Source organism: Gopherus evgoodei, unplaced genomic scaffold (genome assembly GCF_007399415.2).
Source record: "Gopherus evgoodei ecotype Sinaloan lineage unplaced genomic scaffold, rGopEvg1_v1.p scaffold_63_arrow_ctg1, whole genome shotgun sequence".
Taxonomy (NCBI): Eukaryota; Metazoa; Chordata; order Testudines; family Testudinidae; genus Gopherus; species Gopherus evgoodei.
The window spans coordinates 9914-281806 of NW_022060084.1; the positions used below are offsets into that span (position 1 = coordinate 9914).

The 271893-nt window shown below is 46.2% G+C and overlaps 2 protein-coding genes, 1 long non-coding RNA gene and 3 pseudogenes across 3 annotated transcripts; 4 read left to right on the plus strand and 2 right to left on the minus strand.

The window, feature by feature from the left end:
* Positions 1-19117: 19117 nt before the first annotated feature.
* On the minus strand, positions 19118-21134 carry LOC115643579 (annotated as a pseudogene).
* A 90-nt stretch (positions 21135-21224) lies between these two features.
* Positions 21225-49067, plus strand: LOC115643580 (annotated as a pseudogene).
* Positions 49068-105774: 56707 nt separating this feature from the next.
* LOC115643582 (nectin-3-like) lies at positions 105775-161296 on the plus strand. Its single transcript, XM_030547599.1, has 7 exons — positions 105775-105836; positions 108692-108892; positions 110590-110754; positions 113199-113537; positions 138252-138369; positions 146587-146738; positions 160440-161296. Exons 1-7 carry the CDS (start codon positions 105785-105787, stop codon positions 161294-161296), a joined length of 1884 nt encoding a protein of 627 aa, XP_030403459.1. The 5' UTR covers positions 105775-105784.
* Positions 161297-173924: 12628 nt separating this feature from the next.
* On the plus strand, positions 173925-204218 carry LOC115643583 (annotated as a pseudogene).
* Positions 204219-207604: 3386 nt separating this feature from the next.
* Positions 207605-217544, minus strand: LOC115643597. Its single transcript, XR_003998352.1, has 3 exons — positions 217534-217544; positions 211769-211771; positions 207605-207679 (listed from the first exon to the last, which is right to left on the minus strand). It is a non-coding gene; the product is annotated as an uncharacterized LOC115643597 (long non-coding RNA).
* A 4681-nt stretch (positions 217545-222225) lies between these two features.
* LOC115643584 lies at positions 222226-240706 on the plus strand. The gene is made up of 7 exons (XM_030547600.1): positions 222226-222237; positions 223388-223554; positions 228033-228134; positions 232601-233693; positions 236924-237058; positions 237186-237366; positions 240477-240706. Exons 1-7 carry the CDS (start codon positions 222226-222228, stop codon positions 240704-240706), a joined length of 1920 nt encoding a protein of 639 aa, XP_030403460.1.
* The last annotated feature ends 31187 nt before the right edge of the window (positions 240707-271893 follow it).

Below are 271893 nucleotides of genomic sequence, written 5' to 3' on the forward strand. Positions count from 1 at the left end.
CTCTAATTTAAGGTTTCACATGCCAGTACTACATTTTAATGTTTTAGAAGGTCTCTCTCTCTCTCTCTCTCTCTCTCTCTCTCTCTCTCTCTCTATATATATATATATTACATAACTAAACTATTGTTGTATGTAAAGTAAACAAGATTTTTAAAATGTTTCAGAAGCTTTATTTAAAATTAAATTAAAATGCAGATCTAATCAGTCTAGCGCAGTGGTTCTTAACCTCGGGTGCGCGCACCCCCTGGGGGTACTAGATGCCCTTTCTAGGAGTGCGAGACATGCAAGATTTTTTTAGAAGGTTAAGAACCACTGCAGTAACGTGATTAAATCTCCATTTTAATTTAATTTTAAATGAAACTTCTTAGACATTTTAAAGACCTTGTTTACTTTACATACAACAATAGTTTAGCTTTGTACTAGAGACTTAGAAAGAGAGAGACCTTCTAAAAGGTTCAAATGTGTTACCGGCACGCAGAACCTTAAATAGGAGTGAATAAATGAAGATTTGGCACACCACTTCTGAAAGGCTGCCAACCCCTGGCCTATTGATTTAACTCAGCCAAAGCATATTACAGTAGGTACATTCCTCAGCTTTAAATGAAAGCAGACTATTCCTCTTAACCGCAAGGTGTTACAATGTTAAAAAAAAACCTTAAAATAAGTGAGGGAAAACATCTGGATTTTCTTGGTACCTAATGTTCAACATGAGCTGCAAAGCCTGTATATACAAAAAGTTATATCGTGTAAGACTTCGGTCAGTAAAACAGTAAACCCAACTGAAGTCAGTATCTGGCAAAACTATTGACTTCAACAGAAGCAGGATCATGAACAATTTTTGTATAGCTTTAACTTCAAATGTATTTACATTTAAAGACACATTTGAGAGCTAGCTCCTACATCATATTAGTCTAATATGCCAGAGTGTGGTGTTCCCTGCTCTCTTTTCAGTTGAGGTCAGCTCTTGTGGAATCCTGGACTCAAGTCTTCACAAGTTAGTGGAGACTTGCACATTTAAAGAAAGCCAAATCTCCTCATATGTCCGGAACAGAGAGGAGAGTTAATTTAAAACTCACTTCTCAGACCCTATGAAAAACCACACCAGCCATCTTTTGGATTGCCTCAGCATCCACCATTTTGACAAAAAGCTGCACAGACAGAAAATAAAAGCAGCTTTCAGAGCAGGTCAGAAAATGGCATTGCATTTTATATTCTCTTTTCAAAATAATGCTAAAGGATTTTACATTTTATTCATAGGAATCCTGTATAGTAATTAAAAAACCCACATCCACCTTCCTATAGGCCATCTCCTTAGTCCAGTGAGAAGCAGTAGCTGTGACTTCACAAACCGATGTGTTCTGAGAATGTCACTGTAAGTGTCCCTCGCTCTCCCGCTCGTAGGGAGGCCACTCGATCTGACCCTGTCTGGCAAGGACCAGTGTCTGTGAGACAGTCCAGAGCCCACGGTAGAGCTGGGTGATTAATAGTCACTACCAGGCTTTGACCTGGTCTGGGATAGCTCAAGTAGTCAGCCTTTAACCACAGTCTATCAGGGCTTTCTGGGCACTGAGTGGGCTTGGGCAGCCTGCAAACAAACAGTCTTTCAGGTTACTGGTCCAGGAAGCGCCGAGCTAGAGCTAGAGCCTCCCTGCCCAACGTAGGGAGTCAGCCACCTCGGGGTGGAGTGGCAGGGGGACGTGGGCCTACCCTACTCTACTGTGTCCCAGGCCAGGGCCCTGGCAGGGGCAGAATCAGCTGTCCCTGCCGGGGCAGAGATCGGGCCAGTCCTCGTCTGCGTCTGGGAATTGGGAACAACATGGCGCAGGTTCCTCTTGGGGCCTTGGGAGACCAAGCTGAGCATCATCCTCCTTCACATGCTCTCCCCCAACCGTGCTGTCTGGCCAGACTTTTCTACTTCCGGCCATGCCACGGTACTTCCGGTGAGGGGAGCAGGGCAATCTGGGCTCTGCCCTTCAAGGGGCGTGTAAGTGTCCCTCCCTCTCCTTCTCGGAGGAAGGCCACTCAGTCACTGCAGTCACACTGAGTAGGGTTGAGAGCTATGGTTTCACTCTTAGGGACATTGAGCACATAAATTAATTTTACTTCACTTAGAAAAAAGGATACATCACTGTTTCCACAAATGGAGGACAGCAAAAGGCAGAGGATGAAGGCCTATAGAAAGCACCTGGTGTGTTGTAAAGTCCTTTTTGATCCTGGAGACACCCTCTGTTGGGACATGGCACCATACGGAACAGCCACATTCCCTGACAATCTCACCTTCCTTAATGCGGACAAATTAAGATGGATCCCATTAGCATTAACTAACATCAATTCCATCACAATAGCTTTACTGTCATAGAGTTTCTGGGGATGTAAAGGAAGAGAGGCAGAGGCACAGGTGCTCAACATATTCTTGGAACACTACTCATTTTGCAGCAGGCCATACACTTTCTGTCGAGGGAACAAAAAGTGGAACTAGGAAACAACCACATGCTTCCAGTCCACTATCAGGGGTTATAAGCCATACAAGGGATGTTAGCTTGTGATTTTTAAGTCTCTACTGTATTATCAATTTAGGATCTTGGAGTTTCAACCCTATTCTTATTCATAGATTCTAGCACTGGAAGGGACCTTCAGAGGTCATCGAGTCCAGTCCCCTGCCCTCATGGCAGGACCAAATACTGTCTAGACCCTCCCGGGTAGACATTTATCTAACCTACTCTTAAATCTCTCCAGAGATGGAGATTCCACAACCTCCCTAGGCAATTTATTCCAGTGTTTAACCACCTTGATAGTTAGGAACTTTTTCCTAAGGTCCACCCTAAACTGCCCTTGCTGCAGTTTAAGCCCATTGCTTCTTGTTCTATCGCAGAATCTCAGGGTTGGAAGGAACCTCAGGAGGTTATTTAGTCCAACCCCCTGCTCAAAGCAGGACCAATCCCCAGACAGATTTTGACCCCAATCCCTAAACGGTCCCCTCAAGGACTGAGCGCACAACTCTGTTTTTAGCAGGACAATGCTCAAACCACTGAATTATCCCTCCCCTACATTTCCAAACAGCCAATTACATGGATACGAGTCTGGGACCAGTGGGAACATCCCAATGGCGGTGGGAGATCAGGGGAGGGTACAAGACGAAGCTCCCCCCCCTCAGTCCAGAACTCTGTTTCCAGCTGTCTCTGGGGCAGGTGCTGCAGGACCCCTGTGAGGGAGCCAGCCTGGCCATGAATTCTGGAGCAAGAACAGTTCCTACAAACCAATGCATGTAAGTCACTTTTGTAGGAAAACAAACAAACCCAAAAGGCACCAGCACATGTGTCAGAGCCAAACGAGGGTCTAGGTGTGCGTGGGCTGAGCTCTAGCCTTGGCCCCAGCACCAGCCTCCCAGCATGTGTGAGGGGGACCTCTACCAGCTGCAAGAGGTTAAACCTCAGCCCCCTTCCTGTGTCCTGCACCGGCCAGGCTCCTGCAGCTCCTCCTTCAGGAAAGGGATGTGGCATTCTGTTGAGCTGGGTCACCCTACATCTTGGGAGCAGGTCATTCACGATAGGGGGAAGCATCATGCACCCCACTCCGAGACAGGCTGCGCAACGCAAGGAACCTGAAACTACAGGCTGGGACTTTGTTACTGCCCCTGGGTGTGTGCATGAGGGGTTGGATTTCCTGGCACAGTCCTTAGAGGCTAAGATGGACAAGTTTTCTCTCTCCTCCTTATGACGCCCTTTTAGATACCTGAAGACTGCTATCATGTCCCCTCTGTCTTCCAGGCTAAACAAACCCAATTCTTTCAGCCTTCCTTCATAGGTCATGTTCTCAAGACCTTTAATCATTCTTGTTGCTCTTCTCTGGACCCTTTCCATTTTCTCCACATCTTTCTTGAAATGCGGTGCCCAGAACTGGACACGATACTGCGGTTGAGGCCTGACCAGCACAGAGTAGAGCAGAAGAATGACATCTCGTGTCTTGCTCACAACACACCTGTTCATGCATCTCAGAATCACATTTGCTTTTTTTTGCAACAGTATCAAACTGTTGACTCATTTTTAGCTTGTGGTCCACTCTAACCCTTAGATCCCTTTCTGCCGTACTCCTTCCTAGACAGTCTCTTCCCATTCTGTATGTGTGAAACTGATTTTTCCTTCCTGAGTGGAGCACTTTGCATTTGTCTTTCTTAAACTTCATCCTATTTCTCCTTCATCCCATCCCGTTTACTTCAGACCATTTCTCCAATTTGTCCAGATCACTTTGAATTATGACCCTGTCCTCCAAAGCAGTTGCAGTCCCTCTCAGTTTGGTATCATCTGCAAACTTAATAAGCTACTTTCTCTGCCAATATCTAAGCCGTTGATGAAGATATTGAACAGAGTCGGTCCCAAATCAGACCCTTGCGGAACCCCACTTGTTATACCTTTCCAGCAGGATTGGGAACCATGCCTTACTACATTCTAGGTACACAACATCCACTGCATCTCCCTTATCCGCAAGACTCGTTCTCCTATCAAAGAAAGCTATCAAATTGGTTTGACACGATTTGTTCTTTACAAACCCATGCTGGCTATTCCCTATCACCTTACCACCTTCCAAGTGTTTGCAGATGATTTCCTTAATTATTTGCTCGATTATCTTCCCTGGCACAGAAGTTAAACAAAGTGGTCTGTAGTTGCCTGGGTTGTTTTTATTTCCCTTTTTATAAATAGTCACTATGTTTACCCTTTTCCAGTCGTCTGGAATCTCTCCTGTCTGCCATAATTTTCCAAATATAATAGCTAGAGGCTCAGATACCTACTTTATTAGCTCCTTGAGTAGTCTAGGATGCATTTCATCAGGCCCTGGTGACTTGCAGGCATCTAACTTTTCTAAGTGATTTTTTAACTTGATGGCAAACTCTGAGCAAGAATCTGATGCTGTAAGTAGTGGGGAGTCTGATATCCTGCAGATTTTGACTATGTAAATATTCTCATTCATTCAGTACCTGTATCTTTCCCATCCCCTAATCCCGTGTGATTGGCATTTATAGTTACTTTCTACCATGGTAGTCGTCTAGCTGTAGATGCCCACAGGTGGCAGAACTACGGTGACTAAATGCGCATGGGTCTCCGAAGCAGACCATCCTTTCTGCTTCTGATCAGGACACTGGCCACTGACTGTGCCATGTAGTCCCAGTCTTCCAACTCACTCCTCAGGTTTGTCCTTCTGCAGTGGCACTGCTTAGCCTCCATGGAACTCCGTCGCTGCTGCCATAGCTTTCTCTCTCCTATTAGTGCTGGAATTGGCTTACTGATCAAAATCTGGCTGCCAGGCTGACAGGCTAACTGCAGGTGTATATTGGTCTGGCTCCTACAGCTGCTGCATGGGGAGGTCTTCTGATCCATCTGACAACAGTGCAGTAGTTCAACCTCTTGAAAGGAACCGTGGCTCCCCAAGGCCTTATCTAGCCTTGTCCCTATCCGCTGGGATTTTGAGACTTGTAACCTGACGCTCTCCGCTGCTGTCTCCTTCCTAGATTAATATCAAGGGCCTGGAGTCAGAGGTCAGCAGCCTGTGAAGAGAGAAGGAAGAGCTGATCCTTGCACTTCACACTGCAAAGGATGTTAACCAGGCAAAGCAAGGCTGGCTAGGAAGGCCAAGTAGATTGGTTCCAGCAGAGGCTCGTTTCTCTAATCAGCAGCACTTGGGCTGGCAAATAAAGCCCTGCTGGCCACTGCTGCACATACTGGTAACTGGGATAAAACAGCAAATCCTAAATTCCAAACTGTTGCACTGAATGGCTTGTCTGCTTCATGACTAATATCCCAGGTGATGAATCTGCTGGCTCAGCACTCTTCAGGTGCTGGGTGTAGTTTTTATCACCACACTACACAATGACCCAAGGTAGAGAATTCCATTCACACCCTTACCAGACAGTGACGGCTCTGGGGAATCTCTTGTCAAAACTTAACTACTTCATTGAGACAATGAATGTGTTTTGAGGCTGTGGAAGGGTTCACGTTGGGCGCTAGGAAGGGGCCTGCTGTATCAGGTTTTTACTCTACAGGCTGGCATAGAGTGTGAGGGGGGAAATACCCTCAACTCTGAATGAGTAAATTTTCAGTTTCTCTTGTAGAGAATCTATTCTGACCTAGTGCATCCTGCTAGCAGTTGCAATGAGGACGGGGAGGCCCTTGAGGCAGAACACCCAGAACAGGGAGCCAAAGAATCATTCTTAGCCCAACTGCAGACTCTGTTCTTGGCTAGTTCTTGCCCTTCTCGGTGCCTCGGTTTCCCATCAATAAAACAAGAATAATGCATACTTGATTTGATTTGTTGGGAAGGACTTGTTTATCTTTGTAGTGCTTTGCTGTCTGCTGATTAAAGAGGCTAGCGATAAGACTAGAATTAGAGTCTACTCCTGTTTTTCCAGATGGCTTGAAGACGGGCTGAAACTTCTGGCTAATCAGCCAGTCAGATAAACAGAAGTACTCTTTTGACTTGGGTTCTAGCTTTGGACTGGGAGGGAAAGGTCTGGATACAGTGGGAGTTGCAGGCTGAAGTCACTCTGGGAAGCTGCTTTACCGAATTGGCTACTGTTGTCATTCTGGGCTATGAGCCAGTGAGCTCTGTGTGTCAGCCCCTCTCCTGCATATGTTGCCTGCCCTGGGCTATGACCAGACACAGCCCCTCGGTGATGATTCCAATATCAGGGAAATTCCTGCATTAATGGTCCCTGGGAGGGGTCATGTCCGGGGCTGCAGGGCTCCGTGATGGGAGAGGAATGTGTCCCTGCCTGCAGGTATATGGGATCTTGGCGAGCAATTGCCACACAGCTGGGGTTCCAATTAATTTCTTTATTAAAGGAAAAAAAGGAAGTGGTGGGAATTTAATAATGAAAGACGATGGGATGGGGTATATAGGGTGTTTACAATAGACAACGATGAGGGGGGTTCTTCTTATTGAACAGTGTAGGGAGTTCTAATAGTGGGCTACAGCAAGTGGGGTTCAGCACAATGGGATACAGTACAGTCAATAAGCAACTCTAGATATAGTGTGGAAATGCAAAGCGTACCCAAAAGAAATGCAAAATAAAATGGTAGCTTCTATATGAGTTAATAGCTAGATACACAATGTAACACAGTGGCATCAATGTAAATACAAAGTATATCAGAAAAGTGGAGGCAACCAATGGGGTGTTATAATTACAAGTAAAATGTGAGTTACAGTACAACAATACAATATCAATATAAAGGCTGGGTCAAGAAACGGGGGAGGGGAAGTGAGTGATTAGTGGTACGCAGACGAGCGGCTGGAAGCAGCGAGAGAAACTGAAGCCCTGTAGGGCAAGGACAACGGAGCAGTGTGATGGTGATCTTCGGTAGGGGAGGGGCAGCGGAGAAGTGTAAAGAAGGGCTAGAGAGAGGTTTAAGCAACAAGCGGACACCAAAAACAAAGGTAAAAAAAAACAGCAAAGGGTTTGGGAAGTTTCACAGGGGGAGAAGCAGCAATGGGTTGGGAAGTTCGGAGAGAGTGCAGATGCGGGGGAAAAAAGCAGCAAATGTTTAGGGAAGTTATACAGGGGGAGAAGCAGCAAGGGGTTTAGGAAGTTCGGAGGGTGATGCAGACGCAAGGGGGAAAGCAGCAAGGAGTTGGGAAGTTCGGAGGGAGTGCAGATGCGGGGGAAAAGCAGCAAAGGGTTATAACAGGGAGACACGGAGGAGCACAAAGAGGGGGAGATTGGAGCAGGGGAAAAACAGACACGGGAAAGTTCAGGAAGAGATCGGGACAGCGGGGAGATGAATTCAAGCAGCAAAAACCTTATCTATCTTAACCAACGACTAGGCAAAACAACAAAATATCACAATTCTAAGCAAAGCTATAACAAGCAACTATACGGAGCAACAAAACAGTAAATTATAACAAGGCAGTTGAAACTTACAAGCTCTAAACAAACTATGACTTATTAAACTAAAAAAAACAAGACCTATGGTGCACCTTATGCTATGGGGAGATTACAGAGGGCAGAGTGGTATGTGTCCAGGACCTAGCTCCCAAGGAAGCCAAGGGATGGTGGATACAGCGGTGGATACAGCTGAAAGCAGAGAGCCCCAAGGCAAAGCCCACAGGAGCAGAGCTTAGCAGTGGCACAAACTTAATTTTTAGCGGCAAAGAGCCCTGGAGTTTAAAAGAGGTTTTAAGACACAGACCAAGGTTTAGCTTGAGTCTGTGTGCTGGGGAAACAGAGCCAGCAGCTAAAATAATAAAATAAAAGTATAGAAAGTTTTTCAGAGGGATTCTTACCAGTCCCCAAGGCAGCAGCAAAGGCAGAAGCAGCAGCAACATCAGAAGAGGCAAGGAGGGCTTGGTACAGTCTCAATAATCAGGAGATCTCTCAGGTAGCAATTTGTTCTTCGGGGGGTGGCGTTCAAAAAACAGGGGTATGCTCAAAAATAAAACGAGAGCGGAGAAAGGACCCCCCAGAACCCCTGTCTGATCAGACCAGGCAGTAATGCAGGAACTTTTCTGAGGTGTGTTTCAAAAATGTCTGGTTTTAAAAGCAAACTTGGGCAGTTTCCTGCCAGTAATCCTGATAGGCTCCCTCTGTCACAGGGGAGGGGGCACAGGGAAAAAACTGAAGGTAAGCCCAGAGACATGCCTGGACATAGTCCTGTGCAATAGGTGACTCAAGAGCACATGAGGCCTATGATTCATGCCCAGGATTTTAAAAACACACTAGGTCTTGCAGCTCTGGACATTGCCTACCCTACACCAAGCCCAGGCTCAACGAGGTGACAACAGGACTAACCCTTTGAACAGGGCAGTGGTCCCACTTAGCACGCAGCACAAGTGGCCATCCCTTTGAGAAGGGCAATGGCCCTGGTAAACAACTTAACAGCCAGGGAAGGGCGGCCACAGGAGAACAGAAAACAAAATGGAGTCTGGGGACAGCTGTAAGAAACAAAATGGAATAGGGGATAGCTGTAACAGACAGAGGGCTGACACGAGATGCTGCTGTGGATATAACTAGTTACGGGCTGCACTTTCAAACTGGATACAGTGCTGCAGCCATGGGACCGGACTGTGAGTGGATATATTGTTGCATTGGTGTAGTATGAATTATGCTCATTGCTGAATATTACTTAGACTTAAGAGGTTAATTGAGACGTTATTAGTGGGCTACCGGGGGAATGCACTGTGGATTCAGATAACAAGAAGTTTCAGATCAAGGGAAATTTTGATTAACTGGGAGTGTCCTGCATTCTAGTTCCAGACTTTACTGGTATGTCTGCACTGCCAAAAAAAACCCCAAAACCTGCAGCGATGAGACTCAGAGCCTGGATCCAGTGAGTCAGGCTTGCGCTGTGGAGCTAAAATAGCAGTGAAGACATTTGGGCTTGAACTGAAGCCCGGGCTCTGAAAACGGGTGAAGAAGGAGGCTCTCAGAGCCTAGGCTCCAGTCCAAGCCTGAATGTCTTCACTGTTGGTTTTAGCTTCATCATGTTAACCCTCCAAGCTTGAGTCATTTAACCCGGGGTCTGGGCTAGCTGCTGTCTGTCTCTTTGGGAGTTTCAAGTTGTGGTTGTACTGCAATTGGCTCTTGTTCACCTGAAGGGAACGTGCCTCATGGCTGAGCTGTTCTTAGCTTGCTGAGCGTCAACCATTCTACTTACACCCTAGGAAATAGATTCCTAGTGTGCATCTCCCTTCCACCCTTCCCTTTGGATTGAATGAGTTGCTGAGAAGCACAGCCTGAGCTTCTAAGCCCTGCTTTATACAATGGGCAGGCCCTGGGTTGAGTGAGGGATGGCTATTCTGGGTCTGGTTTCACAGTAAGGAGAAGGGGAGTCAGTTCCTCGAGAACAGCACTACTAGGCATATATATCTAGGGCGATTCTTGCAGGCTGAGTGAACGACACAGGAAAAGGCTCCAGGAGTTGGAAGGGCAAATGAATGAGCTAAAGAACAAATTGAATGAACAGTCAAAACTCTTGAAGCTGAAAGAATCTACAGAGCGCACAGTGTCCAAACCCGAACCAGGAGATTCGGGTAACTAACACTGCCATATGCAGCCCCTGAGCTCCATCTAATGGAGCAACTTCCAGCTAGAAGATAGTGAAAGCTTCCATTTGATTGGGTTGGCATCGCCCTGTGTTACAAGCAGTGGTGAGCTGGAGCCAGTTCCCACCGGTTCCCATTAACCGGTTGCTAAAGGGCCAGGAGGTGAGCAAAGAACTCCAGTCCATGGGCTGGACCATCGTGTTGCTCCCAGGATTCCCAGCTGGGGAGGCTGAGGCTCCCCCAGCCCCTCCCTCGCTTCCCCCCAGCTGCAGCGTGGCCAGCCGAGCTCTGGAGTTGTCCTGCTGCCGCTTTTTGAGTGGCCCGGCAAGGTGTGTGTGCGTGTTTGGGTGGGGGTGCTGCAAGCTCCAGGGCTGGCCAGAAGGGAGAGGAGGGGGCAAGTGGGGCAATTGGCCCAGGCCCTGCAGGGGCCCCTAGCCCCATGAGTATGTCTCCTCCCGCCCTCTCCTTAAATCAGAACTTTTTATAGGGAACTGGTTATTAAGATTTTGGCAGCTCATCACTGGTTACAAGACTCCTGTAATTGTAGTTCTGTGACTAGCACCGCTAATGATGGCATGCATAGGAGGCTCTTATAGTATAAGCATAGGCCTGGGAGTCAAACCTGACCATGCTACTCATTCAATCCAAGCCTTGGGCTTTTTTGACTTTGTTATAACTTAGTTTCCACGTCTGTAAATCAAGATGGTTCCCTACGTCTTTAACCCAGTAATTCTTGATTGCACTGCCTGCCCTAGAGTCTACCACCTGTTCCAACAATGATGGCTGAGCACATCAGCTGAATCTGCTAAACTGATCACCAGTGAGATGGCTAATGTTTAAGAGGTTGACATTAGGCTTCAGACTTCTCATTGGCATGAGTGGGTGGAGTTAACACTGTGCAGAACTTGTCTCTGGCTGTTTGCAGACATGAGAAGAGAGTTTGCTCTGGGTCCATTTCTTGAAGGTTTTCTTCAACCACAAGGTCTAGAAGCAGAAATGCTTTGACACAAAAATGCTTTTAAACTGAGAGCTCTGGTTCTGGTACACCCCTGCAGTGGGTGTATTCTGGAGACAGTTTGGCTGCATTTGAAAGGTAAACCAAGAGGCTTGTAATATGGCTATGACCCTAGTTAAGGGGTTTGCTCCTCCAGAGGCTATTGGCATCAGTAATTCCAAAAGCAGGTCAGGCAGCCGTTTCCTTCCTGCTTAATACTGCCTTGCGTGCAGGGCCATGCCATCTGGATCTGCTCTCCAAGTGGTCAGTGAAGGAAGACTGGATTCTTATAAATGTAGATGTACTACTCCACAGCTAAAGCTTAGAGCAGCCATGTTTTCGGTTAGCATGTCACTGTGCAGATGCTTCCTGACTGGCTTTCAGCAGCCTGGAGTCCTGCATCCAGAGTTGTGAATCACATTAAGCTAAGCAGCCGAACGGTTTCCACTGTGCTAGGGATGCAGGGAGGGGAAAGGATTGTATGTGGGGTGGGTTTTTTGCAGGCTGCAGCTGCTAACAAGCTGCTAAGAGCGTGAAGTAGTGGATAAATGGAAAGAGAGCCCACTCCAAGGAATGGAAGGAGCTGCTGGTTGAGTAAAAGTGGGTGTCAGCATGGTGGTGCCCTGCCTGATGCACCCCTTTGAATAATGAGCTAGCACAAAGGTTGCCTGACTAGCCCACTGATGGAGGCTGGGTTAGATGGGTGTAAAACTGGGGAGGGCTATGGAATTTCCTGTCCTGTATAGAAGTAAATAGAGGCAACATAGTTTATTTGCCCCTAGACATGGAGGAGAGTTCAGAGGAGGAAGTGGGTGGCCGAAGACCCACTGTTGCGATGTCCAGTAGAATTTATTACAGGGGTAGGCAAACTTTTTGGGTATAGCATTCATGGCCAGCCATACAATTTCTAACAAAATTGGGGTTGGAGTGTGGGAAGGAGCCAAGGCTCTGGTTGGAGGTGTTGGCTCCAGGGTGGGGCCAGAAAGAAGGAGTTAAGCGTGTGGGAGGGGGCTCTGGGCTGGGGCGGAGGGAGTGCAGGGTGGGATGAAGGCTCCGACTGGGGATGCAGGCTTTGGGGTGGGGCTAGCAATGAGGTGTTTGGGGTGTAGGAGGCTGCTCTGGGCTGGGACCAAGGGGTTGAGAGGGAGAGGGATCAGGGCTTGGGCAGGGGGCTGAGGCATGGGGGGTGGCCCAGGGGTGCAGGCCCCAGGCAGCACTTACCTCAAGCAGCTCTCTGAAGCAGTGGCATGTCCCCCTCCAGCTCCTTCATGGAGTTGTGTCCAGGCAGATCTGCTGTGCATTGCCCTGTCCGCAGGTGCCGTCCCTGCTGCTCCCCATGGCTGTGGTTCCCGGCCAATGGGAGCTGTGGTGGCAGCGCTTGGGGCGGGGGCAGCATGTGGAACAGAGCTCCCGGCTGCCCCTATGCATAAGAGACAGAGGCGGCACATGCTGCTGCTTCCGCGAGCTGCATGGAGTGGCCTGTGACCCCGCTCGCCAGTGGGAGCTCAAGGACCAGATTTAAAAGCTGGTGGGCCAGATGTGGGCCGCAGTTTGGCCACTCCTGGTTTATCATCTCCTGTCTTTCTCCAGAGTTGGCTTGAAAATGAAATGGAGGCTCTGGTTAGTACTAACGAGGCCCGGCACCATCTCTCTAAGCTTCTGGAGGATAGAAAGATCTTGGCCCAGGACTCCTGCAACTTAGAGAAAAGAGGGAAGCTGGGGAGACTCCACCTCCAAAACTTGCGATGAGTGACGCACAGGGAGACATAGCTGATAGCTACACTCTCTCACTGCTATGCTTGTTCTCTCCATTTGGGGTCTATGAAGTCCTGTGAAGAGTAGATGAATGTTTCCCCAGCCCCCCGGCTGATGAAAGGAATAGCAATGAAGCGGTGATTGTAGCAGAAGAGGGGACGGGGATCTGGTTCTGTTCCCTAAAGCAAGTCTGGCATGTCTGGTTTCCTCCTCCTCCTCCTCCACTCCATTTATGCTTCCTTTAGGAGTGGCCTTTTCTTGGCCAAATCTCTAGGTCTCTTCTGTTAACCCTCAAAGTTACCCACCACCTAGAAAGACAATGACTGCCTAGCTTGACCTTTATAGACTGTGCTTTTCATTGCTAAAAGACATTCCTGCAAGATTTGCATAGGCACAGTCAAGATTTCAAGGGAGGAAAGGATCAGTGGCTATGACTTAAGAAAACATCGTTTTCCCAAAGTTCCTATCATCCCTTGGTACAGACTTTCTGTCCCTTAACATTCTTATTGGTTCCTTGCATATTCAATCCTTCTCCAGGTCTTAGAGAACTGGGATTTTGGCCTTGGGCTTGTTACAGAGATTCATTCGACAATTTTCAGCAAAGAACAGAGAAACACCAATTAGGCCTCTAAAACGAAAATTTCTCTTACTAACTGTATTCTACTCTTATTCTTTATATGAGATGAGTCTTTGAAAAGGAATTGTTAAATACCAGCACACCCTCCCAAGGGGGGAAAGTATCCCAACATCTTTTACAAAAACCAAACCCATAGTGTGTAGAGTCTTGAAAGGACTTTTACATCAACGTCAACATGCGTACCTGTACAAAATTAAGCTGTTTTATCTTTTACATATCGCAAGCAACTGAACCAAAAAAAAGACTAGGTTTCCATTCTTCCTGGTACTTTATGTGAGCTAATATTGCTGAACTAATGACAGTCTTACAATATGCTCTGTGCAATTCTAGCTGTCTACTGTAGCAAGATACCTTAAGTTACAACAACCACATCTTAGGAAATAAAAGACTGAATAAAATCTTTTCTAGAAATACCCTCCTCTTTACCAGCACCCTCCCTCCCTCCACTTCAAAACCAATAAGCAGCTCTTTCCATCACAGACAAATAATGCAAGAGTTGGACAAAAATCCATTTTATGGAGCATATCGTTTGGTCCCGTCTGGCTGTTCTGTCTTGCTCTGCTCTGCTCTGTTAATCATATACTGAGTGGCAATACTTCCAACCAGGGGATCAGCAGGGTTGCTGCCTGTAAGAAGGCAGCAGGTGGAAGGAGAACTTTAGAAATAGTTCGTGCTGGACTCCAGTTGTCTTTTAAAATGTCAAGGCAGGTCACTCCCTGGCTGTTAATATGACAGTGATAGATTCTTGTCTGAACCGTAACCTTTGGAGGCTTGAAGGGATGTTCTGGTGTCAATGTGATATCAAAGAAGAAAAGTGGAGCCTGGAGATCCTAGTATAGTTGATCTCCATTCATAGATGTTATCGCCTTTGGGGCCAGCGCTGCAATTGGGAGATGGATCTAAGGTGATATCAGCCAATTCCTTTTGAACCCTCTTGGCACTGTGGAGAGGAGCTTGAAGTTATGTCCTAGCTGTCCACACTGCCAGCATAGAATCTGCCCCGGGCGGCTAGGGGCCCCGTGGGCTCCTCCCTTCGCCTGTCTACCGGCTTCACTCCGACGTGCTCACAGGGTTTCCTGCGTCCCTCTGTGTCCCGCGGAGCTCGATGCTACCTCGGTGGGAAGTCAGCCTCTGCATATTCCTCCTTTCTCTACACGGCGGCTTCTAGGGTGGCCGGCTGATGTCGCCATACCCAAACCCGCACACTGTCAGGGAGGCATTGTATAAACTGTTCAAGATCACTTGATCCATTATCTGTCCCACGGTGTGGGCATCGAGCCTCAACCACCATGTTGCCCAGTCTGTTAATTTTTGAGCAGAGGCCCGTGGTCACATGCGCCCTGCCCATCAGGCTGCCAGAAACTTTTGCCAATACATCTCGGCCGAAAGCCCGAGGCGGTCCAAAATTGCTGCCTTCACTGCATCATAGTCCCTGGCTTGGGCATCTGTCAGGGCCATATACGCGGCCTGTGCCTCCCCAGTGAGATAGGGGGCCAGCCATAGGGCCCAGATTGTCCAGTCGCATCCCACGCCCAGAGCCACCTGCTGAAAGGTACCCAAAAAGGCATCGGGGTCATCAGCTGTAGCCATCTTACAGAGGCTGAGGCCTGGGGCCTGGATACCTGCTCCCCCAGCAGGACTCACCAGCTTGTGCAGGAGCTGCTCCTGCACGGTCAACTGCTCCTTGATGAAGTCCTATAGGGCCTTCTGCTGCTCTGCCTGCCAAGCGAGTAGAGCCTGCCTCTCCACCTGGTGGGACTGCTGGAAGGACTGAAGTGCCTTCTGCATTTCTGTCTGTTGCTCGGTGAGCTACTGCAGGGTGCTCTCCATTGCCGGGTCGCCAAACTGTGTCTTTGGCACTAGACCCCGGACAAGCCCCCACTTGTAACAGCTCCTCCGCCCGCCCCTCTTCCTGAGGCCCACTGGCTGCCCCAATAAAGCACAGAGAGGCTGCTTCTTCTGCAGCATCCGTGGCTTTATTTACACGTGTTCTCCCACCACCAGTGATATGCTATATACAGATCAGGCCTTACAGTCTCCTCTTCCACCCAGAGTCTGCCCTCAGCCTAGAGACTGACCTTCCCCTGGCCATCACCCCCCTTCTTCTGGCTGCCAGCCAGCCTTTTTTGCCTTCAACCCTTAGGCCTGCAGGTGCAGCCAGTTCTAACGGCCAGGCACCAGACTTCTCCCCAGCCCCAATCTATTTCTCCTGATTGGGGCTGGCTGAGCAGGAGCTAATTAGGTGCCTTTGCACCAGCACCCTGCTACAAATACATGGTAATGTTTCTAGAAGGTCTCTCTCTGTCTATATTATATAAATAAGCTATTGTTGTGTTTAAAGTAAATAAGGTTTTTAAAATATTTAAGCTTCATTTAAAATAAAATTAAAATGCAGATCTTATCAATGTAGTGTGATCCCTGCCTGGGATCCTTGTCTGAGATTTCAGCCGCCAGCCCCGCTCAGCCCACTGCCGCTCTGCCGTCCAGCCGCTGACCCTGCTCAGCCCGCTGCTGGTCCGGGGTTCCATTCACTCAGCCGGAAGCGGGCTGAGCGGGCCAGTGGCGGGCTGAACAGGGCCGGCGTGGAGCTGAGTGCCTCAGTCTGCTGCCAGTCTGGAGTGCCAGCAGCACTCAGCCTGCTGCCACTCTGGGGATCCGGCTGCCAGCTCCTTCCCAGTCGGGGTCCCAGTCACCGGCCCCATTCAGCCTCCTGCTGGCCTGGGTGAGCAGAACCCCGGGCTGTTAGCGGGCTGAGGGGCACCAGCGGCCGGGATGCTGGCTGGCAGGAGCTTGCGGATGGAACCCCAAACCAGCAGCAGGCTGAGCCGCTCCGCCTGCTGCCAGTCTCAGATCCTGGCCACCTGTCTCACTCAGCCTGCTGCCAGTTGAGTGAATGGAACCCCAGGCCGACAGCGGGTTGAGTGGCTCAGCTGGGGTCTCAGCTGCCAGCCTGCTCAGCCCGCTGCCAGCCTGGGGTTCCTTTGGGGTTTCCAGGCCTGCAGCAGGTACTGAGTGGGGCCGGCGGCCAGGACCCCGGCTGGCAATGGGGCGGCAGCCGGAACCCCAGAGCGGCGGCAGGCTGAGCCACTCAGCCCACCGCTGTGTGCCATCAAAAATCAGCTCGCATGCCACCGTTGGCACATATGCCGTAGGTTGCTGACCCCTGCTTTATACACTAGTAAGGAGATGAGCATATTACAGTTGTTGGAAGGCTCTATTTAGCAGTAACAGGGCTATAGGAAAGTCAGTCAACATTTTTTGTTTCTCTGATGAAAACTGGCTCACTCCCTTCCCCATATCAAACTTGTGACACATAATTGTCAACAACTTAATTTTCTGTTTTTGGCTAAGATACTGATTTTGTTTAAAAAAAAATTGAAATTGAATTCAGGATTGTTAGCAAGCTTTTTTAGCAAACAAAGTTGTTAAATGACAATCTAAATGGCAACTCAGCACTGCTTTCATGTTTGGCTCACCCCCCAGCCAGCTGGTCCAACAGCTGCAGTAGAGGAGGAGATAGGTGGAAAACTGCAGGACCCCAAAATCCAGCTCTTGGGGTGCAGAGTGGCAACAGCAGCAGCAAACTCTCAGGTCTGATCACACGCCAATGGGCACCACCACCAAGCCAACGGATCATGGTGAAGTTAGCACAGCATCTGATCTCAGGGACGGGGCACCAATGGAGCCGCAGCAGCTCTCTCTGCCCTCTGCAGCTCCCCCCGGTTGAGATGGATCGCTGCCAGCCCGGGGTAGAGACGCGCTGCCCAGCTAGGGTGACCAGATCCAGATGTCCTGATTTTATAGGCCAGTCCTGATATTTAGGCTTTGTGTTATATAGGCACCAGTTACCCCCGTCTAGGGTGACCAGACAGCAAGTGTGAAAAATCAGGACAGGCGTGTGGGTTTGTAATGAGGTGGCTTGTCTCCCTGCCACCCCAGAGAGGGATAAGACCTTACGGATGCCAAAGTGGGTGGAGTCACTGGAGCCGGCGCCCGACCCCCAGAGGTCAAGGAGCGGGACAGGAAGTATAAAAGCCCAGCCTCAGGGCTCAGAAGCTGCCTGGCCGCCGGAGGATGGCACCAAGACAGAGGTACTGGTAGAGGGGGAGGTCGGAAGTAGCCCAGGGGCAGCCGACCCTAGTCTGGCTGCAACACACTCAGAGCCAATGTCAGTGTTTTGCGGCCAGAATCTCCACTGACACAGCAGCAGGCTGCCTGACGCTGCTAGGACCCTGGGCTGGGATGCAGAGGAGTGGGTGGGCCTGCGTTCCCCCTGCCACCCCACTCACAGGTGGCTGTCTCCCCCTTGCCCTGACGCTCAGGCAGGCTTATACTGAACTGTTCGCTCAGCCCCTGCCTGAGGGTCTGAGCCCTGAACGATTGTTTGTTGCCCCACTCTGACCTAGGGCCTGGGCCTCCAAGATGAGACTATCGGCTCAGCCCCTGCCTGAGGGCCTGAGCTCCTGTCCATTTCTTGACCACCAGGCTAACTCAACAGCACACTGGACTCGGGTAGTGAAGTGGCCTGGCTCCCAGCCGCCCCAGAGAGGGTGAACCACAACAGCAGATGTTTACATGGGTAATAGAAGCCTATATTAAGAGAGACCCAAAATTGGGACTGTCCCTATAAAAGTGGGACATCTGCTCACCCTGCCCCAACTCCCATCCTGATTTTTCGCACATACTATCTGGCTATCCCCAGCCCAGCCCTGTGTGACCATTCCAGTCCTGCCTGCCTGCCGAGGAAGTGAGTTACTTTCACTCCTCAGCAGGCAGCCAGCCAGTCGCCTTCCCCCACCCCTCCGCGCAGCACCTCACCCAACTGAGCCCTGATGGAGGGGAGGGGAGAAAGAGAGGGGGGTGCTCCTTGGGGGGGGAGGGAGAAAGGAGGGGGTGCTCCATGGGGCAGGGGGAAGAAGAATGGATGTTATGGGGGACAACAAAAGATACTGGTGCCAGAGCTACCGTGCCTGCCTCACCTCACGCTTTCCCCCACCCCTTCCCTGAGACCCCAGCAGCCAATCCCCTCCTCAGACTGTGCTGCATTCAAGTCTCTCTAGCACCCAGCAGCCCTGCTCTTACATGCTCCACTGCTTCCGTCTGTCCAGGCTCCCGGCAGAGTGGTGCCCTCAGACCTCGTGGTGCCCTAAGCGACTACCTGTTCTGCCTATGGCTGAGGACGGCTCTGGCTTCTGGCCTCAGCCAGCACGTGGCCCAGTCCCATAGCCTCTGGGTAACGCCCGGGGCTGTATTACTGATGTCCACCAGGCCGACTGGAACTCCTGCCGGTACCGCTCTGCCAACAGGCCGACTCGATTCAGAACTGCTGCTCTTACGGCCTCATAATGTCTGTCTTGCTCCTCCCCCAATGCCATATACGCTGCTTGAGCCTCCCAGTCAAATAAGGAGCGAGTCGGAGGGTCCAGGTTGCCCTCTCCCACCTGGCATCTGTGGCTACCTGCTCAAAAGTCCCCAGGAAGGCGTCTGGGTCATTCGCCGGGCTCATCTTACATAATCCCCAGCTCAGCGGCTGAGTGCCCTCCCCTGCCATAGGACTCACCAGCCATTGCAGGAGTTGCCCCTTCTGGCCTGCAAGCAGTACTAAAAAAGTTTCTGAGCATGCATGGATGTCCCAGACGGTCAACCGGCCACTACCTCTTTGGTGCCACTTGTCATCACCATAGCTAGACTGAAGAGTTTTGTTACTGCAGATTCTTCAAGATGCGCCCATGTTGAAAATCATTGACATGGCGGCAGAGAAAAAACAGATCAGGATCAGTTTCCTCTGGGACTTTGTGATGTAGAGGTGTGGAATAGTCTTCTGACGGAGGAACCATCATTGTTTTCTTGCCTGGGATCCCCTCGACAGGATGCTTTGCCAAGGCACAGAATCTGCAGTACTCTGCAAAGGTCAGAACATAGCACTTTTCCTCAATGCAGGCAATACTGTTTTCATCCTTATGTCGGGATGCAAAGATCTCATTCTGATGCATGCTGGGATTGCAACCTCCCTGAGTGTGCTCTGGTCTGTAATACCACAGGAGACTCATCATTAGCGTTCCTGTTTTCAGGTCTTCCCACAGCGTCGATATCTTTGCCACATAAGGCATAGATTTCTTTCGTGGTCCTTATTTCAAAAGGACCGTATCTCGTACCCAGATAATTTCCCCATCTCCACGGCCTTGTAGCTCTTACGAACAGCTGGCTCTGGCTCATTCACAACATACACAGCCTTTTCGCAGGCTGCACCCACGGATATCCAGCAGTTGGTTGCTCTCCTCCTGCTGATGCACTGAGCTGCTTTGGATGAGAGTGACCTCCTGCTGCTTTGCTATCACAGGCATGTAAACAACTCATAGTATTTCAAAGACCAGATTTGGAGCCACTGGGGCACTTGGAGTTCTGTGGACTCTCTCGGGCCATGGTCTGGGGTTCCGAGTTGGGAGTCAGCAAGTGAGAAACTGGTTCTGCAGCTGGTTTCACATTAGACACAGGGCATCCTGAGAGTGGGTGGGCAGGTGATGCAGGGTGTCCTGCCACAGAGATTTGCAACTTTCTGCTGCAAAAGGCATTTTGTAGGGGTAGCTGTTCCGTCCTGTATGCACACTGCTAATCCTGCTCTCCGGCACATGCATAACTCCACAAAGGCTGTAACTGTTAACAGCTGTTCCTTCTCCACAACAGTATGGAGAGTTACACCAGGGAAATGGCTGGAAAGGAGTACCTGATGGTAAGGAAGTTGGAGATACCAAGAGCCCCTCACACGTAGACTGCGAAAGCTCGTCCTTAGGGTAAACCGAGCAGTGAGAGTAGCCACTGTATCCACTTTGGCCATAATAAACATAAAACCCGTTCAATGGAGTCAAATCTGAAGATTCACACACACATCCACAATCCGTGTGATTTCCTGGCACAGGCAAGGGATGGAACTGCTGCACGGGTAAGGAAGGCTGATGAAATTCCTGTTTGGGAGTAGGAGATTTCTCGCTGGGTCTCCCATACTCAGGCTTCATGGAAGTTTGTCCACCCATAAGCAAAGGCAGTCTGTGATAAAAACCCTCTGTGCTATCGTAGGAATTAGATAATGGTTCATAATTCAGAGATTCAATTTTTCCATGGAGACTGGGATCAGTGCGTCGCCACCAGCAGGCAGCCCAGGGGTTCCCCGGGTCAGCGTGCTGCCACTGGCAGGAAGCCCAGGGGTTCCCCGGATCAGAGCGCCGCCGCCGGCAGGCAGCCCAGGGGTTCTTCGGGTCAGTGCACCGCCGCCAGCAGGCAGCCCAGGGGTTCCCCGGGTCAGCGCGCCGCCACCGGCAGGCAGCCCAGGGGTTCTCCGGGTCAGCGCGCCGCCGCCGGCAGGCAGCCCAGGGGTTCCCCGGGTCAGCGCGCCGCCGCCGGCAGGCAGCCCAGGGGTTCCCCGGGTCAGTGCGCCGCCGCCGGCAAGCAGCCCAGGGTTTCCCCGGGTCAGCGCGCTGCCGCCGGCAGGCAGCCCAGGGGTTCCCCGGGTCAGTGCGCCGCCGCCGGCAGGCAGCTCAGGAGTTCCCCGGGTCAGCGCGCCGCCGCCGGCAGGCAGCCCAGGGGTTCTCTGGGTCAGCCCTCCACTGCTGGCAGGGAGCCCAGAGGTTCGGGCTGCCAGCGGTGCGCTGACCCCGGGGAACCCCTGGGCTGCCTGCTGGTGGCTCAAACTCCCTTTCCCTCCCAGCACAGCGGCCGCTCCATCTTATGCAATTTTTCTTATTGCCGGCGGGGGCGCCGGCGGCTGGGCAGAAATGCACAGCTCTGCTTAGTGCACGTGGCAGGAGCCCAGCGATGGACGCAACAGTGGGCTTCTGGAGGAAAAGGGCGCCAGGGTCAGCCCCAGCGGGGGGCATGGAGAAGAAAAGAGGCTCAGGCGGCGGTCTGGTGGAGCGGAGGAAGAAAGAGGACCCTGACGAGTGTGCATTGGGCAAGGTAAGCGCTTCCCCACAGCTCAGCCTCAGGCGCCTGTGCTCCTGCCCCCTTGGTCCTTGGCTGGTCCTTGCTCCCACTCCCTTTGTGCGTGGGCAGCTGGAGAGGACGGCAGCCTGCAGAGCTGAGCTGCCCCAGTGCCCCTCTCTTCCTGCTCCAGCCTCTGTCATGCCTGATATCTGAGTTCTGGGCCACCCGGGGGAGGGCAAGTGTGGCAGTTTACCCCAGGCCCTGGGCCCCGCAGGGGCCTCTACAAATATGCTGGAGGCTTCCCCTGCCCTATGAGTATGTCAGAGGCTCCTGGGAGAGGGATTAAGCAGTATGGTAAGGTGCTGGGGCCGGGCACCCCCCTGACCTCCTTTCCCCCACAGCCCTGACCCCCAGCTCTGAGCCCAGCTCCTCTGAGCCAGAAACCCCTGACTCCAAGCCCACCTCCTCTGAGCCGGAAACCCCCAACCCCATCCTCCCCACAGCCCTAACCGGCAGCTCCAAGCCCAGCCCCTATGAGCTGGAAACCCCCCAACCCCATCCTCCCCACAGACCTGACCCCCAGCTCTGAGCCCAGCCCCTCTGAGCCAGACATCCTTTTGGAGTGTTTTTGATTAAAGACACCGCGGCTCCTGTGTCTATTAAAGCCAATGTAGGGGGATGCTTGCCCTGCTGAACTTACATGCATGGCCTTCCTCCAGGGTCTCAATGGACCTTTCCTATGAACTTCCCTTCTTATGCCCCTACAGATCATAGAAGTTCATTGTGCAGTGGGCACCTCTGTTAAAGGGGGAGGTATAGCTGAGTGGTTTGAGCATTGGCCTGCTAAACCCAGGGTTGTGAGTTCAGCCCTTGAGGGGACTGCTTAGGGATCTGGGGCAAAATCAGTACTTGGTCTTGCTAGTGAAGGCATGGGGCTGGACTCAATGACCTTTCAGGGTCCTTTCCAGCTCTATGCAATAGGTATGTCTCAAATTATTATTTGTCTGCAGGATGGGGGCCTGCATCAGGGAGATGCTGTAGTGGTGCCAATGGTGGAGATGCACTGGGTGATACACATGCTACTCCTTTATGAGTATATTGTAACTTTGTAGCTTCTCTAACCATGTCAGATGTGAATGCCCCATGCCACTGTGCATGGTTGGCTCTGTACTGCATCAGGGTTTGCCAGGCTAGTCAGCAAATCTCATTCTCAGTTAGCTCTACCTCTTCTCCCCCTTCCTTCTGTTTAGGGGTGTCGGCGTGATATTGCCAGAGATCTGTGTATACCTGATCCTCCTGCCGACCCCTGTTCCCTCGTTCTCGGGGAACAACCCCCAGCATATCCCTTTTATACCGCTCTTATTTGTATATAGGACTGCCGGTTCTATTGCTGCCACGACAGATAGATAGATTCATGCTCCTATATCTGTGTATTGTCACCCAGCATGAGTGGTTATTTTTTGGATCACCCCCCTTACTTCCCCCAGATTAGCTGGGTGATTATCCTGCCAAACTGCAAGTTTGCCAGAGTAATATGGGGCCAAAGATACTGCACAATCCCTTAAGGACTGGACACTGAATGCTAACTCATATATCGGGTTGATACCGTTGACTGCCACCAGGCCAGCCATTAGTTGCATCAGAGCCGATCGGGTTAAGTAATTCTCTGGGTCATCGTTAGGCACCTGGGTGGAGGCTACAGCTTGTGCTATGAAGTTGCGCCTGCCTATTCATTCCCCAAAGGTTGCCATCAAGGCCAGGAGGCTATCGTTGGTGGCTGCTCTCCTATTCAGGTGGCTCGAATCCAGGGGTCGGCAGCCTTTCAGAAGTGCTGTGCTGAGTCTTCATTTATTCACTCTAATTGAAGGTTTCGCATGTCGGTAATACATTTTAATGTTTTAGAGGGTCTCTCTGTCTCTAAGTCTATAGTACACAACTAAACTATTGTTTTATGTAAAGTAAACAAGATTTTTAAAATGTTTCAGAAGCTTTATTTAAAATTAAATTAAAATGCAGATCTATCAGTCTAGTGCACTGGTTCTTAACCTCGAGTGCATGCACCACCTGGGGGTGCGAGATCCCGTTTCTGAGGGTGCGAGACATGCAAGATTTTTTAGAAGGTTAAGAACCACTGCACTAGACTGATAAGAAAGGGAAAACATCTGGAGTTTCTTGGTACCTAATGTTCAACATGAGCTGCAAAGCCTGTATATACAAAAAGTTAAATTGTGTAAGACTTTTGGTCAGTAAAACAGTAAACCCAACTGAAGTCAGTATCTGGCAAAACTATTGACTTCAACCGAAGCAGGATCATGAACAATTTTTGTGTAGCCTTAACTTCAAATGAATTTACATTTAAAGACACATTTGAGAGCTAGCTCCTACATCATATTAGTCTAATATGCCAGAGTGTGGTGTTCCCTGCTCTCTTTTTCAGTTGAGGTCAGCTCTTGCAGAATCCTGGACTCAAGTCTTCACAAGTTAGTGGAGACCTGCACATTTAAAAAAAGCCAAATCTCCTCATATGTCCAGAACGGAGAGGAGAATTAATGTAAAACTCACTTCTCAGACCCTATGAAAAACCACACCAGCCATCTTTTGGATTGCCTCAGCATCCACCATTTTGACAAAAAGCTGCACAGACAGAAAATAAAAGCAGCTTTCAGAGCAGGTCAGAAAATGGCATTACATTTTATATTCTCTTTTCAAAATAATGCTAAAGGGTTTTACATTTTATTCATAGGAATCCTGTATAGTAATTAAAAAACCCACATCCACCTTCCTATAGACCATCTCCTTAGTCCAGTGAGAAGCAGTAGCTGTGACTTCACAAACCGATGTGTTCTGAGAATGTCACTGTAAGTGTCCCTCGCTCTCCCTCTCGGAGGGAGGCTACTCGGGCTGACCCTGTCTGGCAAGGACCAGTGTCTGTGAGACAGTCCAGAGCCCACAGTAGAGCTGGGTGATTAATAGTCACTACCAGGCTTTGACCTGGTCTGGGATAGCTCAAGTAGTCAGCCTTTAACCACAGTCTATCAGTGCTGCCTGGGCACTGAGTGGGCTTGGCCAGCCTGCAAACAAAGAGTCTTTCAGGTTACTGGTCCAGGAAGCTCCTCGCCAGAGCTAGAGCCTCCCTGCACAACGTAGGGAGTCAGCCACCCTGGGGTGGGGTGGCAGGGGGACATGGGCCCATCGTACTCCACTGTGTCCCAGCCCAGGGCCCTGGCAGGGGCAGAATCAGGGCCACTGCATGGGCAGAGATCGGGCCAGTCCTCGTCTGCGTCTGGGAATTGGGAACAGCCTGGCGCAGGTTCCTCTTGGGGCCTTGAGAGATCAAGCTGAGCATCATCCTCCTTCACAGGCTCTGCCCCAACTGTGCTGTCTGACCGAACTTTTCTACTTCCAGCCATACCCCAGTACTTCCGGTGAGGAACAGGGCAATCTAGGCTCTGCCCTCCAAGGGGCGTGTAAGTGTCCCTCCGTCTCCCGCTTGGAGGGAGGCCACTCAATCACTGCAGTCACACTGAGTAGGGTTGAGAGCTATGGTTTCACTCTTAGGGACATTGAGCACATAAATTAATTTTACTTCACTTAGAAAAAAGGATACATCACTGTTTCCACAACTGGAGGACAGCAAAAGGCAGAGGATGAAGGCCTATAGAAAGCACCTGGTGTGTTGTAAAGTCCTTTTGGATCCTGGAGATCCCCTCTGTTGGGACATGGCACCATACGGAACAGCCACATTCCCTGACAATCTCACCTTCCTTAATGCGGACAAATTAAGATGGATCCCCTTAGTATTAACTAACATGAATTCCATCACAATAGCTTTACTGTCATAGAGTTTCTGGGGATGTAAAGGAAGAGAGGCAGAGGCACAGGTGCTCAACGTATTCTTGGAACACTACTCATTTTGCAGCAGGCCATACACTTTCTGTCGAGGGAACAAAAAAGTGGAAATAGGAAACAATCACATGCTTCCAGTACACTATCAGGGGAATAACCCGTACAAGGGGTGTTAACTTGTGATTTTTAAGTTTCTACTGTATTGTGTTATCAATTTAGGATCTTAAAGTTTCAACCTTGTTCTTATTCATAGATTCTAGGACTGGAAGGGACCCTCAAGAGGTCATCATGTCCAATCCCCTGCCCTCATGACAGGAGCAAATACTGTCTAGACTATCCCGGGTAGACATTTATCTAACCTACTCTTAAATCTCTCCAGAGATGGAGATTTCACAACCTCCCTAGGCAATTTATTCCAGTGTTTAACCACCTTGATAGTTTGGAGCTTTTCCCTAATGTCCAACCTAAACCTCCCTTGCTGCAGTTTAAGCCCATTGCTTCTTGTTCTATCATAGAATCTCAGGGTTTGAAGGGACTTCGGGAGGTCACCTAGTCCAACCCCCTGCTCAAAGCAGGACCAATCCCCAGACAGATTTTTGCTCCAATCCATATATGGCCCCTTCAAGGACTGAACTCACAACCCAGGGTTTAGCCAGCCAATGTTCAAACCACTGAACTATCCCTCCCCCACATTTCCAAACAGCCAAGCATGTGGGTACGAGTCTGGGACCAGTGGGAACATCCCAATGGTGGTGGAAGATCAGGGGAGGGTACAAGATGAAGCCCCCCCCGCCACAGTCCAGAACTCTGTTTCCAGCTGTCTCTGGGGCAGGTGCTGCAGGACCCCTGCAAGGCAGCCAGCCTCACCCTGAATTCTGGAGCAAGAACAGTTCCTACAAACCAATGCATGTAAGTCACATTTGTAGGAAAACAAACAACCCCAAAAGTCACCAGCTCATGTGTCAGAGCCAAACGAGGGTCTAGGTGTGCATGGACTGAGCTCTAGCCTCCGCCCCAGCACCAGGCTCCCAGCGTGTGTGTGGGGGACCTCTACCAGCTGCAAGAGGTTAAACCTCAGCCCCCTTCCTGTGTCCCGCACCAACCAGGCTCCTGCAGCTCCTCCTTCAGGAAAGGGATGTGGCATTCTGTTGAGCTGGGTCACCCTACATCTTGGGAGCAGGTCATTCACCATAGGGGGAAGCATCATGCACCCCACTCCCAGGCAGGCTGCGCAATGCAAGGAACCTGAAACTACAGGCTGGGACTTGGTTACTGCCCCTGGGTGTGTACACGAGGGGTTGGATATCCTGGCACAGTCCTTAAAGGCTAAGATGGACAAGCTTTTTCTCTCTCCTCCTTATGACACCATTTTAAATACCTGAAGACTGCTGTCATGTCCCCTCTGTCTTCCAAACTAAACAAACCCAATTCTTTCAGCCTTCCTTCATAGGTCATGTTCTCAAGACCTTTAATCATCCTTGTTGCTCTTCTCTGGACCCTTTCCATTTTCTCCACATCTTTCTTGAAATGCGGTGCCCAGAACTGGACACAATACTCCGGTTGAGGCCTGACCAGCGCAGAGTAGAGCGGAGGAATGACTTCTCATGTCTTGCTCACAACACACCTGTTCATGCACCCCGAATGATGTTTGCTTTTTTTGCAGCAGTATCAGACTGTTGACTCATATTTAGCTTGTGGTCCACTCTAACCCCTAGATCCTTTGCTGCCGTACTCCTTCCTAGACAGTCTCTTCCCATTCTGTATGTGTGAAACTGATTTTTCCTTCCTGAGTGGAGCACTTTGCATTTTTTTTTGTTAAACTTCATCCTATTTCTCCTTCATCCCATCCCATTTACCTCAGACCATTTCTCCAATTTGTCCAGATCATTTTGAATTATGACCCTGTCCTCCAAAGCAGTTGCAATCCCTCCCAGTTTGTTATCATCTGCAAACTTAATAAGCGTACTTTCTATGCCAATATCTAAGTCGTTGATGAAGATATTGAACAGAGCCGGTCCCAAAACAGACCCCTGCGGAACCCCACTTGTTATACCTTTACAGCAGGATTGGGAACCATTAATAACTACTCTCTGGGTACGGTTATCCAGCCAGTTATGCACACACCTTATAGTAGCCCCATCTAAGTTGTATTTGCCTACTTTATCGATAAGAATATTATGTGAGACCATATCAAATGCCTTACCAAAGTCTAAGTGTACCACATCAACCACTTCTCCTTTATCCACAAGACTCGTTATCCTATTAAAGAAAGCTATTAGATTGGTTTGACACGATTTGTTCTTTACAAATCCATGCCAGCTATTCCCTATCACCTTACCACCTTCCAAGTGTTTACAGATGATTTCTTTAATTACTTGCTCCATTATCTTCCCTGGCACAGAAGTTAAACTAACTGGTCTGTAGTTGCCTGGGTTGTTTGTATTTCTCTTTTTATAAGTAGGCACTATATTTATCCCTTTCCAGTCTTCTGGAATCTTTCCTGTCTCCCATGATTTTCCAAAGATAATAGCTAGAGGCTCAGAGAGCTCCTCTGTTAGCTCCTTGAGTAGTCTAGGATGCATTTCATCAGGCCCTGGTGACTTGCAGGATCTAACTTTTCTAAGTGATTTGTAACTTGTTCTTTTTTTCTATCTTCTAAACCTACCCCCTTCCCATTAGCATTCACTATGTTAGGCATTCCTGCAGACTTCTCGGTGAAGACCGAAACAAAGAAGTCATTAAGCATTTCTGCCATTTCCAAGTTTCCTGTTATTCCCTCCTCACTGAGCAATGGGCCTACCCTGTCCTTGGTCTTCCTCTTGCTTCTAATATATTGATAAAACGTCTTCTTGTTTCCCTTTATTCCTGTAGCTAGTTTGAGCTCATTTTGTGCCTTTGCCTTTCCAATCTTGCCCCTGCATTCCTGTGTTGTTTGCCTGTATTCATCCTTTGTAATCTGTCCTAGTTTCCATTTTTTATATGACTCCTTTTTTATTTTTTAGATCATGCAAGATCTCATGGTTAAGCCAAACTGGTCTTTTGCCACATTTTCTATCTTTCCTACCTAGCGGAATAGCTTACTTTTGGGCCCTTAGTAGTGTCCCTTTGAAAAACTGCCAACTGTCCTCGGTTGTTTTTCCTCTCAGTTTTGATTCCCATGAGATCTTACCTATCAGCTCTCTGAGCTTACCAAAATCTGCCTTCCTGAAATCCATTGTCTCTGTTTTGCTGTATTCCCTTCCTTAGAATTGTGAACTCTGATTTCATGATCACTTTCACCCAAGCTGCTTTCCACTTTTGAATTCTCAACAAGTTCCTCCCTATTTGTTAAAATCAGATCTAGAACAACTTCCCCCCAGTAGCCCAGCTCCACCCCTTCCGCATCTAACTCACCTGGCCAGTGAAGTTAAGGGGAGCAACTAATTGGTAACAACAAGAAGACGGAGTGTGTGTCTGTGTTTGTGTATCTGTGAGTGCATGTGTAATATATATCATATGCATATGATACAATGTTGATTGATACCTGTATTACTGATAAACGTGGTGCTTTGCTGTGTGCTCCCTGAAAAGATCCTGTGCAGCACTTTAAGTACATCATTTTGGTGGTGAATTGCAAAAGGGGGAAAGGTACCATGAGCATTTATTGAGTAATGAAACAAACTTTGATACTGAGTAATGGGAAAGTATTGAGAAGTATGGAAAAGGGATCGCCACCTTTGACACGTATTAAGAAGTGATCGATCATTAAGCCTGGGTAAAGAGAGGAGGAGAGGTAGCTTCCTTGCTTCAGGAAAAGAGGGATTGGTAAATAAGAGTAAAGAGGATAAGCATTGCTATTGTAGTCACAGTAGGAGGTTGGATGTCATAGAACATGTTTAAACGTAAGCAGTCTTTTAAGAAGGCTCCCAGAGAGGAAAGTGAGAAATTGGCATTTGTAAAAGATGTTACCCCTTTTGAACAAATTTTGCAAAAATTTGGACCCAGCCGTTGGTCTGATCAAGTCTTAGCTGATGTCCAGACAATTTCAGACTTAGAAGACAAATTGACTAGATACTTATTGATATATAAACCGTCAACTCAAATGGAAAAGGAAGCAGCTGCAGTTTGGGTTCTATGGAAACCCTGTAATGAGGTATTCCTTCAACTGGCTGAATGTTGTCGTCAGATGCTCCCGGTGTGGTGCTCTGCTCTGTTCAATGTTGATAGCAGTCAGCTGCCTTCATGGTTCCCTCTGTGTGCTGTCCTGGCTCTGTAGATCGCTGACACAGCAGACCCCGAGAGAACCCCCAATGACCACAGGCTCCAGTAAGGTACAAAGGCACATTGGCCAGGTTTATTGTCAAACGAAGCACAGTAATAGTTTCCTATAGACTCTACAGAACGTACTACAAATTTGTGCCCCCTGGCAATGGACTCAGCTGAGTCACTGGAGGGACTTTCCACTGGCCCCTAGGCCGGACAAAGACACCACCCCAGAGGTGCATTCTTATGCACAGGTGCAAACAAGTTACACATCATTCCTGACGGATTGAGGTGCAACCCCTCTAAGTAATAAGGTGCTGCCTCTCATCTTGTACATGTTAATTCGAACAAAACCACTCTATCCATCATGTTCCCCTTTTGCCCCTGTTCGTTGTGTGGAGTGTACAAGTATGTGAATGTTTTGCTATCTGGTGTCTAGTACCTTTTAGGTGTGTCTCTTTCTGCAGCATCAGCCCTTTCCTTGCCAGCTTCTGTGAGCAGGGCCTGCCTCTGGCTCACAGCTTAACTTTGCTTTATGTTAGCAACGTCTTTGACCATGACTTTAGTTCAGGCCTTAGGCCTCATACCAGGCCTCTGACATCAAGGTTTATATCTCAGGGCCTCCTCTTACTACAAATGTAAAAATGAAAACGAGAAACTGCCCCCCAATTTACAAGCCTGTGCTGCAGAAGCAGAGAAATGGAAATGTATGTCCATTAGTACCCAAATCCAGTTAGGCACCCTTAAGGATGGGTACAGAGAGTTCAAGCAGCACTCTCAAATCTTACAGGTGCATACGACAAAAAAGGAGAAACTTTAAAAAGAAACTCAGGTATTACAGGGAATGGTCCAAAAGTTAACTTTAGAACAGGGGAGAGCCCCCTCTGGCCATAACTGCTGTAAATCACTCATTAAACAACTGGAACAAAATTTGGGATTTGCAACTAGACAAATTGCAGCCGTAACATCAGGAAAAGGGACATTTGAGACCCCAGAAGGGGCAAACTTTTGGGATCCCTCTGGAGATTGGGAAGGGGATATTTGGGTAGATTCATCCTCCCAGGGCCAAAATGTCATTGCAACAGTAACAAAGAGAACAGTTACAACCACTGGAGAGGATGGTGGAAGTGAAACAGTAACAACAGAGCCTGCTTCTGCCTCAGATCTACAGGCCATGGCAAAGTGGCTGGAGATTTTAAAACGGGAATTTGTTTTTAGATGGCGTGTTAATGCCTTTTTACTGGGAGAAAGGGAGGATTTAAACTCACAAGGAATGTACCGCTTAATGAGCATTTGTGCAGCCCCAAGCACCGAACACACTGTGGCAGAGACTGAGCAGGGTCTGCCGTGGTGAGAGCACTGTGCTAATTTGTTTCTAAGCTTCTATCTTTCAGCCTCTGAACCGGTACCTCAGGAGAGCTGGTACCAGCTGAAGAGTTACAGAAATACCATGGTTGTAGTGTCGTGACAAAGTCTGTGTTCAGTGTTCTGTGATGTATGTCCTGTTTCTGTCTCTGGTGGGTGTCCTGTGCTACATTGGGTCCAGAGAGAGGGGGGATACTATGCTACACATGGTAAATGCCTTTTCATCTCTCTGCTTCCCCCCTTTCCAACCAAAGTGTCAATCACATCCACCTCTGGCCAAAAGACTTTGGTGCCCAATACATCAGGTTTATTTTTTGTTCGGTTCTCTAATAGTCATTTTGTTAAGTTTTGTTATTGATACATTTGTATCATTAGCTACATTTTCTTGAATTGTTCATTCCACTTTACAACTGTGGTACTCCTACAAATCTGACTTTTTGCATGTACATAAGGGTTAGGGGTGACTTTTATTCTTTGATGGCTATTGCAGCATGAAACTTTGGGCCTCATTTTGTTTGTCAGTGCACCCAGTGATTGTAATGGCGATAGTTGTGATGCTGTGCAGTCTATCTGGTTTGATAAAAATGTAATAAGTGAATATACAGGTCTGTCTCATCTTACGCTGGGGTTACGTTTCACAGTGAGCGCGTAAAGCGAAAATTGCGTATAGTCAAAATGACATTGTGTGTAATGGCAGGACGAATCGCCTGCACTGCAGAAACAATATTTAAATTGTTATTTTTCTCTTTTTTTTCTTGGTTTTGCCGATCGCATAAAGCTGAAATCGTGCATGTTAAATGCGCCTAAGATGCAACAGACGTGTAATGTAACTGGAATATGCTTCATGCAAAAGGTCTCTTGCAGGGTATCATTACAAAGCTTATAATCTGAGTGTGATCATCCTATTTGTATAAATGTACCCCTCTTGTATCTGAAAGTAGAAATCTGAACTGTAACTCTGAGGGCCTATTGTAATTATGCAAAGTATGGGCCATTAATGGTGCTCTGAAATCTTGATGACTCCCATTAACCAGGACAATTGTCTGCATATGGGTATGTTTTTTACCTGTAAGTCTTCCTGTAGATGTGTGTGCTGGCAAATGGGCAATGAAGTCTTGCAGTGCCATGTGATCATGTCACCTGAACTGGAATCCATCTTTAACCTGGCTTCTTTCCATTGAGAAGGACGGGGTGGGAACCCAGAGAGGGACAAAAGGGTTCCCGCCTTATGCAAAAGATATAAAGGGGTGGAACAGAGCAAAGGGAGGAGAGGAGCCATCATGAAGAATCCCCTAGCTACCGCCTGAGCTGCAACAAGAGCTGTATCAGGGGAAAGAATTGTGCCCAGGCCTGGAAGGGGTCCAGTCTGTGAAATATCTCTGAGGGTGAGATTATCTGTATTCAGTTTGATTAGACATAGATTTGTGTGTGTTATTTTGCTTGGTGACTTACTTTGTTCTGTCTGTTACTACTTGAAACCACTTAAAACCTACTTTCTGTATTTACTAAAATCACTTTTTACTTATTAGTTGACACAGCATATGTATTAATACCTGGGGGAGCAAACAGCTGTGCATATCTCTCTATCACCCTTATAGAGGCCGAACAATTGATGAGTTTACCCTGCATAAGCTTTATATAGAGTGAAACGGATTTATTTGGGTTTAGACTCCATTGGGAGTTGGGCATCTGAGTGTTAAAGACAAGCACACTTCTGAGAGCTGCTTTCAGGTAAACCTGCAGCTTTGAGGCAGATAATTCAGACCCTGGGTCTGTGTTGGAGCAGACAGGAGTATCTGGCTGAGCAAGACAAGGTGCTGGAGTCCTGAGCTGTCAGGGAAAGCAGGAGCAGAGGTAGTCTTGGCACATCAGTTGGCAGCTCCCAGGGGGGTTTCTGTGATCCAACCTGTCACAGGTTTATTGTATTCCCAATTATTATGATTGTTTGTTTGTGTTTGTTATATCCAGTGTTCAGTCAATTGTAATAGTTTTACTTATATTCACCTGGTTATGATTGTTTGGTTTGTTTGCAGCAGGTCACCTGTGCCCTACAACGATGACAACTACTGTAATGATCATAAATCAAGGGGCAGAGTGTTGTAGGAGCAGCCCACCTGGGCAGCAGTTCTAAATATAACTTTTCATCCCTTCATTGTTCGAGTAGTAATCCTGACTGTTCTGTCGGTTCTAATGCTCTGTATGTGCTGCCGGAGAAAACAGATGTATTCTTATTTGAAGCCACAGGCTGAAATCATGACCCAATACATAGCTTTAAAACAGATACAGAAGATTTAACTGGTGACCACTCAATAATTGTTCTTGAGAGGTCAACAGGGGGACAATGTAGATAATTCTCTGTATTAAGCAACTTCACATAACTTTGTATTATGCCTCTCTATATAACTTTGTATTAAGCCTATTTAACTGGTGACCACTCAAGAATTGTTCTTGAGAGGTCAACAGGGGGACAATGTAGATAATTCTCTGTATTAAGCAACTTCACATAACTTTGTATTATGCCTCTCTATATAACTTTGTATTAAGCCTATCCATATATAACCTCTAACTTTCATATGACTTGGTATTATGCCTCTCTATATCCTTGTATGAAGCTATTTTCATACAACTTTGTATCAAGTCCATTGATATAGGAACTTTGTATCAGATCCCTATGTAGAAAACTTTGTGTTAAGCCTTCATATAATGTTATGGCCCCGGAGGATACTTAAAGTAGAAGAAAAAATGTCTTTTTGCTCAGAGTAGAATAAGATGTCCTCCCTCACTCTTAATCTGTTGCCCTATTGAATGAATGAGGTGTGATTGAGTGAGGCATGGAAGGCAGCACCTCCAGACAGCTGTAAGGGTTGGAGAGGGGATGGAAGCCAGACCCAAGAACAATAAATATGTCAAATGGGCTTGCTGAAGAAGAGCAGACATATTGACGGCCTTGGGGGTTAGAAGCACCTTCTTTTGAAAACAACCGCTTTGAACAGCATTGGGACAACATCCAGAAGGAAGCAGCACAAAAAACCAACGGACGCAGATACAGATTTTGAATCTGGTACAGATTAGCATGAGAAGGAAGCTGCTATAAATGTGAGGTGTCTTGCAGAGGACCCTGGGTCTCGTCTTGTGAACATCGGAGCATCGATCTGGATCGACAGAAGACTGGCTCCACCCCTCCCCCATCCAACTCACCTGGCCAGTGAAGTAAAGGGAAGCAACTAGCTGGTAACAACTACAAGACGGAGTGTGCATGTGTGTGTGTGTGAGTGCATGAGTGTAATATATATCATATGCATATGATACAGTGTTGATTGATACATGTATTACCAATAAATGTGGCGCTTTGCCTTATCCCCCCTGAAAAGATCCTGTGCAGTACTTTAAGTACAACAACCTTTTCCCCCAAAACCCTGCTGGCCAGCATATATCCCTTTACCCTTCCAGGACTCTTCAGGAGGTAAAGCCCTTCAGTGTATCCCTTCTGCACCTCCTAATGATCTTCTCGAGCTGGTCCTAGAATGCAGGCAGTCTGCTGCTCCAGCACAGCCTAGGTAAGCAGCTACTGAAGCACCCCACCCAGATGGAACTGGGCAGGGACTTATGGCCCAGGAACTTCTCCAAGGGACAGCACATACTTCACCTACTCTATCACTGATGGATTCCCCAGGAAGCCAAGTAGACACAGTAGACAATTCACTCTGGCACCTGTTCACCTGGGCAGAAAGCCTGGCAGTAATCCTGCATTCCCCTGGGCCAGCATCACCTACTAGACTACAGGAGGCCCATAAAAAAAGAAGTGCAAGAGGCCTGTGAGAAACTGTTAGAGGCCTGTATGCTTCCCTCTCCCCCTCCAACAGGGGTCTCTCATGAAGCAATGTCCCCCTTGCGCCAACTCCCGGGCCTTGACGCTGAAGGACGGGGAGCCTTGGTGTCTGTGCACGCACCTTGGTCTCCCACGGATTTGTTTAATTTAATTCACAAATTTCCAAAAATACAAGAAGACTGTCAAATTTCAAGAAGAATTAAGAGTTGTATTAAACTGTTATAACCCTACCTGGGCAGACTGGAACCAACTTTTGAGGGGAGTCCTGCCCAGGAAAACATTGAACCGCCTTTGTAGGGAAGCCCAGTGGCCCGCCCAAGACCCAGGCCATGGTCCAGCCAGTTTAAATGAGATTCGAGACAATCTGTTGAATGCAGTCCTCACAGTCTGCCCACAGAAAGCAGACTGGATTAAAATTAGCACCTGTAAACAAAATAAAGGAGAAAATCCTGCTGATTATATGCAACACCTTAAACAAGTTTTCGAAAGACATTCTGGCATAAATAATGCAGATCATTGCACCAGACAGGCTGTGGTAGCTGCTTTTGTTCAAGGGCTCAATCAAAAACTGGGAGCTCAATTAAAAATCGACGTTGTAGATTGGAAAGGGAAGAATCTGGATGAAATTCTAGCAGCTGCCCAGCACAACCATCGCCAGTTAGAAAAGAAAAAGGAGACGGATCCCAGCCCTTCCTCGTTGCAGCAGGAACTGCTGGTTAAGGTTCCCCCTTTCTTTTCTATCCCTATTCCTAAAGAGAGTCAATATCTGTTTGCCTTCACTTACCAGCGCAATATACACCTCTACCCTGATATAACACAACCCGATATAACACAGATTCAGATATAACATGGTAAAGCAGCGCTCTGGGGGGTGGGGGGCTGCACACTCTGGCAGATCAAAGCGAGTTCACTATAACACAGTTTCACCTATAACATGGTAAGATTTTTTTTTTTGCTCCTGAAGACAGGGTAGAGCTGTACTTGGACCAGGTTACTCCAGGGTTATACCGAGTCACCCACCTTGTTCTCGCAGATCCTCAAGAAGGATCTGGACGACATTAAATTCACAATGGGGTCCACCCTGATCCACCCCATAGGGACTCTTTGTAAATATCCAGATAGACTATATCAATATGCCAAAATGTTGTTCTTATGAATATGTCCTTCTCTGTGTCTGTATGTATTCCGGATGGGTCAAGGCCTGCTCTGTTGCAAAGGCCGATTCCCTCACCATAGCAAAAAGATTGTTAAAAGACTTTGTTCCTTGATTTGGTCTACCTGTCTCTATTAACAGCAATCGAGGCATGCACTTTACAGGCCAAATCATGCAACAAATTTGCAAGGCCCTTAATATCACCCAACACTTGCATTGTGTCCATCACCTCCAGAGTGCAGGGGTGGTTGAGTGAAAAAATGGGGAACTAAAGAACAAAATCACTAAGATGTGTGATGAAACCCACCTAAAGTGGTCTGATGCCCTACCCCTGGCCCCCATGCAAATGGGAGCACACCCATGTACAAACATCACCTAGCTCCACACGAGATCTCTATGGCCAGACCTAGGAGAATGCCAGAATCCCCTCCCCCATTTCCTCACCACTTAGATTTGTAACTGAACGATGATACTGTTATGGAATATTGCACGATGCTAATTTGCCATGTTAGGTCTATCTAGAAGATGTAAAGGGAAACTTGGTTTGATAGCATCCTGTCTGGCAAGACCTCACTTCTCAATAGCTGGCATGTGAAATCCTCATTTCTGTGTTGTTCTATCACTTTAGTCTCCACTTCCCTATTGTTTAGCTGTATAATCTCTGTTTCTGTCTGCTGTATAATTAATTTTGTTGTGTGTAACACAATTAAGGATGTGGGATATAATTGGTTAAATAACCATGTTACAGTATGTTAGGATCACTTAGTTAAATTTTAGTAAAATGATTGGTTAAGGTATAGCTAAGCAGAACTCAAGTTTTACTATATAGTCTGCAGTCAATCAGGAAATAAGGGGGGGTTGGGAACAGGGATTGGGGGTGGGGGAATTGGATCATGTTTAGCTAAGGAGGGGAATGGGGACAGGGACACAGATAATTTTGTTGTGTGTAACACAATTAAGGATGTGGGATATAATTGGTTAAATAACCATGTTACAGTATGTTAGGATCACTTAGTTAAATTATAGTAAAATGATTGGTTAAGGTATAGCTAAGCAGAACTCAAGTTTTACTATATAGTCTGCAGTCAATCAGGAAATAAGGGGGGGTTGGGAACAGGGATTGGGGGTGGGGGAATTGGATCATGTTTAGCTAAGGAGGGGAATGGGGACAGGGACACAGATAAGGCTCTGTGGTGTCAGAGCTGGGAAGGGGGACACAGAGGAAGGAAACTGGAATCATGCTTGCTGGAAGTTCACCCCAATAAACATTGAAATGTCTGCACTTCAGGCTTAGGGTATTGTTGCTCTCTGTTCATGTGAGAAAGACCTGGGAAGAGAGAGGGTGAAGGAATAAGCCCCCTAATAGGAACCGGCAACACGGCAACAGGGGAGCTCAGGGCTGGGATAGCAGGGGCTGTGGGTCAGGAGTGAGGGGCACCAGGAGAGTGGGGAGTGAGGGGCTGGCACAGCAGGAGCTGCGGGTTGGGAATGAGGGATGCCAGCAGGGTGATGACTGGGGAGCCCTGGCCTGGGATAGCAGGGGCTGCGGGTCGGGAGTGAGAGGCACCGGCAGAGCTGGGGGGAGCCGAGGGGGCTGCAGGTCCAGAGTGAGGGGCACGGGTAGAGCTGGGGGAAGCCCAGGGGGCTGCAGGTCGGGAGTGAGGGGCACCAGCAAAGCTGGGATGAGCTCAGGGGGCTGCGGCTCAGGAGTGAGGGGCACCAGAAGAGCTGGGGGGCCCGGGGGCTGCAGGTCAGGAGTGAGGGGCACTGGCAGTGCAGTGACTGGGGAGCTCAGGGGAAGCCCAGGGGGCTGCGGGTCTGGAGTGAGGGGCACCAGCAGAGCTGTGATTCTGGAGATCAGGACTGGGATTGCAGGGGCTGCGTGTTGGGAGTGAGGGGCACGGGCATCACAGTGACTGGGGAGCTCAAGGGGAAGCCCAGGGGGCTGCAGGTCGAGAGTGAGGGGCACCTCTAGAGTTGGGGCAAGCCCAGGGGGCTGCGGGTCGGGAGTGAGGGGCACCAGCAGAGCTGTGAGTCTGGACACCAGGACTGGGATAGCAAGGTCTGCAGGTCGGGAGTGAGGGGCGCTGGCATCGCAGTGACTGGGGAGCTCAGTGGGGAGCCCAGGGGGCTGTGGGTTGGGAGTGAGGGGCACCGGCAGAGCTGGGGGGAGCCCAGGGGGCTCCGGGTTGGGAGTTGTGAGATAAACACCTGCAGCATCACAGGAGCCAGCAAACATAGCTGTAAATGGGAGTTTGTGGGGGAGACTAAGAGACCTAGGCAGAGGAATAGACGGGAGTGGGTGGTGGTCTGTCGGTGTTCTGGAGTCTGTTGGGGGTTTGTTTTGCTGTAGGTGGTGGTGGTTTGCTTTGGTTTGTGTTTCCTGGACTAACAGGTTTTAGGTGGGAAGGCTATGACCAATAGAGAGGCAGCAGTGAAAGACACAATGAGGATGACTGAACGTGGAAGCTCCGGCATGTACATGATCCTGCAGGGAGTACCTGAAAAGAGTTTCATCTGCATAAAGTGCCTCCTGATAGACCTGATGGAAGAAAAGATCTGAGGACTGGAGATTGCAGGTGGAAACTCTGGCTGAGTTTAGAAGAGGGTTCGAGCGGATGGTGGAGAAAATACATGAGGAGGCAGAAGGGAAAAGCTCAGACTTGCAGATGGAAGCGGGACCAAAGAGCTGTGAGTGGAGACTGCTGGGTGAGGAAAGTGGACGGTGGAAGCATGTGACTAAGAGAACCAGGCAGAGGAAAAGACCGGCCAGTGAAGGCGAAAAAGAGCTCAGGAACAGGTTTGCAGAGTTGGAAAATGAAGAAGGGGCACAGCAGATGGTCGCTGAAGGTGAGAGGACAAGGAAGAAGAGAAGAGCAGCTAGTCCTACAGGAAGAGGGAAAGAGTCAAGGGAGACAATACCAAACGAGCCCCAGGAGGATACTGGATGGGTTGCAGATCATTGCAAGGGACAATAGGAATTTAGAGGACTTGCAGCCAGTGAGAGCAGGGGATAAACCAGAGAATCACACCGTCACCAGGAAAAGGCAGGTCTACATGATTGGGGACTCTTTACTGAGAAGAATATACAGGCCTGTAACCAGAGCTGATCTGGAGAACAGAAGGAGGTGCCTTCTGCCGGGTGCTGAGATACGGGATGTGGAGCTGAGGTTGAAAAGGATCCTAACGGGAGCGAGAAAGAATCCGCTGATTGTCCTTCATGTGGGAACGAATGATAGAGCTAGATTGTTGCTGGAACGGATCAAGGGAGACTATGCCAGATTTGGGAAGATGGCTCAGGCAGTGGTGCTATAAGGAGGGCTTTGGGATGTACAGCCACTGGGAAGCCCTCCTTATAGCACCACTGCCTGAGCCATCTGTTGATCACCATAATCTTATCACACCTTTGTTGCTCTTCTCTGGGAACAGGCAGAATCCCACTGAAGATCACCTGAGCCTCGATTTCCTTAAGCATCTTCCCAAATCTGGCATAGTCTCCCTTGATCTGTTGGATGCTAGGAAATTTAGACTTGAAATTAGATGAAGGTTTCTAACCATTAGAGGAGTGAAGTTCTGGAACAGCCTTCCAAGGGGAGTAGTCGGGCACAAGACATATCTGGTTTTAAGACTAAGCTTGATAAGTTTATGGAGGGGATGGTATGATGGGATAGCCTAATTCTGGCAAATTAATTTGGCAATTGATCTGTGATTATCAGCAGGTAAGTATGCCCAGTGGTCTGTGATGGGATGTTAGATGAGGTGGGATCTGAGTTACTAGGGAGAATTCTTTCCTGGGTGCTGGCTGGTGAGTCTCGCCCACATGCTCAGGGTTTAACTGATCACCATATTTGGGGTTGGGAAGGAGTTTTCCTCCAGGGCAGATTGGCAGAGGCCCTGGAGGTTTTTCACCTTCCTCTGCAGCATTGCATTGCATCAGTTGCTGAAGGATTCTCTGCATCTTGAGGTCTTTAAACCACGATTTGAGGACCTCAATAACTCAGACAGAGGTTAGGGGGTTATTACAGGAGTGTCTGGGTGAGATTCTTGGGCCTGCCTTGTGCAGGAGGTCAGACTAGATGATCATAATGGTCCTTTCTGACCTTCAAGTCTATGAGGTGAGGGGAAAAGTGCAACCAAAAAGGTAATAATATATCTAAGAGGAACCAGAATAGGAGCTGCAACCTGGCATACTCCAGATAAATATGTGGCAGGGTTTCCCTCACGCCGCAGAAGGGGAAGGTGAACCGCGCCAAGTACACACCCATGCTGATGGCCCTGTGAAGGAGCCGCCAACTGATATCCCTGGCAGGCCTTGGAACCAGGGTGGAGTATAGGCTGGCCCAGCAGGGCTCCTCACCCTCGAGAGGTGGCAGAAGATCCTGCCACTTTGTGTCAGAGTGGAACGCGAGGGTGAGGAAGTGAAGGATGTGGAGCACGAGCATGTACAGATGTTTCCTTGGCACAGTCTGGAGCCGAACCAGCTGCAAATTGTGCAGGCGGCTCACGGTGAAAGGGCGGGGCGACCGGTTGGGTCCACGGGGCAAGGGTACGATGAAAACGTCTGGAGGGCCCGGGGTGGAGCATGGGCAGGGCATGCCCTCTAGCAGGACTCAGTCGAGGTAAGACCGAGATGCAGGCAGCAAAGCAGCCCTCACCTCCTGAAGTACATGCCAGGGAGTACAAGGCCTGTAGAGCCCCATGCACTGAGTGAGAATCAGGGGATCCAGCTAATCTCCCCAGTCATAGTCCAGGAGGACTCCAACTCTGGTGACTTCTGCCAGGATCAATCTCTGGTGCACCACGGGGGACTCCACCACCTGCACACGGAGCTGGAGGTTGTGTAGCAGGGACTCCGTGAGGAGGTCAGCCCCCAACATGAACCTGGTCATTGAAAACAGCTGCTATGTCCAGAGGAGGTCTTGATAGAAGACGGGTAACCCAGAGAGGTCTCGCCGAAGACCTCTCGGATGGAGATAAAGGAGTTGCCGGTCGTATCAGAGACCTCGGAAGCGGCACAGGAAGGCATTCACCAATACTGTCCACACTGGACTACCTGCACCATAAAGGAGCCTCTGAAGGCAGAAGACATGGACCTGAGTGTGTAGACACTTCAGGCCCTGCCATCTTTCCTCCAGGGGCAGGTGGAGGACCCCTGCAGAGACCCAGTGCAATCCTGGCCAAAAGAACTCCAGAACTGACTTCCGGAGGTTGGCCAGGAAATCCGGGGCCGGGCCCAGGGTGATGAGACAGTACCAGAGCATGGACAGGACTAGTTGATTGAGTACCAGTGCCTTCCCTCAGAAGGAGAGGCACCGGAGTAGTCCTGTCCATTTCCGGAGCTGCTCCATCACCCTGCCTGTTAAACCACACCAGTTTTCCAGCAGAGACAGATGCGTGGGAGAAAGGTAGACGCTGAGATAAAGCAGTGGACCCATGATCCACCAGATGGCTTGGCACTGTGGGCAAAGCGGAAGGTTCGACAGTGGTGCCTCCCTTCCTGGTTTTCCAGGGGGCCTCCGCATCAGATGGCAGGAGCAGAGCTCGAGCCTTCCGCTTGCCCTGCTTTCCTTGTACTAGGGTCCAGCTCTCCATGGCATTGTCTGCGGGCTGGTTAAGAGGGGTTGGGTCGGGGGGGAGGGATGATGACTCAGGGAGGTAACCATGGGGCAGCGGGGGGGGGTGGATTCCCCCTGGGGTGAGCCCTCTCCCACGCCCAGCAATATTACCACTGCACTCTTCTCTACGGGCCCCGCCACAGTGCATGCAGCAGAGGCAGGGCTCTCCTGCTCATCTGAGAATGCTGGGGGAGGTCTGCCTTGGGCCCGAGAGGGAGCAGTGGTGGACTGAGAAAAAGGAGGGGCGGCTCTGGGTGCCAGGCAGTCAGGGGTGCCAGTGATGCCAGGGCCAGCGCCCTGCCAGGGCTCAGGGTTCGCAGGTGCTCCTCCTTGTCGGGCCAAGGGGCAGTCCCTCTGGATGTGCCCCCTCACCTGGCAGAGGCAGCACCGGGGCCTCCCCTATGGAAAAATGCACCCAGTAATGGGCCCCCTGGTAGGGGACCAGGAAAGACCTCTCAATGCCTCTCTGCCACGTGCCGCCAGCGGCAGTTGAAGCTGCACCTGCTGGCGGAACGAGAGGAGTGACGGAGGGCGGGGTCTTTGCAGCCCAGCGGGAGAGGGCTGATGATGGAAATTGGTTTCCCCAAGGTAGAGAGGGTGGGCAGCAGGGCAGCACTGGGGAGCAAAGGAGGAATAGAAGTCAGGACTACACAGACACCCAGCTCCTCCAGCGGCTCCAGGGTGACGAACACGCCTCCCACCACCGGGCCCTTCTCCACCACCTCCTGGGCGGCGGCCTCCGAGTCAAGGAAGAAGACGACCTTGTCATACATTTTGGAGGCTGCCATGATGGCCGTGGGCCCCACCACCCTCGCCAACACCCACACGTAGGTCTCCATGTGGGGCGAGGCGCACACCAGGAAGCAACGGACGTTGGGCTTCCTGGTCAAGGCGGGGAAGGGGCCCCAGCCGCTGTAGATGGTAACAGAGGCCGTGGCTGGGAGAGATGATGCAGTAGTTGGCGGGAGAGGCTACTGCCACCTGGGCATATGCTCTGGGGGCCAGAGTGGGGGGGTTCTCACTTTGCTGGTGGAGGGAACAGCGTGGAGGGACGCCGCGGCTGATGGCGGGGCCGCGGCTGATGGCGGGGCCGTGGCAGTGGGGGAAGCCTCTGCCACGGAGGGTCTAATCTTCTTGACAGGAATGTTTCCCTACTTCTTGCCCTGGCCTTTTCTGCTGGCTGGGGGGGCTCCCCCACAATCAGAAGGGGCAGGGATGTGGTCAGGTCACCCCATTGCCTGACGCTACTGGCACGCCAGAGGGGGCGATAGCAGGCGGCTCGGCAGCGGTGGTTAAAGTAGAGGCTTGGGGGCTTGTCGAGGGAGGGGGAAGGGTCTGCTCCAGGGATCCCACCCACCATGTCTCCCACCATGATGAGCCGGAAGGGAGGGGAAAAACACTGGAGAAGAGGGGGAAAGGGAAGCAGGTCAACCACTCCTCCCCGCTAGGTTGCAGGCAGGGGAAGAGGGTTAGGGAGGCAGATAAAAGGGGCTCTCAAGGATTGGAGGGTGGGGGATCAGTCACCGATGTAAGATGGAACTCCTGCTCCTCTAGCTACACTAGAGGAGGGGTGGTCACAATAACATCAGGGGGGTGCAGTGATTAACCAAAATGAGAGAGGGGCCATGGGCACATGAAGGGAAGGGCCAATCAGGGCATGGGGGGGCCGCAAGGGAAAGGGAGCAACCAGGCTTGGAGCGGGGCCGAGGAACCAAGGGGCCGGCTGCAGGGCTGGGCTGGGGCAAACAAACCAAGCTGCAGAGGGAGATGGGCAAGGCAGGCAAACACACTGAAGCTGGGGAGGGGCAAAGGGCAGCAAGGGGCAAAGCTGGGGAACCTGTTGCAGAAGCGAGGGGGTCAGTCCCGGGGAGGTGTACATGCACCCATGAGCACTGGCACAAAGTCAATGTTTGGGCTGGCTGCTGCTGCAGGCCCAAAAAGGTGTCACTAGGGCATGACAGGCCAGGAGAGCAGGAGCTGAGGCAGATGGTAATTAGCCAGTGGGGGTAGGGGAGGGGGCAGCAGTGGAGGGCAGGATACAGATGGACCAGGCTCCACACCACATCCTCTGTGTCCCCACAAACACAGGCTAGACCCCCACCACAAGAGCACAGTTTGAACGTTACTCAGTCCTTGGTGGCCCCCTCCACAGTGGTCTGCAGGCTCTCTGGGCGCATCCCCAACAGCAGAAGGTCCTCGGCGTCTTCCCCTCTTCTAGGCTCCAGTAGCTCCCGGGCAGCCAGAACAACAACAGCTCCAGCAACTCTGGTGGCCAGGCAGGGAGGACCCATCCCAGGTGGTGGAGAGGGAAATGGTGGTGGTGGTGGTGTTCTGGTTTCTCCCTCCAGAGGTGGGTCAGGCTGGCAAGGCCCCTCAATCAGCAGTGGTAGCAGCAGTCTAAGGAGGGAAGTCTAGTGAACAGCAGCAGCTCAAGAAGGGAGGAAGAACGAGCTCAAGGCAACAGCAGTATCCCAAGGACACTAAGCACTCCCTGGAACGGTGTAATCTCCCTGCTCCCACCTGGAAGGACTTAAAACAGCCCCTCTAGAAGGCCGGGGCAGGGGAAAAGCTGGACTGGTTGGGGGGAAACAGCCTCAGCTCTGGCCATGCCCCAAACAGACCCAGCTGGCCCTACCAAGGCCAGAGAAGCCAGGAGCAAATACTCTCTCTCTCCTTTAGAGGAGAAGGGCCTGGCTGCTAGGGAGCGGACCTGGGTACCTAAGGTGGAGCAGGGCTGGGGGAAGGCAAGAGGAGCTGGGGAGCTCTGGCCTGGAAACACCCCAGGCTTCAGGCCTAGGGTAAGGCCAACTGGGTACTGGGGTTGCATAGAGACAGCCCACAAGTAGGCAGAGGCAGCAGGTCTGAACCCCTTTGCCTGTGATGAGTGGCTGACACTGCAGTCTGCCCCAGGGAACAGGGGCTAAGTGATGACTAGGCAGTAGCCATGACTGAGGCGAAGTGGGGCTAGTAGGTGGGGATTCCTCTGGGAGGAAGCACCCCAGATAACAGGGCACCGGGTCCTGGGAGGGAAATGGGGGGCCAAAGTGAGTTAAGATGGATCACCGGCCTGCAGAGGGGGCTCTGGAGCTGGGATGAGCTAATTCCCTCTGATGACCAGCAGGAGGCTCTGCAAGGGTGAATACACACCCATAACCCACCCCAGGGTACATGGCTGGGAGGCTGGTGTTGCAGGAGGCAGGGAGTCCTACAGCCCTCATGGGGGAGAAGGGGGTGATTCCCCACCTTGACTGCTGATGGCGGTGGCAGGGTGGGGGGCACTGGTGGATTTTGGTCTCATCCCTGCGGGGCTGGAGATGGAGCACTGCCAGCTGAGTGCTGATGTCTCCTCCATATGTGGGAGGGTGACACTGGCCAAATTGTGGGACCCCCTGTCCCCCCTCCGGGACAAGGGAGGGGTCTCAGGCTTGCCCGCTCTCTCTCTTTCACCAGGATCTGCCCAAGCAGCTGGCCCAGCCTAGGCCCACCTTCAATGCCAGCAACTTCAAATTCTGGTGAGTGGAGTGACTGGGTAGTGGGGGCCTCTCAAGCCCACCCCGAGGAGCAGGGGCCGGGGCACTGGAAGGGGGCAAGGGCTGTGATGGGGGGAGGTGGGGTTGAAGAGATGTCAGGGGGTGAAGCTGGGACTCAGGGAGGGAATGGGGCAAGCTGCAGGGAGAAAGTGTAGAGAGGAGGGATATCACAGGGGTGGGAGCTATGGGGGAAGGGAGACAGCTGGGGGGAGGGACTGGGGAGACCGTAGGGAGAGCTGCTCAAGAGGCAGTAGGCATTGGGGGTAGGCACAGGCAAGAGCTTGTACAGGGGTTGGGGTGTCAGGCCATCGCGGTTCTCCTTGTGAATGCCACCAGTCTGCAGGGAACCCCATGGCCAGCAGAGCCCCCTGCCTCCCAGCCTGGTTTCCCAGCATGTAGGCGGCGGGGGGGATGTGACTGCCTCAGGGGCATTTACCCCACTCCCAGCCCAGGAGGGAAGTGTGGCAGAAGCACAGGACCTGCACTGGGTGCGTGGAGGCCTTGAGCTCCCCTAGCAGGTGCTTCGGGGCAGCCATTGCTCTGCGCACCACATACAACATCAACGGGTGAGCCTGGCAGCCAGGTGGGCAAGCAAGAGAGAATAGCCCCCTGGGGGAGGACACTTCCAAACCCCACTCCACACTCCTTGGTGACAGCAAAGTTCTCACTGGGGCAGGGGCTTGGACTCTCTTGGTTACGGGCCAAGGGATTGGGACACCTCCTAGAGCAGGTGGAACTCTATGGGGGGAGCTCTCATGAGTGGACCTCTCATGCCTGGATCTATTGTTAGGGGATCTTCATCTGTGAGCTCTGTAATGAGGAGGTCTCTGGTGAGGAGACCCACAGTGAGGGGATCTCAGTGTTGGAGATCCAGTTAGGGGATCTCTCTCTGGCGGGGATCTCTAGTGAGGGGATCTCTCTGGTGGCGATCTCTAGTGAGGGGCTCTCAATGTTGGGGGTCTCTAGCGAGGGCCTCTCTAGTGAGGGGATCGCTCAGTAGTGCGAGTCTCTAGTGAGGGGATCCATAGTGAGGGGCTCTCTCAGTGGTGAGGATGTATAGAGAGGGGCTGAGACAATCCGTAATGGGGATGGTTCTCCTTTGTGGATCGATGTACAGTACTGGGATCTCTCGATCAGGGGATCTGTAATGGGGTGATCTGCAGGTCAGCACTCTCTCGGGGATGATTATGGGGACTCTGTCAGGGGTGGTTCTGCCTATGGGGCAGGTGGGGCTCCCTCTCCTGGCAGTGCTCTATGGATTGGGGTAGGGGCTCATGGAGGAGACTGATGGCACTGCAGTGCTGGCATCATGGGGTGATTTTACCTCCCCCGACTCAAGCTGACCCCAATTCATTTCCCTTTTGCACCAAGTATTCCAGAGCATTCCTCCTGCCCTGCAGTCGCAGCTACCAGGTACCCCTTGTGCTCCTGCCACATAGGCTCCCTAGGGCCCCGTCCCTGGTGTGAGGGGCTCGGCTCATCCCTGCCCCTTGGGATCCCTGGCCGTTTCTGACTGGGTTTTCCCTTGACTGCTGATGGTTTGTGGAGGGGAAATTTCTCCCTCCCTCTGTTATCACCCCAGTGTCCTGCTCTGTGGTTCATCCCATCCTGCCACCGCAGCTCCACTCCTTTCAGGAGGCTTTGGTTCCCATCATGGGAAAGGAGCATGAGCCGCAGTGTGTGACCCATGGGGTTTCTCATGCTCCCCAGGGGCCTGCGGGTGACAGCTGTGGGGCAGAGTAGGGGACACTGGGGATTCTGGGTAACGAACACTGGGGCACTGGGTGTGAGCAGGGGCTACAGGGAATTCTGGAAAACAGACTGGGGTGCTGGGATTTCCAGAAAGCCTTTGACAAGGTCCCTCACCAAAGGCTGTTACGTAAATTAAGCTGTCATAGGATAAAAAGAAAGGTCCTTTAATGGATTGAGAACTGGTTAAAAGACAGGGAACAAGGGGTAGGAATTAATGGTAAATTCTCAGAATGGAGAGGGGTAACTAGTGGTGTTCCCCAAGGGTCAGTCCTGGGACCAATCCTATTCAATTTATTCATAAATGATCTGGAGAAAGGGGTAAAGAGTGAGGTGGCAAAGTTTGCAGATGATACTAAACTGCTCAAGATAGTTAAGACCAAAGCAGACTGTGAAGAACTTCAAAAAGATCTCACAAAACTAAGTGATTGGGCAACAAAATGGCAAATGAAATTTATTGTGGAGAAATGTAAAGTAATGCACATTGGAAAAAATAACCCCAACTATACATACAATATGATGGGGGCAAATTTAGCTACAGCGAGTCAGGAAAAAGATCTTGGAGTCATCCTGGATAGTTCTCTGAAGATGTCCACGCAGTGTGCATAGGCTGTCAATAAAGCAAACAAGATGTTAGGAATCATTAGAAAGGGGATAGAGAATGAGACAGAGAATATATTATTGCTCTTGTATAAATCCATGGTACACCCACATCTTGAATACTGTGTACAGATGTGGTCTCCTCACCTCAAAAAAGATATTCTAGCACTAGAAAAGGTTCAGAGAAGGGCAACTAAAATGATTAGGGGTTTGGAGAGGGTCCCATACGAGGAAAGATTAAAGAGGCTAGGCCTCTTCAGCTTGGAAAAGAGGAGACTAGGGGGGATATGATAGAGGTATATAAAATCATGAGTGATGTGGAGAAAGTGGATAAGGAAAAGTTATTTACTTATTCCCATAATACAAGAAATAGGGGTCACCAAATGAAATTAATGGGCAGCAGGTTTAAAACAAATAAAAGGAAGTTCTTTTTCACGCAGCGCACAGTTAACTTGTGGAACTCCTTACCTGAGGAGGTTGTGAAGGCTGGGACTATAACAATGTTTAAAAGGGATTCTGGGTAACAAAGAATGGGACATGGGAATTGTGCAGGAGCAATTGGGGACTGTGGGTGCTGAGGCTAAACGGGGTTGGGGTCACAGAAACTGGGGACATGGGGCTGGGTAGGGCCGTATGTTTTGGCTGAGCTGAGCTCCTGCTCCACTGCCAGGCCTGCTACAGAAGCTAGGAGGGGATCTGGCCCTCCTGCAGCAGGGTGTTCCACAGGTTGATGTGTGGCAAAGCTTTTATTTCTGCTCCGCGGTTCTTGGCCTCACCACCCTTCTTCTCCCTTGGGGGGCTGCAGGCCCGCCAGGTCCTGGTGCAGCTCAAGGTCTCTCTCTTCAGCAACTTCTCTGCTGGCTGCCTGGGGAGGGAACCAGGGATTTCTCCCTCCGTCAGCTCTGCGAAAACCAGGGATGCATCTTCTACTTCCCTCCAAAGCAGGAGAGCCCCTGGGAGCTCCCTATCCCTGCTGATGGGGAGTGGGAGGGTCTTGGGGCTCCGCAGCAGAGAGCCCATTTGGGGAGGTTCCCCCCAGGGAAGGCTGGAAATCAGGGTCCCCCTCACCAGAATAAAGTCCTCAGGAAGGATCGAGTGAGTCTGGTGCGAGGGGTTAGTTTGTTAGCATGGCCCCCTACACAACCACTGCCACCGGCTCCGCGGCCCCCAGGCCTCTGGGGCACAACGTGGTTCTTAAGAGAGGTGGGGGAGGGTAGAGGGAGGCGCCCCCTAGACAAGCTGGGGGGCTGGGAGGTGGGTGACAGCAGGAGCACCTGGCCCTCAAGGCTGAGACTCGCCAACTCATCATAGCAGTGGCTGTGCAAAGGGCCACCAGCTCTTGTGTGTCTGCACCCCCCCAGTCCATCCTGCCTCCCCCCCCACTGCACCCTGGGGGGCGGGTTCAGGTCATTGCAGCACCCCCACTGCACCTGCTGGGGGGGTCCTGGTTACTGCAACCTCCCTGCTGCACCCTGGGGGGTGGGGAGTCTAGTCACTGTAGCCCCACTCCCCGCTGCATCCCTGGGGGGGGTGTCTGGTCACTGCGGCCCCAGCCCGCAGCACCTGAAGCGGTGTCTGGTCACCCTTTCCCTGCTGCCACCGAGGAGGGTGTCTGCTCACTGCAGCGAGCCCCCACCCCCCCCACTCTAAGGCGGGGGCGGAGCTTTCTTCTTGCGCTCCGAATGGTCAGGGAACAGTCTCCGCTTCCTATTGGCTGTGTCGGGAGGGGCGGAGCTTCCGGGGGGCGTCACGTGGTTCTGCGGCGTTCGCGAGGCGGCTGCTGAGCAGCACGTGGCGCGGCCCTGAGCGTGAGCGGGTAAAGACGGCGGGAGGGGGGCCCCGAGCTGCCCCAACCCCCTCCCCCGAACTCCTCCCATCTAGCCCCGCCCCCTCCCCAAATATCTCCACTACCTCGTCTGGCCCCGCCTCCCAATGCCTCCTTCCTCTACAGGCCGCCCCCTCCCCCTCTCCCTTCTATCCGCACCACCCAAACGCCGCTCAACCCCCCTCTTCTACACCCCACCCCCAAACATCCCCGCCCCCCCGCAAATACCTCCCGCCCCCTTCTACCCCTACTCCCCAAATGCCTCCCACCGCCCCTTCTACACCTCACCCGCAAACACCCCCGGTCCAGCCCGCCTCCCCCCGCCCGCAAATACCTCCCTTCCTATTGGCTGTGTCGGGAGGGGCGGTGCTTCCGGGGGAGTGTCACGTGGTTCTGAGGCGTTCGCGAGGCGGCTCCTGAGCGCACGTGGCGCGGCCTGGAGCGTGAGCGGGTAAAAACGGCGGGTCGGGGGCCCCGAGCTGCCCCAACCCCATCCCCCGAACGCCCCCCTTCTAGCCCCGCCCCCTCCCCAAATATCTCCCACTATCTCGTTTGGCCCTGCCCCCCAATGCCTCCTTCTTCTACAGGCCGCCCCCTCCCCAAATGCCTTCCACCTCCCCCTTCTATCCCCACCACCCAAACACCTCCGCCCCCCGCAAATACCTCCCTCCCCCTTCTACCCCTACTCCCCAAATGCCTCCCACCCCCCTTTTCTACACCTCACCCGCAAATACCCCCGGCCCACCCCCCCCGCAAATACCTCCCTTCCCATTCTACCCCCTGCCTTCAAATATCTCCCACCCCCTTCTACCCCCACTCCCCAAATACCTCCCACCCCCCCTTCTACACCTCACCTGCAAACAACCCCAGCCCACCCCCCTGCAAATACCTCCCTTCCCATTCTACCCCCTGCCTTCAAACATCTCCCTCCCCCTTCTACCCCCACTCCCCAAATACCTCCCACCCCCCCTTCTACACCTCACCTGCAAACAACCCCGGCCCACCCCCTGCAAATACCTCCCTTCCCATTCTACCCCCTGCCCTCAAATATCTTCCTCCCCCTTCTACCGCCACTCCCCAAATACCTCCCACCCTCCTTCTACCCTGCCCCCAAATACCCTCTGGCTCCCCAGTGCCTCCCACCCACCTTCTACCCTCCACCTCTAAAAACCCCCCAGCTCTCCAATCCCTCCCACAGCCCTTTTACCTATGCCCCCAAATACCCCCGGGCCCCCAAGTGGCCCCACTCCCTTCTACCCTGCCCCCAAATAATCCCCGACCCCCCAATGCCTCTCACTCCCCTTCTACCCTGCTCCCATATACCCCCAGGCCGCCCAAGTGACCCCACCCTCCTTCTACCCCACCTCCACATCCCCTCCAGCCCCCCAATACCTTCCAGCCCCATCTACTCTGCCCCCAAGTACCCCCTGGCCTCCCAAGTGCCCCCACCCCCTTCTTCCCCCCAATATCCTCTGGCCCCCAAGTGCCCCCACCCCCTTGTAGCCTGCCCCCAAATACCCCCCAGGCCCCTAATGCTTCCCAACCCCTTCTACCTTCTGCCCATCCAAATACTCCCCGGCCCCCTAATGCTTCCCACCCCCCTTCTACCCTGCCCCCAAATTCCCCCTGGCCCCCCAAGTGCCCCCACCCCCAAATACTCTCACCCCCCAATGCCTTCCACCCCCCTTCTACCTCGTCCCCAACCCCCCCCGGCCCCCAATGCCTCCCACCCCCCTTCTACCTCTTCCCCAAATACCCCTTGGAATGCATTTTGATCATAGAGGGTGGAGAAAACATGTCCCTCTGTCCTCTCTCCCCCACCTCCCATCTGCACATACAGACCACAGTTGCTTAAGTGTGGAGTGCACACTATAATACATGTAGTTGTAAACAGCTGAGCATTTGAAACATAATGTCACTTTGGCGGGTGGGAATGAATGAAACTTTAGCAAAGCTTCTGATACGGTCTCCCACCATATTCTTGCCAGCAAGTTAAAGTAGTATGGGTAGATGAATGGACTATAAGGTGGACAGAAAGCTGGCTAGATCGTCGGGCTCGGTGGGTAGTGATCAATGGCTCGATGGCTAGTTGGCAGCTGGTATCGAGCAGAGTGTACCATAGGATTGCCAACTTTCTAGTTGCACAAAACCCAAACACCCCAGCCCCGTCCCTTCCCCAAGGCCCTGTCCCCCACTCACTACATTCCTCCTCCTTTGGTGGCTCACCTTGCCCTATCCTTGCTCACTTTCACTGGTCTGGGGTAGGGGGTTGGGGTGTGTGTAGGGGTGAAGGCTCTAACTGGGGGTATGGGCTCTGGCATAGGGCCAGAAATGAGGGGTTATGGGTGCAGGAAGAGGCTTGGAGTTGGAGTGCGAGAGGGTGAGGGCTCTGGCTGGAGGTGCAGACTCTGAGGTGAGGCAGGGAATGAGGGGCTTGAGGTGCAGGAGGGGGCTCTAGGCTGGAGGGTGGGGCTGAGAGATTTGGAATGCAGAAGGGGCAATGGTTTGAGGCAGGGGTTGAAGTACAGGAGGGGTGAGGGCTCTGGGGTAGGGCTGGGGATGAGGGATTCAGGTTGTGGGATGGGGCTCTGGGCTGAGGTGCAGGGTGGGTGAGAGCTCTGGGGTGGTGACGGGGATGAGGAGTTTGGGGTGCAGGAGAGTTCTTTGGTTTTGAGGTGGGGCTCAGGGCTGGGGCAGAGGCTCGTGGTTGGGACACGAGCTTACCTTGGGTGGCTCCCGGTCAGTGGCACAGCGAGACTAAGGCAGGCTGCTGGCCTGTTGTGGCACCACACTGCATGCACCCCAGAAGCAGCCAGCAGGTCCGAGTCATAGCCTGGGGGGCCAGGAAGCTCCCCGTGCTGCTCTCACCCACAGGCACTGCCCCCCCCAGCTCTCACTGGTGCTCAGGGTGGGGGCAGCATGCAGAGCCCCTTGGCCCCCCCGCCTAGAAGCCACACCTGCTGGCTGCTTCTGGGACACAGCGTGATACCAGGACAGGCTGGGACTAGCCTGCCTTAGTGCCCCAGCACCGCTGACTGGACTTTTAATGGCCGGTTCGGTGGTGCTGACTGGAGCCACCAGGGTACCTTTTAGACCGGGTGTTCCAGTTGAAAACACCTGGTCACCGTAGTGACCAGGGGTGGGTCCTGGGGCCAGTTTTGTTCAACATCTTCATTAATGATCTAGAGGATGGCGTGGATTGCATCCTCCGCAAGTTTGCAGATGACACTAATGTGGGGGAAAGATAGATACGCTGGAGGGTAGATACAGGATACAGAGTAACCTAGATAAATTGGAAGATTGGACCAAAAGAAATCTGAGGAGGTTCAACAAGGACAAGTGCAAAGTCCTGCACTTAGCACAGAAGAATCCCATGCACCACTACAGGCTGCGGTGTGACTGGCTAAGCGGCAGTTCTGCAGAAAAGGACCTGGGGATTACAGCGGATGAGAAGCTGGATATGAGTCAGCAGTGGGCCTTTGCTGCCAAGAAGGCTAATGGCATATTGGGCTGCATTAGTAGGAGTCCTGCCAGCAGATCGAGGGAAGTGATTGTTCCCCTCTATTTGGCACTGGTGAGGCACATATGGAGTACTGTGTCCAGTTTTGGGCCTCCCGCTACAGAAAGGATGTGGTCAAACTGGAGAGAGTCCAGTGGAGAGCAAGGAAAATGATTAGGAGGCTGGAGCACATGACTTACGAGGAGAGGCTGAGGGAACTGGGTTTATTTAGTCTGCAGAAGAGAAGAGTGAAGGGGGATTTGATAGCTGCTTTCAGCTACCTGAAGTGGGGCTCCAAAGAGGATGGAGCTCAGGTGTTCTCAGTGGTGGCAGATGACAGAACAAGGAGTAATGGTCTCAAGTTGCAGTGAGGGAGGTCAAGGTTGGTTATTAGGAAAAACTGTTTCACTAGGAGGGTGGTGAAGCACTGGAATGGGTTACCTAGGGAGGTGGTGGAATCTCCTTCCTTAGAGGCTTTTAAGGCCTGGCTTGACAAAGTCCTGGCTGGGATGATTTAGTTGGGGTTGGTCCTGCTTTGAGCAGGGGATTGGACTAGATGACTCCTGAGGTCTCTTCAGACCCTGATCTTTCTATGATCCTATGAATCTTAAGACAAGCAATTTGCTGATATAACTAATTTTCAGTAGTTCTAATAGTGCAAAACTCTGTGGAACCCACTCACTTGTCATGGGGACATTTATATTTACCTATCATACTTATGGAATTTGTAATTTTTTTACTCCTCTTCAATTTTTCATGAATTTTTATTCTATGTGATTCTAAAAGGCTTTAAAACTGTGAGGCCCTGATTCTCCTCTAGGTTTAAGCCATAATTGGTCACAGTGGAGAGTAACAGCTTTAGCATCCTGATTCAGAGATTAAAAAGTGGAGTGCAGAATGTGACCCTATCAATCTTACAACATGGTCTGATCTTTGACATTCTAGTTCTTTTTCATGCCGTACATTTTAATTATCGTCTTTAAGGGGGAAATATCATCTAATTGTTATACTATCGTATGGAATTATTTTGATGAGTGTCTACATGTGGTTTCTTGAAGGCTCTAGAGAATTACTCTAAGTAATATGTCTGTGCAAATCTAGACCACAGATACTGGATGGAAGTAGCTAGACTGTGAGCTGGGCAGATATGCAGAAATAGCCCCAAGCCTCTACTCCCCAGAGGTGCTGTATATCTGCAGTAGTGTTGAAACAATTTTTATAATAGGGTTCTGAAGACAGAAACAATGCGTTTGAATTTTTATTACTACTTCAACCCAGTGGGTGTGGTGACACTCCTAGTTTCAGCATCTGTGTATATCTGTGTTGCTAGCTTCAGAATGCCTGTTGGGAGGAACTGTGCTATGGGCAGGTCTTAGATCCTAGCCCATCCTGCAGGTTTTGTATCTTCCTTCCACCCAACCCTCTCTTGTACAGCAGATCTACAACACTTGTATTACAAATGGGCTCTCTGTAATCGTGAAGAAGAGAGCTGGATCTGCTCTCTGTGGTATGAAAATAAAATGCCAGACAAAGAGAAAATGGCTTTCAATTGAAATTTTAAATGAGAAGACAAATTGAAGAGGTGGAGAAGTTCCAGAAAAATGTTTCAGTTGATAGGAACTGCAGAGGAAAAGGCTCTTGCATCAATCATTGGAAGTTTGTACAAGAGGAGGGGGATAATGCTAGACAAGTAGAGCAATTGAATGGAGTAGAGAAAGAAAGAAAGAAAGAAAAATGTGGCTTAGGAGACAAACATTCCTTTAGATTATCCAGTAAAGAATAGAATTTATTTTCATATACTTGTGGTGTGGCTCCCTGTTGGGTTAGTAATATAATCATCTATCTGTCTGTCTGTCTATCTATCTATATATCTATCTGCACCATAGTTAATTCTGTGGCAGTTGATCATTAGCTCCTAATCTAAATCAGATACAATTTTAAATAGACTTGAAAACAAAATCTTTCCCAGCTTTAGCCTGTTAAATTATCCTGTAGCCTTCCATAGTGAATTTGATCACATGTAATGATACCTATTGTTGTTGGTAAAGACTAAACTGATTAATTGTATGCTGCCTGATTGGTGATTTTTCTTGTTGGGGAAGAGCTCACTGCTACGATATTCAGACGTTTTGGGACAGGCTGTGAATCTGCGGTATATTCGTGTTGTTCTTGATGCATGCTTTTGTTGCCCGGGGTTGGCACCGGAGAAAAACAGACATCTGTTTTTCACCATGTGTGTAAAAAGAAGGATATACGTTTTAAACTAGGATGCCCTTCCCAGACTGGGTGGAATATTTTTGCAAAGTACGCTTGTCGCATCTTTTAAATGTTGCTAATCTTAACATCTGTCAGTGTTTGAACATTCAGTTACTGAACCCTTAAATAGGAGCTGAAATGTGAAAATCCCACATTGTAACCAACACAACCCTACTGTAGTTTCTCTAATAGTCTCACTTGGTTGGAACTCTTGAGGTGATGAACGAGTCTTATTTGTCATTGATTTTTCCTTTTTTTAGTTAAGATCTGCTGCAGAATATAATTCTCAGGCTCAGTTTCAACTATATTAACAACTTTATCTGGATTAGGTCTCTGCCTTTATCTCTTTTTCTATATAGTGATTTGTTTCATCTCCAGCAATTATTGTAGCTTATGCGCACACTCAGCTTTTTTTACCTAACTTAGATGTCCTGTAATGTTTCCATAACTGTCCTTTAAAGACCAAAAATGGGCAAGTCAGTTGTAGCTAGATAACCATTCTTCTGTCTCTATGGGCACAGGCTGATGATGACTGATCAGTGAATGACATAGAACTCACTCCTGTGAAGAGCTCAGTAGTGTGTAGGCTGCTTTTGTGTATATGGATGTGACAAAGCAATGTATGTGGAAAGGGGTTTTAGCCTCCATCATTTTGGAAAAGTTCTCAGTTTGATTTTGGAGGTGGATTTCTAGAGATATGTTGTCTAAAGTTGGATGCAGTTTTATATTTAATAGAATATTTGTTGTTTTGCGATTTCTGTCTTCTGTCAATATTGGTAGTGTAAAACATGGCAGTTACTAAATGTTGAAACCGTAAGGTGACCGGTCAATAATGTGCAGCAGGGATTCCTGGCCTTTTTATATAAAGGATTCTCTTTAAAACCAAACCTTCCATTACAGCAGTACCTCCATTCATCTCTCTATGATTTTATGAACTCTAACATGCTGGGTGTATACCTCAGGCAGATTTTTTTTGTGGGGGGCAGTAATTTCAACCAAAGTAATTCAGCCATTTCCAAGAATGAGAGTAGGGAAAATATTTTGTTTTGTCCATATTAAAAAATTCTAGCAACCTTTTCTTTGAGACACCTTAGCGGTGCCATATTTGGAGTAGGACTTAAAATTTCATTTTTGGGGGGGAGGAGCTTAGTCTTGTCATCCCTGTCAAAATCCACACAAATATGGCCAAGTTATAAACTGAAAAATCTCAGTTTTTACATGCTCAGTAGGGTCTCGCTTGAGCTTTTCAGCTTAATTCCCTGAAGTTTCAACTTGCACTGAGCGTGGTCTACACTGGGGCTGAGCAGGACTTTACCTACAAGTCCTGTTGTTCCCTGCAGTTCCCAACTGTTCGATGCTGTGCTGAGTCCAGATCTGGGCACCAGAACTAGGCACCTGTCTCTGGTGTGTTCCCAATGCCACCCACTGCTGCTACTCAGGCAGCATGGAAAAGGAAGTCTGATAAATAGAATGTGTAGAAGAAAAGAACTGGACCCAAACAAGGAGTCAAGGCTTTTAGCAGAGAAAGAAGGAAACTGGGACTGAAAGTTGCAAGAGGAGACTGGGACTATCTTGGGAAGGAGACTGGTAGCCAGCAGATTGGAAAGGGTTGGGAAATGAACCTGCAACTGGGACACTGTGGATGGGTGGAAACAAAGATTGAATGAAAAACCTGAAGGAGAGATTGTTTGGGCAAGGAGAGTGGAACGTTATGGGCAGAGGAAGGAGGTGAGGGATATCAGACAGGGAATCAGGGTGAGGAGTGAGAACTAGGACTGGCCTGGCAAAGAGACCGAGAAAAGAACTATGGAGTGTGGGAGGGTGTGTGTGTGTGTGAGAGAGAGAGAGAGAGACACTGAGATTGGACAAAGAGCATAGCTGGGGGAGACTGGGAATGATGAAGCACATACAGAGTAACACAGTTTCTGAGTGTCTTGGATTTCTGATAAACACAGACATATAATGCAGTATAGAATCTCATGCTAATATGTGGCAATATATTAATAATAAAATGAATGGTGGCCATTTAAAAAATATAACGAGTAAGAGAATAATTAAGAAGACACAAAATTCCATTGTATAGCAGTAGTAGGCATTCAGATATTTAGTAAGGATTAGATAATGATCCCCCGAATATAGAAATTATAGAGAGTGGTAGTATCCACTGTCTTTTCAGTCTTTCTTTTTATAGCAAAGTGGGAAACAAAATCAGCACAATCCAATAAAAGAAGAAAAATTCATTTTGTAAAACTTGAAGTATGACATAAAAGCTCATGAGCGCTTCTAGTAAATAAATAGCATTATCCAAAACAAATTAATGTCAGGATTTGCTCCGTTTGTTTTGGTTGGTTGGTTTGAAGGGAATAACTGATGAATTATCAGGGCCGGCTCCAGAGTTTTTGCTGCCCCGAGGGGGGGGGGGGGCGCAGGGGCTGCAATTGGCGGAAGCTCCGCAGCACCACTTCCTTCTTCAGCGGCAGGTCCTTCCCTCCGAGAGGGCCCGAGGGACCCGCCGCAGAAAACCCTGACATGCTGCCCCAAGCACCTGCTTGCTGAGCTGGTGCCTGGAGCCGGCCCTGCAAATTATCAAAACTATGCTTCTGCAGCTGATAATGTTATAGCATTTTAATTTACCAAGGGTTTTATTGCTAGAGTAGAAAGAGCCACAGCATATAGACCTACAGTGTTACAGGTATGCATTGTATGAAAGAATAGGGAAGGAAGAAATTATTTCTGACAACAAAGGGTGGGTTGATATCATACACAGTGAAATCCTTTACTGTCTTTATTATTTTCTTCTTTGTCATAGTCTTTGTCATGAGCAGAGTCTCAGATAGTGTTAAATAATCTTGCTGCTGTTATCTGATCCCAGAATGTCTACTATTTGCCATCAAAAGTGGTTTTGAGTTTTGCCTAATAGGAAGCAGAGGCTTTAGTTTCTTTGCTCACAACATTCTTTCTTTCTTATTTTATTTTGTTTTATTTTATTAGACTAGGGCCTTCTCTTAGCCCATGTCACTGGCCCAAGATCTTGGGAAAATAGCAGTTTGGCCTTTTAAATTCTGTTTTCTTCATAGTACATACAGCAAGCAGAATTCTGCTGCAGTCCTTCAAATTAGATAGCATTAAAATTAGGGCTGTAAAGCAATTAATTGGGCTGTTAAAGAATAATAGAATACCATTTCTTTAAATATTTTTGGATTTTTACATCTTTTTACATTTTTCACATTATCAAGTATATTGATTTCAATTGCAGCACAGAATACAAATTGTACAGTGCTCACTGCATATTTTTATTACAACTATTTGCACTGTAAAAGTAAAAATATTATTTTTCAATTCACATAATACAAGTATTGTAGTGCAATCTCTTTATCATGAAAGATGAACTTACAAATGTAGAATTATATACAAAAAATAGCAGCATTCAGAAATAAAACAATGTAAAACTTTAGAGCCTACAGGTCCATTCAGTCCTACTTCTTGTTCAGCCAACTGCTTAGACAAACAAGTATGGTTACAATTTGCAGGAGATAATACTGCCCACTTATAGTTTACAGTGTCACCTGAAAGTGAGAACAGGCTTTCACGTGGCACTGTTGTAGCCGGCATCACAAGACATTTACCTGCCGGATGTGCTAAAGATTCATTTGTCCCTTCTACAGAAAAGGATAAATGTACATAAATCAGACATTAGGAATGGCAATATACAAAAACCTGTAGGAGAGCACTTCAACCTCCCTGGCCACACTATAGCAGACCTTAAGGTGGCCATCCTGCAGCAAAAAAACTTCAGGACCAGACTTCAAAGAGAAACTGCTGAGCTTCCGTTCATCTGCACATTTGACACCAGCAGCTTAGGATTGAACAAAGACTGTGAATGGCTTGCCAACTACAGAACCAGTTTCTCCTCTCTTGGTTTTCACACCTCAACTGCTAGAACAGGGCCTCATCCTCCCTGATTGAACTGACCTCGTTATCTCTAGCTTGCTTGCTAGCATATATATACCTGCCCCTGGAAATTTCCACTACATGCATCTGACAAAGTGGGTATTCACCCACGAAAGCTCATGCTCCAGAACGTCTGTTAGTCTATAAGGTGCCACAGGATTCTTTGCTGCTTTTACAGATCCAGACTAACATGGCTACCCCCCTATATTTGTCCCTTCGTGCTTCAACCACCATTCCAGAGGGCATGCTTCCAGGCTCATAATGGATTCTGCTCGATAACAATCCAAAGCAGAGTGGACTGGCACTTGTTCATTTTCATCATCTGAGTCAGATGCCAAATCTCACATTGATACCTTCTTTGCATTTTGTCAAATCTGCTGTGAAAAGAACAAGGCATGCTTGTGGCACCTTAGAGACTAACATTTATTTGGGCATAAGCTTTCATTGGCTAAAATCCACTTCATCAGATGCATGAAGTGGAAAATACGGTAGGAAGATAGATATATACACAGAGAACATTAAAAATGAGGGTTGCCATACCACCTCTAACGAGACTGATCAATTAAGGTGGGCTATTATCAGCAGGAGGAAAAAATACTTTTGTCTTGATAATCAGAATGGCTCATTCCAAACAGTTGACAAGAAGGTGTGAGTAACAGTAGGGGAAAAATTAGCTTGGGGAAATAGTTTTTAGTTTGTGTAATGACCCATCCACTCCCAGTCTTTATTCAAACCTAATTTAATGGTGTCCAGTTTGCAAATTAATTCCAATTCTGCAGTTACTTGTTGGAGTCTGTTTTTTGAAGAATTGCAACTTTTAGGTCTGTAATTGAGTGAGTGACCAGGGAGGTTGAAGTGTTCTCCGACTGGTTTTTGAATGTTATAATTCTTGATATCTGATTTGTGTGCATTTATTCTTTTGCATAGAGACTGTTCGGTTTGGCCAATGTACATGACAGAGAGAAATTCCTGGCACATGATGGCATATATCACACTGGTAGATGTTCAGGTGAATGGGACCCTGATGCTATGTCTGATGTGATTAGGTCCTATGATGGTGTCCCTTGAATAGATATGTGGACAGAGTTGGCAATGGGCTTTGTTGCAAGGATAGGTTCCTTGATTAGTGTTTTTGTTGTGTGGTTGCTGGTGAGTATTTGCTTCAGGTTTGGGGGCTGTCTGTAAGCGAGGACTGGCCTGTCTCACAAGATCTGTGAGAGTGAAGGATCGTCTTTCAGGATAGGTTGTAGATCCTTGAAGGTGTGCTGAAGAGGTTTTAGTTGGGGGCTGAAGGTGACGGCTAGTGGCGTTCTGTTACTTTCTTTGTTGGGTCTGTCCTGGACTAGGTGACTTCTGGGTACTTTTCTGGTTCTGTCAATCTGTTTCTTTGCTTATTCTTAAAACGAATATGTGCTCGATCATCATCCAAGTCTGCTATAACATGAAATATATGGCAGAATGCGGGTAAAACAGAAGAGGAGACATCTAATTCTCCTCAAGGAGTTCAGTCAGAAATTTAATTAATGCATTATTTTTTTTAACGAGAACCATCAGTATTGAAGCATATCGTCTGGAATGGTGGCCAGAACATGAGGGAGCATACAAATGTTTAGCATATCTGGCACGTAAATACCTCGCAACACCAGTTACAAAAGTGCCGCACGAATGCTTGTTCTCACTTTTAGGTGACATTGTAAATAAGAAGCAGGCAGTAGTATCTCCCGTACATGTAAACAAACTTGTTTCTCTTAGCGATTGGCTGAAGAAGGACTAGGACTTAATAGACTTGTAGGCTGTAATGTTTGAATGCAGTTTTTTTTTGTACATAATTCTACATTTGTATGTTCAACTTTCATGATAAAGAGATTTGAAATTGAAAAATACTATTTCTTTTACAGTGCATACAAAATAATATAAAGTGAGCACCATACACTTTGTATTCAGTGTTGCAGTAGAAATCAATATATTTGAAAATGTAGAAAAACATCTTAAATATTTAATAAATTTCAATTCATATTCTATTGTTTAACAATGTGATTTATCATGTTTAATTTTTTTAATCATGATTAATTTTGTTAAGTTAATCACATGAGTTAACTGTGATTAATTGACAGCCCTAATTAAAATGTTTCGTCCTAATATTGTAATGCATACATGAGTAATATTGTACTTCTATGAATGAAGTAGGGTTTTATAAAGTGGATCGGATTTTCTTCAGTATCTAGTGTAAGAGTTTTCGGGACAAGATTTTCATAAAAAGAAAGCAGTTCTGAATCACCTTCCCTTTGATGAACACCTACCACTTACTTTTCTGGATCTTACTTGGCTTGTTAAGTATTCCTGTTGATGGTCTGCACCATATTGTCCTTGAATGGTTTTGTAATCTGTTCCCGTAGTTCAGAAGATGCAATTTTCAATTAATTTGATCTTGCTGTCCAACTCCTGCACTTTTTCATCACATTTTTTTTCCATCCTGGCTTCCAAATTAATAAGTTTAGCTGAGGTTCCCTCAGTTTTGTTTTCCAAGAGTAAATGGCAGCACAAAGACTATCTTGGGATATTGTTGGGAGTGAAACCACTCCAGTATTCTTTGGACAAAAAACTGTCTAGAAATGTCAGCAGGTGCAGCCAATCACGTGGTGCTGCGAGATGCCATAGGTTCAATTTTTTTATTTTATTTTTATTCATATGTTCATATCTCCAGATTCAGCATCTCTGAGGATTTTGATCACATTTATTTTTTCTTTCAGTCATTCTGTGAAAGAAAGTAAAAAAAAGTGGCTGCTATTGATGAAATAAGCAGGAACACTCTCCTACTTCTCAGCTGCCAACTCAGTCTTTGCCCGCAAGAGTTTGTTTTTATAAAATAAACTGGTTTAAGTACAGTAGAGCTGTGACAAATCTGTGTTTTGGAATTGCAGGATACTAAAAATTTGAGCCCCTAAAATGATCAAATATCAGCTAAATATTTTAATAGAAATGTATTTTACATCATAATAAAAATAGAGGAGTTTTTACTTCAAAAAAGCTAATTGATTCATTGAATTAAACACTGGATAGCATTTCTCTGAGAAATGCCAATTTTTTAATTAGAATTCCGCAGTCTAAAAGTTTTAATAAAAATTAAAATTGTCACTTGCATGCAAATCAAGTAAGTGCTTGTAAGATGATCATTTTTTAAATGAAGATCTGCAATTATAGATGATATAAGCATTCTGTGAGATGAGACAGACTGTAATGTGCTTTTTTGTCAATGCCTGGTCAAGTACCGCATATGCAGTTTAGTCTTTAGAAATTAATTTCTCAGATACCTTTCTGATGAACATGCTATAAAAGTGTAGGCAGGTGGATAAAATCAATTGTGGGCAAATTATATTCTGAGGGCACAAAGCTTTCCACACTATCTGGAAACAGCCTGGATTTGTTGTCACCCATAGCATCCTTCTGAGCATCTCATGGGAAACACTAGTTAGCAAGGGTTCAGACCCAAGAAACAGGTGCACAAGATGTGGAAGTCTGATAGTGTTAGACTTTCAATAATTAACATTTTGTGTTAACACCCCCGAAGAGACTACAATGACATTTACGTAGTAACTCCACTCATTGGAAATAGAGAGATCCAAACAAATTTCCTTCACCAACGGTTGTTCCTTTTGTCTTTATTTCACCTCTTTTGGTATTTTTTGCCTGGCATTCTTCAGCCAGCCTGTGTATGTGGCAACTCTGGCATTGTATTGATGTGTTTTAGAGAAGAAAGGGGAAGAGCTTAAAGTGAGAAGCCACAATGTGTGCTACCTCAGACTCCACAGTGCTGAACTTTCAAATAGAAAAGACAGAATTTTCCTTTGTTGCCGTGATGCCTGAGGTAGATTGTCAGAGCCTTGACAGCTGGCACCACCACCGATACCCATGCATCTCTTCAGTTGATCTGTGAGAACAAGTCCTCGAAGGGTTTAAGTATTTGGATCAGAGTCTCTGCTAGGCTCTGCTGTACCAATACCAGCACCTCAGCTTTCACTTTTTCTGAGAAGAAAGTGATCAGAGCCTGATTGTTCTCTGCCAGGCTTTTTTTTGGATAGAATATATGGAGTCCCAATTTGAAAGCTTGTTAAGACCCATTTCCATTTGCAGCTTTTGGAGCCTAGAAACCACATCAGAAGAATGCTTAAAATGGCAGATCAGTCCAGCCAAACCAACTTCATGTTTTGCATGGAAGTTTGTTTTAAAAACAGCATTTTTAGTATAATGCTCTTGAGCGTGCTTTTGCCACCCAAAGTGGCATACATTAACATAAAATTTTTGTTGCCACTTTTGTCATTCAGCACAAAAACCAGCCAGACTGGGTCAGACTGATGGTCCATCCAGCCCAGTATCCTGTCTTCTGGCAGTGGCCAATGCCAGGTACCCCAGAGGGAAACAACAGCACAGGGCAATCGTCAAGTGATCCATCTCCTGTCGTCCACTCCCAGCTTCTGGCAAACAGACGCTAAGGACATTCACAGCATGGTGTTACATCCCTGACCATCCTGGTGAATAGCCCGTTATGGACCTATCCTCCATGAACTTATCTAGTTTTTTTTTCTGAGCCCTGTTTTAGTTTTGGGCTTCACAACATCGCCTGTCAATGGGCTGCACAGGTTGACTGTGCGTTGTGTGAAGAAATATTTTCTTTAGTTTGTTTTAAACCTGCTGCCTATTCATTTCATTGGGTGACCCCTAGTTCTTCTGTTACATGAAGGAGTAAATAACACTTCCTTATTTACCTTCTCCATGCCAGTCATGGTTTTATAGACCTCGATCATATCTCCCCTTAGCTGTCTCTTTTCCAAGCTGAAAAGTTCCAGTCTTTTTAATCTCTCCTCATATGGATGCTGTTCCATACCCCTAATCATTTTTGTTGTCCTTCTCTATAACTTTCCCAATTCTAAGTAAGATTGGGTGACCAGATCTGCACACAATACTCAAGATGTGGGTATAGCTAAATTTATATAGAGTCATTATGATTTTCTGTCTTACAATCTATCCCTTTCCTAATGATTCCTAACATTAGATTTTTCACTGCCATTGCACATCGAGCGGATGTTTTCAGAGAACGATCCCCAGTTACGTCAAGGTCTCTTTCCTGAGTGGTCATTTCGTATGTACTGCTGAGATTATGTTTCCAACGTGCATTACTTGGCAGATGAAATTCAGTGTTGACAAATGGAATTTTGTTGCCAGTCACTCAGTTTTGTGAGATCCCTTTGTAACTCTTTGCAGTCTGCTTTAGACTTAACTATCTTGAATAGTTTTGTATCATATGCAAATTTTGCCACCTCACTGTTTACCCCTTTTTCCAGGTCAATTATGAATATGTTGAACAGTGCTGGTCGCAGTACAGACCCCTGGGGGACCCCACTATTTACCTCTTTCCATTCTGAAAACTGGCAATTTATTCCTACCCTTTTTTTCCTATCTTTTAACTAGTTACGGATTGATGACTGCTTAGTTTGTTTAAGAGCCTTTGATCAGGGACCTTGTCAAAGACTTTCTGAAAGTCCAGGTACATTGTATCCACTGGATCACCCTTGTCCACAATTGTTGACCCCTTTAAAGAATTTTAATAGATTGGTGTGTCATGATATCCTTTTACAAAAAAAAAGTGTCGATTCTTCTCCAACAAATTGTGTTCATCTATGTGTCTGATAATTCTCTTCTTTACTAGAGTTTCAACCAGTTTGCTTGATACCGAAGTTAGGCTTACCAGCCTGTCATTGCCAGAGTCTTCTCTGGAGCATTTTTAAAAAATTGGCATCACGTTAGATATCCTCCAGTCATCTGGTACAGAAGCTGATTTAAATGACGGGATACATACCATAGTTAGTAGTTCTGCTATTTCATGTTTGAATTCCTTCAGAACTCTTGGGTGAATCCCATCTAGTCCTGGTGACTCTCTTACTGTTTAATTTATCAGTTTGTTCCAAAACCTCCTGTAATGACACCTCAATCTAAGACAGTTCCTTAGACTTGTTATCTAAAAAGAATGGCTCAAGTATGAAGAATGATGCAAAGAATTTGTTTAGTTTCTCCGCAATAGGTTTATCTTCCTTGAGTGCTCCTTTAGCCCCTCAATGGACTAATGGCTACACTGAATGTTTAGCAGGCTTCCTGCTTCTGATGTACAAAAAAAAATTTGCCGTTAGTTTTTGAGTCTTTGGCTAGTTGCTCTTCAAATTCTCTTTTGTCTTGCCTAATTACACTTTTATACTTGACTTGCCAGAATTTATGCTCCTTTCTATTTCCCTCAGTAGGTTTTAACTTCCAGTTTTCAAATGATGCCTTTTTCGCCTGTAACCGTTTCTTTTACTTTGTTGTTTAATCATGATAGCACTTTTTTGGCCCTCTTACTATGTTTTTTTTTTATTTGGAATATACAGTTAATTTGAGGCTTTATTATAGTGTTTTAAAAAAAGTTCCATGCAGCTTGCAGGCATTTCACTTTTGGGATTGGGCCTTTTAATTTCTGTTTAACTAGCTTCCTCATTTTTGTGTAGTTCCCCTTTCTGAAGTTAAATGCTATAAGGTAGGCTTCTTTGGTGTTCCCAGATCTGCCATCATTACCAATAGCTTTAATATTGTTTACAAGTGAAGTTCCTTATGCTGTATATTAGCAGGAATCTTCTCAGGCCGGGCTAGCTCCAGGCACCAGCAGAGGAAGCACGTGCCTGGAGCAGCACATGCTAAGGGGCGGCATTCCATCCATTCTTGGGGCGGCAGAGTCTGGACGGCTTTTTTATTTTTTTTCTGCTTTGGCAGTTCGGGTGGCAGCAGTCCCGAGAATTTGTGTGGGTTTTTTTTCACTGTTTCGGCAGTTTGGGCGGTGGCAGTCTGAGTGTGGGTTTTTCTCCCTGTTTCAGCAGTTCGGGCGGCCGCAGTCCGAACGTTTGTTTGGGGGTTTTGGGGGGCACTTAGGCAGTTCGGGCAGCGGCAGTCCAAATGTTTTTGTTTTTGCTTGGAGTGGCAAAAATGGTAGAGTCGGCCCTGTTCTTGGGGGAAATATTTCAAAGAAGGGCAGCTGATGCCAAGGTCCACAGTGCAAATCCTACTCAAAGCACAAATTTTCCTGGTTATCAAGTGACCTTATTTCTCCCAGGAAGTAAAAGAGCAGATTCATTCCTGATATAACTCCAGTGTATCTTATCGAATAATAATTATATTATAACATAATTATTATAAATAATTTTATGATTTGACCACGCTCTGTTTCCTCCTCTGGAATGCACACACCTATATAGTTCTGTCTTGCTGTTGGTGTTTCTGGCAACAACAAAATTCTGCACAGTGCTCCTTCTTAATCCGGTTGGTGATGATTTACGAGCTTGTTGAAGCCTCATTTGAACATGTTACCTCAGAGCTCATGTAGAGTGGCATTCTGCCCAGAAATTTCAGTGAAAAAATGTACTCAGCGTTAGCATGGTGATTGATTCATTGAGAGAGTCCCAAACGTTTCTTTATTTTTTTCCCTCTAATTCTGCTTACAACCTTTTTGGGCAGGTTTGCAAAACAATTTTTTACCTACCCAATCTCCCAAATTAAACCAGCTCCTGTGTCCGTGATCACACCTTAGTAGGGTGATGGCCACAAACATAAACTGAGGATTAGGAAATGATTCATTAGGATACATCAAAAACCAAACTGCCTACATTTGCGAAAAGTTGCCCTGCAGTTATATTTGAGTTGCTGCTGTTTTCCCTGTATCACAGTTTCAGGGTCACTGTACCATTATCCCACTTGTCCCTGGTCTGCTCCTGGAGTGCCCAGTCAAGTCTTAGATCTCCAGCTGTTACTGGTCTCTGGGCAAAGACTCTTGTCTCACTCCCGTCTAGCTAGGGTTTTTGGAAGGGCACAGCCACATGCCTTACGCTATGGTATAGAATGGTGTCTGTCATTGCTTTTTCTCCAAGGGCTATGACCAGTATATTGCCAGCAATTCCAAGTTACTACACAACTCTTTCTAAGCAAGCACATTTGTTCTTAAGGTAAAAGCATTGCAGAGAAAACAACAAATATTCCAGGGGTCACTCATCAGTCTTATGGGGCCCTCTTAAGCCAAAGCATTCCCACTCTTTTGAAAGGATATGGGAGCCCCGTTGGACAGAAGGTACTGTTCATTTCCTAGATCACCAAGAAGGCCCTGGGTCTGTTCAAGGTAATCCTTTTATACCGAAAGCCCTTTCTTTATCTCCCGTTCTCTGGAAATCCCAGCTTGAGCCAATATATTTCACGATCCCAGGTGGTGCTTCTCTGGAGTTACTGACAATCTCCAAGATAATCACCCCTCACTGTTTTTAGTTCCTGGAGGAACTCTGGTAATTCTCACTAGTGGAGCAGAACCCAGTCATACATGAAACTCTACATAATTTTAACATAGAAGTATCCAAAGATACTGCACGGGGTTTCAATATCTGTCACACTCTGTATTTAGACTAAGAAACAATTGTGATAGAGGTGTGGTATCTGGAAAACATTGATCCCTGGAATATGTGACATAGTTTTATAACATTAGATTCAGATGAAAGAAGGCCTGTCCACACTTATCTGAGAATTTGGCAAAAGATCTGCTAGCTACACTGCCTACATTACTGTAGTTTGTGTGGTTGTGGTCCCACTGTGGACAGAGTGTGTATCACAAATATTTTCACTTCTACTTTAAAAAATATGCTGTTTTTTTCTGTGCAAGTGTTGTGCAATGTATTGGTTTCAAGAATCTTTGTAGGTTGAAAAAAATGTAAGATATTAAAAAAAAAGGCAAACATGTTTAAGGAGAACCAAAAATGTCTCTGCCTGTTCCATTTGTTTGTTTATTATTGTGTTTTAATATAGTCTTTTTCTCCCACAGGTATTTCTTATTCTGTTCAGTACTGAAACACTGGGTTACACAATGGAATCTGGCTCTGTTTCTGCCCTGCCCACTCAGCCAGTACCTAGAAATAGACGATCAAGAAGTGCTTTTAAATTGAAGAAGTGTTCAGAGTGCTGCAGCTGGAAACATGCTGCACTCTGTGCTATAGAAGTCTCAGTGCTACTGGCAGTACTGCTATGCTACTGTATAGGTAAGTTCTAGTTTATATAATTATCATCGCCATAAATCTGGATGTCTGTTTTGTTGGTTATATATGTACTATGCTCAACTGTACTACATAAAGCTTTATTTTTATCTGTGGTTTCTGCTAACAGCTTAAACCTTCAGAGAAATTTAATTGAAATGCTCATTCTTTAGATAGGATCTTAAAAAAATGAAGTACTTTGCAAGTATTTTTCAGCAGAATAGCAATGGAAATACCTTAAAAAAAGACTGTAAATCAGAAATGTCAAATTTTTAAGATACATCTCTACCTCAATGTAACGCTGTCTTCGGGAGCCAAAAAATCTTACCACATTATAGATGAAACTGCGTTATATTGAACTTGCTTTGATCCACTGGAGCGCGCAGCCCTGAACCCCCCTTCCTCTCAGAGCACCGCTTTACCATGGCATGTCCGAATTCATGTTATATCAGGTCGTGTTATATTGGGGTAGAGAAGTATATAAAATATAAGCTGTAAATACCTGTAATTCATATCATACACAATTTCCACCATGTGTATTGTATATTCTCTGTTTTCCTCCCCATCAGGCATAACTTACCTTATGTAGCATTTAAAATTTTTGTCGTTGTTGTTAGTTATGATCTCATGTATTTGGATTTATATCGTGATCAAAGGATTACTAAACACTTCAAGCAGAAACAAGTATTTATTATCTGTCTAAGCAGATGACATAAAGGCAAAAAAGTGGGAAAAAATAATGTTTTTCCTCTGTCCTATTTTTAAATAATTTTATAGTTTGCTTCATTGTCTGTTAACGTTGTTTCTTCCTCTTCTTTCGTGCCACTTCCCTGTTCGAGGTCGGTGAGCGTTATAACCTTCTGCCAAGACTCATGCTTATGTCCACTGATAACTGGTCCATGTACCAAGCCTTTGGCCTCTCGTTTGGTCATTTCCCATTCCCGATCGTTCAAAGAGCCATCCTACCAATATAACTCTCAGGTCTCCCCTGAACATGTCCATACCATTGTGGCCCAGCCTCCCTCAACTTGTCTGCAATGGAGACAGTCTGCATTAGGTACCTCACAAGCTCATTTCATGTCTTGTCACAGAGTGTTGAACCATTTCATCATCTCAGCATCTTAATTTCCGTAGTGGAGAGCATACTGCTTTCTTTTCTTGTAGCGGGCCAAGTCTCTCTTCTGTAGTGTAGGATGGGTTGACTTCAGTTCAATATTGGGGTCAGCTCACACCACTTGCACCAAGCAATTTGGTATGAAGCCGAGCATCACTCAGAATGGCACAGTTATCGGCAAGTGTTGATCCTTGGTATTTACATTATTTCACTCTTCTAAGCTCTCTTACTCCTCCCACAAGTTCTCAAAGCCACACTCTTACTGACGGTCACTGTAAGTCCCGCTTGCCCAAAACTTTCTTGCCCACTTTTCAGAGTTGGTTTGCGAAGTCTCAAAATCTTCAGCACATATTCTTAAGGGTACAACCACACAGCAAAAAAACCCCTATGCAGCATCAGCTCAGAGCCTGAGTCAGCTGACTTGAGCTCCCAGGGTTCACGCTGTGGGTCTACAAATAACAGGGTAGATATCCCCACACGAGCTCTGAGACCCTTCTGCCTTGCAGAGTTTCAGAGCATGGGCTGCAGCCCACTGTAGTTTTAAGCTTCATAGTGCAATTTCAGCGAGCTAGAATCAGTTGACCCAGGCTCTGAGAATAGCTAAGACACATTTTTTTTTTGCATTGTAGACACAACCAAAGTCTTCAGCGAATCACACATTTCAAGGTGGCTTCCTTCATATAGTCACAAACTGCCCCGTCCGTCTGGGGCGCCTCTGCATCACAAACTGCCCCGTCCCTCTGGTGCCTCTCGGTCACAAGCTGTCCCGTCCCTCTGGGGCTCCTCTCCTGCACAAACTGCCTCATCCCTCTGATGCGTCTCTCCTGCTCACACTGTCTCCTCCCTCTGGCGCGACTATCAGTCACACACTGTCCCGTCCCTCTGGCGTGCCTCTCGGTCACACACTGCCCCGTCCCTCTGGCGCACCACTCCTGCACACACTGCCCCGTGGTTCCGGGGTGCCTCTCCGGAACCGACTGCCCCATCCCTCTGGGGCACCTCTCCTGCAAACACTGTCCTGTCCCTCTGGCGCACCTCTGCTGCACAAACTGCCCCATTCCTCTGCCCCCCCCTTCACACACTGCCCCATCCCTCTGGGGCGCCTCTCCATCACACACTGCCCCGTCCCTGTGGGGCGCCTCTCTATCACACACTGCGCCGTCCCTCTGGGGCATCACTCCGTCACAACCTACCACGTCCCTCTGGGGCACCTCTGCGTCACACACTGCCCCATCACTCTGGCACCCGTCTCCTGCACAAACTGCCCAATCCCTCTGAGGCGCCTCTCCATCACAAACTGCCCCGTCCCTCTGACGCGTCTCTCCTGCTCACAGTGTCCCGACCCTCTAGCGCTCCTCTCGGTCGCAAACTGTCCAGTCCCTCTGGCACGCCTCTCCGTCTCAATCTGCCCCGTCCCTCTGGGGCATCTCTCCATCACAATCTGCCCCGTCCCTCTGGTGCACGTCTGTCACAAACTGCCCTGTCCCTCTGCAGCGCTTCTGCTGCAAACACTGCCCTGTTCCTCTGGGGTGCCTCTCCTGCAACCAGTGCCCCGTCCCGCTAGCGCTCCTCTCCATCACACACTGCCCCGTCTGTCTGGGCGCCTCTTCTGCACAAACTACCCCGTCCCCCTGGGCGCCCCTTCAGAACAAACTGCCTCGTCCTCCTGGGTGCGCCTTCTGAACAAACTGCCCCATCCCCCTGGGCGCCCCTTCTAAAAAAACCGCCCCATCCCCCTGGGGGTCCCTTCTGAACACATTGCACCATCCCTCTGGCCACTCCTTCTCCACACACAGCCCCGTCCCTCTGGGGCGCCTCTCCTTCACTATCTGCCCCGTCTCTCTGGCGGACTCTCCTGAACAAACTGCCTCATCCCTCTGAGGTGCCTCTCCTGCAAACACTGCCCCGTCCCTGTGGGGCACCCCTCCATGATACACTGCTCTGTCCCTCTGGCGCTCCTCTCCTGCACAAACTGCCCCATCCCTCTGGGGCGCCTCTCCTGCACACACTGCCCCATCCCTATGGGGCGCCTCTCCTGCACACACTGCCCCATCCCTCTGGGGCGCCTCTGCGTCACACACTGCCCCATCCCTCTGGCACTCCTCTCGGTCACACACTGCCCCATCCCTCTGGGGCGCCTCTCCGTCACACACTGCCTCGTCCCTCTGGGGCGCCTCTCCGTCACACACTGCCCCGTCCCTCTGGGGCGCCTCTCCGTCACACACTACGGCGTCCCTCTGGTCCGCCTCTCCATCACACACTGCCCCGTCCCTCTCGGGCGCCTCTCCATCATAAATTGCCCCATCCCTCTGACACATCTCTCCTGCTCGCACTGTACCATGCCTCTAGCCCGCCTCTCGGTCGCAAACTGTCCCGTTCCTATGGCGCGCCTCTGCGTCACAATCTGCCCCTTCCCTCTGGGATGCCTCTCCATCACAATCTCCTTTGTCCCTCTTGGGCGCCTCCCCTGAACAAACTGCCCCGTCCCTCTGGTACGCCTCTCCGTCACACACTGCCCCATCCCTCTGGGGCACCTCTCCATCACACACAGCCTCGTGCCTCTGGGGTGCCTTTCCGTCACACACTGCCTGGTGCCTCTGGGGTGCCTCTCCATCACAAACTGCCCCGTCCCTCTGGGACCCCTCTCTGTCACACGCTGCCCTGTGCCCCTCGGGCTCCTCTTCATCACACAGTGCCCCGTCCTTCTGGTACGCCTCTCCGTCACACACTGCCCCGTCCCTCTGGGGTGCCTCTCCTGCACACACTGCCCCATCCCTCTGGGGCGCCTCTCCATCACAAACTGCCCCGTCCCTCAGGGGCACCTCTCCTGCACACACTGCCCCGTCCCTCTGGGGCGCCTCTCCGTCACAAACTGCCCCATCCCTCTGGGGCGCCTCTCCAGCACAAAGTGCCCCATCCCTCTGGGGTGCCTCTCCGGCACAAACTGCCCCGTGCCTCTGGGGCGCCTCTCCATCATAAACTGCCCCGTCTCTCTGGCGCACCTCTTCGTCACAAACTGATCTGTCCCTCTTGGCCCCTCTCCTTCATACACTGCCCTGGCCCTCTGTGGCGTCTCTCCTGCAGAAATTGCCCCTTCCGTCTCAGGCACCTCTCCTGCACACACTGCCCTGTCCCTCTCGGGCGCTTCTCCATCACATACTATCGCGTCCCTCTGGCGCGTCTCTCCTGTACACGCTGCCCCATCCCTCTGGGGCACCTCTCCGTCACACAGTGCCACGTTCCTCTGGGGCGCCTCTGTCACAGAGTGTAGGCCGTCTGCCCTGCACTCCTCTTCCTGGGACTCACAGTGACTCTGAGTCTGGCAATAAAATAGAAGGTGTATTGGACAACAGGAATTCAGGTTACAGCAGAACTTGTGGGCCCAACCATTAGCCCTAAATCTGGTTCTTTTTGGAGTTCAGGAACCTTAGTCCTCAGCTAGGGATTCCCTGAATTCCAAATACCAGCCCAAACCGGAAACTGAACTAACTCCCCTCTCTCCGGTCCCTCCCTTTTCCTTCTTTTGTCCGGTTTCCCAGGCAAAAGGTGCTGACACACCTCTCCCATGCCAGGCTCAGGTTACAAGCTTCGATCCTGTCCCTCTCCTAAAGTCCTCCCCGGCTCTCTCATTGCCCAGACAGACAGTTTCTACTCCATCACATAAGACAATGATGTCACATTTATTATGATAACAATCTGATTTATGACCAATAACTAATATCTTAATCTTTACACACACACGCACATGCACACGCACACGCACACTCACATCCATCTGATATTCTGCAGCTCCTGCATAGTTATCAGTCCTAGACATAGCTTGAGTTTGTGGCTTGATTTTGCAGCTTGGGTTTGTAGCTCGTGGCGGCTAACTGGCCAGGAAAGCCGGGCACAAGGACGAACTGGGTCTCTGTTGGGCAGGCACTGATGCCCTTCCATGCTGGCAGCAGAATGTTACCCTTCAAAGTCTCCCATGTCACCCATCCTTTTTGTAGGCTTTAGTTTGAATCCAGAGTCTATAGGTCTTGCTGTGTCAGGCTGCCTCTGGGTTTGGTGACTGATCACCTGTCAATTACAGGTGTGACTTTCAACCTTGGACCTGGCTTTGATCTTTCTTCTATTGTACCTTTTTATTTTTAGGGTGGGCTCTTGTCTGCCTCTTTACCCGGTGGGACCTGAACCTTATTTCATCAGGACAGGCTGGGGCTGGAGGTTGATTCCATCATCCATACATACCTCAGTCACACATCTAAACTAAACTAATAAGATCACAGCAGGGTTTGCAAAAATGAAGGTTGGAGGAAGCTTTTACAAAATGGAGTGAGTGTTTTAAAATGGGGTTTGAATTACAAAATGGCAAACAGTGAACAGAAGTTACAATGTAGGCCAGTGTAGTGTGTATGGTGAACAGAAGTTACATTAATAAAGTGAACAATTAAAAACAATTTCACTTATCAGTTCTACATTCTCCTGTGCTTTCATAGGAGCTGATGTCATCTTAATTGGGCAATAATTGCCACACTGTAGTATCTCCTTTATGTTTAAGAATGTGGACCACGAAGGTTTTATGCCATTCATGCAAGATTTTCTCTTCTTTAGGTATGTCATTGAACAGACCTGTAACATAGTTTAGTTTCCCAATAACTTAAATGTCCTCCGATACTTCATCCAGCCTAGGTGCTTTCCCCGTTTTCATTTTCCTAAGTGCCTCTGAAAACTCTTCCTCTTTGATACAATCTATTATGATCCTATTCATTTAAGTTATTTAATTTCACAAATATTGAACTTTAAGCATTATATAAAGTTAGATTTACCTAATTACAGGAGAGTGCTGCTTCTACTGTTGTCATTGGAAAACTCATTGACTTCAGTGAGAGTTGGATCAGGGCCTTAATGTATTTTCTGCTACTTCTGTGTCTATGATCAGTTTATTAATATCAGTACCTCCAAACCCATGAATGGCTTTATGAGCTGCCTCAGGATCTCTGATAAACACTAACTATCAAGTTAATAGAAAATAGTCTTTTTATCCACAGTATGAAGATTGGTAGAACTGAAATTAGTGTGTTGTTTGGTTAATAAGAAGTTTAAACCATTGTGATTATGGACTGATAAATGTACGAGTCTGACTTTTGACAGCCGTATTTGTTGCTCTCTGATCCATATGCCCAGACAAGGGAGGAAAATACCAAGAGGGAAGTTATGTCAGTTAATAATAAATCTCAAAGGGGCTTATGATCCATAAATCTTCATTGCCTTTGTTGAAACAGGCTTGTTAAATTTCAGTCCAAGCCGCAGCTTAAGCTGAATAAAGCCTTTGACGTAACTCTTACTTGGACTGGAGCCACTGTGAACAATGCAAGAAATGTGGCTGCTGAGTAATAGGAGAAATTCCTTTCCACTGTGGTAGAGTACAGCTCTCAAAGCAGCATTTCCAGTCTCCCTGTCAGCCTGGAGACCTGCAGAGGAATCCAGCTCAAGTCTCATGCATGGCAGACCAATCTGTTTCCTAGCTGAATTTTGTTTTTTCTTCATTGATCATATACATTGGTCTGTTTATATCAATAAGTGAGTCAGAGGTAGACTTTGGACGTAGAATTTTTTTTAATAATAATCACATTCATAAAACTTCAAGATTAAAAGTGCTCAGTCACAGTATTTCTAGTTAATACAACCAAACGTCTTATATATATCAATGCCTATTTGTAATTTGGGGAAGAGTTGGTACAATAATTTCATAGAGTCATAGATTCTAGGGCTGGAAGGGACCTGGAGAGATCGAGTCCAGTCCCCCTGCCACATCTATTTGTTTGAGACTCTTTAACTCAGTTTGGGGGATGCTTAACTTGCTTTTCCCTACCCTGTCTCCTGATAATGACATAAATGGGTCCTGGAAGTAATCACCACTAATTACACCATTGAGTTCCTCTCCTTTCCCTCCCCAAACCTCCCCTCTGTGTTGCCCTTCAGGGGTTCCTCTCACAAGAGGATGCTCAGGCAAGAAGTAAACCACCTGTTCCACCTGGGAGCCATAGAACCAGTAGCTCCTCAGCACAATTTTATTTGAAATACTTCCTTGTCTCCAAGAGGAAAGGAGAATGGAGACCCATTTTGGATCTCAGATGGTTGGATGTCTGCATCTGCAGCTTGAAGTTCAGTATGATCACCTTGGCCTCCATAACTCCCTCACTAAACCAGGGCAGTTGGTTTATAACTCTTTACTTAAAGAACACTTATTTCTATATAGACATCCAGTCTGCACACAGGAGATTCCTGAGATTCCCTGTGGGTCAAGGCCACTACCAATACCATGTGTTCCCTTTGGGCTCTCCACAATCCCAAGAATGTTCACAAAGATGCTGTTGGTAGTGGCAGCCCATCTCTGCCACCATGATTTGCAGTTTTTCCCTATCTAGATGATTGCTTATGCACAAGGAAATCTCAGTTTCGTACATTCCTTGGAGCTTTGAGTAAACATGGACAAATCCATTTAGTTCCCACACAGACTGTAAACTTCATGGAGGTGACCCTGGACTCTATCAATGTCAAAGCATACGTACTGCAGAACAGATTTCCAGCTAAGGAGGATCTCATCACTCAACTTTGTTGGAGCCTCCAGATGACAGTCCAAACCTGTCTTTAGCCTCACATACCTGTACTTCTGTGACATCCTTCGTGAAACTCCATCTTCGATGTCTTCAGGCTTGGTTGTAGATAATTTATGTGCCAAACAAGCACAGCCTGGATAAACTAGTCTTGTTCTCCTACAGAGTTCAGGCATCTCTCTCTTGGTGGGAGAACAAAGAGAGAGTTTGTATGGGATTCCCTTTGTCCTTTCTCCACCCAAATAAAGACTGACCATAGATGCCTCTGGTTCACCACCGTAGTTCAGTCTGAATGAAGGTATAGCACAAGTTACATGGAACCTCCAGGAATCCCAGTTATACATAAACCTCCTGGAGGTACATGCAGGACTTGAGGCATGCAAAGAACTCCAACTGTTCATTCAGACCTTGCGTATCCAAGTTACGTTAAACAGGATCACCAGCAGCATATTACATCTGCAAACAAGGAGAAAGGTCCATCCCTTTTTGCATAGAAGCAATCAGTCTGCGGAACTGGTATACCCACCACCCAATCACCCTGTCAGCAGAACATCACCAATGATTATGATGTTAGTTTATATTCTCTGCAGGCATATCTTTAGGGATCATGAATGGTGGTAAAGAACATACTTCATCAGCTGAGGTCCCCATCTTCAGATCTCTTTGTGCCTGAAGAAGCCTACTGCTCCAGGGCTGCACAAGTCATGGCTCCTTTCTTATCTCGAATTCTGAGGAAGATTAAACAAGAAGGAGCATCAGTGATCTTGATTGGTCCTAACCAGATAATTCTGGTTCCCCAGCATACTCCAGATTTCAGCACATCCGTGCACCTGTGTCCAGCTTATCCTAGAGCTGTTGACTCAGGACACAGGCAAGATAAAACACCCCAATCCATGATCCCTATACCTAACAGCCTGACAGCTGGATGGATGATGAACCTGGAGAACTCGCGCTCGAAGATGGTAGAACCTATCCTTGGCAATCTAGGAAGGATTCCAGAAGGACACAACAAAGAGGAAGAGCTTTTCTATCTGGTGCCAACATTGCCAGATAATCCCAGAGAGTGCTTGGCATCCCTGACATTTTGTACTACCTTCTCACCTTACAAACTTCAGGACTATATTTTGGATCCCTGCAGGTGCATTTAGTCACATCCAGCAGAAAACCACTTGGTCTTCAGTTGTCCTATCACAGTATGGTTTCTAAAAGATCTCATCAGAATCTTTTCTCCGATAACATTGTGGAATCTCAGTCTACTGCCTCCTACTGTGGCTAGTTACCAGTGACCCTCTCCACTACAATATATGAGAACCCACTGAACTAGAGCCCAGCCTGCATCAGTAGCCTGATATTAAGATCTCTCTCTCCTGGATATCAGCATAGCGAAAACATGGGGCTCTGTTCACACTTTTGCGAGACAGTATTCGCATATGCATGCTTCTACAGTTGATGCGTCCTTTGGCAAAGCAGTTCTCTGATCCTCGCACTCTCCTCCTTAATGAATACTGATGAGTCACCCAGAATAGTGTACCTATTACGCTTGGGGGAATTCTGCGCCAAGAAGTTAAAAATTCTGTACCTGACATTTTAAAATTCTGCATATTGTATTTGTCAAAATAACACTATATAATGACACTAGTTTCAATTATTTTGGTAATTTATTTCAAAATACCTGTCAGCAGCTATATCTGTAAAAATACAGACAACAACAAAAAATACCCCAGGAGTCAAGAGTTAAAGAAACCCCAATGGCAACCCCAGTTTCTGTTTCTCTGTCCCCCTCCCCCACCCCCGAGCTCAGGCATGGGGCACCCTCTCCAGCCCAGACACGTGCATCCCCTCCCACTAGAGCCCACTGTGTGGCACCCCCCATCCCAGATACCCATACCCCCTCTCCCCAGAGCCCAGCTGCAGCCCCCACCCCTGGCCCCGATATCCATACCTCCTCTCCTCCAGAGTCCAGCTGTGGGGTGCCTCCCATCCCAGACACCCTGTCCCCTACCCCCAGAACCCAACTGCAGAGTTCTCCCCTGTGATGAAGTGGGACTGGTTTTAATGTTCCCTCTGAATACTGTGGTGGGGCCTCAGTTCTGGCCGACCCTCAGTCTCCTGGCAACTAATGGCTAGGCCCTTCCCCCTGCAAGGGGATACTAAAGGTGTTGGAGACAGAGAGATAAGGTGATCTCCTGGCCCGGGAAAGAGAGACAGCCCAGAGAGGAGGGACTGGAGGGGTGGAGGGGGTTTGAGAGTTTTTGGAAGCTGGCTGGAAGATGGAGGGGAGCCCTGAGGAGGCTCAGGCCTCCCAGTGGGGCTGTGGCCTCCCTGGGGCCCCAGATGGACCTAACGAGAGGAGGTCCTGTTGTCTGTACTGGCAAGACCTGTTTTGGACTGTGTTCCTGTCATCTAAATAAACCTCCGTTTTACTGGCTGGCTGAGAGTCAACGTCTGACTGCAAGGTGGGGATGCAGGACCCTCTGGCTTCCCCAGGACCCTGCCTGGGTGGACTCGCTGTGGGAAGCACATGGAGGGGCACCTGCTGAATGCTACGTGTTAGCTTCTTGCCCTAAAGACAATCTGCTCCAAAGGACAGGAGGCTTCCCAAAGTCCTGACTGGCTTTGTGGGGAGCAGTTCCAGAGCATCTCCCGGGGACTCCGTGGCACCCCCCATCCCAGAAACCCATGCCCCCTACTCCCAAAGGCCAGGAATCCAGAGGGAGAAACAGCCTGATGTCGCGTCCTGGGCTTGTATGGAGTTTCCTTCACACCACCTCCTTTCTTCAGTGCATTCTGGGAACTGCAGCTGCCCGGAACCCTCCAGCTCTGTCCCGCTTCCATCAGCAATGTCTTCTATTTGCGAGTTGGAGAGTCAAGCTCTGCTGGGTCCAGAGGCCCCTAGTGGCAGCCAGCCGCTCTTCAGCTCCAGTCTTTGAGGGGAAGGGAATTCTGCGCAGAACATTAATTCTGCACAAATTCTGCATTGTGCAGTGGTACAGAATTCCTCCAGGAGTAACACATCATTCAAAGAAGAAAAGTTTCTTACCATCTACAATAACTAGAGTTCTTCAAGATGTGTGGTCCCTAGCTGTGTTATACTCCCCCTCCTGCTTCCTCTCTGCTGTGGAGCCTTGCCCCGGGACTTCATGTGGTAATAAGGTAACTGGAGAGGTGGATAGTCGTGTTCCCAGTTCAGAGCACAAGGAGGAGAAGGGTGCGGGTGCACTCTGCTCATCTCAGGGGCATGGAGCACATGCCCGTGCAGATCGGGACCCCTTTGGAAGAATTCCACTTTCTGGACAAAGTAATTCACTTTTCTGTCCCCTTCAAAACTTCTGCGTTCCCTTGTCCTTTTCGAAAGCGTGGGAGGAACTATATTTAATTGAAGCCTTGAAAAAGAACGTAGATAGAAGGTTGTCCATGTAATCTTCATTTGGCCTCCTTGCCCGTATAGATAATATAGTCTTGCCCAGCTTTGCACAGGAAGTCTGTGTCGGAACCAGAAATAGAACCCAGCTCTCCTGGGTTACAGGGCAGTGCCTTAAACACAAAATAAATTCCCTCTTTTTTTTGCTTGATCCTCTCTGCCTCATTCACAGTCTATCATATGCACTGATGAATGAGGCAATGGTTCTGTAGAATAAATCATGTATCATACGTAGGGCTCCATATCTGTCACGGTGATCACAGAAGTCACAGATTCTGGGACTTTCCGTGACCTCCGTGACTTCTGCGGGGGCCAGTGTGGTTAACGCCAGGGCCGCCCAATCAGCTGGCTCTGGGGCCAGCTACTGGAGTGGCCCTAGGGACAGCCACACCAGCTGCTTCTCCACCCCCGGGCAGCGGTCCCCGGCCAGTCAGCCAGAGCAGGCGTGGTCCCGGACAGTGGTTGCTGCGGTCCACAGTCCGAGGCAGCAGTTTCCGGTGGGCTGGAGCAGCCGCGTTCTGTGGCCCCGGGCAGCTGGAGCAGCTGACCCCAGGTGTCCTCTCCCCAGCAGCAGCCCCCCTCACATGCACAGTGTGCCCCCCCCATTTACAAAAGTATTTTTAGTATTAGTCATGGGCAGGACATGGGCCATGAATTTTTGTTTCATGCCCGTGACCTGTCCATGACTTTTATTAAAAATACCCATGACTAATTCATAGCCTTAATCATATGGTAGATGTACATGGGGACAAAATGAAAGTTATATGCATAACCTTCATTTGGAAATTTACTATTTTTTGAGAAATTGACTATTCATCCTTAAACTCCATTAATGTGGTTTTTAAGAAAGCAAACTAAAAATCAATCACTGAGTCATATTGATGATTGATGATGAAAACCATCAGCATTTGAATTCAGGATCTTTTAGCACCAACCTCTACCACTTGAACTAAAAGAGTAACTGGTGGCAGTAGTTCTATGCCTCGTCACAGGATTAAGTTAACTTGTGTGGGTCATGGGATCTCAGTGCCTCTTGTGCTAGACACAGACTCTCTTTGGTGCTCCAGAATTGATGATGCTAATTCCTTGGCACCATCTCAATCAATCCAGATGGATCCAGGAATGTTGTACCAGGCGTGGAGCTACCTTGGCAAGCAGATCTCCTACATCACTGCTGGACATTCACGGTACCAGTCTTAGGTAACTGGGCCTGTTTTCCTGTGTCTGTTAAATAGGTTTCTATGAACATAAAACAGTCTTTGACAATAGTGGAATGAATACCCTGTTCAATCCACCTTCTCTGCAGGTCTGACTTCTTAGTAGTTATCTGTCACACTTTCAGGTCCATTTGCATTTTAGGAAGGTTTGACCCTCAGTGAACCTTGAAATGAATTATTGCATTAGCCGTAGCTCTGCAGCCAAGGGTCAGAAAAATATATATATGCCTACCAGTCCTCCTTCATGATAGAGCAAATATTTAAATATCAGTGGCAACATAAAATGCATTCTGTCATTTATTTTTTGTTCTATTTTTGTAATATAAATGCTATTTTATTAAATTAAAAAGCCCAGTAATGCATGAAACCATTTTTCATTGCTACTTTCTTATGAAATCTTAGGTAAATGCATTCTGTACAGAGTTGAAGGGTGAGTGGCTGAGATTTAGACCTAACAAGTGAAACATAATGGGAAAATACATATTGCAGCTTATATTTCACTGTGTTAAATATAGGTGAAATTTAAATGTCTGGCTTATCAGTATGACTTATATGATTGCAGAAAGGTTACAAGGATGTCAGGGAGAAAAATGCAAATGACACAAGAAGGGCAAAAGTCAAGGAAATACAGTATTATTTTTAAAAGTCATGTCTTAGGCATTGTTTGTTTCCTCATTTTAGTGTAAATATCTAGAACTGTGCTTTTGTTGTGATTATGGGTTCATATCTGTTCACTGTTATTGCCAGTCCAGAAATTAACCTATTTTATTATCATTATTACAAAATATTTATATGGCACTGTAAATGGATGTTTTAAAAAGCAAACTCTCCTTGCCCTGAAAAGGTTAAAAGCTACAAGACAAAGTCAAAACTCTTCACAGCACTTTTAGGAGTCTGAGGGTATGTCTACACTACCCGCTGGATTGGCAGGTAGTGATCGATTTATTGGGGATCGATATATCACATCGAGTGTAGACGCGATAAAATTGATCCCTGATCATTCTGCCATCAACTCTGTAACGTCACTGCGGTGAGAGGTGGAAGCGGAGTTGACAGGGGAGCATAGCTGAAGTTGCGTATCTTAGGCCGACTCCCACACCCAGTGTAGACCTAGCCTGAGAGTGAGGAGATTATTGACTATGAGAAGAAGAGATGAAGGATAACCTTCGGAGATGGGTTTTAAAATAGAATTTAAAGGTGAGTGGGTACTTGGCCAGCGAAGACAGGTGTAGATGGAACCCTGAAGGAAGAGTGAGAGCCAAGGGCAAGGAAAAATAGTAAACCAAATTAACCCTTTGTATAGATATTTTTAAATCAACCTTGGGAAATGAGAAACATCATCAATCCTGTTGTTCACTAGTTGACTTTCTGTCGCTATGGTATTGTCCCTGAGTTTCTGCTCTCTATTATTCTACCATCCAGCCAAGCATTTAATATGACAGTTGCTATTGTCACGTTCACCCACAAATCCCAAAGGGGTGGATTCTGTTCCAGTTGGACTTAGTGGCAAGACTCTCACTGATTTCATTGGGGCAGAAGATGTCAAGAGTAATAGATTTGTTTTTAATCATGAAAATCACACAGTGCGTCTCTCTCATGACAGCAGTGACAGAAGTGTAGCTGTAATCCTTGTGAGTTTATTTTATTCTATTAATAAGAAGTACAATATGCTTCCCTGCATTGCTAAGTTAACATTATTCTGCTGCTCCTAAAGCTCACTGACTGGCAGTAGCAAGAAAAACATAACTTAATTCATAATGCCATTTAAATTGAATGTTTCTTGCAGTACCTGTTAACAGGTATGAGGGAAGATTATAACTTGATTGCTATTAATCACCTTTGCTTTCATTATGTGATCATAAAAACGTCTTATTTTATCTGGGTTTAATTTAAATACAGCAGTGTCATTCTTATTAAGAGAGAGATTCTACACTTTTATCTTTATGCTTACAGTGGGGTGGTTACCCTCTCCTGCCCTTCGGGGCTTAAAAGAGCCCAGGAGAGGGATGTAGCTGGGGCAAGAAGCCTGGGCTGATTGGGAGATAGCAGGTCCAGCTGTGGCCAGGCCCCAATCAGGCCCAGCTGGCTCCTATAAGAGGCAGTGAGCCAGGAGCACAGACACTCTCCCTCTGGCTGTAGAGGGAGAAGGGGCTGGCTGCAGGGAGCTGGACAAGGTACCTAGAGTAGAGTAGAGTAGAGTAGAGTAGAGTAGGGCTGGGGAAAGGCAGAGGAGCTGGGGAGCTCCAGCCTGGAAAGCCCCAGGCTGCGGCGTAGCATAAGGCTAAGATGTACTGGGGTTGCAGGGGGCAGCCCAGGGGTAGGCCAAGGCAGCAGGTCCAAACCCCTTTGCCGATGATGAGTGGCTGATACTGCAGTCTGCCCCAGTGAACAGGGGCTAGATGGAGACTGAGCAGTAGCCAATACTGAGTCAAAGTGGGGATAGTGGGGTGGGGGTTCCCCTGGGAGGGAGAAACCGAGTTAAAGGGGCACCGGGGTCCTGGAAGGGCGCTCCTGGCTGGAAGTGAGATAATTCCCAAGGACAACCAACAGGAGGCACTGCAGGGGTGAGTCTGGCACGTCTACAATGATGTATAGGCCAGATCTGCCCACAGGGTTGCATGTGCTTCCTCTTGGTTCTTTGGACATGAGCAAGAGCCACAAGCTGTTTTCCTTCAGTCTATCCCTGGCCTAGAGCATGTGGTAGATCTTTTCAATACCATGTTTGTGCTCTGTATATTATTTTGTCATCACAGCATTTCAGATGTGTTGCTGTGTACCAGAATCTATGTGCATCATGAATTAATATATGGAGATATACCTATATCATAGAACTGGAAGGGACCTTGAGAGGTCATCAAGTCCAGTCCCCTGCCTTCAGTAACAGGACCAAGTTTACCTCAGATACCTAATTGGCCCCCTCAAGGGTTGAACTCATACCCTGAGTTTGGCAGGCCAATTCTCAAACCACTGAGCTCTCCCACCCCCCTGAAACTACCACCTCCTTTTCCTCGTCTACATCCTTGGAAAGTGTGGCACTATGTTACACAGTGTACCAGACTTCTGACTCAGTGTCATAGTTTGTTAACATACATTTACATGCAATATACATACAGTGCACCACTCACAACATATTTTACACTTATTAAAGATTCATTATAATGAGGCTTCCCTTCTGTCAGTCTGTTAAGGTCAGTATACCAGGCACCTAGGGATAGCTCAGTGGATTGAGTATTGGCCTGCTAAACCCAGGGTTGTAAGTTCAATCTTTGAAGGGGCCCTTTAGGGAACTGGGGTAAAAATCTGTCCAGCAATGGGACCCGCTTTGAGCAGGGGATTGGAGTAGATGGCCTCTTGAGGGCCCTTCTAACCCTAATAGTCTATAATTCTAAGTCAGAAATTTGACCATCACTTTCTCAAGTGCTTGGGCAAGAGTCTAGTCACCTCTAGAGCCTTAGGGTATGTCCACAATACCCACTGGATCAGCAGGTGGGGATCAATTTATTGTGTCTCATCTACTTGTGGTAAATTGATTCCTGAATGCTCTGCCATCAACTCCAGAAGTCCATCAGGGCAAGAGGCAGAAGTGGAATCAACGGGAGCTGTAGCCATCAATCTTGTGCTGTGAGGACGGGAGGTAAGTCAATCTTAGAGATGTCAGTTTCAGCTTGTAGCTGAAGTTGCATCTCTTAGATTGATCCCCCCCACCCCACATGTAGACTAGGCTGTAGGAGGTCCCAGAAACTGGAAGTGCTGACAAAGCACATAGCTCCCTCTAGAGTTCCTTAGGACAATGATTTCCACACTTTTTAGTAAGGCAACTCACCGACTGCATTTCATCTATTTTGGCAAACCACCAAGGGTCTAAATCTGTGAGCAGGCTCCAGAATCCAAGGCCAGTATCCTTTTCTTTCAATTTCACTGCTTAATCCTGCTCCTCACCCTGCGAAGGGGACGCACTGACCCCCCATAGCAGCATCTGCAGCCTTGGCATCACAATCCTAATCCTGGCCCAGTGCGGAAACAGAGGAGGGGTTGGAGAGCAAGCCCATCCCGCGCTCACCCCACAGCGGTGGCTCCTGCTATAGGGCCAGGTCTGGGTCCCCACTCCATTTGCACTTGGAACCCATGGTCACTACACTGCTCAGGTTTGTTCCAGCCACCCCTCCTTCTGACCTGAGTGGCACTGTGACCACATGCCCAGGTTGCAAGGCTCATAGCAAGGAGCTGGGCCCGGTCCTGTGGGACAAGAGCTGCCACTGAAGAGTGAATGTGGTATGGGCTTGGCTCTCCAACACTCCTTCCCCTTAGGGATTCCCTCTACACCGGGCCTACCATTCATGTAAAACTTTTCTGCAACCTGGTTGCTTGGAACCCACTGTTTGGGAACTTCAGCCTTAGGAAGCTTGTTGGTGTCTTAGGAAGTCTGAAAGGGGGTCCAGTTCCTTCAGGCTGCTGTGTATGTATGTATGAGTCTAATGGGTACTCTGGAGTAAAGTAAATAAGTCACTGGTAAAGTTTATCAGCACCTGAGGATTGTAGAGTCTGATGTGCCATCATGATGTTCCTATTTCAACACTTTTAATACCCCTTTTAAATTTACCTGTATAGTCAGTAATTTGGTTTTGTGCCAATAACTCAGCTTGATCAATCAACTCAATTTTAATCATCTCCGGGATCCTATTCTTAAATCGTGAGTTTCCCCCTGGCACGAGGCTCTCCACACCACATAAACCCTTATTGTGAAGCTTAACAGGTGTGGATGGTGCTGCATGGACTTTCTACACAGGGTGGTTACCAGACAATGGAGAAAATCTTCTGAAGTTGATGCACTATATATTTTTTCATTATACCATAATGACAATTTTAATTTATATTTTAAAACAAATGTTTAAATGATCTTCATTATGATTTGTTCAGTGTGGTGGGACAGGTGCCCATCCCATTCAGGAAGGGATTAAAATGCTCTGAGCACATTCAACTCCATCTTGGCACACCTTGTGAAGCATGGTAAGCCTGGAGATGGACAGGTACTCAAAAGGGAGGATCCCTGCTTACTGGAGGGTGGCACTCTAAAGGGGCAGAACTACAACTCAGAGCTCCTCAATCTCTGGAAAAAAAGGATTGCTGACTAGCTAAATGACTTGAGAGCCTTGGGTGCCCAGACCCTCTCAGAAAGAAGAGGGGTGGATGCTTTTCTCTGCCTCCCCCATTATCCCTCCCCCCGTCTTTGGCTTCCTGAAGTCTTAGGACTCAGCTTATTGTGAGCTATGGAAGTTTACTGAAGTTTTTGGTTAGGATTACTTTAACTTCCCTTACAAGGGGGCAAACACTGTGAACAGCACAGCTGAAGTGCCATGCTCTGGACTCCTAAAGTTCTGGTCTGTGCTCACCTTGTTAACCTATTTGGTTCATAGATTATTCTCAAGCCTCCCCATGAAAGGGGGTGAAGGACTTGGGGGGACAGGGCTCCAAGTGGCCCCTCCCTGAATGTTTGTTTAAATTACTTGGTGGTGGTAGCAATACCGTCCAAGCATAAGGAAACAAATTCGTGCCTTGGGGAAGTTTTTAACCTAAGTTGGTGGAATATAAGCTTAGAGGGTCTTTCATATGGGTCCCCACATCTGTACCCCAGAGTTCAGAGTGGGGAGGGAACCCTGACAGGTGCCTCTCTCTCTCTCTCTCTCTCTCTAGCTATAGATAATATGGAGAACTAATAGCTTTTCCTGGGAGAAGTGTTCTTTCTGGATTCTTATTTATTTTGCGTTTTGTTTTGAGGTGGGGAGGGAATGGGAGGAGACTGGAAGAGAAGATTTTCCAGGTGTTTACATATTCTGAATTTCTGTCACTCTGAATTGTATAAAAGAACATGACATATATTTGAAATTTTTTGAAATGAGAAACATTAGGGTCTAATTTCCATCTGCGGAAGATAACTTCAACTGTTTTAAAATGTTAAAAGGGAAATAATAGGAACATCCAGAATCTTTCTATGCCTAGTAAGAAACAATAGGAAATTTAGAGAACTGTATAGAAGCCCCATTCCTGGGAAGGGAAGTGAATGAAGTCCATAATGGTCAAGAGAGGGATTTGATTAGTGTGGAGTGAGAGGGATGTGGCTCGTGGGTGCAATCGATTCCCATTTTTAGGTGGAGTAAATGGATTGCGGGAGTTATCTGCTAGGTGGAATGGTTTGCTAAAATGTGGAAACTTCAGAAGGTGGGCAGGACATCTGATAAAGTGGGTCTGTAAAAAGCTTGCTAGCTCATCTTCTATTTCAGTCTTCACAGGAGATTGTTGATATTCTGTTGTGAAAGTTGCTGATCAGTTCTGCAAATAAGTGCTTATTATTTAGTGATTACCAAACATCAGTGTGTGAATTTATAAGACTCAACATGCCTAAAGTTGGAGAAAGTGGTAAGAACCAAGCAGTTAAATGTGCTGGAGTAGGGTGTGAGCGTTGTCAAAAATTGCTAAGTAGAAGGATAAAAAGGTTCATGCTTGGCCTCGCTAGTGTAGAAAATAGGTATATCTGGATTCTTCAAGATCAGATGCTCCACAGTCTCTTCAAGTTGAAAAACTGAACATTAATTGGTTTGATGATCCTGCAGGTTAAACATTTTCAGTGCCATCACCTCCACTGAAACATAGCTAAGTCCTTGTTCTATACCTTTTGATAGTACTTCAACATCTGCTTCATTCAGGAGCAATCTTTATTCATCTTTGACACCCAAAGAATTCTTAATACCATGGTCAATGAGTTGCCATTTCTGCTTTTGCATTTGGTGTCAAAGGCCTCTTTGGTCTCTGTTGTCTCCCATGCTTCTGTATTCAGAGCTTCAGTGTCTACTACTGAGATGTTGTGTGCCTCAGTATCATTGTCTTTGAACTTCTGACGTCCAGTACTGGCTATTTCAACATCAACTGCTGTGGCTGAAAGTGTATGCACTTCAGCATCAGATCCCTCTGTGCTGTGTTTTATCAGTGCCAACCAGGTATATTGGTATTCAGTTTGTGGAGACTAGCAAGTCAGTCTATGACTTCTCACACCATTTGGTTATTTAGCCACAGGTCCAGTTCCCCCAGCATCAGCCCTGTCACCACTACTCTTTTTCTGTTGGCTTTGTCAACCTCTACTTTCCTGGTTGCAACTGGTGGGAAATTTCCCCCTTTTCAAACTTCATGCCTTACCTGTACTATGCCTTCACATGGTTGGTCTTGTGAGCCAGATCTCATCCTTTCCTCAGAAAAATCCACAGAAGGGAAGCCAGGAGAGAGGAAATCTCTGAGCAAGTTTCCCCTCGCAGTTTTCCCTGCATAGATCCATGGAAGTGGCAAGAATTCCCTTTCCTCTCTTAGAATAGGCAAGAACCAAGAAGTACTGGAGGCCAGGACCATCTGTGAAGAGGCCTCTTTTTATCATTCCACTGACCATTAGACCCACACTGTAGGGTTTCGTCACAGCTTTCAGAATTCTCTCTGCACACTGGATATTTATGCAACTTTCTTTTCACCGTTCTGGCTCTGTTTTTACACTTGTTCAGAAGAATCCGCAGCATTAAGGGAGGGGGATAATGGTGCCATGATTGTGGCTGACTTTTGTCTTTTAAATCCTTCCTTTGTTGAACTAGTACTACGAATAGTGATATGCCCAAAGACCCTAGGGGTTGGGACTGTCTTGTGCTGGACACTGTACGGACACGGAAGGGAATGTGTTCTTCTTCGTGTAATTTGCATTTTTAAAACTATTTTAAAACTTAAAAGTCATAAAACGTTTGTTTGGTGTGTTTACTAGCATTTATCTTTCCTCACTTTATTTTTTTATTTCACGTACACCATTTTGATGTTTGTGAAAAGTGCTTTATTAAGTGTGCGGTAAGTAGAGAGCAACATTTGTATAAGGTTTGTGCCACAAAGAATGCAATAGATAAGAACATAAGAACGGCCGTACCAGGTCAGACCAAAGATCCATCTAGCCCAGTATCCTGTCTACCGACAGTGGCCAATGCAAGGTGCCCCAGAGAAAGTGAACCTAACAGGCAATGATCAAGTGATCTCTCTCCTGCCATCCATCTCCACCCTCTGACAGAGGCTAAGGACACCATTCCTTACCCATCCTGGCTAATAGCCATTAATGGACTTAACCACCATGAATGTATCCAGTTCTCTTTTAAACGCTGTTATAGTCCTATATATATAGAAACAAAAGGCTAGGAACCAGGAACTACTAAACTCTAATCCTAGTTCTAATAGTAGCATTGTCTGTGACTCTGAGCAAGTCATTCAAACTCTCTGCCTCATGTTAAACATCACTCTATAACTGTCTACTTCTCAAGATGCTTTGAAGATTGGTTAGTTAGTGGGACAATTCCAGTTAATGTCAGTGGGAGTTGAGGGCACTCAGCATCCTACAGGATTTGGTGCATGTTTTGGAAAGTGCCCTAAAGCAGAAATTAGGGTGGCAGTGGGGTGGGGTGGGACTATTTGAACCAAATTTCCAGGTTAAAACACATCCATAGTTTAGTGTAATATGGGTCAAAAAATGAAACTGTCTCTGGAAAGGACTGAACAGTATCCCTGTTCTGAACTCTGTGGGAGTCGAATCTGATTTTTTTGGCTGTTCAATCCATTATTTACACAGGGAAGGGTCTGTTTGTTTGTATTCATTCAACTGAATTGACTTTGTAAAATACTTTAGAGAATGTTAGTGGCGTGTAAATGAATGCTCTGTTTAATTTAGTGAAAATTGCACTTCCCAATTCTGCTGATTGATTTTGTTGTTTACATGAGCATTGCTTTGAAAAGCTGTATAATCCGTTTTCCCTTCATTTACACTTTTTAGTGTGACTGTATGTTTATTAGGACTCATAAACACAATAGTTAATCCTCCTTACGAAATAACAAGACACATACCTTGCAAGATAATTACGTTCATAATAATCAAGACTTGAAGGACGATCCTAAAACAGTTTCTTTAATAGACATACCTCAGGTAAATCATTGCATTCTGACTTGGAAGGTATTTGTGTGAGATCTTTGTTTTGTTAGTTCCACTTAAGTGAATTCCTCAGGATCTTTGATATCCTCAGAAAGATTCTCAAGTAACATTTCATCTGAGAGGAGTCTAAATACTTGACAGCTTATTTAAAAGAAGACTGAGAGCAAAAGGTGGGTATTAATGTTTGATCTCATAATATTTTTTTTTTACCTTTTAGTAAAATTAGGGAGATTTGCACAAGAAAACAACACTATAGATTCTGGAGAACTCGATATAGGCCAAAGAGCAATACAAGAGGTTCCTCCGGGGGTCTTCTGGAGATCACAACTCTTCATTGATCATCCACAGTTTCTAAGATTCAATATCTCCCTTCAGAAAGATGCATTGATTGGCATATATGGCCGAAAGGGCTTACCTCCATCACATACCCAGGTAAGGGCTGCTTTCATTAAAAGCAAGATATAATATTGAAAACTGCCTGTCATAAACACATATGAAAAGTTAATAGCACAGAAGTACTTTATATCTCTTTGACTATAAAAGGTTAACAAGTTCAGTAAGCCTGGCTGTCACCTGACGAGAGGACCAATCAGGAGACAGGATACTTTCAAATCTTGAGGGAGGGCAATTTCTGTGTGTGCTGTTAGAATTTGGTTGTTGTTCACTCTGGGGGCTCAAAGGGACCAGACGTGCAACCAGGTTTCTCTCCAATCTCCCTGATACAGGTTCTTATAGATTCAAAATAGAGAGTACTAGATAGATAAAGCGAGTTAGGCTTATGTTTGTTTTCTTTATTGGCAAATGTGTATTTAGTTGGAAGAAGTTCAAATGTATATTTGGCTGAAAGGAGTTCAAATTGGTATTTTGCTGAAAACATTTTAATTTGTGCTTGTATACTTAGGCTGGGAGGGTGTTTCCAGTGTCTATAGCTGAAAAACCCCATACCTAATCCATCTTAAATTTACAAGATCATTTTTACTGTTTTTCTCTCTTTAATTAAAAGTTTCTTGTTTAAGAACCTGATTGTTTTTTTATTCTGGTGAGACCCCAGGAGACTGGGTCTGGATTCACCAGGGAATTGGGGGGGAGAAAGGAGGGAAGGGGGAGAGAGAGGCTAAATTCTCTCTGTGTTAGGATTACTGTCTCTCTCAGGGAGAATCTGGGAGGGGAAGAGAGAAGGAGGGGGGAAGGTGCATTTTCCTCTCTGTTTTGTGATTCAAGGAGTTTGAATCACAGTGATCTTCCAGGGTAACCCAGGGAGGGGAAGTCTGGGAGAGGTAACGGTGGGGGAAAGGGTTTGTTTTCCTCGTGTTAAGATCCAGAGGGTCTGGGTCTTGGGGGTTCCCGGGCAAGGTTTTGGGGGGACCAGAGTGTACCAGGCACTGGAATTCCTGGTTGGTGGCAGTGCTACAGGTACTAGGCTGGTAATTGAGCTTAGAGAAATTCATGCTGGTACCCCATCTTTTGGACGCTAAGGTTCAGAGTGGGGAATTGTACCATGACACTGCCAGTTTGCATCTTTTTAAGAGCTGTGTTTATTAGGATTGCAGCCTTTCCTTTTTCCTATTGTTTTATTTTTACTTTCCATTTTATATATTGATCTTACGCTATGTGAAAAATATATAAGTGCAGTTTTAAAAGATTCTCTGGGATTTAAAATCTGCAGTGTGGGGAAAGCTTTTGCTTTATGATCAAATCTGATCATTGTTTTCCATGATGATGCCTATCATAACTGCATTAAATGTCTCTTTATCTTCCAACACGGTGGTCCATGGACATACACTAATTTATTCAAAAGTTAAAAGTATCATACTCATGAATTTATTTGCTCTCCTGGGTTTGTCTGCCAAAAAGCAAAGCTGGCAAAGTTACAAGCAAGTTGAAAAAAATCCTTTTTGATAGTGGTTCAGTTTGTTTTACTAGTGAGTGTCATACTATGTACAGTTTGCTTTTTGATTAAAAAATATATTATATTGAAATATGTGTATCTGGGATACAGTGAACTAAAATTGCAAGAATCAATTATTATTGGATATTTTTCTGTCTTAAGATTTCTCCAGAGTATCCCAGAATACAGTTCTACTTCACTGTATTCAGAGACAATAATTTGGAGTTCACTCTGATTAAAATCTTATTTAACCCCCCCAATGTGAATTGCTTCTGTTTCAACCCAATTTCAGTCCAACTTCTGCTTTCTCGTCCGTAGCTCACAAAGGAGAGGTCCATCAAATGACTATTAGCCAAAATGGTCAGGGATGCAATCCCAAGCTCTCAGTGTCCCTAAGTCTCTGACTACCAGATGCTGGGACTGGACAACAGGGGATGGATCACTTGACAATTGCCCTGTTCTGTTCATTGCCTTTGAAGTGTCTGGCACTGGCCACTGTTGGAAGACAGAATACTGGGCTAGATGGATCATTCATCTATTGTGGCCATTCTTATGTCCTTATGCTCCACCAAAGAGGACTTTTTTTCCAGTTTCTTGAAAATTAGCAATTACCGAATTAAGAGAGCACTGCAACTTCTTGCCATTCTAATGCTGGATGAGAAATTCAGCATCTGTCATGTCCAGACCTCTGGACAAAGCAGATTAATGGACTTGCATAGAAGGTCAGCTATTATGCTTGTATTTAGTTTCAATAAAAAATCTAACTTCAAAATTCCATTCATTTTTTTGTTTTTGTTTTATTTTAAAACAAAGAAATCTGTCAACTCTATAACTCTGATTTTTCAAAGAAAGCTATCCCCAATTACATTATTCTGAACTGTTTACCAGGTATGTGGGATAATTGTAGCCATGTCAGTCCCAGGATAATAAAGTGATAAAGTGGGTGAGATAATATCTTCTTTTGGACCACCAGACCCAACGAAGATCTCTGAGTGGCTCAAAAACTTGTCTCTCTCACCAATAGAAGCAGGTCCAAGAAAAGATATTACTTCACGCACCTTATCTCTCTGTTTGCCAGGTACTAATTTACATTCCCCTGTTGTATGGTAATATGTTGAAATACCTTGTTGAAATGAAAGGGGAGAGAGTTAAGGTTTCTGGAGGGCATTCATTATGAATTTCTTTATTTGTGCAATTAAAGTCACTATCTGAACATTACAGTCAATTCTTTAATTTCCTTGGTTTTTTTTTAAAAAGTGAAAAATTAAAGAGAAGGTATTTAATTAAAAATACACCCAAGTTTCACACACAAACTCACTTCTAGACTAAGAGAAAGCACGAGAAATTCTATTACACTCTCTAAGAGCCTGACTCTTTAGCACAAACATCAACGACAGCGAACCACTATTCAGTTCCTTTCCAGGGATATGAGCAGTTTTATACACAATCCTTGCCTAGTTTATCAGTGGTTGCAGCAGTTAACAGAAGCTCATATCAGAGTCAGCATCAACAAACACCTAAAGACAGATAGCCCAAGAAATTAGGCTTGTTTGGTCAGAAGAATTATTCAGCATCAAACCTGCAAGTGAGAATCACCAGTTACCAAGCCCTGTTGATGAAATCTGATTGTATTAGTTGGGATCCCACTACCAAATTTATATATGAGTTTTCACAAGATGACAGGGAAGAATTGAAATCCATCATCACTGAGGGTCATCTTGTATCATGTATGTCCCTCCAGCCAGCCTTTGATACTTCAGGTACAGCCTGCAGATTCGTGGCAACCTCAGTTGCAAAGAGGAGATCTTCCTAGCTCCACTCCTCAAGGATCCCTAAAAAAGTTCACATAACAATTGAGGGTCACCCATTCAGAGGGTTAACTTATTAATGCAAAAACAGAGAGGGCTTTACATTCTCTAAAGGACTTGTGTGACACTGAGATCCCTGGGGGGTGGTCTACCCTCTGATACCTAAGCATAAACACTTTAAGCAATAATCACAAGAGAGGTATTCCTTTTACCCGCAGCATAGGCAGCCTGGACAATCTAGAAAGCGACAGACATTGCACAGAAGAACGACATCTGGTTCCATCTCCATTTCTGCTCGTCAACCTACATCAACATCAAAGCAGCAGATATGACTGCTTGGTCAGGAGCAGAGTGCAAATCCCTTCAGATCTTCCAGTCCTATCCTCTCCGTTTGTGAATAATTTATTTCATTTCTGTGGTTCTGGAGCACCACCACAATGGATTGTTGGGTCCTGGAGATATATAGGTGGGCTATACCATCCAGTTCGATATCCACCCCCACCTCACTCACCTTCTCTGTTCCTATTCAGGGACCCCTCTCACTGAGAAGGTTTCATGAAGAGGTGCCAGTCACTTCTTATCGTAGCAGTGGAAGAAGTTCCTCAGTAGCACAGGGAACACAGTGGATTTTCTTCTCATTATTTTCTGATTCCCAGAAAGAGAGGCAATTGGTGGCCCATTCTGCACTTTAATTCACAAGCTCAAGTTTGGGGTTGTGACTCTGGCTACTATAATTCCATCCCTACACTGGAACAATTGGTACATAGCTCTTGACCTTCAGTCAACATGCATTTTCTTATTGCGATTCACCCACCCCACAGAAGATAGCTGACATTTCAAGTGGGCAATTGCCACTACCAGTACTATATGTTACCAGTCAACCTGTTGACAGCACCCAGGATTTTCACAGGATGCCTAGCAGTAATAGCAGCTTACCTCAAAGAGCTCGGAATCCAAGTTTTCCCATACCTAGATGATTGGCTCATTCATCCAATAGCATGTAACAGACTGCGTTCAGCAGACCCTGCATCTGTTTGCCCTTTCAGGCCTGAAAGTAAATGAAGAGAAGTAATACTGACACCCACAGGAAAAATAGAATCCATTGGAACCATTCTTGACTCCACAACAACAATGGCTTATCTTCCACCAGAGAGATTCCAAGCCATACTAAACCTACGAACCCACCTGCCAACTCAGCCCAGGGCATTAATGAGAACTTGTCTCAGATATGTGGCCTCCTGCACCTTCGTAACTCGGCAGGCCAGACTCCACTTTCATTGCATGCAGGAGTGGCTGAAGTCTGCTTATCAGCCAAGCAAACATAACTGAACATGCTAGTATACATTACACCACAAGTCCTGTCCTCATTTAATTGGCAGCTGGACCCACTGAAAATCTGCAAAGGAGAACCATTCTCTCTTCCGCTACCTACAAAGATGTTGATGACAGATGCCTCCACATTAGGATAGGGGGCCCATTTAGAGAACCTCCAAACACAAAATATATGGACTCCTCAGGAAGTAACACTCCACATAAATGTCTTGGTGCTAAAAGACATTTGTTCAGCATGCTCAGTTTTTCGGTCCTAAAAGGAATAACATACAAATCATGACAGAAAATATTACAGCCATATTTTATCTTTAGGAATTTTGTATCTGTCATGAAATTATTCTGAGGGTGGTTCATTTGCTAGAGATGCACAGACCATGCTAGCAGATCACCTCAGCAGACAATTTTCAAGTAACCATGAGTGGTCCATAAATGATGATGTAATTCAAGACATATTACTCAGGGGGAAGGAAGGCGGGGGAGTCATCCCAACATAAGAACATAAGAACGGCCGTACCGGGTCAGATCAAAGGTCCATCTAGCCCAGAATCTGTCTACCGACAGTGGCCAATGCCAGGTGCCCCAGAGGGAGTGAACCGAACAGGCAATGATCAAGTGATCTCTCTCCTGCCATCCATCTCCATCCTCTGACAAACAGAAGCTAGAGACACCATTCCTTACCAGCCTGGCTAATAGCCATTTATGGACTTAACCACCATGAATTTATCCAATTCTCTTTTAAACCCTCTTATTGTCCTAGCCTTCACAACCTCCTCAGGCTAGGAGTTCCACAAGTTGACTGTGCGCTGCTTGAAAAAGAACTTCCTTTTATTTGTTTTAAACCTGCTGCCTATTAATTTCATTTGGTGACCCCTAGTTCTTCTATTATGTGAATAAGTAAATAACTTTTCCTTATCCACTTTCTCCACATCACTCATGATTTTATATACCTCTATCATATCCCCCCTTAGTCTCCTCTTTTCCAAGCTGAAGAGGCCTAGCCTCTTTAATCTCTCCTCATATGGGACCCTCTCCAACCCCTTTATCATTTTAGTTGCCCTTTTCTGAACCTTTTCTAGTGCTAGAATATCTTTTTTGAGGTGAGGACACCACATCTATACACAGAATTCGAGATGTGGGTGTACCATGGATTTATGTAAGGGCAATAATATATTCTCCGTCTTATTCTCTATCCCCTTTTTAATTATTCCTAACAGCCTGTTTGCTTTTTTGACCGCCTATGCACACTGCGTGGACATCTTCAGAGAACTATCCAGGATGACTCCAAGATCTTTTTCCTGACTCGTTGTAGCTAAATTAGCCCCCATCATATTGTATGTATACTTGAGGTTATTTTTTCCAATGTGCATTACTTTACATTTCTCCACATTAAATTTCATTTGCCATTTTGTTGCCCAATCACATAGTTTTGTGAGATCTTTTTGAAGTTCTTCACAGTCTGCTTTGGTCTTAACTATCTTGAGCAGTTTAGTATCATCTGCAAACCTTGCCACCACACTGTTTACCCCTTTCTCCAGATCATTTATGAATAAATTGAATAGGATTGGTCTTAGGACTGACCCTTGGGGAACACCACTAGTTATCCTTGTCCATTCTGAGAATTTACCATTAATTCCTACCCTTTGTTCCCTGTCTTTTAACCAGTTCTCAATCCATGAAAGGACCTTCCCTTTTATCCTATGACAGCTTAATTTACATAAGAGCCTTTGATGAGGGACCATCCCTCTTTGCCACCAGAGGTAACAGGATTTGTGAACACTTTTGTTCCAGAGGGAGTCAGAGTTGAGGATCCCTATCCAATGCATTCCTGATTCCATGGTCCTCAAGCTTGCTGTACACATACGCTCCCCGACCACCAGTCCATTAATCCACGTGTTCTAAGAAAGTGCTCACGCAGGGCTCAGCCAGAATGATCATGGTTGCTCCTACCTGATCAAGGCAATTCTGGTACTTAGACTTAAATAATCTCTTTGATATGCTTACCTGTCCAACGAGACCTGATATTGCAGAGATGCAGTCCAGTGCTTGATCCCAGCTCATGCTCCCAGCACCTCAAAGGCCATAGATGCTGGCTGACTGACTTCAACAGAAGGAACCTGTGTGACATTATTGATATAAACTGAGACCATATAGAACATGGTTTGCAACCAAGGTCCTGTAGTGGCACCAAATCTTATGTAAAGGGGGTCATATAAGGTGTCTAAGACCAGGTTATGGGTTTCTGGTTATGATTATGCTGTCTGTATGTCTGTATCATTTTGTAGTTGAAGTTATGAATATTGGCTCTATACTGTCTATATTTCAAACTTGTGCTGTGTTACTGGGAAAGATCCCAGACAAGTGGGTGTTAGCTCTGCTTAGCCTGCTTGATGTCCCATTAAGGACCATCAGCTACACAATTAACCCATTGAGAGTAGGCAGATATGCCTTGTGACTCAGCAGGGTGTGCAGAAACTGGCCCATGTGGCTGCAAACTCCATTATGCTGTAATTTTCCACAGTAAGAACAAACAGGTATTCTTACACCTAGAAGTGCCTATATAAGGCTGATGCCTCATCTTCATCTGGTCTTCAATCCTGCTTCTTACCTCTGATGGGACTTTGCTACAAACAAAAGCTCTGCACAAAGGACTGAATGACTCATCCCAGCGGGGGATGTTCTCCAGAGACTTGATTTGAACCTGCAGTTTACTCCATCACTGCTACGAGCCTGAACTAAGAACTTTGCCATCACTGTGTGTAATTGATTCAATTTAACCAATTCTAGCTCTCATCTCTATCTTTTTCCTTTTATGAATAAACCTTTAGATTTTTGATCCCAAAGGATTGGCAACAGCGTGATTTGTGGGTAAGATCTGATGTGTATATTGACCTGGGTCTGGGGCTTGGTCCTTTTGGGATCGAGAGAACCTTTTTCTTTTACTGGGGTGTTGGTTTTCATAACCATGCCACCAGGACGGGTGGCACTGGTGGTGATACTGGGAGACTGGAGTGTTTAAGGAAATTGCTTGTTTGACTTGTGGTTAGCCAGTGGGGTGAAACTGAAGTCATTTTTGTCTGGCTGGTTTAGTTTGCCTTAGAAGTGGAAAAACCCCAGCCTTGGGCTGTGACTGCCCTGTTTAAGCAATTGGTCCTGAATTGGCACTCTCAGTTGGGTCCTACCAGAACCACATCGTCACAACCTGCTCATCAGAAATACAAATTTCCCTGATCCATGGTTGAAAAGCCTAATGGATGCACACTGCTAAATGGAAGAGATTGACTATCTGTTCACAGCAGTACTTCTCACCATCCCAATTCCAGACATACTGGACCATCTCCTGATTTTAAAGAACTTTGGACTATCTGTGTGCTCATTGAGGTTTCATCTGTCTAGCAGCCATCTCAGCTCTTTGCCCTCCAATACAGAGGGCTTCTACATTCTGATGCCCCACAATGGCCAGATTCTTAAAAAGAGTAATGGAACTTTTCCTCTGTGGGATCTAAATATTGTCCTCATGGGTTAATGTATCCAGCTCTTGAACCTTTAGGTAGCTGTAGCCTATTTCAGCTTTCCATTAAAACAGCCTTGTTGGTAGCAATAATATCAACCAGAATAGATGGGGAGATACAAGTCTTCTTGGCAGGGCCCCTGTATACAGTTTTTCATAAGGACAGGGTGTCACTGAGAGCACACGTGTAGTGGGGTGGTTACCCACTCCTGCCCTTCGGGCCTTAAAACAGCCCAGGAAAAGGCTGCAGGGAGCTAGACACAAGGTACCTGAGTGGAGCAGGGCTGGGGAAAGGCAGAGGAGCTGGGGAGCTCCAGCCTGGAAAGCCCCAGGCTGCGGTCTAGCAGAAGGCAACAGGTAGTGGGGGTTGCAAGGCTGCAGGTCCAAACCCAACCTTGCCAGTGATGAGTGGCTGATACTGCAGTCTGCCCCAAGGTGTGGGGCTAGACAATGACTGGCAGTAGCCTTATACTGAGGTGAGGTGGGAATAGTGGGTGGGAGTTCCCAGGGGAGGGGAGACCCTAACACTGGGAGGGTTACTGCCAGGGGGCAGCACCCCAGACAACAGGGCACCGGGTCCTGGAGGGAAACGGGGGCCAGAGGGCAGGCGTATTACCATCCTGCAGAGGGTGGTCCAGAGCTGGAATGAGCTAATTCCCAGAAGTCACCAGCAGGAGGCACCGCAGGGCTAAGTCTGCTCCTCTACAGAACCCAAAATGTTTTTTTGTGCAGACAGAATTAAGCTACTTAGAGTATCCCCCATATTATTCACAGCCCACGGAGACAGTGTTAAAGGACAGGCCATTTCAACTCTGAGACTCTTGGTTTGTAAACTTTGTTATGAATTAGCTAATGTAATCCTTCCTATGAGAATCACATTTCATTCTACGAGGCCATAAGCAATCTCTATTGCTTCCTTGAGAAATGTTCCCATTCTGTACATTTGTACGAAAGCTATGCGGTCTTCAGTACATACGTTTACCTAGCACTACTCTATCATGCTAATTTTGGCAGGGCTGTCTTACAATAACTGGTTAGCTAGACTCTTAGCACCCATCTCCTACAATCTAGGTCACTGATTGTGAGTCACTAAGAGTGGAATATATATATGGGCAAGCACTCGAAGAGGAAGTGGTGGTTACTTCTCTTGCAGTGTGATTCTTCAAGCTATGTTGTCCATATAGTAATTCCATAATCATCACGTTCCCTCCCCCAGCCCAATACCTACTACTAACATCAAGATTCTCTATGGAAACAGAACCGAAGGGTGGCTGGGGCTCCCCCACCCAATATGCCCTTGGTTGGAGGTATGAGAACACTGTTGGCCAAAACAATCCAGATTAAAGTGCAGTGGGTACACATGCACCAACAGTCGAATAAATATCTGGGCTACACCAGTGCTAGAGTCCTAAAAAAAAAAAAAGTGCTGTAATACACTTCTGATACTTTGTGCTATCGCTCAGAAGCAATCATCAGTGACAGTACTGTAAGTATCAGAACAGCATTCAAGAGCGTTCTGGAATGATTCAACACTTGGACAATACACCTCGAAGAACCATAGCTTCTGAGGGAAACTGTTGCTTATGTGCCATAGTTTCTAACAAATACTTCAATATAACATAATTAGGAACAGTGGTGTTTCAGGTAGTATTTCTGTTTTTTTACTTTAGGCACTCACGTTTCAGAATGATGGCCTCCGTGTGTTTCATAGAGCAGCACTAGATGTATAGTTCTCTGTTTCTGGGGAATTATAAATAAGTCCATCAGAAATAATTGACAGTAGCTGTCCAGTCAGATCCAATCAATGCTACTCTGAAAGTCTTTGTGACACTTTCTAAAAATGTCAGTTTCATTGCAACCGGAAAAAAGACTAGGAGGACTTGTGGCACCTTAGAGAATAACACATTTATTTGAGCACAAGCTTTCGTGGGCTACAGCCCCACTTCATCGGATGCATGTAGTGGAAAATACAGTAGGAAGATATATATATATATATACACAGAACATGAAACAATGGGTGTTACCATACACACGATAACGAGAGCGATCAGTCAAGGTGAGCTATTATCAGCAGGAGAGAAAAAGAACTGTTTGTTGTGGTAAGGAAAATGGCCCATTTCCAGCACTTGACAAGGAGATGTAAGGAACTGAAGCGGGGGGGGGGTAAACATGGGGAAATAGTTTGACTTTGTGTAATGGCCCATCCACTCCCAGTCTTTATTCAAGCCTCGTTTGATGGTGTCCAATTTGCAAATTAATTCCAATTCAACAGTCTCTCATTGGAGTCTGTTTTTGAACTAACCAGAGAATCAATATGTTTTTATTTAAGGAGACTTTAAGGATAACAAAGGACTTTGATGGCTTAAAGCAAAACTGAATGTAGAGGGGTAGGCAGATCATCCCGTTTATACTCAATAAAGCTAATTAATTTATCCTCATAGGAGGAAAACAAAATGAAAATATTTTTAGCACATAAAGGTCATTGTTTTTCCAGTCTATGCCCTTTCGCAATCCCACTCCTAAATTTATGAAGCAGTCTTGATAGGATTTAAATCACATTATTCCTGTTTGCTGGGGATGGAATGAATAGTGACATCCATATGCGTGGTTTTAAAAAATTCAACCTCAGAAATACTATCCATATAATAACATCAATCTTTATTATGTTATAGTTCTAAAATGATTAATTATACTGTGCCTGTCAGCTATCAGTATACTCGCTGTGGTCAATTAAGGAGTACAATCCCTAATGCCCAGATTAAAAATGTGTTCTCAGCTGAGATTGTCCTACAACAAGAAGGGTCCTTCTGAAGTAATTTGAAAAACATCTCTTATTGTCCATAAATAACCTGCTAAAACTCAGAATGGAGATCTTTTTCTTTCTTCTTTCAGTGATATTAGGTATTGTGATCAGATAAAAGAGCCTGTGAGAATTTGAGGGGGGAAAGAGACAGTTTTTGACTCTTTCATGAATTAAGATAAATATTTAATTCTCTGACAAACGAGAACATTGAATGATTTTAAATTAGGAGTGCTTTTCCAAAATAGTTGCATTAGTTTTCATGTGGGATTCGTTGGACATTCACGGTGACAGCATATCAAGGTACTAGCTTTTGCCTATAATAATCAAGTAAGTTCTACTACGGTTGTTGAGATGTAGCTGAAAGGAAATTGGTTCTGAAATTGGTAAAGGCATATGATCTATGCATTTCTTTTACATTTTGAATGGTGTTGGGATAATTCAGATATATTGCATAGCAACATTCTTAAAATATCATGTATTTTTAGCAACCAAGGAGAGTTTCAAGAGAAGAGGATTTCAGTGCTTAGATCCTGTCCAGAGATGAAGACTATCATGTTCTATGCCATTCAAAGAGCTGTTTCCGAAGGGCATAAGTCAGTACATAAAACCACTGATTCTCCAGTCCAAATAACTGACTTTATCACAACTTCGGTAAATCAGTGGTTTCATACACTGGCCTTTACCTAAACAGACCTTGAATGAAATACCGTTTGAGTGATATCTCAAATATGTGGGAAGATACAAGGTTTGAATATAGTAGTTCACCTCACACAGTAGACACATGTCAGAGTAAAAATGAAACTGGACTGAATGTGCAAACCAAGTTACTCTTTATTGTAGGAAACAGTGATTTTTAAAGTTAATTGGTGGTAACTCTTTGTTATATATTATGATCTTTACCTGGCAAATTCAGAAAAGAAATCTTTAGCGATTTAGAGCCAGATCCTCAGGTAGTAGAAACTTTCAGTTTCGGTCCATTGACTAGATTTAACCCAGGGTTTCTCCTCTGAATGTGCAGAGTTGACCAAACAGCTACCATTAGTGCTCACAGGCATTTTGTGGATAATCTTATATGTGAATTTAAGATGATAAACCTCTTTATCTCCAGTGCTTGTGGCAACTCAGATGTTATATCCGCCCCCATGTAGTTGTTGCTATTAATAAAACAAATTATAAAATTTTGTGATAGTTTTTGAAGAGAGTTTTAATCTGAACTACAGTATTTTCTGTCACTGCTTTCTACAGTTTTAACCTGTTATACTTTGCATTTGGTATTTGGTTTACTTTGTACAAAAGAAATGCAAGCTAGCCTCTTGGGGGGAGAGGTAGCTTGGTGGTTTGAGCATTGGCCTGCTAAACCTAGGATTGTGAGTTCAATCCTCCTGAGGCCCCCCTCCAACCTTAATAATCTGTGATTCTATAAAATGTAAGTATCAGAGGGATAGCTGTGTTAGTCTGGATCTGTAAAAGCAGCAAAGAATCCTGTGGCACCTTATAGACTAACAGACATTTTGGAGCATGAGCTTTCATGGGTGAATACCCACTTCCTCAGATGTATGTTCTGAGGAAGTGGGTATTCACCCACGAAAGCTCATGCTCCAAAATGTCTGTTAGTCTATAAGGTGCCACAGGATTCTTTGCTGCTTTTACAAAATGTAAGGCCATATTTTCTGCAGTAGTATCTCTATTGAAGTCAGTGGAATTACACCAACAGAGAATTTACCTTGGATTGTGAAACAAAAGAAGCAGCAAAGAGTAATGGATTGGAGCAGGATATTCTTATTAGTTAGTTTATATGGCACAGTCAATATGGACTGAGTCACCTGCAGATGGCCAGCTCACATCTGCCAGTTGTGACTGCAGACTAACCTCATCTGACTTTTTTATTCTGCAAATTAATGTTAAATGAATTGGTGGTCCGGTGTCAATATCACAAGAAAGCGCCACCATAATAACTGGCATTACTGGCATTCTCCTTAGAAATCTCATCAAGAGAAGTGAAAGAACAGACAGACATTGAGAGCTTGTCTACATGGCTCTGCAGTTTGGACTGTGGGGATGGGAGGAGACTGGTAGCACACACTATCATGTTGCGCTGTACCTCCCTCATGTGGATGCTGCAGTTGTAAACTAAAAGGTATTTCATTCGCATTAACATAGTCCTTTAATTCCAGGGGTCTCAAACTGGGGGTCAGGATCCCTCAGGGGGTCACAAAATTATTACATGGTGGGTCCTGAGCTGTCAGCCTCCACCCCAAACCCCGCTTTGTCTCTAGCGTTTGTAATAGTGTTAAATATAAAAAACAAGTTTTTAATTTGGGGGAGGTCACACTCAGAGGTATGCTATGTGAAAGGGGTCACCGGTACAAAAGTTTGAGAACCACTGCTTTAGTTTATGCCAGCAAGCGTCCACATGGGGGCGTTATAACATCATATGCTAATGGCATGCTTCAATTCACACTCCCATAGTCAAATTGTGGGGCCATGTAGACATAACCTGAGGGTATGTCTACATCTACAGTTTTGCAGCGCTGGTTGTTACAGCTGTATTAGTATATATATAGTATGTATATTAGTATATATATAGGGCCAGCGCTGCAGAGTGGCCACACTTACAGCAACCAGCGCTGCAAGTGGTGTTAGATGTGGCCACACTGCAGCGCTGTTGGGCGGTTTGCAGGGGGGTTCGGGGAACGCGAGAGCAAACCGCGGGGAAGGAGACCTGCTTGCAGGGGGGTTCGGGGAACGCGAGAGCAAACCGCGGGGAAGCAGGTCTCCTTCCCCGCGGTTTGCTCTCGCGTTCCCCGAACCCCCCTGCAAGCAGGTCTCCTTCCCCACGGTTTGCTTCGGTGTTCCCCGAACCCCCCTGCAAGCAGGTCTCCTTCCCTGCGGTTTGCAGGGGGGTTCGGGGAACACGAGAGCAAACCGTGTGGAAGGAGACCTGCTTGCGGGGGGGTTCGGGGAACGCGAGAGCAAACCGCGGGGAAGGAGACCTGCTTGTGGGGGGGTTCGGGGAACGCGAGAGCACACTGTGGGGAAGGAGACTTGCTTGATTACCAGAGAGGCTTCCTCAGGTATGCTGGGATACCTGCTTATTCCACGGAGGTCAAGAAAAACGCTGGTGAGTGTCTACACCTGATGACCAGCGCTGGATCCTCTACACCCGAGGTTCGACCGGGTGTACGGCCAGCGCTGCAAACAGGGAGTTGCAGCGCTGGTAATGCCCTGCAGGTGTGTACACCTCCTAAGTTGCAGCGCTGTAACCCCCTCACCAGTGCTGCAACTTTGTGGTGTAGACAAGGCCTGAGATTTTATCTTCTCTGTTCTAGAAGGGATCTCTCCAGGTCAAGCTGAATGCATATTACATGAGATTGTGGGAAGTTTGCACTGCCACTCTCTGTACTATTTATTCTGTGAGGGAATATGCAACTGCAGTTTCTGGGGCTGGCACATTTCATAACTACTAAATTATAGAAAAAATTATGAAAATGGTAATTAAAAAGAGCAATAAGTGGATAATAAACCCTTTGCACATTCCTCCCTTGTAGTATGACTTTGTGGAACTCCTTGATGGTAGCAGGTTGATCGCAAGACAACATCACAACCTACTTGAGTCAGAGAGAGCAGGCCAACAGACAAGGTCCAGGAGTCTCCATGAGGCAGGTTTTATCCAGTATTTGGATTCTGGAATCTGGCATCTGGCTTTTTATAATGATGGGAAAAATGCAGAGCAGGTGCCTTTTAATACGATTATTATAGGTAAGCACAGTCTCCAAAGTTTTCACCAAAAGCTGCAATCTAAGCATTCTGTTAAAAACAGAGATGAGTTTTCTGAGTTAAATAGTCTGGGTTGTTTTCACTAATGTTGAATTTATTATGTTTTTTCATCACTCAACAAAAGATATAGAAAATGTATTTTAATAGATCAGTAATTGAAGTATGAAAGCCTCCCATGATGTGTGGTTCACAAAGGACTATGCTTTTTTGACATGTTCATAAGTGGCATTAGGCAGTATTATGAGCGTAAAGTAACTATCATGTTACTGTTTAAATCTTGAGCTTCTTGTTCTAACAAAGTGTAATAGGATACCACAAGCATTAATTACAGGAAATTAGCCACTCTTTACTTGCAATCACTAAATAAAGCAACATACATGGTTCTGTAAGTACCTTAATTTGCTGTCAGTCACTAGTGGTTTAGAATGAGATGATAGACACCTTCTGTTGTACTTTAGTATTATGGTAGAGGTCTGGATGAATTTTTGTTATTACTCTTTCTTTCAGAGTCTGTAGTGGAATCAGGGCTGGCCTTAGGCTGATTCCATCGATTCTCCCGAATCGGGCCCCGTGACAGGGCTGCCCGGAGAGGAAGTGGCCAAGAATCCCTTCTCTGGCTAGAGACACCTTCTTAATTTTTACTTAACCAGTGGCGCTCCAGGTCTTCGGCAGCTGGTCCTTCAGTGTTGCCAAAGACCCAGAGCGAGTGAATCATAGAATATCAGGGTTGGAAGGGACCTCAGAAGGCCATCTAGTCCAACCCCCTGCTCAAAGCAAGACCAGTCCCCAGACAGATTTTTGCCCCTGATCGCTAAATGGCCCCCTCAAGGATAGAACTCATAAGCCTGGGTTTAGCAGGCCAGTGCTCAAACCCAAGGACCCACCGCTGAATTGCCGCTGAAGACTTGGAGCGGCGCCCAGTGAGCACAAGCCCCATAGGTTTGGTTTTTTTTGTCATCCTTGCCGGGGCCCCGTCGAATCTATTAGATCAGGCCCCGTACTTCCTAAAGCCGGCCCTGAATGGAAAGCCACTGAAATTGCCATGGAAATGGAGAGTGTGTTTCTGAATCATGCCATTGTTTTCCTGGATTTCTGTGCCTTGATTGTTCAAGAGGTATCTGAACCAAATTCTTTTCTTACTTTAAAATAAATAAACTGCAGAAAGACGAGTCATTACTAATCTACTAAGGAAAAGAAACTGGCATGCAACTTGTTTCATACATGTTCCTCTTTTTTCCCAAAGCTTGATTTTGAAAAGAGTTTTGTTAATTCTTCTGTTGTTTTTTATTTCACGGCAGCCTGCCCAGTATTGTGTAGTGGCAATGGGCAGTATTCCAAAGGACGCTGTCTCTGTTTCAGCGGTTGGAAGGGTACAGAGTGTGATGTGCCTGCCACCCAGTGTACTGATCTTCAATGTGGGGGCCGTGGGATCTGTATCATGGGTTCTTGTGCCTGCAACTCTGGGTACAAAGGAGAAAACTGTGAAGAAGGTAAATGAAATATTTATCCAGGCATCTACGGTAATGTCCAGTGGTGAGCTGGAGCTGGTTCACGGGAACCGGTTGTTAAATTTAGAAGCCCTTTTAGAACTGGTTGTCCTGTGCGGGCTTCTAAATTTAACAACCAGTAAGTTGAAGTGACCTAGGAGCGTAGCTGGGGGGGAACAGGGGGAGCGGCTGGTACTGCTGAGTACATTATCGAAAAGTGGAGCCTGGGAGGGTGGATAAATGGGGTGGCGGCTTCGCACTCAGGCCTGGCGAGGCGAAGATGGAGCCGAGGTGAGCTGGTGCGGGGGGCTGCCCATGCCACAGCAGGTAACCTGGGGGTGAGGGCGTGCAGGGGAACCGCTTCCCACTCCAGCTCACCTCCAGTCCACCCTGGCCTCCTCCCTGAACACTCCATCCCGTTTCCCCCATGCCGAGTTTGCAGCCCCCCCCCCGTGCTTCCCACTAATCAGCTGTTCGGGAGGAAGCCTGGGAGGGCAGAGAAATGGGGTGGCGGCTTTGTGTTCAGGCCCAGCGAGGCGGAGACAGAGCTGAGGTGAGCTAGGGCAGGGAGGCCGCCTGTGCTGCAGCAGGTAGCCTGTGGGGTGGGTGCGCAGGGGAACCATTTCCCGCTCCAGCTCACCTCCACTCTGCCTCCACCTCCCTGGGCCTGAGTGCGAAGCCGCCACTTGCTTCTCCACCCACCCAGGCCTCCCACATGAACTGCTGATCTGTGGGAGCTGCGAGCTTGGCCTAACCCTGTGCTCCAGGCACTCTGTGGCAGCAGCGTGGCCCGGCTCCAGCCAGGCTGCGTGGCTGTAGTACCACCAGCCACCTCCAGGCAGCGTGGTAAGGGGGCAGGGAGTTGGGAGGGGTTGGATAGAGGGCAGAGGAGTTCAGGGGGGGTGGATAGGGGTCAGAGTCGTCAGAGGGCAGGGAACAGGGGGTTGAATGGGGGCAAGGGTCCCGTGGGAGCAGTCAGAAAGGAGCGGGGTTTGGATGGGGTAGTGGGAGGCAGTCAGGGGGCAGGGAGAAGGGATGGTTGGATGGGCAGGGGCCATCAGGAATGAGAGAAGGGGTTGGATGGGCGGCAGGGGGCAGTCAGGAGACAGGTAAGGAGGTGGAGGGGGCAGGGGTCCTGGCGGGGGCATCAAGGAACACAGGAGGGTGGATGGCACAGGAACCCCGGGGAGCGGGGGTGGGCCACGACCCCCTTGTGGGGTGAGGAGGAAGCCAGTTGTTAAGATTTTGGCAGCTCATCACTGGGAATGTTTCTAAAATGTCAGATTACAGCATAGTGGGTCAGATTTTTCAGATGCTGTAAATCAGCATAACACTATTGATTTCACTGGAGCCATGTCAATTTGCACCAGCTGAAAATCTGGCCCAGTGAAGCCATGTGCTGGCAAATTGTCCACCTTATATTAAGCATCCTAAAATACTCTGGTTGCTAGATATTTTGGTTTCAGCAGGTTTTGTCTGATAATTTCAGCTTATTAAAACTAGATTGATTTTATCTGTCTGACATCAGCTAACAGGGAAGCACAAGAAAAGCTGACTGTTAGATCAGACATCGTGATTTTTCACATTGTAGAAGAAATTGTTACTCTATTGCATATGGTCTTTCCCACCAAGATTTTTATAAAGACTTCACAGTTGAAAATGCTGATTCAAATGCATCACACTGAAAAATTATGCTTTTTTTTGTATTTTAGAGATGTATACGTATTCATTCTGGGGTGCTGTCAAGTGGAAGTCATTTTCTATTTATTTTTTTAGGAGGAAAAAGCACCATTTCCCTTCCTCAATCAAATTGATTTTATTGATCTCCACATACAAAGTAATGCAATTAATTCTCTGGAATTAAATTTTCAGACCATTGACCCTACAAGTGTAAAGTTTTATTGAGTCAAATTGCTAAATTAAATCTCGTCATCTAAAGCACATTAAAGTGAATTCAGAAGGATAGAGAATACCCAACTCATTGATTTCTCAAACAGGTTGAGGGTCCTGTATAGCTTTCAGAACTCAGTAGTAGTGGATCAGGTCAGCTGATACTGCTTGTTGTAGAGAATCCAAGATTTTGTTACTCTGTGATTAGGGAAATGGAGAGCAATAGCCTGAAAACTCAAGTGAATCTTGGTGGAATTCGGTAAAATTACAAATCCTTGCAAGAGTCTCAGTTACATCAATGACTTTGAGGTTTGTGTCCATTATCCCCAGAATGTCATTAAGCCAGTTACTCATATGAACATGAATCCTTACAATTTCTTTTGATGATCTCATGTACTACAAAGAAAATGACCAATATGATAGCAAAAATGGATTAGAAGTTGCATTCTGTTAGTTATATATTGATTTTTTTTATTTATTTGATCAGATAGTGCTTGTTATCTTGTGATTAAAGATTTGGGGGGAGGGTTAGCTCAGTGATTTGAGCATTGGCCAGCTAAACCCAGGGTTCTGAGCTCAATCCTTGAAGGGGCCACTTAGGGATCTGGAGCAAAAATTGGTCCTGCTAGTAAAGGCAGGGGGCTGGACTCAATGACCTTTCAAGGTCCCTTCAAGTTCTAGAAGATTGATATATCTCCAGTTATAATTATAAAGCAGGTGGGCTAGAGGCCACCTCAGGACTCATGAGTTCTACTCTCTGTTCTTCCACTGACTCATTACATAACATTGTGATTTGCCTCATCGCCTTGTATCCCCATTTACTGTTTGTTGTTAAATGAGTGTAGGGCTGTTTACCTCACATGAGTATTTTAATTAATTCAGGAAGTGCTTAAAATCCTTGGATGATAATTGCTGCTATTGTAATTGTTAATAATTACATATTAAAGAGTATCTTTTTTTCTCTCCAGCTGATTGCTTAGACCCGGCCTGTTCCAGTCATGGTGTGTGTGTCCATGGAAGGTGCCACTGTAATCCAGAATGGTGTGGTAGTAACTGTGAAATGCTGAAGACAATGTGTCCAGACCAGTGCTCTGGTCATGGGATGTACCTTCAAGAAAGTGATACCTGCACTTGTGACCCTAATTGGACAGGTGTAGATTGCTCAAATGGTAAGGATTAAAAACATTCCTAATGTGTAAAACTCTAATATTTTATAAGTTAATACATAATCTTGCATTACTGTGTGTCAGAGAAAAACTTAGTTCTTACTTTTTGGTTGGGTGCAGCAAAGTCAGATACTTTATTATTTCAAGCAATTGCATAGAGGGAGGGAGTGCGCCAAGACACAGGGTTTCCCCCTCCTAGGCAGGTCTCTCTCCAGGTAAACAATTCCAGCAAGCATTTATACTTCTTGTTACAGACAATAATAAGCAACAGCTGCATTTTGTTTATACATAGGCTATCTTGATATCTTATTTTTCTCACTTCTATTTAGATGCTAGTCTACATTCCTCGATATCGACACAAGGTCGCAACAACTTCTCACCTATTTCTTTCCCATTTGCCTCACACAATCCTCGCTTCCACAAATCTCACGTTATTAGGGTTACAGCTAGTCTGACTCTTGCTCTACTTCCACATGTGTAAGAACCTGATCCAGCTGCTATTGAAGCTAAGTCTTTCTATTGACTGTCGTGGGAACAGGATCAGGCCATATATCATGAGTGAAACATTCAGAACAAATGACCTTTCATAAATATTTGAAAATCACACAGTTTCTTCACTCAGATATTAATTGAAGGCATTTGTTTTTGGTGGTGGTTCAAAGAAAAGAACAAAATGTTATATGTACCTTCTGCGCTTAAGATTTGTACTGAGATATTCATCTACATATTTAGAACTGTGTTAATGATGTATCCAGAAATACACCTCTACTCCGTTATAACACCACCTGATATAACACGAATTTGGATATAACACGGTAAAGCAGCACTCCGGAGTGGGCAGGGCTGTGCACTCCAATGGATAAAAATCAAGTTCAATATAACGCAGTTTCACCTATAACACGATAAGATTTTTTGCTCCCGAGGACAGCGTTATATTGAGGTAGAGGTGTATTTCCATTTGAAAAATGTATTTTTAGGTGCTTGGAGGGGCCAGTCCTGTAGATCTCGTTCAGGCAAAACTCCAGACTTAAGTTAATGAAAATTTTGCCTGAATAAGGACTGCATGATTGGGCCAACAGTTCTAACAGGTAAGGCTTTCTTCACGGCCAAAACTTAGCACATTTAAGGCCAGTCGCTTTTCTTAGATACATTGGTATAAATTCAGATTAATATATGGAATTATTATAATTTAGATCAGAATCTGAATTTTAGTCTCAGTCTGAGAGCAAGGAAAAAATCCTCTTTGCTAAATTGAACTTTTGTTCAATTGTAGATTTTTGCCTATAATGTAAATAACCTGCAAGGTACATGGTACATTTAGTCACTAAAACTATGCAGGAAATTCTAATGGGATTAAATGCATATAATCTAAGCTACAAATGGTAACCCTTAAAAAATAAGTCCTCGCAAAAAATATAATTGAGAATTACTGAGAGCTAACTGACAGAAGACCTGTGGAGACTTAGGCATTACTAAGTCAACTGGGTAACTAATTAAGCATTAGCAGAGATCAAATTTCATATTCCATATTCTCTTGGGTCCTACCTGAAAATGCTTTTAGCAGTAAATTCCTTTGATTTAATGTTCAAAGATTTTCTTTTCTCCTTCATATGTTGAATTAAAATGTAACGCTGCTAATTAATGTGTGTTCCCCTCTCATTCTTTCTCTCTTTTTCTCCCATCCCTCCTTTTAAATACAGAAATCTGTCCTGTGGACTGTGGCTCTCATGGTGTTTGCATGGGTGGAACATGTCATTGCGAAAAAGGTTGGACTGGACCAGCCTGCAATCAAAGAGCCTATCACCCTCGCTGTGCTGAACATGGAACCTGTGAATGTAGCCAGAGGCGGAATGGCAAGCGCTCTGGTAGGCTAGCTGGGCTTTAATATCTGTCTTCAATACAAAACTCCAAAAGCTAGAACTCCTGGCCTTTTGTGCATCAGAAATGTAACACTTTGAAGCTTGTTTCTTCAAAAGGAATATTTGCACTTGTCAGTCTGGTGCAAGAATTTCCGTTTCAGTCGTTGCCTGTACCTGCCTCCTGTAGAGGAGAAGCTTACATAGTTTTTAAATCTGTAAATATGTCAGCTGATGTAGGCTTTTTTATTTGTATGTGCTAGTTTTCACGAAGATGTGATACCTTTTTACTTTTCCCTTTACTGAGAAGGAAGCCCAAGAAACTTACTCTAACCTGAGCCCCAAAATAAAAACACTGACCAAGGTGGTAAAGAGATCTAACTGCTCCCCTCCCAATTATCCATTTTGTTGACATAATGAATTTCTACTTTACAGTTGTACAAGATATTTGCTAAGCAAATGACATTACATTTCAAAGCACTTCAAATGGCATATTCAAAAGAAGCAGTCTTCATTGATCTTTGTATGTTTCCATAATCAAAAATGTTCTCTCCTTTAGAAACTCCTGTACTTTATCATTGAATTATTTACACTCTGTATATTCCATACAACAGAGACAAAAAGCAAACCCTTTCCTTCAAATTATAGGGAAGATCATTCTCTTTCCTAGAATTTAATTAATGTGTTTCTCCAGAAACTTACCACGGGCCACACTCTGCCTTTGGATGTTTACTTTTCCAATTGCACAGAATTTGACAGACATCTGTGGACCGTGAGTAAATGTGGGGATTTGTGTGTATATATATACCCAAAAGGGCAGGGGAATTAGAAAAAAGGGGAAGAAATGTTGTCACAGAAAAGCAAATGATACTATTCTTTATTTGTCTTACCATAGCACTTCGGAGCCCTAGTCATGGACCAGGACCCCATTGTGCAAACACAGAACAAAAAAAGATGGTCTCTGCCCCCAAAGAGTTTATAATCTAAGTATAAGATTGATGAATACAGACAGATATGGGAGTACTAGGAAGCAATGAGACAATATGATGAGAAATTTGTGATGAAATTGCAAGTTTGTTTAATGATTATAATAGTGTTGATGTAATGTCCTTAGACTTCTGTAAGGTGTTTGACATGGCACCAGGCAATATTTTGAGTAAGAAACTAGAACAATACAAAATAAACTCGGGACACACTAAATGAATTAAAAGCTGGCTAACCGATAGATCTCCAAATTTAGTTGTAAGGGGAGAATCATTACCGAGCAGATGTGTTTCAAGTGGCCTCCCTTAGGGATTGGTACTTGGTCCTATGCTGTTTAACATTTTTATCAATGACTTGGAAGAAAACATAAACTCAGCACTTATAAAGGTTGCGGATGACACGAAAAATTGAGGAGTGGTAAATAATGAAGAGGATAGGTTGCTAATACAAAGCGATCTGAATTGCTTTGGAAGCTGGTTGCAAACAAAAAAATGTACCTTTTAATACGGCCAAATGTAAGGCCATATATCTAGAAACAGAGGATGTTGGCCATTCTTACAAGATGGGAAAGTCTATCCTAAGAAGCAGTGATTCTAAAAGACTCAGGAGTGATAACGAATGAACATTAGCTCTAAGTGCAGTGCTGTGGCTAAAAGGGCTAATATGATCTTTGGATGTATAAAGAGAGGAAAATCAAGTAGAAGAGTTATGTTCCCTCTGTATTTGGCATTGGTGCAATTGCTCCTGGAATATTGCATCTGGTTCTAGTGTCCACAATTCAAGAAGGACGCAAATTGGATAAACTGATAAATTGGAGAGGATTCAGAGAAGGGGCACAAGAGTTATTAACAGATTGGAAAATATGCCTTATTGTGAGAGATTCAGGAAGCTCAGTCTGTTTACCTTAACAAAGAGGAGTTTAAGAGGTGACTTGATTACAGTTTATAAGTACCTACATAGGAAACAGAGAGAGACAAGGTAGGTGAGGTCATATCTTTTATTGGACCTACTTCTGTTGGTGACCAGGACAAGCTTTTGAACTTAGTAGAGCTCTTCTTCAAGTCTGAGGAAGGTAACCAGAGTGTCCAAGCTAAATACAAGATGTGATAGGTTGTTAAGCATAAGTGATTCACACATGCCGTAGGAGACCACTTCAAATGAAGTGTGCAATTAGCGCCTCTGCTGTTCCAGGGCAATGGAAGGTTAGGGTTAGGGTGTGTTACATATTGTCCTAATAAGCCATTAAACTAGTGTATTTAAGTCCATGCATTTTAGTGTCCTCCAGAGTTAGGAATTTAAATTCCAGGCTCATCTTTTGAAGGTGTTATACAGATTTTCTTTGAGGATGAGGACTGAGAGGTCAGACATGGAGTGATGGCTTTGTGAAATTACAGCTAAAGGTAAATATGTGCCTTTAGATTTGCTACTAACTTTGAAACTCAACTATCATAACATTTCTTTGTTTTTAGCTGTCTTGGCTAAACCAGTTGTTGAGCGACATGTAACGGCAGTTTGGGGGAAGAATGTCACCCTGAAATGCATGATTGAAATAAGTGGAACAATAATACAAATCTCATGGGAGAAGATACATGGTAAAAGTAAACAGACCATTGCTGTTCTTCATCCTGAAGAAGGGTTTGCTCCTCAAAGAGAATACCAAGGAAGAGTGTCACTTAAGAACAACTCACTTACTGATGCAACCATCATCCTACACAATATCAGCTTCTCTGATTCAGGAGAATATGTATGCAAAGCAGTTACATTCCCACTAGGAAATACTGAGTCATCAACGACTGTAACTGTATTGGGTATGTTTGCTTCTTAATTTTATATTTGATTATTTTACCCCCAAAACCTCCACAAAAAGCTGAACAAACTTCATAGGACTTGGCTACATGGAGACATCGTGTGTGGCAAGCTGGGGTCTGAATCTACAGCACCATATCTTGCCACATAATGATTGGCCGTGTTTACCTTCCTGCTGTGTACTGAAAGTTCAGTAGTGGGGTTTGACAGATGTTTCAAATATTGTTAGCGGGCTCCAGCATCGTAAGGAAGTGATTGAGTTTCTTAATGCTGTGACTTACAGAATTATATAATTTATTCTTCTGTCTCAAATTTTCTTTAACAATCCTCTTGGCTGGCCTAGAAGACAACACAGAGCAGGTGTTGTAATGCAGTATTAGTTGATTCATGATGTTTTTTGGTTGACGTAGCCACATCCACAAGAGGACTACAAACCTTTTGATTCAAAGTCATTCTTAGTAATTTGGGGACGACTTATGTATTTTAAATCAGAAGATCCAGGCACTCTGTCAAATAATCCAAAAGATGAGAATAGTGTGTGCATTTTTTTAAAAAAAAGTTGGTCGGGCCTTAAGTGCAAGAAGGAGAAAATAAACATTGAGTGATGGAATTAATATGCTGGGCACTGCTTGCTGAGTGAAGAGATTCTTTGTTGGGTCACAATAGGCTGAGATGAAATTGTTGCTACTTCAAATGTTTGACAAATGTGTGCTAAAATAGTGCAGTTAATTAAAAATAAATGTTCACATTCTTGTATGTTTAAAATAAACTGCACGTGAATGGGAAAAATTCAAGCATTTTTATTTAGAAGCATTCTTAAATTTTAGAAACAATTCAACTAAAGGCAAAAAACAACAAAACTTGTTCTGAAATTTGGAATAAATAATGTAGCTGTTGACTTAAATGGAAAAATCAATATGTAATTTAAGGGAACTCTGTTCAGGATGTTTCAGATGTATTGATCTGATGAGATACTAAATTACAATAGAAAGGCTGTTGATGGTGAAATAAGTAAATTGCTACGTACTGTTTTAAAAAGAAATGTAATGGCTCATTAAAAGATTAGGGAGGGTAGTCTAACAAATATGAAGTAATTCATTTTTTCCAAAAAATGGGGTATTTAAGATGGTTGAAGTAAAAACTTAACTGGGGCCTTATCTTACTAATCCATATTCTTATGTTTTCTCTTTGATATTAATGCCATTAACAGTGGTTAAAATGAGTTTTGTTTACTTACAAATTAGTAATTGTAGCTAAAACTCTAATGATTAGAGATACAGGCATGCTTGACAAAGCCCTGGCTGAGATGATTTAGTTGAGGATTGGTTCTGCTTTGAGTAGGGGGTTAGACTAGATTCCTCCTGAGGTCCCTTCCAACCCTGATATTCTATGATTCTATGAAGGCAGTTGTTTGTTAAAAAGTTTGACCATGGCCATTTCTTATTTTCACAGACTAGACTGAAGGGGGGTTCCAAAAAGGATGGAGCTCGGCTGTTCTCACTGATAGCAGATGACAGAACAAGGAGCAATGGTCTCAAGTTGCAGTGGGGGAGGTTTAGGTTGGATACTAGAAAACACTATTTCACTAGAAGGGTGGTGAAGCACTGGAATGGGTTCCTTAGGGAGGTGGTGGAATCTCCTTCCTTAGAGGTTTTTAAGGTCAGGCTTGACAAAACCCTGGCTAGGATGATTCAGTTGGGGGTTGGTCCTGCTTTGAGCAGGGGGTTGGACTAGATATCTCCTGAGGTCCCTTCCAACCCTGATATTCTCTGATTCTATGCATGGAAGAAAAAAGTATAGACAAACCCTCACCAATCTGAGGTGAAATGATGCGTTGTTTCCGTTCTGTAAGTAATTTTGCTTTTGGCAGTAACAGCATTCTTGTAAAAAAGACCAGCTGTACTTAAGCAAAATAAAAAGTTTTGATGATGGAAAAATTCCTGAAAATAGCTGAATAATATATCACCATTAAACATTTTAAGCAATAATGTTAGTTTTAATCACAGGAACATGTTTGGTGTGACAATGACTGTAACATAGCTCCAGAATGAATTTTTTTTGAGTTGATATTTGTCTCCTAGTTACTCCAGCACAGTAAGTCCTAGAACTGCTTCTGTGAAATATGGGATGCTACTTTCTACAGCTTGGATTTGAAGCAACATGTTTCTAGTTTCTCGGTTATTTTTCTTCCATAAAGAATTAATTTAAAAGGCTGAATGAGTAAAGCGTACCATGTTAAGTATGGCACAAAAGAATTGCTTGTCAACTGTAGAGCTCTGTGGGTGAGGGGAAGAATGGGGCACCTTGAAAAATAGTTGGATATGAAGAAATTGTTTGTTGTAACGACAGAGAAGGGCATGATTGTGGCTAGATGGTGCATTGTGGAATACCCATGAAACAGATGTTGTGTGGGTAGAAAGTCTCCAGGACTATAGTAACATGAAAAACAATACACAATTTGAGTTTAGACCTGACACATGCTACATTTTTACTTTAACCTGTAGTCAAAGGGGAAGGTTTTTGGTAGGTATGAACTTGGGAACCCTTGAGTTGAGCAGTAAAGTGAGATGTCCTTAAATATTGGTGGAGTTAAAGTATGACCGTGTGTTGTCAGACAAAGGAATCTTTTCCAAAGTCCTGTCTTATATCAGGAATCCTACTTCAGTTTTCGAACAGGCTGTGATAAGAGCTTGACTCTCTCAAGTGCTAGCTTGTTTAGCTGCTGCTCTTAACCTGGGAAAGTGTTAAAAATGAGTTATCAGTATTTACCATCTGTTCCTCAGGAATGCAGTGTCTGATCAAGTCTTGATGTATTACTGAGCTCTGTTCCTGCCTCCCCTTGTCTGTGTGGACTCCAGAATAGTCTGTTACTGTCTGAGCCTTAACATATAATGCTTTGTTGCTATTATTTGTTAGGTGAGTTGGTCAAATTGCTCTGTAAGCCCCTCAAGCCTCTCTCTCAAGAATTAGCCATTTAAGTCTCTCCCATGCTTTCTTTTCTTCCTCTTGAGCAGGATGGTTCCTAGCTTCAATTTTGATACTTTTCTTGAGGAAACCTCTGCCTCCAAAGTGTTTTATCTACTTGAAATGTTAGTCGCCTCACTTGATCTGGATTTTACCAAATCGCTGAGTTTTGACTTGAGCTGTTTAGTACTGTTAAGAAAAATGATGTCACAAATTTAGTAGTACTCAATGGATCTGAAAGCTTAAAAGTTGTTAAAACTGTAAGGGATTTTAGAAAATAAGTGATAAGTATAAAAGCAATGCTTTTGTCTTGTAAAAAAGATATATGTGGCCTCTATTTGATCTCAGTGAACCATAAATTCCATATACATTTCGTATATATTTACTGCTTTGAGCCATTCTGTTCACGATTGTCTTGTCTTGTAGCTTTTCTTCATCTCTTTAATTTCTGTGATGGAATGTATTGCTGTTAAGATGCAAGCATATGGAAGATAGAGAATTTATTATCAACGATGTTCACTTTTTTTGGCATTGTGCTGTTTCCGACCCAGAAAGCAACAGTTTCTTCGAGTGATGATCCCTATGTGTATTTCACACATGGGTGCACATGTGTAAATATTTTTTTTGTCATTTTCATAGTGTAGTTTAGTATCAAACATCCTCCCTGGTTAAGGGACACAATCCCTTGTCATGTGGGGACGATGCCAAGTATCCCAGGCTTCAAGAACTGTCTCATGCTCATTAATTTTCTATTAGCGATAAGAATTCATAGTGCCCCTACTGCCTGGTTGAGGCACACATTTTGGTGAAGTGCAACGTCTGTAAGGCCTTCCTACCCAGAACTAGAGTAGCCCGTGAGCTCCATCTCTGTGAATTCCATATCGAAGCGATAATGAGGTCCCTGGTGCACTCAGATCCTGGCCAAGGAGACTGCCTCCACTGCTATGTAGTGCCCCTCTGAGCACGAGCCATTGCGTGGAGCTGCTGGCACTGAAGCCTAAGGACAATCCCCACCACAAGAGTGAAAAAATACTCATGGGCATAATAGCACCAGTGGACTGCTGATAAGAGATTAGTTCCCTCCCCTACCTGTACTATGTCAGGTGAGATGCTGCACTTGGATCCAGTGGAACCAATGCTGAAGTCCCCCCTCTCCCCCTCACCTGGAGGGTAAAGCAAAGAAGAAGCAGGATCTGTTGGTAGCAGTGGTGACCTCGGTACTGGGACACGTAGAGCATCAGTCTACAAGCATAGCTCTGGATGCTCCATCAGTGCTGCCTCACCAGCACGCTGATTCAGGTCCCTTTGGAATCTCAATGGGCACCCATGGACTCAGGATGTAGAGACTTGCCTAACGCCAGAGGAGGTATTCCTGCTGTACCTGCAGTGTCCACTCCTCATGGGCCTGTGCATTTTTTGAAATGTCCCCACAGCTGAGGATGAACTGCTGTTCCTGCTATGGGAGAGGCCCCTTTCCATCCGTTGGACCGAGCCCTCCAGTACTGATAGTCCTGCTGTTTCTGACAGAACCATTATCCAACTCAGAAGTCTCAGAATGTAGCTCCATCAACATCTCCACTGCTGTGTAGGAGCCCAGACATGCAGCTGAAACACCCTGATCTGCTTGGCTATGACATTCTCCTCTCCTCCCCCTCCCCTTGCCTCCTGAGAAGCCTGGTACCACTTCCCTGTGGGCTCTCCCAGATGGACGGACCCCTCATTCTGACCCTACTGGAGCCTATGGGACCTGTACCACAGACATCCAGCGCCATTGCAAGGATCCTTTCGCTCCTGCCAACCAGCTCTGTTGGTATACGAGGAGGAAGACGGGTAATCAGTACCACCAGTTCCAAATGAAGCCTCCTTGTCACCAGATGCTGCTATCTCCACCGGATGACCACCGGCAGTACCAAGAACTTTTGCAGAGAGTGGCTACCAACTTAAAAATTCCACTGCAGGAATTCTGGAACCCCCAACATAGTCTTCTGGACATCCTTCAGCCACAGGGAGAGTACATGTGGCCCTTTCTACAAATAAGGCCATGCTGGAACCAGCCCAGATGATTTGGCGCACACCAACATTGTGCCCCCACCACGAAAAGAGCTGAGAGACAGTACTTTATGCTGGCTAGAAGGACCGATTACCTAGTCATACACCTGTCTTCTAATTCACAGCATGTCAGCACCTGCAGTACAACTTCACCACGTGCAGTAGGCTGGCAGAGCTTAAGTACAAGTGCCCTGCAGATGACAAGGCCCAGCTCTAGGCCTTAGTAAATGAAGGAAAATTAGTGGCACAGTTGGCCATTCAGCTGCCACTGCATCCCCCTTCTGTGCAAGTGCACAGAATTCATGCCCTGCAGATTTCTTTGCTTCCCCACAGAAAAATGACTTTCTGACAGGGAAGCAAAGAGAAGCTGCAAGAGCAGTCACAAACCACTCCCTAGCTGTGCAGGTACATAGTTTCATACACCCAGAGCAGCCGATGGAGAGCTAAATCACCGCAGGGCTTGGCACATGCTATCCAGTGGCTCCAACTCTGAGCTGGGATCTGCTGCTAGTCCTGGCTGAGCTGGAGACAGGAGAGGACGGAACTTTTTCTTCCCCTGCATGGAGTGTCTGGAGCTGTCTCAGACACATCCCTAGAAACCTCCCACAGGCTGCCAGAAGCTCAGCATCCTCCCCTGCTTCCTACCCCCATCACTCCTCAACTGTGAGGAAAGTGGTCACTACAGGGAGCTTCTCCCCCATCCACCCCAACCCCTGTGCATCCAGACCTCCCATACCCAGACACTCCCTTTAAGCCTCACCAGTACACCCAGAACCCTCTACGTCTCCACACGCAAAGCCCACTGTGCCAGACTTTCTCAACCCCTGAATCTGGAGACCACTGCATCACAGAGGGGAGATAGGCAGGGTCGCAGGGTGCTTCTTGGGCAAGTCTAGGCCTTATGTTGTGTCAGGGTCAGATGTAGCCTCACCACTGAGTCTGTGTCTGGAGGGTGGGGGAGCTGCAAGGTGATCTCCTACCTTAATGCAGCCAGTGGCCCATGCTCCCCGCTGCTTTGTGGGATCCTCTGCATTTATTTATTGACAAGTAAAACTTGCAGAATTTTAAAATACTGTGTGCAGAATTTTTTATGTTTTGGCACACAGTGCCCTCTGAAGTACCCATTGCTTGGCCACTGGACTTGTGGCTTCATTCTTCTGGTTTCCCGAGAGAGGTCCAAAACACCATCAAGGATCTCCATTTAGAATAAGCTGATCTTTTCAGTGATAAAACAAAAAGTGCGTTCTCTGGCATCCATGTCACCAACAGTTTTCAAGAGCTCCTTGCCTTTCTCATGGGGATCACCAAGGAAAATGCTTTTCTGTTCCATCTTTTCTGCCTCAAGCACAGGAAGAGTCTTTCTTAGGGCAGAAGCAGACAGGTTGGACACTCTGCTAACTAATATCTCCTTATTTTCACCATATGAGGCTGTGATGCCTCTCCCAACTTCTCTGACAGATTGTGCCAAGCTGTTTCAAGAGCTAATTGAATGAATTGCCCAAGTCAAGATCTACTTAGAATAGGTTGAAGAGTCCCATCATAAGCTGTTAGACATTCTACACATAGCAGTCTTCTATCAAACAGCATTGCAAGTAAATGAGACTTTGCTAGATGGTCTTGGAAGGTTCCAATAGACCCCAGTGACGATATCACCTGCATATATAAATGTGCAGAGTAAAATTATTACATTTAGACAATAACTCAATTTCTGTTTACATGCCCTCTGCCTAATGCCTTGGTTGTCGAGAAATGGGTTTTGGAGTTTATAACCTCAGGCTATTTCATACATTTAATCTCCATCTTCCCAGCTCACCCTCCTTCCTTGGTCCTCAGCGTTTTGCTGAGACTAGAAGTAATTTCTGTCATGTGTAGGGGTTGTAGAACCTGTTTGAGTCCAGCTAAGAGGGAAGAGATTCTGGTCCAAAAAAACTCCCTCTGGATGGAGAGCAATTTATTTCCATCTCCAGCCCTTAAACACCTTTGTGCAAATGCAGAAATTCAGGATGGTGACACTTGCTGGTATTTTCCATTGCTGTATTCCAGGGATTGGTTTTTAGGCTTGATCTTGAGGATGAGAATTTTTGAATCGTGATTTACCCCTCCCATGGGATGTTTTCTTTGTTTAATAGTCAACCAGGATCACTTGCAGTATTGTGCTTCCCATCAGTTCCTTCTGCTCGGAGGGTATTCTTGAAGGCCCTGGTAGTAGTTGCTACTACTTCATTGACCTGGGATGGTTGTCTTTCCATTCCTTCATGGTTGTCTATTCAATGGACACTCTTACAGCAAAGTTGTCTCTATAGTAAAAACAGCTGTGTCCCTTTTCCACAGGTTAGGAGTTGAGCTAAACAAACAAACAAACAAAAATCCACTTTGACCCCACTGTAATTGGATTCATAGGATATTCTTTGGGTGCCATAAAAGCCAAAGCTTACCATATCAGGTACAGATTTGATACTAACAAACCACACTTATTTGAATTAAGTCCACAGACTGTCAAGAAATTGTCTGGTTAAGACACATGGCAGCTTGTACCTTTTGTGACACAGCATGCCAAGTTACATGGTTTCTGCTTGCAGAGATGGCTCAGAACAAGTGCAATCTAGACAAGATCGTATCTGTCCCTCATTGAGTATTGGGTTGGCTCAGGTGGTGGAAGGACCTGTCCAGAGTATGTGCAGGAGGTTCCTTCACCCAACGTCCTGCCATTACTATAACTTCAGATTATTCCTCATGAGATGCGAAACACATATAGGAGGGACACTGCTCAGCACAAATGGTGTGGCCAGCACTTATCTCCATATCAACTTCCTGGAATTAAGAGCAGTCAAGAATGCCTGAATACACTTTACTCCCTTCCTCAGGAACCAGTCTTTCGTGGTCATGACAGACAATGTTGCATTGGTGATATTATATAAACCATGAAGTGAGGGGCAAGATGCTGTGCTGAGCATCCCTTTGTGCTGAACCAATGAAGTTATGGAACTAGTGTACAGTGAAGAACGTGGTCATCTCACCCTTTTACCTTCCAGGTGTACAAAACACCAGAGCCACCTGAGCAGGCACTTCTCCCAGGTTTGAAGCCGGGAGTGCGACTCTCTGACTTAAGCATATTTTCATAATCTGGTGATTCCTGGAAGCGTGGACCTCTTTGTAACCACTGTGAAAATAGTGTGAAATTCTGTTCTGTGTAGGGGAGAGGTGGAGATCATCAGGTCATAGGAGTGCATTACTCACCTATTGGACAAAGGGCCGTCTCTCTGCATGTTTATCGACACTACTGCCGCCAAAGGCTGCTGAACAAGATCAAGCAGGACGAAGCTGGGGTTGTCCTAATTGCACCAACTTGGCCAAGAGACGTTAAATGATTTGTCTCACTTTGTCCTTTCTCCTTCCAGTTATTCCCCATTTGTTATCCCACAGTTCTAGGCACATTTCCGCCCAGAGCTTGACTCCTCAATGGTTCTTGGGGAATAGTGAATACTTGACCGAGGTACAACAGATCCTATTAAACAGCAGAAAGATCTGGAGCAGAGCTAGCTACTTTTAAAAGTAGAGATTTCATCAATGGTGTTTTCACTGGCAGTTTTTCCTATCCATTCCCCTCTTTGCTGTTCTTGATAATCTTTTGGAATTAAGGTCAGACCTTAGCTTGAGTTCTGTCAAAGATCTGGTAATACTCAAAACTTTCCCTTTACTGAAGGGGTGCAGTGGGGGTTCAGTATTTGCCTAGCCCACAGTGACAGAGTTCATTAAAGCACTGATAAATTTATTCCCACAATAAGCCAACCTACTCTGGTACGAGGCTTGAACTTGGTCCTTAACAGCTTCATGGAATCTTCATTTGTGCCTCTAGCTACAGTAGTTGTTTTCTATTCCCGTTGCCTATTAAAATGGCATCACCTCTGCACTTGTGCCCAATCGTTAGGGGCATTAATATTGGAGCCCCTTTATAGTATTAAGGAAAAAGTTTCATGATAGCCTCATCTCAAACTTCTACCTAAACCATTCTTCCATTTCCGCACTAACCAGGCCATATACCTTCCTCTATATACGTAGTTCCCCCTCCCCCGCTCCATTTCCCAGCCACACCAGTCCAGGGAAGAATCTGCATTCCATACTCTGAATGGTGTTAGCTTTGTATCTGGACAGAGCCAGACCATTTAGAAACTCTGACTGTTCCTTTTGTGGCTCGATCAGAAGAATATACACTTTCCACCCAAAAGAAACAAAATGCGTTTCTGAGGATATTCTGAGTTGTTATAAGCTCACTAATGTTCTGTCCCTTTCTAGAGTAATTACCCACTCAACTAGATCTCGATCTACTTCTATGGCACTGTTGAAAAGTGTGCCAGTCACTGAAATTTGCAAAGTCGCAACTTGGTCACCAGTTCAGTTTTTCCAAACAATATGTCTCAGTACAGGCTTCCAGGTCAGATACTGCTATTGCCAGTGCTGTTTTGTCAGCAGTCTTAAATCTAACTCCAAAGCTGCTCCCTCTTATGGATGCTCCTTGGCAGTTGCTTGAAGTACAGCGCCCATCAGGGCTTTTGAGAAAGGAAAGGTGGTTTAATTTTACAGGAACTGAAATTCTTAGAGATGTCTTAATAGGTGCTCTACTGTTTGCCCTTTTCCCCCCTCTGCTTTGCAGTCTGTCTTTTGGTGATAGCGAAGGAAATGAGGGCTATTTGCCTGCACTGCTTCCCTTATTCTTGAGACGGGACATGAGGTGGCCTGGAGCCACCTGCGTGTGCTGAACAGGCACTGATATCGAAAATGTCAATGATGTGCCTGAAGTGGAGTGCATGTAGGGGGATGCACCTTGAAGAACTCAGCCTAGACCCATCCATACAAGCGGTCCATTTCCTAGACACTACTGTGCTAATAAGCGATGGTCACATAAACACCACCCTATACTGGAAAGCCACTGACTGCTATACTTACCTACATGCCTCCAGCTTCCATCCAGAACATACCACACGATCCATTGTCTACAGCCAAGCTCTAAGATACATATTTGCTCCAATCTCTCAGACAGAGATAAATACCTACAAGATCTCTATCAAGCATTCTTAAAACTACAATACCCACCTGCTGAAGTGAAAAAACAGATTGACAGAGCCAGAATAGTAGCCAGAAGTCACCTACTACAGGACAGGCCCAACAAAGAAAATAACACAACACCACGAGCCATCACCTACAGCCCTCAACTAAAACCTCTCCAGCGCATCCTCAAAGATCTACAACCTATCCTTAAAGATGATCCCTCACTCTCACAGATCTTGGGAGACAAGCCAGTCCTTGCTTATAGACAGCCTCCCAACCTGAAGCAAATACTCACCAGCAACCGCACACCATACAACATAAACGCTAACCCAGGAACCTATCCTTGCAACAAAGCCCGATGCCAGCTCCGTCCACATGTCTATTCAAATGACACCATCATAGGAACTAACTACATCAGCCACGTCATCAGGGGCTCATTCACCTGCACATCTACCTACGTGATATGCCATCATGTGCCAGCAATGCCTCTCTGCCATGTACATTGGCCAAACCAGACAGTGTCTACGCAGAAGAATAAATGGACACAAATCTGACATCAGGAATCATAACATTGAAAAACCAGTGGGAGAACACTTCAACCTCTCTAACCACTCAGTGACAGACTTGAAGGTGGCAATTTTGCAACAAAAAAACTTCAGAAACAGACTACAAAGGGAGACTGCTGAACTCGAATTAATATGCAAATTAAATACAATTAACTCAGGCTTAAACAGAGACTGGGAATAGTTGGGTCATTACACTAATTGAATCTATTTCCCTATGTTAAGTTCTCCTCACACCTTCTATGGGTCATCTTAATTATCACTTCAAAAGGTTTTTTTTTCTCCTGCTGATCATAGCTCATCTCAATTGATTAGACTCTTCCTGTTGGTATGCATACTTCCACCTTTTCATGTTCTCTGTATGTATAAATATCTCCTGTCTGTGTGTTCCATTCTATGCATCCGAAGAAGTGGGCTGTAGCTCATGAAAGCTCATGCTGAAATAAATTTGTTAGTCTCTAAAGTGCCACAAGTACTCCTGTTCTTTTTGCGGATACAGACTAACATGACTGCTACTCTGAAACCTATACAAAGTTACTAACTTCTCAATCTACAAGTGGCATTATTAAAGCAATAGACTACACTTGGATTAAGTAAGAATTCTATCTTTGGTGAAGAATTGGTGGATGGCTAACTGTATTCACTGGGCGGATGCATAATTGAACCTTATTTATAAATAAAATGTACAAATTGACTTTAAGTTAATACTAACTGCTGTAAGAATTATTTTTTTAAAATCTAAATTGCAGCAGAGATGCTCTGGATACCTGAACTCACAAAATGTTGGGCAGTTGGGTATTCCTTGTTAGTACCCTGCAGCATGTGAGTGAAATCAATCTCTTATTTGTAACTGGCTTGACATTTGTAAGTAGACTACATTTCCTTGCACTTAAAAGTTTAATTTCTTCAGAGGCTTCCCTTAATGTATACGAGTTCAACCTCCTGGACGTCATTGATTCTTGGGAATCTCTCAGGTCTTTTCTGATCTTCAGTTTTTGCATGTTATCTTGATAGCCACACACACACACACACACACACACACACACACACACACACACACACACACACACACACACACACACACACACACACACACACACACACACACACACACACACACACACACACACACACACACAGAGTACCTGCTTCTCCTCAGCAGATTCAGTCCTTTTTAGCCTTGAAGACACAGGCTTGGGCAAAGCAAAATCCTTCCAGGTCACACAGGGTCTGGCTGATCCCTCCTTCAGTCAGTCCCTTGTGCTGGGTTTCTCCCCTTCTGGGGACAGAGTGCAACCTTCCTTGCTGGAAGGGTTCAGAGCCTTGCTGCACCTAACTTGCTGGCAGCTTCTCTGCTTCTCTCACTCTCCCCTCTGCTTCCACGGCAAGGAGGGTTTAAAAAGTTCTCCAGCAGTTGGGGCCAGCTGAACCTAATTAGTTCCTTGGTAACTCCTTTTCCAGCTGAACCTTATTTCCCCATGGCTATCTCTCCTCAGTGGATAGGGAAAGGCCTTTTAACCCCCCTGAGAGTAATTACGACCCCTCCCTTTCTAGCCATTTGTCCTGGGTTTGCCATATATTCCCCCCCCCAACACTACCGGGTTGGGCTACTTGGGTCGGAAAGCAGTGTACCCTCAACAGGCCATCCGCATTGCCATGTTGGGTTCCAGACCTATGTCGTACTGTGAACTGGAAGGATTGGAGTGACAGAAACCATCTTGTTACTCTCCCATTTTTGTCCTTGTTTTGGTGCATCCACTGCAAATTGGCATGGTCCATGACCAGGGTAAACCTCCGCCCAAGTAGATAGTAGCGGAGGCTTTCTATGGCCCATTTTATTGCCAGGCATTCCTTCTCCACTATGACATATTTCCGTTCCCTAGGTAGGAGCTTCCTACAGAGGAAGAAGGACGGGGTGTTCATCATCTCCGACCATTTGTGAAAGCACCACCCTAGCCCTACTTCAGAGGTGTCTGTTTGTAGGATAAACTCCTTCCCCCAGTCTGGGGCTACTGGTATGGGGTCTGTGCAGAGGGCTGTCCTCAGATCCGCAAAGTGGCTTTGGCTGCATCAGACCATTTTACTATGTCTGCGCCCTGAGCTTTGGTTAGGTCCGTTAATGGACATGGCCTGTTGGCGAAGTGGGGAACTATAGTACCCGACTAGTCCCAGGAATGCTCTGACCTGTTTTTTCCGGAGTGCTCGGGGCCACTTCTATATATCTTCTAACTTGTTGAGCTGGGGCTTCACCACGCCCCTCCCCACTGTATACCCAAGGTACTTGGCTTCAGCAAACCCAATCAAACATTTGGAGGGATTTGCAGTCAGTCCTGCCTTCCTCAGGGTGTCCAGGACTGCTTCTACCTTCTCCATGCACGTCTCCCAGTCGGGGCTATATATGATGACGTCGTCGAGATAGGCTGCCGTGTACTTTCCATGGAGTCCTAACAGTTTGTCCATTAGCCGTTGGAAAGTAGCGGGGCCCCATGCAACCCAAAGGGGAGAACAGTGTACTGATATAGTCCTTCTGGAGTTGTAAAGACCGTCTTCTCCTTGTCGGCCTTGGCCAGGGGGATATGCCAATAGCTCTTGGTAAGGTCAAGGGTAGACATAAACCGTGCCTTTCCCAATCGGTCAATAAGCTCATCTATCCTGGGTATAGGGTATGCATCAAATTGAGACATCTCATTCAGCTTGCAGAAGTCATTGCAGAACCTCATACTGTCCTCCAGCTTAGGCACTAAAACCACGAGACTGGACCATTGACTATGAGATTCTTCATTGACTCCTAAGGTCAACATCTTCCTGACCTCTTTCCTAATCTCTATTCTCTTGGCCTCTGGGATCCGGTATGGCTTGACGTTCACCTTCACTCCAGGCTCTGTGAAGATGTGATGGTGAACCTCAGTAGTCCTGCCTGGCTTTTCCGAGAACACATCCTGGTTGCGTTTGATCAGGTTGATCACTTCTGATCGTTGTTCTGGAGTCAACTCCGGGGATATTCCCACCAGGTTGGGCTGGTTGCTTTTAAAGGATGGTGCCCCCAGCGTAACCACAGGAGCTTCTCCTGCCAAAGTTTCAGCAGATTTATATGGTAGATCTGCTCCAGCTTCCAGCGACGTGGCTGTCGGACCTTATAGTCAACTTCTCCTATAGCTTCACTTACCTCATATGGCCCCTGCCACCTGACCAGGAGCTTGCTGTCCATTGTGGGTATAAGCACCATCACCCAGTCCCCTACCCGGAACTTCCGGGTCATTGCTTGATGATTGTAGTATGTCTGTTGTGCCCCTTGGGCCTTCTCCATGTGTTCGCGCACAAGGGGGGCGACTTGGGCTATTGTGTGTTTCATCTGCAGCACATGTTCTACAATGTTTCTCCCCGGGTTCAGCTGTTCTTCTCAGTCTTCTTTAGCCAGGTCCAGTATGCCCCTGGAGTGGCGACCATATAACAGCTCGAAGGGGGAGAATCTAGTGGAAGATTGAGGAGCCTCCCGTACAGCAAACAACACATAAGGCAGCAGGGTTTCCCAGTCTTTCCCGTCATGACTAATCACTTTCCGTAACATGTTTTTCAATGTCCTATTAAAACATTCGACAAGGCCATCGGTCTGGGGATGGTAGACCGATGTTCTAAGAGTCCATATGTGGAGCATTGTACACAGGTCCTTCATCAGCTTAGACACAAAGGGGGTCCCTTGGTCCATCAGGATCTTCTTAGGTATTCCTACTCTGGAAAAAATCTGGACTAATTCTTTGGCTATGGTCTTGGACATGGTGTTCCGCAGGAGTATGGCCTCGAGGTATCAGGTGGCATAATCTAGTACTACCAGAATGTACTGATGTCCCTGGGCTGACTTCTCCAATGGCCCTACTATGTCCATAGCTATTCACTCAAAGGGAACCTCAGTAATTGGCAGAGGTACCAGAGGGGCCCTTAAGTGTGGTCAGGGCCCATATATCTGGCATTCCGGACAGGAGGTACAATATTGTCGGATTGCTGCATAAATGCCAGGCCAAAATAACCTCTGTAGAATCCGATCAAGGGTCTCATCTACGCCTAGATGGGCCCTGAACAGATGACTGTGGGCCAGATCCATTATGGCCATCTGATGCTTCCCGGGGACCAAGAGTTGTTCTATGACTTGCTCTTGGACACGGACTACTCTATATAGCAGATCCTTCTTAATCATATAATATGGCCCTGGGCCCTTAACTCTCCCCTCCACAGGAACCCCATTTACCTTTACTACTTCCTTATGAATATTGTGGTATATGGGATCATTGGCCTGATCCTGACCAAAATTCCCACGTGCGGTCCCCATTTGTCCAAATTCGGGGGGGAGGGGATATACCTTCATCTACCCCTCAGGAAAAGCCCCTGGGGAACCAAGTCCAACGATAGGGTTGTTGATGGCCGACCCAGTCCCACTGTCTGTTGAGCCTCTTCTTTCCCCTGCCAGTGTAGAATTCTGGTACTGGGTCAGGATCCTCGTCCCCCTCCTTTTATCCAGCCTCCATTCCCTCTGAGTCTTCCTGGACTTCCCTGGTGGGGAGAACAAATTCTGGCTAACCTCATGGAAGGCTGAGGGAGGATCACCTATCTGGGCCACACCCTGGGTCCCAGGGTCATTATTTTCTTCTACTTCATCACCAGGGAGTAGGCAATCAAACCCAGGAAGTCTAGTCGGATAAGGACAGGGTAGGGAAGTTTTGGAAATACTCCCACCGTCAACTTAGTGGGGTTTCCAAAAACTTCTGTTCTTACGGGGATGGTTGGATAATAGTTGACATCCCCATGCACACAGAATATTCCTGAGCGTTTGGCCTGGGATAGTTGGTCCTGCCTGATCAGCTCCCCCGAGACTAACGTGATTGCACTTTCTAAGCCTATTAATGCTGTAGTCTCTCTACCATTCATCTTAGCGGGCCTAGTGTATCTATGAGGGACCATCGCAACCCCGACTAGACTTATTAGATCACATGGTCCCTCTATATCTCCCAGTTCACATTGCATAGACTTTCCTAGATTTGGGCATTGGGCCGCGATATGCCCCAATTCGCCACAGGCATAACATCAGTACCCCGCTCAGGGCAGCCCCTTATTTTTCAGGCTGCTGAGATTTATCCCGAGTCTTTCTCCCCCAGTCCTCCAGTTTCTCCAGGACTGCCAGCTCCTCTTCCGCCTCCTTCCTCCCCTCCATTGTCTGGCCTGGCGCTCAGGCAAACCGGGGCCTCGGTGCAGGGACTGGTCTCCAATTCTGGTGCCTTCCTTCTCCAGTGGTCCAAGAAAGTTGTTGGGCTGTTAAGTGTCTCTCTATGAGAGCAACTAGTTCATCATAAGAGGAGGGATCATTTTGGCGGACCCACCCATGTATGTCTGGCAGCAACCCCCTCATGTACCTGTCCAATACCAGGATTTCCACTACCTTCTCTGGCCCATGGGTCTTCGGGCAGAGTCACTTCCGGGCGAGGTGGATCCAGTCAAACAGCTGGGACCTTGGTGCTTTGTCATCCTGGTACTTCCACTCGTGGAAGCGCTGGGCACTTATGGCCGGCGTCACACCTGCCCTCGCCAGGATTTCCGCCTTCAGCTGGGGGTAATCCATAGCTGCTTCTCTGGTCATGTCGAAGTAGGCCTACTGGGTCTCCCCACACAGGAGTGGAGCCAGGAGGCCTGCCCACTGGTCTTGGGGCCAGGCCTGCTACAGTGCCATCCTCTTGAATGCAAGGAGATATGCCTCTATATCGTCTTGGGCTGACTGGTTCATCAGCAATTGGTTTGTCTCCTGTTGGACATGTACTGACTCTTGCTGGGCCACCACCTGTACTCTGGTAGCCTCTTGTTGAACTGCAGTGGCCTGTATCAATGCCTTCACTACGTCCTCCATTTTTTAAATTTTTTTTTTTGTGATTTACCTTGCCCTGAGATGGCTTGCCACAGAGCCTCACTCACTATCTCATCCCACCCCTGACACCAGGTGTGGCAAAGTACCTGCTTCTCCTCAGCAGGCTCAGTCCTTTTTAGCCTTGGAAACACAGGCTTGGGCAAAGCAAAATCCTTCCAGGTCGCACAGGATCTGGCTAATCCTTCCCTCAGTCAGTCCTTTGTGCTGGGTTTCTCCCCTTCTGAGGACAGAGTGCAGCCTTTCTTTCTGGAAGGTTTCAGAGCCTTGCTGCACCTAACTTGCTGGCAGCTTCTCTGCTTCTCTCACTCTCCCCTCTGCTTTCACGGCAAGGAGGGTTTAAAAAGTTCTCCAGCAGTTGGGGCCAGCTGAACCTAATTAGTTCCCTGGTAACTCCTTTTCCAGCTGAATCTTATTTCCCCATGGCTCTCTCTCCTCAGTGGATACAGAGAAGCCTTTTAACCTCCCAGGGACTAATTGCTACCCCTCCCTTTGTAGCCATTTGTCCTAGGTTTACAACTATATATATGTAATAATAATTTAAAAAAAAAAGAAAAAATGAAGAGAAGAGAAAAGAATGTTTTATGGCCAGAGCATAATGCTACAAGTCATACTGTTAACTACCAAAGAAAGTAGGCTGAAGAACATAACAAGGGGTGATTTGTTTAACAGCTTGTGGAGCAAGAATCTTTAGTACTACTTTCTCTTTAACCGCAAACAAACAAAACCGAAACAAACAAACTAACCCAGAAGGGAAAAAAAAACCCACCTTGGTATATATGAAACTAGTTAGGTGATAGCACTTGAAATACACAACAAAGAAGATTTGGGTTCTAAGAGCACACTGGAGATGTGTAGTTGTAAATAAGTGCATCATGCATTTCTATGGTATTTATTAAAAAACTGAGTACATGTAAGTTAAATTACAGAATCGTTTAAGTAAACGTGTAAAATATAGTGTCTTTTCCTGGTTAGTAAAAGCAATCCCACCAAATGTAGCCTAAAGGCTGTATTTAGTTGCAGTTCACATGTTCTAATGGTTACCAATGAATGAGCATCAACCTCACCTTGGTGATGGTGGTGGGGAAATAAAGTACACATACAAAGCTAGAGTAAAACAAGATTTCTTGCTTGCTGATTACAATTCAACTTCTATCACTTTGATTTTAAATCAGTCCATCCTGGCAATGTGCAGCACAGGGATGTCAGAGCTGTCAATTGTCCTGATTACTTTTAAATATCCATTGTGTCATCAACTTTACCTGCTGTGATAAACAAATCTGCCTTGAAAATGAGTTAGTAACTGTAAGTTATTGGGGATAAAATCAATGAATCATAGAATACCAGGATTGGAAGGGATCTCAGGAGGTATCTAGTCCAACCCCCTGGTCCAAGCAGGACCAATCCCCAACTAAATCATCCCAGCCAGGGCTTTGTCAAGGCTGACCTTAAAAACCTCTAAGGAAGGAGATTCCATCACCTTCCTTGGTAACCCATTCCAGTGCTTCACCACCCTCCTAGTGAAAATGTTTTTCCTAATATCCAACCTAAACCTCCCCCACTGCAACTTGAGACAATTACTCCTTGTTCTATCATCTGGTACCACTGAGAACAGTCTAGATCCATCCTCTTTGGAACCCTCTTTCAGGTAGTTGAAAGCAGCTATCAAATCCCCCCTTATTCTTCTCTTCTGCAGACTAAACAATCCCAGTTCCCTCAGCCTCTCCTCATAAGTCATGTGCTCCAGCTGCCTAATCATTTTTGTTGTCCTCCGCTGGACTCTTTCCAATTTTTCCACATCTTTCTTGTAGTGAGGGGCCCAAAACTGGACACAGTACTCCAGATGAGGCCTCGCCAATGTCAAATAGAGGAGAATGATCACGTCCCTCAATCTGCTGGCAGTGTCCCTACTTATACAGCCCAAAATGCCGTTAGCCTCCTTGGCAACAGGACACACTGTTGACTCATATCCAGCTTCCTGTCCACTGTAACCCCTGTCATACACCTAGTCCCAGATTTGGACCTTAGCATCCAAAATATGGGGGTTAGCATGAAAAGCTCCAAGCTTAGTTACCAGCTTGGACCTGGTAAAGCTGCCACCACCCAAAAAATTAGAGTGTTTTGGGGCAATCTGGTCCCCACAAAAACCTTCCCTGGGGACCCCAAGACCCAAATCCCTTGAGTCTTACAACAAAGGGAAATAAACCTTTTCCCTTCCCCCCTCCAGGTGTTCCTGGAGAGATACACAGAAGCAAACTCCGTGACTCTAAACAGAGGGAGTCCACCCTCTCTATTTCCAGTCCTGGAAACACAAGCACTTTCCTCTTCACCCAGAGGGAATGCAAAGTCAGGCTATTAAATCTAACACACACAGATTTCCCCCTGACTTCTTCCTCCCACCAATTCCCTGGTGAGCACAGACTCAATTCCCTGGAGTCCCCCAATAAAGAAAAACTCTAACAGGTCTTAAAAAGAAAGCTTTATATAAAAAGAAAGAAAAAGTACATAAAAATGGTCTCTCTGTATTAAGGTGACAAATACAGGGTCAATTGCTTAAAAGAATATTGAATAAACAGCCTTATTAAAAAAGAATACAATTCAAAGTACTCCAGCAACTATAGACATGGAAATACAAAAAAAACATATAAATCACTATCTGATCTTTTGTACTTACAACTGGGAAACAGAAGATTAGAAAGCAGGAAATAGAAATCACTTCTCATAGCTGAGAGAGAGACAGACAGAAGACCAGAACAAAGGACTCACACACAAACTTCCCTCCACCCAGATTTGAAATAATCCTGTTTCCTGATTGGTCCTCTGGTCAGGTGCTTCAGATACTTATTTCCAGGTGAAAGAGACATTAACCCTTAGCTATCTGTTTATGACAACCTCTAGGTCCTTTTCTGCAGAACTCCCGCCTAGCCATTCGGTCCCTAGTCTGTAACAGTGTGTGGGATTCTTTCGTCTTAAGTGCAGGACTCTGCACTTGTCCTTTTATATACAGGAATTGAAGGGAGGTTAATGCAACTTTTCTGCCTTGACTGAAAATGTACTTTTTTTTATTTCGTTAGTTGAACCGACTGTGAGCCTAACAAAGGGACCAAACTCTTTAATAGATGGTGAAAATAAAAAAATAGCAGCCATTTGTACAGCAGCCACTGGAAAACCTGGTGCAGATATTGAGTGGGAAGGAGGTTTTGGAGAAGTGGAATCCTTTTCTACTTTATTTCCAAATGAAACCGTGACAGTTGTTGCTCGGTACAAAGTCATACCCACCAAATTTGCCACAGGAAGACACATAACTTGTGTTGTGAGGCATCCGGCTTTGGAAAAGGAGCTGAGATATCCTTACACATTGGACATACTATGTAAGTATACAACAAGTTAACTGTTGCTTTTACAGAGCTACGGAGAGGTGAAGTGAGTTGATCAAGGATTTGCAGCAGGCCACTGCCTGAGCTGGGAGTAGAACCCAGGTCTCCTGAGACACAGTCAGTTCCCTGCTTCCCAAAACACATTGCCACTTACATTTTCATTAACTTGGTTTAATTACCCATTTATATTCCTCCTATGTTTCTTCATGGGCCCTTATTTTTTTTAACAGATGTGACTAATACTCAGATGTTGAAGCTGAAAATTCAATTCCTTATTATAAGCAAAATTCAACAAGAATTGAGGTATTTAAAAATACGTGGAATGGTGGTTGCCATTTCTGTCACATTTGGAATAATACAAGTCATGATATCCTCAAAGAACTTCAATGATGAAAAATATTATGGAGTAACTGTGCTTAACCAGATCACTCACTACACTACTGAGAGTGTTAGAGAAAGCGTGGATAATTTGAGAATCCCTCCACTTGGAAGTTTGTTTTCTTTTTTAATAGAGATTTTTTTTTGGTTTGTTAAACTTGATGTCCCTAAAAGAAACAAGTGACAGAAGATGATAAATTACCAAGCCCCCCTCCTTATTTGACCCTAAGGTCTACCTTGTAATAATAATATTTATAATTTCGTAACTGCACCATCCATCTCAGTTGTAGAAATTTGCAGAGCTTTCATCTGTTAGCAGTGTTGGGGAGGAGGGATAGCTCAGTGGTTTGAGCATTGGCCTGTTAAATCCAGCATTGTGATTTCAATCTTTGAGGGGGGCCAGTTAGGGATCTGGGGCAAAAATCAGTACTTGGTCCTGCTAATGAAGGCAGGGGGCTGGACTCAATGACCTTTCAAGGTCCTTCCAGTTCTAGGATATAAGTATATCTCCAATTATAAATTTGTGTCTTTATTGCAGCAAATAAATTTCTGTGTATGACCAGATTGTTTTGGATTCTGCATCTTTGCATCCTACGTCATGCATCCGATGAAGTGGGTATTCACCCACAAAAGCTCGTGCTCCAAAATGTCTGTTAGTCTATAAGGTGGCACAGGACCCTTTGCTGCTTTTTTACAGATCCAGACTAACACGGCTGCCCCTCTGATACTGGACATCTTTACTATTGTTAGCATATCACAAGTAAAAAGCGTTGCACATGTACTACTTCAATTTCAGTTCATTAACAAATACAACAAGAAAAGACCTCTTTCTAGCCCTTTGCTTGTGAACTTCTGGCTGCTTGAAAAACTCTGTCTTGATGGTCACAGACAAAAGCCCAAACAAATGTAGGGCTTGTTTACAATGCCTTGCCGTTTGGATTGTGAGGGTGTGAATATCATTGCACAGCAAGTGCTGAGCTGCAGCTGCCCCATGTGGATACTGTGGGTGTGAACTAGGAGGTTCTTAGAACAGGACTACATTAGTGTGAATTTAGGAATCTCTTCATTCACACCCACGGCATCCATGCAGGGGAGTAGAAGTACAGCACTTGGCATGCAGTTCTTTTCACACTCCGATAGTGCAAACTGCAGTTTGAGACATGGCCTTAGCATATCTCCCTAGATTGACCACTAATAATGCAGTGCTCTGATGGCCTGCTGACTTTGACAAGAGTTGACCCCAAAATAAATTTCAGTCAGTTTCTCCCCTTTGAAGAGTAACTTGTAACTTGCCATAAAGAAGCTGAATTTCTTATAACCTTACATTGTATGCTATGTTGGTCATTTCAATGTACTGTTACAAACTTCAGTCCACGTAACCGAAAATGGATGCCTGAAGTTGGGCTATCAAATATATGACAAGAATTTTCAAAAGTCCAGAAAAATTTGGGTTCCTAAGGATTCAAAATGTTAGCTTTAGGCATCGATTTTCAAACACAAACTATAACACACTAATGGGTGTGCAGGAGAGGCGGGAAAGGAAGTGTAGGATGTAGATCTCAGAATAGAAAATATTGATGGGTTAGAGTAACTTAATTACTACTTCAGAAAAGCAACTGAGTAGTAAAAATATTTTAAAAATACTTTCACTCTTTACTGAACATCAGACCCCTTGCTGTAATCTGCTCTATCAAAGAATTAAATATTTACCACCAGTTACTAGTTGGTGGCATAAACACATGACCAAAAGAGAATTTTCAGTAAATTTAAACAACTGGTTTTTTTTTATGGTTACCACTGGCAATTGATCTGGTGCATTCGGGATGGGAATGATGTTGAGACTCTAGTATAATTCTTGATTTTTTGCCTTCAGTCATCTTGGGGAAATACCATAATAAATAAACGTACGGTCTGAGAGTGCCATTGATAGTAAAATTTTTAACATGGAATCAGGAAACATTTGAAATGGTATTAAAAGACTAAAATTATGACTTATTCCAAGTAATACACAACCTCCTTTAACATAGCCTTACAGTATCCTATCAAGTAAACACACTATTAACAACTTGTAAGAATTGTAAAGAACATTTTTGAAAGGCAAGTATGTTCTATTCAATCAATGAACTTTTGACAATTTTAGAACAGTCTGTATTGGAGGATTGGCTGGTTTTAATGTCTGTGATTGAATTTCAAAAGAACTTTAGACTATGTTACACATCTTTTCCCCAGTATTAGTTAGAAACAAAGAAACGTTAACACCTTCCAAAACAAATTACAAAAAGATACGGGACTTCATACTCATGAGAACTTGCCTAGTGGTCTTTAAAATTGTGTTGAGCATGAATAGAGAAGCAGTTCTGCTTAGTGCTTTGTTTCAATGTATACTAAGAGTCTGCAACTGAGTTCTGAATCTTTGCACTTGAACTGAGTAGAGTATTGTACCGGAGTTGTCATAAATAAAATATAAGAATAAGAAGCAAGTTGTGAGAACTGTTAATACTCCATCCAGGCCCTGTGCCCTGATACGCGAATAAGGAAGGACGTTATCATAAGGTGGTTTTTTTATGTGTAAATATAAACTGCAGATTAACTGAATATTAAGGCAGTCCTGTTGAGGAAGACTACCAGTTTTTAAACTGCTACTCCCTACATGTCATTTGCATTAGTGCACAGTCTGGAGAGAAAAAAGCTGCATCCTTACATTATTGATGACAATAGCTGAAGAGAGACCGGCCTAATAGGAAATTGCCAGTCTCTATAATGTAACCTTTCTGGCCTACCCCAGTAGCAACAACCAATATCCATAATATGCCTCCAACGTAAATTAATAGTAACGCTAAACTATATAAGCGTTGGGAAGATGTAGCTTCAGGGGGAAGAGAGAGAGATTTCAAGCCTTGCTCTCCTTTTCAACCTTCATGCCACCTGCATTTGGAGGAAGTAGTTGAGCCTGCTGTCCTGGACTGAGCGCAACTATCCTGCTCTGAATTCTGACCTCATATTACTTAAGTGGGCTATACCTTTACTTTTTACTGTAGCAGACCCTTTCAGTTGGCGTGTCAATTATATTTCAGTGTTTACATTGTGTTGTAGAATACTGTGAATTTGCCTCAAGTATCCCAGTTGAAGCCTTCCAATAAGTGTGTGTTTAAAACAGACATTTTCTACAGCTTGGTTAGTGTGAGATTCTGTGGGCAAGACTGAGTGGTTGAAAGAAGTTGGGAAGATGGGGTTCAGATAGGGAGCCACGATCACTATTAGTTGCTTCTTGAGTCCTTTGAAAAGAAATAAAACAAAATTAAATGCAGAATACACTAAAGTTCCTTGTTGGTTGGACTAGTAGTATTAGCATAGTGTGACAAAGCTCCTCCTCTACCTCGGTGGGTCCTGCACTTATTGGCTGATTTGCTCACCTCAGAGATCTTCCCTTCTGGTGGAACCCAGAGTCTGGGTCAACTCCTCCTGTGTCTGATCAGGAGTTGGAAGGTTTGGGGGGAACCCGGGCCCGCCCTCTACTCTGGGTTCCAGCCCAGGGCCCTGTGGATTGCAGCTGTCTATAGTGCCTCCTGTAACAGCTGTATGACAGCTACAACTCCCTGGGCTACTTCCCCATGGCCTCCTCCAAACAACTTCTTTATCCTCACCACAGGACCTTCCTCCTGGTGTCTGGTAACACTTGTACTCCTCAGTCTTCCAGTAGCACACCCTCTCACTCTCAGCTCCTTGTACCTCTTGCTCCCAGTTCCACACACGCACACCACGAACTGAAGTGAGCTCCTTTTTAAACTCAGGTGCTCTGATTAGCCTGCCTTAATTGATTCTAGCAGCTTCTTGACTGGCTGCAGGTGTTCTAATCAGCTTGTTTGCCTCAATTGTTTCCAGAAAGCTCCTGATTGTTCTGGGACCTTCCCTGTTACCTTACCCAGGGAAAAGGGAACTACTTAACCTGGGCTTAATATATCTGCCTTTTATCACTGTCCTGTAGCCCTCTGGCCTGATCCTGTCACAGCAGGCACAGTGCAGATACCTACTACAGTATAAATCATTAGCCAGAAGTTACCCATGTCGTATGTGCAATTCGTCATTTACCACTGTGTAATATGATTTTTTTTAAAATTCACAGAATTTGGTATATTTGAACTATTGAAGTTAGCACTGCATTATGCTAAAAATTGACATTGTTGATGTAAAGACAAACTAAAAACGTATGGGGCCCACTGATTTGCTTTATGTTAAGCCTCTGAAGCCAACTACCCATGTATACTTGTAATTTCCTAGGCTTTCCAGGTAGGACTACCATTGCTCATTGGAGATTAAACATTGTCATACTGTTAGTTATATAAAACATGTAGACATATCATTCTAAGCAATGCGCGTCTCCTTTTTAGTAATGTACTTTGAATATTGGAATGTGAAATGACTCATATTTTATAGATGCCCCTGAAGTTTCAATAACTGGGTATGATGGAAACTGGTTCTTTGGAAGAGAGCGTGTTTGGCTCCGGTGTAATGCTAACGCAAATCCACCACCCACAGACTTTACATGGACCAGGTGAGTGTTCATGAAAACGAAAGATGAATTTTTCCATTTAAATAAACAATCAGTATTTTAATAAAGGAGAGTTTTGAAGGGTGTTACTGGCTTACGACATAGTGGAAACAAGGCCCTTTGACTGCTACTAACTTGTCTGGTTTCAATACATGACTAATGCACATTCTGTGTAGTTAGAAATGAATGCTGTTGAAATATGTCCCATACTGATGCATCAGACGTATGGATTGAGATGTGGATGTTGTAAAGAAAAATATTGGTCTTATATAGTAGATGGCTTCTAAGGAGCAGTAGCAATTGGGGTGGGAAAGTACAAATGAAGAATGATTATTACTCTGAAGTCTGAGCAGTTACCAATGCTTTAGGAATAATCCACTTATTTTTATAAATGGAATAACTTCTTTGACAGGTGATTGTGATATTGAGTTTCTTGGGCTTAGTGTAAAACATTGCAAAGACCTGTTGTTCAGCCTTCCTCCTCCATGTGAGCTGGGGACATGTGTAAAGTAAAGACGCAAAAAACCTGGATATTATTTGAAGAAAATTATGTAGAATTGATATTACATTGAAAATGGGGATGGAAAACACTTGAAGTCTCATTTCAATCATCAAATTTACCATGCCCTAATGAAGAGTAAGCCACTGTATCTGCTTCCAAATAAGCTGCATGAGATGGCTTGCCTCGTGATTCAAAACTTAAGTCAACCCGTGTTGATATCTGGTATCTCTGTATGGCTTCCTGTTGTGTAATAAAAGCAGTATTTCATGACTCCAATATGAATTGGATGCCTTTACGGAGAGTCCTGCTGCCTGCCATCTGTAGTCTTGCATGTTAAGTACGTTCCCTTGGAGGGAACCACCTTCGAAGCAAATATATGGCCAAAAACTTCTCTTTTACTTCAACTTCACTTGGTCCGTCTGTCTGAAACAAAGAAAATAACTTGTGTGAGTGTTTAAGTGTATGTAATGCACAATTGTCATAACATTTCTTCCCAGATCTGTACCTTAGCGTCCAAAATATGGGTGTTGGCATGAAAACCTCCAAGCTTAGTTACCAGCTTGGACCTGGTAATTGCTGCCGCCAGCTAGGAATTATACAGTGCCTAGCTCACTGTGGTCCCCCAAAACCTTCCCTAGGGGATCCCCAGACTCAGATGCCTTGAGTCTTACAACAAAGGGAAATAACCCCCTCCCCTTGTTTCCTTGTTACTTCCTCCCAGGCTCCCCTCCCTGGACGACCCTAGGAGATTCCCTGTTTCCAGTCCTGGAAACACAAGTACCGAGAGATCTAATCTCTCTTCCCCCTCACCCAGAGGGTATGCAAAGTCAGGCTTAGTAAATCTAACACAAAGAGATTTTCTCCTTGACTTCTTCCACCCACCAATTCCCTGGTGAGCTGCAGACTCAATTCCCTGGAGTCCCCACTAAAGAAAAACTCAAACAGGTCTTAAAAAGAAAGTTTTATATTAAAAGAAAGAAAAAGACATTAAAATAGGCTCTGTATCAAGGTGACAATATACAGGGTCAATTGCTTAAGAGAAAAATGAATAAACAGCCTTATCCAAAAAGAATACAATTTAAAACATTCCAGCAACTACACACATATAAATACAAAAAAACAATATAAACCTATTGTCTCACTATCCTTGTACTTACAACTTGGAAACAGAAGATTAGAAAACCTGGAGATAGAAAAATCACTCTCAGAGTCGAGAGGGCACAGACACAAGACAAAGAACTCACACCCAAAACTTCCCTCCACCCAGATTTGAAAAAGTCTTGTTTCCTGATTGCTCCTCTGGTCAGGTGTTTCAGGTTACTGGTGTTACCCCTTTACAAGTAAAAGAACATTAACCCTTAGCTATCTGTTTATGACAACAGTAATAGTGCTATGAAAATCACTGATAGTAATAGTGCTATAAGAAGCATTAAAGATCAGCTGTGGTATCACCTTGTAGCCTCAAGTTGCTTCCTGGATCAGTTAGAAGAAAAAAGACTAATAGTTTTAGCGTTGTCTACACTGGAACTTCATTGGCAAAACTTTTGTCTTTTATCAGTGTTGCGTGCGCGCACACACACACACACCAAACAGCAGAAGTTTTACCAATGAAAAGCGCCAGTGTGAACAGTGCTTTGTCGGCAGGAGTCGCTCATTGCACGACTTTTAGCAGCACAGCTGTAGCGGCACAGGAATGTTGCTAAAAGCTGCCTGTTGTAGACAAAGCTTTTAAAAATTGTATTTGAAATGTGTAGTTAAGAATAATAAACATATAACCAAAGTTTCTTGAATGAAACCTAGTAAACACAAAACAAAATATGCTATCCAAGTATAATGAAGTCATCTCAACTGGATCACATTTAAACCAATTGGATTAAAAAAAAACCCTCCTATCCTCTCCAACATGTTATGGTGCAGGTTAAAAGTAATAAGGACAAATAACTAATCTGGTTTTACAAGATATGTTAACCTTCTCACTAAAGTGGCTTTCAAAACACTTAAACCAATTCCCAGATTCAATTTCATTCCTCATGTGGTACAGACAAGTCTAACATGATTTGTAAAAGCAGAGAACTTAATTTCAAGAAATTGTAGATTAAATTGTATACAAATTTCTTGTAATAAACTCTTTGGCAGAAACTTAATCATTATAAGAATGCCGAGTTTAAAAAGTTGAGGTTGCAATTTATTGGCAGGATACTGGGCTGCAGTGCAGAGGGTCAGACCACTATTATGCAAGGCTGGAGAGCCCTGTCATGCGTGGGGTATTGTACTTGCTTCTGAAAAATGTAATTTCATTTGGGGAAGGCAAAGTTAGAATCTCTCTTTGTCCCAGAAAAAAATTCAGTTGAAGTTGATTTCAAATCCAGTTTAAATTCTTATTAATGTGTTTGAATTGAACTGGTGCAGAATAGCTGTATTTTTGCGTTTTGTCCACTGAATTTTAAGGTAAAGGGGCTAAATTATATACTCAGTACTAGTAATAACACATGCTGAGTGATCTTAATAACCTGGAAGTAGATGGACAAATCTGTACACAACAAGATTAATGAATCCTTGTTTGGCTGGGGAGATGACAAACTCGTGTGTATTGCGACTGTGTGTTGTGTTCATGCAATGAAATGACAACAAAAGTCCATGCATGTACAATGAAAAATAACTTAAGTATAGATTTGTGCATGTTTAGCCACTTGACTCCTATGGTAGGAAGACTTTGCGATTGGCAAGGAGGATAGCTATTAAGCTGCAGAAATAAAACATTTCTATAGTTGTCTAGCAATCACTGGCCTATAGTCAGCAAGAACTCATGTGGGAGAAAGTCTGAGGATGTTCATTCACTGTACATGTTGAATTTTTAGGGTATTGTTCATGAAAAGTAGTTGTAGCATGTGATGTTGCATGGCAGAGTGTGTTGACACTTCACTCATGGAAATAACACACACACACACACACACACACACACACACACACACACACACACACACACACATTCTTCTTTGAGTAATGTCCCTGTGGGTGCTCTACATCAGGATACGCTACCTGCTCGTGCACTCTTGATCAGCGATGTTTGTCAGTGGTGTCCGCACCTATGCCCTCTTCACCTTCATACCCCAATAAACTGCCAGTGTCTTCAACAGAGCAGTCCGTGCCCAGCAGTTGAACTATGCAGCTGGCTGCCCTTTGCTTTCTTCTGCCTTTCTCATTTTAGTTTCTCCTTACTGTTTTTTTTCCTGTTAGCACAAGTTCATGCTTTGAGAGGGGTCATTCCTTCTTTCCTCTGGGTCCCTGTTCTCTCCCTCACCTCCGCCCTCACCTCCCGGCCTCATCCACAACCCCAAGTGTGGGTTAGGCTGTAGACCCTGGACTTCAAACCTTTCCATGTGTGCCACAAGTCCTTCCCTTGGAGTGATGGAGATTCAACCTGCCTCTCTGCTGCTTGAGAGAAATCCACATTCCCTCTAAATGTAAAGTCTACTTAAGATTTAAAAACAGATCTAAAAAATTGAGGTAGGAAAAACATACGTTCCTATTTCTGTAGTGCTTTTTGAGACCTAGGCGGTGAGTTATCCCCAAATATATTGGTTCCATTGACCAGCTCTCCTTCGGCAGTAACCAAAGGCGCTAGATTTCCCAAGGAAAGACCCCATTCTCCAGAATCAGAAAAAAAAGAGAAAGTCACTTCCTTGATCTGGGTTTGAAGAGACCTCATGTCCAAACATATATTGCTGAGGCTCCCTTTCCTGCAGTACTGTGACCACAGTAGCATACCTAGAAGTCATCTAGAGAGCTTCTGACACTGACATCTGACTCAGCCTTCATTTTGAGAGTCAAAGACAAAGTCCTTATTGCTACAGAAGTAGTGAACTCCATCCACTGTTGCACTTCTGTATAGATGAGTCTACAAAAAGTAATATATCCCTCCAAGAGGCTCAGCATTTATTCTCTCAGCTCTCTGGTGGTCAGGACCTTTTAATGAATGGAACAGACTACATTAATCCTGTTCAACACCATTGGACAAGGATCTAAAATGATTGGATCTGCTGGGTCATAAGAATAGCTTGTTGGTCTCCTGGTAGTTCAGAGTGGCTTGTTATCAAATCCTGATGGCTAAATGTGACTTCAGTTTATTAAAAATGTTCATCTTACTGAATATATGCCTCAGAAGCAGAGAGAACAATTTCAGGCCCTCACTGCAGAGGATCAAACAGCTGCCAAGGCATCTCTCCAGGGTTTGTACAATTGTCAGTTGCATATAACGGTCTATGGTTATGGCAGTAGTCCTGTGCCAACCTTCCTAGCTGTGGTTTTCAGGCCTCCCCTGGGAGATACAAAATACTATAGAGGACCTTCATTTTGAAGGCCCTCACGTTGTTGAGTGACAACCTGGACGGGTCCCTCCATTCTCTGAAGAACTACTGGGTGACACTAAGTTCTCTAGGCAGCTGTATACCTGCAACTAAAGAAAATACATCAGGTTACAGAGAACTCAATATTTTTGCCCAGTCCACTACCAACCTATGAGAATGGGTGAACATCCCCTGCTCTTGCGCACACAGAAGAAAACCAAATTCCCTAAGGGGTTTCCCCTTCCGCAACCTCCCAGCCAGTGATAATCTTCAATGTCTGTTTTGATCCATTGGTTGATAGTGGTAAACTACTTCTTGCTGTGGATCTTACATTGCACTTATTCCCCTCCCACCCTTATGGGGATTCTGTCTCCTATTACCAATCTTCCTGGGAGCTCATCACTTTGGACAGATGGATCCTAGAAGCAGTTTTCACGGGCTTCTCCATCCAGTCCACCCCATTCCTGTTTAGGGACCCTTCTCACAAAGAGTTCTTAAGGCAGGAGGTAAAATTCCTCCTGGCTCTGGGGGAGATTGAACATGTCCCATCAGACTTAATTGTGAGAAGATTCTGTTTCATCAGGATAGTATTCTCTTCTTGATATTTTCTTGTTCAGAAGGTACCCCATGAGGGGTCGGGGGAGCAGACCAATTTTGGACCTCAGGACTTAAAACACCTCCATCAGCTCCTGATCATTCAGAATATGACCCTAGGAACAATAATTCCCTCTGTCTGGGAGGCTTTATTCCTTGAACCTTCAGGATTCCTGTTTCCATGTCACCATTCATCCCTCACACAAGCAATTCCTGTGCGTTGTGGTAGGCAAGGACCATCTTCCCATAAAAAGGTTCTGCACTGCCAAATGTATCAAGAACCTATTCAACCTCTTCTCTCCTATCCAGGAACTAACATCAGCATGGGACCTCACTCTAGTTATCAATGTTCCATTTGAACCTGTGGGGAGTTGTTCCCTCCTTCATTTGGCCCTTAAGACCTTATTCCTCATAACCATTACTTTGGCCAGGAACGTAAGAGCTTGGAACCTTGATGGTGGGCCCACCGAATACAGTGTTGTACCAAAATAAGGTAACTCAGTCCCTAAGTCTTTTCTGAATTGCAAGTTAAGCAGGATTTTAATCTACCAATATTTACCCTGAGCCTCACTCTTACAGAGAAGTGAACCACCAGACACTTGATGTTTAAAGAGCTCTTGGCTTTTACCATGACAGGAGTAGGCCCTTTTGTGTTGCCCCTTGACTTTTCATCTCTCTTGCAGAAGGAATGAAAGAGGACATCTGATCTGCACCCAGGGGCTGTCCAAATGAGTTGAAGGTTGCACCCTCACATTCTATGAAGTTTCATTGTTAATCTGCCGTCGTCCACTGAGAGTTACTGCTCATTCCACCAAGACTCACTCTAACCCCTTTCAAATATAGACCAATTTCAGACATTTGCAGGGCAGCCACCTGGTCTTTGTCACCCATGTTTTACCTGCATTACGCTCTTTCCTGCCTGCCTCCAGGACTGACATGGCATTTGATGTTGTCCTGTGATCCACACTGAATCCACTTCCCCAACACCCTGTTCCACGATGGGAGTTTGCTGACATGGAGCATCCATGGGGTTACTACTCAGATAATCTCTCTGCTTTCTTTACCTTGTATAGTAACTGGAGTTCTTCCAGACATATGTCCCCAAGGGTATGCCACTACCCAACATCCTTCCCCTCTGCCTCAGAGCCTGTCTTGAAACATTGATGGCTGAGAAGAAACTGCACTGTCATTGGGTGTGCCCTCTCGATTTATTCTTAAATCAAGGCACAGGGGTTTTCAGGGTTCAGATGTGGATCCATAGACACTGCTGACCGAAAACTCCTATCAAGAGAGCAAGTTCCATGTGTATATCGTGATGTGGAGCACACATTGCAGGGAGGGGACATCCTTCGAAGAACTCCAGTTACTGTAAAAGGTAAATAACCTCTCTGCTCGTTTTTTGGTTAGTTGTAACCCCTGTGCGCCATAAAATCATCTAATTGCTTAATTAACAGTGAAGGATCATTTAAAGGTCCCCCTAAACAAAAGTGTCTCAGCACATTAACAAGAAACAGCTGGCAGAGCCAATATATATGTGAAATCATACAGGCTGTTCAAGATACAAATGAATTTGTGTTAAGCGCTACATTGAATGCTGCAAATATACTCAGAAAGCTCTTCCTCCTCCACACCTTTGAATTGTCGGCCCTTGATAGTAGTCCATCTCTCTTCCTCTAGAGATAGGGGTGCGGAAGATAGGCATTTCCACATGCATCAGCCTTGCATGTACTAACAAGACAGGGAGCTGTAGGTGGTCCTTCGGGTTTTGTAACTTTATTCCTACAATCATCTGTTTTTCTGAAAATATTGCTCCCTCGTCTAAACTTTCAGAGAAATCCTGAGACATAAATTCAGGTCTTATTAAGCCCAAATGTATTACCCTGACTTTGTGTCTCAGACTTCCAGTAATGGTGATTTGAGGGACTGAATTAGTTAAATTGTCCTGTTGGCAGTAAAACTATATTGTTACTAGTAAAAAGTATTTTCTTAAAAATTTGACACAGACTGAGCAGTGAGGCTGCACCCAATTGTGACATAATGAGCCCCAGAAACACCCCAGGGCTTACCCTATGTGCCAGGTGCAATAGGGCAGGCAGGATCCAAGGAGGGAGGGGCTTAGTATGGGGGAATCCAGGTGTGGGTTGGGAGGGTTCTGTGTGGGGCAGTCTGGGTGCGGGAGGCTTAGTGAGGGATCTGGGTAGAGGGGAAGATCTGGATGCACAGGGACTTGTTGGATGGTTCTGGGTGCAATGTTGATGGAACTCTGCCGGAGGATCCAGGTAAAGATGGTTGGGGCTCAGTGTGAGATGTGGGCTCATTGTGAGGATCCAGTGGGGTCAGGATCCAGGTGCAACTGGTTGGGGCTTGATAGGGTGTGTTGTTGGGGTGAACCAGGTGCAGGGGGAGTGGGGCTAGTCAGGAGGATTCTGGGTCTAAGGGGGTCTGGATGCTCGGGGAGCAGCTCCCTGTACCTTGATTCCTCCCTCTGCAGCTGAGGAGCGATGGCTATAGGAAATATGGGGGATGAGAGTGGGAGGGAGAGGAGTGAGTTGGCAGAGCTCCCGACAACTGGGGGAGAAATCTGGGGATGGGTCTAACATGATCCCAGATGCCATGCAGGGGAAGAGGAAGTCCCATCGTCCAAAGCCCAGCCGGGACTAGCAGCTCAGCCCAGCTCAAGATAGGAGCCACCAGCCAGGTCAGATAATACATTTTGCTTTTAAATTTTGTCATGTAAATTTTGAGAATGCTTAAACTTCCAAATATTTTCTAATTCAGGTTGGATGGGCAATGGCCTGAAGGTTTAATGTCTTCAAATAATACTTTGCATTTCAACCATCCATTGACTTACAATTATGCTGGGACTTATGTCTGTAAAGTGACCAATTCGCTTGGACAAACAAGTGATCAAAAGACGATCTACATTTTAGGTGAGTTGTTGTTTCTCCTTTCACTTCCTAGGCATGCTTTGTTTAAAATACTGTTTCAGAAATTGGATTAGATGTCTAGTTGAATGTGTTTTTTAGCCATGTTCTATAACAGATTACCTAAAACTCAGTCTTTGATTAAAGATAATATAAAACTGGGAAGGACAAATGGAAATCTAATAGGTTGGATATTAGGAAAAAAATTTTGCACTAGGAGGGTGGTGAAGCACTGGAATGGGTTACCTAGGGAGGTGGTGGAATCTCCATCCTTAGAGGCTTTTAAAGTCAGGCTTGACAAAGCCCTGGCTGGGATGATTTAGTTGGGGATTGGTCCTGCTTTGAGCAGGGGTTTGGACTAGATGACCTCCTGAGGTCCCTTCCAACCATTACTCTGCTAGTACTGCCACTGTTTCTAGGGGCTAATACCATTGTTCAATCATGCATGCTGTCTGCCAATTGTAGTACTTACCAGGACCACAGTAGTGTCTGAGATGATACATTAGCTCTAAGAGAAAGTGTTTCCCTCCCTCTACGGTGAAGACAGCATTATTGACAACATCCATGCTACCTAATTTGTGATCACTTGACAAATGGAAGAGATTTTAGCTGGGAAGGAGTTAAATAAAATGACAGAGTTGGAGGCGAGGGAAAGAAATGTTATCCAACCCAAGCTTAAAATACTTTTCTGAGGACGTCTGGTTTTATTCCTTTATCCTCAGCTGAGCTGGTCAGAATAACAGTGACGCCTCTCACTGCTCATGCACTCCTATGGGGCAGTCGTAAAGCTAATTACAAGCAGCAAAAATGGTTAGCTCACCTTGCTTCAACCAAGGCCAGCATAACCCATTTGGCAACCTAGGCAGTCACCTAGGGCGCTATCATTTGGCGGGCGGCGGCTGGATGTTTGGCCACCATGGTTGTTGGTGGTATTTTGGGGGCAGGACCTTCCACCACCTAGAGTGCCAAAAAGGCTGTCAGCGCTCCTGGCTACACCTGCCCCTTCCCGTCTGTGTGGTACTCTCTTGTGGGTGGGGTATTGCTGTTGGCAGACTTTTCATTAGTATTTAAATCAGGAAAGCACTTATACCAGGGTTTCCCATGGTAAAGAATCTCAGGAGCAGACAGAAGTGCCCTGTTACCGTAGTACATGTTCCTTTGAGTATATCAGCATATTGAAAGAGTACCATGGCCTAATGAAGATCATACATAGTAGCATCAGTAGTAGAGCTGAGACCCAACATTATTATATTGCCACGATGATGGGAGTAAATGAAATGGAATTGCTTAATTTTACCAATAGGTGCAAATGTTTCAATGAATGGGTGGTAGCAGTATTCAGAACATGAACTATAAATTCATTTTACTCTTTCTCTGTTCTTGAGGGCAAATCTGTATGGTAAGGTCTGAATCCATTCTTATCTCAGTAGCTACTGTGCTGGTGGCACTACAGATTCAGCCTGTAGACCACTGAGAGTGAGTAGTGAAGTAACAGCCTCTTTGGCTAACAGAGCAGAAAAAATATCGTTCTTGGAGGCTCTGAATGGAGAATGAAATTGAGCAAGATAGCACCACAAAATCCACATTTAAAACATTGAAGTCACACCCTCTGTATGCCAAGTACATACTTGAGCAGGCTTCACTACTTCATAGCAGAGTGCCACGGGCTGTATACCTCAGACCACATTGACTATAAACGAATGGGAGGGGAAGGTGAGTGACCTTGAACTCGGTACAGCTTAATCTGGCTTGGGGAGAATTTAGACAATACTGTCAAAGATAGAATTTCAATATTTGAACCAAATTGGTATAAGCATGCAAAATATTAGTGTTAAACCCTTTCAAAAACACATTTGAAGAAGCTCGTAAGTATGCATGTGCAGTTCTATGACCTGAAAATAAATGTATCAATATCTTCCTGAGGATAAATCCCCTGTAAATTGTTCTGTAACGCTCTGCGTTTTGCCTTCGTTGAACTATTATGTTACTGAAGACAGCCAATGCTTAATTGGAAAGGTTGACTAAGAAGCTTTGGAAAAACTGTACAAAACCTATGTAAGGGTTTGAAAGCTTCCTGGGTATTTAAAATCAAATAAACCATTTAAACAGAGGTGGTTATTTGTTAAAACAGTAGTTTAAAACTATTTTAGTCCTGCAGCATTGATGACAAGAACACCTAACATATGGGAACTATAATCCTTAAACCTGTTCAGTTGCATGTTAACTAAGGCAGAAGAAATCCGCTGGAAGTAGACATAAATTTTAAAAAGAAATGTAATTTGCTATTACAGATTACAATACATAGAATCTGAACAATTAAATATATTTGATCTTGAAAACAGTTTTTAATGAACAGCTTGCCTCTATTATTTAGACCAGGGGTGGGCAAGCTTTCAGAAGCGGTGTGTGGAATCTTCATTTGTTCACTCTAATTTAAGCTTTCATGTTTTCAGAAGGTCTCTTTCTGTAAGTCTGTAATAAATAACTGAAACTATTGTTGTATGTAAAGTAAATAAGGTTTTTAAAATGTTTAAGAAGCTTCATTTAAAATTAAATTAAATTGCAGAGCCCCCTGGACCGGTGGCAAGGACCTGGGCAGTGTGAGCGCCACTGAAAATCAGCTCACGTGCCGCCTTCGGCACTCGTTCCATAGGTTGCCTACCCCTGATTTAGACACATTGAGCATATTGTGGCTGCAGTCTTTGTAAAATGAAATAACTACCAAATTCTAAAATTACTTTGCTCCCCTTTTTCTATTTCAAAGATAACAAGGATTCTTAGACTTCCAAATGATTTTTTTCCACTAAAAATCAGTATTAACTATTTGTATCTTAAACTATTTCAGTTATCCTAACATGCCTGTCCACAGCTTCCAACTGATTATCAAAAAACTTTAAAAACCTCAACAGTGCATACCAGTCTGGAAGAATGGTCAGAAAAATTAGCCAACCAGTCATTAATCTGTAGGTAAACAGCCATAATGATGGTGAAATTTTCAAGATTGTTGAGCTATGCAGAGTACAAAAGAAATTGCTTGGGTGCTAATGTATGATTGCAAATATACATTCTAAGGGAAATTAAGGTAGACACAATTGTCAATAAACATATTCAACTTCTATAGACTAAGAATTTCATTCAAACATAAACTTAATAAACAAGAAAAGTAAAATCAAAATTGAACATCAAGTTAATCTGTTTCTGTGAAGTTTCCTAAAGTAGTAAGAGAAAAAGGATTGAGAACTGAGCTTAACGTTGGTGAGGAATTTTACCTGATCACATATCTAGCACTAAAATGCTGTAATGCAGGCCTGCACAACTCGTAAAGCGGCAAGGGCCATATTACTCCAAAGAAAACAGCTGAGGGCTGAAACCCCCCCAGCACCGCCACCCCCCCACCTCTGCCAGCGTCACCCAATCCCCCTGAAACACAACCCCCCAGCACCGCCCGCCCCCCGCAAAACAACTCCCCCCCAAGCGCTGCCCACCCCACAGAAACAAACCCTCCTTCCCCAGCACCGCCCTGCTGAAACAGCAGTATTGAACCTCGGGCAATATGTTATGGGGGCCCCTAAGGCAATATAATTAAGCTAAAAGAAAAATGTCTTTTTTTACTAGAAGTAGAATAAGATCTTCCCCCACCTTGTAATAGGTTGCCCTGTTGAATGAATGAGGTGTGACTGAGGAAGGCGTGGAAGGCAGCACCTCCAGACAGCTGCAACCCTTGGAGAGGGGCTGGGAGCCAGACCAGATCAGTAGAACAAGTCAGCCACTGACTCCTTGCTCGCCTCCTCACCCCCTGCCACTGCCTGCCCACCCGCTCGCCTCTTCAGCCCCCCTTCCCCGCCGCCGGCTCACCTGCCCCCCCACCACTGCCTGCCTGCTCACCTCCTCCAACCCCCACTCCCCGCTCGCCTCCTCAGCCCCCCTTCCCCGCTACCGGCTCATCTGCTCCCCCACCATTGCCCGTCCACTCGCATCCTCAGCCCTTTTCCCTCGCCGCCAGCTCACCTGTTCCCCTGCCAATGCCCGCCCGCTCGCCTCCTCAGACCCCCGCTCGCCTCCTCAGCCCCCCTTCCCCGCTGCCGGCTCAACTACCCCCCTCGCCACTGCCCATCCACTCGCTTCCTCAGCCCTTCTCCCTGCCGCCAGCTCACCTGCTCCCCCGCCAATGCCCGCCTGCTCACCTCCTCAGACTCCCACTCCCCTGTCGCCTCCTCAGCCCCCCTTCCCCACCACCGGCACACCTGCCCCCCCACCATTGCCCGTCCACTCGCTTCCTCAGCCCCCCTTCCCCGCTGCCGGCTCAACTAACCCCCTCGCCACTGCTCGTCCACTCGCTTCCTCAGCCCTTTTCCCTCGCCGCCAGCTCACCTGCTCCCCTGCCAATGCCCGTCCGCTCGCCTCCTCAGACCCCCACTCCCCGCTTGCCTAGTCAGCCCCCCTTCCCTGCTGCCGGCTCAACTACCCCCCTCGCCACTGCCCGTCTACTCGCTTCCTCAGCCCTTTTCCCTGCCGCCAGCTCACCTGCTCCCCCGCCAATGCCCACCCGCTCACCTCCTCAGATCCCCACTCTCCTCTCGCCTCCTCAGCCCCCCTTCCCCGCCGATGGCTCACCTGCCCCCCCACCACTGCCCGTCTGCTCACCTCCTCCGACCCCCACTCCCCGCTCGCCTCCTCAGCCCCGCTTCCCAGACGCCGGCTCATCTGCCCCCCTCGCCACTGCCCGTCCACTCGCTTCCTCAGCCCTTCTCCCTCGCTGCCAGCTCACCTGCCCCCACGCCAATGCCCGCTCGCTCACCTCCTCAGACCCCGCTCGCCTCCTCAGCCCCCCTTCCCCACCGCCGGCTCATCTGCCCCCCCACTGCCCGTCCACTGGCTTCCTCAGGCCTTCTCCCTCGCCACCAGCTCACCTGCTCCCGTGCCAACGCCCGCCCGCTCACTTCCTCAGCCCTTTCCCTCGCCGCCAGCTCACCTGCTCCCCTGCCAATGCCCGCCCGCTTGCCTCCTCAGACCCCCCCTCCCTGCTTGCCTCCTCAGCCCCCCTTCCCCGCTGCCGGCTCAACTACCCCCCTCGCCACTGCCCGTCCACTCGCTTCCTCAGCCCTTTTCCCTGCCGCCAGCTCACCTGCTCCCCCGCCAATGCCCGCCCGCTCACCTACTCAGACCCCCACTCCCCTCTCGCCTCCTCAGCCCCCCTTCCCCGCTGACGGCTCACCTGCCCCCCCCCCACTGCCCGCCTGCTCACCTCCTCTGACCCCCACTCCCCGCTCGCCTCCTCAGCCCCGTTTCCCAGACGCCGGCTCATCTGCCCCCCTCGCCACTGCCCATCCACTCGCTTCCTCAGCCCTTCTCCCTCGCTGCCAGCTCACCTGCCCCCCTGCCAATGCCCGCTCGCTCACCTCCTCAGACCTCGCTCGCCTCCTCAGCCCCCCTTCCCCACTGCCAGCTCACCTGCCCCCCCCCCACTGCCCGTCCACTGGCTGCTTCAGGCCTTCTCCCTCGCCACCAGCTCACCTGCTCCCCTGCCAATGCCCGCCCGCTCGCCTCCTCAGACCCCCACTCCCCGCTCGCCTCCTCAGCCCCCCTTCCCTGCTGCCGGCTCACCTGCCCCCCCACCACTGCCCGCCTGCTCACCTCCTCCGACCCCCACTCCCCGCTCACCTCCTCAGCCCCGCTTCCCAGACGCCGGCTCATCTGCCCCCCTCGCCACTGCCCATCCACTCGCTTCCTCAGCCCTTCTCCCTCGCTGCCAGCTCACCTGCCCCCCCGCCAATGCCCGCTCGCTCACCTCCTCAGACCCCGCTCGCCTCCTCAGCCCCCCTTCCCCACCGCCGGCTCACCTGCCCCCCCCACTGCCCGTCCACTGGCTGCCTCAGGCCTTCTCCCTCGCCACCAGCTCACCTGATCCCCTGCCAACGCCCGCCCGCTCGCTTCCTCAGCCCTTTTCCCTCGCCACCAGCTCACCTGCTCCCATGCCAATGCCCGCCCGCTCGCCTCCTCAGACCCCCACTCCCCGCTCGCCTCCTCAGCCCCCCTTTCCCACTGCCGGCTCACCTCCTCCCCCACCATTGCCCGTCCACTCGCTTCCTCAGCCCTTTTCCCTCGCCGCCAGCTCACCTGCTTCCCTGCCAATGCCCGTCCGCTCGCCTCCTCAGACCCCCACTCCCCGCTTGCCTCCTCAGCCCCCCTTCCCCGCTGCCGGCTCAACTACCCCCCTCGCCACTGCCCGTCCACTCGCTTCCTCAGCCCTTTTCCCTGCCGCCATCTCACCTGCTCCCCCACCAATACCCGCCCGCTCACCTCCTCAGACCCCCACTCCGCTCTCGCCTCCTCCGCCCCCCTTCCCCGCCGCCGGCTCACCTGCCCCCCCGCCACTGCCCGCCTGCTCACCTCCTCCGATCCCCACTCCTCGCTCGCCTCCTTAGCCCCCGTTCCCTGCCGCCGGCTCACCTGCCCCCCCGCCACTGCCCGCCTGCTCACCTCCTCCGACCCCCGCTCGCCTCCTCAGCCCCGCTTCCCAGACGCCAGCTCATCTGCCCCCCTCGCCACTGCCCGTTCACTCCCTTCCTCAGCCCTTCTCCCTCGCTGCCGGCTCACCTGCCCCCCCACCATTGCCCGTCCACTCGCTTCCTCAGCCCTTCTCCCTCGCCACGAGCTCACCTGCTCCCCTGCCAGTGCCCACCCGCTCGCTTCCTCAGCCCTTTTCCCTCGCCGCCAGCTCACCTGCTCCCCTGCCAGTGCCCACCTACTCACCTCCTCAGACCCCCACTCCCCTCTCGCCTCCTCAGCCCCCCTTCCCCGCCGCCGGCTCACCTGCCCCCCCGCCACTGCCCGTCCTCTCACTTCCTCAGCCCTTCTCCCTCACTGCCAGCTCACCTGCTCCCCCGCCAACGCCCACCCGCTCGCCTCCTCAGACCCCCACTTCCTGCTCGCCTCCTCAGTCCTGCTTCCCTGCCGCCAGCTCACCTGCCCCCCCACAACTGCCCGTCCACTCGCTTCCTCAGCCCTTCTCCCTCGCCACTGGCTCACCTGCTCCAATGCCTGCCTGCTCGCCTCCTCAGCCCTGCTTCCCCGCCGCCAGCTCATCTGCCCCCCTCGCCACTGCCCGTCCACTCGCTTTCTCAGCCCTTCTCCCTCGCTGCCAGCTCACCTGCTCCCCCGCCAATGCCCGCCCGCTCGCCTCCTCAGATCCCCACTCCCTCGGCTCACTTCCCCCCCCCGCTCGCCTTCTCAGCCCCCCTCCTCCCCCGCAGCTCACATACTCACCCCCCCGCCACTGCCTGCCCACTCCCCTCCTCAGCCTCCCAATCCCCTGGCCACTGATGAGCTGCCAAAATCTTAACAACTGGTTCTCTCCTCACCCCACAAGGGGATCATGCCCCCCTACCGCCCCCAGGACCTCCTGCCCCATCCAACCCCTTCCCTGTCCCCTGACGGCCCCCCACCATCACATACAACCCCTCCTCTCATTCCTGATGGCCTCCCTGTGACCCCTGCCCTATCCAACCACTTCTTCTCTCTGTCCCCTGACTGTCCCTGGAACCTCTGCCCCTGACTGCTCCCCACCACGCCATCCACCCTCCCCTCCCTCCTGATGGCCCCCCCGGACCCTTGCCCTCGTTCAACTCCCCTGTTCTCTGCCCTCTGACTGCTCCGACTCCTATCCACCCCCAAACCCCAACCACCATCCCAAACTCCCCTGCCCCCATCCAACCCCCCTCCTTGCCCCCTCACCGCACTGCCTGGAGGTGGCTGGCGGCACTTCAGCTCGCCACTTGGCTGGAGCTGGGCCATACTGCTGCCACACAGCACCTGGAGTATCAGGTCAGGCCAAGCTTACTGCCCCTCCCCGCTTTCCGCGAATCAGCTGTTCGTGTGGGAATCCAGGGAGGATAGAGAAGCAAGTGGCAGATGGTCCAAGTAACTACAGGGTTCTTAGTTTGACATCTGTAATATGCAAGGTCTTGGAAAAAATTTTGAAGAAGAACGTAGTTAAGGACATTGAGGTCAATGGTAATTGGGACAAAATACAACATGGTTTTACAAAAGGTAGCTCGTGCCAAACCAACCTGATCTCCTTCTTTGAGAAAGTAACAGATATTTTTAGACCAAAGAAACACAGTGGATCCAATTTATCTTGATTTCAGTAAGGCATTTGGTGTGGTTCTACATGGGGAATTATTAGCTAAATTGAAAAAGACGGGGATCAATATGAAAACTGAAAGGTGGATAAGGAACTGGTTAAAGGGGAGACTAAAATGGGTCATACTGAAAGGTGAACTGTCAGGCTGGAGGGAGGTCACCAGTGGAGTTCCTCAGGGATTGGTTTTGGGACCAATCTTATTTATTCTTTTTATTATGATCTTGGCACAAAAACTGGTAGTGTGCTAATAAAGTTTGTGGATGACACAAAGCTGGAGGTATTGCCAATACAGAGAAGGCCTGGGATATCATACAGGAAGATCTGGATGACCTTGTAAACTGGAGTAATAGTAATAGGATGAAATTTAACAGTGAAAAGCGTAAGGTCATACATTTAGGGATTAATAACAAGAATTTTAGTTATGAGCTGGAGACTCATCAATTGGAAGTAACAGTGAATGAGAAGGACCTCGGGGTATTGCTTGATCACAGGATGACTGTGAGCCATCAGCGTGATATGGCCGTGAAAAAAAGCTAATGTGGTCTTGGGATGCATCAGGTGAGGTATTTCCAGTAGAGATAAGGAGGTGTTAGTACCATTATATAAGGCACTGGTGACACCTCATCTGGAATACTGTGTGCAGGTCTGGTCTCCCGTCTTTAAGAAGAATGGATTCAGACTGGAACAGTCTACTACGATGATGCGAGGAATAGAAAACCTGTTTTATGAAAGGAGGCTTTTTTAGCTTAACCAAAAGAAGGCTGAGGGGAGATATGATTGTTCTCTATAATATAAATATATCAGAGGGATAAATACCGGGGAGGGAAATGAATTATTTAAGCTCAGTATCAATGTGGACACAAGAACTAATGGATATAAACTGGCCATCAGGAAATTTAGACTTGAAATTAGATGAATGTTTCTAACCATCAGAGGAGTGAAGTTCTGGAACAGCCTTCCAAGGGCAGTGGGGGAGGGGGTGTCTCAAAAGACACATCTGATTTCAAGATTAAGATTGATATTTTATGGAGGGGATGGTATGATGGGATAGCCTAATTTTGGCAACAAATTGATGGTTGACTATTAGCGGTAGATATGCTCAATGGCCTGTGATGGGACATTAGATGAGGTGGGATCTGAGTTACTGCAGAGAATTCTTTCATGGGTATCTGGCTGGTGAGTTTAGCTGATCGCTATGGTTGGGTTCGAGAAGGAATTTTCCTCCATGGCAGATTTGGCAGTGGCCCTGGGAGTGGGGGCAGGGGCTTTCACCTTCCTCTGCAGTGTGGGGCATGGGTCACTTTCTGGAGGATTCTCTATGCCTTGAAGTCTTTAAACCATGATTTGAGGACTTCAGTAGCTCAGACATAGGTTAGGGGTTTATTACCGGAGTGGGTGGGTGTGATTCTGTGGCCTGCGTTGTGAAGGAGGTCAGCTTAGATGATCTTAAAGTCTATGACTCTGACACAAAGCATCAAATCCCTAGGAAGCTGTGTTAGATTCCAAGTTGGTGATGACATGTCTGTTGCAGTTCAGGAGTCCTAATACTTCCAATTCTTATTGCCAAAGGAACTGTGAATAGTAGGAGTGGTCTTGGCTATGACGGTTGCGAGGGCTCTTACAGTGCCGGCACAACTCCAAAATAACAATGCTATTAATAAAAACTCTCTCTCATGTAGGACATGCATACCAAGAGCAGAACCTGTGGACAAATACCTAGGAGAATTTGTTACTATCAGTTAGGTAACTATACTATTTCGCTGATATTAACATCAGTGTGGATCCTGTGAGCTGTTCTTCACCCATTTCTTCAATCATCAGCTACCACGGGCCTCGCATTATAAGGGACCTGAGGGAGGGTCACCGCCATTCCACTCCCTAAACCCTTGCAAAGGAGTATGAGGAGGGATCGGGCACATGTGCAGCCCTCATGGACAATGTTAATTTAAAAAAAAAAGTCATGTACAGTGGGATCTGCACTGACAACTTCTTAAAACCCCAACAAAAAGCAACCCCCCCAGTTATTGCAGGATAAGTTTAGTTACTTGTAGTTCAGAAACCTTTCTACTCAAGCTAAATTCTTCCAACAGATCCTGGGAAATGGCTGTCCCATCATTTTGTTCCAGTCTTTAGCAACACATTCATAGGCCAGCGGCTCTCAACCAGTGGTATGTGTACCACTGGAGGTATGGAGAGGTCTTCCAGGGGGTACATCAACTCATCCAGATATTTGCCTACTTTTACGTCAGACTACATAAAGCACACTTAGCAAAGTCAGTACAGACCAGACTAAAATTTCATACAGGCAATGACTTGTTTATCCTGCTCTATATACTTTACCCTGAAATGCAAGTACAATATTTATATTCCAAGTGGATTATTTTATAACTGCATGGTAAAACAGGCAAGCAGTTACTCAGTAAGTGTGCTGTGGCACTTGCAATTTTATGTCTGATTTTTGTAGGCAATTAGTTTTGCAGTTAAGGGAAACTTGGGGTACACAAGACAAATCAGACCCTTGAAAGGAGTACAGTAGTGTGGAAAGATTGAGAGCCACTGTCTTCAGCCAAATTTGTCACAATGGACTAATTATTTTGTATGCCTCAATTTTCAGGTGCCCAATACGAAACACTGTTTCACTGGGTTGGGTATGAGATACTTCCCTGGAAATGAGATGTCTGCAGTTCGTTAACAAAAAACCCAATAGTATTTACTTGCTTCTGGAAATTTTGTCCTTGAGCTGTTACAGCAGCAACAGTGGAATAATTCTGGCCTCAACCTTGGGTAGTTGGGGGAGGAAGGAACGGGGGGAAACGGGGTTGTTCTTTTATTTCAGAAAAAGTTAAATTTACAAGAACATTTAAGACAGTTCAATTTTAGAAAATACTAGAGAAGCTTTAATAGCTATTGTTTGTTAAGAGTATGAATTGTCAGGTTTCCAAACTAAGTAGTTCCTAGATAAAAGTCGGTACAAAATACAAGTATTCTGGATCATATTTTCTTGAGACTTGGACACACATAAATGAAAAATGAGGCAATAATCCCATTTTAATTGACACTTTAAGATAGCCTCATCTTGCAGTCCTTTTAGACATTCTGGTTGTGGAATACAACAAAGAAACTTGTCTACACTATTACATATTCAAATTAATCTTACTAGTTCAGGTTTTCAACTAACCATATCTTATAGATCCCTTAACACTATAGAAATCAATTAGCAAAAAATCTGCAGTTGACACTGGTTTTACTTCATGGCAATTGGAAAATGCTTTCCAAGAAGCAAGCATTGCTTACGTGTGACCACAAATGGAAGAGCTTAAAGGATGAAACTTCAGAAAACAATTCTCTCTGGTCAGGAGAACTAAGGAAGGATTATAGCACTATCTTTTATTTCTTAAATACTTGAGTTTTCCCCTATTACCTGGTTCTGATGCCATCTGAAGCGTTGTAGATATGAATCTAACCATTATTTCTTTAATAGAACCGACAGTTGTGTCAGCCTTGATTTGAGAAAAAAAGAATTGATTTCAGTCTTTGCCCTTAAATCGAAGGATGATGATGATCCTGGTAAATTAGGATTGTTAAAAGCTCTATCCTTTTTCCATTATAGGATGAAATAAAGTTTTTTTTCACTTCAGGTTGAACTTCTGGATCACTAAAATCATAATCTGAATTCCTTTTGTTCATTTCTTTAGTGCATTTTCTCTCCTCTCTTATCTTAAAGTCATTTAATTTATATATAGATGTGTTAACAAATCACCATGGACTTGAGTGGGCCACAGTTTGTTGCTTTCAAAAGATTTTTTTTTACAAAACTATCAGTAAATACATTGAACAGAACTTTGCAACACAAGTAGATTACTACAAGCCACAATACATGAAATGCAAATGAAGAAATCAATTGCAGTAAATGTTGTATGCATTGAAAAGAGAAATCATTCAATGTAATGCAAGAATTTTATAACTGATTCTACATAATTGTTAGTATTACTTATTTTTTTTTAAAAATTGAATAGCAGTGCTCAATAGGAGCCTGTAAATATTGCATTTGTCAGAGGCACTGAACTTTTTGGATCTTCTAATTTTGTTTTGTTCAGTTACTTCCATTGCAAGCTGAGTCAGGACTTGGACCATTCTCATGAGTTTCATTCTTGGCGTTTAGTTGCCTCGTTAGTAACAAACAGTGTTAAGAATGAGTTAAAGATAGGTTCATGCTTTAGTATCTGTTGTGTAAGCAGGTTTTTTTTTTAATATTCTCTCTCAAATGTAACCTGAAGTCATGAGTCAAAATTTCAGTTTTAAAAACTTTTGGATGAATTACGTTAAGCTTGCAGCTGGTGATAAGCTGCTAATTCGTACAGCGCTTAAGAAATCCTACTCAATATATTGTTTGTGATTTTGCAGTTTAAGAGACCATGAAGTCACTTCGTTTTAAACCACTTGCAGATATTAGGCAGTCATATGACTTCAGGCGGTTTTTACATATAGAAGCGTGTACATTGCCGGTTGACTTAGAAAATCAAAAGAAAAAAGGTCTTGTCATACAACTCCAGCAGCAGATTTTAAGTGATGTTTCAGTGCCTACCCTTGAGAGCAAGCTAAAACTCAGAATGTGTGCCATTAAGGAGGAGACAGAAAACTTAGAATTTAAAAAAAAATGCTTAAAAACAAGTTAAACCAATCAACATTTTGGAAATGTACTAGTTATTACGTATTTTTAGTGACTTCAACTGGTTTCTGTGGAATATTTTTTTTCAAAGAGTGGTTTAAAATATAAACTTGAATTGTTACACTGCTGACGACATTCTCTTAAAAGGAAATTCATAAGCAAAGAACTGCACAACATAATTGAACTTTCAGTTCCTTCACCATTCCCCACTTAAGCTCTTGAGGTTCTATTAACACAGTCAACATTTTGGAGAGAATAATTAAAATCAATAACTTACGTTCTGCTAGCTTAGGACACAATGCATATTTTTTTCATTCTTTACGACTTTGCTTCAATGCACTGAACAATTTCAAAATTTAATAAAACTTTAAGTAAAAATGAAGATACTGTTTGTCCTTCACCTCTATTATTCTTATCTTTGGTTGAAGAATTGGTTAGTGGTTGGTTCTATTTTGTTTTTGCTGTTTTGCAGTAGATAATATCCCCCATGGATGAGATAAAGCTGGTTGGAAGTAGTCAACTATAATATCTACATAAACTGAAAGGAACTTCTCCATTGTTTTAGGATAATTAATGGTTATTTTTAAAATTTGACAGCAATTGCTTTTGTGTTACAAAAGCAGTTACCCACTCTGCTTATTGTATAGCCCAAAATTAATACATAGAAGCCAATTCAGAATTAGTTGAAAAAACTGTCATCTATATTGCAAAAGTACTTTATAATTGCTCAAACTTGTTAGAAACGTAAGAAAGAAAAAGTATTGGCTGTTAGTAGAGAGCATCATATTTACATATTCATCAACTTGGCTTTCTTATAAACCCTCTACTTATTTAGCTTGTATTGACATTCTTTGCCTTTTCTGTGTCTTGTCTACCCTATTCCTCTTTCCATTAGATCCTCCTACTGCTACTACACGACCACCCATGCTTCCATTGCATCCTTCAACTGATGGCATCAGAGCCTTAACAACAGAACCAGAACTAATGCATTTTCCAACATCAACCTTGTCTTCCTTCATTGCTGGCAATCAGGGTACCATCATCGCTAATGCAGTGTGTGGAGCTCTTTTTCTGATACTTGTAAGTGTTTTGGTTGGAGTTATCTGCTATAGGAGAAGATGGACAGTCTGTGGTTACTGCTTTGCTAGGAACTACATTCCACCATCAGATATGCAAGAAGAGTCCCAAATAGATGTTCTCCATTCAGATGATGTGGGCTCTCATCCTGACAGCATAAAAAAAGAAATAAAACATCCAGTGAACAGTCCAACATCAAAAGATTTAGAAGGCCATCTGGAAGACAATCCAGAATGGAACAATTTAGTCAATACTAACAGATCAAATGAAGGGTATGAAAGACCAATGGAAGACAGAACACTGGGAAGGAAGGACATGGGTGGTGAATGTTACAATGACAATGAAGACGACAATCCAGAATGGAAAAATTTAGTCAGTTTTAAGAGATTCAAAAAACTGTATGAAAGACCATTGTCTTATTATGAAGGAGGAACACTAAGAAGAAAGGACAAGGGTGGTAAATGTTATGATGACAATGAAGAAGACAATCCAGAATGGGACAATTTAGTCAATATTAAGAGATCCCAAGAACAGTGTGAAAGACCAATGGATTATTATGAAGGAGGAACACTGAGAAGGAAGGACATGAGTGGTGAATGTTATGATGACAATGGAGAAGACTTTGTGTTACATGGAGATGGCTCAATAGAATCCCGGAGGGAACTGTATGTGTAGTAACCACTGATACTGTTCCGTTCATTAGTTGATCGCTTTCAGGTCGCTCATTTTTATTTGAGGAAAAACAAGCTTTTTGAAGTTGATTTTCAAGCTTTTGATATTGTAAAAATCTGGGTTAAATGTATCTGAGCTGCTTTATGATTTTTCAGTGCTGTACTACTGTCTTTGAAAATATTGGGCTTTTGATGCATAATGCTTCATTCGTCTGCTGCACACATAGGAACCAAGTGCTAAATTAAAGTTACCATACAACAGTGTTAGAGTTAAAAAGCAGCTGTCTTGGCTTTGCGATTTAAAAACAGTTTACCTGAGACTATGATCAAGTATAATCTGTGTTAAGCACATGCTTTATTTTATGTATATGTGTGTGTATACACACACACTTACTTTAGACAAAAAAATGAGTGAATTAGTCTCAAAACTGAAGTTAATCTGAGGTAAATTCAATTCTTAAATGTAATTTTTATGATAAAAAAGAACTTGGATTTGCTTAAATCTATTTTTTCCCAAAGGTATATTTTACTTTTCTACACACAAATGAATACCTCTTTGTTTTAATGAGCCTTCCTGCAATGCATAGTTAGTGGTAACTTTTTAAAAAGAATACATGTTGCATTGAAAAAGTTAGAATTTTCAATGAAGGCATTTTAGAGGCATAACACTGACTATATGGAAGGTTTTGTCTTGTAGCTGATTTTTGAGAACTATTGTTACACTACAGTTCATTTCCAAAAAGTACGATTACAGTCTATGTACAGAATTAGTCAGCTGTAGTCCTGCACTTCACACGTCATCAAAATCGGATTCTCGAACTTAAGAGAATTTTCAACTAGAAATAAGATGAGGCCAGGAAAGTTTTCTCTGGGATTGGGAAATACAAGGTTAGGTCTCATTTCAGGTACAAATTCTAAGCGTATGGGGAAAACAAATGGAGTTAATGTAGCTAAGATTTAGAAATTTAAGATTTTAGCAGAATACAGCATAACATGGTGTGCAGTCATAAAAGGTAAAAGGGCATATTTTTACAATGCTCTGTGATTACATCATTGCTTTAAAGAGTTGAGCATACTTGAAAAAAACATACTAATGAAAAGGGGTTAACATAAAAAAGTGCTATTTAAAATAAAGCAAGTAGGGAAATAACTATTGTTATTTGATGCTGTTGAAAAATAATTTGTTCCGGAATCTCCAGGATTCGCAGAACAGCAGTTGTATGTATTACTCGGTTGGGTTTGTTTGTATTGCATTGGTTTGCTTTGTTGACTAAAACAGTAAGCACTCTTGTAGCTAGGAGAAGCAGATGGCTCCCAGCAATGAAACTGAATGCTTGGAAGTCAGTTTCAAGAGCTGGAACAACCTTGCCTCTCCTTCAGTAGTAGGTTCACTGCTTCATCTTTGCAAATGAATAGAACGGAATCTGAGTGAAATTAATTCAGAAAATCCAGTTTGAGGGCAGTTACATTGTAAAAATGAGAGGTGAGAAATAGTTCTGTGGTGAAATCCCATTTTAAGCTCTCATCTTGACATGCATTCATGAGTTAAACTCTTACCCAGCAAAACTTGCCTTAACGTTGAAGTCCAGAAATGAAAAAAACTTTGCCGGGGGGATGGTATTGCCACACAAATAAAAATTTAACAAGCTTGGACCAGAATTTTAAGGAAGCTGATTGGCTACTTTTTTGAATGTTTCCTTTAGTAGTAAAAGCACTGCAAAATGACAATATTTAGAGCATTGCAACAAAGACAGTATCTGTATTAGACTTTTGACAGTTTGTGATGCCAAATGACTGCGTGTCTTACATGGTTATTAATACTTGCAAATAAAAATAAGCATTATCTGAGCAGAAGTTTTCATTCTCTTAAGTTTTAGTGATGTTACTAACTCTAACAATAAAAGGAAAGTAGCTCCCTGCTATGTGTGTTAGTAAGGTACCTTGTAATCACCTAGAAAAATTATGCTCATCTCAAGCCTTGGCAAAAATAAGGTGGAGTAATGACAGGGCCAGGAAGGTCATAGTTTAGGGCCACCAAGCTGCAGAGTGCCCAGTAATGTTTGTCTGAAGCAGTGTGTGACTGTATCCATTTGAACAGTGTCCAACAGCTTTGGGAGCTGCTTCATCAGAAGGCATTTTCTTTCTGTGTGTAAGGATCTGTAGACTTCCATTCTTCTCATGTATACCACTGATCCTTGTGGCCAAAGGAGTGAAGAGCCTAGATGCCAACTCAGCTGTTTGCTCCCCCACATCACAATGAAGAAAACAGATCAATTGTGTACACTTCTGGCTTGGAGGGGGATAGTGCCATTGCACCCTCCCCAGAGTGAGTAACCTTCTTGTACACATAGAGACACATCCATAGTCTACTAAGGACCATTGTGCTGGCCAGAGTGACCACAGGTGCATGGGATTCTTCCATCCTAAGTGCAAGACTCTGCACTTGTCCTTGTTGCACTTCGTCAGATTTGTTTTGGCCCAATCCTCCAGTTTGTCTAGGTCTCTCTGGACCCTATCCCTACCCTCTACCGTATCTACCTCTTCTCCCTAGCTTAGTGTCATCCACAAACGGGCTGAGGGCGCAATCCATCCCATCATCCAGGTCATTAATGAAAAAGATAGTATGCTTTTACAGAGGTGGAAGAAAGCAGAGCATGAGGCTGACCATGAATGAGTTTGGAAGCTACATGAATCTCTGGGGCAGTACCAGACAGGGTCAGGGCATGCATCCCTTCAGATGTTGATGGAAGGTTTGCATTTGCAGAGTGCTAAAGTATTTTTGTCTGTCCTAGTGACATGGCCAAGAAACTAATGCTGAATACTGCAGCTGACAGAATGCAAAGTATCACACCGATCTCTCTCTTGTTAGAAGAGCGTTCTGCTAAACTCTGCACATGTCCAGCCCAATCGCAATCCCTACCTTCATCTGGCTTCTCTGACTCAGCACAAAATAAAATACACACAAGATGACATTTGGAAAGATGAGAGTTTCAGTTGATGGACCTGCCAGATAACAGCTACTGCTGCTGGAAATAGAGTGGGGGAATATATCAGAGAGATTACACTGATCAGGCCTTTGGAGAATTTACCAGGAAAATCCTCACGAAAGCTCATGCTGAAATAAATTTGTTAGTCTCTGAGGTGCTACAAGTACTCCTGTTCTTTTTGCGGGTACAGACTAACACGGCTGCTACTCTGAAACCAGGGAAATCCAAACATTTTATAATTTGGGATTCTGAAGAAAAGTACAGGGAAATGAGCACCTGGATTTCAAGTTACATCACCCTCTGTGCCTCCAGTTCGTCCTCTCAACTTTTCCCTGTCCTATTAACTCAAGAGTAAATAAGCCAGCTACAATTCTGATTTCTGGAGCAGTTCTTTTCACCCCTCTTGATCTATCACCAGGTGTTAGACAGAAGTTGAGGTGCCTCCCACCTCTCTTGTGTGGTGTAGTGTACAAAAGAGAGAGAGAAATTATTTTTGCAAACAGATTTATTTAAGTAACAATGGGAAAAGGAAAAAATCATGAACTATAAAAAAAAACCTCAGGTCCTAACTAACTGGAACCTTGGCAACAACTGAACAGAAGAGAACTAAAGAATAGCCCCAAAATACTTTACTGTCTCCAGGTTTTCTTAACTAGGAGGAATGCGTTTAAGATGCAGTTGTCATCACAGGTGATCCACAGTCTCTCGGGATCTGGAAGCTGACGTAGTGGGACCCTGGGTGATAGTCCTCTGGGTCCTGGTGACTAGTCCCAAATGTAAGGGGACGGTTTCCCCCTTACTGACATTCAGTGGGGTGTTTTGGTTGCTAGCTCCCAGCCCTAAAATAGGGAGGGTCGATGGAAGGTTGGGACCCTGGGACTGACAGTCCCCAGGAATAATGGGGAGAGACCAGTGCTCCAGGTCAGCCTGATTGACAGGGTGGGAAGGCTAATCATGGAGTCAGAAGACCAGGGAGATTCCATCCTCCATGTGAGCTGGAGCTGCCTGGGTCAGACAGAGGGGGGCCGAGCTAAGGAGAGAGCAGGGCCGGAAGCTGAACTGGGAGCAGAGCTGGGCCAGAAAAGCAACCCAGGGAGCAGGTCAGAGCAGGGAGCAGAGCCAGACACAGCCCAGGGAGAGCAGATCTTGTGCTGGGAGCAGAGCTGCAGCGAGCAACTGAGGCCAGCCAAGGGGGGACCCTGGGCAAAGGGCCCACTGCAGAAAGACACCCCCAGCCAAAGGTCCTTGCAGGCCAGACTGGGAGGCGGATCTTAACCCTATGGGGAGCTGACGCTGGGAAGAAGGGTCCCAAAACCCAAAGCCCATTGGTGTGTGGCCACCACCATTGCAAGTGTCCAACCCGCAGAATCCCTGCAGCACATCCAGGGCCTGAGAAGGAGGCCTGAGACCTACAAGGAACAGACTGGAGTGCCCTGATGTCCAGATTCACTGTCTGTGGTGTTCCCTGCCACAGAGCAGGACGATGTGTTTTCCTTTAACCTTTCCCATTTTTCTTATTCTTTTTTTAAAATTAAAGTGTTAATTAAACAACTTGCACTGGCTTTAAATTGTATGAAATGATCAGTGGTTCAGGGAGGTGCCTATCCTGGGTGACCACAGCAGGGTTGGGGGTCGAGCTCCCCAGGAATTCTGGGCCCAGCCTTGTTGGGGTTATGAGGACTCTGCCAGACAGGAGAGTGGAAGGGGAGACCTCATGGGCAGGGAGGCCTCTGGGTAAAGGAAGTGAGAGCGAAGACTCAGATCCTTTCACTAGCCCACTTCACTGGGGTAGTGCAGAAGCCAGAACAGTTCCCCACAATAGCAGGACCATTTCCCGGCATACACAAAGGTAGGATTTTGGAACTCAGGAACACCACAGTGTTGAAGGTCAGTGACTGGATGTTAACAGTCTTTAATGTCTTTACAGATGCTGGTGATCCTGATCTGATGGCATGGTCCTGTGGTCTTGATCCAAGTATCTGACACTGCGGAAGAAGACTGCACCTTGACTGTCTATATAATGAATAGCCCCTGAGCAAAAGGTGCTCAGATTCTTTTTTTAAAGACGCATGTGCCAAAGTTGTGAGGTAGGTAGGTCTCTAGGAGACAGTTGGAACAGGTTCCAAATGTCTGTTGGCCTTGTTCCTGCCAAAGTTCCATAAAGAAACTTCACACATTTTTAGAGCCCAAGCCATCCTTTGCCTCAGCTGCCCTGAGGGACACCTGAACTCCAGTATGGAAAATGGGGCTACCTGCCCAGAACACGTACAAACAACAGTAAATGTAAGAAGAAACAGCTACAAGTGCATAGAATGGACTATACTGACAAGGAAATGAACAAAAACCATTCAACACTTCTGGTCCAGAGTTAGCAAAGTATGACCAAGGGCAAGGCCAGCTCCAGGATTTTTGCTGCCCCAAGCAGTGCAAAAAAAAAACAACTATGATCCCGATCAGTTCTACCGCTGCCGCTTTGGCACATGTGTCTTTAAAAAAAGAGTCTGAGCACCTTTTGCTCAGGGGCTGTTCTTTATATAGACAGTCGAGGTGCAGTCTTCTTTCGCAGTGTCAGATATTTGGATCAATTCGGCAGCTGGTCTTTCGCTCCGAGAGGGAATGCGGGACCTGCCGCCAAAGAGTCCGACGTGCCGCCCCCTCCCCTTGGCTGCCCCAAGCACTTGCTTGCTAGGCTGGTGCCTGGAGCCGGCCTTGACTGAGGGGGTACCTCTGGCACAAGCTGCTGTGTATGGCACAGGGCATCAGCCTGAGAGTGCAGCATGAGAAAGTTCAAAGGTAGCAAACTTTTGCGGATGAGGGATGCTCTGTCTTAATTTGTTACCATTGTGAAATCTCCATTGAAGATGTGGAATTTTTCAAAATAGAAAATCTTCCCTATTCTAACAAGATATAGAAACAAGAACTATGTACATTTCACTTGAACTGGTTTTACACAAAACAATCTGAACATATTCAGAGATAGTTATTAACACTTTTTTCCTTTTCTGACATGTAATGCAAGGTTACACTTCTCTGCTTCTTGTTTATATTTCAGAAGTGTTGTCTGAACAAAAATACTGCTTTTAACAAAATCGTTCCACAATGTAAATTTTAAATAGGTGAACTATGCACGCATGTCGCATCTGTATTCTTTCTTCACTGATTCCCTCTGGAAGGCAGGCTACGTGTGCCCACCTCTTGCAAGAGTTGCACTGCACCTTTCATAAGTTATAAATGAGAACGTGAAATCACACAACTAATAACTGTACAGATAACTTCAACTAATGTAAAGGATACAAAATAATATTCCTTCAATGTATTATCATTATTCAAGATCTGACTATCATCATCAGTGGAAATGCTTGCTATGGTGGAATTGTTACAAGAATCGTGATCCTTAGGCGGGTAATTATGTTTGGATAATATGCAACTGGCTCTATCTTCAGCCAGGAGCTTTGTCCTTGTACTGCCTTCTCCTTACTTATCTGCTCAAATATATATCATCAACGACTTAGATGTTGGCATAGAAAGTACACTTATTAAGTTTGCAGACGATACCAAACTGGGAGGGATTGCAACTGCTTTGGAGGACAGAGTCAAAATTCAAAATAATCTGGACAAATTGGAGAAATGGTCTGAGGTAAACCGGATGAAGGTCAATAAAGTTCATCGAGGTTTGTTGCATGGACGTGCAGAAATTGTGGAAAAACAACATGGCTTGTCTCATAACCTAAGTCGTGCAGAACGCAATGCCATCCACAGCGTCAGAAACCACCCTGACATTATCATCAAAGAGGCTGATAAAGGAGGTGCTGTTGTCATCATGAACAGGTCTGACTACCAAAAGGAGGCCGCCAGACAACACTCCAATACCAAATTCTACAAACCAATTCTCTCAGGTCCCACTGAGGAATACACTAAGAAACTGCACCATCCACTCAGGACATTCCCTACACTAACACCGGAACAAATCAACATACACTTACAGCCCCAACCAGGGTTATTCTATACTACACAAGATCCACAAACCAGGAAATCCTGGACACCCCATCATCTCGGGCATTGGCGCTCTCACTGAAGGACTGTCTGGATATGTGGACTCTCTACTCAGACCCTATGCCACCAGCACTCCCAGCTATCTCCGTGACACCACTGATTTCCTGAGGAAACCATAATGCATTGGTGACCTTCCAGAAAACACCATCCTAGCCACCATGGATGTAGAGGCTCTCTACACAAACATCCCACACACAGATGGAATACAAGCTGTCAGGAACACTATCCCTGATGATGCCACAGCGCAACTGGCTGCTGAGCTCTGTGCCTTTATCCTCACAAACAACTATTTCAAATTTGATGACAATATATATCTCAAGATCAGTGGCACTGCTGTGGGCACCCGCATGGCCCCACAATACGCCAATATTTTTATGGTCAACCTGCAACAACGCTTCCTCAGCTCTCGTCCATTCACGCCCCTTCTCTAGCTACGCTACATTGATGACATCTTCATCATCTGGACCCATGGAAGGAGTCTCTGTAAAAATTCCACCACGATTTCAACAGATTCCACCCCATCATCAACCTCAGCCTGGACCAATGTACACAGGAGGTCCACTTCCTAGACACCACAGTGCAAATAAGTGATGGTCACATTAACACCACCCTATACCGAAAACCTACCGACTGCTATGCCTACCTTCATGCCTCCAGCTTCCATCCTGGGCACATCACACAATCCATTGCTACTGAGCACTGAGGTGCCAAGCACTGAGGTACAACCGCATCTGCTCTAACCCCTCAGACAGAGACCAGCACCTACGAATCTCCACCAAGCATTCTCAAAAGTACAATACCCGCACCAGGAAATAAGGAAACACATCAACAGAGCCAGACGTACCCAGAAGCCTCCTACTGCAAGACAAACCCAAGAAAGAAACCAACAGGACTCCACTGGCCATCACATACAGTCCCCAGCTAAAACCCCTCCAATGCATCATCAGGGATCTACAACCCATCCTGGACAATGATCCCACACTTTCACAGGCCTTGGGTCGCAGGCCAGTCCTCGCCCACAGACAACCTGAAACATATTCTCACCAGCAACTGCACACTGCACCATAGTAACTCTAGCTCAGGAACCAATCCATGCAACGGACATCGGTGCCAGCTCTGCCCACATATCTACACCAGCAACACCATCACAGGACCTAACCAGATCAGCCACACCATCACCGGTTCATTCACCTGCACGTCCACCAATGTAATATATGCCAGCAATGCCCCTCTGCTATGTACATCGGCCAAACTGGACAATCGCTACAGAAAAGGATAAATGGACACAAATCAGATATTAGGAATGGCAATATACAGAAACCTGTAGGAGAACACTTCAACCTCCCCGGCCACACTATAACAGACCTTAAGGTGGCCATCCTGCAGCAAAAAAACTTCAGGACCAGAATTCAAAGAGAAACTGCTGAGCTTCAGTTCATCTGCAAATTTGACACCATCAGCTCAGGATTAAACAAAGACTGTGAATGGGTTGCCAACGTACAAACCCAGTTTCTCCTCCCTTGGTTTTCACACTCAACTGCTAGAACAGGGCCTCATCCTCCCTGATTGAACTAACCTCATTATCTCTAGCTTACCTGCTTATATATACCTGCCCCTGGAAATTTCCACTACATGCATCTGACGAAGTAGGTATTCACCTACGAAAGCTCATGCTCCAAAACCTGTTAGTCTGTAAGGTGCCACAGGGTTCTCTGCTGCTTTTACAGATCCAGACTAACACGGCTACCCCTCTGATGCATAGCAGAGGTGAGCTTGTAGTTGCCAAAAGTCCTTTTAGAAATAGTCCATAGGTTACGGTCCAATGTCCGTATTCAGGGTGGCTCCAGTCAATGAGTGAGGATCTCAGTCCTTAGGGCTTAAGGTTTCCCCCTCTTGAAACCCAAAGCAGATCTGAGATGAAGGATCATGTTCCAGGTTTCTTATACATTTCCAGCAGCCTTTTGGCCTAAGAAAACAATGGGCTTAACTCCTTCTCCCAAACATCCTGGCAATTAGCACAGAGTAATTTATCCATTAAACAGTTCAGATACAGGTTACCACAACCTTCAAAAGAGACACATAGACAATAATACTATTTCACTCAAGTATTATCATAAATGTTAATATTCCTTTTTTTGATCTTTGAATTAAAACTATAGTTATAGAAAGACTTGTTTGCTTACATCACAAGACCTGAGCAAACATCTCCCCTTCTGCCTCTAACAATGCAGACTGTATTTCAAATCTCAATTCATTTACATATCTTCCTAACCAGTCCTTAAGGTTCACCGCTGGAGGTCAGGTTAGTTGGTGAGTTAATTAACTCTTTCTGGCCCTGTCACCTTTCTGTGAGATATTATATTATACTTATAATGTCACAAAGGAGTTGTACATTTTCCAGTAAATTTATAATTATGTTCTTTACAATGTAAATGTAAATATAAAGTTAGTAAAACAGGATTTAGTTTTATTCCAGTACAGACCCAATCGGCGATGTCTTTGTCATCCCAGGCCAATAGTATCTTGTGTTCATGGCTATTGTAGTTTTGACTATTCCTTGATGTCCACCCTGTGAACTGCCATGATATTATTCAGAGTTGTAGGGCTTGTTTCATGGTGTGCACAACAACAACTTTTCTTCCCTTGACAGAATGGAAAAGGGTCCCCTCTGATAGTCAGGTAAGATGGAGATGTGATGATGATATCACCTGCTGCACTAAAAAATTATCAGACATTTTCAAAGTCAGATTCATTATAAGGCATATGCATATACAAGATATCAGAATACCTTTGATAATGGGTGGGTGCATGTGATTTCAATATATGACTCGGGGTTGAATGTGCAGGAGTGGGTATGGGCTCTGGACTAGGAATGTAGGTCCCAGGGTGAGGGCAGAAATGAGAGGTGCAGGATGCAGGAAGGGGCTCCAGGCTGGGGCAGAGTGTGAAGTGAGGTGTCTGGGGGGGGGTGCGGGCTCAGGGGGGCTTGAGATAAGGGGCTTGGTGTGCAGGAGAGTGCTCTGGGCTGGCACCAAGGTGTTTGGAGGACAGGAGGAGGATCAGGGCTGGAGGTTGGGTATGGGATGGGGTTAGGGGTGCAAGTTCTGAGTGGCGCTTATCTCAGGCAGCTCCTGCAAGCAGCAGCATATCCCCCCTCCAGCTCCTACTCAGAGGTGCATCCGGACAGCTCTGCATGCTGCCTCATCCATAGGCTCCTCCACTGAAGCTCCCATTGGCCACAGTTCCCGGCCAAGGGGAACTTCAGAGTCAGTGACTGAGGAAGGGAAAGCGCAGCTCACAGAGCGGCCTGGCTGCTGGTGAGCCTAGGAGCTGGGGGGTGGGACATGGCACTGCCGCCGAGAGGTGCAAAGAGCCACAGAAAGCTTGGACTCTGCCTTAGCCCTGCTGCGCCACCACCTGGACTTTTACCAACCCAGTCAACATTGCTGCCTGGAGCTGCTGGAGTCCATCTTCTAGCGGGTGTACTGAGAACCGAACAGCTGACAAACATAGGTGGGGCTCAGTTATAAATGAATTGCACAAAGTGTTGAACCAGAACAAGTATTGCTGCAGGGTTTGTAAAACGATACAGATGGGAGACCAAGGAGGCCCTCTTGCAGTAGGCAAAGGAGACACTCTTGGAAATGTGAAGAAAACTAGTCATGCTAATCCTGGTCCCAGTGAAGGTAAATTGAACACTTCAGGTAAATCCTGTGTTGGCAGATCAGGAAGATCATGTATAGGATTAAGGTTTCCATTGAAGAAAAGTAATTGCTCACCTTCCAGTGGAAAGTTTGCAGCAAATTGACGCAGTTGAGTCTGTCTGCTGTATTCATTCCTTCTAGATAGGTGGTATTCCCTTTATAGGCCATTATCTGTTCAATTTTTTCCTCAAAACATTTCACTGAGTATTGATCGCAGAACAGAACATGACAAGCTGTTAACAGTCACAAAATTGCAGCTGTGGTAACCTCAGGGCAGACAGAAAGCTGAAAGGGGGGATGGGTGGGGGTGTGTGAGTGGTAGAATACAGGTCCAGAATCATAGAATATCAAGGTTGGAAGGGACCTCAGGAGGTCATCTAGTCCAACCACCTGCTCAAAGCAGGACTAATCCGCTGTCAGATTTTTACACCCCAGTTCCCTAAATGAACCCCTCAAGGATTGAACTCACAACCCTGGGTTTAGCAGGCCAATGCTCAAACCACTGAGCTATCCCTCCCCCCACAACTATAGCTCTCACTTTTTTTTAGTCATCCCTGCCGGGTTCCCATCGAAACTGTTCGAATTGGGCCATGCACCTCCTAAAGCCGGCCCTGCCCCCAGGAGTCCTGGGCCAGGACCCCACCCCCTACCTAAGCCTCTCTGTTCCTTGTCCTGACTGCCCCAACTCTTCTCCATACCCCTGCTCCCATACAGACCCCTGGGATTCCCACGCCCCATCCAATCACTCCCTGACCCCTGGACCTTTCTACCTTATTACCAATTCCTCCCTAGGGTGACCAGATAGCCTGATAAAATCGGGACTGTCCTGATTTTGAGCAGTTTGTCCTGCATCCCGACTGAAGTACGGTGGGGATGCCATTTGTCCTGATATTTTGTTTCAGATGTTTTTGTTTGTTTGTTTTTGTTACACTCATCCATCCGGGGAGTCTCTCGGTTGCTGACTTCAGCGGCATTTTGGCAGTGGGTGCTTCTGTCTTTTGGCAGCAAGACTTATTACCCTCCACTGAAATGCCACCAAAGACCGTCAGCGACTGAAGACACCTCTGCCGGAATGCCACCAGAGATCCGAGTGTAACAATTAAAAAAGTGCACCCCCCCGGCGGTCCCGATATGTTACAGTTAGCATCTGGTCACCAGACGGCTACTGAACGGTGAAAAAGCCGGACATGTCCGGGAAATACGGAGGGATGGGACCCCACCCCGGGTCAGTGGAGAAATGCAGCCGCCGGGGTGGGCAAGGCCGGGGCAGAACAGGGCTCGGTCCTGCAGTCGTTGGGGCAGAGGGTCCCCTCAGGTGGGGCAGAGCAGGGCTCGGTCCTGCAGTCACCGGGGTAGGGGGTCCCCTCGGATGGTGGGGAGGGGGCTCGGTCCTGCAGCTGCTGGGGCAGGGGTCCCCTCGGGCAAGGGGGCTTGGTCCTGCAGCCGCTGGTGCAGGGGGTCCCCTCGGGCAAGGGGGCTCGGTCCTGTAGCTGCCGGGGCAGGGGGTCCCCTCGGAAAGGGGAGGCTCGGTCCTGCAGCCGCCGGGGCAGAGGGTCCCCTCAGGCAGGGGGGAAGGGGGCTCAGTCCTGCAGCCGCCGGGGCAGGCGGTCCCCTCGGGCAGGGGGGACTCGGTTCTGCAGCCGCCCGGGAAGGGGGTCCCCTCGGGCAGGGGGGGCTCGGTCCTGCAGCCGCCGGGGCAGGGGGTCCCCTCGGGAAGGGGGAGTGGGGGGCGAGAGGACCCACCCCGCTGGCAGAGCCCCGGGTGCAGCGCGCGCCGGCTCGCTAGGGGGCGCCCTCCCGCTGGGTCCCGCTCAGACGCGCCGCTGCTGCATGGTGGCCCGGCCTCAACTCAGCCCCCTAGCGCGCCCCGGAGGCCCCGTTCCCGGCCATGTGCGACCCCGAGGTGCCAGCGGGGGCCGAGCGCCCCGGTGCCACTGCCGCCTGCCCCTCCGGGCAGGCGCCGCTGGTGAGTAGCGCCCGGGCCGGTTCCCTGGTGGGTGGAAGCCGGGGCGGGCCCTTCACCGCGCAGATCAGCTCTCCGGGGTGGGGGAGCCTGACTCAGCCCCCCAGACTGGGGTTCAGGTGCATTTCCAGGGGTTCAGCGGGTGTTTGAGTGTCACGCCAGGCGGGAGCCCCGAACAGGTGAGTCAATCCGCTCCGCAGAGACCCTGCCCGGGGCAGGCTGGCCAGGATCCTGCTAGCGCCCTGGGAGGGTCCAGCAGCACATGGGGCTTGGATTGTTCCCGAGGGAGTGACTGGAAGCGATTCCATGAGCTGTGCGCTGGCAGGGGCCTGTTAGTCTGTGCAGTGACCCCTCACTGCAAGGCGGCCCCTGAGCCTCCTTCTGTTGCTCGTTTAAAGTTGTGCCATGCTCCCTTCTAACGTCGTTTGGCAGCCGCTGGCTTTGTCCACTGCTTGCAGGAAGAGCAGCCCGTTGCCACTAGCTGGTGGGTAGGTGGACCAGCAGCCCCCCTAGCAGCTTCCTGCTCCCCTAAGTTCCCTGTGCGGCCGCCACCCAGCAGGCTAGCAATTGCTGGCAGGTCAGCTATCTCTCCCGAGCTGCTCCCAGAGCCTCCTGCTTGCTGGGGTGCCCGAGGGGGGAGGAAGGCGGCACTAATGTCTGGGTGTCCCCTTGCTCCTGAAACCTGCTTACCCCATCTTCCATGGGGGGGGTGCACAAGACAGCGCTCAGGACGGAGGGAGCTTCCTGGCAGCAGCTGTATGGGTCTCAGCTTGCTGATCTAATTAACAAGGCAGTGTACCTAAGACAAGGGTCAGCATACTTAAAGGGGAAATGCACATCTCTGTCTCTCTCTCACACACACACAGTGTGTCTCTCTGCTATGCGGTCTCCCCTCCCTTCATTCCTTCTGCCTTGTAGAGTGTCAGGCTGCATTACCAAGAAGTTAACCCTGGAGGGCTCAGCCAGTTAGTTCATCATTTAGCAGTAAGGCATTCCCAGGGGAATATACCACCCTCTGACTCCAAGCTTCACAATCATCATCACTGTGTACCAATATTAAACTGTTGGTTTATATATATATGTACACGTACACACACACACAGAGTATAAGTTTTAATCTTTTGTCTCGTGAAAAAAAAATTTCCTGGAATCGAACCTCTCCATTTACATTAATTCTTATGGGGAAATTGGATTCACTTAATATAATTTTGCTTGTGCCACAAGGACTCTTTGTTGTTTTAATTCAACTGTAGGTTTTCAGTATGTCACAATGCCACCTTGTGCTGCATTAGAGCTTAAAAGCAGGACAGGGTAAGAGACATAAACCTTATAATGAAAAGCCCAGGGGTGTGTTGATCCATAAAGTGTGTCACTCTTCTGTCTGAGTGCTGTACCAGATCTGCAGCAAAGGTTGTCGCTGTCCTATGGTTTCTTTCACATCAGATGTGACTGAAGTTATTTTAAAAGTTATGGCATGCTATTCCAAGTGAATTTACTTGGTTAGAAAAGTTAAGTAGTTACGAATCGTTTAAAAGGCCAGAAAGGTAGGAAAACATGAAAAAAGCTAGATGTTCATGCAAAAAATACATGCAGCTTAGGATGGAAAAATACAGTGATTTATTTAAAATCAAACTACATTAAAATTCAGGGATTTTGTCATGGAAATCAAGGGAGTAATTGTAAGGCCTTTTTCTGCAATCAGATCTGCAATGCCTGGGAAGACCCTTGTGTTTATATAGAGTCCCATTGACATCTGCAGGGCTCCTTGTGGCCACATGCTTCCTCCCACACCTATCCAGTTGCAGGATCAGATCTTAAATAATTAAGGGCTTAAATAATACACTGGCAATTTACAGTGCCGCAACTCTCTCACTCAGTGGTGTGAAAAAACACTCCCTCAAGCACAGGAAGTTTTGGCCTGTAAAGCACCAGTGCAGACAGTGCACCAGCGCTGAGAGCTACGTTCCGCGTGGAGGTGGGTTTTTAGAGTGCTGGGAGCAGGGGCGGCTCTAGGCACCAGCTAAACAAGCAGGTGCCCAGGGCAGCAAAATATAGGGGGAGGCATAAGGCTGGGGCCCCAGCTCATCCCTGAAGCGGCGTCCTGGCTGGATCCTGACAGCCCGGAGGGCGGTAACCAGCCTGTTCTGCCACCGGGTACAGCGGGGCAGGGAGCCTGCTAAGTGGGGAGCGTGTCCCCGCCGCTCTCTTGCAGGCAGGGGCCACCCCTGACTCCTCAGGCGGGAGCTGGTAGCGTGGCCCTTCCCCAGCTGCAGAGGACAGGCAGCTCCTCCTTGGCTTGTCCCTGCCGCTGCGAGCCGAGGAGTGACCCATCCTCTGCAGCCGGGGCAGGGCCACGCTACCGGCTCCTGCTTAGGAGAGTGGGGACCGTGGGAGAGCACCGCGAACAAGCCGAGGAGGAGTGGTTGGTCATCTACATCTGGGGCAGGGCCATGCTGTTGGCTCTACTTGGGAGAGAGGGATGGCCCCTGACCATGGAAGAGTGGCGGGACCCGGTAGTGCAGCCCTGCTTGGCTGCAGAGGACAGGCCACTCCTCCTTGGCTTGTTCGCACCAGGGCCGCCGGTGGGGGGCAAGTGGGGCAATTTGCCCCGGGCCCGCAGGGGCCCCCATGAGAGTGGCTGAGACTTGCTCCCGCCATTCCCCCAGCGCCGCAGCGTGTCCTGAACAGCGCTGCAGCCATTTGGCTCCTGGGGGGGCTGAGATCCGCCCCGCTCAGAGCTGCGTGGTAAGGGGGTGGGGCTGCGAGCTCCGGGCCGAGTGGCTCCTCCCCTTACCACGCGGCTCTGAGCAGGGAAGAGCTCAGGCCTGCTCGGAGCCATGTGGTTTTAGCGCTGTTCAGGGCAGCTTCTCGACGCCCATCGTGAGCCGGGGGTAAGTGACTGGGGCCAGGGGGTTGGCTAAGGAACAGGGAGTCCCGGGGACAGTCAAGGTGCAGAGGTTCTGGGGAGACGGTCAGGGAACAGGCAAGGGGGGTTGGATGGGGGGGTCTTGGGGAGGTGGTTGTCAGGGGACAAGGAGCAGGATGGGTCAAGGATTCTAAAAAATCTCATTTCATTTGAAATGTTTAGCAGGGTTTTTATTTGTTTGTTTGTTTTTGTTTTTCTGCTTGGTGAAACAAGAACCAAAAAAGCCTCCAAGGTTTACAATGGGGTGTTACCCCTTTATTCCACCTCCTTTTTCTCCCTCTTCACCTTTTTCTCTCCCCGTCCTGAGAGGGAAAAGGGGGCGAGGAAAAGGAAAGGCCAAGAGAGGAAAAGCTCAGTGAAAACCATTTTTAAAAACTTTAAGTGGAAAACAGAAGTTAAATGAAACAACATTTTTCTGCACATTTTTTCTTCAATGTTGTTTTGATTGAACAAAAAACTCACCCAGGTTTAGTTGTAACCACACAGGCTTTTGTATGCTCCTTATGCCTCGCCTGAATGAACCACTGGCCTGAGTTCAGTCTTATATGGGACACCTGCTAAATATGGCTTGCTTACCTTAACCCTCAGCTTCTCACCCAGCCTCTGTCCCAGTGCCTAGATATCTGGCTGAAACTGTTACTTTTGCTGGATGGCATGAGCACATTCCTCCTTCTGAGCTACAACTGAGTCACTCCTTGGGCAAAGCAGAAAAATAGTGAATTTCTGCTCTGCAGATTAACCACAAGACATTTCTACATTATTTTAGCCAAGTATGTGCTTGGCCTGCCTTCTATGGCTCAGTCATGTGCAGGTAGGTGAAATAATGGGTGAAAAACTGGTTGGAGGACAGTAATCAAGGAATGGTTATCAATGATACACTTTCAAAGTGGGGAAGTGTGTCCAGCGGGTCTCACAGCGGTCCAGCACTATTCAATGTTTTCATAAATTAATTGGATAATGGAGTCGAAAGTTCAGTTAGGCAATTTGCAGATGACACCAGTCTGGGAGGGGTTGAAAGCACTTTGGAGGACAGGATTAGAATTTGAAATGCCCTTGATAAATTGGAGGATTAGTCTGAAATCAGCAGATGAAATTCAATAAAAACAAGTGCAAAGTACCACACTTAGGAATGAAAAATCAAATGCATAACTACAAAATAGGGAATAACTAGTTAGGCAGTAGTACCGCTGGAAAGGATCTGGGGATTATAGTGAATCACAAAGTGAATTTGTCAATATGATGCAGCTACAAAAAGAGACTATTGTCGTACTAGGTTGTTATGACATATGTTGCAGCCTTGTGCAGTATCTCTGAGGATACATACTGTATTAAGCTTACGAATGGTTTATGTATCACTGTTGGCCAGGGACTGTATTCAACTTGGGGCAATGGAGGAGAGTGAGGGGGAATGATACCACAGCTCCTTCAGGAACTAAAAGCAGTGGGTGGTGATTTAAGGTGAATCACTCAGATTGTGAAGACCTCCAGAGAGGTACCATGCCTGGGGATGCTTGCATAAACTGATTCAAACTAGGTGTTCCAGAGACCAGCTGACTAAGAAAGGATTTTTGGCATAAAAAGTCTGCATCTAAAATGACTTAGGGCCTTCTTTTGATTCAGCAAGCAGACAAGTCCTTCTGAGCAAAAACGCAACCCTTCCAGAAGGGCTGGAATAACTTTGGCTTACTAGGGCCCCTGTCAGATTGAGCAGTGACGTCTGATAAGCTTTTAGAGTGTGTCATAAACATACAGGTAAGAGTTAATTCCTCTTTTGCCTGTAAAAGGTTAAGAAGATCACATAATGTAGCTGACACCTGACCAACAGGACCAATAGGGAGACAAGATACTTTCAAATCTGGGAGGGAGGAAAGTCTTTGTCTGTTGTGCGTGCTTTTGCCATAGAAGATCAAGGAGGGAAGCCATATCATAGACTCATAGACTTTAAGGTCAGAAGGGACCATTATGATCATCTAGTCTGACCTCCTGCACAATGCAGGCCACAGAATCTCACCCACCCACTCCTGTAACAAACCCCTAACCTATGTCTGAGTTATTGAAGTCCTCAAATTGTGATTTGAAGACCTCAAGCTGCAGAGAATCCTCCAGCAAGTGACCTGTGCCCCATGCTGCAGAGGAAGGCGAGAAACCTCCAGGGCCTCTGCCAATCTGCCCTCGAGAAAAATTCCTTCCCGACCCCAAATATGGCGATCAGTTAAACCCTGAGCATGTGGGCAAGACTCACCAGCCAGCACCCAAGAAAGAATTCTCTGTAGTAACTCAGATCCCACCCCATCACAGACCACTGGGCATACTTACCTGCTGATAATCAAAGATCAGTTGCCAAATGAATTGCCAAAATTAGGCTATCCCATCATACCATCCCTTTCATAAACTTATCAAATTTAGTCTTGAAGCCAGATATGTCTTTTGCCCCCACTACTCCCTTTGGAAGGCTGTTCCAGAATTTCACTCCTCTAATGGCTGGAAACCTTGGTCTAATTTCAAGTCTAACTCCATTAAAATTCAAAAGTTTTGGATTTTTTTTAAGCAGAGGTTTTTTTTATTGTTTCTTTAAACAATCAAACACAGCAAGGAGCAAATATTTGGCCACACTCTTCTGAAACCCCAAATCATGTTCAGGTTCTGGCAGACTTGTTTGAGCTTTTTCAATTAGAAAAACCACAACAAATTTTGAAAGAAAGCAGATGTTGTCTGTGATTTTTTTCTGCTTTTTAAAAACTACTAGTTTTCGATCCAAAAAATGTTTTGACGGAAAATATTTGTCCAACCTTTTTAATGAGCTTCAGTACCTTTTAGCACTAGCTGATGCTGAGAACCGTGATACCTTGTAAAGGTGACTTGAAAAGCAATTTTGTCAAAATTGGGTTTGTGCTGAGATGCAGAAGGTTTTTAAATGTTTATTCTTCCCAGGACCGCTGGGGGGGGGACAAGTGGGGCAATTTTCCCCGGGCCCCACAGGAGCCCCCATGAGAATACAGTATTCTGTAGTATTGCAACTTTTTTTTATGGAAAGAGCCCCCATAATTGATTTGCAAGCTGAGGAGCAGCTCATCCTCTGCAGCTGGACAGGACCGTGTTATTGGCTCCCGCCTGGGAGTAGGGGTGGTGGCTGACCACGGGAGAGCAGCGTGAACAAGCTGAGAAGCAGCCCGTCTTCTGCAGTCGGGGCAGAACCACACTACCAGCTCCACCTTGGGGGTGGTGGCTGCTGACGCGGAAGCGTGGTAGTGCGGCCCTTCCCCGGCTGCAGAGGACAGCCCGCTCCTCCTCGGCTTGTCCCCTCCGCTCTCCCGCAGGCAGCGGCCACCCTCCAGGCGGGAGCCTGTAGCGCGTCCCTGCTCCGGCTGCAGAGGATGGCGGGACATGACACCCAGGCGGGCTGCTCCTCCTTGGCTTGTCCCCGCTTCCTCCGCCGCCTCCTCCTCCTCTTTCTCTCTGCGCCACCTCCTGCCAGGGGAGGGGAGAGGGGAGCAGAGTGACAGTCCATGCTGAGCCCAGCTCGTGCCAGGGCCAAGGCAAAGACCAAGGACGAGCGGGGCTGGGATCCAGCAGCAGCCTCAACCCCTGGCGCTGGGAGCGTTAGTGACGGGAGCTGAATCCGCCTCGAGCCAGATACGCAGCAAGGTAAGAGTTGGACCAGGCGGGAGGGTTTTGTTAAAATTAAATATTAAAATTACACTAGTAGGAAATGGTTTTGTTTCACTAACTACAGATTCTCTGTTTTCATTTTTTTTATTTTTAAACAGTCAAAACAAAACTTCAAAGTGCAAAAGCAAAAAAAAAATTTGGGAGGGGAGCCAATTTTTTTTTTTTGCTTGGGGCAGCAAAAAACCTAGAGTCAGCCCTGGCTGGGAGAGCTCTTTCCCAGTGCTCTGCTGTGACTACACAAGCCATGTTAAAGCGCTGCCGTTGTAGACTAGCCCGAGGTTCTTTGTACTTATGGTATATTCTCTCTATTTCAGTGAGATGATCATTCCCTTCATGAATCTGTTGTAAAAACGTATGAATGGCCATACTGAGTCAGACCACTGGTCCACCTAGCCTAGAATCTTGTCTTCCGACAATGGCTGGTGCCAGATGCTTCAGGGGGAATGAAGGATACAGGACAATTTACTGAGTGATCCAACCATCCTGTTGTCCAGTCCCAGCTTCTGACAGTCAAAGTTTAGGGACACCTACAGCATGGGGTTGCGTCCCTGACCGTCTTGGCTAATAGCCATTAATGAACTTTTTTGAACCCACTTATACATTGGGCCATCTTAACATCCTCTGGCACCAAGTTCCACAGGTTGAGCGTGTATTGGGTGAAGAAGTACATCCTTGTGTTTGTTTTAAACCTTCTGCCTACTAATTTTATTGGGTGATCCATAGTTTTATGTTATTATTTACCCCTTCACATACTTCCTTATTAGCAGCAAAGTATCCTGTGGCACCTTATAGACTAACAGACGTTTTGGAGCATGAGCTTTCATGGGTGAATACCCACTTCTTCAGATGCATGTGGTGGAAATATCCAGGGGCAGGTATATGTATGCTATCAAGCAAGCTAGAGATAACGAGATCAGTTCAATCAGGGAGGATGAGGCCCTGTTCTAGTAGTTGATGTGTGAAAACCAAGAGAGGAGAAACTGGTTCTGTAGTCGGCAAGCCATTCACAGTCTTTGTTCAATCCTGAGCTGATGGTGTCAAATTTGCAGATGAACTGAAGCTCAGCAGTTTCTCTTTGAAATCTGGTCCTGAAGTTTTTTTGCTGCAGGATGGCCACCTTAAGGTCTGCTATAATGTGGCCAGGGAGGTTGAAATGCTCTCCTACAGGTTTTTGTATATTGCCATTCCTAATGTCTGATTTGTGTCCATTTATCCTTTTCCGTAGAGACTGTCCAGTTTGGCCGATGTACATAGCAGAGGGGCATTGCTGGCATATGATGGCGTATATTACATTGGTGGATGTGCAGGTGAATGAACCAGTGATGGTGTGGCTGATCTGGTTAGGTCCTGTGATGGTGTCGCTGGTGTAGATATGTGGGCAGAGTTGGCATCGAGGTTTGTTGCATGGATTGGTTCCTGAGCTAGAGTTATTATGGTGCGGTGTGCAGTTACTGGTGAGAATATGTTTCAGGTTGGCAGGTTGTCTGTGGGTAAGGACTGGCCTGCCACCCAAGGCCTATGAAAATATGGCCGACCTGGAACAACGCTTCCTCAGCTCTCGTCCACTCACGCCCCTTCTCTACCTACGCTACATTGATGACATCTTCATCATCTGGACCCATTGGAAGGAGACTCTGGAAAAATTCCACCATGATTTCAACAGCTTCCACCCCACCATCAACCTCAGCCTGGACCAATCTACATGGGAGGTCCACTTTCTTGACACCACGGTGCAAATAAGTGATGGTCACATTAACACCACCCTATATCGAAAACCTACCGACCACTATGCCTACCTTCATGCCTCCAGCTTCCATCCCGGACACATCACACGATCCATTGTCTACAGCCAAGCACTGAGGTACAACCGCATCTACTCTAACCCCTCAGACAGAGACCAACACCTACAAAATCTCCACCAAGCATTCTCAAAACTACAATACCTGCACGAGGAAATAAGGAAACAGATCAACAGAGCCAGACGTGTACCCAGAAGCCTCCTACTGCAAGACAAACCCAAGAAAGAAACCAACAGGACTCCACTGGCCATCACATACAGTCCCCAGCTAAAACCCCTCCAACGCATCATCAAGGATCTACAACCCATCCTGGACAATGATCCCACACTTTCACAGGTTTTGGGTGGCAGGCCAGTCTTTGCCCACAGACAACCTGCCAGCCTGAAACATATTCTCACTAGTAACTGCACACCGCACCATAATAACTCTAGCTCAGGAACCAATCCATGCAACAAACCTCGATGCCAACTCTGCCCACATATCTACACCAGCGACACCATCACAGGACCTAACCAAATCAGCCACACCATCACTGGTTCATTCACCTGCACATCCACCAATGTAATATATGCCATCATATGCCAGCAATGCCCCTCTGCTATGTACATCGGCCAAACTGGACAGTCTCTACGGAAAAGGATAAATGGACACAAATCAGACATTAGGAATGGCAATATAAAAAAACCTGTAGGAGAGCACTTCAACCTCCCTGGCCACACTATAGCAGACCTTAAGGTGGCCATCCTGCAGCAAAAAAACTTCAGGACCAGACTTCAAAGAGAAACTGCAGAGCTTCAGTTCATCTGCAAATTTGACACCATCAGCTCAGGATTGAACAAAGACTGTGAATGGCTTGCCAACTACAGAACCAGTTTCTCCTCTCTTGGTTTTCACACGTCAACTACTAGAACAGGGCCTCATCCTCCCTGATTGAACTGATCTCGTTATCTCTAGCTTGCTTGCTAGCATATATATACCTGCCCCTGGATATTTCCACCACATGCATCTGAAGAAGTGGGTATTCACCCATGAAAGCTCATGCTCCAAAACGTCTGTTAGTCTATAAGGTGCCACAGGATTCTTTGCTGCTTTTACAGATCCAGACTAACACGGCTACCCCTCTGATACTTCCTTATTGACTTTCTCCACACCATTCATGATTTTATAATTCTCTGTCATATTTCCTTGAGGTCATTTGAGCAGGGGGTTGGACTTGATGACCTCCTAAGGTCCCTTCCAACCCTGATATTCTGTGATTCTATGATTCATCTCTTTTCTAAGATGAACCGTCTCAGTGTATTTCATCTCTCCTCATACGCAAGCTGGTTTATATTCCCTAATCGTTTTTGCCTTCTCTACATTTATTTTAATTCTAATATATCTTTTTTGAGAGGGGACAACCACACCTGCATGCAGTATTCAAGGTGTGGGCTTACCATGGATTTATGTAGAGGCATTATGATATTTAGTGACTTATTATTTACCCCTTTCCTGATGGTTCCTAACACACTGTTTGTTTTTTGATTGCTGCTGCACATTGAGTGGCTATTTTCGGACAACTTATCTGCAGTGGCTCCAAGATCTTTCTTGAGTGATAACAACTAATTTAGACTCCACTTTGTATGTATGGCTGGAATTACTTTTTCCCAGTGTGCACTACTTCGCACATACCAACATTACATTTATCACAAGCTACATATGAGTCAATAGTGTAACACTGTGGCAAAAAAGGAGCAAACATTCTGGGCTATATTAGCCAGGAGTGTTGTAAGCAAGACACAAGAAGTAATTCTTCTGCTCTACTCCGCCCTGATTAGCCTCAGCTGGAGTATTGTGTCCAGTTCTGGGGACCACGTTGCAGGAAAGATATAGACAAATTGGAGAAGGTCCTCCAGAGAAGAGCAGGAAAAATGATTAAAGGTCTAAAAAACATAACCCATGAGGAAAAATTGAAAAACATGGGTTTGTTTAATATGGAGACTGAGAAGGGGACATAACAATTTTCAAATACATAAAAAGTTGTTACAAGAAGGAGGGAGAAAAATTATTCTCCTAACCTCTGAGAATAGAACAAGAAGCAATGGGCTTAAGTTGTGGCAAGCGTGGTTTAGGTTGGACATTAGGAAAAACATCCTGTCAGGGTGGTAAAGCACTGGAATAAATTGCCTAGGGAGGTTGTGCAATCTCCATCATTGGGGATTTTTAAGAGCAGGTTAGGCAAACACCTGTCAGGAATGGTCTGGGTAATAATTAGTTCTGCATGAGTGCAGGGGACTGAACTAGAAGATCTCCCAGGGTCATTTCCAGTCCTACAATTCTATGGTTTGATTTAATCAGCCATTTTGTTGCCCAGTCACTGAGTTTTGTGAGATCTGTTCGTAACTCTTCAGTCAGCTTTGGACTTAACAATCTTGGGTATTTTTATATTGTCTACAAACTTTGCCACTCGCTGTTTACCCCGTTCTCTGGATCATTTATGAATATATTGAACAGCACTGGTCCCAGGACAGATCCTTGAGGGACCCAGCAATTTACTTCTTTCCAATTTGAAAACTGGCCACTTATTTCTACCTTTTGTTTACTGTATTTTAATACTGATCTAGTAGAGACCTTCCATCTTATTCCAGGACTGCTTAGTTTGCTTAAGAACCTTTTGGTGAGAGACCTTGTTAAAGACCTTCTGAAAGTCCAGGTATATCTACGGGGTCACCCTTGTCCTCATATTTGTTGACACCTTAAAATAATTTGACTAGATTGGATTCTGCATGATTTCCCTTTACAAAAGCCATTGACTATTCCTTAACATATCGTCTTCCTATATAGCAGAGGTAGTCAATAGGCGAATCAGGGGCCAAATCCAGACTGCCAGATGCTTTCAGTTGGACCCCAAAATCTTATTTACTCGTAATTATTGTTACTGCACTGTATTTTATTATTTTCTCTGGAGTCTGAACTTTGCCTACATCATGACCAAGATATTTGGACCTTGATAAAAAATAATTGACTACCATTGACCTATAGTAAAGAACACAATTGTCAGACACACAGTTTGAGCCAGTTTGCCTGATTGTGATATTAGACTTACCAGCCTGTAATTTCCAGTATTGCTTTGAGGCCTTTTTTTTTTTAATCGGTATTATGTTAGCTACTTGCCAGACATCTAATGCAGAGGCTAATTTAAACAATAGGTTGTATACCACAGTCGTTACCATGCAGTTTCATGTTTGAATTCCTTTAGAACTCTTGGGTGAATACCAGTCTGGTCCTGGTGACTTACTACGCTTAAATTTATCAGTTTGTTCCAAAACCATCTTTACTGACACCTCAATCTGCTTCCTCAGATTTGTTACCTACAAAGAATGGCTGATGTATGGGAATCTCCCTCGTATTCTCTGCAGGGAGGACTGATGCTGTGGCCTTGTTTTCATTGAGTGCTTCTTTAGCACCTCAATCTCTAGTGCCCCACTGATTCTTTGGCAGACTTCCTGCTTCTGATGTGCTTTAAAAAATTTGCTGTTAGTTTTTGTGTTTTACTAGTTGCTCTTCAAATTCTTTTTGGACTCCCTAATTATACTCTGACACTTGATTTGATGGAGTTTGTTCCTTTCTGTTATATATCCATCTGTTGTATTTCAGTGATATGTTTGTATTACTGGGCTGAGCCAGTAATTAGGTTGCCTAACACTTTCAATATAAAAAATTATTGTGGCCCTTTGTTTTTAGAAGCTCTAGCTGCTTCATGGGTTGCATGAAACCTTTGAAATACGGCAGGAGGAAAGTCCTTGGGCTGAAGAGCTGCCCGGTTTGTCCCATGACATTCAGTTCAGGTTTTGCTGAGAGATGCCTTTTTGAAAAAAGCCATTTCCCTTCTCTCACCTGTTCATTGCACTCTATATTGGGAATGCTAAAGAACTGTTAGAGCTGTTGCACAAGAAGAAGTGGGGAGAGAGAGATGGGCTTATGCCCAGACCCTGCAAATAGTTCTAATGAGCCAGCTGATTCACTTTTAGGGCTCCATGTGGGGTAAGAGCTGCCACACCGCCTGGTGGTACAAGAGAGGTAGGCTGGGTCCCCCCTTGGGATAACAGCCTTCTACTTACCAGGTAATGTGGTAAGTCTTGTAGTTCAAAGGGGAGCAGTCTGAAAGTTCAGGGTTCACACCCAAGTATTGATGTATGATTTGGGTGATGGAGGATCGTTATAGTTGCGTGTAATAAGATTGGTTTATCTTTTTTCTTAAAAAGAAAAACCTAGGAAATTACCTAAGCATGTAAACAAATCTTATTTAGGTTGCAAAGACTGTCGTTGCCTGTGCAACCTTACTTTAGCCTCCACGTGCATATGTATTTTGGCACAGTCTTAAATTATGTGACGACACACAGATTTTCACAGGGCCCCTGTTTCATTTCATGTGAATGGTAAATGCATTGAGTGAGTGACAAAATTATGGTTGCAGGGGGAACCAAAAATCTGCCATATCCTAACTTTGAGGTGCTTGACTTTTCAATGTAAATAACATAGTTTTTGTGGGTGTAATACTCAAGTAATCTATGGTGCTTTGGACTCTTTGTGAAGGACATGCACTATAAAAATGAAATATATTTGCTTTTTTTTTTTCTTTCAGTTTAAACCGAAGCCACTATTCTTGAAGTTGTTAAAATTTGCTGGTGCCCAAAAAGACACTTTTACAATGATGGAGGTAAATTATCGGAATTTCTCATTTGGAATGATTGAAAGCAATAAATATAAGTTTCACTCTTACAAGTTTATCATACTTATTAGTTGCCCCATAATGAAAGAAAAATAATGTGGTGTACTGGGTAGGGCATCGGTATGGAAGCTCAGAGGTGGTTCTGTTCCTGGCTTTGTCACAGTCTTGCTTTGTGACCTTGGTCAAGTTACTTAACATCTATACCACCATTTCTCTGTTTGTAAAATGGAGTACTGTATATAGCTTTGAGAACTACAGATGAAACCTGCTATGTAAACTAGCATTTATTTATAACGCTGTTAATATTAATATGGAGTTGCAGGTGATGATTGAAAGGAGAATAGACTTTTTAGGGGGGTTGAAATAGGTTGTTTTATATTGGTTTTATACTTTAAAGTTCTAAATATATTTAATATTCCAAACTTGACTTGCATTATAGGTAATACTCTATCTTGGCCGATATATTATATCTAAACAATTATATGATGAAAAACAGCAGGATATTGTCCACTGTGCAGATGATCCTCTTGGAGATCTATTTGGGGAACCAAGCTTTTCGGTAAAAGAACCCAGGTAACATTTCATATTTTTTGTGCGAGAGATCCAGATAAAGCTTATGTAATAAACTGAACATATGTTTTGGTTTGCAATTTGTTGCATATTTTATTTGATGAAGTCTTGATAGATGGAATTGTCAAAGTTGTACGCCCCCTGCCCAGGTGTCTGGTATTTGAGAGGGAGGCCTGATTCAGCCCACACTGATATCTATAAGTGCCAGAGCTCAGAAGCTACACAAACTTCTCAGGTTCAGTAACCTTGGGGGCTTCTGTCTACTTTGAAGAGAGATTCTTTCCTGCACCCCTTGAGGTAACAGCAATGTAATTTAGACATTATACAAGCACTTAAGCCTGTTCTCTTTCCATTATGAACTCCTTATGCATGGGAGACTAAGCCCAAGTAAAGGGGGCTGCATACTCTCTTTTGTTTTTCTCCTGGCAGCTACACAACTCATCCGTGCAAAGTGACAGTGGTTGAAGATTTCCCTTTGCAGCAGGCTAAACTTTCTTCTGAAATAGGTTTTATTGCTGCAAAGCCAGTATGCATGACCTGGGTCTTGCCATTGCCCTGAAAGTTGAAGATATTTTTCTCTGAATTAAACCCTGAAATAATGCTGTACAAATTCCATTAAAAATGCTTTGACTCATGATTAGAGATGGTCCAACTGCTGGCTAAGTGAGAAATGGCTTTTTGACAAAATTGAAAGGTTCAGAAGAAAATTTTTGATCTTGTTGAAATTTTTCATTTTTTGAAAAAAATTCAAAGTTGAATTTTTCCCAACTTTTTAGGAAAAAAGCATTTAAAGTTTCTTCAGTTTGTTTTTGTGGGGCGGAGGGGGAACACTTTCACTTTTTATACTGTTTTCTCCTTTTTACACTGGGGTGGTGAAAGAGAAGTGGAAAGTTTAAAAAAGCAAAACCCAAGTGTTGGTCATATTTTCCCCACCAGAATAAAATGAAAACATCCGAAAATGCTGTGAAATTTTTGAGCAAACCAGAAACATTTTAATTTCTTTTGGCTTTTTCTTAAAATGCACTTAGATCTTTTCCTGTCAGCTCTGATCATGACCCCACAAAATAATCAGTGTTTTCAGCTTGGTCTTTCTCTCTTCTAGTTTGGCTAAACTTACCACAGCAAATAGGAACTTCTAATTTATAATGTATGAAATGTCTGTTTTGTCTCCTTTCAAGGAAAATATACTCAGTGGTTTTCAGAAACTTGATAGCAGTCAGTCAACAAGGTAAATTAGTGTTGAAAGAATCCCCATTTTTTGAGGGGGAGGGTCTTTATTAATGCAAAAGTTCTGAAAGCTGTATTCACTTACTTTGTAGGCAATATTCAGTTAACTTGAATCATTGATAGAGGTTGTAGTTATTGTCCCTTTTCATAGCATTGTTGGAGGTGAATTGCATCTTTTACAAATAAATTGTTTTAAGATTATGGGTCTAGCGCAGCAAATGGGCTTGAACTTGTTCTCAGTGAGGTCAATGGCCAAACTTTCATTGGATTCATTGGAAACAGGTTAAGGCATTATGTGCAGACTTTGAGGCTGCTTTCTTTACATACTCAACTCATACTAAGAAACAGATTTAAAAACCAAAATATTCGAATATTGGTTCATCCTTAACTACCTGGTCTAGTTTGAGTTAACATTTCTCTTGTAATACTTGACATGATAAACAATAAAAGAAGCAGGGAAATTTTTTGTTATGAGTTTATTAAATACATATATAATTTCATAAAATAGACTATGGTCTATTTACATCTGCAAGAGAAGGATGGATAATACAGCTATAATGTAACTTACATTTAAGAAATGAGTGAAATGAAAGATAAATATGGGGGTGATTTTTTTTTTAAAAAGGCTCTTAAAACTACATTTATACTTGTAATCTGCTTGATTTTTCTAAAGTCTGGAGCACCTAACATCTCCACTGGCTTGAGTGGGTGCAGTTGAGTGCTCAGTACTCGAAAATCAGGCAAATGCCTACGTATAGACTTTTGGGCTTAACATTAGGCTCCTATTTTTGCAAATCTTGGCCAGAACAGCAAAGTAGAAGGATCTAAGATCAAATCTACTCAAATAAAGAGGCTATGTGCTTACTAGACTTTGTTCTAAATGGACACCTTTTGTTGTGAAAATAACTAGTTGTATTGTGTAGGTCAGGATCTGGTCTGAGAATGTAGTGTAGCTCAGGGTCCATTCTGACAGTGTAATTAGAACAATTATTTCTGTGTCTTAATAATACACTAGTGATTGTAAACATCTCTTGCAGAGCTTGATACCTGCTTTTGCAACCAGTGGATCTTGTATGTGTTCCCTTGTAAGTGTTCCCTTGTAAATACTGGTGTATCATCATGTTGCTATCTAGCTAAAAAGTGTGTTTTATTTATAAGAATATTTTCTCCCAACATTCTTTCATCTGCGAAAAATCCCCAAACACAGTTATGTTTCTTTTTTCTTATAATTGTGTATGTAATGTTCCAAAGAAAACCTTGAACATTTCTTCAGAGTATGAAGTGATTTTGTAAATGTTAAGTATCCTCTGAATTAAAGTTTAAAACAATATGTACAAATTATTTGCAGTATATTTTTCACTGCAGTCTTTTGAGCCTGCCGGGATTTCCTTTCTGACGCATTGCTTTATGTATTTTTCTTTTTCAGTGTGTTTGGAAGTAATCCCATATCAGAGTGAGACCTGGCGCCAAATTGAACAAGGCAATGTTCCAAAGGTGATCTAACATACTCATTTTTTCAAGTTTCACAAATTGATTTGCTTTACCATTGAGATTTGGATGCAGTTGAAAGATGAAAATAAATTTCGTCCTATCCACATTAATACTCTGCTTACTTAGTGTTTTTGTTAAACAGGAATCCATGCAAGAGTTAGCTGACGAGGAGCAGACATCCCCAGATTTGGCTGCTAAACCAACTGCCTCTTCTAGGAGGGCGCTCGGTGAATCCGGTATTTGCACATTTATAATGCAGGATTTTCAACATTTGATACATACGCCTAGAGCAAACTTGCATGTCACTCATCAGAGGGGTAGCCGTGTTAGTCTGGATCTGTAAAAGGAGCAAAGAATCCTGTGGCACCTTATAGACTAACAGACGTTTTGGAGCATGAGCTTTCGTGGGTGAATACCCACTTCGTCAGATGCATGTCACCCACGAAAGCTCATGCTCCAAAATGTCTGTTAGTCTATAAGGTGCCACAGGATTCTTTGCTGCTTTTACAGATCCAGACTAACACGGCTACCCCTCTGATGAGTGACATGCAAGTTTGCTCTAGAATACTCAAGGAGTTAATAGAAGAGGTATCTGAGCCTCTAGCTATTATCTTTGGGAAATCATGGGAGACGGGGGAGATTCCAGAAGACTGGAAGGGGGCAAATATAGTGCCCATCTATAAAAAGGGAAATAAAAACAACCCAGGAAACTACAGACCAGTTAGTTTAACTTCTGTGCCAGGGAAGATAATGGAGCAGGTAATTAAAGAAATCATCTGCAAACACTTGGAAGGTGGTAAGGTGATAGGGAATAGCCAGCATGGATTTGTAAAGAACAAATCGTGTCAAACTAATCTGATAGCGTTCTTTGATAGGATAAGGAGCCTTGTGGATAAGGGAGAAGCGGTGGATGTGATATACCTAGACTTTAGTAAGGCATTTGATACGGTCTCGCATGATATTCTTATAGATAAACTAGGAAAGTACAGTTTAGATGGGGCTACTATAAGGTGGGTGCATAACTGGCTGGATAACCGTACTCAGAGAGTAGTTGTTAATGGCTCCCAATCCTGCTGGAAAGGTATAACAAGTGGGGTTCTGCAGGGGTCTGTTTTGGGACCGGTTCTGTTCAATATCTTCATCAACGATTTAGATGTTGGCATAGAAAGTACGCTTATTAAGTTTGCGAACGATACCAAACTAGGAGGGATTGCAACTGCTTTGGAGGACAGGGTCAAAATTCAAAATGATCTGGACAAATTGGAGAAATGGTCTGAGGTAAATAGGATGAAGTTCAATAAAGATAAATGCAAAGTGCTCCACTTAGGAAGGAACAATCAATTTCACACATACAGAATGGGAAGAGACTGTCTAGGAAGGAGTATGGCAGAAAGGCATCTAGGGGTCATAGTAGACCACAAGCTTAATGAGAGTCGACAGTGTGATACTGTTGCAAAAAAAGCAAATGTGATTCTGGGATGCATTAACAGGTGTGTTGTAAACAAGACACGAGAAGTCATTCTTCCGCTTTACTCTGCGCTGGTCAGGCCTCAGCTGGAGTATTGTGTCCAGTTCTGGGCAGCGCATTTCAAGAAAGATGTGGAGAAATTGGAGAGGGTCCAGAGAAGAGCAACAAGAATGATTAAAGGTCTTGAGAACATGACCTATGAAGGAAGGCTGAAGGAATTGGGTTTGTTTAGTTTGGAAAAGAGAAGTCTGAGAGGGGACATGATAGCAGTTTTCAGGTATCTAAAAGGGTGTCATCAGGAGGAGGGAGAAAACTTGTTCACCTTAGCTTCCAGTGATAGAACAAGAAGCAATGGGCTTAAACTGCAGCAAGGGAGATTTAGGTTGGACATTAGGAAAAAGTTCCTAACTGTCAGAGTAGTTAAACACTGGAATAGATTGCCTAGGGAAGTTGTGGAATCTCCATCTCTGGAGATATTTAAGAGTAGGTTAGATAAATGTCTATTAGGGATGGTCTAGACAATATTTGGTCCTGCCATGAGGGCAGTGGACTGGACTCGATGACCTCTCGAAGTCCCTTCCAGTCCTGGAGTCTATAAGTCTATAAGGTGCCACAGGATTCTTTGCTGCTTTTGCATGTCACTGGCTCATGTCATTTTTTTGGTGAGGAGTCCACATTTTCATGGTTTTCGCCATTATGAAAGGTACCACATTAACAGCCCTGGAGAAAGAGCAGCTCTGCTAATCCATAGAATAGATACAATGTGGGTGTGTTCGAGCACTTCATTGCTCGCGGTACAAATTCTCTGGAGACCACTCTTTCACACACCAGTGCCCTTTTATTTCCCTGTCTTTTCCCACCACCAGGTATATACAATGCAATACCAATCAGGTAGCCCCTGAGGGAACAGCTTGCTCTTACAGCAGCTGGGAGCAACAGGTCCTCACTTTCCTGTTCCTCCCTCCTACTTCCTGCCTGCCAGCTTTAGAGGCCTTCCTTTCAGCAGGCTCACAGGTGATTGCTCTCAGGCCGTTTAATGAGCCACACTCCGCCAGCTCCAGCCAGTTCCCCTTGATAGGAGCTATGCTAGCAGGTTGTGAGCTAACAGGGGCGGGTTCAGTGCCTCTTAAGCCAGCACCCTGTTACACAAGGTAATAGCAATATAGACTTCCCCACATGTTTATACATCTCCTAGCACAGCAGTTTTCAATCTTTTTTTCATTTGTGGATCCCTACACATTTTTGACTGCACGTACAGATCCCTCTGGAAATCTTTGACATAGTTTGCTTACCCCTAGGGGTCTGTGGACCACAGGTTGAAAACCACTGTCCTAGCACACTGAGGCTCTGGTGAGCGACCAAGGCTTCTAGGTGCTATGATAATACATGTAATAACCTCACCAGCATGGGTCAGTCCTGATCTGCAAGGACTACTAGTCAGGTGATATGATAACTCAGTCTCCACGCCTGTTCAATCCTCTGCCTTTATACTGATGTCACCAACAAGGGTATCAGCGGTGTTTTCTTTGTGATGTGGACATCTTTTCACACCCAGCCCTGAGACTGTCAAACTAATGTCCGGTAACTCTTCAGACAGCCCCCAGATGATAACTTTTGGCAGGGAAAGCAGGGGGCAATAGTAGTCTTGGCACATCGGGTAGCAGCTCCCAAAGGGGTTTCTGTGATCTAACCCGTCACAGTGGCCCTGGCTGCTGACTGCCAGGAGATTGCCACTGTCTCCACTTCTAGATTGAGTAATGTGGCTTATGCCAATGAAATGAGAGATTTGATAGATAAGGGGGTGCGGGGGAAAGGCACTAGAAACTTTGAAGGGATGTGTGATGTAGTTACTCAGGAACAATTCCTGAATATGTGCAGTGATGATGTAAAACAGTATTGTGGGCCAAAAAGGTGGATGCAGTGGGTGAGTTAGCTGGGCTTCCAGACTCTTATGAGCAAGCACAAGCTGCAGTCAGACATAAAGCACTGGCAGAGGGGTCCAGGGTTGTGGGGAAGCAGAATCACCGTTTTGCCCCTGGGAAGGAGGAGGCTGGGCGGTCACCTCCCCATTCCCCTGGTATTGGTCCCAAATTTCCTGTGTGAGCAGAGGAGGCCAAGAGGTGCTAGCATTGTAAGTCCACTGAGCACCTGAGGACTAAGTGTCCCTTGCTGAGTGGGAGCAAGGAGCAAGTAACACATGAAGCTGCTGCTTCTCAGAGCCCAGCTGCTGCCTCTCTCCACACAGGATTTGTAAAGCTTGCTTCCACACAACCAGGCAATGAGCATATGCACGCTGTTAAATTGAATGGTGAAGTGCTTCTGGGACTGAGGGACATGGGTGCTGAGATTCCCGTGATCAGGAGGGACCTGATCCAGGAGAAGGATTCGTTGCCAAGTAAAATGGCAGAATTAGAGCTGGTTGGGGGTTACAAAGTCCTTGCAGCTTTAGCTAACGTACACACGCAAACTCGGGATTTGCAGGCTGAACTGACTGTTGCAACGGTGGCACACAATTTTGCACCGTTTCTACTTGGGAATGATTTCTTCAGTGTGGCAGAATCTGTCCCAGGCTTGGTTAGCAGGGAGCAGGAATCTTGTGCTAACAGCCCCGGGGTGTGGGGGGTGTTGAAGTCACAGGGACTGCTGGGGGAATAGGAGGGTGTCTCTTAGGTTCCTATGCAGCAGTAAAGGATGCAGCTTTGGGGGCAAGAATGGTTATGGCCAGTTCCTGCAGCCCAAGAGCTCCAGGCAAGTTCCAGAGGGAGGGGCTGGACAAAGCCAGCTCCTGTCCTGTAATCATCTCCCCCAGAGGAGGGGGATGTATCACCTTGTAACAGAGGGGCCATTCTGGATGCTGACTGCCAGGAAGTTGCAGGTCAGCAGCGGGCAGGGCTTGCCCTGGGGTGCACAGAGACATATATCCCAAAGGTGGAAGTTGGGGTCCTGGTGACCATTGCGGTGGGAACAGACCCCAAGAACTCTGTAGCTGGGTGCCAGCCGAACCCGAGTGAAAGGGGGAGGGGGATTTTGCTGGCCAGTGAAAGGTCTCCCATGGCTGGTAGCTGTGAACCCACAGCTGGAGCAGGGTCACCTGTCCTTTTGGAGGACACAGGGGTGTCTGACCCAAACGGGAGCACAGAGGGAAACGGGGGGCAGAGAGTCGCCCACCTTTTGTAGGGAGGGACTTTCCCAGAAGGAGGATGAAAAGTCTGCATTTCAAATGACAGCCCCCTCTCCTGTGGATCAGGCTTTAAGGGAAACGGGGGGTCAGGTCTCCTAGGGTGGGGAGGTCCATCCAGCTGATCTGTTGGGAACAGGAATTGGGGTGCCCAAAGGGGTCCAGAGCACCCCATTGAAAGATGTTGTTCTTGCTACACTTGTGAGGGGCTGAGAACAGGCATGGTTGCAGTGCACCCTTTCCTGGCCAACGCCCCAAACACAGGCCTGAATTAGAATCCTTCCCAAAGAGGCAGAAGAATCTGCATCAGAGTGTGTACCAGAGGGCACAGAGAACTGGGAAAATGCAACAGACGCTAAACAAGTCATATTGAGTGAACGAAGCCTGTCCAGCATAGATTTGCTGTTAACCTTGTGTCTTTTGCTAATTCACCTATGAGATAAAACAAAGGAATTCATACTTCATAAGACCTTTTACGATGTGGGACGTACCTGATTTGTAGAAGAAACTGTTGTACATGCTAGGGATGGTGACAAGACAGCCCCACAAGCATGATCCTTTTCAGCCTATACCTGTAAACAGACTGGAAGCTTGGCACAGCAGCAAAGGCACAACAGGCCCATGCTGCTGTGTAGAAGAGGAAACTGAGGCACACCGCCTCATGGCATTGGTGTCTAAATACCAAGACACCTACACTTTAACAGATACTACTGTCTGTGTTCTGTTAGCAATATTACACCCCGATCTGTTTCCAGGCCTCTGGGGACCAGGAACCCCAAAACTAGCTAGAACCCCTAGGAATGACATCGTATGGATTCAAGGTACTGAAAAGGAGTGTGACCAAAGGCAAACAGGAATTTTACAGGTATTGCCTCCACCATGGACAGCGTCCGAGTCTCTGGCAGTAAACTCGGGGAGGGTGTGACGGTACCTCCCGTGAGGCTTTATGGGAATATGACATAACTGGAATATGTTTTGTGCTGCCTGTGCCATGTAATATATCTCTGTAAAGGTTATGGTCTGCTATATCTAGTCATCCTATTGGTACACACATATCATTCTATACTTGAGGTTAAGAATATTGGCTGTATACTTGCTAGATTTCTAAGTAAGCTTTGTGAGGCATTTGGTCAGCTCCTTTCAGAAGGAATTCACAAGGTTAAGTACCCGATCAGGAAGCAGTCGGGGAACAGTGCATCTTGTAATGCTCCAGTCCACATAAGAAGTCTTCCTGGAGCCATACAGGATACCATGTGGACAATGGCTTCTGCCTGTAGAAACTGTAGACTGTGAGTCATGCATGGACATGTGACTGGCCCAGGTGACTCCAGAACTCCATCTTGGAGCTGGACTTTGCGTAGGAGAGAGGAGGGGGTCTCCACCCACAAGAGAAAGTCTATTTAAGTCCGTGGGAGACCCCACCACCTCCCAGGATATTTGGAAGAAACTGGAACAAGTGGTAGGGAGCATTCTGGAACCGGTGAGGATCTTATCTGTATTCAGCGGCAAAGAGTTCTGTGGCACCTGATAGACTAACAAACGAATTGGAGCGTGGGCTTTCGTGGGTGAATACCCACTTCGTCAGATGCTTGAAAGCTCATGCTCCAGCCCATTTGTTAGTCTATAAGGTGCCACAGAAATCTTTGTCGCTTTTACAGATCCAAACTAACACGGCTACCCCTCTGATATCTGTATTCAGTTTGATTAGACATAGGTTTGCCCATTTTATTTTGTTTTGCTTGGTGACTTACTTTGTTCTGTCTGTTACTACTTAAATCATACTTTCAGTATTTAATAAAATCACTTTTTTACTTATTAATTAACCCAGAGTATGTATTAATACCTGGGGGAGCAAACAGCTGTGCATATCGCTCTACCAGTGTTATAGAGGGAGAACAGTTGATGAGTTTACCCTGTATAAGCTTCATACAGAGTAAAACAGATTTATTTGGGTTTAGACCCATTGGGAGCTGGGCATCTGAGTGTTAAAGGCAAGCACACTTCTGTGAGCTGCTTTCAGGTCAATCTGCAGCTTTGGGGCAAGTAATTCAGACCCTGAGTCTGTGTTGGAGCAGACAGGAGTGTCTGGCTCAGCAAGACAGGGTGCTGGGGCCCCGAGCTGGCGAGGAAGGCAGGGATAGAAGTGCTTCTGGCACATCGAGTGGCAGCTCCCAAGAGGGTTTCTGTGATCCAACCCGTCACACTATGATTTTATATTGTGTTTTCCTGTGTTCAGTAATATTTTGTTCAGTTGCGTGATCTATGTAAGGTATTTCTGATACTGCTTAAAGAACAGAGTACATGTGGCACCTTAGAGATTAACAAATTGATTTGAGAATAAGCTTTCGTGGGCTAAAACCCACTTCATCAGCTGCTACTCTGAAATCAGATATGCTTATATTTGTATTATTTAGGCTGCAGTCATCCTAGCCTATCGTAAAACTGTACTGCATTTCTAAGCCATTCACACTACATTCAAAGAACTCTTTAATGTTGTCATAAACAGATAGCTAAGGGTTAATGTCTCTTTCACCTGGAAAGGGGTAACAAACAACACCTGACCAGAGGACCAATCAGGAAACAAGACTTTTTCAAATCTGGGTGGAGGGAAGTTTTGGGTGTGAGTCTTTTGTTCTTGGTTGTTCTCTCTCTCAGCTCTGAGAGTGACCACAGGAATCTCCAGGCTTTCTAATCTTCTGTTTCCAAGTTGTAAGTACAAGGATAGTAAGACAATGGGTTTATATTGGGTTTTTTTTGTATTTACATGTATGTAGTTGCTGGAGTGTATTCTTTTTGGATAAGGGCTGTTTATTCATTTTTCTTTTAAGCAATTGACCCTGTATATTGCCACCTTGATACAGAGACCCTTTTATGTCCTTTTTCATTCTTTTATATAAAGCTTTCCTTTTAAGACCTGTTTGAGTGTTTTTCACGGGTTAAGGCTAAGAAACGAAGGGAGGGGGAAAATCTCTTTGTGTTAGACTTACTAATCCTGACTTTGCATACCCTCTGGGTGAGGGGGGAGAGAGATTAGATCTCTCGGTACTTGTGTTTCAAGGACTTGAAGCAGGGAGTATCTAGGGTCCCTAGGGTGGGGAAATCTGGGAGGAGGTAAAGAGAGTGGAATCCCTTTGTTTAGACTCACGGAGCTTGAATCTGTATTCTCTCTCCAGGAACCCAGGGAGGGAAGCACCTGGAGAGGAGGAGGGGGAAGGGAAATGGTTTATTCCCTTTGTTGTGAGACTCAAGGAATCTGAGTCTTGGGGTCCCCCAGGGAAGGTTTTGAGGAGACCAGAGTGAGCCAGGACACTAGGAATCTTCTGGCTGGTGGCAGCGATATCAGATCTAAGCTGGTAATTAGCTTTGGAGGTCTCATGCTAGCTTCTCATGTTCTGAACTCTAAGGTTCAGATCTGAGTAGGAGAGTTAGGACAAATGTTGTAACTCAAACTGGTGAAAGGATGAAAATTCACAGAGTAACCAGGTGTTCTGTTGTGCCTGCTTATTGCCAGCTTAATTATTAACTCTGGTTTTGCATCCATGTGTCAGTTTATTACAGCCTTAAAATTCTTTTAATATCGTGTTTTTATGTACAGTGTTTTTTTAGTTTGTTGGAAATCTTCTGTCACTGAGTCACCAGGGCGATGCTCTGGAACTGCTGCCTATGAAACCAGTCAGGACTCTGGTGAAGTCTCCTCTCTCTGAGCTTCCACCTCCCTGGGTCTGACCTTGGAGCATTCAGCATATGCCCCTCCGTGTGCTTCCCACAGCGAGTCTGCCTCGTGGGATCCTGGGGATGGCAGAGGGTCCTGAACCCCCACTTCGCAGTCAGACGTGACTCTTAGCCAGCCAGTAAAACAGAAGTTTATTTGATGACAGGAACACGGTCTAAAACAGAGCTTGTAGGTACAGAGGACAGGACCCCTCAGTCGGGTCCATTCTGAGGGGCAGTGAGTCAGACACCCACGTCTGCACTCAGTCCTCGTCCCCAGCCAGCTCCAAATGGAGAAATCCTCCAGCCCTCTCCTCCTCTGGGCTTTTTCCTTTCCCGGACCAGGAGGTCACCTGATTCCTTTGTTCTCCAATATCTTTAGCTATCTCGTTGCAGGGGGGAAGGGCCCCAGTCATTAGTTGACTGGGGCCCTTCCCCCCTGCAATGAGATAGCTAAAGGAGACAGAGTTTTGGCCATTTGTGTGCACTGGCCCTTTGCTCTGCAACAATTACTCCCCCTTATCCCACCACCTAGAGACTTAAGAAATGCATTGGGGAAACTGAGGCACCCCCTCAGTATTCAGAGGAAACATTAAGAACAGTCCCACTTGGACATTAAGAACAGTTCCACTTCATCACATCTTCCCCTTGAAGCATTATGCTCATTACGTTGGGATGGTAAGATGTCCACTGTGGAAACATTGTTTTAAGCTGTAAATGTTTAGAAACTATGTGTTGGCATGTTATCGGTACCTCATGGAGAGATGACAACTTAATGAGGACAACTATGGACAGGAGCAATGGTTGTGCCTGGGGGCATCTAAGTTTGAAGGTTTGGGTTCTCAGGGTGCAAAAAGAAAAGAGAGAGAAGCATCAAGGGAAAGTAAGAGGAGTCACAAAGTATGTACAAGTGGTGGTGTTTTTTTCTTTTAAAATGAAAGTTGGCAGGCTTAGAGGCACTGGGGGGGATTTTTCAAATTTTTGTTTACAGTGCAAAGAAAGGATTGGGCAATAGAGTGAGTTTGGAATACGACACTGTGACAGACCCAGGCCAGTCTGGTAGAGGGCAAATATACTGGTCACTGGCTGAGTAGTTTTCTGTTCCCTGAGTGACTAGAGCAGGGGCTGCATTAGAGTAATCAGGAGCTGCTAGAACCAATTAAGGCAGACAGGCTGACTAGAACACCTGCAGCCAATCAAGGAAGGCTAATCAGGGCACCTGGGTTTAAAAAGGAGCTCACTCCAGTCAGGGAGGAGCCAGAGGAGAGGAAGTGCATGTGAGAAGCTGGGAGCAAGAGGCACAAGGAGCTGAGAGTGAGAGAATGCACTGCAGAAGGACTAAGGAGTACAAGCGTTATCAGACACCAGGAGGAAAGTCCTGTGGTGAGGAGAAAGAAGATGTTTGGAGGAGGCCATGGGGAAGTAGCCCAGGGAGTTGTAGCTGTCATGCAGCTGTTACAAGAGGCACTATAGACAGCTGCAATCCACAGGGCCCTGGGCTGGAACCCGGAGTAGAGGGCAGGCCCGGGTTCCCCCCACACCTCCCAACTCCTGATCAGACACAGAAGGAGCTGACCCAAACTGTGGGTTCCACCAGAGGGAAAGATCACTGAGGTGAACAAATCCGCCAATAAGCACGGGACCCACCAAGGTAGAGGAGGAACTTGGTCACAACACCTGTAGGCGGCCGCAGCCTCTGCTGAATGGTCACTCAACCAATTTGCCAACCCAGGTAGGGAATTTCACTCCACTGCATTTATTACACACTGACTTGGCAGCTGCTTTTTAAGTCTTTGTCAAGTTCTTTTATAATGCCTTTTCTTAATGTTGGTGGAGTTGAATTTTGATACATTTATCCTCAAAATGCTGATTCCCTACTCCCTCCCTGCATGCTACCGGAGTCCAAAACGTCAGAAACATCCAAAAAGCAGTATTTTTGAGTTCTTCAGCTTAAAACAATGTTTCCACAGTTGACATCTTGAGCATCATGTTTTAGCCTTGAAGGAATTTTTAGTGTGGACTTTTATATGTCCACAAATTGCGGTTGTAATAGAAATTCTGATACCAGTAAATATACCATTGCATGCAAAGCTAAAATAAAATCCTTGATTTCCACAGGTGGCCAGGAGTTCATTCTTATGATTCCTTAATCATGGTATCTACTGCCTGGGGAAATTACCATTCATCTATCTTAACGATGGGGCAGTCAACAAAAAACAACCTCAGAAATGTCAGTCTTTTGTCCATTTTACACAATTTTCTTTTAGGAATACAACAAGAATTTGTTTCATTTTCTTTTTAAAATAGGTCAGGTGCCTTTACTCCATTTACCATTTGGAAAAGCCCTAAATAATTATAATGAAGTTCTGAATAAGTAACTCCAGTTTAAACATCTACTAAAATGCATGTAACATTGTACGCTCCATAAAATGCCTTTGGATTAATACGCTTTTTCTCTCTGACACAGAAGAAAGTCCTTCAGATGAACAACCTAGTGAAGGAAGACAACGGCATAATTCAGCCAGCATTTCGGTCACATGTGATGAAAGCCTTTCTCAGGGTGTTACAAGTGAGCTATCCCGTGAAGGAAGCGACAGCGGCCACTCACTAGACTCTGCAGGTTCTGTAAGCAAGATGTACTTTTAATTATGTTGAGTTCTCAGACATGCATCTTGGCTATCACATTAATATTTGAAACAAATAATGGTTCTAGTGATGGTAGAGAACCCTAGTGTTGTATGTTATGTGGCTTGGATCACAAAACTTAAGAAATGGAATTTTCTTAACTCTTCATTATGAATATTCAGCTAAGGAAGCAAAACCAATGAATTCTTAGCCCTTGGTACAGTAGAAAAGTTGTGCCTCTGAATTGTGTATGAATATCTGTATTCCCAGTGTGAGTACGTTTAGTGGTTAGAGTAAGTTATTTACACATTTCAGTTTCCAATCTGTAAAATGGAGGTTAATATTTACACACCTTTCTTAAAGTATTTTGAGATTTGATGAAAGATGCTGTAACTATTATAACATTTCAGTCCACAGAAGTGAAATATTTGTTGTTAAATTCATGCAAAATAGCGTCTGCTTTTTGTATATTTTAAATGTTAGTGAAAGTAAGTTCAAACTTCACTTGTGTTGTATTTCAACATACTAGTTTCGGAGCCATTTCCAGTGTTCTTTTCATTCATTTAAAAATATCTGTAAAGGTTTTATAAGTACAATAATATATTTCTAAATTGTGCAACTGCACCAGAAGTCCAAGCATCTCGATTGGTATGAGGTATTTGGCTGACACATGACTATTATCTCTGGCCAGCAGCCATTTAAACAATGTTTCTCTTTACTGGTATGTTTAAATACACATGTGGCAGGAGGAGACATAAGAATGTATTAATGAAGTGAAATATATTCTCTCCCCTGCCCGTTTTATTCTGGATCTTCATGCCAGTTCATGAAGCAAAAACTCTGATGTTTGATTTGACCAGGATTGTGTTTCAGACCAGTTCAGTGTTGAGTATGAAGTTGAGTCCATTTCTTCCGAAGATTATAGCCATAATGAAGAAGGAGAAGAGCTCACAGATGAAGATGATGAGGCATGTATATTTCTCCCCCCCCCCACATCTGAACTGTTATAGCAGAAGCATTTTGTTGGAATGCAATATGAAATATTTCCATAATCATCTTTCATGACTGTATGTGCTGTATGGCAAATATCTACTGCCATTCTTTATACTGAGTTTTCTGAGTTTTATACTGAGGGTAACAACCTTCCTGTATACAGTACTATAACATCTCTCCTGGCCAGAGGCACAGAATCCTTTTACTTGTCAAGGGTTAAGAAGCTCAGGTAACCTGGCTGGCACCTGACCAAAAGGACCAATAAGGGGACAAGATACTTTCATTCTAGGGGAGGAGGCTTTGTCTGTCTGTTCTGGGTGCTTGCCAGAGACAGATGAAGAAAGCAAGTAGTCTAACTCCATTGGAATTAGTGAGTACTAGCCAGGGAATGCATTAGCTTTTGTTTTGCCTTGTGATTTTCTCTGTGCTGAGAGGAAGGTGTATTCCTGGTTTTCTTTTTGTAACTTTAAAGTTTTGCCCGGAGGGAAATCCTCTGTGTTTTGAATCTGGTTGCCCTGTGAGATTAGCTTCCATTCTAATTTTACAGAGGTGCTGCTTTTACCATTTTTCTTTCTAAGAAAGTTCTGTTTTTTTAAGAATCTAATTGGGTTTTTAAGTGTCCTAAAAAACCCAGGTTGGTCTGTGCTCATCTTGTTTGTTTATTCTCAAGCCTCCCCAGCTAAGGGGGTGTAGGGATTGGGGGGATATTTGGGGAGAGGAGGAACTCCAAGTGGTCCTTTCCCTGAATTTTGTCTAATCACTTGATGGCCGGCAGCATTTACCTAATCCAAGGTACAAGGGAGAATTTGTGCCTTGGGGAGTTTTTAAGCTAAGCTGGTAGAAATAAGCTTAGGGAGTCTTTCACGTGAGTCCCCATATCTGTACCATAGAGTGGGGAGGGAACCCTGACAGTTGTTTTTTTTAATACATTGTTTAAAATTTAAAAAACAAGTAAAAGGAAGTTAAAATACATTTTCTTCCATCAGGTATGTCCGATGATGATTGATCAGAGTGAAGAGAGTGATGCTGATTCAGTTGATGAAGATCCTGAAATTTCACTGGCCGTGAGTAAATTCTTGGTTCATAAAAAATCACAAGTCTGTGAGATGAAAGACCAAGACCTGTATCATGAATGAATTCAGTGGATATTGACCAATTTTGTTTACAAGTATTGAGGAAATACTTTAGCAGTAACATAAAGAAACTATAATCTCCTTTAATTTTTTTCAGTAATAGTAGGAATGAAAATAATTTAACTTTTTAACTTTGAATACACTAAAGGATTGTTGGAAGTGCACTAAATGCAATGAAATGAACCCTCCCTTTCCATAGCATTGCTCCAAATGCTGTTCTCTTCATGAGTACTGGCTTCCTGATGGACAGAATGACCAATCTGACAAGCGAAAATTGGAAAGTTCCACACAGCTAGAGCGTGAAGAGGGTTTTGATGTTCCCGACTGTAAGAAAGTGAAAGTGAATGAAGATAAAGAACTGAGTGTTGAAGACAGTAAAGATACAACAGCACAACCTTCTGAATCCAAGGAAAGTGAAGAATACTCTCAGCCATCTACATCTAGGAATCTCTTTTGTAGCAGCCAAGAGGATTGCAAAGAACCTGAGAAAAAAGAGACAGAAGACAGAGAGGATAGTGTGGAATGCAGCCTACCCCCTTCCAGCACAGAGCCCTGTGTCATATGTCAGAGCAGACCTAAAAATGGCTGCATAGTTCATGGCAAGACAGGACATCTTATGGTGTGTTTTACTTGTGCAAGGAAACTGCAGAAGCGGGATAAACCCTGTCCGGTCTGCAGAGAGCCAATTCAGATGATTGTGCTAACTTACTTTAGTTAGAAGGAACTTCGGCATAACTATGCAACAAAGCTTCAGCAGACCTTCCACGCAGGCTTCATTACAAGCTTCCTTAGACTTGTACAGTTAAGAGAGTAAGAAGCTATTTTTGTATGTTTAACTAAAGATGTGTTTGGGGTGTTTTCTTCTTTCTTTTGATGTAGCAAAAAGTTGATCTTAAAAAAATAGCACTGAAATCGATAGTTTTTTTCATTCGGTATTTGGGGGGATATTAAAATACCCAAATTCCTGAAACTTTATTTCCATGTTAGGGGATCTAGCCCATCAAGATTTGCACATCACAAGCAGATCAGTAACGACACTTGTACAACTGGATAGAATATCCCTTTTTAAATACTGAATTTAAAGCTTCTGAAAAGAGAGAGCTCTCAAGTTTCATTCTTGTGAATATCAGTTTTCTTTTGCTCAGTAGGAATTCATAGAATTTAAGAAGTCAAGCTTCCCATTTTTCTACAAATTCCAGTATCTGTTCCTTAGTGAAGTCATTGGGGAAAATCAGAACTTCTTAAGAGATCCCTTGGAATAGTCCTATTTTGAAAAAATAAAATAAAATTTTGACTTGGTCATTGCTGAGACTTAGATTTATCTATCAAAGTAGGTAAACTGGGGGAAATGTTCCTGAGACTACTTCAGATCACCAGAAGATGTGAAAGTTAGTAAAGAATTAGAGTAATTTTAGACCAAAAACTGGAATGAGGGAAGAATGAAATTAGGGTAGAGACTAGCCTTTTATTTCAGTAAAACACAAGAATACATTTCAGGTTCAAAAAAAATAATTACTATTGATAAGTAGTTGATTTTAATTCAGCTTTGATAGGAACTGAAGATGTTTGTCATGTATGGTCCTGTGTAAAGATTGAGACCTATTTCATATGATTTGATAGTCTGTCCTGTTGCTAGTGGATAGGTAACCACATCACATTTTGGCACATTTGACTGGCCCAGCAGAGAGGGCCAAGGACTGAATAGACATAAGGAGTAAAAAAAAAAGCCCTCTTTAGCTATGAAAACACATCAGTGGAGCAGTATTGGGGAAGTTTATACTTCTATTGTACCTGTGTCCAGTATTGTCAGTGTGCCACATTTCAGAAATATTAAATTCACTTAAATAAGACAACAAATACCAAACCCTCAGGGAGCAAAACCAGCACAGTGGTGTTTTGCATAAGGGTTGGTTTTTAGTTTGGTAGGTTTTTTGAATTGAATCTGTAATTCTCTGTTGTGTAAGGCTTTTCTGAATATTGTAGAGTTGTGAGGTGTTAGCTTGGCCAGTTATATATGGAAACCAGACTTTAAAATTTTGACCAAAGTTTTGTATTAATATGACCTTTTTGGAAAAAAATAAAAATCTGTAAAATTAAATATCTTTAAAACTAGTGTGTCCAGTTCCTTGGTAACTCTTTTCAGTAATGAATTTAAAAAAAATCTGACCATACTTGTCCTCTCCACCTACTCACCCCCAAATTAACGATCTCTGTACTTTGCATATTGCTGAATATCTTATGTGTTTGTGGTGAATTCCAAGAATGCAGTGGAAGTGTGCATTTACATAGAATTTGTTTTAAAAAATCCTGTTAAGTTACTCAGTTGAACAGGTATTTAGAGGATAAAAATGTAAGGTTTTAGATAATTTTGGTGAGAATATTATGCAAAAATGTGGCTTTCTTACATTCGCTTGCAGAATGTAATATTGAGAAAAGAGGTGCAGATTTTCAGGCTTTCTGATTTCAAGGGCAGCATTCCAATGTAGTTTAACCATAAAGAATGGTGAAAACAGGAGCACCGTTCATTTAGTGACTTCAAATAATAAGGCCCAGTGGAAACACAAAACTGTACCATTCTGAGTATACCAGCTGTCATTTTAGCATATGCAGAAAGTGCCTCATGTGGCAAGTGACTAGGATTCATCACTGTCTTCACTGCAATGAGTCGGCAGCTGACGCTTCCCCGTCGACTCTGCCTGCGACTCACTCCAGTGGAGTACTGGAGTTGACGGGAGAGCGCTCATCGGTAGATTTATCATATCTAGATTAGACTAAGATAAATTGACCCCATTGGATTGATCGTTGCCTGTCAATCCTGCGGGTAATCTAGACGAGCCTTTAGTCACTTGGGGAACAATGCCATGAATGCACTTACAAGAGAGCAACCTGGCTCCCTTCCTCAGAAAGGATTTAGTTCCCTTCTCTCATGTACAGCCTTTTCTAACCAATGCATATTGAAAAGAAGGGCCCAGGTATTTCAATAGAGATGGAGTAACCTATAGAATTTCGGAATAGGCTATAGTGATGGTGGCAGGATTTCTGTAGTGCTGCTTCTGTCACAATTTTTCTATATTGAAATCCCAAGGTGAAGTCTGCACCAGACTCAGTTTTCACAAGTCTCTGACCCATATGTTGAGGATCTAGAGTTCATCATGAATTATACTCCAGTTTTTCTAAAACTAGGGAAATTAAAGCCAAACAGGGTTAACAGTGAGCAACCTTAAGTACATCTCCCTGTCTTATTTATAATACACATAAATTATTGGCAAATGTACCTTGATTACTTTATTTTGTGCAGTAATCAATGTAAAACAAAGTTCACGGGCATATTGTATGGTGAGCTCTCTGAAATTCTACTTATTTAATATAAGGTTAGTTTTAACTATTTATTATCACTTGTAAATATTCTTGTATTTTTGGAGACTTGGCAATGTTTGCTAGTTTTTAATTTGAGTGGGAGGGGATGGGGTTGGGGATGGGGGTGGACACCTGGAGAAACAAGGTGGGTGAGGTAGCAAATGGATATAAACTGGCCATCAGGAAGTTTAAACTTGAAGTTAGACAAAGGTTTCTAACCATTAGAGGAGTGAAGTTATGGAACAGCCTTCCAAGGGGAGCAGTGGGGGCAAAAGACATATCTGGCTTCAAGACTAAGCCTGATAAGTTTATGGAGGGGATGGTATGAGGGGATAGCCTAATTTTGGCAATTAATTCATCTTTGACTACACAGTGGTCTGTGATGGGATGTTAGATGGGTTGGGACCTGATTTACTGCAGAGAATTCTTTTCTGAGTGCTGGCTGGTGAGTCTTGTCCACATGCTCAGGGTTTAACTGATTGCCATATTTGGGGTTGGGAAGGAATTTTCCTCCAGGACAGATTGGCAGAAGCCCTGGGGGGGGGTTGCCTTCCTCTGCAGCGTGGGGCACAGGTCACTTGCTGGAGGATTCTCTGCAGCTTGAGATCTTCAGACCACAATTTGAGGACTTCCGTGGCTCAGTCACAGGTTTGATACAGGAGTGGGTGGGTGAGATTCTGTGGCCTGCGTTGTGCAGGAGGTCAGACTAGATGATCATAACGGTCTCTTCTGACCTTAAAGTCTATGATTCTAATCTAAGGGAGCATTCATGGTAGAGTGGCCTGTTTAGCACCTCTGCAGTCATAAGACAAAAAGAAGGGGCTAGTGGATTATAGATTGTTGTAATAAACCATAAATCCAGTGTCTGTTCAGGTCAGGAATTTGAGTGTCTACCAGAGTTATGAATTTAAGCTCTCAGGCTCATTTTTTGAAAATGTTGTTTGGGTTTCCTTTGAGGATGAGGTCGGATACGTCCGATATAATGTGATCACTTTGTGGAAAGTGTTCACTCACAGGTGATTGGGTAGTTTTTTAAATCATTTTTGTGTGTGAATTCATTGGAGATCCATAGTTGCATTTTAAAAGAGCAGAGATCTTATGATGATGGAGTAGCGCAGAAGCGCAGGAAGGTTAATAGGAAAGCCATAAGAGTGGAGTTTTCTCTTTCCCTTCTTAATGAAATTTGCAAGCTAAAACTACAAAAAAGTAGTAAAGAAAAAAGAAGTAGAAGATAAGGTAGCTGGAGAGTTTTCTGAATATTCTAGAGGTGCCATAGTAGAAAAAGTCCTTCAGCAGCTATTGAATCTCTGGCTGCAGCCAAGGGGTGCAGGATTAGTTCTTTGTGCTGGTCATATTAGAGTTTATTCACCAGAGAGACTAGCTGCATGAGCACAGGCCCTCAGAGAAATCTATTTTTGGTTCTGGATTCAGTTTGGCTGTGAATAAGGAACGCCACAAAGGTGAATGACTGGATGGGTGACCTCGATCAGTGGCTGTCAATCAAGGGTCTTCGAGCAGGCCAAGTAGGACAGACATTAGACACGCTGGGGCCCAAGGCAGAAAGATGAAGGCCTGAGCAATTTAGGTCCATGGGGCCCTCTGTGCATGGGGCCTGGGCAGTTGCCCTCTGTGCTACCCTCTAATGACAGCTCTGGCTTATCTTTGCAGAAAAGCAGTTGTGGAACAGAGAGGCCGTGGAGTTTTTATAGCATGTTGGAGGGAGGGAGCCTCAGAGAGAAAAAGGCTGAGAACCCCTGACCTAGACATGAATTAAATCTTTAAAATGACACAGTTTTCAATAATAGTCTTGTCCCTTCATAGACTTCACTTCCGTGCATTCAAGACCATTAGGAGTCAAGTACCATTGGTATAATAATTTGAAATTATTTTAACAGTACAACAAACAAAAGAGGTCCTTGTGCCTCTTCCATACCAATTTCCATGTTATCTGTGTTTACGAGAACATTGATGGAACTGCAGAATCAAAACAATAACATGGAATCCAGGTTCTCCCCAGCACTGGGATTGCAGCAGCAGGTGGGCACGGCGGGCTGAACGGCTGAGCTGCGTGTAGCTGCTAGAGGTAAGAGACCAGCGGGCGTGTGGAGGGATCTCAAACTCAAATCACCACGAGGGCCACCTGAGGACTAGTACATAAGAACATTAGAGTGACCATACTGGGTCAGACCAAAGGTCCATCCAGCCCAGTATCCTGTCTACCAACAGTGGCCAATCCAAGGTGCCCCGAGGGCCTGAACCTAACACAAAATGATCAAGTGATCTCTCTCCTGCCATCCAGCTCCATCCTCTGACAAACAGAGGCTAGGAACACCATTCCTTACCCAGCCTGGCTAATAGCCATTAATGGACTTAATCTCCATGAATGTACCTAGTTCTCTTTTAAACCCTTTTATAGTCCTACCCTTCACAACCTCCTCAGGCAAGGAGTTCCATAAGTTGACTGTGTGCTGTGTGAAGAACTTTCTTTTATTTATTTTAAACCTGCTGCCTATTATTTTTATTTGGTGACCCCTAGTTCTTATATTATGGGCATAAGTAAATAACTTTTTTCTTTATCTACTTTCTCCACATCACTCATGATTTAATATACCTCTATCATATCCCCCTTAGTCTCCTCTTTTCCAAGCTGAAAAGTCCTAGCCTCTTTAATCTCTCCTCATATGGGACCCGTTCCAAACCCCTAATCATTTTAATTGCTCTTCTGTGAACCTTTTCTAATGCCAGTATATCTTTGTTGAGATGAGGTGACCACATCTGTACACAGTATTCAAGATGTGAGTGTACCATCAATTTATATAAGGGCAATAAGATATTCTTCATCTTCTCTATCCCTTTTTCAATTATTCCTAGATCCTGTTTGCTTTTTTGACTGCGGCTGCACAGTTCATGGACATCTTCAGAGAATTATCCACAATGACTCCAAGATTTTTTCCTGATTACTTGTAGCTAAATTAGCTCCCATTCATATTGTCTGTATAATTGGGGTTATTTTTTCCAATGTGCGTTACTTTACATTTCTCCACATTAAATTTCATTTGCCATTTGTTGTCCGATCACTTAGTTTTGTGAGATCATTTTGAAGTTCTTCACAATCTGCTTTGGTCTTAACTATCTTGAGCAGTTTAGTGTCATCTGCAAACTTTGGCATTGGCCCGAGGGCCATTTCACTGAAACCGTTTCATACAACGATACGGAAATAAAGTAATACAGTCCGCTAGTAAAAGTCAATGGAGTAACTTTTTAAAAACTGTAATGCAAAAAGTCCGTGCTAATTTTGACAGCCGTTTCATTTTTTGCCACTTAACTGGCAGCATTAATGTGTTAATTGTATGAGTTATAAAAATTTCTGTCAGCCTGTGATGTGGTGTCCATCCCACACAAGTCCCGAGTGAGTAACCAGGGGCCAGAAAGAGCCAATGAACCTTACATGTTGCACCTGGAGGGAAGTCAGGGCTTGATAAGAACTACTGGAAGATGAAGCCCAGCAGGGGGAAGACGTGTCCTAGGATGATACAGCCAGGAAGTGCTCACAGGAAGGAGGCTGCAGGGTGGAGGTCTGCAACCACTCCCAAAAGGGAAAAGGAGTTGGCTAGAGCCAAGGAGGAGAGTTGGCTAGAGCTGTGGTTCTGCCCTGGATGAGGGATTCTTACAGGAGGCTTAAAAGGGTGGAGTACCCACAAGGAAGTGCTCCTGCGGTGAGTGCACCCCTTTTACACAGGTCTGCAAATGTCCCTTGTAATTTCAGTCCAGCAGTGTTCTGTCTCACTTACGTTTCTTTACCAGTACTATATTCTACCACGGGAATTTAGGATCTTGTCAGCTCCCACTGAAATCAAATGGAAAGAATGTCATTGATTCAATGGGGGTTGGATTCGACTCGTAGTCAAAAGTTCTGCTGATGATGCATAAACCAGAATAGCACACAGCTCATGCTCCCCCTCCCTGCCCCTATTCCAACCCCTTCCCCAAATCCCTGCCCTGACCCCGCCTCTTCTCTGCCTCCTCCCCTGCACATGCTGCATCCCCACTCCTCCCTCCTGGAAAGTCCTAAGCGCTGCCAAACAGCTGTTTGGCCTCAGGAAGCCCTGGAAGGTAGGCGGAGGAGTGGGGACGTGGCACACTGTGGGGAGGAGGGGAGTGGCAGAGGGGTGAGTAGGTGCCTATGGCAGGCCACAGGAAATAGCTCCATGGACTACCTGTGGGCTGTGTGTTTGAGACCCCTCATACAGTGGCTAGGGACAAGGGGAGGAAGTGGAGGGGGCTAGGGACATGAGAGCGTGCAGGAGTTAGGGGAGAAGTGCAGACTCCAGCCATGCAACAAAACATTGATCAGTATAGTATCAGAGGGGTAGCCATGTTAGTTTGGATCTGTAAAAGCAGCAAAGAGTCCTGTGGCACCTTATAGACTAACAGACATATTTGAGCATGAGCTGTCATGGGTGAATACTGTTAGGCCTGAATAAAGATATAGCAGACAAAACCAGGTATGTCAACCTGACCAAAGTCAGGCTAACACAGATTTCTGGGAAATCCTTGAGTGGAAAAATACTGAGAAGCAGCATGTCTCACGAAGCGCTGGGAAAAAGTGAGATAAGAGAGGGGCTGCATTCCTGGCATAGTACCAGCTGTGCTGTGTTAGGAGCAGTTTGTTTGAAGAACTGATAAGAAGCCAGCCTCTCAGCCTCCCTGCTTTCACTCCCTGGTCCTGTTCTCTTTCTGTTTTGACTCCGCTACATTCCTAACTTTTGGTGCTTGTTAAGATATTCTTAATCATCTAACGCTGTAAAACATAGGGGAATAGGCATGCATGTATACTAAAGGTGTCTAGTTTCTAGTCCTTAGAAGAAGAGGGTGGGTTGCACAAGTGAACAATCTATGACACGACGAAACTGTCTATATAGGCTTATACTAAGATGAAAGGAAGAAGCTGGTTCTCTCTGGAGACAAGCTGCTCTCTATTGTTGTGTGCACCCTTCAATAAAGAGCTTTTGATTGGACCTTGCTGGTGTTGCCTGTCTCTCTCTCGCGCGGTCAGACAACAAACCTTGCCTCTGGGTTCAAGTCCCCAACAATACTCACTTCATCAGATGCATGTAGTGGAAATTTCCAGAGACAGGGATAAATATGCAGGCAAGAATCCGTCTAGAGATAACGAGGTTAGTTCAATGAGGGAGGGTGAGGCCCCCTTCTAGCAGCTGAGGTGTGAATACCAAGGGAGGAGAAACTGCTTTTGTAGTTGGCTAGCCATGCGCAGTCTTTCTTTAATCCTGAGCTGATGGTGTCAAATTTGCAAACGAACTGAAGCTCAGAGGTTTCTCTTTGAAGTCTGGTCCTGAAGTGTGTGGGTTTTTTTTTTGTTTTGTTTTTGTTTTTTGTTTTTTTTGCTGCAGGATGGCTGCCTTTAAATCTGCTATTGTGTGTCCAGGGGGATTGAAGTTTTCCCCTACAGGTTTTTGTATATTGCCATTCCTAATATCTGATTTGTGTCCATTTATCCTTTTACGTAGGGACAGTCCAGTTTGCCTGATGTATCTAGCAGAGGGGCATTGCTGGCACATGGCTGCGTATATTACATTTGTGTCCATCCTCCCTGATTGAACTAACCTCATTATCTCTAGACTGATTCTTGCCTGCATATTTATACCTGCCTCTGGAAATGTCCATGACATGCTTCTGACAAAGTGGGTATTCACCCACGAAAGCTTATGCTCCAATTCATCTATTAGTCTATAAGGTGCCATAGGACTCTCTGCTGCTTTTTACAGATCCAGACTAACACGGCTACCCCTCTGATACCTGGTTAGATATTTAATCACTGTTCAGACTGCAGGGCTTATTTCAATTAAGCACCATCAACTAATGCATATTGGAACTTTTAAATGAAGATTGAAATCAAATGTGGAAAAACTGCAGAAAGTTGACACTAATGTCCATCATGCATATTCATGAGGTTCTGGATATCAAGTCTGATTGGCTGGTTTAGAAAGGGTAACAGTTACATTAAATTAAATCTATTATAGAAGGGATTGAAATTGAATAGCAGTGTTGTCTATAGAGCTTTGTACAATCATTGTTTCATTTGCTAAGAAGTGGGGTTCAATGTGGCTGATGTGTCCAGGCACTGATGGGCCTCGCACACTTCTAGGGAGTTTCCGGCCCTTGGGCCCGGCCTCTCCCAATGCAAGAGTCACACATCGCTCATGAGGTTTCTTTGGAGTAATTATTTTTAATGCCACAGTGGTTTTAAACCAGTTTAAAAAACTGTTTAACAACTAATTAGCTTGACCCATGTGTGGATTGCTGAACAGCAGTGTCCCCTCAATTCCCCACTCTGGGGTGCCTTTTACACTGCTTTGCTGTGAGATCAACCATTCCTGGCCAGTCCATTCACAGCCTCTAGCGTGCAAATCCCTGTTATCTCAAGTGGGGCTTCTCAAACACTTGAATCCAAACACACTGGTTTAGATAAAATACCCCCCTCCAGTTCAATGATGCTTCCTTTGCCTTTCAAATGTTCTTGAAGTTGTGAGTAGAGATGAGTGGAGAGAGGTGGTTTAGCAGCCTCTGGTTCTCATTCTTATACCCTGCTTCCCTCTTTGAGGATTAGCTTCAGCTGGAGATCAGGCACCAGTCAGTCTGTTTACATGGAAGACCCCTCACTGTTCCATTATCAATATGTAAAGTTCTCATCCACACCCTTTTCCTTACCAAATAATGGCTGCTTAACCAGATGATAGCCCATTTGATTATGCTGATACCTGCCCAGGATGTCAATGTGTTTTTCTCTGAAAAAATGGTTAGGATCCACTTTTCTAACTCTGGAGCATGTCACAGCAATGTTATACAGTGTAGAATCGTATATGTTTATATACAGTGTTACCACATATATTTTACCAGGACAATAATGTTCAGCAGACTAAGAGCATCCAAATAATAGCTCACTTTTTACAAAATGTATCATAGTCTTGTCAGAAGGATGAATGTGGGAGTAGTCTGTCACAGTGTTAGACTGCTTTCACAACCATGTAGGCACACTCAAACTATCTCACCAGGCTAGATGTTTTGTTGTTTAATGCACAGACTCATGAGACAAGCTGAGAGGTATCCTTGCTACTGCTTAGACTGACTTGCATGTTATGGGATGGATTTTTAAAAAATCTCTATATATGTATGTTTGATTAAATGACTGTTTACTCATGACTGTAAAGGTTTATAATTGCATATGTGATATTCAGTACACTTTTTTGTGATCCTTCACCTCATCTCATGCAGAATGATACAAGGTATGTCTATTTGGATGATCACATGGTGAATTATGATAAATACACAAATCTCTCTGCAGTGACGTAAATAGAAAAATACTGCATGTCTTTATGCAATGATTCCAAGCCTTGTTCACTCCCTGGTTTGGGGAGAGAGACACTTTCCTTGTTGGCAGTCTTCTGTTTGTGCTTGGAAGGATTGACTTAACTTGGCTCACCAGAAATAAAACCCCCAGTCCACACCACACCAGAAGCTAAACTCCTGGATGTTAAGAGTTCTGACATAGTTTAAAAATGGTGGTGTATACAGGATATAATTTTTTTTTAAATGAAAATCCTAGAGATGTTGCCGACCTCTTCGCAACTGAGTAACAGATATATAGTTATGTAGAAGAATGGGGAAGAGGGGAGAGGCAATCTGTCTACTCCGTTACTACTCCTAAGTGACCGATACTGTTTTACTCTAATAGCACTGACACTATAAAATTCCAAGTGATTGAATTTTTGTAGCATATTGTAAAGGTTAATATGCATTAGCAATACTTTAGAAATTTGATACATTTCCCCCTGGTCTTTGTAAATATTGCCTTTCCTTAAGGACAAACTTTGTTTGCAAACTGAATTATATAACAGATAGCATGATGGATTACATAAATCCTGAAAGGATTTGCTCAATCCTGCAGTTTTTCAGCATACAGAATTCCTTTGGTCTTTAAGGATGTATATGGATTACAGGATGGGGCCCTTGCCCTTTGTAGTGATTGCAAACATTTGTCCAATCTTGACACCACTCATTGGTGCAGATGCATCAGTATTTTAGCGGCTTAAAATTGTAATTAAAATATTCTGAGAGGATTTGTAAGAACAAATATCAGTGCTATCTGTCAGTGTCCATTAAAATTAAATAGCATTACAAAGTGCACACACTACTGTTTCCTTTAAAAGAAAAATCTTTCATAGCTGGAAAAAATATGCAGGATATATTTACATTATTTTAGTGTTCTTTGTGTATGAATTCACAACTCTCAGGGAACTTAACGTTTTATTTTCTATTTATAGAGCCCATGTAATAAATCATCTTCTGAAATCCCTCCTGACATTTGTTGTATTTTAATTTTTTCGTCTTGAACATGTTATATAATGATCAAAAAGATTTGAAGGCTTCCAGGTCAGTTTTTTCTTTGTTAGAGAATGAGCTCTGTTTTTCCTCATTGCCAGCTTATATTTTCATTTTTTGAAAATCCATGTATATGCAGCCTTGATCCAAAGTCATTTGAAGAGAGCGGGAAGCTCTTCGGCTTCTCATCGACTTCAGTGGGCTTTGGATCAGGCCTTGGACAGGTACAACTTATGCCAACTAAGGGGAAAACAATCAGAACTTAATGTCTATGAGTTCTGCTAACTAGGAGGTTCTGAGTTCCTGCTGCATTACAGGTTTGTAGATTCATATAGTCAATGATCTTGCTCCATGTTTACAGGTAAATGCAACTCATCTTTGTGTTCTTACACAACCTCAGTAAGCGCAGTCAACTCGCCGCCGTGAGGACGGCCAGGTAAGTCAATCTAAGATACTTCGACTTCAGCTACACGAATAGCTTAGTTCGAATCCCCCTCCCCCTACTAGTGTAGCCCAGGCCTTGGGCAAAATTAAGTACCTCCTAAATTCTTATGGTAACTTACAGAGAAGCAAAACTCAATGAGTTGTTATTTGCATGTGCAGAGGTGTTGTGAATCTATGTTGTCCTTGACATTTGATATATATATTTTTAAAAATTACCTTCTAAATACACGTGTTTCTAAGTTACTAGGGAATGGGGGAAGCTTCTTGTAGCTCAGACTGAACAGTTGTATAGCATAGTGGGAAAAGTGTTTGATAATGCAATGGTAGTTTGCACTAAGGCTGTACTTTGATTTATATTGCAGTTCATCTTTTCCATAATGGAATTGTATCATTTTTATAACAAATTATATACACCTGTACCTATGATGAACCCAAATCAAAATATATCACATTAAACAAAACGAGTGAACTGAACTATAATATCTGCACTTTGTGTGTGCGCACCTGTGTATTTTATATATAAATGGGGGAAAAAAAGTTCTTGTGACTTGATCATCCAAAAGGCCCAGTCCTGGGGATGGGGGAAGACACTGCTGTAGGATTTGAGGGAGATGTGACTTGAAATCCATAAAAGAGTAATAATGATTTCTCTCTTATCTCATTTTGCTGTAGAAAGGGAGAGTCTAACAACTGGAAGAAAGGAGAGAAGCCGTAGCTAAGAGAACAATTATTTCAGAGAGACTATCACTGACATGGGACTATTTCTGCCATCCACATGAGAACTGCACAGTTAAAACTTTACTTTAACCACCCTGTATTGAAATTTCTGCATTCTGATTAGTTAACGCTTTGCCTTCTCTTCTTCTCCAGTGTGAATAACAAACATGGTTGTCCAGCTTCACATTTCCTGCAGCTAAAAATATGTTCATGATTGAAAATTTTAATAGCTAACCAGTGCTTTCCACCGTGCTAAATAACCCCCTCAGCCTTTGGCATCAGAGTTTATTCAGCCCAAAATACGGTTACATGAAACAGAAAGTCCTAAAAGTGGACATGCAAATAACCTGAGGGTAGATTGACGTTTTGTGTGCTGAGCAGAGAGATCCGTTCTGTACGCAGTCGCAAATACAGTACCATTGCTAAGGAATAGTATAGTTGATAGTGTTTCTGGACCTTGTAGAAGGACCTGTGTTGCACTTTATTATGCCACACCCAAATATCTAACCAACAGAGTTTCTGTGCTGTAAGATGTGGCATAAAATAAACAGCTGTATTATAAGATTGATTGTGAATAGTAAGGGCACAAAATAGGCTCAAAATCAAAGTGTCTATTGAAAAGGTCACTAAAATACTCACCTTGGAAACGTTTGATACGCAATAGTAATACTATATACAAAATTTGCAAAACATTCAATATTCAGTGGACTGAATCAGCTTCACAATGCTGCAAAATTATTCCACAGGAATAAGAAATCAATTCCTAGAGGAATCACAGTTTCAGAAAATCAGATTATAGCCTTTGGTCTTCTCGGTGAGTGTGGATTATTTCAGCTTTCTGAAAATGGGAGTTAAGAATTTGTCACTGCCTCCCAGTTTCTCTTCCCACCACTTGCCATTCTGTACCTGGTTCTTCACATGCTGGTCCCTGTGTGTGTTCCATTGCGGGTATGCATGGGCTCCATGCGCCTGAGACCACGAGAGTCTTGCTGGGGGTGTCCATTGGTCTGCCTTTGCTCTTCCCCTCCTGGTGCTCTGAACCAAAAGTGTAAGGGGTGGTGTGTACCAATTGCCTCTACTGTTCCTTCTTAGCACCACATGGTCTGAGATGGAACAATCCAGTGTCCTCCAAGTTCTTCTTTCAACTTTGACTAACTAGTGCACATCCAGGTCGTCTTAGATAGTTTTATTTAGTGCAGTTAGGTACTGAAAAGTCATATATCCCCTTTGGGAACTCCTTGCCCATGTCCCATTGTGGAGATTGAATTATACCCCCAAGGATACAGGATTCAAAAATTGTGTTTCCTGCCCTGGAGCCTTCCTGGTCAGCGACAAGCTTCAGAAGTGCTTGTTCTGCCTTGGAAAAGCACACATCTCCACCAGATGCAGATACTGCTCCTTGCCCAACGGGTGTGGGAGTGGAGGCTCAGAAAACATCTTCTGGAGCAGGTGAGACCTCCACCTGATCTAGACTTGGCTATTCACCTGTGCATCGGTCAGAGGTGTTGAGAGGCACTGTCACTATGAAAATGCCAAGTGAATGATTTTAATTATCAATACTGTAGGAATCTAGCATATGTCCCTCTCTTTTGTAAATGTTGCCTTTTAAATTAAAAAGTGATTTTTAAAAGACAAGCTTTTTGTTTTCAAATTAATATTTATAATGGATAGCATGATGGATTGAATATATCCAAAAATACCTGCTCAATCCTGCAGTTTTTCTGCATGTGGAACTACACCCTAAATTTGTCACCAATGTTTTCTCTGATTTCCATCAGAATCAATTCACACACTTCCCTGTTTTGTTTTTTGTTTTTTTCCAAAAACCTCATACCACTAATGAGGAACAGAAACTTCATCTTGGATGTACCTCAAGTATTGGGATTCTGTCTTCAGTGAACAGAGCTATTTAGGAGGTCATCTAGTAGCTCTGTTACCTTTATGGAATGAATGAAAGGACATGCAATCTTGTTGCAAAAACGAAGTGGATTTCTGGTTGTATCTTGCTCTGCTACCAGTTGTCAGACTCCTCCACCGCAATTGGTGAGAACCTTCTCCACCAGAGCAAAGCCTACTTCAGAAGCTTCTCTTTGGGGTGTACCTCTTGTTGACCTATGTAAAACAGCCACGTGGAGTTGTATCTAGACCTTCCCAAGACACTATACCCTTGTGCACACCTCCTCAGCTGATTCATAGATTCATAGAAATATAGGGCTGGAAGGGACCTCGAGAAGTCGTCAAGTCCAGCCCCCTTCATTGTGGCAGGACCAAGTAAACCTACACTATCCCTGACAGATGTTTGACTCACCTGTTCTTAAAAGCCTCCAATAATGTGAAGTGCACGATCTCCCTTGGTAACCTATTTCAGAGTTAACTACCATTATAGTTGGAAAGATTTTCCTAATGTCTAACCTAACCTAAATATACCTTGCTGCAGATTAAGCCCATTACATCTTGGCCTACTCTCTGGACATGGAGAATAATTGATCACCGTCCTCTTTACAACATCCCTTAACTTATTTGAAAAGTGTTATCTGATGTCCGTCTCAAGACTGATATACCCAGGTTTTTAACCTTTCCCCAGATGTTAGGTCTTCTAAACCTTTTCTCATTTTTGTTGCTCTGGTCTGGACTCTCTCCAATTTGTTCACATCTTTCTAAAAGTGTAGCATCTAGAACTGGACACAGTACTCCAGTGAAGGCAATACTGGTGCCCAGTAGAGTGGGACAGTTCTCTCACATGTCTTACATGCAACACTCCTGTTAATGCATCCTGGAATGTTGTTAGCCTTTTTCATCACGGCATCACATTGCTGACTCATTCAACTTCTGGTCCACTAGAAACCCCAGATCCTTTTCAGCTGTGCTGCCATCTAGCTACTCATTCCCCATTTTGTAGTTGTGCATTTGACTTTTCCTTCCTAGTGTAGAACTTTGTACTTGATTGCATATCATCTTGTTGATTTCATACCCATCCTCCAGTTTGTCAAGGTCATTTTGAATTCTAATCCTGTCCTCCAGAGTGCTTGCAAGCCCCCCACCTCAGTTTGGTGTTCTCTGTGTATTTTGAAAGCATAGTCTCCATTTCATTCTCAAAGTCATTAATGAAAATCAATAGTAAGGGACCCACTAGACATGTCCTCTTGGTTTGACAGCAAACCACCGATAACTACTCTGACAGGATCTTTCAGACAGTTTTGCTCCCACCTTACAGTATGTTCATCTAGACCAGTGTTTCCCAAACTTACAACATTTGTGTACCCCTTCTGAGACATTTGTCTTCTGGGCACACCCCTTCTCCAATGAAGATAATTTTGGGGGGAGAGGCCCTGCTCAGGCCCCTGCTGGCCCCTTGCCTCCCGGGGTCCCAGCTACCGGCCTGGCTCAGCCCACTGCTGGCCTGGGTGAACAGGATCCCTGGCCAGCAGTGGGCTGAGTGGGACCAATGGACGTAACCTTGGGCCGCAGCAGGCTGAGCCGCTCATCCCAGTGTGGGTCTGGGGTCCCAGTCACCAGCCCCGCTCAGCCCACTGCTGGTCTGGGTGAACGGGAACTGGGGCCGGCAGCCAGGATCCAGCTGCAGGAGCTGGCGGATGGAACTTCAGACTGGCAGCGGTCTATCCCTGTTATCCCAGCCCTCCCCGCTCACCACTTTTCTGGTGCCCCTCACTCCCGACCCGCAGTCCCTGCTGTCCCAGGCCTGGGCTCCCCAGTCACTGTTCTGCCGGTGCCCCTCACTCCCAACCCGCAGCCCCTGCTGTCCCAGGCCTGGACTCCCCAGTCACTGCTCTGCCGGTGCCCCTCACTCCCGACCCGCAACCCCTGTTGTCCCAGGCCTGGGCTCCCAGCTCTTCTGGTGCCCCTCACTCCCAACCTGCAGTCCCTGTTGTCTCAGCCCTGGGATCCCCAGTCACTGCTCTGCTGGTGCTCCTCACTCCCAACCCACAGCCCCTGCTCTCCTAGTGACAGCCCATTGGCTGCCAGTGTGGGTAGAAAGCTTCACTTAGACATAGGCAGAGAGCAGCAGTATGCAAGTGGGCACATCCTGAGTGGCTGTGGAGGGACTTGGGGCAGTCCTGGGGGCCAGTGGCCAGGCACAGGGGAACCGACTGAGACTGGGAGAGTCTGGCCTGGGTCTGGGATCTTCCCCTGTGGCTTTGGGAGCTGCAGGTCCTCCGGGGAGGAAGCCTGCGGGAGCTGGACACCTGCTGTCTGTCCTGCTGGGCCTGGCCTCTCCTGGGTGGCCGCTGGTGGATTTGGGGTGGTCCTGGAGGCTGGTAGGTGGGCGCAGGGATCTGAATGGCTCTGGGTGAGTCCACCCCAGGATCGGTGTCGCCCCAAGCAGCTTTAGGGGCTGTGAGTCCTGAACGGGGCAAGCGGGAGGGAGCCAGACACCTGCCATCTATCCCGCCAGGCGAGGTCGCTGGTGGATTTGGGGCAGTCCGGCGGCCGGGTGGCGGGGGACTGATTGAGTCTGGGAGAGTGTGGCCCAGGTCTGGGGTCTCCTGCTGTGGCTTTGGGGGCTGCTGGTCCTCCAGGGAGGAAGCCTGTGGGAGCTGAACACCCGCTGCCAGGCCAGGCCTTGCCTGTGTGGCTGCTGGTGGATTTGGCATGATCCTGCAGGCTGGGGGCTGGGCGCAGGGGGCCCAATTGAGTGCAGGTGAGTCCGCCCCAGGGCTGGGGTTTCCCCTGTGGTTTGGGGGGCAGCTTTTGTGGTAACAGCTATAAACGTATTAATGCCTTGCACTTCACTGTATGCATCTTTTTACTGTAATGGCGACACTGACTAATCAAGAAGACAACTCTGCAATTTAGATACCACAGCAGATTTGGTATAATTAAAATGAAGTTAGTTTTTCTTCCTCCCCACAAAATTAGTGGGAATATGCCAATAAGAAACAAATACAAATTTTATTCAGACACGTTTTAACATAGTTGAGAGGTAAAATCTATCTGGTGGGTATGTTTCAGACTGTAAAAAAATATACAGTCCATTGTTCACATAGTTAAGAAAAACAATTCGGTTACCAAAAGTTTATTGATAAAAGTTCAATGTCAACTTGCTTATAAAAATGAAAAAAAATATTTTAAACATACACCGTACAATTGACCATCCGAGCCCTACTGACTATCAATGATAGTAAAGCATTTAAGGAAGTTGTGTCAGAAAGCAAAGGTTAACTCCAGGGATGTATGCTGCTTAAAAAAATTTTTTTCTTGTTTTCAGGAACCTACATGCCTGGCCTAGTTCTTAAAGCTAATTACAAAATCCTCTTTCCTACTGGTCCAGGTGTCCTGACAGTTGTTTCTTCTAATAGCACTGTGAAAAGAAAAGAAATATTTGGTGATGTATCTGCATACAGCTCATTTCTAGTTCTTTGCAAGCAAGAAGAGAAGGCGGCACTGCTCTAAGGTGGTAATTCCCAGTCATAGCATTTGCTTACATTCAAGAATCTCTACAGGGATTGAAAATGTTTTTTCTGTTCACTTGCCCACAGGAAGTGCAGAGAAAAGTGTATTTGGTCCTGAAGCCATTTGTATTGGTAGAAAAGAATTTCTAGGCATGGCAGGTTATGAAATACCTTGAAGCATGGGTTTGACTTAACTTTAAATAAAAGGACAAAAATAGATGTTAACTTTACAAAACTTAGAAAGGTGCACCAAAAAAAAGGAAGCTTTTTCCTGGCATTTTCCCCGTTTTCTTCCACTGACCTACGTTTCTGGGGTGCTACAGCAGCCTAACAGGGCAAAGAACATATAAGAATTAGGGGGAAAACAGAAGCCGGCTATTCACACTTCACTGTACAATGGCCAATGAAGTAAAGAAAGACCTTTCTTTCTCCTGCTTCTAGTATTGTCTTCACTCTCCTGGCCATTGTAGCTCCCCAGAAACTTTTGAAATAATCTTCCAAAATACAAGAATTGTCAATTCCAGAGCTGTCTCTCCAGCCCTCCCGCACCACGTGTCTGCAGCAACAGCTCTTCCCGCCCTCTCCACTGAAAGGGAGAAAAAGCTCAAAACATACCACACCTCTTCCCAGCAGTGCACAGAAAGGAATGCTGGGAAATGTAGTTCTTTCCTTGCTCCAGGGCTGGCTCTATAGGAACTACAGCTCCCAGGGCCCCCTGGTGGTTCTCAGCTCCCAGGCTGCATCTGCCCTTGCACATGGGACCCCGAGCACCTGATTGCTTTGCTGGTGCCTGGAGCCAGCCCTGAACCTGCCTGAAATGTGCTGCTTGCTTTTTAAAGTGTAAGTTTAGCACAATGTATTTTCATTGAAAGCTGTTTTGGTCAAGGAATATTATCTGTAGTTAGAGAATTGAACTGCTGGTTTCTGCTGACCATTTCCTTTAGATTTTACCAACAGGAGCTCTCATCCTTTCTCACCTAGTTCTTGGGCATAGACTGGAAAAGAAAAGCAGGTTTTCTGCCTCCTTTTTTTTTTATTCTGAATCCATTTCTCAGCTTTCAGTGAAGTAGCCATTGAACAAACTAGTTGAATAAGCTGAAATAAAGAAAATATTCTCTCTGCCGCTTTGTAAGAGGCGTCTGTTATCACAATCTAGTTAACACTTCAACAAATGTACTTCCAGTGCTCAGCACAGTGAATTCCACCACTTCGGTGGCTTAACTTTCTTTAGAATTTCAGCATAAACATGTACTGCTTGAATATGTATTAGTTTATTTTAATAGATTATACTATATTTAAGCTTTAACATAAGTTGTCACAATTTAAAATTTAATTTTAAATAGGTTTATTTTTTAAAAGAAAAACTGATGTAAATAACACATCCTGATTTTTATTTTTCAATCAAATGTATGCATTGGCAGATGCAAAGTTTTCAGAAGGAAATAATGTTGCCTCTTTTAAAAACCCAACTTCCTTTTTTCAAAAGAGGTGCCCTTTGTTGTTCACTTACATCAACTCCTCACATGGTAAAACTGGTCACTCTCTCTTTCCAATTCAGGTAGACGGCAAGAAACAAAAAATGGACACGTGGATATTCTACCCCTTGTTAGGAGAGATCACAGATCCATCCCCACCTCTGGAATCATCCTGGTTATCTAGTAATTGGTCTGTGTGTGGAGATGATACCAACACACCAACTTCTTTCCAGGACTGCACAAAAGAAAGGTATTAAATAAGTGTAATCTTAGGCTGTTTTCTGGAAGGCTGAAAATTGTATTGGGCAGGAGTGTGAGGGTTTGGTTCCTAAGTATTATAAGGAAGAAGTTATGGGATAACTACAGAAACTCATGGGCAAGAAATTACCAGTATTTAATAGTATTTCTCAAATAACTCTGGAAATCATGGTTATACTTTTTTAATGTGTGACCTAAAATATCTTTATTAGGGAACGTACTGGGAAAGTCAAGTATCAGACAAATCTTGATCTTTTGTATAATGACAAATATTTACCTTTTGAAAAAGCCTCCTTGTTACATCACATCGTTATGATCCTTTGTGGTGACAGAGGGAGCTGTCTTCTGTAACAGCAGGGGCACGGTGAATGCCAGTTTCTTCCTGTTGTTACTGCACAACACAAATGGATGAAGGTTAGGGGACTTATGCGTGTGGATCTTCATCACCACCTGTATCGTAAGCGTGCATATGCCAGCTTTCTGGGGTTTATAGTCTAGTCCAGTGGTTCTTAACCATGGGTGCGCAGAGGTCTTCCAGGGGGTACATTAACTCATGTAGGTATTTGCCTAGTTTTACAACAGGCTACATAATGATTTTGTAAGCAAGTAGTTTTTAGGTGAGGTGAAACTTGGGGTACACAAGACCGATCAGACTCCTGAAAGGGATACAGTAATCAGGAAAGGTTGAAAACCACTGGTCTAGCAGCTTAAAGCACATTACCTAGCAAATAAATAAAAATCACAAACTAAGCTTAATATACCAAATAGATTGGATATGAATTAGCAGATTTTTATCCAGCGAAATGATACAAGGAGGCTGCAGATTAATAGGGGCCAAGCTGCACTTGCTTTACAGCTTGGAATCCCCCTGTCTTTTATTCACAGGCTAGAAATCCTTTAGCCTAGGTCCAGAACTTCCCCCAGGTCAGTCTTTGTTCTCAGATGTTTCCAAGAGTCTTCCTGTGTGGGGAGTGAGGAACTCCAGATGATGTCACTCAGGGGGTTAAAGGGAGAGATTAAGGAAGATAAAAGCATTGCTGAGAAGTTAAATTATTTTTTTGAATCAGTCTTCACTGGTGAGAATATTGTGAAGAATCACAGAAGTGTAGGACTGAAAGGGACCTCATTAGGTCATCTAATCCAGTCCCCTGCACTAAAGGTAGGACTACATGACTGACCAGTTCTGACAGGTGTTTGTCTAACCTGTTCTTAAAAACCTTGAATGAAGGAAAGTCCACAATGTCCCTAGGCAACTTGTTCCAATGCTTAATCACCCTGACAGGAAGTTTTTCCTAATGTCCAACCTAAACCTCCCTTGCTGCAATTTAAGCCCATTGCTTCTTGACTTCTCCTCAGCGGTTTACAAGAACAATTTTTCACCTCCCTTCTTGTAACAATCTTTTTTTGAAAACTATTATCATGTTCCCCCTCAGTTTTCTCTTCTCCAAACTAAACCAATTTTTTAAATCTTCCCTCATACGCATATTTGCTAGAGCTTTGCTGTGCTCTGGACTTTCTCCAATTTGTCCATATCTTTCCTGAAATGTGGTGCCCAGAACTGGACACTGTACTCCAGCTGAGGCCATTATTGGCAGGCAGTAGAGTAGAAGAATTTCTTCTTGTGTCTCACTTACAACACATGGAGAACAGTTGATTACCTCCCTCTTTATAACAGCCCTCAGTGTATTTGAAGACAGTTATTAGATTTTCCCGTAAGTCTTCTTTTCATGAGAGTAAACACGCCCAGTGTTTTTAACCTTTCCTCGTAAAACAGGTTTTCTAAACTTCTTATCAGTTTTTTTGCTTTCCTCTGGACTCTGCAATTTGTCCACATCTTTTTAAAGTGTTGTGCCACAAACCGAACACAGTACTCCACCTGAGTCCTCACCACTTTTGAGTAGAGGGGGACAATTACTTAGTATGTCTTCTAGACTCCCCCAGAATATTAGCCTTTTTAGCAACTGCCTCATGTTGTCTCCTATTCAATTTGTGGTCCTTTGTAACCCCCTGATCCTTTTCAGCTGTACTACTGCATAGCCAGTGATTCACCATTTTGTAGGTGTTATTGCTCTATTTATTCTCAAGTAGAGTTTGCACTTGTCTTTACTGAATTCCATCTTACTGATTCGAGACCAATTCTTCAGTGTTGTTTTGAATTCTAATCCTGCCCTCCAAAGTGTTAGCAATCCTTCCCATCTTGGTGGGATCTTCAGATTTTATAAGCATACTTTTCACTCTACTATCCAAGTAATTAATGAAACTATTGAGTAGCGGCAGCTTCAGGACAGACCTCTGCAGGCAGTAGATACATCCCTTAGTTGACCACAGAACCATTGATAACTACTCTTTGAGTATGGTCTTTCAGCCAGTTTTTTACCCACTTTATAGTAATTTAATCATTTCCCTAGTTTGCTGATGAGAATGTCCTCTGGGACAGTGTCAGAAGCCTTAATAACATCAATGTCTGTCACCTACAGCTTCCCTCTAACTTCTTGGCCAATAACCTTGTCAAAAATGGAAATCAAGTTAATATGGCATGATTCATTCTTGACAACTCCATTTATAACCCTGTTATCCTCTAGCTGCCTACAGCGAGATTGTTTAATAATTTGTTCCATATGTTTCCAGGTATCAGAACTAGCTCGACTGGTATCTAAGTTAGCCACTGTTTCACAGGAGTGGAGGGCAGCAAATTTGTACATCTATTTTAAAAAGTGTCTGTGGGTGACTGGAATTACTATTCACAAAGCTTTGCATCTGTGCCTGGCAAATTTATTGAAATGACTATTTAAAAGAGAAAACAAAATGTTTGAAGGATCATGGTATGATGAAGCTTTACCAGCATGGTTTCTAGAGAGGAAAATGTCTCATTATTGTCTTAAAATTCTTTTCAGAGGGGTAGCCGTGTTAGTCTGTATCAGGAAAAACACTGAGGAGTCCTTGTTGCGCCTTAGAGACTAACAAATGTGTTTGGCATAAACTTTTGTGGGCTAAAACCCACTTTGTCAGATGCATGGAGAGAAAGATATAGTAAGCCGTATATATATCACAGCACATGAAAAGATGGGAGTTGCCTTACCAAGGTGGGGGGTCAGTGCTAATGAGACCAATTCAGTTAAGGTGGAAGTGGCCTTTTCTGAACAGTTGACCAGAAGGGGTGACTAACAAGAGAGGGAAAATTGCTTTTGTGGTGCTAACAAGGCCAATGCAATCAAGGTGGACGTTGCCCATTTCCAACAGTTGACAAGAAGGTGTGAGTATCAGCAGATAGAAAATGTATACCTACTTATTGTATTTTTCACTCCATGCATCTAATGAAGTTGGTTTTAGCCCACGAAAGCTTATCCCCAAATAAATGTTAGTCTCCAAGGTGCCATGAGGACTCCACATTGAAATTCTTTGAACGTGTCAATGAAATAGTGAATAAAGGAGAACCGGTTGATGTTTATCCGGACTACCAAAAAGGCCATTGTCCAGGTCTGTCAATAAAGAGACTAAGTAGTCATGGACTGAGAGGCGAAGTATTCTTATAGATCAAAATCTGAATAGGAGCTAGGAAGCAAAGGGTTATGTCTATACTGCAAGTATTACAGTTGCATCTGCTCAGCTGTGGTGTAGATTCTTGCTACAGTGATGGAAAGGGTTTTTTTGAAATTCACTCCCTTGAGAGGTGCTACCTAGGTTGACAGAAGAATTCTTCTTTTGACCTAGTTGGTGTCTATATTAGGGCTTTGATCGGCTTGATTATGTTTTTTAGGAGTGTGACTTTTTCAAACCTCTAAGCAGCATAGTTAGGTTGACCTAAGTTTTAGGTGTAGGCCAGGTTTAGGAGTAAGTGGCCAATTTTCGTCTTGTCAAAATATAAACCGTACGATGCCTCCAAGGTTTCATACTAGACTCCTTTTTGTTTAATGTGTTAATGATCTGTAAAGGGGGGCGAGCAGTGAGGTAGCAAAATTTTCAGCTGGCACAATTCCTTAGGTTAGTCAGGACTAGAGGAAACTAAATAAGCTGGGTGAGCAGGCAACATGATGACAAAGAAATGCAAATGAGAGGTACAATGTCCAATCCTTAGATGTATTACAATGTCCTAAGTTAACTGTATCAAATCAAGAAAAGAATGTGGGCATCCAACTCCCCAGTAAGCATTCTAGAACCCAAAACCAATGCTTCGTGCATGAGGGCTGAGATCTGCACAAGGGGCCACAATCCTGGTGCTTTAAAACGTGCCAATTATTCAAATATGTGTTTACTGTCAAGGTATGCTAGAAGATAATACTTAGCTTCTCATCTGCAAAGAACATTATTCCATTAATCTTGTGGGTGAGGACGCTTCCTTTTCTCCCCCTCCTCTATTTATAATATGTTACAGCTAAAGAAATCTGAAGGTAAACTTTTGTGTGTTTCCTCTTTATTGGTTGTTTTTTCTCCTGAAGATATGAGCCTATCTCTCTGGGTTTTATTTTTCAGAGCACAGATAAGTCTGTTTCACTCTGGCAGTGGCCCAGAGATGTTTAGGCTAGTGTCGAGCACCCCAGATGAGGCACACAAGCCAGACCCAGTTACAGATTGGTAAGTTTTTACTGAAAACTTGCATGGTGTTGTTTCTTCCAATTTAAAGTTTTATATCTTTTACTTACCAGTAGACATTTGACAAGACAACTTAGGTGTTGTCTGATGTAGTACTGAGTTTTAAGATATCATCATTTAAATAAGCTATTATCAAGTTAAATTGGAAAGATCTGTTACTAGTACTTCCTTGGAATAAATGAAAGTAGAAAGGCAGTCTTCTGTTCATCCTTCTATCAGCAGATGGCAACTGGAAAAGAAATGAATGTCTTTCGTTACTTTCATTTTATTAAGAGGATTAATGGAGGTATGACTGTGGATATATCTGAAGGTAGAGTTAGCTCATAATTCAGAACATTCTGAAATGTATTTGCAAAAAGAATAGGAGTAGCTGTTGCACCTTAGAGACTAACAAATTTGAGCATAAGCTTTCGTGGGCTAAAACCCACTTCATCGGACGCATGCAGTGGAAAATACTGTAGGAAGATATATATACACACACAGAGAACATGAAACAGTGGCTGTTACCGTACACACTGTAGTGAGAGTGATCAGTTAAGGTGAGCTATTACCAGCAGGAGAGAAACTCACACTTTTTGTAGTGGTAATCAAAATTGTCCATTTCCAGCAGTTGCCAAGAAGGTGTGAGGAACTGCTGGAAATGGGCATTTTGATTACCACTACAAAAAGGGTTTTTTTTTCCTTTCCTGCTGATAATAGCTCACCTTAACTGATCACTTTCGTTAGAGTGTGCATGGTAACACCCATTGTTTCATGTCCTCTAGGGGTGTGTGTGTGTATATATATATATATATATATACATATAATCTTCCTACTGTATTTTCCACTGCATGCATCCAATGAAGTGGGCTGTAGCCCACAAAAGCTTATGCTCAAATAAATGTGTTAATCTCTTAAGGTGCCACGAGTCCTCCTGTTCTTTTTGTGGATGCAGACAAACACGCTGCTACTCTGAAACCTAAAATATATTTGTATTTCTAGATACTATAAAAATCTTAGGATTTTGAACTGATTGATCATTGCAGCTAAATCATTTTGAGTAATTGGCCTCCAGCTGAAGAATTTGACTGTCGCATAGATAGCCTTTTTCATTCAACTAAGCCAAATGTGGAAGGGCTTATAGAGGGAGTTTTAACTATATATACACAAGGCTATTAAAAAAACCCATTATAATAACTTCCACATTTGTTTTAGTTGAGTGGAAAAGGCACTGTGCCAACTGCTATGGCAAAATTCTTCAGCTGAAGGCCAGTTACTCAAAATGATTTAGCTGCAATGATCAATCAGTATAAAATCCCGAAGATTTTTATAATGTCTAGACATACAAATACATTTCAAAAAGAACAGGAGTACTTGTGGCACCTTAGAGACTAACAAATTTATTTCAGCATAAGCTTTCGTGAGCTACATCCGATGCATCCAAAGAAGTGAGCTGTAGCTCACGAAAGCTTATGCTGAAATAAATGTGTTAGTCTCTAAGGTACCACAAGTAGTCCTGTTGTTTTTGTGGATACAGACTAACACGGCTGCTACTCTGAAAATACATTTCAGAATGTTTTGAATTGTTTATCTATTTCCAAGATTTATGAGCTATAATATCGAAGAGAACAAAAAATATCTCCTGAAGAGTAGCCAGATGCCTGTCAAGGTTCCTTCCCCAGTCTGAACTTTAGGGTACAGATGTAGGGGACCTGGATGAGAAGCTCTAAGCTCAATTACCAGCTTAGATCTGGTCTGGCTGCCACCACTCACAAGTACTACTTTCCTTCCCCGGGTAGCCTTGAGAGATTTCACCAATTTCCTGGTGAACACAGATCCAAACCCCTTGGATCTTAAAAAAAGGAGAAATTAACCATCCCCCCTCCTTTCTTCCACCAACTCCTGGTGAATCCAGATCCAACTCCCTTGGATCTTAAAACAAGGAAAAAATCAATCAGGTATATATAAAAAAAGGCTTTTAATTAAAGAAAAGAAAGGTAAAAGAAAACCCTCTGGGAGAGATTAGGATACCAGCTACTCCCACGGACAACAGATTCCAAACACAGAGGATGTTCCCCTGGGCAAAACCTTAGTTACACAAAAAAAAAATATCCAAATACCCAATCTGATTGTTCCTCTAATTTCACAAGACAAGTTACAAAGAAATAAACATAAACCTATTTATTTCCTTCACTGATACTCACTACTTAATAAGAGGCTGAATTCTGGAGCTTTCCCACTCCAGTCAAAGTGAAACTGACCCAGACAAAGGGAACCTCCCTCCTCCTTTTTGAACCACCCTGTTCCTCCATTGGTTCTTCTGGTCAGGTGTCAGCTAGGCTAGGTGAACGTTTTAACCCTTTACAGGTAAAAGAGGCATTAACCTTTAACTATCTGTTTATGACAGTGCCAAAATGGTTTTTCTCTCTCCCTATAGCTTCTCAAAGTTCATTGATCCTGCTTCAAGGCAGGAAGACTTCCTGGAGATGCAGTTTCCATCCTTCCACTTGCTGTCCTTATGGCTTTATTTATCTTGCATGTAAATGTGCCTTCCTTATGCCTGCCGGACAACCAGGCTGGTCAGACATAAAATACACAGTCCTTTGTCTAGGGCTGACTGGGTTATGGCCTGCTCATCAAACTCATTTTAAGAATGTAATTCTAGCACAGATGAACTCTTTGTACACAAGTCTGCATCCATTACGCAAGAATATTACTGATCAGTGAGGTTTTAGATTTCTGATAATATATTACATGCCATCTTTTGGGTAATTATCATGAGAAGAGCGTATTAAATGTACTGAGTGTGTCAAGAATTGCTGATGCAAAGTAGTGAACCATCAGTGGGTCTCTATCTCAGAGTTTATGCAGAAAATTTGAAAGGTTTTTCTGTGATACCAAATAGCTTGAGTTAAATGTCTGCTTTTAAGGTATACACTTCCTATTTTTACCATGCCTGATCATTTCTAAAAAACATATGCTGGGAGGGGAAATTCTGCCCCTCATCTTCTTCGTGCTAGATACCTCTCCCTGTGGTGAGTGAAGTGGATGCTTCAAGGGTGGGGTAACATACATTGTTGCAGCTTTTCTCCGTTACCCAACTTCCTTCTGGTACCCAAAGGAGCTTCTCACAGAGATGTGATAGCATAGTGCTATATTACGCTTCCTCAGCTCTCTCCTGCACTGGGGGTCCTAGGGAACAAATTTGACTAGAGCTGATGGCATACCTCCACTGGAACTGTGTGGCAGTTGGCTTGGGGAAGAACTAGAGGCCCGGAACCAATGCAGACGTATAGAGCATGTGGATCTCTCAGAATTGGTAGGATTTGTTGGCAGGTCCTGCAGCCTCCTGACTGGGCTGCATTCTTTCTTGCACTCAAACATTTGGTAAGGAAATTGCTCAAGGAGGATCTGAGTTCCTCCTCCTCCCTGCAAAAAATAGAATGGTGGAGACTATATAGCTAACAGTGACTTTACTGACTTCTCTTAGATAGTTAGTATTTGGGGGAAAAAATCAAGAGAGTGATTTGCTAGTGCATTATTTCTCTTGAATTTTTATCTTCCCTATCTTAAAACATAATTAGTTGTCATAGAAGGTTGCTAAGAGGAGAAGCAGCAAAGAATCCTGTGGCACCTTATAGACTAACAGACGTTTTGGAGCATGAGCTTTCGTGGGTGAATACCCACTTCCTCAGATGCACTTCCCTCTGAGGAAGTGGGTATTCACCCACGAAAGCTCATGCTCCAAAATGTCTGTTAGTCTATAAGGTGCCACAGGATTCTTTGCTGCTTTTACAGATCCAGACTAACACGGCTACCCTCTGCTAAGAGGAGAGACCATCAGACGTTTTCAAGCACTGCAGCAGTCAAATCTGTATCTGGTAGCTTACAAATGTTGTTAAATTTCAAGCAGGATGATGTATATATTTAAAACAATGACTGGAAAACCTTATAGCAAGTGATTTAAATAAATGTTTTCTTGCTGGGGGCAAAAACATATTTTTCTTGAACAAGGAAAATGTAATTAAAAAAAGAAATAAGGAATCAACTTTGCGGAGATATTGGGAAGGTTAATTTTGTCTTGGAATTCTATGGACTCTTTCTATGGAAAGTACTCTAGAAGTTCAAATGTCAATACAGAAACTCTTTGAGAATCAATAATGAAGTTTCTGAAGATATGAAGGGCAAATAGTTGAGATTGAAGCACCATAATGTGACACATTAAAAGTAGACTAGGAAAAACAATAAAAAATAGACTTCAGGAAATAATTATCTGCTGTCAACAGTTAAGTACGCTAATAGTTTTTTATAATTAATTCCTGTGACAAAGCTGCTTGAAATCATATCTTTAGCAAAGGTCTTAGTAGTAGCTTTGCATTTCGAAAAAAGAACACTTAACTCTGAACAAAGTTATAATGTAACATGAATGTGTTTGGTCATTCCTAAAAGTGCAATTCTATTTGTTACAGGAATTATCTGTTGAGATTGTTTCCCCCTATGTTGGCATCTGACATTGGAAACAATGGTGACTTGTCAGGTCTGTCTTCTGAGCACTGTTTACAAAGTAAAGATTTTCCAAACCCGATTGGCACACAGGGACTGTTGCCAAGGACACTTGCAAAAGTTAGCTGCTGTGGAGACTTACACAGAGAGTTTGATGACCATCTTACAGAGTCTTTGCTTTCTCCTTCTGACCCTTATATTCAGCCATCTGCTGGGATCTTGAACATTTATCCTGAAAATCCTGCTTTTGAAAATAATGCCATCTTTCAGCAAGAAGGATTAGCGTTTCAGAATGTACAGTTTAATCAGCATGTGTGCAATTATCAGAAGATGAACTTAAATGGAGACCATGAAAAGAACTGCTCTGATTTTAGTTATTTTTCTTCTCAGTTTCGAATTAAAGATGGCACTGGTATTCAGAAAGAGTATTGGGAAACTGACCAAGCAAGAGGCAAACCTATGAAAAATGACGAACAAGCGCAAGCAAAGTACTCCAATGATTTATCTGGTCCACCTACTAATGGCACATGGGGCGAAGTGTTCCAGGACAATCATCTGGTTTCTAAAAGATATGAAAATTTTACAGCTTCTCATAAATCACAGCCATCTAGTCACCCACCGCTATATTTTTTCAATCAACCATTTACTAAAGAAAATCGTTTTCCTGGAGGAACAAATAGAAACCCACAGGAAGCTCACATGCAAAATGGCCAGAATAGCTTCAATTTGGGGAAAACCTGTAATAACATTGAATATAAGAGCCATATGAATCCTAAAGAATGCTCTCGTAAATCTTGTGAATATCATTTACTTCTGACAACTACTCTACAAAATAGAAATTTTCATTTGTCTTACCGTGGCCATACTACTTTCTCATTAATGTCTGATTTTAAGCAAAATGACCTATTTTGTGAGGAATCAAGTGCACCATACTTTGCCTTTCCAACTCCTTTTAAGTATAGGCCTCGAAGAAATTGCCTTTGGCCTGCTAATGAGTTTGTTATTCAACTGAATAAGTGTTATCTACAGAGCAGAACTCTGAAGGAGGAGAGGAAAAAGGTAATAAACTATCCCATGATAGACTTGTATGTAGGAGGTGATTATAAAGGAACTGCTAGGTAGAGTAGAAATTCCTGCAATTTACTGGTGAAAAGGAGCCAATCTTGCTGCCTTTTTGCAATATGGTGACTTTCATTGTACTCTAAATATTTTGAGCCCCATCTACAACAATCTATTTTGAGTCTGCACAGTTGTAAGAAGATAGCAGACAGAGTGAATGTCGTACAATTGTGCATGACACTGAGGTTCACCTTTTGTTTTTCAGCTGCACAGGAGTTAGGACAACTCATTCAGCAGTAATTTTCTTGAACTAAATTACACCTGATGCCAGTGGTTACTTAACCAAGTACCCTCTTTGGCCAAAGTGTCTTATATTATCTGGTGGCATGGATCCTATTCTTTGGTTCATGTTGTTCAGTGCAAGCTCGGTAGCCAATAGTTACCACCATCCGTGGATTGTGGAAGAGACCACTGATGTAAGCCTGGATGGTTGGTAAAGCAGGGCCTTTATTAGTCCAGTTCTTTTTGGATAGTGCTCAGTTTGGCATGAACGGAGGGAGGGCCAAGAGGATGGTTGTTTATATTCAGGGGCGGCTCTAGGCAACAGCAAAGCAAGCAGGTGCTCAGGGCGGCTCATTTGCAGGGGCGGCAGGGATCCAGCCTGGGAGCTGAGAACCAGCAGGGGGCCCTGGGAGCTGTAGTTCCTTGGTTAGCTCCCTGCGTGTAGCACCAGCCCTTGAGCAGGGAAAGAACTACATTTCCCAGCATTCCCTTGGCCACTATCAACAGGAAAGGGAGGGGGAGTGAGGTAGCTGAGACCTCATGCTTCAGCTTGGTGTGAATGGAGAGCTGCAATGGGAAGGGCAGGGAGACCCCGTCCCCATCCACTCCCTCCCAGTTCCCACCCCCTGACTGCTCCCCCCGAAACCCCAAACCATCCAACCCCCCTGCTCCTTGTCCCCTGATTGCCCCCTTCTGGGACCTCTGCCCCTAACTGCCCCGCAGGACCCCACCCCCTATCTGTCCCCTGACTGCCCTGGCTTCTATCTACACCTCCACCCCCTGACAGACTCCTTGGACTCCTATGCCTATCCAACTGCTGCCTGTCCCCTGACTGACCCCCCTGAACCGTGACCCATCTAACCCCCCTCTCCCTGCCCCTGATTGCCCCTCAAACCTCTGCCCATCCACCCCCCCGCTCCCTGTCCCCTGACTGTCCCGACCCCTCTCCACACCCCCGCCCCATCCAACCCCGCCTGCTCACCCTCTGGAACCCCCTACCCCTTCTGCAACCCCCCAAGCCCCTTACCATGCTGCACTCCCCCCACAGAGTGCACAGCCCTGCCCGACCCCAGCGCTGCCGGCTGAGGCTGCAGGCGAGGAGCAGGGGGGGAGCAGAGGAAGATCCAGCTGAGCTGCCCTGTCAGCCGCACTACACTCTGCATTGGGAGGAAAATCCCAGACCTTCTGAGAGTTTAATCGCTATTTAAAACCCCCAAAGCTGGACATGTCCATGAAAATACGGACGTATGATAACCCTAGTCATATCCTCAATGAGTAGGCTTTGGCCCAGATATCCCCTTCAGAAGACATCACCAGACTGGATTAGGGATAGTGGCGTGACCTCACCTTGCAGTCCCCAAAGAAGGAATTGTGGGGACTAAATGGACAGTGCCCTCTCTATCTGAAGCCTAGCAAGGGAGGTATGTGGATCCCACTAGAATTTAAAATGAAAAGTAAGGGAGGGGAGGCTCTGGACCTGGGCAGCTTTAGATACAGTACCAGGCATGTAGGAGGATTTCCACTTCTGAGCCATGGAAGCAAAAATTGACTTTTCCTTTCCAGATATAGCCAATATTCAGAAAGGGAATCTAGCACCTGCCTTCCAGATTTGAACACCTCAAAATTCAGGAGTGCTCAAACTCAGTTTGGGCAGTTGTTACTTCATTTCTCCCAAATCAAATATACTGATCCACTGTAACTTGCTGTAGAAAAAGTGGGATAAAATTGAGCAAGAAATGCTTCCCAGTGGTTATTAGGACTGGAACTGCTATTTTCAACAGCCATTGCCTTTAGTTTTATTTGTTTAAAAGGAAGACAGTGATATTGCATTGGCAAATTCCCCATAGAAACAAAGAGTGGAACAAAAGAATAGTAAAGGCATCTCAGCTTTTCCTCATTTATGGAGGACAGTCTTATAATATGCATCCAGATATCCTTCAATCACACAAGCTGAAAATTGTTGCACCTTACTGCAGTTCTGTAACTATTTGGGAACCAATCCTGTCTGTGTTCTGTGCACATCCAAAATTCCTGCTGAATGACCCGCCCTGGGAGTGAATTACCAGTGGCCCAGGGCTGGGACAGCAGGAGGGTGCTGGTTGGGGTAGGGTGAGAGAGCCTAGGGTTGGGGTGGCAGGGAGTACGGGGGGAGGCCCAGAGCTGGGGCGGCAGGGTGTTTGTATGTGGGTGGTGAGGGGGAGACCCCAGGGCTGGGGCAGCAGGGGGGTGCAGCGGGGAGCCCAGGGCTGGGGTGGGGGGCAGCCAAACATTTTTTTGCTTGGGGTGTCAGAAAACCTACATCCGGCCCTGTTTATATCTGACTTCAAATATAAGAGAGATGTCCCTCTAAAACACAGTCTGTTGGCTTTGTCCCATCTTTATTTGCCTAAGCCTATTGTCATGGGTGACTTTGATGTCCACGTGGATGACTTTTCAGGGCTGATATCGTCTCAAAGCCAATATGTTAAACCTGGGATTTTCCTTGGGGGTTTCAAACACAACCGCTACAGCAATTGAGGGCATCTCATGTACTTGCTAGTAGTTCCTGGATTTGAGTCTCTGAGAGCCCTTTACGTGGTGTTCTCAGTAGGCAGTTGGGAATTCACATCTCTAATTAGGTGTGACAAAGCTAGAGTTTAATCTTCCAAGGATTATGCAAGATCCCTCTATTTCCTTGGGTCTGTACCCAAGATTGATTGTCGGTTGCAGATGTTGATTCTAGATTTATGCTTTAAAGTAGTACTTGGAATTTTTGGAAGTACCCTTATTTTTACAGCCAGTTGTTAGCAGTTTAAAGTTTAATAATGACTTCTTATTGTTTTAAATGCCCCCAGAGACTTAAACAGCAGACACATCTCATGCATCTACATAGTGAAAAAATAGAAAAGCTTAGGCTATCAGATAAAACTCTGTTCTAAATATTTTAAAGGTATGTGCTTTCTCTTCAGATTGAAGCTGATCTTGCAAGAGACTTTCCAAGAGCACGAAGATCTCGCTCAGATAAGACTCCTGTTTTCCGACTTCCTGCTAACCCTTCAGGAGTGGATCGTTTGATTGGGTACCAGTTATCAGAACAGGCCAGAGTAAGCATACTTACAGCATGGAATGTTCTGCAAGGATGAGTAACATCAGGTTATATGTTTGTGGGTTTATTATTTTGTGGAGGATTTGAAAAATTAACTCTTTTGGTGTTTGCAATATATTCGGTAGGTGCTCACCTTAATAAGAAAAATGGAAAGGCTTCGTGGTACTCCTGTCCATGAGAATATACCCAAAACTTTAGAACGTCATTTGGAAGCTATTCATGTTACACAAGCGAGGCGGAAAGATGAGATTCATAATGCTGCTAATCCACAGAGACAAGGAGCATCTTATTATAATAATGAAAAGGGTAAATACTTTTGTTTGCTTTGTAGTTCTACAATTCAATTTGTAACACATTTTAAATGCTGTCCTGGCAACAGGTAGACTTACTCCATTAAACAGAAACTTTCTCTATACGTGGGCTTTTGACTTTAACAGAGAAAAATCCCTCACTTGTATCAGGTAATTTCTACATAGACTTTAGTGTTTTGTGGTGTTGATTTTTAGACCCCTTCTTGTCACAAGATATTTTCTCAGTTAAAAAAAAGCCCTCTTTATTATATTAAATAATCAGGCTTTGTTAAAGATCCTGGATGAATTCCTACTTGTTTCAGTGCATACTGTTAGTTAACAAGTAGATATGAGAGTTATCACTGTAAAAAGGTAGCGTATGACTGGGAATTGATACCAAACAAAAATATCTGCCAAGTAAGCAATTCAGCATCCTTAAGCAGGTTATACTCATTTTTTAAAAATTGAGCTTATTCTTTATTAATAGTGATTGAGAGTGGACTTTCATCCTTCTTAGCTTACAAAGTAAAAATTCTCTTTGTCTTACACTGCTCGTTAATTGATGTTTTGTCTATCACAAAACCACTACAGTAACTCCTCACTTAACGCTGGAAAGTTATGTTCCTGAAAAATGCAACTTTAAGCGAAATGATGTTAAGCGAATCCAATTTCCCCATAAGAATTAATGTAAATGAGGGGATTAGGTTCCAGGGAATTTTTTTTCGCTAAACAAAACAAAAGAATACACACACACACACACACACACACACACACACACACACACACACACACACACATGCACACAGTGTATACGTTTTAAACAAACAATTTAATACTGCTACACAGTGATGATGACTGTGAAGCTTGGTTGAGGTGCAGGACTCAGAGGGTGGGATATTTCCCAGGGAATGCCTTACTGCTAAATTATGAACTAACAATTGGCTGAGCTCTCAATGATTAACTCTCACGCTCTACGAGGCAGCAGGGAAGGGTGCGGGGAGGGACAGCTGCTGCACAGAGAACTTAGGGGAGCTGGGAGCTGCTAGGGGGGCTGCTGGTCCACTCTGGTTCCACCCACCCACCAGCTAGTGGCAACGGGCTGCTCTTCCTGCAAGCAGTGGACAAAGCAGGTGGCTGCCAAATGATGTTAGAAGGGAGCATTTCCCAATTTTAAACAAGCATGTTCCCTAATTGATCAGCAGTGTAACAATGAAACAATGTTAACCGGGATGACTTTAAGTGAGGAGTTCCTGTACAAATCTGGCATGATTGGCAGCTTCTGCTGAGGAATGGCAAGCAAGAATTTTTGATGACACTGGTGAATCAAAACCAGGTGTTGTTGAGATCACATCTATCCAATTTGGAGGCACCAAAAAAAATTTTTTTTGTTTTTTGTTTTTGCTTTGTTAAAAAAATAAAAAAGGGAGAAGGATAACACTTAATGTAAGATAGAACTCAAGGATCCTAATTTTAAGCATATTGTGGGCTAGTGCTATCCTGCTAGCAATGAAAAGAGCAGGCTTTACTCCCCAAATCTTGGGGTTGAAGAGTTGGAGTTCACCGCCAAGAACAGTAAGTAAATTCCACATAGAAAAGTCCAGAATCCAAAAGTGGACTCCACAGTCACAGTTGAAAAAATAAGACCGTCCTAATCCTGTGGACTTTTTCCTCTTAAAGATGTCAGATAGACTAGATAAGCTGTCATAACCCCTGCCCCTACACACACACATTTGAGCGAGTAGACAGATTCTTGTAGACTTCCACTGCAATTGCCTTATTCCAAACAGGGACGGAAGAATTGACTCTTTAATGACAAATATCTCTGGCAGTTTTATCCATGCTAGCCCCAATCACATTTCCAGCCACAGCCTGTGTGGATAGTGCACTAGTTAAAAGGCAGCTTTGGCTTCATCCGTGGATTATATTTTCAAGCGAGAAGTGGTGATTGTGATCTGTGTAGCCCAGAGGAGAATGGCAGAGAATTTCACGTAGAACAAAGTCTGTCTTCCTCCACACATGTTCTCCAGAAAGACCATACATACTTTAAATCTTGCATCTCCTTCCAACAAGTCCAGATGCAATAGGAAAGACCGTTCATCCCATACAGGCAAACTGAAGATTAGATCTTGCAGGAGACAAGGCAAGAGTTAGTCTTTCAAGGTGTTTTCTCCTTTGTGACTTTTTGATTTGTTGTGATTATCCACAAGGAATAAGTATCTTAGACAGAGCAGTATATCATGGTTGACCATACTTAATGTTGCAGAGAGAGCCAGGATAAAGGAGGAAGGCTGCCCTCCAACCATCTACATCAAGAGAACATCCATCTGTGCCAATAATACAGTGTTAGCTCCATGTTCTTGGCTGAATCCAGATTACATAGAGTCCAATATCTTGGTTTCAGACCAATGAGACTGAAAGTGGTCTATTGCTAGCTTGCTGGGAACCCTAAAGATTTCATAGTGGGTACTTGCCAAGTCCAATGCATCCAGGGTGTAATTCAGTTTGTTCTGTGATTGAAGGCCGAAAGGTGGACATACACACTGAGTGAGGCATTGGCTTTCTCCATCCAGTGAAGCTCCCATTTACATTTTTTAAACTAAGCAGGAAGGGTGGGTATAGGACTTGCAGGTTTGGGATTAAATCTCCTCTAGGGTGTGCAAGAATTTCTGTGTTGTGAATGGGCTGAACTCAATGAATGACAAATAAGCTTATGCTCAAATAAATTTGTTAGGTGCCACAAGTCCTCCTGTTCTTTTTGTGGATACAGACTAACACGGCTGCTACTCTGAAACATGTGATTGTCACACTATCTTGAAGGAAAGGAAATTGTTAGTACAAAGTTCTCTTTTTTCTTTGATTTGTACGTCAGCACCATTTGTTACCAAGAACCCCGTGTTCTGGAATCTGAATTTATCTCATAACTTAGGTGCATTGGGAAGCCTAGAATATAACTAAAGAAATATTGGAAATATGGTTCTATAATACCAGGGTACAGTCTTTCCTGTGGGATTTCATTACGGTAATACATAGTGCTGGCTGAATTCAAGAGATTTTTGTCTAATTGATGGATGTCATGGTTGTATATTACTTTTGTTGTGATGTGGTTGCATATTCTTGTCGTTTTAGATGTTCTTGCTCTGGTAGCTGCCATTAAAGGGTTAGCTGTTTCCATACGCAAGACTCGTACTGCTTTATGGTGTGCCCTGCAGATGACTACCAATAACCTCCTTAAGCACGGCAGTGAAACAGAAGGAGGGTTGAAAGGAAACAGCACACAAGAAAAAAATAGTGCAGATCCTGAAGACCAGGGAAGCAAAAAAGAAAAACATGAGAAACCCATGCAGATTTCTGAATAACTGCAGGGAAGAAAAAAAGAAAGAAAGTGAATTGACTTATGCTATGGAGAACTTTTTTGCTAGGTCATCAGAAAAAATAAGAATAACCAGCGGATCAGTGCTGCAATTTTATTATTGTGATTCTGGTGTTGACAAATATTTATTTTAATAATGTTATTGCAGTTTTAATATTGCTGGTATTACAGAGTCTTCTGTGTAAGAGAGAGATATTATTAATCAGGGGAACTGGGCAATAGATGATCATTTTCTCAACCACTTAGCCAAAGCTACGTATCAGCTGTGACTCAAGCCATGAGCTGAGAAACCAGTGAGTGGCAAGGCTCATTTTGATTTTTTTTCTTCATTTTCAGAAACATTCCATATTTATTTTAATGTTTTGATTAAACATTCATTTAAAATTCTGTTTTAATAAGATACAGTTGTATCTTTTGCCAAATCTTCCTAGTAATCAGATTTAACGATTTACTCAGGAACTATATATATTACATATAAATATATACAGAGTATATAGGGGATTTTTGAGGAGTAGGGATGTTTGCAAGATATATACACAAAGCTAACTATACTAGGTTACCAAAACCCTTTAACTGATTTGTTTTAGCATGAGAAAATTTCATATGTTTAATTGCTATTACTAGTCTTGATTCTGTTGCTTAGACAATCAGAATGGTTACATATCAATGTGACTATAGAGTGAGAATTAGAAAAGGATGGACAATTCATACTTTGATCTTATCATCCTACTTATGAATATCTTAATGCTTTATCAACCGTGTCTTAATGTTAGATTGTCTTTCACAATGTACTAATTACCAAGTATGTTCTTAGGTGTTAGTATATTGATTGGTTTTGGAGAGCAGTTCTTGTTTTAAACAAAAAGAATTATGTTGAGGACAGGAAAAAAACATTTAAAGACTTAAAATGAAGATTCTTCTGTTTCATAATGTTATGATGTTGAATTTGACACTTTCTTGATAAATATATAATTCGCTTCGCATATACATGTGCTTGCTAAATATTCCAAACAGTCTGTAATTTTGGACCTGTGAATGTTTCTAGAACATCTGTAGTCTTATAGTTCTATTAGTACCAATACAGTATCAATGGTAGTACTAATGTTAATGAGGTGATGAGTCAGTCATTTTGTAGAATGGAAAATCACTAATGCCTCATTTTGATCCACTGATTAAACAGAGGAATTATTAGAAGACAGAATCTTGTTAAATTATGCTCCACTTTTTCTAAAGAAAATTTAATCATTAATGGATGGTTTCAATGGACATTTTAAAGTCTTAGTCTAAAACTAAAAATTGGTACCAAAGAGAATTATTTTAGTGCTGCCTGAGTGCATTTGTGTGTGTGTGTGTGTGTGCGCGTGCGCAATCTGTTTGCACTAATATCTGAAGGTCAAATGTGTTTTTGTGAAACTATAGGCGGTGGTTTGAAAATGTTTCAGAGTTCACAGTATTTGAGTTGTTGATAGAATTTTAAGTTTTTGAGTTATGATTCTATGTTAACAGGAAATAGAATTTGAAACTCTTGATTTGCATTTTTGTTTACAAAATAATTGGAGTCTTGCAGGATTGTTTTGTAGTACTGGATGTATTGGGCATTGTAGCAGGGTAACCATCCGCTCTGGCCCTGGAGGGCTTGGAAAAGCACTGCAGAGGGCTGGGGCTGAGCAAGGTAACACCCCAGCTGAGTGGGGGAAGGGGCTGCAGCTGGGGCCATCCCCCAAACTAATCAACTGGGCCTTATAAGGAGGCCAGGGCAGCCAGCAGGAGCAGCCTCTCTCTGACTGGAGAGGGAGACAGGCCTGGCTGCTGGGGAACTCACCCAGAGGACCTAGAGGGAGGCTGGGCTAGGGAAAGGCCTTAGGAGCTGCGAAGCCCTAGGCCAGTAACTCCTCAGGCTGCAAGGCCTAGTTTTAGGCCCACCTAGGTATTGGGCTTGCCGAGGGGCAGCCAGAGGGTGGGTGAAGGCAGCCAGTCCAGACTCTTTGTTGCCTGTGATGATTGGCTGGTACACTGCAGTCTGCCCCAGGGCACGGGGGCTAAACAGAGACTGGCAGTAGCCATGACTGAGGCGACATGGGGACAGGGAGTGGGGGTTCCCCTGGTATGGGGAAACCCAGTAAGACTGTGGGGTACTGCAAGAGGCAGAGAGTAGTTATTAATGGCTCCCAATCCTGCTGGAAAGGTATAACAAGTGGGATTCCGCAGGGGTCTGTTTTGGGAGCGTCTCTGTTCAATATCTTCATCAACGATTTAGATGTTGGCATAGAAAGTACACTTATTAAGTTTGCAGACGATACCAAACTGGGAGGGATTGCAACTGCTTTGGAGGACAGGGTCAAAATTCAAAATGATCTGGACAAATTGGAGAAATGGTCTGAGGTAAACAGGATGAAGTTCAACAAAGATAAATGCAAAGTGCTCCACTTAGGAAGGAACAATCAGTTTCACACATACAGAATGGGAAGAGACTGTCTAGGAAGGAGTATGGCAGAAAGAGATCTAGGGGTCATAGTGGATCACAAGCTTAATATGAGTCAACAGTGTGATACTGTTGCAAAAAAAGCAAACGTGATTCTAGGATGCATTAACAGGTGTGTTGTAAACAAGACATGAGAAGTCATTCTTCCGCTTTACTCTGCGCTGGTTAGGCCTCAACTGGAGTATTGTGTCCAGTTCTGGGCACCGCATTTCAAGAAAGATGTGGAGAAATTGGAGAGGGTCCAGAGAAGAGCAACAAGAATGATTAAAGGTCTTGAGAACATGACCTATGAAGGAAGGCTGAAAGAATTGGGTTTGTTTAGTTTGGAAAAGAGAAGACTGAGAGGGGACATGATAGCAGTTTTCAGGTATCTAAAAGGGTGTCATCAGAAGGAGGGAGAAAACTTGTTCACCTTAGCCTCCAATGATAGAACAAGAAGCAATGGGCTTAAACTGCAGCAAGGGAGATTTAGGTTGGACATTAGGAAAAAGTTCCTAATTGTCAGGGTAGTTAAACACTGGAATAGATTGCCTAGGGAAGTTGTGGAATCTCCATCTCTGGAGATATTTAAGAGTAGGTTAGATAAATGTCTGTTAGGGATGGTCTAGATAGTATTTGGTCGTGCCGTGAGGGCGGGGGACTGGACTCGATGACCTGTCGAGGTCCCTTCCAGTCCTTGAGTCTATGAGTCTCTATGAGAACCCTGGGATAAGGGCACCGGGTTCCTGGGAGGGACACGGGGGCCAACGGCAAGAGGATCACTGGCCTGCAGAGGGCGCTCCTGGGTCCAAGAGCTAATTCCCGAGGACGACCAGCAGGAGGCACCGCAGGGGTGAGTATGAGCTGTGCTGCAGGCATATTAGGTCCTTATTGTTTTGTTTGTATGTAAGTTATTGTGAAGGAATGTGATCTTAATCAGTTCATAATGTAGTTAATGTGTCTTGAAAGGTCTTATTTTTCAAAAATGGTAGGTAACTATGTATGCTCACTTAAGCTTTCAGTTGCAATTTAATAATACATTTAAAGGGTTTAATGTAGCTGCATTTGACTATAGCTACTGTAGCATATGGTATTAGTGTTTCTCTTCCATAATATTTGATGGTCCAGTTATGGACTCTCTAACATGTGTAAGGCACCGTAGCTGTTGAGAGTTGCCCCAAGTCAAATGTATTAATGACTGAGTTTAGTTGTGTTGCCCACAAATGCAACATGGCCACATTAAGTATCAGAGGGTAGCCGTGTTAGTCTGGATCTGTAAAAGCAGCAAAGAATCCTGTGGCACCTTATAGACTAACAGATGTTTTGGAGCATGAGCTTTCATGGGTGAATACCCACTTCCTCAGATGCATGTAATGGAAATATCCAGGGGCAGGTATATATATGTGTGCTAGCAAGCAAGCTAGAGATAACGAGGTCAGTTCAATCAGGGAGGATGAGGCCCTGTTCTAGCAGTTGAGGTGTGAAAACCAAGAGAGGAGAAACTGGTTCTGTAATTGGCAAGCCATTCACAGTCTTTGTTCAGTCCTGAGCTGATGGTGTCAAATTTGCAGATGAACTGAAGCTCAGCAGTTTCTCTTTGAAGTCTGGTCCTGAAGTTTTTTTGCTGCAGGATGGCCACCTTAAGGCCTGCTATAGTGTGGCCAGAGAGGTTGAAGTGCTCTCCTACAGGTTTTTGTATATTGCCATTCCTAATGTCTGATTTGTGTCCATTTATCCTTTTCCGTAGAGACTGTCCAGTTTGACCGATGTACATAGCAGAGGGGCATTGCTGGCATATGATGGCGTATATTACATTGGTGGATGTGCAGGTGAATGAACCAGTGATGGTGTGGCTGATCTGGTTAGGTCCTGTGATGGTGTCGCTGGTGTAGATATGTGGGCAGAGTTGGCATCGAGGTTTGTTGCATGGATTGGTTCCTGAGCTAGAGTTATTATGGTGTGGTGTGCAGTTACTGGTGAGAATATGTTTCAGGTTGGCAGGTTGTCTGTGGGCAAGGATTGGCCTGGCACCCAAGGCCTGTGAAAGTGTGGGATCATTGTCCAGGATGGGTTGTAGATCCTTGATGATGCATTGGAGGGGTTTTAGCTGTGGGCTGTATGTGATGGCCAGTGGAGTCCTGTTGGTTTCTCTCTTGGGTTTGTCTTGCAGTAGGAGGCTTCTGGGTACACATCTGGCTCTGTTGATCTGTTTCCTTATTTCCTCATGCGAGTATTGTAGTTTTGAGAATGCTTGGTGGAGATTTTGTAGGTGTTGGTCTCTGTCTGAGGGGTTAGAGCAGATGCGGTTGTACCTCAGTGCTTGGCTGTAGACAATGGATCGTGTGATGTGCCCAGGATGGAAGCTGGAGGCATGAAGGTAGGCATAGCGGTCAGTGGGTTTTCGATATAGGGTGGTGTTAATGTGACCATCACTTATTTGAATTGAATTCTTTTTGACTTGATCTGCCTGTGTTCTTAAAATGTGAACTATCTGATGGTCATCTTAGTATGGGAAGTTTTCTGCCCAGTTCTTGAAATACTTTAACAATTAGCATCATTTACATGTAAAAACAAGACTTCAGTTCTGTTTCTCTTTTGTTCCACATGCTTCCATATTTCAGGGGGAAAGTCCAGTCTTTTGGAAGCTGACCAGTTTGAATTTGGGTTTACAGTAGCTTTATGCAGCCATACAGTGTCCCTCATTGACTACTGTTTGACTTGATAATGAAAAGCAATTTCCATAAATATTCCATTCAGTCCTTCACACCTTCAGTGTAATTTCCTTTCTGCTTTGTTAGGGCCTAATGCTAGTCTCATTTAATTGACTTCAGGGGAAGCAGACCTGGGATATTAGGTAGCCGTCTGGATTAAAGTGGATAGTGGTTTATGAGTTTTTCAGTTTGTGAAGCAAACAAACAGTATATGGTGTATACATATACTATACATGCTAACCTTACACAGGTACGAGATACCACTCACTCTGCCCTAAGGGCTCGAAAGCTGGAAGCCAGGGCTGCCCTGTGGACTGTAGCTGCACCAGAGCTGGGGCCCCCCATTCTGTTGAGAGGCTGGAGGTACGTGACTGGGGGAGGCAAGAGGGATCCTCACTGTGCTGCTACCAGGACAATTAAACCTTTTCCTTCTCTAGGGGGCAGAATACATCCCTCTTCTCCAGCCAGCTGGGCTCTCACCTTCCCCTCCCTCCCATAGGGTCAGCAGAAAAACCAAGGACTTCTGAGTGATGTCCAGTGCTTGGGGCCTGGACACCAGAAGTGACAGCCGGATCCCTCCCCCGGCCCAGGACAGTTTGTGTTAAAAGGTCCCATCGTTGCAGTGCACGCAGGCCAAGGATAGTAGTTGGCTCAGTCCAGTGACCTAAAGGATGAGGCCACACCACACACCCCCACCCCAGGGCAGTCCCATCTGAGAGCCTGAGAACCAGGATCCACGGAGCGACATTTCCCCCCCTGCCCTGACAGGTGGGCTCTGCAGATGATGGTGGAGGGCAGCGGGAGGGAAGGTTGCACTAGTGCTGCCTGGGCTGTATCTGCACCAAGGATAAATGGAGGGCGTCACGCAGCCTGTACCTGACACTCCACAGTGCTACAATCACTGCGAGGACAAGTCAAATGCTGCACCAAGGCTGGTGAGTTCCCCGTGAATTCCCATGTGAGCACACACTGCCACTGTCCTCCACACACGCTGCACGTGTGCACACACACACATACTGCCACTGTCCTCCACACACACTGTGCACGCACACACACACACACTGCTGCCACTGTCCTCCACACACACACAAACACACCATGCATGCTGTGCACACAGACTGCAACGAAAGAGGCACAAACTGCAAACTGCGGAGACGGCCGGTTTGTTTCCAGGTTGCTTTTATTTCCACAGCTACTGATGTGTGATGTCTCTGCTTTCCGTGGGCAGAAACGCAGTGGAGAAGAATCTCACGTCCCTGAGCTGCCAGGTGACAGTAGCAGGGAAAATGCAGAGCACTGAAATCTTACAACACTCAGCAATCATTTCCCACTGTGGGTTGGGATGTCCAGGAGGACCCAAGGGAAGGGATTAGGGGGAAAAAAGGGTGGGGTTACCAAGGCGCACTATGGGAATGGGGGATTTAGGGACCCTGAAAGGACAGGTGGGTGTGGGTTGCAGGGCCCCACAATGGCTGAAAAGGGGAACCCAGCAGGTTGGGGGGTAGCAGAGATTGGAGATGAGGAACCTCACACCCTAGGGATGGACTGGGGCAGTGGGGTGCTGGGAATGTGGGGCCCAGCAATGGAGAAATGGGCTGGAGGTAATTGGTAGAGGGAGGAGATCGGGGCGGGGCGCTAAGGATGGGGGAGGGGTGCTGAGGATGGGGTGGGAGGAGGAGATCAGGGGAGGGGAGCTGAGGGGGAGGTTGAGAGTGGGGCACTGAGGCCGGGGGTGGAAGGAGCTGGGGGCAGGGCACTGAGGGTGTGAGAGCAGGAGGAGGAGGTGGGGACAGGGCACTGGTGACAGGGGGGAGGAAGGAGGATGTCAGGGACAGGGCACTGAGGGTGTTGGGGAGGAGGGTGTCGGGGACAGGGCACTGAGGGTGTTGGGGAGGATGGGGGTGGGAGGAGGAGGAGGTCAGGGGTGGGGAGCTGAGGGTGTTGGGGAGGAGGAGGAGGTGGGGACAGGGCACTGAGGACGTTGTGGGAGGAGTTGGGGCGGGGCCCTGAGGGTGTCGGAGGAGGAGGAGATCGAGGCGCAGCGCTGAGGATGGGGGAGGAGGAGGAGGTCGGGGGCTGGGCACTGAGGGTGTGGGGCAGGAGGAGGAGGTAGTGACAGGGCACTGAGGACGTTGTGGGAGGAGTTGGGGCGGGGCCCTGAGGGTGTCGGAGGAGGAGGAGATCGAGGCGCAGCGCTGAGGATGGGGGAGGAGGAGGAGGTCGGGGGCTGGGCACTGAGGGTGTGGGGCAGGAGGAGGAGGTAGTGACAGGGCATTGAGGACGGGGAGGAAGGAGGTTGGGGGCGGGTCACTGAGGTTGTGGGAGGAGGAGGAGGAGGTCGGGGCGCAGCGCTGAGGATGGAGGAGGAGCTGGGGGCGGGGCAGTGGAGCAGCAGTGACACCTGGTGGCCAGTCAGGGTAAGGCACAGAGCGCGTCCGCCTGGAGAGGCAGTGACACCTGGTGGCCAGTCAGTGTAAGGCACAGAGCGTATCCGCCTGGAGAGGCAGTGACACCTGGTGGCCAGTCAGGGTAAGGCACAGAGCGTATCCGCCTGGAGCGGCAGTGACACCTGGTGGCCAGTCAGGGTAATACACAAAGGGTGTTTCCCAGAGAGAAGTGACAAGCTGTAGCCAGCAGGGGCAGCACCAGCCTCTTCCCCAGGCGGTGGGGGGGGGGGGCTGAGGTGGAGTAGACTGAAGAGTGTGGCAGCTGCGCCCCCCGTGCCGTCATGAGTCCTGCCACTCTCTGTGGCCCAGCCCCTGCAGCTTCTCAGTGAAGGGTAAGCCCCGCCCCTCCCCTCTGAGGCCCCGCCCCCTGCCCAGGCCAGAAGCCGGAGCCAGGAACGGGGGTGCTGCGCTGGCTGGTACCATGGGGCGGGCAGCCGCAGCACTGCCCCGTCTTGTCGTCCTGCTGCTTGGGGCTGTGACTGCTCCTCGGCTTCCAGCTGCTGCCCTTCGGCTGCTCACAGCCTGTAAGAGCTGCCTGGGTGGGGGGCTGGGCCGGGCCCCAGTGCCAGCAGAGTCCCCGGGCAACAGCAGCCACGGGCACAAGGGGCTCCCCCAAGCTTGCCAGGCCCCGGTTAGATGCAGGGGGGGGGTCTCTGCGAGGGGAGGGGATGAGCGGTTGGGGGTCTGAGGGGTGCTGGCTGGGGGGTTTCTGTGGGGGAGGAGCACTGGTTGGGGGGATCTGAGGGGCACTGTCTGGGGGGGCTCTTCAGGGGGAGGGGATGAGTGGGGGGGTTCTGAGGGGTGCTGGCAGGGGAGTTTCTGTGGGTGGAGGAGCACTGGTTGGGGGGGGTCTGAGGGGCGCTGGCTGGGGGAGGTCTCTTCAGGGGAGAAGGGCACTGTCTGGGGGGGTCTGAGAGGCGCTGGCTGGGAGGGTTTCTGCGGGGGGGAGGGGATGAGCAGGGGGGTCTGAGGGGTGCTGGATGGGGGGGTCTCTGCAGGGGGAGGGGTGCTGGCTGGGGGGTTTCTGTAGGGGGGAGGAGCACTGGTTGAGGGTCTGAGGGGCACTGTCGGGGGGGTTCTCTGCAGGGGGAGGGGATGAGCGGGGGGTTCTTAGGGGTGCTGGCTGGGGGGTTTCTGTGGGGGGAGGAGCACTGGTTGGGGGGTCTGAGGGGCACTGGCTGGGGGGGCTCTGCAGGGGGAGGGGATGAGCAGGGGGGTTTTGAGGGGTGCTGGCTGGGGGGTTTCTGTGGGTGGAGGAGCACTGGTTGGGGGTGTGTGAGGGGCGATGGCTGGGGGGGTCTCTGCAGGGAGCAGATATGAGCGGGAGGTCTGAGGGGCGCTGGCTGGGGGGGGTGTCTCTGCGGGGGGAGGGGATGAGCGGTGGGGGAGGGGCCCCGGCTGGGGGGTGTCTCTGCTTGGGGAGGGGATGGGGGGTGGGGTCTGAGGAGCACTGGTGGGGAGGGTCTCTGTGGGGAGAGGGGATGAGCGAGTGGGTCTGAGGGGCACTGGCTGGGGGGGTTTCTGCAGCAGGAGGGGATGAGCGGAACAGGGGCGCTTGATGGGGGGTCTCAGAAGGAGGGGTGAGCGGGGGCAGGGGAGCTGGCTGGGGGGGTATTTGCTGGGGGAGGGGATGAGTGGAAGGTCTGAGAGGCGCTGGCTGGGAGGTCTCTGCGGGGGAAGGGGATGAGCGGTGGGGGAGGGGCCCCTGGCTGGGGGGTCTCTGCGGGGGGAGGCGATGAGCGTGGGGGGTCTGAGGGGCACTGACTGGGGGGGTCTCTGCGGCAGGAGGGGAGGAGCAGGGGAAGGGGAGCTGGCTGCGGGGAGGGGATGAGCGGGGGTTCTGAGAGGTGCTGGCTGGGGGGGCTCTGTGGAGGGAGGGGATGAGTGGGGAGTCTGAGGCACGCTGGCTGGGGGTGGTCTCTGTAGGGGAAGGGGATGAGTGGGGGGGGACTGAGAGGCACTGGCTGGGGGGGTCTCTGCGGGGGAGGGGATGAGGAGGGGCCCTGGTTGGGGGCTCTCTGCGGGGGGAGGGGATGAGCGGAGGGGTTCTGAAGGGCACTGGCTGGGGGGTCTCTGCGGCACAAGGGGATGAGCAGGGGAGGGAAGCTGGCGGGGGAGGTCTCTGCTAGTGGGAGGAGATGAGCAGGGAGGACTGAGAGGCGCTGGCTGGAGGGCTCTGTGGGGGGAGGGGATGAGTGGGGGGGATCTGAGAGGCACTGGGTCGGGAGGTCTTTGCAGGGGAGGGGATGCACGGGGGTTCTGAAAGGTGCTGGCTGGGGGTGGTCTCTGTGGGGGGAGGGAATGAGCAGAGGTCTGAGAGGCGCTGGCTGGGGTGGTCTCTGTGGGGGGAGGGGATGAGCGGGGTACTGAGAGGCGCTGGATGGGGGTCTCTGCGGGGGGAGGGGATGAGTGGGAGGGTTCTGAAGGGCACTGGCTGGGGGGTCTCTGTGGGGAAGGGGATGAGCGGAGGGGTTCTGAAGGGCACTGGCTGGGGGGTCTCTATGGCACAAGGGGATGAGCAGGGGAGGGAAGCTGGCGGGGGAGGTCTCTGCTAGTGGGAGGAGATGAGCAGGGGGGACTGAGAGGTGCTGGCTGGGGGACTCTGTGGGGGGAGGGGATGAGTGGGGGGATCTGAGAGGTGCTGGCTGGGGGGGTCTCTGTGGGGAAGGGGATGAGTGGAGGGGTTCTGAAGGGCACTGGCTGGGGGTTCTCTGTGGCACAAGGGGATGAGCAGGGGAGGGAAGCTGGCGGGGGAGGTCTCTGCTAGTGGGAGGAGATGAGCAGGGGGGACTGAGAGGTGCTGGCTGGGGGGCTCTGTGGGGGAGGGGATGAGCAGGGGGACTGAGAGGTGCTGGATGGGGGTCTCTGCGGGGGGAGGGGATGAGCAGGGGTTCTGAGAGGTGCTGGCTGGGCGTCTCTCTGGGGGGTATGGGGCTGAGCCACGGGGTCTGTGCCGGGTAGACCCATTAACCCCCCCTCTCGTGCCCGGCCCAGGCCCTGCTCCCTCTGGAGCAGCCCTGGGGCTGCCCCGGGTTCCCCATCCACTGCTGAGCTGCAGCCTCCAGGTACCGGAGCGAGCCCCAGGGGCTGGGCCGGGGCTGGACTGTGACTCTGCCCCAGCGTCCGGGGTGGGGGGCACCAGCATCTCGCAGCACTGGGATCTGCTTCCTGGGGCTGAGCCACGGGGTGCTCAGAGCTGCCGCCTCAGCCGGAGCCCAGCACCCCTGTGCTTGGCCAGGCTCTGCTCTGGGGCCCCAAGGGGGGGACTGGCCCCACTAGGGTCCCGGCATGTGGCTGGGCGGGAGCTGTTGGGGGGGCAGTGAGACTGGGCGGTGGAGTCCCAGTGGGGGGAGACCTGGGTAAACGTGGATGGAAGAGCAGGTGACCCTCCAAGGAGCAGCGAGAGAAGGGGGGGGGGCACTGAGATTCCCTCAGACTTACTGCTGCCCCCTCCCATGGGGACCCCATCCAGAGTGATCCCCTCTTTCCTCTCAAATGCCTGAGAAGGTGTATGCTCTCCTCCCCGATTGTGCCCCATTTCCCTCCACTTCGCCAATGGCCAGTTCAAATGTCAGGTTTGAGGTGTCCCTCCTCCCCGCCCCCACTTTTCCCTGCAGTGATTTGTCCTTGTTTAGAGGGAAATCGTTCTTCTGGTGATTTGTGAACTGGGCAGAGGCTGGGGGAGCCCTAAGACAGGGACACGCTGAGCTGGGCTGGGGGCGGGGGGACCTCTCTCTGCTGGCAACAGGGCATGGAAAGGGAGGGGCAAGCATCCCCCATGGAAACTGGGCAGCCCCAGGTTTCCCAGCGCCAGCTACTTCCCCGCCCCCTGCTGCCACCTGCTAGTCACATTCCCAGACCCCACTGCCAGCCCCTCCCCACTGCCAGTGACCTGACTCCAGCCCCCTCCTTTCCCCTGGGAAAGCCACATTATCCTAGCTCCCTGCCCGCCAGTGGATGTGCGGCGAGGAGAATCCACCCCATTCTTTTGGTGTTTGAATATCGCTGTATAATCCCCCCAAATTTCCCCTCCTTTCCCTTGAACTGTTGAATGGTGATAGAAAATCTCCCCCATCATTGGTGCTTCTCTCTTGTATTGGCAAATATTTAGTTTGTGCCCCATTTTCTCCTCAATTCTGAAATTCTGATATCAAATTCTTGAAAGGCTTCCTACCTTTCTCTCCAGGTGTGTGACTGAGATCAGGGCTCTTATCATCCTGAGTGTGGCCCAGGCCTTGCCTGAGATCAGGTCCCACAGTGTGCCGGGCACTGCACAAACCCTGACCGAGTTTGGAGCACTCGTTGTGCCAGGGACTGCACAGAACCCTATAAAGAGTAGGGACCTTGTTGTGGCAGGTGCTGCAGTGACCCTGACTGAGCCTGGGCTACTGTTGTGCCAGGCTGTGCATCAACATGAATGGAAACCAGGCTCCCATTGTGCTGCAGGCACAGCAAACAAAATCAGGGACCTTGTTGTTCCTGGAGCTGCAGAGACCCCGAGCAAGGTCTGGGCCTCGTTCTGCCGGGTGCCGCGGAGACCCCGAGCGAGACCTGGGCCCCGTTCCGCCGGGCAGTGCGCAGACCCCGAGCGAGACCTGGGCCCCGGTCCGCCAGGTGCCGCGGAGACCCCGAGCGAGATTGGGGCCCCGTTCCACCAGGCACCGCGCAGACCCCGAGCGAGATCTGGGCCCCGTTCTGCGGAGACCCAGAGTGAGATCTGGGCCCCGTTCTGCCGGGCGCCGCGGAGACCCAGAGTGAGATCTGGGCCCCGTTCCGCCGGGCGCCGTGGAGACCGCGAGTGAGATCTGGGCCCCGTTCCGCCGGGCGCCGTGGAGACCCCGAGTGAGATCTGGGCCCCGTTCCGCCGGGCGCCGTGGAGACCCCGAGTGAGATCTGGGCCCCGTTCCGCCGGGCGCCGTGGAGACCCTGAGTGAGATCTGGGCCCCGTTCCGCCGGGCGCCGTGGAGACCCCGAGTGAGATCTGGGCCCCATTCCGCCGGGTGCCGCGGAGACCCAGAGTGAGATCTGGGCCCTTGTTGTGCCAGGTCAGACTGAGACCTAGACTGAGATCATGGCTCCCTTATGCGGGGCAGCGCACGACTGCAGCCCAGATTGCTGCCTCCATTGTGCTGGGCACCTCAGAAACTCCGACTAAGATCTGTGTCCCCATTGGGCCTGGCACAGATCATGCCCTACCACTGTACTGGGCACTGCACAGACCCTGACAGAGATCCTGGCCCCTCATTTTGCCAGATGCTGTAGGGATCCCAAACAGAATCAGGGATCCTGTAATGCCGGGAGTTGCAGAGCCCCCAACTGAGACCAGGCCCCTGTTGTGCAGGGCTCTGCCCAGACTCTGACCAAGATCAGGGTCCCCATTGTGACAGGTGCTGCACAGACACCCCGGGTATGTCTGCACTGCCATTATCCCCCCCCAGTGGGCCCACAGCAGCTGCCTCAGGCTTCCAGGGTTCAGGCGAAGGGGCTGGTTAATTGCAGTGTAGATGTCTGGGCTTGGGTTGGAGCCGGGCTGTAGGACCCTGCGAGGTGGGAGGGTCCCAGACCTTGGGCTGCACCCCCAGCCAGAACATCAACACCACAATTAAACAGCCCTGCAGCCTGAGCCGTGTGAGCCCAAGTCAGCGGGCACAGGCCAGCCGCCGGGGTCTGACTGCAATGTCGACATGCCCACAGGGACAGAGAGGGCCTTGCCACAAAAAGCTCAAAAGCTAAATAGGCCAATGGTGGGAGGCGACTCTCCATTTTACAGATGGGGAAACTGAAGCTCTGAGAGCTGAAGTAATTTGCTCAAGTTTGCATGGAGAATTTGGGGAAAAACTGGGAACTGAACCCAGCTTGTTTAAATTCTTGCCTCTCCCCTTAACCTCAAGTCCAGCGTGTGTGTGTACAGCGTTATTTTGGTGTGTGTTTGCCTTGCATTGGCTTCCAAGAAAGGCTGTGGCATTTCCTTCACTGGAGTTTTCTAAGCCCAGGGTAGAGATACACCAATCTGGGAATGTCTAGGGATACTTGGTCCTGCCTCAGCACAGGAGGCTGGAGTAGATGCCCCTTCAAGATCCCTTCCAGGCCTATACTGAAATCATTCTCTTTCCTGCTGTTGTGTTCTGTGCTGAGCTGTTTTGTACGGTGCCGTTTGGAACTGGGATCGCCCCATGCTATGCTGCAGTGTTTTAAGGTGCATCGTTTTGCCTCAGCTTGTTTGGTGTCTGTTGTGTTGGTTTGAGTTGTGCTCTTTCGCATTGTGTACTTTTGTCCTAGGGTGTGTTAGTTTGCATTGTGTTGTTTTCTTCTCCTTTGTATGGTGTCATTTTATGCTGTGGAGTGTCGTTTTTTGGTTTCTGTTGTTGTTTTTCTGAATTACCTGACATTATGTTGTGGTGGGGCTTTTTTCTGTATGTTGTGTTTTTATACATATTGTGACAGGGTCAGACCACATGGCTACAGGAGGGTGATAGAAGGCAGATATATTAGCCCCAGGTGAAGTAGGTCCCCTTTCCCTGAGTGACATAACAGGGAAAGTTCCAGAACAATCAGGAGCTTTCTGGAAACAATTAAGGCAGACAGGCTGTGACGTTATTGATATAATCTGGGACCATATAGAACATGGTTGCAACCGAGGTCCTATAGTGGCACCAAATCTTATGTAAAGGGGGTCATATAAGGTGTCTAAGACCAGGTTATGGGTTGCTGGTTATGATGCTGCTGTCTACATTGTGACAAAGTTCCTCCAATACTCTGGTGGGTCCTGCGCTTATTTGCAGATTTGCTCACCTCAGTGATCTTCCCCACAGTCTGGGTCAACTCCTCCTGTGTCTGATCAGGAGTTGGGAGGTTTGGGGGGAATCCGGACCCACCCTCTACTCTAAGTTCCAGCCCAGGTCCCTGTGGATTGCAGCTGTCTGTAGTGCCTTTGTAACAGCTGCATGACAGCTACAACTCCCTGGGCTACTTCCCCAAGGCCTCCTCCAAACACCTTCTTTCTCCTCACCACAGGACCTTCCTCCTAGTGTCTGGTAACGCTTGTACTCCTTAGTCCTCCAGCAGCACACCCTCTCACTCTCAGCTCCTTGTGCCTCTTGCTCACAGCTCCTCACACGCACTTCCTCTCCTCTGGCTCCTCCCTGACTGGAGTGAGCTCCTTTTGAAACCCAGGTGCCCTGATTAGCCTGCCTTGACTGGCTGCAGGTGTTCTAATCAGCCTGTCTGCCTTAATTAGTTCTAGCAGGTTCCTGATTACTCTAGTGCAGCCCCTGCTCTGGTCACTCAGGGAACAGAAAACTACTCATCCAGTGACTAGTATATTTGCCCTCTACCAGACTCCTGTACCTTACTGGTCTGGGTCTGTCACATATCCCTCCCCCCTGCTCAACACCAAGGGGTTGGGCAGCTGGGAAGCCAGACAGTGCACACGTGACAAGCTATTGACATTGCCGTGACAGTTCCCTGCTCTGTGTTGCACACAAAACTGGAAAGGTTGGAGGGATAAGAACCACCTGGTCACCCTTGTATTCTTCTCCTTGTTCCGCTGCATCCATTGAAGAGGGGCATGGTCAGTCACGAGGACAAATCTGCCCCTGAACAAGTAGCGCAATGCTTCCATGGCCCATTTTACGGCGAGGCACTCCCTCTCCACCACTGCATATTTTTGTTCCCTCGGAAGGAGTTTCCTACTGAGGTAGAGAATTGGGAGTTCCTCCTCCCCGACCATCTTTGATAGAACGGCCCCCAACCCTACTTCAGATGCATCTGTCTGCAGGATAAATTCCTTGGTGAAATCAGGGACTATCAGTACAGGGTTACTGCAGAGGGCAGTCCATAGGTCTTTGAATGCTTCCTCCGCTGCATCAGGCCATCTCACCAGATCAGGTCTTCGGGCTTTCACTAGGTCTGTCAGGGGGCTTGCCCTTGTGACAAAATGGGGGGATAAATTGTCGGTAATACCCCACCACACCTAGGAATGCCAGGACTTGTTTCTTGCGACACGGTCGGGGCCAGAAACTTGCTTTCTGCCGTGGGTACCAACACCATCACCCGATCCCCTGCTTGGAACTGTTGGACTTTTGCCTGGCGATTGTAATGGGTTCTCTGGGCCTCCTGTGCCTTTTCCAAATGTTTCCTGTACAATAGGGGTGACCCGGGCTATCCAGTCTTGCATCTGTATTACATGTTCTATTATATTTCTCCCCTCATTGGGTTCCTCTTCCCAGATCTCTTTGGCAATGTCTAGTATGCCATGGGGGTGACGCCCGTATAATAATTCGAAGGGGGAAAACCCAGTTGAGGCCTGAGGTACCTCCTGGATAGCGAACATAAGGTAGGATAGTAGGGTGTCACAGTCCTTCCTGTCCCAACTTACCACCTTCCTTATGATAGCCTTGAGGGTTTGGTTAAACCTTTCTACCAATCCATCAGTCTGCGGATGGTAGACTGAAGTTCTCAGGGTATGTATATGGAGCAGCGTACAGAGGTCCTTCATTAGCTTTAACATAAATGGGGTTCCTTGGTCTGTTAATGTCTCCTTTGGTAGCCCCACTCGGGCAAAGATCCTCACCAGCTCTTTGGCTATCGTTTTAGAGGCTGTGTTCCACAGGGGGATGGCTTCTAGGTAGCGAGTAGCATAGTGCAAAACAACAAGTATATATTGGTGGCCCCAAGCCGTCTTCTCCAGTGGTCCCACTAGGTCCATGGCTATTCTCTCAAAGGGGACCTCTGTGATGGGAAGGAGTACTAAAGGTGCCCTCAAGTGGGGACAGGGACCGTGCAGTTGACACTCTGGGCAGGATGCACAGTACCTCCGCACTTCTTCATGTATTCCGGGCCAGAAGAACCATCGTAGGACTCGTGCCAGGGTCTTCTCTACCCCCAAGTGCCCCCCAAAAAGATGACTATTAGCAAGACTTCACACAGCATTCTAGTGTTTTTGAGGTACTAGGATCTGCTGTACCTTCTGCCCCTGTACTGGTGCAACCTGGTATAAGAGATTCTTCTTCATTATGAAGTAGGGTCCTGATCCCTGGGTTTTCCCTTCCATTGGGACCCCATCTATTTCAGTCACCTCCTTCCTAATGTTGTTGTACCTTGGGTCTTCGGTCTGGTCCCGTCCAAAATTTCCTCTCTCGGGGCTAATCTGCCCAAGATCTAGGGGCCCCATCTCTGTTGCCTCTACTGGTTCAGAAGTGTTAGGGTAGGGGTCAGACTCGGGTGCTTCCCCCTCCTGGGTGGCCTCTTTTTCAGCTGCTTTCGTCCACCTACCTATGAGAGCGACCCTCTGGCTTTGAGTCAGTATTCAGGTTCCCAAGGCTTTAGCTGCCCTCCTTTCCCTTTTTGACTTTCTAACCTGTCTGGAAATGGAAAATAATTCTGGGGATATTTCAGAGAAGACTGGGGGTTCTCCCCTCAGCCTTCTTTTGGTTAGGCTAAACAAGCCAAGCTCTTTGAGTCTCCTCTCATATGGCAGATTTTCCATTCCTCAGTTCCTCCTAGAAGCCCTTCTCTGCACCTCTTCCACTTTGAATTCATCCTTCTTAAATGTGGGAGACCAGAATGGCCCATGGTATTTCAGATGAGGTCTCATCAGTGCCTCGTATAGCAGTACTAACCCTTCCCTGGGTATACTTGAACTATCTTGCCTGATGCATCCTAGGGCTGCATTAACCTATTTCACGGCTGCATCGCACTGGGGGTCCAGGGCTCTGATAGTTTGGGATGTTCCTTTTCCCATAGTCACTTCTTTCCCTTTATTGTTTTACCCCTACCTGTGCCCAATGTCACCCTCTTCTTAATTTCTTTGGTTATTTCAGCTCCAGTTTTTTAAATGGGATCTAAGAATTGCAAAGCTGAATGAAAGATAAAACAAACAGAACTATTTGAATATTGGCACATAGCTGGTAGAAGGATACCTAGTGAAGGTTTTCCTGTAATTACCCGGTTACCTACAGCATTTTCTGGTGGGGTGTGTAGCGAGACGGTGTGGCTCCCCCCTCCTCAGGGAGGGTCAAGCCCCGTCAGACACCTAAGGGGGCGGGGCCACAAAGCAGTGATCCCACCCCTCAAGGGTTAGGAGGCGACCTGGAAGTATAAAAGCCTGCTGTCAGCGCTCAGTTGGAGCCCAGCCGCCGTCGGGAGCAGACCTGCCAAAGGGTGCTCGTGACTGGGAAGTTGCTGAGGCCCAGGGCCATTGCCCTGACTGGCTGGAGCTTCCCCACGCCCGCTACGATGAGGAGCTGCCGAAGCTGCCCCGTCCCTGCTGTCACCCCGAGGAACCCCCAGAGCAGGCCTGGCCAGACTTCCCAGAGGTATTGCTGGACCTACCACCCAGCCCTGGCCGGGAGGGGCCCAGGCTACTAGACCTCTCCCCAGCCTAAGGAGGGCATCAAGCCTGAACTATTGACCGCTCGACCCTGAGCCACGAGGGTCTGAGCCTGTTGTAACTGTGTGTTTAATGCCCCACTCGAACCAAGGGCTGGGCCCCATTTAACTGTGCCACTGCTCGGTCCTGCCCCAAAGGGCCCAAGCTGCATGAACTATTGACTGCTTGTTGGCCCTCCCTATAGCAGAAGGCTGGGGCCCAAAGCGATTGTGCTGCATCGCTCAGCCCTGAAGAAAGGGGCTGACATAGATGACATGTATCGAGGCTGGTGTGGCTCCCCTCCTCCTCAGGGAGGGTCGAGCCCTGGCCGTGTGCCTTTATAAGTGGCACCTGACATGGGGCTGTAACCCTCGTGCCTGTGAGAAGGGGCCGGTCGGAGGGTGGTAGATTACACCCCCTGCCAGCCAGGGAACATGGATATGGAGTGGCTATTCCAGCTGCTGGCGGAGAGCCAGGAACAGGAGCAGGCGGCCCAACTAGAGCAGCAGCAGCAGCGAGACACCGCTCACCTGCAACAGCAGCAGCACGCGGCTCAGCTAGAGCACCTGCAGCGACTGATGCAGCAACTGGGGAGCCAGCTGCAGCAACTTATCGGGCCTGTGCCCCGCCCTGTTGACTGGACTCCGGGAGAAGGTGCCGGGGGTTCGCATCCGCCTGCTCCCCTGCGCCTGACCAAGATGGGCCCGGGTGATGACCCTGAGGCCTTCTTGGTCACTTTCGAACGCATGGCCCTCGTCGCAGGATGAGCCCGAGACCAATGGGCTACGCTCTTGGCCCCGTAGGCGATCTGGCCCGGGCCAGTCAGATATCGTGGGCTGGTGGCAGAAGAGGCCAGGGACTATGATCGGGTGAAGGCTGCGATCCTGGACACCTTGGAGGTCGGCCCCAAAACCTTCAGGCAGCGTTTTCGGAGCCAGACCTACCCGGCAGGCGCCCGCCCTCGGCTGGTAGCCCAGAGCTTGAAGGAGGCGTGCCGCCGCTGGCTACAACCGGAAGCCAGGACAGCAGAGGAGATAACCGAGCAGGTGGTCCTGGAACAATTTGTCCATATTCTGCCTGCCCGGGGGAGGGCCTGGGTACTCTGCCACCGGCCGGCGACACTGGTGGCGGTCGTCTCGCTAATGGAGGGCTTCGTGGCCACGGAAGCTTCCACGGGGCCTACCTTTCGGCCACCCACCCCAGGGCCTGAGCATCCCCGTGGTGAGAGGAAGGCAACCACCATGTCCGGGCTGTGACACCCAGACCGGACACCTGGCTGGCACCCCGGACCCCGTGCCCAGACTCTGCCCCACAGCTTGTACCACTGGCCTCCACCCCGGGGCTCCCGCGGGGCCACCGGAGCCCTCCCCAAAGTCCCCAAGCCGCCGTTCCCCGGAGTGGACGCGCAGAAGTCGGACCCTGCTTCACATGTGGGAAAGCGGGGCACCTACAGTGGGACTGCCCCAAAATGGAGTGTAGCTTTGGGCAGGTCTGTGCAGGGGAAGGCCGGGCCCAACGACTACAGCCCCCCAAACTCACGGTCCCGCTGGTCGTTGAGGACCAAGCCACGCGGACCCTAATTGACTCTGGCTGTGGTCAAACGTTGATCCGCCAGGCTTTGGGACCCCCGGCCGACCACTGCCTGGGGCCGATTCACCTACAGTGTATCCACGGGGACGTACGACCCTACCCGAGCGCTCATGTCCGGCTAACTGTGAATGGCATCACCTGACAGTTAGTAGTCAGCTTGGCCCAACTAGCCTACCCCATGATTCTGCGGCGGGACTGGCCCACCTTCGAGGAGATCCTCCAGTCCACGCCGGCCTTAGAAGCCGAACCCCAGGAATCCCTGTCGGAGGCTGTAGGGGACGTCAAGGAGGGTGAGGCAGAAGACCAAGAAGCCGATGGTCCGCAGGAGGAGCCCCCCTCCGAACCCCGTTTTGATACTGATTTCTGCTGGGACCAGCGGGCGGACTCCACTCTCAGCCAGGCCTACGAGCAGCTCACGGCGGTCGACGGCTCAGTTATTGATCCTCATCAGGCCACGCAGTGGCCCCACTTTGAACTACGCCAAGACAGGCTCTATCGAGTCGATTGGGACCCCCGCACATGAGAGCCGCAGACACAACTGCTCGTGCCCCACTGCCACCAGCAGGCCATGATGAGATTAGCTCATGATGTGCCAGCTGCCGGACATCTAGGGCACGAGAAGACCCTCGCCCGAATCCGGACCGGTTCTACTGGCCGGGGCTCTACGAAGACGTGAAGCGGTACTGCAATTCCTGCCCAGAGTCTCAGTTGGCCGCCCTGTCCCGGGTACCCAAGGCGCCCTTGGTCCCTATGCCGCTGGTCGAGACCCCATTCGAACGGGTCTCCATGGACCTAGTGGGCCCGCTCCCCAGGAGTGCGGCCGGTTTCCAGTACATCTTGGTCCTCGTAGACTACGCCTCCCAGTTCCCGGAGGCTATCCCCCTGCGGAGCATCACGGCCTGGACCATTGTGGGCGAATTGGTAAAAGTTTTGCCCGCATGGGGTTACCCAAAGAAATTCTAACCGACCAAGGCACTAATTTTAAGTCCCAGCTACTCAAACAGGTCTGCAAGCTCCTGGGGGTGAAACAGCTCCACACCTCTGTCTACCACCCGCAGACCGACGGGTTGGTGGAGCAGTTTAATCACACCCTCAAGGACATGCTGAAGAAATTCCCACTGCAAGAGCTGCGGCACTGGGACCAGTTCCTACCGCCTCTGCTGCTGGCCTTGCGGGAGGTCCTCCAGGCGTCAACCAAGTTCTCCCCCTTCGAACTATTGTACAGGAGGAGGCCGCGGGGCCTCCTACATTTAATGCAGGAGATGTGGGAACAATCGGCTTCCCCAACCCATGGCCTCCTCCAGTACGTCCTCCAGCTGCGGGAATATCTTACTCAGGCGGGAACCCTGGCACGGGAAAACTTGAGGGTAGCCCAGGAGAGACATGGGCGAAGCTATAATCGAGAAGCGCAGGTGCGAGAGTTTGCTCCTGGGGACCGGGTCCTGCTGCTCCTGCCCTCAAGTGAATCAAAGTTATTGGCCCGCTGGCAGGGGCCCTACAAAATAACTTGGAAAGTGGGGCCTCGTTACATCGACGGAAGAAGACGCAGTTGTATCATGTAAATCTGCTGGAGCCTTGGCATGATCGGGAGGGCCTGCTAATCGACCTGTGCCCACCCGAACTGGAGCTGGGCCCCGAGGTGGCCCAGGCGGGGGATTCAACTGAACCCCCGCTGGGCAGCTCACTCACGGAGGAACCGCGCAAGCAGGCCAAGTGTCTCCTGCAGGTGTTCCAGCGAACCTTTACGGCAATACCGGGTTACACGACCCTGGCCTGTCACACGATCCGGACCGAACCAGGGAAGATCATACAAGAAACCACCCGGCCGTTGCCGTACCGAATGCGCCAGGAGGTCAAGGAGGAGGTACAGGCCATGTTGGCCCTGGGGGTTGTCGAGCCTTCCCGGAGTGAGTGGCGCAGTCCGATGGTCCTGGTGCCCAAACTAGACGGCACCCGCCGGTTCTGCATAGATTTCCGGAAGGTCAATGCTATATCGCGCTTCGACACCTACCCGATGCCCTGGGTAGACTAGCTACTGGGCCACCTCGGGGAGACCCAGTTTATTACGACTCTAGACCTTAGCAAGGGCTATTGGGAACTCCCACTCGAGGAGGCCTCCAAAGAGAAGACCACCTTTGCCACCCCCTTGGGACTCTCTCAGTTTACCCGGATGCCCTTCGGTCTCCATGGGTCCCCCACGATCTTCCAGTGGCTCATGGATCATCTCTTAACGGCTGCATCAGGAGTATGCCGCTGCATACCTGGACTACGTGGTGATTTATAGCCACTGCTGGGAAGACCATCTAAACCGGGTCGCAGCGGTCCTAAGAACCCTGCGGTAAGTGGGGTTGACAGCTAACCCCAAGAAATGCTGTACAGCCTGGCAGGAGACCACCTACCCCGGCTATACCGTGGGGCGAGGATGAGTAAAACCCCTTGTAGGGAAGGCGCAAGCCCTCGCGGAATGCCCAACGCCAACAAGGAAGCACCAGGTGCGACAATTCCTGGGCCTCGTGGGGTATTACAGGCGGTTCATCCCGCAGTTTGCATCCATTGCAGCACCCCTAACCGGGCTGCTAACTAAGAATAGCCCCCAACAGATACGGTGGACCCCAGAGTGCGAGGTTGCCTTCAGGACACTCCAGGGCTGCCTGTGTCAGGAACCAGTCCTGTATAGTCCAGATTTCGACAAATGGTTCATCCTCCAAACGGATGCCTCAGAGGCCGGCCTAGGGGCGGTTCTATCTCAGGAAGGGGAAGGAGGAGATCACCCGGTGCTGTACCTGAGCCGAAAACTATTTCTCCGGGAGCGAAATTATGCAGTGGTTGAAAAGGAAACCCTCGTGGTGAAATGGGCCTGCAAAGTCCTCCGGTTCTTCCTCCTGGGCGCCCCCTTCACACTCGTCACGGACCATGCCCCCCTCCAGTGGCTAATGCGCATGAAGGATAACAACGCCTGCATCATGCGCTGGTACTTGGCCTTGCAGCCCTATGCATTTACCATCCAGCATCAGGCTGGCAAGGACCATGCCAACACAGACTTCCTATCCCGCCTCGAGGAGATGGAAAAGCCTGGCCCCGACAGGCAGGAGCCAGACTTGAGGGGGGGCGTGTAGCGAGGTGGTGTGGCTCCCCTCCTCCTCAGGGAGGGTCAAGCCCCGTCAGACACCTAAGTGGGCGGGGCCACAGAGCAGTGATCCCACCCCTCAGAGGGTTAGGAGGCGACCTGGAAGTATAAAAGCCTGCCATCAGCGCTCAGTTGGAGCCCAGCCGCTGTCAGGAGCAGACCTGCCAGAGGGTGCTCGTGATTGGGAAATTGCTGAGGCCCAGGGCTGTTGCCCTGACTGGCTGGAGCTTCCCCGCGCCCGCTATGACGAGGAGCTGCCGGAGCCGCCTCGTCCCTGCTGTTACCCCGAGGAACCCCCAGAGCAGGCCTGGCCGGACTTCCCAGAGGTACTGCCGGATCTACCGCCCAGCCCTGGCCGAGAGGGGCCTATGCTACTAGACTTCCCATGGGCTGACGCCACAGATCAGGTGGAGACAGAATGGGAGATTGGAAGTAGCCTGGGGGCAGCCGACTCCAGTCAAGCTGCAAGTATACCTGAACCCATGTCAGTGTGTTGTGGTCAGGAACCCCACTGACCATTAGTGGCGATAGCTGCTACTAGGGCCCTGGGCTGGAACGCAGTGGAGTGGGTGAGCCTGCGTTCCCCCTGCCACCTGTACTTGGGTGGCAGAATCCCCCTCTCCCCGGCCTAAGGAGGCCATCAAGCCTGAACTATTGACTGCTCGACCCTGAGCCACGAGGGTCTGAGCCTGTTGTAACGGTGTGTTTGGTGCCCCGTCCGAACCAAGGGCTGGGCCCCTTTAACTGTGCCACTGCTCGGTCCTGCCCCAAAGAGCCCGAGCTGCATGAACTATTGACCTTGAGCCACGAGGGTCGAAGCCTTTATAACTTGGTGTTTGTTGCCCCGCCCTATAGCAGAAGGTTGGGGCCCCAAGCGATTGTGCCGCGTCGCTCAGCCCTGAAGAAAGGGGCTGATGTAGATGACGTGTATCGAGGCCGGTGTGGCTCCCCTCCTCCTCAGGGAGGGTCGAGCCCCGGCTTTGCGCCTTTACAAGGTGCATAAAGCAATGTCAGAGAGACAAAAACGATTTTAGGGTGAAAGAGCTTGTCAGGTGTTTGCTCCCTAGGGACCATGTCACTGCCCAGGGCTTGCAGTCTTTCAGGAGTGGTGCGCTGGGTTGTATTTAGGAATCTCAAAAGAAAAGGCTAAGATGGCTGGTACACAATATCCAATGAAATCTTGCAAACAATTATACAAATAGACTCTGATACTATTTAAACAACATGGTATTAATACTGATTCAAAACTGAAATTAAAATTATGAGATTAAACATGTGAGAAATGAACTGACATCTAATTTCCATTTCTTAATGCCTAACATTTTGACACTTGCTCCTGCTATCTTGTTTTTAAAGTGATGCACAGCACAGTCACGTTAATTCATGAAAGCACACCAATTACTGACTACTTTGTGTTGCAGAAGCATCTGATTAAGCAGCTAATTAAAACTGTAAGTAGAAATGCATCAACACAGCTTAGCTCCAGTGCATTTAAATGTGAATGAAAAGTTTCTAAATTAAATACATGGCAGGATGGTAAACGGAGATATTCACGTGCCTCTACCCAGTCCTGTTCACTTCTTGTCCCAACCCTCCATGAGTTCTAGCCTCTTGGTCAACTCAGCTCTCAGTCCCACATCAGCTGTGCCCTCTCCCACACTAACCCGTTTCTACTGCGGTTCTTCATCTCCCTTGTCCAGGCAGGGATTGGAGCTGCAGCCCCTAAGGCACCTGTATTAATCACTGTTTCACGTACTGGGGCTATTTAGATTTCAGGGAACGATTATCAGAGTTACTGACTCTGGGAGGTGGGAGAGAGGAGAGGCTGAGCATGAGTTTGCTCCTCACACTCCGTAGGGCCGTTTTCAACCCTGTAGCCTCCATATTACCTCATCCTCCACCCTGACCCATGGGTCTCTGCTCATGTGTCAGTGTCACCTTCTGATCAGAATGCCACTGCCCTCAGCAGAGCTCCCAGACAGGAGCTATGTCACGATGGGGTTACAGTACTGAGGGTAAAATACACCACAGGGAGGGTGGAATTATCCTCAAAGGATGCAGTACAGTCCAGGAAATGAAAGAATTCAGGTATTTAGTTACTTAAAAGTACGCTTGAAAGGATTGGCTTTTTATTAATAAATTGCAGTAAATGTTGATTTCACTGTACACACACACACACACACACACACACACACACACACACACACACACACAAACCTATTTTGGTAATATACACAAATGCTTCTGGAGAAAGTCAAGTTTGATTTAAGGATATTTACACTGTATATTTTGCATGTGACATTGACAATTTGTGTTTGAACAGTTATAAAAATTTGGCATTGGGAATCTCATTTACTGTCATTAAATATTTGTTGTCTGACCACCCCCATAACTTCCCACAGCTCTGAACACTGAAACTGTAAACATTGAAAAAAAGACTTAAAATAAATATATCTTCTATTGAAATTAAAAAGAAATCGACAAAATGAATATTGTCAAACCCACTTAACAGCAATCGCAGTATGCCAGGGGATGGAATTTCACAGCTAAGGCCCCCAATCTTAACTCTGCCCTGTGGTGGCACCATGCAATCGCCATAGGGCTATGAATAAGGCATTTTAGTGTACAAAGTCCCAGATTAGATTATACCAATTTGTAAAGACACATGAGCTCTCTCCTTCAGGGTGTGACCTGCACTGGGTTGTTTCTTTTATTGATAATTCCCAGAAGTCAATAGATAAATACGGGCGAGTCTCATCTTATGCTGGGGTTACATTCCGCTGTCAGCGCGTAAAGCGAAAATCGCATATAATCAAAATTACATTGAGTGTAATGGTGGGCGCAATCGCCTGCACTAAGGGACAGTATTTAAATTGTTATTTTTCTATTTTTGCCAACTTTGCAAAGCTGAGTTCACTCGTTAAATGCGCGTAAGATGAGACTCGCCTGTAAGAGTCTATCAGTTATGAAGTGGCCATTTTGGATGTCTGAGGCGTGTCTGTTATTTTGCACTAGAGGCCAGGTCCTTGGAGAGACGGAATCTTGGTTTCATTTTAACTTGTCCATGCTCAGAAGCTTCCGGAGTTTGGTTCAAAGTATTTCCATGTTTCCCTGACCTGTTTTTAGAAGTGCTGCTGTAGAAAGTGGGGAGGGGCAGGAACTCACGGCAGGATCAGTAGCTGAGTCCCGTAGATATTTATAGCTCATAGGAAGGAGGACGGGGATTGGTGGGTGTCTAGGGATTTAATAATAATCACAAATATCATCGTTCTTAATGAATTTTCATCTTCTAATTCCCGTAACCCACTAATTATCCCTGGCTGCCCCTCAGCTTGTGGAATGGACAAAAGCCCCATCTGAATTCTCTCACATTGCCCTTCTCGTCCTGGAGGCTGCAGGATAACATCCACATTTCACTCCAGATCAACCAATCCTCTCAGGGAGAAGGAAATGGCTTCAGTAGAGCTGGCTCAGGTGAGAGATTACCAGGGAGCTGGTGGTGAGTTGTGCTTGGAGGGAAAGGAGCAGTAAATGCATAGGAGGGTAGGAGCTGCTGGAGCTGGTGGGAGGCAGGAACTATAGGGTGGAGAAAGGGAGGGGACCAGATGTGACAAACCTGCTGAGACTTGGTTAATGTAGGATGTGATGGGTTGTCACCCCAGGGTACAGTCTGGGGGGCTTCTGGGAATTGCTGTGCCCGCTAACCCTCAAGCTGGACTGGCCTTTCTCACACTGCTTTGCTGGAGATTCAGCCAGCCTCTCCAGGCCCTGTTCTCAACACAACAGCAGGTGGCACCATACAGCCAACTAAGCTACCTGAGTGCTTTACCTAAGCCACTCAAGGACAGAGAGAAGACAATAGCCAATTTCCCAGCTCCCCAACCTTTCACACCTGCTGTAATATAAATCCAGAATTATACCATCTTATACTGCACAGGGGTCTGTATAATGTAAGCTCATTAATACAGTTCACCTTCCCTTCGATATGGGACAGATAATGCACAACCAGCTTGTGCTAACCAAGCTGAGATTTTCTCTGGACACTTCACTCAAAATACACAGGTTAAGATAAAGCATAAAACAAGTTTATTAACTACAGAAAGACAGATTAAGTGATTTTTAACTGATAGCAAACAGATCAAAGCAGATTACTTAGCAAATAATCAAAAACTCAAACTAAGCCTAACAAACTAGATGGATAGAATTTGAATGAGCAATTTCTCACCCTGACTGATGATACAAACACCAAGTTTCCATACACAGGCTAGAAATCCCTTTACCCTGGGACCAGCACTTCCCCCAGTTCAAACTTTGTTCCTCAGGTGTTTCCAGTTCTCTTGTGTGGGGAATGAGGCCAAGAGATGATGTCACACCCCACCTTATATAGCTTTTCCATATGGCAGGAACCCTTTGTTCCAAACTCACTTCCCAGTCCAGTGTGTGGAAAAATACGGGTACCAAAATGGAGTTCAGTGTCATGTGGTCTGGTCACCATAGTATAGTAAAGAGTCTTGCACTGTGTCTGCATACTTATAAGTTATGGATACCATTGGAAACAGAGATCGAGGGGTAAGGGAGCCTATCAGAATAAGGCCTCCTTCAGTTGACAGTGTCTCAGTGACCTGACAAAATGGTAACTAAGAGAGGTATTTTATACATTTCCTTATGGTAATGCGATGGCCATATACTACATCTGCTCCTTTTCTCTGATTACAGTAATGTCAATAGCTGCCCCAACCCATATGTGGCCTTTGGGAAGTCCATAATTAAGCATCAAGCATTAATACTCATGATTTACATCACTTACTTATTAATAATTCTAATACATGAATGCGGCCCAACTGCTGAGATACTGCATAGCAACCTAACTGCTAAAGCCCGCCCCTGCTTTCAGAATCCTGTGGGTATTGCACCTGTTGGTGATTACGTGTTAGTTTTTCAAAATGTGGGGTCAATATATCTCACCTGGCATTCTCTCCTTATCCTGAGGCCTGTTCAGGTAAATCCCAGACTTCAGCAGAATCACTCCCACAAAGCCCCAACTTAATATAAGGTCCTTGCCTTTAGCAAGCTCAGGATCTCTTTACTTTACCGCGGCCAGCTGACCTATGCTGCACAACTCCAGCTGCATGAATAATGTAGCTGGAGCAAACATAACTTAGGTTGAGTTACTGCCGAGTGTGCACTGGGGGGGGGGTCGATGGGAACGCATCGGGGTAGAGTACAGGGATTGACTGGAGAGCCATCTGCAGTCAATCTGCAGTTGATTTGGCGGGTCTTAACTAGACCCACAAAATTGACCACCAGTTGCTCAATCTCAGAGCGTCGATCTTGGCTGTAGTATAGATGTGCTCTTAATAGCCCATTTATCTATTGTTGGAGAAAAACTCAGTTCTCGCTCTTTGGTTGGGTGCAAAAAAGCCAGATGCTTTATTTATTCTCAAGCAATTGCAAAGAGGGAGGGAGTGTGCTAGGACACAGGGTTTCCCCAGTCCTAGGCAGGTCTCTGTCCAGGTAAACAATTCCAGCAGCATTTATACTTTTTGCTACATACAATAATAAGCAGCAGCTGAATTTTGTTTATACATAGGCTATCTTGATATCTTATTTTTCTCACTTCTATTTAGACGCCAGTCTACATTCATTATCGACACAAGGTCACAACAACTTCTCCCACAGTTCTTTCCCACTCACCTCACATAATCCTCGCTTCTACAAATCTCATGTTAGTATGGTTACAGCTAGCCTGACTCTAACAGAAACTGTCATGCATAAAAATCCCCTACAAATCCCTGTCAGTCCTTTCTCTGCTTCCACACCAGGTTCACCTCTCCTTGCCCCTCCATGCATGTTCCAAGCTAATATGCAATTTTCTGATAATGACATTTTATCTCTAGCGAATATAAAATTGCCCACAAGACTATGAGACTTGAGAAGATGGAGTTCTGCATAACCAGCCTTGAGATCCAGCCTTAGTGACACCAGATTGCACAGGAAACCCATCCCTCAGCCTCCCTGGTATCATCTGGCCCATCTCAGTCTGTGAAGTATTCATGCTTTCCAAGGGCTGGCTCAAAGATACAGATACCAGACATAACTAGGGCCAGTGTTTGCTGGCAACGAAAACAGTCATTCCCAAGCATGAGCAATATATAATCCTTTACAGCCCGAAAGTGCATTGGGGGGAGGGGACAGGAGCCAACTGTGTGGGGGAGGTGGGGTCCAGCCACTAGGCATTGAGAGCCTAGAGCCGGCTATGTGCTGGGGAGACAGCACATCAACCAGCTGTGCGCAGAGGAGATGAGCAGGGGAGAGGTCCTATTGATGCAGTCGAGAGCAAGTACAAGCGCCATCTGCTCTGCAGCACAATGAGGGAGCCCAGCATCCCAAAGGAAGCTCCACCGTGTTTCTTCTGAGCCCAGGCTTGTATGTGGAGGGATGAAATTGGCAGCAAGTCTCAAAAGAAGCCAGCCCCCAGCCTCTGCCCTGTGTCTCCAGGCAGAAATCTGGGGTTTGTGACCCTGCATCCCCACCCACCCTCTGTTCAGCTATTCTGGATTGGAAGGGTGATTCCAGAAATGAAGAGTAACTTCAGGGGAAAATGCAGTAATAGCAGCAATTTCCAGAAAACACTGGCCCTAGTCATAACATTAAATACAATAGGCTCAAGATCTATACCTGCATTCATCAGATCTGTCGCTCTGCCTTCACATAGTTCACGCTGCTGGTGGGTTCCACCTTTTCCCTCTTCTGTGTCTGTCTTGTCTATTTAGACTGTAAATTCTTCAGGGCATGGGCCATCTACTGTTCTGGGTTTGTACTATGCCTAGAACAACAGGGGCCCACGGTTCTTTGGCTCTTAGGCACTAAGATCATTAATATGATTTATAATAATCATAACTCTCCTGCCACTATGAGAGAAGGAAGCCGGCCTTGGGATGTTACATCTTAAAAATGAACTGGGGTTAAAACCATGCAATATTCCTTGCTACAAGTATCTCAAAAATTCCAAAAGGACCTCCCTTGTTTTCTTTGCCTTCCCAGGATTTTCAATTTCCAAACCTGATGTGATCTCGCAGCTGGAATGAGGGGAACAGCCGTGGGTCTCAGACATCTATGGCTCCGAAAAAAAGTGCTCCCGAGAACTGTCTGCACAGGTGAAGAATTGGCTAAACCATCTCAAAAACTGTCCATGAATACAGGAAACCTTTGAGATACCCTGCAAAGACTCTCCAAGTTGTGAGCTCTCCAAGTTCAGGATTGTTCCCTGCAGATGTGCAATCATTAGGCAGATGTCATTCATGACTTCCCACCTGTCCTGACTGACGGTTGGCAGCAGGTCCCTCCCCAATCTCACTTTCCCCTGAGATTTCTGGTGAGATGCAAACCCAGAACTGATCCCTTCCTCTCTCTCTCCCCTGGGGAAGATCAGCTCCTGATAAGTTTGATCTCTCCTGTACATATTTTGGTTTGTTCATTCTTTTTCCATTCCTCTCTCTGAGATTTCTTTTCTCTCTGGTGCAGGGAGTGACCTATGTCTGGATTCTCTCTGTCTCCCATCAGGTGATGGGACGGTGAGTGAGAACGAGGAGACACCCCAGCAGGAAGATGCTGAACAAGTAGAAACACATGGGATGTTATCAGGAAGTGCCAAAGGGAATGTTTCCAGGAGTTGTGCACTCCCAGAAAAAGCAAAAGCCTGTGAGACTAAGCATAGGCCAGAGGAAAACTTCAGTAGCCACTCAGACCTTATTACCCGTGAGAGCATCAACTTGAAAGAGACACGCTACACATGCCATGAGTGTGGGAAACGCTTCAGTTATAGCTCAGCCCTTAGCATACTTCAGAGAATTCACACGGGTGACAAACCCTCGGAGTGTGGGAAATGCTTCATGGATCATTCAGCCCTCATCTCACATCAGATAATCCACAAAGGAGAGAGACCCTACATGTGCTCCGAGTGCAGGACAAGCTTCAATAAGAGCTCAAATCTTATCACACGTAGGAGAATCCACACAGGTGAAAAACTATATGGATGCTCCGACTGTGGAAAACACTTCATTGATCATTCAACCCTCATCTCACATCAGATAACCCACACAGGAGAGACGCCCTTCACATGCTCTGAGTGTGGGAAATGCTCCATTCATCGTTCAGCCCTCATCTCACATCAGCGCTCTTCCCTGATTCTTCTGAATGCTGCCCCAGAGGGGCATTTTCTTCTTTCACTCATGACTGCTGTTCTGTGACAGCTAGAGTGGCTCTCAACACTCAATTGAAGTGGACAAATAAGCAGGCTGGTAGCAGAGTCTGTGTGAGGGAAGATCTCAGCGTTTTAAGGGTCTAACTGGCTCCTACGATGTCAGTTGATTGCCTCAAGTGTTCTCTTCAAGTGGGTTCAGAAAAGCAGCAGGAAACAGGAAGCTCCCTGAAAAGCTGATGTGAATCAGTCCAGGCTCCTGGGGTTG

What these genes read in the sequence shown, in the direction of transcription:
- LOC115643582 (XM_030547599.1), top strand. Translation starts at nt 105,785, where the DNA reads ATGGGTTCTTGTGCCTGCAACTCTGGGTACAAAGGAGAAAACTGTGAA. An exon ending in GCGGAATGGCAAGCGCTCTG is followed by an intron (nt 110,755 to 113,198) that starts GTAGGCTAGCTG and finishes CTTTGTTTTTAG; the next exon opens with CTGTCTTGGCTAAACCAGTT. An exon ending in AACGACTGTAACTGTATTGG is followed by an intron (nt 113,538 to 138,251) that starts GTATGTTTGCTT and finishes CATATTTTATAG; the next exon opens with ATGCCCCTGAAGTTTCAATA.
- LOC115643584 (XM_030547600.1), top strand. An exon ending in CAGGACTGCACAAAAGAAAG is followed by an intron (nt 223,555 to 228,032) that starts GTATTAAATAAG and finishes TTTATTTTTCAG; the next exon opens with AGCACAGATAAGTCTGTTTC. An exon ending in TGAAGGAGGAGAGGAAAAAG is followed by an intron (nt 233,694 to 236,923) that starts GTAATAAACTAT and finishes CTTTCTCTTCAG; the next exon opens with ATTGAAGCTGATCTTGCAAG.